This window comes from Martes martes (genome assembly GCF_963455335.1).
Source record: "Martes martes genome assembly, chromosome: 1".
Classification (NCBI taxonomy): Eukaryota; Metazoa; Chordata; class Mammalia; order Carnivora; family Mustelidae; genus Martes; species Martes martes.
Window position 1 is genome coordinate 205,414,052 of NC_137888.1, and position 288,358 is coordinate 205,702,409.

Genomic DNA, 288,358 nt, shown 5'->3' on the forward strand with positions numbered 1-288,358 from the left:
GGTCAAAATTTGTCCTGTTTTATGGAATGTCCACTGTGTACCAGGCACTATTCTGAGCCCTTTAAATATATCATCTTATTGAATTCTCATAGCCCTGTGAAGTGAGAACTGTTATTCTGACCAGTTTTGTATGTTAGGGGAATGGGCATGGGGAGGTTAAATATGTTGGCTAAGGTTTCTTAGAAAATACTTGGCTGCTCCAGGGTTTGAACTGGTATCTGACTCCAGCGTCTATATTCTTTACTACTTTTTGCAGCATAAAAGGAAGAAGGGTAAGGCTGGAGAATTATTCTTCGGCTTCTTAGAGCATGATGGGTCTGCTATTTCCAGGCTACCTGACACTCAGAGCTTACCCCAGAAAACAGGGATCATTAAGTCCCATGCTAGTTCTCACCATATAGAGATAGGATGATTGGCAGGGACATGTTAAGGGTGGAGTTGGTGAGCAAATCAGGTGATGAGCTGGGGGAGATGGGAGCAGGTAGCTGTTCAGTGGTGGATGGTTATGTCTCTGGAAGAAAGAGACACAGGGGGGCCTGCACTTCTCATTTTGTCACAAAGTAGGAACCAAAAGGAATCATATATCTTTTTTTCTTTTTAAAATTTCTTTTCAGCATAACAGAATTCATTGTTTATGCACCACACCCAGTGCTCCATGCAATCTGTGCCCTCCCTAATACCCACCACCTGGTTCCCCCAACCTCCCAACCCCCGCCCCTTCAAAACCCTCAGGTTGTTTTTCAGAGTCCACGGTCTCTCATGGTTCACCTCCCCTTCCAATTTCCCTCAACTCCCTTCTCCTTTCCATCTCCCCTTATCCTCCATGTTATTTGTTATGCTCCGCAAATAAGTGAAACCACGTGATAATTGACTCTCTCTGCTTGACTTATTTCACTCAGCATAATCTCTTTCAGCCCCGTCCATGTTGATACAAAAGTTGGGTATTCGTCCTTTCTGATGGAGACATAACACTCCATAGTGTGAATCATATATCTTAAAAAAATATATTATTTAGTAAAACATGTGGCTGTTACTACTTGCTTAAGAAATAAAAGGTCATTTTTTTCTTTCAGATAAAAACAGAAGTAGATGGTTCAGAGCAGAAACAAACTCAACAACCAGGGAACCAAACTCACTCTATTTTGTTGCTAGGCTTCCCACAATATGCAGCTTTCATCTTGTGGCCCCAAATGGCTGCTCCAGCTCCCATCATCACATCTTACATTCCAGTTTGCAGGAAAGAGGAAAGCGAAAGGAGAGAGCATCTTCCTCTCCTTTAAAGGAATGAGGGAGGGGCGCCCGAGTGGCTCAGTGGGTTAAAGCCTCTGCCTTTGGCTCAGATCATGGTCCCAGGGTCCTGGGATCGAGCCCCACATCAGCAGGGAGCCTGCTTCCCCCTCTCTCGCTCTGCCTGCCTCTCTGCTTACTTGTGATCTCTGTCTGTCAAATAAATAAATAAAATCTTTAAAAAAATAAAAAAATTAAAAATAAAGGAATGAAGGATATTGCAGATAACATTTCTACTTACATTTCATTAGCCAAAATATGATTCTATAGCCACACCCAGCCTCTCTGGATTCTCCAACCGAGCCTCAGCTCACATTCCCCTTCTCATGGATCTAAGGGTGTCCTGCTTTATACATGTCAAAGCCACAACCTCATGGTTTAATTCTTCAGATCACAGCTTTACAGAATGAATGGGGCTCTGAGAGAGCTCTCATCAGGGATTTGGGGGATCTCAAATTTAACCCTAACCTGCTACAAGCTCAGTTTGAGACCCAAATTGAATTGCTCCTCCTTTCTGGGTCTCAGCCTCTACACTTATAAAATGAAATGATTGGCCCCTTTTCCTTTCATCTCCTTCTGGGTTCAAGAAAGTTCTTCACCATCATCCACAGAATTCCAAGGACTAACAACATTGTGAGAACTGAGATGCTTGCCCCTATCGCACCCGTGGTTATTCTGATCACCCAACTCTTTATTCCATCTTTCAAGCAGTCCCTCAAGAGCTTCAGCCTCAAGCAAACCTTTGTTGATGGCTGGAGAATGTCACAAAAACTTCAAGATTCCCCCTCAATTCATGCCCCACATGATTGCAGAGTAATATAAACCTGAGCCAGCGATACAATCGCCAGGAAAAGACCACATCTCCAAGGCCCCTTTGCAGCTAAGTGTGGCCATATGAGTAAGTCGTGGCCACTTTGAATGAACAGAATTTGTATTGACAACTTTCAGGTCATGCCCTTAAAGGGGATAAGCATGCCCTTTCCTTCTTCTTCTTCTTCCTCTTCATTTCCCGCCAGCCACAGGTGTGGGGAGGGGCAAAGGGTGGAACACAAGGTGAAAGCTAGAGCAAGATAATCATGAAGCTTCCATCCTTACTCCGGACTTGGACTGTCTACCTGGAATTTTACTTTGCTACTCCATTTTACTGGGCTTATGTGGTTTAAAAACCACATCTATATCATAACAAACACAGGAGACTGCAAATTTGGTACCAGAACTGCAAATACATGACATTGGCTTAGTGTAGTGATTTTCAATCAGGGACAACTCTGCAATTCTACTCCTTCCCCCCAAGACATTTGGCAAAGTCTGGAAACATTTTAGGTTGTCTTGAGTTGGAGGGAGATGCTACTGGCATCTACTGAGGCAAAGATGGTGCTGTATACATATCCTATAATGCACAGGGCAGCCCCATAATGCATAGAATGATGTGGACCCAAATGTCAACAGTGCCACAAATGAGAAAATCTGGCTTAGCAAGAAGTGGTGAGGACACATGGGTACGTGCGGGAAAGCTGGTAACTCATGTTTTGCTATGATTAAACTTGATAAGGCTGTTAATTACAATGGGGCAGAGCCTGTAGCTCTAGAGGAAATGGTTAAAAAAATTCAGAGTGTTGGAATGTGTTGACTGCTTCTTGCTGTTGTCAGCACAGTCCTATTAAAAAAAATGCAGACATGAATAGACACTTCCCCAAAGAAGACATACAAATGGCTAACAGACACATGAAAAAATGTTCATCATCACTAGCCATCAGGGAGATTCAAATTAAAACCACATTGAGATACCACCTTATACCAGTTAGGAGGGCCAAAATTAACAAGACAGGAAATAATGTGTATTGGAGATGATGTGGAGAAAGGGGAACCCTCTTACACTGTTGGTGGGAATGCAAGTTGGTGCAGCCACTTTGGAGAACAGTGTGGAGATTCCTCAAGAAATTAAAAATAGAGCTTCCCTATGACCCTGCAATTGCACTACTGGGTATTTACCCCAAAGATACAGATGGAGTGAAAAGAAGGGCCATCTGTACCCCAGTGTTCATAGCAGCAATAGCCACAGTCTCCAAACTGTGGAAAGAACCAAGATGCCCTTCAAAGGACAAATGGATAAAGAAAATATGGTCCATATATACTATGGAGTATTATGCCTCCATCAGAAAGGATGAATACCCAACTTTTGTATCAACATGGATGGGACTGGAAGAGATTATGCTGAGTGAAATAAGTCAAGCAGAGAGAGTCAATTATCATATGGTTTTGCTTGTTTGTGGAGCATAAGGAATAACACGGAGGATATGGGGAGATGGAGAGAAGTGAAATGGGGGAAATCGGAGGGGGAGACGAACCGTGAGAGACTGTGGACTCTGAGAAACAAACTGAGGGTTTTGGAGGGGAAGGGGGTTTGGGTGAGCCTGGTGGTGGGTATTATGGAGCGTACGTATTGCATGGAGCACTGTGTATGGTGCATAAACAGCGAATTCTGGAACACTGAAAAGAACTAAAAAAAAATAAAAATTAAAAAAAAATAGGAACAAAGAGGGAAAAAAAGAGAGAGGCAAACCAATAACAGACCCTTAACTCTAAAGAACAACCTGTTGGTTACCAGAGGGCAGGGTGTGGGGATGGTTTAAATAGGGGATGGGGATTAAGGAGTACACTTGTAATGAACCCCAAACGTTGTATGCAAATATTGAATCACTATGTTGTATACCTGAAACTACTATTATGCTGTACATTAACTAACTGGAATTAAAATAAAATCTTATAAAAGAAAGCAGACTCAGAATGGTCAGTCAATATGCAAGCAGAAAGAGGAGAAAACATGCTGAGTGAAAGAAGCTAGACATAGTGTGTCTCATACTGTATGATTTCTTTTACATGAAATGTCCAGAATAGGCAAATCCATACAGACAGAAAGTAGGTTACTGGTTGCCAGGGGCTGGAGGAGGGGGATGGGGAGTGATTGCTTAATGGGCATGGGTTTCATTTTGGGGTGATAAAATGTTTTGGAGCTAGGTGGTGGTGGTTGTTGCCAACATCAGGGATGTAAGAGAGAAAGCTCTGCTGAAGGAGAGTTTGATGAGAGAGAGAAAGAGAGAAAGAGGGAGAGGCCATCTAGAACTGTTAGGCATATTAAATATATGTGGATGAACTTGTTGGCTATAGTTATTTATCACAGATGGAACTGAGCAGAAATTGATAGACTGAAAGTCTACTAACTTTTTGAAAAAAGCCCATTATTGAAAAAATTACAAGTATGGTTTCTGTCAAAAAGCCTATGATCGTTCAAACCCCCAAAACATCTCTGGCTCTAAATTGATACTGGCAGGAAGTAAACTTTGAGATCTGCACCCTCCTTCCTCAAGGTTCCATGTCTTATGACCACCTAAAATGTATTTTTGGAGAAAAAGGAACAAGAAAGACCCTGAGGCAAAACAAGAGGCCAAACAAGAAATCATGGCAGACAGTGGACAAAGAAATTTCTCCAAAAGAAAAGAGCGAAGTGGGAAAGCAGAATTTTCAATCTATCTTTAGCTTATCTAAATTTCCATCATGGCTACATTATGCACAACATTCCATAGTCAGAAAAATGCCTTGCATCCTGAGAAAACCACCCCAAAAGTACACCTTGTCTTTCCCTAAACTGTTCCATAGTTTTGCTTAAAAATCCTCAAATGATTTAAATATTGGGCCCTTTGGTAGGCAGCTTCTGACGTTGCTGGCAAGAGTCCCCACTTCCTGATATTCATTTCCTTGTGTCACCTGCTCACCTTCAGTGTGGGTTGGACCTAGTGACCTGCTTTTAATGAATAGAATATGGTGACAGTGATCGGATGTTACTTCGGAGATCAGGTTACAAAAAGACTGGCTTTTGCTGTCTCTGACTTGCTTCATTTGCCTTATTTTTCACACTCCGAAGATGTGAGTTGCCATGTTCGAAAGGCCCATATGTCCGACAACCTGTGAGGAACTGAGTCTTGCCATAACCTGGTGAGTAAGCCTGGAAGCAGAGCCTCCTCCAGAGGGTTTTCAGGAGACCAGAGCCCCAGCTACATCGTGCCTTCAGCTATGTGAGAGACCCTATGACAGAAGACTGAGGAATAATGTTATTTCAAGCCACTGAGTTTTGGGGTAATTTGTTACATAACAATAGATAACTAATATAACCCTATGTTGCTGACTCCTTTTTTTTTTTTTTTGGTTTTCATTTTTGGTAGTTTAATAGCAAAACATTATTTAAACAAATCTCATATGTAAAACTTTCTTTTTTTTATTTTTTTTATTTTCAGCATAACAGTATTCAATGTTTTTTCACCGCACCCAGTGCTCCATGCAATCTGTGCCCTCTCTAATACCCACCACCTGGTTCCCCCAACCTCCCACCCCCCGCCCCTTCAAACCCCCCAGGTTATTTTTCAGAGTCTGTAGTCTCTCATGGTTCACCTCCCCTTCCAATTTCCCTCAACTCCCTTCTCCTCTCCATCTACCCTTGTCCTCTATATTATTTGTTATGCTCCACAAATAAGTGAAACCATATGATACTTGACTCTCTCTGTTTGACTTATTTCACTCAGCATAATCTCTTCCAGTCCTGTCCATGTTGCTACAAAAGTTGGGTATTCGTCCTTTCTGATGGAGGCATAATACTCCATAGTGTATATGGACCACATCTTCCTTATCCATTCATCCGTTGAAGGGCATCTTGGTTCTTTCCACAGTTTGGCGACCGTGGCCATTGCTGCTATGAACACTGGGGTACAGATGGCCCTTCTTTTCACTCCATCTGTATCTTTGGGGTAAATACCCAGTAGTGCAATTGCAGGGTCATAGGGAAGATCTATTTTTAATTTCCTGAGGAATCTCCACACTGTTCTCCAAAGTGGCTGCACCAGTTTGCATTCCCACCAACAGTGTAAGAGGGTTCCCCTTTCTCCACATCCTCTCCAACACACGTTGTTTCCTGTCTTGCTAATTTTGGCCATTCTAACTGGTATAAGGTGGTATCTCAATGTGGTTTTGATTTGAATCTCCCTGATGGCTAGTGATGATGAACATTTTTTCATGTGTCTGTTAGCCATTTGTATGTCTTCATTGGAGAAGTGTCTGTTCATATCTTCTGCCCATTTTGTTGCTGACTCCTTAAAGGAAAACTGGGTATGGCTGAAATTTTTGCATCGCTGACCTCTACAGAAAACCACACTGAAGAACCGTTATTTCCCTCCACCAATTAGAATACTGAACAAAATTTCTGTGGGATTAGTTTTTAAATATATATCAAATATTAGTTCTGAGAGTTGGTTCTTTGCAAGTGAGACTCTCTTGTGAGTTAAAAAAATTCTCAGCTCTCAAAGTTATTCCCGAGTTTTTCATTTTCACCATTAAAAATTGAGATAAAATAGACATATAACTCATGTAAGCTTAAGGGGTACAACATATTGATTTGATATATTTATGTTGCAACATGATTGGCTAATCACCACCGCATCACAAAGTTATCATTTCTTCTAGGGGTGAGAACAGTGAAGATTTATCCTCTTAGCAAGTTTGATGTTTATAATATAGTTTTGTTTTGTGTCATTACTGTACTGTGTGTTAGATCTCCAAGCCTGATTCATCTAAAAGTTGTGAGTATGCACCCTTAAGCAACATCCCAAAATCTTCTTGAATGAAAGGAGCTTGCTCTATTCCCAGAGAAAGAGTTCTTTAATATTCTGTACAGAAGAACTTGTCATTTGCTAATGACCATGGGCTGCTGCTCCATGTCAACTTTCCTCCCCATTTCATAATGGGGGTTTTAATCCCCCACTCTCTTGTTTGAATCCCATCACTGTTTGATGTGTATGGAGACAGATAATTAGTTTGGTTTGCTGACCACAAGACCATGAACCACTATATATGGACCTAATGGAGAAAACTGTGGATCATCCAGAGGTCATGGAGTTTGAGGTAGAAGTATTTACGATGAGAATTTGGGGTGTCACCCTCCATGGAAAGAAGGATGGATTGAAATAACCACTCTCAACATCTTGTATTTCCTCCCATGATTTGCTCAAGAGTATTTGACTTCACAAACTCATAGAAGCAGAGAGTAGAATGGTAGTTGCCAGGGACGAGGAGGGGGACATGGAGGAGATGTTGATCAAAGGATGCAAGCTTTTAGTTATGCAAGATGAGTAAAGTCTGGATATCTAATGCACAGCATGGCAACTATAATTAGCAACATTGTATTGTATACCGGAAATTTTCAAAGAGGGTATATCTTAAGTGTTCTCACCACATAAAAAAAAAAAAAAGAAGAAAATTGGTAACTAAGTGCGGGGTGATGGATACGTTAGATTGATCGTGATGATCATTTCACCATGTATACGTGTATTAAACATTAAATAGTACTTGTTGAACATATGCAATTTTTATTTGTTGATTATACTTCAATAAAGCTGTTGAAAGTTTTTTTGACTTTGAAGATGATTCTGAGAATCACTTAGTTTGGTCCAGTCCTTGACACAATTGACTATTTTCAGCCGAGTAATTATTTGTTATAGCAGAGGCTGCCCTGGGCACTGCAGAACACTTAGCAGCATCCCCTAACCCCTATCCTTAGTTGTGACAACCCAAAATGCCTCCAGACTTCGCCAAATATCCCCTGGCCGGGGGCAGAATTGCTTTTGGTTGAGAAACTGTTTTCATCAAAACTCTTGGCTGAAAACTACTGTTTCAGTTCCTTTTCCTTCTTTTTTTTTTTTTTTTTAAGGGATGATGTATTTCATTCCCTTTTTTAAATAATTTTTTTTTGAGTTTAATTTAAATTTTAGTTAACATATAGTGTAATACTGGTTTCAGGAGGAGAATTTAGTGATTTGTCATTTACAAATGACAAATACAACACCCAAATACAAATACAAATACAACACCCAGTGCTCATCATAACAAGTGCACTCCTTAATACCATGGGAAGATGACACCCACCTTATGGTGTCACTGAGAGGCTTAGAAGATGCCCGTGTTGTTACCTGGGGCAGCAGTTGAAATCTTAGTTCAGAGAACCTCAGATCTGAAATCTCAGAGGCAACAGAGGGGATTGTGCAATCACTGTTGGGGAATACTGGGTGAGAAGAGGTGACAAGCTGGGGCTGTGTCATCAAGGATGAGGGTGGCAAATTGCAACTGAAGGTGTAAGGCATTGTGTGCAAAAGGAGTACTTGCATTCCTATGCAAAGTTTTGGGACTCGATGGATGGACAACGATGCAGGGAAAGGGACAATTTCCAGTCCCAGGAAGGATCTGCAAGAGGCTCAAAAGTCAACAGGGTGGTGGCAGCTCTGTGCCCCAAAGGATGTATGGACTGCACCCTGGGATGCCCTTTCTCTTCAGCTCCAACCAATAAGGAAAGGGCTCCTGGGTGGCTCAGTCATTAGGTCTGCCTCTGGCTCTGGTCGTGATCCCAGGGTCCTGGGATCTAGCCTCGCATTGGGCTCCCTGCTCGTTGGGAAGCCTGCTTCTCCCTCTGCCTGCCTCTCCCCCTGCTTGGTTTCCTGCTCTCACTGCCTCTCTCTGTCAAATAAATAAAATCTTAAAAAAAAAAATAGGAGGGGCGCCTGGGTGGCTCAGTGGTTTAGGCCTCTGCCTTCGGCTCAGGTCGTGATCTCAGGGTCCTGGGATCGAGCCCCGCATCGGGCTCTCTGCTCAGCAGGAGCCTGCTTCCCCCTCTCTTTGTCTGCCTCTCTGCCTAGCTCTGATTTCTCTCTGCCAAATAAATAAAATTAAAAAAAAAAAAAAAGAAACACTGGCCAATGGGGAGAGGTGGGCAGGGACATTTATTCCCCCAGCATCCACATGGCAGCACTGCAAGCCTGGCTGCTTTTGACTACTTTGTTTCTTCAGATTTAGGGGTGGCAAAGGTGGCTCTCCACAATTACCAACACCTTGGTACTGTGCTACCCATTGAGGTCTTTCTCTATCCTGCCTACACCTTTGCAAATACAGTTGATTCTCATTGTGGTAGTTGTGTTCTATAACTGGGTGTGTGCGCGCGCCTGCGTAATGTTAATAACGACAGCCAGTGGGTGGGGAACCTGCATTCATCTAAGAGGGGAGTTCAGATTTTGCTGGGAGTGCAGGCTTTAGATGCAGGGTTTAAAATTTTAGCTCTTCTGTTTAGTAGCTGTGTAACATTGGGCAGTCACCATTCTACAAGTCTTACACGGTATCCTTATGACAAGACTTTGAGGTGGATGCTGTAATTCTTTTCACTTTACCGATGAAGACACTGAGGCCAGAGAGGGACAGTGACTTGCCCAAGGCTACACAGTTGAAATTGGGGAGCTGGGATTTGGACCCCAGAAATCTGGCGCCCAGATCCAGCCTGTTAACTCTCAGGATACACTGCCCATAACGTGTTGTACGGTAAGTGATTGATGTACAGTAGGTGCCTAATAAATGGTAATTATTGTCATTTTTATTATAATTATGCTAGAGGATGCTTTGAGGGAGGGTAGGTCAGGCGAGGGGGAAGGCCATTGAGCTGTAAGTCTCTGCTCCGCAGGTCCAGCCAGAACTGGGCCGGAAGGCTGCGGCAGGGGGCGAGTCTGTCACTTGGAGGCAGCGTCCGGCTCGGCGCGGGGCGGCGTGCGCGGGTCCCAGTCGTTGACCAGGCGCTGCGCCTGCTCGTAGCACATGTGCGGGTGCCGCTGGCGGAGGCGCAAGCGCACTACATTATAGTCCACTTCATACCCGATCTTCTTGCATTTGAGGCTCCCGGTGAGGTTCTTGTGCGTGGCGAGCAGCTCCTTCAGGTTTTTTTCCACGTGCGAGATGTGGCGCTGCAGCTTGTCAGTGCCCTGGGGAGGGGGCGGGACTGTGCTGCGGGCTGGGCGAGCCGGACGGAGCAAGGGCCGCGCGGCACTGTCGGGGGTGGGCTAACACGCCTGGGCCAGGTGTGCGTGTGAAAGGAGCACACCTTTAAGAAGGGGCGGGCCTCAGAAGGGGAGGAGCACACCCGGGCCACGTGTGCTTGCGGAAGGTCCCGCCTGGGAAGGAGCCCCGGAGGAGAGGCGGGACTCGCAGAGATTGGGAGCAACACGCTTGTGCCAGAAGCCCTTGAAAGAACCTGCGACCCGGCGGGCCTGTGGGGGCGGCGCGGTACTCACCTGCAGAGTGAGGGGCGGGCCTGACCTGGGATGTGGGAGAGCATCTGGGCAAGGAGTGCATGAAGGAGCTAGGCTGAAAGAGGGCCGTATCATGAGGGGGGTGAGGCGGGTAGAGGTTGAGAGGAATTTTTTGAGACCCGTATGGATACCAGAGGGCCTCCTTCTTTTTTTTTTTTATTTTTTTTTAAAGATTTTATTTATTTGACAGAGAGAGAGTACGCAGAGAGGCAGGCAGAGAGAGAGGAGGAAGCAGGCTCCCCGCCGAGCAGAGAGCCCGATGTGGGGCTCGATCCCAGGACCCTGAGATCATGACCTGAGCCGAAGGCAGAGGCTTAACCCACTGAGCCACCCAGGTGCCCCAGAGGGCCTCCTTCTTATGGGAGTTGAAGGACTGGCAGACCTGGGTCAGATGTGCTTGAGGAAGGGGTGTTACCGGGATGGGGCTGAGCCTAGAGAGGCCGAGAAGGCGCGGAAGGGGCCACCGAGGGGGTACCTGGGCGAGGCGCGAGGCTTCGGGGAGTTGGGTGCCCACGTGTCTCTGGTACACTCGAACCAGAGGTCTATCCAGTTTCTCTCGAGTCTCCAGGTGACATTTTGACACAGGACCCTGGCGGAGTGTGGTGGGAGGAGCAGTGAGGCCCAGGCTAGGCGAGCACCCCCAGCCCCACCCCCGCACACTCTTGCGCCCCAGCACACCTTGATTAGGCCACGAGTGATGTACATTTCCTGGCTGAATTTCGTGCACCGATGGATAGTTCCCCTCATTAGTCCTAAGGTCATATTCATTCTTTCCTGGGTGGGTGGTAGCACAGAGGGGTCACATTGGCTTCCGGACTCCTCTGCTCCCGCGTCCCTCTCTCTGTAGTCAGCTCTAGTCCACCCTAGTCTCCCGCCACAAACTACGAGTAGCACACGCCGCTCCTACCTTCAGTTCCAAGGTCTCATGCATCTTCTGTGCCAGAGAGGCGCACACGCGGTTGCTTATCTCTTGTTGTTGTTCCTGGACGTCCTCCTCGTTCTTTGTCATTTCTAGCAAGGTGTCCTTGGACTCCAAAAACAGTCGCTTGGCTTCGTCCAGCGCCGTGGCGCACTCTGCGGGCAGGGTGGGGTCATGCGTGGAGAACCAAGGCCTCCTTTTCCTCATCTTGGTTGTCTGAGTCCCCCTTTCTATGCTCAGGTTGTGTTGGGCCCTGGGTGAGGGGGTTTACTGAAGGAATATAGCAAGTCCAGGGGAGCGGCTGTTTGTGGAGTTGGCATAAGTAGTGTCCGGGATTGACTGACGGAGTGCTCGCCCACAGGTGTGTGGGAAGCAGGAGTGTACAAAGGCAAGAGCTAACTAATCAAGAACATGGCTTCAGGGGCGCCTGGGTGGCTCAGCGGGTTAAGCCTCTGCCTTCGGCTCAGGTCATGATCTCAGGGTCCTGGGATCGAGCCCCACATTGGGCTCTTCTCAGCAGGGAGCCTGCTTCCTCCTCTCTCTCTGCCTGCCTCTCTGCCTACTTGTGATCTCGCTCTGTCAAATAAATAAATAAAATCTTAAAAAAAAAAAAAGTTCTCTTCCTTTCATAAAAAAAAAAAAAAAAAAAAAGAACATGGCTTCAGTGGATATGGGTTCTCAGTCTTCTCACTTGGTCAGGAGGAGGGGGATTCCCCAGAGAAGGCAGTGGCTGAGAAGCAGAGGCCTAGTGGGCACCCAAGGGTACCTACAACAGTGGACTTCTTTCTGTGGGAGCTTACCTGGGGTATAGGTGCCCACAGGGTCTGGGGGAGGTGTTTTCTGGCCCTGAGGGCGCACGGAAGGGATGTGGGAGAGGTTCACCCAGGAGTGACGGCCAGCCTGCTCCAGAACTTTATCCAGCGGCTGATTCATTAGGTCCACAGCTTGGAGCCTCTCCTTGCAGCAGAAGGCCAGAGTGTCACGGCAGGATGCCAGGGCCTGGGGGCAAGGAAGCAGAGAGAGGCAGAGAAAAAGGCAGGGTGTGAGTGGGGAGGTTGCCAGAGGTGGCAGGAAGAGATTTCTCTGCTGGGGCTGCAAAACGTTTCCAGCTCCAAACTGATCCTCTCCAGGTATTGTTGCTGGGAGAAAGAATTGACTTCCTGGTGGAAGCTCAGACACTCCCCAAGCCCCTCCTCCTGTCCAGAAGGCTTCAATGATCCCTGGTGGAGAGGGGAGGAGCTGAAGGGACCAGTGGCAGCTTCCCTGTCCTGGGTATCATTTTCTTCTGGGTTCTGTGCCTGGCTTTGCTCTGGCACTGCGAGAACTACCCTCCCCCACCTTCAGTTGTTCCACCTGTAAAGAGGAGAGGTGGCACTGGCTGAACCTACATGAATAGTTTTCCTGTACCAGTCCTTTGCTCCTCAGGGGCCTTCAAGGTGGATCCCCTCCCCTAGCCTCAGGGTCTCTTCTTCTCTGCTCTTATTAGCATTGGGAGCCCTCAGCTGTCTTCAGAGTATCTCCCTCACCAACATCTATCTCTTCTGAACTCCTACTCCCATCCAAACCCCACTTCTGCCATTATAAAATGAAGCATATTGCTTTGATACTTGCTTATTTGAAAGTTATATTAAAACAAATGTTTTGTATATGGATCCATATATATCCATATATTTATCCATATAAATCATATATATGTCTCCACATGTTAAAACAAGTCTTTTGTGTGTATATAGCCATATATAAATGTATATATATTTATTATGTATTTATATAGGGTGTATATATATTTATCATGTATTTATATGTGGATATATATTATATATTTATATATTGTGTATTTATATATTATATATTTATTATGTATTTATAATATGTATTTGTAATACATTATGTATTCATAATACATTATGTATTTATATAATATATTATGTATTTATTGTGTATTTGTAACACATAATATATAATACATAAAATATATATTTATATATTATCCACATATAAATATATATATCCATATATAAATACCACCTTCATCAAAATATAGAATATTTCCATCACCCCCAAAATATCCCTGGTGTCCCTTCCCTCCTCCCTTAGTAAAGCTGCCTTGCTGATTTGTTTTTCCTGTTCTTTAAGGTGTCCATAAACTACAGCCTATGGACTGGCTGCCTTTTTTTGTAACTAAAACTTTAATAGAATACTGCCACGCTCATTCTTGCGCATATTTTCTCTGGCTGTTTTTTGCTACACTGGCCTAATTGAGCAGTTGTAACAGAGACTGGATTTTGCACAAAGCCTAAAATATGTACTATTCAGCTCTTCAAGAAAATATTTTTGAAATCTAGAACTTCATATAAATGGAACCACACACTGTGTATCCTATGTCTAGCTTCTTCTGCTGAATATAATATCTTTGGGGTTCATCCATTTGAGTAAAAAATAGATTTAAAAGATCATTCATTCATTCAAATATTCATCAAGCTCCTCCCATGTGCTGGGCAATGTAGCAGGGAATGCGGAATGCAGTGGGGAAAACTGATCCAGTTCCTGCCCAAAAGAAGTGATGGGGTCAACATGTGTAGACAAGATGTGCTAGTGAGAGGATCAGAGAAATGGAGATTATCTGGAGGGGAGCATGGGATCCAGAAGTTTTGTGTGTGTGTGTGTGTGTGTGATTAAATAGACAACAAAATTTGCCATTTTAACTATTAATTGTAGAGTTCAGTGTAGAGTTCAGTGACATGAATGTGCAACCACTGCCACTATCCATTTCCAGAACTTTTTTTTCATCATCCTAAACAGATCTGTACCCATTAGAGAATAAGTCCCCTTTTGTTCACTGGTGAGGATAATCCAATAAAGATGGAAGTATTGGTGTTGCAGAAGAATGGGGAGAAAGTGGATGCAGAAGTAGATGGAATTCTATCATTGGCAGGGAATAATGAGAGAGATTCCCTTTAGTGGCTTCCATGCATTGGGGTCATTCACTGAGAATGAGGAAAGCAGAGAGCTGGAGAGAGGTTTGAAGCAAGAGAAAGTATGAAATAACTTGCCCAGTGGGACAAGAAACCTTCTAGACACACATGGTGAGACCTCTGGGAAAGTTCTGAATGCCAATTTGCATTCATGATCTGACGTTGAAACAGGTCTGTTTGGTTGTAAGAATTTTTCTCCAGAAATATGTACATCAGGCCTCTCCAGTGGCCCTTCTCAGTTTCCATCTATGTCTGTTTTTTTCCCAACTCTCCATTCCCATTTCTCTCTTGCAAACCCTTCCCTACAGAGGCCACCCTCAGGGTCTTCTCCCTTGTCAGTTTTGGACTTTCTTGAAGGATTTTTCAGGACTCACCAGATTTAAAGGAATATGACAGTGGCCTGGGGGGTTGGTGGGGGGAGCACCCAAAGGGTTCAGCACCACGGACAGTGGTGCACCAGCTCCTTAATTTCCTCCCCCAACCTCACCCACTACCCTGATCTGTCTCTTATTTGAATGTCCTTATAATGTGAACTCTGTGACTGCAAGGCCAGTTCTGTCTTTGTCCCCAATGCCAAGCATGGAGCCCAGACACCAGGATTTTGGATTAATATTTGTCAAATAGTTGAGTCAAAAGCCCGCACAGGTTACCAGCTAACTTAAACCAGTTCCAAAGACTCCATCAAACTTGGCTGCCCTCTCACCTCTATTAGTGCCCTCATAAAGAAGTCCTTATTGCAAGAATGAAGGATGTAGTGACAGACCATCTCTGGCTGGAGCCGACAAAGACTGAACACATATTACAGTGTAAAGAGCTAGGCTCAAGGCCTGACCTGAATCATAAGGAAGTTTTCCCACTTCCTGGTATATATCCAGAGAAGATCAGGGTCTCAAAGAGATAGCTGTACTCCACGTTCATTTCAGCATTATCCACAATATCTAAGATGCGGAAACAATCTAAGTGTCTCTTGACAGATGAGTGGATAAAGAAAATGTGAAATATATTATTACAATATTAGTGTATTAATCAAAACATTGATATCTTAATATATTATAAAATGATACAAAATGATATAGTATTATAACATGTAATATTTTATATATTGTATTATATATATCATATATAGAAATTATATTATATGTAATATGATATAATATACAATAATTGTATAATAATTATATAATGACATTACATAATATAATTATATTTTATATCATGTGGAAGCCATATAAAATTTATAATAATTTATAATTTATTTATTTATTATATTTATTTTTATGATTTATAATAATAAATCATATTACAATATATAATATATTATATAATATATAATATTATATATATATATTATATATATTATATATAATAATATTATATATTATTATTATATTATTATATATTATATATATATTATATTAATATTAATATTAATTAATATTAATATTAATATTATACTATTATATTATATTATTAATATTAATATATATAATAAATAATTAATATTAATATTAATATTATATTATTATATTATATTATTATATTATTATATTATATTATATTAATATATTATTATATTATTATATTATTATATTATATTATATTAATATGTTATTATATTATTATATTATTATATATTATATATTATATATTAATATTAATTAATATTAATATTAATATTATATATTATATATTAATATTATTATTATATATAATAATATTAATATATATAATATATATTATATAATATAATATTATATAATATATTATATATATATAATATAATATATATAATATATATTATATAATATATAATATATTATATATTGTAATATGATTTATTATTATAAATTTTATATGGCTTCCACATAATATATCAATATGATATAATAATATAATATAATAAAATAAATTATATTACAATATATTATATCTCATATATTATAATTATATAATTTATATATAATAATTTATAATATTAATATATAAATATATATAAATATATAATAATTTATAATAATTTATTATTATAAATTTTACATGGCTTCCACATGATATAAAATATATTATGTTATAATATATATATTATATATAATATATATAATATATTACATGAGATATATAACATATTACATGAGATATATATAACATATTACATGAGATATATTATATATATAACATATTACATGAGATATATCTCATATAATATATTATAATATATAAAAATATAAGATAATTATAATTAATATGTATTAAAGATAATATATATTATATATTATACATGTTATATATATATTTTTTTTTCTGGCATTTTTTTTTAAATTTTTTATTTATTTTCAGTGTAACAGTATTCATTGTTTTTTCACCACACCCAGTGCTCCATGCAATCTGTGCCCTCCCTAATACCCACCACCTGGTTCCCCCACCCTCCCACCCCGCCCCTTCAAAACCCTCAGGTTGTTTTCCAGGGTCCATAGTCTCTCATGGTTCACCTCCCCTTCCAATTTCCCTCAACTCCCTTCTCCTCTCCATCTACCCTTGTCCTCTATATTATTTGTTATGCTCCACCAATAAGTGAAACCATATGATACTTGACTCTCTCTGTTTGACTTATTTCACTCAGCATAATCTCTTCCAGTCCTGTCCATGTTGCTACAAAAGTTGGGTATTCGTCCTTTCTGATGGAGGCATAATACTCCATAGTGTATATGGACCACATCTTCCTTATCCATTCATCCGTTGAAGGGCATCTTGGTTCTTTCCACAGTTTGGCGACCGTGGCCTTTGCTGCTATAAACACTGGGGTACAGATGGCCCTTCTTTTCACTACATCTGTATCTTTGGGGTAAATACCCAGCAGTGCAATTGCAGGGTCATAGGGAAGATCTATTTTTAATTTCCTGAGGAATCTCCACACTGTTCTCCAAAGTGGCTGCACCAGTTTGCATTCCCACCAACAGTGTAAGAGGGTTCCCCTTTCTCCACATCCTCTCCAACACATGTTGTTTCCTGTCTTGCTAATTTTGGCCATTCTAACTGGTGTCAGGTGGTATCTCAATGTGGTTTTGATTTGAATCTCCCTGATGGCTAGTGATGATGAACATTTTTTCATGTGTCTGGTAGCCATTTGTATGTATATATAACATAACATAAATTATATAATAGATTATAACTAATATATATGCTACAATATTATTATATAATTATATATTATGTATTATATTAATATAGAATAACAGTATATGATATAGAATATGTAATGTAATATGTATATAATAAAATATATACAATGGAATATTATTCAGCCTTAAAAAAGGACAGCTTGCCATTTGTGACAACATAGATGAGGCTGGAGGTTCATTATTATGCTAAGTGAAATAAGTCAAATGCAGAAGGATCTCACTTATATTTGACTTATATATAAAAGTTAAATTCATAGTGCCAGAGCATAGAATGGTGGTTGCTAGGGCCTGGGGCAGGGGAGGGAGAAATGGGGAGATGCTGATCAAGGGCACAAAGTTTTAGCTCTGCAAGATGATTAAGTTCTGGAGATCTAATATAGAACAATGTGACTATAGATAACACTGTATTTTATAACTGAAATTTGCTAAGAGTTTGGATCTTAAGTGTTCTCACCACACAAACATAAAGGTAACTATGTGATGTGATGAATATGTTAATTGCCTTGATTATGGTGATTATTTCACAATGCATACATTTATCAAAGCATCGAGTTGTGTTAAATATATCCAATTTGAAATACCTTGGTAAAGATGGAAAGCAAAAAGATGCCTGAGCTGAAGCTACTGCCCTGCTGTTGGCCAGCCCTATGCCTTGGGTGAGTCTGTGTCTCTCTGAGCCTCACTTTCCCTATCTCTAATGAGGGGATCATAATTCATATTTCACAGGAGAGTTTTAAGAAGTTAACTCGGTGACTGCACAGGGCACTACACAGAAGGGTGTTCATTGTTATCTTGGGGCCCAACTCCATCTCTCAGAGCTTCAGTTTTCCCATTGCACAAAGTGGAAATACAATGAGTGTCAGGGCAGTGGGTTGAGGGTTTGCTGTGGCTACAGTCCCCAAGGTGAGAGCAGTTCACCCATTCAGATCCAACTCCAGCCCTCCCAACTTGGCCCTAGGTATTCTCAACCTTGAGCAGGGTCTCTGATTTTTCCATATCTTTTTCCATCTTCCTCTTCATGCTCTTTAGCTCTTCCTTCTCCCAGTTAAGCATACTGTCAGCTTTGTCAGGGACCTAGAAAACAAGGAGAGAATCTCTCACATCTTCCAGAGGGGGCTGGAGGGAGATTTCTCCTTTGTGGGTAGTAGAGGGTTTGCTAACTCCATAAACTTCAGGTTTGGAGAATGGAGTTGGGGTGCTCTCACTCTTTGGGGACATCACTCTGAGAAGGCTTTATTCTTTCAAGGGGGCTCTCACTTGGGGGGGGTCTTATACTTTAGAGAGTAGGGCTGGGAGCTTCTCTCTTTTATGGATAGGAGTCCAGTGAGATGGGATGAAGGTGATTTGCGGGGAGGTTGTTCTCATTCTCTGGGGTTGGGTGTCCCCTTTCCTTGGTGATGGTCTTATCCTCTCTCCCTGACCAGAAGTAGAGGGGACTCATCATAGGAATGATGAGGAGTTGCCTTTTTGGGTTCTTACTATCTGGATTTGGGGGCTGGGGGTAGGAATCTCACCTGGTGTGTGGGGGTTTCATGTCTCCTTAGGGAGGTTGGAATGTTCCCCACTTTTGGGATGATGGTCTGCAGTTTTACTTTAGGGGGAGGATTTCATCAAAGCTGAGACTAGGGGTCTCACTCTTTTCTCTGGCTAGGGACTTAGTAGTTCTCAGGTGCAGGGGCTTGGAGTCTGAGGGTTTCAACCGGTAGGCAGGACCACCTGGTCTCTTCTCCCCAGACAAGGCCTGAGGAGGGTTTCTCACATTCTGATGCTTTGGTGGAGGACTTGGGATTTAAAAAATCATTTTGAGGAGGGATGCCTGGGTGGCTCAGTCCGTTAAGTGCCAGACTCTTGATTTCAGCTCAGGTCATGATCTCAAGATATTGAGATTGAACCCCACATTGGGCTCCGTGCTCTGTGCAGAGTCTGCTTGTCCCTGCCTGTCCCCCTGCTTGCTCTCTCTTTCTCACATAAATAAAAATCTTAAACAAAACAAAACAAAACACCATTTTAAGCAGCGCTTCATGGGTTAGGACGAGGACATCACCCATTCTCCTCAGTGCGGGACTTTGGGTGTGTTTTCACTGGAATTGGGACATTGAGGGCCTTGAGCCCATGGGAGGGTCTCACTTTCTGGGTCCGGGGCTGGTTGGGTGATTTCATACCTGGCCTGGGGGCTGTGGTTGCTGTTTGGGAAGAATTTCATCTAGTCTGATTCAGAGTCCTACCTTCTCTCCTGGGCTGGGGGGCTGGAATAGACACTCTCTTTGGGGGAAGGGGGCTGAGGATCTCATCCCCTCGGGAGGTCACCTTCTGGGCTCGGAATCGAGGCATCTCCTCTTGGGAGCGTCCTCATCTTCTTGAGCCCTCACTCTCTGGGAGCTGGGGCCTGGGGTGCAGGTGGGCGTTCTCTCTACGGGGAGGCGTTTTCCCCAGGCCAAGCATCTGGGAGCTGAGGCCTCGGGCTCTGAGAGGGCAGGGGAGATGGTCCCACCTTCTCAGATTTGGGCCGGTAGCCCCGAAGCTTGCAGCTCTGCTGGTTAATGAGCAGGCCTTTGCGCACTTCGCTGAGCCTGCGGTCCGTAGCCTCCCGCTGCCGAAGCAGCAGCCGCAGCTGCCCATTGATCTGGTGCTGCGCACGGCACAGGCGGGCAGCTGTGAGGCGCGCACCGCGCGCGTGCGCGTGCACCACCTCCGCAGTCTGCAGGGCCCGCGCATCGCGGTGCATGGGCAGCGGCAGGCGGGCGTGCCAGGCGGGGGGCTTCATCTTGCCCTTCCACAGCGTGACGCCCTCGCCCGGCGGCGGCTTCTCTAAGGTGCCGCCACCCTTGAGCATCTCCACGCGGAAGCGCCAGGGCAGGATGTAGGCAGCGCGGCAGAGGTGGCGCGCCACGTGCGGGTCCCTCACGCTGTCCTTGGGTTGCCACATGGTCACTGCCTCCTGCCCGCAGCGGTCGGTCAGGTGGTGCGCCTTCCGCGTGATGGCTTTGGCTGCCTCGCGCCATGCTGGAGTCCCTACGCGCGTGTCCTGGCTGCGCTCAGCTGGGGGTACCAACACCGGCATTGTCCCTGCTTGATATCTCGGCCTGGCCCCCGGCGCCTCCACGGGGAGGGGCAGGGACTCCCAAAGACGCGCCAACTCCTTCCTGGCCTGAACAGCGAGTGAAACGGAGTGCCCATCACCATGACGACGGGGGCAACAGCGCAGAAGCAGTTCCACAGGTGGGGGAGGGGAAAGGCTACAGAGGCGTGGACGGAGTCTTTGCTTTGGAACGCGGCCATGGTGGCTTGGAATCTGGCTTGGAATCATGGCTCCTTGAGGAAGCCGACCTCATTTAGCACATCTCTCTCTGTTCCTTCCTATCCCCAGCAACATAGGCCTTCTTCCAGCCCTTGGGGCACACTAAGCGCTTCCCCACCTCAGAGCCTCACACTCATGGTTCCTTTGGGTGGCATACTCCTTTCCAAGGCTGACTCTTCTCCAATCTTCAAAACCCAGCTTAAGTATCACTATGTCAAAAGGCTTTTTCCTTAGTACTATCGTTAAGCCCAACTCTTCTTTCCCTTCACTCAGGATTTTTTTTTCTTTCTTTCTTTCTTTTTTTTTTTTCTGTGCAAGCCACAGAAACAGAAAAGATGGCCTCACAGTCAGAATCACAGCCAAAAAATAAAAAGACATGGTGTGGCTCTTGAGAACATCGTGCTCTCAGCTGTGTTGTCTGTCTTGGAGGCTGCCCGACCAGGGAGTCACCTGTCTGTGGTATCTGCTTCTTTGCTTTTCTGGTCTAAGCTGGCAGCCTCTAACTGGTTGAACCTGTGTCACATGGCCATGCCCTTGCTGCAAGGGAAGCTGGGAAAGTGAGTCATGTCTGTACTTCCTGTTTCCATGGCAGGAAGGAGAACTTAATGAGACTCATCTGATGTGGATTTTCTTCAACATAGGAAGTAGGTTAGAGTCTGGGGAAGAAAAAAGAGAGGACAGCTCTCTGTCCCTCTCCCGTTAGTCTCTACCACATCATTTTGTTTGTTTCTTTCTAGCAGTGGCATTTCTACTTGAGCATTTGGTAGGCACCTCCAACTCAACAGGTCCAAAACCAAACTTTTGTGTAATCTTCCTGATCTTTTCCTCCACTAGTATTGCTTGACCTGACAGTTGACCCACCGTCCACCCCAGTTACTTATGTTAAAAAGTTAGAAGCTTCCTTAATTTTTCACGTCTGTAGCCAACCCATTAACAAGTTCTGCCAGCCCTACTTTAAACATTTATCCCCAGGATGATCATCCTTTTCTCCATTGCTACCACCAACATTATTTTTTTTTCAAAGATTTTATTTATTTATTTAGAGAGACAGAGAAAGAGAGTGTGTGTGAGCATGGAGATGGGCAGATGGAGAGGGAGAGAGAGAATCTCAAGCAGACTCTGTGCTGAGTGCAGAGCCAGACTTGCAGCTTTATCTCATGACCCTGAGATCATGACCTGAGCTGAAATCAAGAGTCAGATACTCAACGGACTGAGTCACCAGGCGTCCCAACAATCAAATCTTATTCTTGCTCCCATCCTCATGTCTCATTTACATGATCTCTCTGCCTATACCTGCCCCCCTTGCCTCCTCCAATTTTTCTCCACACCACAGACAGCACCATATTTTATAGAGCACATCCTTTTCTTACTTAAAACACTTCAGTGAATGTCACTGTATTTAGAACAAAATCCAAATTCTTTACTCACAAGGCTCTGCATGATCTGACTTTTCTCACTTCCCTGAACTAACTAACTCACCTTCTACCTCCCACCCTCGGGCCCACTCACTGTGCTCCAGCTTCCCTGGGTATCTTTGAATTCCTCTAACACATCATGCTAGTTCCTAGCCCAGGGCCTTTGCATATGCTATTATCTTTTGCTCAGATCTCTTTCCCTTAAGATTTTTGCCTGGCTGGGTTCTTCATGTCCCTGAAGGAAGTCTCACCACTTAGACAGGTATTCCTTGTCTACTTACAAAAAAGTATCTGTCTTAGTCTTACAGTTCCTTCATATAGTGTCTTCACAGCACTCATTACTACCTGAAAGTCTCTTATCCATTTGTATCCTTTTAATTTTTGATCTTCCCCCACCTCCCCTAGAAGGAACCTTGCTCTCAAATGCCTGGCATAGCTCGTGGCATATAGTAGGTTCTCAGTACACATGTGATGAAGGAATGGATGGTAGTCACATGCCGTGATCATTTTATTTGTTTCCTTTTCTTTTTTAAAATTTATTTATTTATTTGAGAGAGGGAGAGAGAGCACAAGAGTGGAGGCTGGGACAGAGGGAGAGGGAGAGAGAATTCTCAAGCAGACTCCCTGCTGAGCACGGAGCCTGACACGGGACTGGATCCCAGGACCCTGAGATCATGACCTGAACCAAAACCAAGAGTCAGACACTTAACCAACTGTCTCTGTCTCTCTCTCTTTTTTTTTTTGTGAGATGAAATTCTCATAAACAAACTTAATGATGTTAAAGTACACAATTCAGAGGCATTTAGGATATTTATGGTGTTGTGTAACCACCAGCTCTATCTAGGTCCACAACATTTTCATCATCCCCACATAAAACCCTATACCCATCAGCAGTCACTTCCTATTTCCTCCCCCCAGCCTCCCCATCCTGCTCTAGGCATCCACTAGTCTACTTTCTGTCCCCATGGATTTCCCTGTTCTCATATTTCATTTAAATTAATCATACACTGTGACCCTTTGTGTCTGTCCTCTTTCTCTTAGCATAATGTTTTTGAGGTTTGACCATGTTGTATCATGTAGCAGTTCTTCATTCCTCCTTCCTTATGACCAGATTCCATTATATATATATATATATATATATATATATATATATGTACCACAACTTTGTTTATCCACCGATAGACATTTAATTTGTTTTTTTAACTTATCTCCTTGGTTCATTTTCCCCATCAGACTGTGAGTTTTAAGAGGGTATCATGTTGCCTCTCTTATATGCTACTGTCCATGTGATCCAGCACAGATCGTGGCTCCTAGTAAGTACTCAATAAACATTTATGAACATTATGAAATGAATATATGAGTAAGGGAATGAGTATGTTTTTTCTTGCTCAGTGATTGAGAGGTGCAAGAATGAAGAGGGAATGAATGGCTTTGCAAAACAAAGGATCATTCAGTAATGGGGAGGGATAAGATGGTCAACTGAAGCCTCCCAGGCCAGCCATGCTGGAGAACTACCAGGTCACCAGGAAGTGATGGACACAGGTGACATTTGGTGATGGACGCAGGTGACATTTGGTGATGGAGACTTGTTTCCAGGATTTATAAGAATGTGGATTTAGCATAGTCGCTGGGAGCAGTGGTATCTGGCTCAACAAACAGCTCTTCATTAGAGTCAGGATAGTGCTGTGGTTAAGATTATGGAGCTGGATGACTTGGATTCATATTATGATTCTGACATTATGTTTGTGTCATCTTGGAAAAGTCAGTGACATCTCTGTGACTCTATTTCCTCATCTGTCAAGTAGGATAATAGGATCATGGCATGGATTAGATGCGTCAGTATGAGAAAAGAGCTTAACATGGTGGCTCACATAGAATACGCATGATTCAAGAGATTACTTTTCACTTTTAGTAATTGAATGAATAAATGAATGAGCTACTCTAACACCAGGAGAGGCAGAGAGGGTTTCCCAAAGAACCAGGGAGATAGCCCACTTGGGACAGCATTCTGTACTCAACATTTGCTTTGTCCATTAGGTGCTTCTGTTTTTCCCAAGCAGAGGGTTTTACTGTGTTGGTTCACTGAGTGGTGTACAGAGCACTATTCCTACCAAGTTACCAAGGGACACCTGAAGAGGCTTTCTTATGCCAGACTGCATATGAAAGATTTGGGCTCTAACAAGCATCTCTGGTGAAATTCATTAGGGTTCTGAGTAGGGGATGCAGTCTGTTCTGTTCTGGCTTTCTGTTGGCTCAACCCATTCATGTCAACATACTCCTAATGTATACCACCATTTTTTGAACATTGAAATAAGTGCGCACTACTGCTCGGTGCTCAATATGCCAATATCTCATTTTCATTTTCCGATCCAAGTTTGACTATATCAACTTCTAAAATTCACCTCTGTTTCCTGGCTCTGATGGCCTATTTTAGATACTTTTCTCTAGTCTCATACATGTATGTGTGTGTTTGAGTGATGAATGAACCATCTTTTGCTCTTCTTTCAAAGCCTGCTAGTTACAGCCTGGATGGGCACCTGTTATAAACTCAATGTTTGTGTCCTCCCAAACATTTGTGTATGTTAAATTCTAATGCCTCATGTGATACTAGGAGTGGGGCCTTTGAGAGATCATTAGGTAATGAGGGTGGAACTCCTATAAATGAACGTAGGGCCTTACAAAAGAGACCTGAAGAGACCTCCCTTGCCCCTTCTTCCGTGTGAAGGCACAGGGCTAAGATGGCTGTCTATGAACCAGAAAGTTCTCATGAGATGGTGAATCCACTGACATCTTGATCTTGGATGTCCCAGCCTCCAGAACTGAGAGAAATACATTTCTGTTGTTTATAAGCCACACTGTTTACGGTATTCTGTTAGAGCAGCCCAAACACACCAAGACAGCAGGTGCTTGGAAAGAACCATGGCAGTGCTGGGATTAGGCTTCAGTCTCCAAGAGCTTCAACTATGTGTGGCTGAACAGAAATGATGAAATTCAGGGGCTCCTGGGTGGCTCAGTTGGTTAAGCAACTGCCTTTGGCTCAGGTCATGATCTTGGAGTCCTGGGATCCCCGCGTTGGGCTCCCTGCTCAGCGGGGAATCTGCTTCTCCCTCTGACTTCTCCCCTCTCATGCTCTCTCTCATATTCTCTCTCTCTCAAATAAATAAATGAAATCTTTAAAAAAAAGGAAATGATGAAATTCAGAATATGCCTCAGAAACATTTATATACATGAGCAGAGGACTAAGAAAGTTTTTCACTACTCTTCAAGTACAAGTCACTCTCTTAAGTTAATAAATAAGCTTGTTTTTGTGCTACAAAAGTAACAATACAAGTTGTGCAAAATGTGTAAAATACAGAAAAAAATAGAATGAAGAGAATAAGAATCATCTGTAATTTTATCACCCAGAGACATCTATTATGAACGTGTTTTGATTTTACTCTATTTCCCTATACTCCTTCCCCCATAACTACAGTTACGTTTATACACATCTCCCTCCTCCCAATATACCGAAGTTCAAATATTTCTAAGTCAGCCCAATGGGGAATAATACTTGTGAAATTAGCTCTGTGATTTTTATAATGAAGAATGTTTTACAGCAACTCCTTTTTGCAGCCGTCTTTGCTGCATTCTTACATCTTGCATTCTACCCAACAAGTACTGTGAAAAGTGGGGAACAGAGTTTTGCCCTTGGATTAAATAGTGTGGAATTGCAGGGTATATGAGGAAGGAGAACCTTCTAAAACTTCTACCTTTTCTTTCTTTCTTTTTTTCCTTTGGTATTACATGGAGATGCCCTTCACTCTGAAATTTTGGTAGGTAATTATCAGAGACCCCTTTTTAGGTTCCCCGATGTCTTCCCTTCTGGGGCACCAAGTTCTACTTTTAGTAGGTGCCCCCCTTTCTCTTGGAGATAATCACATCAATTGGTCTCTTGTTCCAGGGGGATATGACCTAGAATCAATTTTGTCTTTGAGAAATGAGGTCACTCTCCTGGGGGAGGTGTCAGGAGACAGTGGGAAGCCCCAGGCTGGCAGAAGAGGTTCTTCCTGGTTCTTCCTAGTCACCTCCTGCAAAGGTGCCGACCATATTGTTGGTAAGGGATAAGGACTGGTCCCTATGACTCTAGTCCCCATAAGTCCCTTGAAATGGTTCAGACAAAAGGTCGTCTTACAACAAATTCTGTAGTTTCTTTTCTGTCCCATTCAACTTGACCTCTAGGTACCATTTGAAATTATCAACCACCTGGAACTTGACTTTCTTCCCCTATACTTGTCACACCTTTCCCCTTTTGCCTCTAGTCTTGGTCCTTCATGGGCTGGTTGTCTGCCATCCACCTGTTAAGTGTAGAGTTCTTCAGGTGAGTTACGCAGCCTTGAAGATGGCTCCTAATGGTCTCTACCTTTTGGTCTTCATGCCTTATGTAATCTCCTCCCTTTGAGTGTGGGCTGGACCTAATGACACTTCTAACCACTAGAATATAGCAGAAGTGATAAGATGCCACTTCTGAATTAAGTTATGAAGAGATCATGGCTTTTGTCTTGCTCATTCTTTCAGAAATGGAGAAGCCCACATGGCAAGAAACTGAGGGAGCCTCTGGCTATCAGTCAGCAATGACCTGAAGCCCTCAGTGCAACATCCCACGGGGAACTGAATTCTGCCAACAACCACATGAGTGAGGCTAGAAACATATTATTTCCCAGTCTAGCCTTGGGAAGAGAGTGCAGTGCCAGCTGACATCATGTCTTCAAATTGGTTAGAGACTGAACTAGTGGACCTAGCTAAGCCATGCCCTGATCCACAAGAACTCATTTAATAAATATGTTTTTTTTTAAGCTGCTGAGTTTGAGATAATCTATTATATAGCAATAGCTAACTAATACATTAGGCTTCCATCCGCCATTCACTTCTCATTTCTCACCTTCTCCCTAGAAAAGCTCATCCACATTAGTGGATTCAGGTATTACTTGTTAGGTTAGGAAACTGTGGCTTTAGTCCAATGGGTAGATTCAGTGAGGCGAGCCTTAAGTTTAGAATAGAATCCATATTTCTAACCATGATCTACAAAGTCCCAGTTCCCTACCACCTGGTCCACATTTACTTTCCCATCTCCTGCCACTCTGTCTTCAAATCATGTGGGGTCAGTCATGCTAGTGCTCAGACTCTCCTCTCTGGAATGTTCTGCCCTCTCTGAGATATTCTCCTACATTTTTATATGTTTTACTCTCTCTCTCATACTTTGTGCCTCTGGTCAAATATTATATCCTAATGGGAACTTCCTTGACTATCTGATCTGAAGTATTACACAGCGACGCCACACTGGAACCCTCCGTCTCTTCATAGCACTTATCAGGTTGTGTTTGTCACCTCCCTTTCTAGGTGTTAGCTCCTTGATGAGGATCTCATCTGTCTTAGTCATCACCGAACCCAGGTGCCAGCTGCGTTCTTGGCACAGAGCATGCAGACCCTTAATACCTACTCGTTGAATGACTGAAAGATGGTGGCCCTGCCACTCTTGGATATAATCCATTGCATGGAGCAAACGAAAGGACTTTGTGCTGCTTCTGCCATAGAAATTCCTGTTCTGGCCACTCAACTTCCAAGCATCCTTTTAATTTATAGGGAAATCCAAATTAAGGGGGAGGCAGGACTGTTGAAGGGTCTTACCTACTGTTGTAGGTTGAATTGTGTCCCCCCAAAGATATGTCCTGACACTTGTGATGTGACCTTACTTGGAAATAGGGTCTTTGCAGTCGTAATTAGTTGAGTTACCATGAGGTTGTGTTGGAGTATGAGGGGCCCTTGATCCAATGACTGGCATTCTTATAAGAAGGCTATGTAAAGATGCAGAGGCAGATACTAGGCCCTGTAAAGAAGAAGGCAGAGACTTGCGTGATGCTTCTACAAGCTGAGGAATGCTAAGGATTGCTGGTAACCCCTAGAAACTGGAAGAAGCAAGGAAGGCTCCTCTCCTAGAACATTTGGAGAAAACATAGCCTTGCTAACACCAGCAATTTGTTTTCAGACTTCTGGGCTCCAGAAGTGTGGGAGAATATTGCTGTTATTTTAAGCCCCCCAGATTGTGGTAATTTGTTAAGGTATTCTAGAAAACTAATATAATGGCATCTGCTCCTTTATTCTGGGGTCCCCTGTCTACTCCTGATCTATCTCTATGTGGCATTCCTGGTCACTTGGGCACACTGGAAGCATCTCTTCAGTGCTCAAATAGCCATTTCCTCTCCTGACTATCTAAGCTCACCTTGTTGCTGGGTTTCCCACCTTAATCCTCCCTCCCCTGTGCTCCCATCTCCTGCTGGAAACGTCTTTAAATGGAACCTTCCAGATTTCCCAAAGCAGCGAGCCTATGGATAGGGTCCACAAAGATATATCTCCCGTGGTGCAGAGCAGGTTGGAAATAGTGGACTTGGGCGGGGGCGGGGGGTCCACCAGAAATCTCTCTTTCCTAATGGATTCATTGACTTGACAAATATTTACGGAGCATCTGCTTTGTCATGCACTAGGCTAAGATAAGAAAAGAGCGACAAGACAAAGTCCTGTCTCTCGTGGAGCTTCTCATTCAGTGGGGGAGACAGAACAAGAAGAACTAAGTGAAACCACCAAGATCATGTCAGATAGAGGTAATTGCTTAAGACATATGACAAATAATAATAATACCATAATCATCATTATAGACAGGACAACAAACTGCCAAAATGACATGATTCTAATTCTCTTTATTGTGGCGAAATATATGTGGCACAAACTTTACTATTGTAACCAATTTCAAGTGTGTATTTTAGTGGCATTAAGTACATTCACACTGTTGTGCAACACTCACCACCATCCAACTCCAGAATTTTTCATCTTACAAACTGGAACTCTGTCCCTTTTAAACATCAGCTCTCCATTCCTCCCCCTCCCCTACCCCCAGCCTCAGAAACCACCATCCTATTATCTGTCTCTATGAATCTGATTACTCTAAGTACTTCATCTTAGTGGAACCATACAGCACTTGTGTTTTTGTGACTGGTTTATTTCACTTAGCATAATGTCCTCAAGGTTCATTCATGTAGCATATCAGCCGGATTCTAATTTTGAATCAGGAAAAATATCCCCACCTAGAAAGTAATCCACCAACATTTTAATGGTGATAAGGATTAGGATTCTATACTTTCTGCATTTATTTTTTTATTTTTAAAAGATTTTATTTATTTATTTGACAGAGAGAGACACAGCAAGAGAGGGAGCACAAGCAGGAGGAGTGGGAGAGGTAGAAGCAGGCTTCCTGCTGAGCAGAGAGCCTGATGCGGGTCTCGATTCCAGGACCCTGGGATCATGACCTGAGCTGAAGGCAGAAGCTTAATGACTGAGCCACCCAGGTGCCCCTACACTTTCTTCATTTAAACAATTCTCTGCAATGAACATGCATGGCCTTGATCATAAAAAAAGTCTAAAATTTCTGCTCTCTGTTCCTTCTCTCTTTCCTGTCAATGGTACTGCTTTTCAATGTTTTCTCAGCTTTTCAGTTTCCCACTGAGGACACTTCTGCTGCTACAGTCTACTTCCAGGGCCTGCTTATTTGTATTTTATATTCTTGAGTTGAGATGGCTAATTTTATGAATTTATTTTTTATTGAGATAGAACTGACACACACAGTAGTTTCCCCTTAACCCACAGTTTTGTTTTCGATGGTTTCAGGTACCCTCAGTCAACTGAGTTCTGGAAGCAGATGACCCTCCTTCTGACATATTGTCAGAAATGTCTAATTCTATGTCACAATGCCTGCATCATTCCCCTCACTTCATATCATCATGTAGGCATTTTGTCATCTCACATCATCACAAGTAGAAGGATGAGCCCAGTACGCTTAAGATATTTTGAGAGGGGGGAGAGAGTACAGGAACGTTCACACAAATATCATTGCAGTATATGGTTATATTATTCTATTTTAGTATTAGTTAGTGTTAATCTCTTACTGTGCCTAAATTATAAGTTGAACTTTATCATAGGTGTGTGTGTATAGGAAAGAACATAGTATGTATAAGGTTGGGTACTATTTGGGATTCAGGCATGTGTAGCAAGTCTTGGAACTCCCCCTCCAGGATAAGGGGGGACTACTTCAACATTGTGTAAGTTTAAAATGGACAATGTGGGGGTTCAATACATTTATATATTGCAGTATGCTTTCTACCATCGCATTAGCTAACACTTCTGTCATGTCACATTTCTTTTTTTGTGGTGGGAAAAATTAAGATCTAGATTCTCAGCAACTTGGAAATTTCTAGTACAGTATTGTTGTCCATAATCTTTATGCTATGCATTACATCTCCAGGACTTATTTATCCATGTCTATATATTTTTCCACTGCTTTTCCTAAATGCCTTTCTAGTGGGAAGTCTCAGCAGGAAGCAGATCCACACTCAAACTGGGTACTGTGATGACAGTTTGGTAAAGGGGCGGTGGGGAGGGGATAAGGATGGTGCAGGAGCCTGGAGCTAGCAGCACGTGGGCAGAAACAGAGAAAGAGGAGGGAGCATTTAGTGCCAGGACTCAGAGGGGTCACCTCCCAGGACCCACGATCTAGGGTCTAGGGGTACAGCCATCCTCAGTGAGTTTGTGGGGAGGAACCTGGGGAGAAAATATCCTGAGCTCATGCTCCTCCATCCCTCTCACCTCCTGCAAGGACTCCCTTTGCCTGAACCCAACCAGAAGCCAGAGAGCAAGGCAGCCTGTTGGTGTGATCCATAAGTGTCCTAGGACACAGAATAAGGGGAGGACAGAGAGTGTCTCTAGAAGCCAAGAACTCCAGAGTTCTGCAGTGCTGCTCCTCAATCAGCGAGAGCTCTGAGGGCAGGACCACGCTTCCCTGCTCAATATGACGCTGGGCACAAAACAGATGTTCCTAAATGCTGAATAAATATTCAAGAACCAGAAGGAGACTAATTTTTAAAATTGTAAAATATATACAACATAAAATTTTACCACCGTAACCATTTTTTTGCAGCTTTATGGAGATATAATTTACATATAACATTGTGTAAGTTTAAGGTGCATGACGTATTGATTTGGTACATTTGCATATTGCAAAATGTTTATCACCGTAGCCCTTGTAACCACTTTGAAGTCACAAATCCGTGTTTTTTTTTTTAAAGAATTTATTTATTTATTTGACAGACAGAGATCACAAGTAGGCAGAGAGGCAGGCAGAGAGAGAGGAGGAAGCAGGCTCCTCGCAGAGCAGAGAGCCCGATGCGGGGCTCGATGCGGGGCTCGATCCCAGGACCCTGGGATCATGACCTGAGCTGAAGGCACAGGCTTTAACCCACTGAGCCACCCAGGCGCCCCGCAAATCCATGGTTTTAAGTTCATTCACCACGTTGTGCCACCATTACCACTATCTAGCTCCAGAACTATCTAGTTTCCATCACCCCAAAAAGAAAACTTTGCAAACATTAGTAGTCACTCCTCATTCCCCGCTCCTTCCAGCCCCCAGCAACCACTAATCTGTTTTCTATCTTTATGGATTTACCTATTCTGAATATCTCATATAAATATAAATGCAGACTGAATTGGGAGGGGGAAGGAAACTTATCCCCTCATCTCTTTCTTCTTTCCCCCCATAAAATTCTGCTTGTGGTTTTAGTCACTTGCATATCAGGCCACTCTGGTAGTAAGAAGGGTGGGTTTCAGAGAAGGAGGACCTGACCTTCCTCTCCCTTTTCCTCGGTTCCCTCTGGGGCCCTGGGAATGATGGGGAAGCTGCTAGCTGATAATGAGACCCCCTCTCCCTTAATGACTCTGGGGGCTGCGGGGATGCCGCAGGCCAGTTCTGCCCTAATTAATTAATAGGGAGCGCTTCCCACAGAGGAATTAGCCTGGATTCTTCCTTCTCAGGCTCCTCTTGGCTCATCCCCTGCACAGGCCCCACCCCACAGCACTGGCAGTCATCTGGGACGGCTTGGGGATGCTCCTAGCCAGGTCTGCCCACCTCATGCTAGAATCAGAGCTGAAGCCACTTGTCAGAGAGGACCTGGGAGGGGCTCAAGCTCTGGTCCCATCACTTATCGATATTGATAATATGGGCGGTGACTTAACCTCTTTGAGCCCCTTCTACATCTATAAAGGGGAGCCAGCAGCCTTAGGCTTACTGAGAGAATGGGAGACTCTGGGGTCAGGGACAGGGTGAGGAGAGTGAGGCACTTGTTGGAGGCATGAAAATGTAAGGGAGTGCCCTAACATTCTACAGTTAAGAGAAATAATGCTGGAATATTTTATTGGAATATTAACTTTGAGAGGTGTTAGATATGTTTATGGCCTTGATGATGGTGTTGGTTTCATGGGTGTATACTTATTCCCAAACTCATCAAGTTATATACATTAAAGATAATCAGCCCTTTACATGTCAATTACATTTCAATAAAATGGTTAAAGAAAGAAATGAAAAAGGCAATGAAATAGTAACGCTGTGTTTACCTAATTTCAAAACAGCGAAATACATCAGATTTCTTTTTTTCTTTATGAGTATTCTTTGGAGATATAGTTATGTTGTATTTTCTGAGTTCAGAGGTAAGAAAGATATTCTCTTATAAAAAAGAGAAATAATATTCCAATATCAATAATTCAGCCCTCGCCCCCAAAATTCAGTGGAAAAATTCATAGTGAGCAAAACATAAAAAAAGACAGCATTAGCAAGAGTGTTGAGCCAAGCCATATGGGAGCCTGAGCAGGAGAAAAAATCAAGAATTCTGATCCTGTCTTTATTTGGAAAGTTGATATTTTGCTCATCGTGAATTTGGCATTCGCTTTGGCTTTTCAAAATTTTGTGTTGAAATGCTATTTATCTGAAATACTGAGTTTTGGGTACCACTTTTCTTTTTATTCAGGTGGAGTTCATACCACATAAAATTAACCATTTCAAAGAGTACATAGTGCAGCAGCCCTTAGCACATTTTTTTTATTAGAGCTTTTATTTATTTATTTGACAGACGGATCACAAGTAGGCATAGAGGCAGGCAGAGAGAGAAGGGAGGAAGCAGGCTCCCTGCTGAGCAGAGAGCCCGACGTGGGGCTCGATCCCAGGACGCTGGGATCATGACCTGAGCCGAAGGCAGCGGCTTTAACCCACTGAGCCACCCAGGCGCCCCCCTTAGCACATTTACAATGTTGTGCAACCATCATCTCTATCCTATTTAGTTCTGGTACATTTTCATCCCCCAAAGGACATCAGTACCCGTCCGCAATCACTCCCCATCCCCGCCTTACCACTGTGTTAGCCTGTCCTTTAATGGTGCAACAGCAATGGTGACTAATAGCTGCTAGCACATCAGCACGACCCAAGTTAGCTGCACCAAACTGTGCCGAGTCCTTCTGTTCTTCACCGACTCGCTCATGGTTCAAAAAACAAAAGCCATGCAATACGTGCCCTCCCTAATACCCACCACCTGGCGTATTGCATGGAGCACTGGGTGTGGTGCAAAAACAATGAATACTGTTACGCTGAAAAAAAAAAAAAACTTAATCAAAAAAATTAAAAAAAATCCCCAAAACAAAAAGCCATTATTTTATTGATGAAGCAATAAAAATTATGTATTTTACTAAACCTCGACTCTTGAGTGCATGTCTTCATTTTTTTCTGATTTTAATGTTTTTTAAAAGACTTTTGTTTTATTTATTTTTATTTCTTAAATATTTTAAAATTTATTTTAGACAGAGAGAGAAAATGAAAGAGTCCAGGTTGTGAGGGCAGAGGAGAGAGAGTCTCAAGCAGACTCCACGTTAAGCATGGAGCCCAAGGTGGGGCTCGATCTCATGACCCTGAGATCAGCCCAAACCAAGAGTTGGGGTAAGGGTACTCAACTGATTGCACCACCCAGGCACCCCCAGACTTTGTTTCAACAGTTTTACATTCACAGTGAAATGGAGCAGAAGGTACAGAGATTTCTCATATGTCCTCTGCCCTCACACACACACAGCCTCCCCATCATCAACAACCCCCGCCAGAGCAGAGCATTTGCTGTAACTGATGAACCCCCATGGACACACCATTATCGCTCAGAGTCCACAGTATACATTAGGGGTTGTGCTTGGTGTTGTCCATCCTGTGGGTTTGGACAAATGTAGAATGACATGTATCCACCATTATACTCTCAGACAGGGGAGTTTCCTTCCTCTGTGCTTCATTAATTCTTCCCTCTTTTATCCCTCCCCACTGCCAAACACTGATCTCACTGACTCCGTAGTTTTTGCCTTTTCCCGAACGTCATAGTTGGAATTACACAGTATGCAGCCTTTTCAGATTGGCTTCTCTTACTTAGTAATATGCTTTTAAGTTTCCTCTGTGCCTTTTCATGACTTGAGAGCTTATTTCTTTACAACGTTGAATAATATTCCATTGTCTGGATGGACCGCAGTTTATCCATTTGCCTACCGAAGGACATCTTGGTTGCCCCTGAGTTTTGGCAGTTATGAATAAAGCTGCTACGTCCATCTGTGTGCAGGTTTTTGCATAGACATAAGCTTTCAGCCCCTTTGGGTAAATATCATAGAGTGCCATTACTGGACAGTATGGTAAGAGGACGTTTAGTTTTGTAAGAAGCTGCCAAACTGTTTACTACATGCTGTATCAGATCATGTCTTTTTAATATTCTGTAGGACAGAAAAGGAAAGTGTGCATAAAGCATTTTTCTGCATGCTGAATCACTATGGTAGCTGTCTCCAGGAAAATACACCTGCATCATTGTTTGATTTGCAAGCTGAAACAGCCACTTTTAAAATGGGATACCATTTTTAGATATACTAACCTCAGTTATCCTGAAATCGATATTATTTGATGGACATTCTTCACAAAAGTGAAAGAGAGGGGCCTGTCACTTCAAGAAAAGCAACTGACAGTATTTTTTTTTTTTTTTTTTTTTTACCAGTGATAATGTTTGAGCTTTTAAGTGAAAACTGGAATTTTGAGAAATCTGCATTTACCACAGTCATCTTGACAGCTTCCTGATGTTTAAAGGCTTTTCTTTTCTTTTCTTTCTTTCTCTCTTTTTTTTAAAAAAAGATTTTATTTATTTGAGAGAGAGAGGGTGAGTGAGAGAGAAAGAAAGCACAAGTCAGGGGAAAGAGAGAGGGAATAGCAGATTCCCTGCTGAGCAGGGAGCAGAACAGGGATCATGACCTGAGTCTAAGGAAGATGCTTAACCATCTGAGCTACCCAGGGGCCCCTAAAGGCTTTTTTCATGAGACTGGTGGTCATACTAAAAAACTATGACTTTTGGATATCGAATAATGAAATGTGTTCATATTCAGAAAATCTGTGTAACTCAATAAACTAGTACTTTTCAAATGACTAGTGCATGATGTTTCAAAATCATGCATGGGTAAAAGATGCCATTCAATGGATTTTAATGTTAATAGAGTAGAAAAGGTTCACTGGCAGTCTCAGATCTCACACTGCAACTATCCTTTAAGAAACTAAGACATAGGGTGCTCAGTCGTTAAGCGTCTGCCTTTGGCTTAGGTCATGATCCCAGGGTCCTGGGATCGAGCCGGCATCAGGCTCCCTGATCAGTGGGAATCCTGCTTCTCCCTCTCCCACTCCCCTGCTTGTGTTCCCTCTCTTGCTGTGTGTTTGTCAAATAAATAAATAAAATCTTAAAAAAAAAAAAGAAACCAAGACACATTGAGGGACACCTGGATAGCGCAGTTGGTTAAGCGTCTGACTCCTGGTTCCAGCTCAGGGTCCTGAGATTGAGCCCCACTTTGAGCTCCACACTCTGCACAGAGTCTGCTTAAGATTCTCTCTCCATCCATTTCCCTATCCCTCTCTCCCTCAAACAAATAAATAAATCTTAAAAAAAAAAAAGAAATTAAGGGGAGCCTGGGTGGCTCAGTCAGTTAAGCGTCTGCCTTCAGCTCAGGTCATGGTCCTGGGGTCCTGGGATCAAGCCCTGCATCAGACTCCCTGCTCAGTGGGGTGTCTGCTTCTCTTTCTGGCCCTCCCCCACCTCATGCTCTGTGTTTCTCTCACTAGCTCAAATAAATAAATACAATCTTAAAAAAAAAAAGAAGCCAAGGCATATTAAATTTTGGTATATTCTCAAAGAATAGCCACAAGTATCTGAAAAATTGATTAAAATATTCTCCTTTTTAAGGTGTGCCTGAGTGGCTCAGTGGGTTAAGCCTCTGCCTTCAGCTGTGTTTATGATCTCAGGGTCCTGGGATCGAGCCCTATGTCAGGGCTCTCTGCTCAGCGGGGAGCCTGCTTCCCCCTTTCTCTCTGTCTGCCTCTCTGCCTACTTGTGATCTCTGTCAAATAAATAAATGAAATCTTAAAAAAAATTTTTCTTTTTTCCAATTACCTGTCCATGTGAAGTTAAGTTTTCTTCATACACTTCAACTAAAACAGCATATCATGACATATTCAGGCAGAAGATACACTTGACTCTCATTATTCAAGACAGTTTTGTTCTATAAAGTTGCTGCAAATACTGAATTAGTGAATACTGAGCCACTGCCCTCAGGGAGAAATACGGGGTTAGGTTTCTGCAAGCCTGTGTCACATTTTTTACAACCAACCATTCACTGGTCAATGCTTAACTCTGTTTTATGTGTGTTTCTGTGTAAAGACGCCTTATTTAACATATGCTGTTGGTTTATTAACGTTGAATTCACAACCAACAGCACTGTAACTCATGCCCCAGTGCACTCATATAACATATGTTTCTCAGTGAGACACACCACAGCCTTCTTGTGCTAACCAACCCTAGACAGTACTCAGCACTACGCCTTAGGCCATTTTAAACAGCAAAATCAACAAAGAGCACACAAATGTGAAAAACATGGTACTAAATAGACTGTAAAGAGGACATCTTCTACTGCACAGCATCTGAAACACGAAGGCAGAACACAGCCCTGTTCAGCTTCAGCTGGGAACGTGCATGCCAGCCAGTTCAAATTTCGTATCTCTGTAAGCATGTCTGCTAATGGCCACAAAGTGCCACAGGTATTGATTTTGGGGTCATATAGAAGTTTAAGTCAGTGGGTGACTTGTAAATATGGAATCCTCACATAATGAGGATTGACTGTATTAGAATCCCTTTCTTCCTTCCTTCCTCTTCTTTTTTTTTTTTTTCTTAAGATTTTATTTATTTATTTGTCAGAGAGAGAGAGAGCACAAGCAGGGGGATCGGCAGGCAGAACAGGCAGAGGGAGAAGCAGGCTCCCTCATGAGCAGAAAGCCTGATGTGGGACTCGATCCTAGGACCCTGGAATCATGACCTGAGCTGAAGGCAGAGGCTTAAATGACTAACCACCCAGGTGTCCCTCCCGCTTTCTTTCTATTAAGTGAGATATGAAAGCAATTTGCAAAAGTGTAAAATGTTACTTGTCTTCTCATAATTTTTTCTTGTGTTGGAAAATATAATTATTTTTCATAGAATATGCTATTTTTTTAATCAAAATGGATTTATTTCTCTTATAGGTGTAGTTAGAATTATCACAGGTGGACAGATTAATAGTGCAAATCCATTATACTCAAAAACTATCTTTTTGGTAGTGGAGATCATCAAAAGACAGAGGAGCTCACTAAAACCAGTTAATCATCAGCTAATGTCAGAAACCCTGTTATTAATAATTTTTGCATTAAATGATAAGGTCCCAGGGAACAGATACATTCCTTGAAAGGGGATTAACCTTTTTAAAATTTATTTTTATTAACATATAATGTATCATTTGCCTCAGGGGTACAGGTCTGTGAATCATCAGTCTTACACAACAGAATATGCTATTTAGATTAACATATAATGAGTTTATTTTTAGGTTAAGATGAGTAAATAAATATTTTAAAAGCTTTCCCAGCCTTAACTTCTAATACTGTGAAGACGGATAATTATAATCCACAGATGAAAACTTTTCAGTGTCCCATGGTCTTTTTAATCAACAGACACACTTTCTTAGAAGAGTTTTGGATTTACAGAAAAATTGAAAACATGGTATGGAGGATTCCCATATTCCTCCTCAATGATTTCCCCTCTCTTCTATTAGTATGATACATTTATTTCAATTAGGGAGCCAATATTGATACATTATTATTAAAGTCCACACTCTGTGGAAATGTCCTTAGTTTCCCCCCTAGTATCCTTTTTCTGTTCTGGGAGCCCCTGTGGGACTCACATTTCATGAGGCTACTCTTTGCTGTGACAGTGTCTCAGACTTTCCTTGTGTTTGATGGCTTGACATTTTTGAGGAGTACTAGCTCAGTATATCATAGGATGCCCCTCTATTGGAATTTGATTTTTTTGAAGGTATGATTAGACTGCAGTTTTGAGTTTCGGAGATCCACTGTAATTGTTAAAAGTGTTTAAAAAAAGGGGAGGTGCCTGGGTGGCTCAGTTGGTTAAGGGACTAACTTGATTTTGGTTCAGGTTGTGATTTCAAGGTTGTGATTCCAGGATCAAGAGATCGAGCCCCACGTTGGGCTCTGCACTGAGCATGGAGCCTGCTTAAGATTCTCTCTCTCTCCCTCTGCTCCCCACTCATGCTCTCTCTCAAAAAAAATTTTTTTTAAAAAGAGTATAAAGAGGTTCTGAGAACCAACCATTTCAGAACTTCTCCGATTTACTTATTATTTTGTGTAAAAGAGCAAGGGGTGCTCTGTCTTCTTCCCTGCTCAATCCCCAGCTTCTAGCACAGCCTAGCCCCCCCCCCCCTCCATGGACACAAGATAAATATTTGTGGAGTGAATGACTACAAAAGGCTGGAGCTCTAGGCTCAGGCTCAGAGACCAGTGCAGAATCTTCCTGCACAGCCTCTGACAGAAAAAGAGGGAGTGGGGAGGGTTCAAGGAGGAGTTGCTGGTGTGGCCCAGGAGAACCTGTCACCTGGGGCAGGGGCTCAACCTTAGCCAAACACTGAAATCCCTCAGGGAGCATGAAAACACGCTGATGCCTGATCCCCACACAGGGACACTAATGGAATTGGTCTAGGGTGCCACTTGGGCATCAGAATTTTTAAAAGTTCCCCTGGTATTCGCCAGGTACAGCTAAGTTTGAGAACCACCTATCTGGGGGAGGGGTGCTACTGTCAAGGAGGAGAGTAGGGTAGTATAGAGAAAGAGCTGGAACTCAGGAGGTTGGTCCCTGCCTGTGTGACTTTGGGAAAGTTACTGAACCTCTCTGAAAGGCTTTCCCTTCATCAAATGGGGGTAGTGGTAGCTACTTCAGAGGGTTGTGTAGATTAACTATAAGCAAAAGAGCCTGCCCAGGCTACGAAGTTCCCCTCAACAGTTGTTCGATAACAACAACAGCAGTAACAAACATATACTGATTCTTATGACCTGTGGGGCTGAGACCTCAGCTCTTGAAAAGGGCAGTTAGCTTCCAGGAGAGGCAGAGGGGGGTTGGAATCGACCTAATCGGTGTTGTTTGAGAAGAAACGCAGGATCAACTTTGCCAGGTGTACTCTAAAGACAGCAAAGAATAATATTAATTACAACAATACAGGAATTATTCGTCTCCCATCTGTACGATGCTTCATGGGGCTCGCAGCATTTCCACACTCACGCGCTCGAATTTTTCTCAGCTTTAATTTTCTGTGGGGATCGGCCAAGTAATCTCCGTTGTTTAAATAAGGCCAAGCTCAGAAAGGGAGAGGGGATGGCCCAAGGGCACACAGCGGCCAAGAGGCCAAGGCCTGGCTGTGTGCCGGAAGGGAGAAGCGGAGCCACCGAGCCCACGGGGCGGCCGGGACACCTGGAGGTTGGCCCCCGCGTCTGGCCCAGACCTCCTCGGAGGATGTGGGTCCTGGCCCAGCGGTACCGGGGCGGGTCCCGCAGCTCTCCCGGGACATTCGGGCCTCCGCGGGGCGGGGGCGCGGGAGGCTGGGGCTCGGAGGCGCGGCTCCGAGGCGGGGGCGGGGGCGGGACGCGGGAGAGGCCACCCACCTCGCCCAGCCCAGGATCCCCCTCCCTCCCCACCCGCGCAGTGCCCTTCCTCCCGCGCTGCGGCTGAGCCTGGGCTTGGCGCGGGGGAGGCGGGGGGCATCCCGGAGGGGATCCCGCCCCCTCCCCCGGCCGCCCCGCGCCCCCGCACCCACGTGAGCGCAGGGCCAGCCGGAATCCCACCCGCTGCACAGCGCGTCCCGGCTTCGCGCCGGTGCCTCCGCCGTCCTGTCCCCGCGCCAGCTCGGCGCCATCCCTGGCGGCTCCCCGCTGCTCCGGCCCGGCGCTTCGCCGGGCTCCGGCACCTGCATCCGGGCGCAGCGCGCAGGCCGAGGCGCGGGCAAGCCGCCCCCGCCGCTCCGGGAGCGGGTGAGTGGGGACACCGCGGCTCCGCTCGGCGAGGAGCTTTGGGGTCGGGGCGGGCGGGATCCGAGGCGGGCTTGGCCCACCCTGGGGTCAGGCGGGTGGGGCGCCCCTGCGTCCGCGTTCCCAGCTCTCGGCCGCCTTTGTCTCTGCTGCCCCTCAGCATGATCGCCGCCGCTCATCAGGTCGCCTTGGTGAGTTTCCTACCTTAGCCATTCATTACCCGTGGTCTCATTACCCATCTCCCTCCTCCTCGTCCTATCTCTCTGACCGTGGCCTCAATTCGTGGGCAGGTTTCCATCTCTGTGCGTGATGCTTCCTCCATTTCCAGGGCTCGGATCCCATCCCTATCAGGGTGTTTGTTTCTCCAACTCCGGACAGACTGGTTGTGACTGAGACTTTGGCCGCCGTTACACCGGTGGTGGGTGGGAAGTTGTGTGTGTGGGGGTGGTGGTGGTGGTGTGTGTGGGAGGCTGAATTTATGAGTGGCTCGCCTTCCTAGACAGGTGTGTGGGCTGGGTGCTTAAATGTGGGAAGGAATTTGAATGTCTGAAGTTCTGCGTCTGGAGTCCCAAGTTTGTGTGTGTGTGTGTGTGTGTGTGTGTGTGTGTGTACTCTGTGGCTCTCGGTGTATGGAGTTTCATTTAGGAAGAGGAATTGTTCAGGGTCTTGAAGGTGTGTGTGGGGTTGTATGTCTGATGGTGTGCATGAAAGTGTGTGTGTTTGTGTGTGTAGGGATTGTATGGCCGACACTGCAGGAGTGGAGTTGCATTTCTGAAGGTGTGCGTGGGCTTGTGTGTCTGAAGAGTTCTGTATGTGTGACTATGCCTGTGCGGTGGTATTTGTGTCAATTGCACACAGAGGCGTGTGAGACTGTGCGTTTGAAGCTGTGTGTGATATGTTACGTATGTGATTTCTCTCCTCTCTTTTTTTCCCCCACTCACTCCTCTGGCCAGCAGAGTGTTGAGATAAAATGTAGAGGAAGCATACATTTGCCCACTGAACTTGCTTTGGTTTTAGGATGTAGAGGCCCTTCCTTTCTTTCCTTTGGCTCCAAGGGAGGGGTGGCCATCACATCTTATTGCATCTCAAAATCAAGGATGGGGAAACCAGGTGGGAGACCCATCCTGAGCTCCTGCAGACTGGAGACACTTGAAGGGCCACTTCCCAAGCAGCAAGTCTAAAAAAAGAAAGAAAGAAAGAAAGAAAGAAAGAAAGAAAGAAAGAAAGAAAACAACAAAAACCAGGGTCAAGAGAATGCCTAGGACCAGGAGAGACTGGAAAAGAGAGAACCCAGGATTCAGTGTTTGTCTCTACCCTCAGGTGTGTGTCTGTTGGGTTTCTGCTTTATATCAACCCCAGTTGATCTCTATTTTGTGCCCACCAGGCGCTGTTCTAAGCGTCATGTGAAATGGGCCATCCAAGCCACACAAAAGTGACCAGTTCCAACAAGGTGGAGGGAGATTTGAAATAAAGAGCTCAGGTATGCTCTTCTGTTAGGCCAGGGACTAGCAAATTTTGTCAGTAAAGGGCCAGAGAGATTGTACTGTGGCTCACATACTCTCTGTCCCAACACCTCTGCTCAGATGTTATAGTACGAAAGTAGCCATAGACAATACGTAAGAAATGAGTGTGGCTCTGTGCCAATAAAACTACTTATAAAAGCAAGCAGTGGGCTGGATTTGGCTCTTGGACTATGGTTTGTCCATTTGTGCAAAATGCTGTACTGCTTCTTGTAAGGAAGAGAAGGGAAGGAGACAAAACTAGCTCTGGACCCTTTGTGGCTAGTTGGGATCTCAGCTGGACACTCCCTGGGGACCCACAGGTAGTTCTGTGCTACTGCTTGGTGTCTGGGAACATGCATTCTAGAGAGAGGGAGAAATTATGAGTTTCCTGTGTAGTCTGTGGTTCCACGTCTGGGATTTTTCACTGCAAGGTGAGAAGCAGTGAAACTATGGTTTCAAAGTGATGGACCCATTTGGAGCGGGACCCCAGCCAGGGTTTGGCATTGAGAATGGGGGCTTGGACCTGGAGGGAGCAGAGCCTGAAGAGTAGAGGCAGGTGTCCCATGCTTTGGATATGGGGGGCCAGAAAAAGCCAAGGAAGACAGTGACCCCAGAAAGGTGACTGCACAGCCAGTGGCAGAAAAAAAAATCCAGGGGTCTACCTATTGGTGGAACTGAGACTTCTCTCAGACTCCCATATTCCCAGCCCTGACCTGGGTGAAGTTCAGCACAGGAACAATATTGACTGCCTTCCTTTGGCTTGGAGAGTTTTTTAAGAGCCAAATAAATCTGGTGTATTTGTCAGGAAACAACACACTAGAAAAGCAGAACTGGAAAGATATGAGCAAAGTTAAGGGAAACCAGTAAGAATGATATAGTAACACTCAGGGACCAGCAAGAGTGGGGGTGGGGAAAGGGGAGGGACCATCAGGGAGGAAGGCTGGAGGAGGACAGGGCCAGAGCTTTGGCTGAAACAAAGGATTGTGTTTCTTTTTTAGTTGAAACATATTTGACATGTAACATTGTATAAGTTTAAAGTGTGTACCATGTTGTTTTGATACATTTATATATTGTAATATGATTGTCATTGTAGCAATAGCTCCTCTATCTGGTCAGGGGAGGGAAGAACACCCAACAGGGAAAGGATGGTCTCTTCAACAGGTGTTGGGAAAACTGGATAAAAACATACAGATAATGAAATTGGACCCCTATTTTACACTTCTCAGAAAAATTAACTTGAAATGGATCCAAGCCTTAAACATAAGACCTGATACCATAAAACTCCTAGAAGACAAGGTAGGGAAGAAGCTCCTTGACATTGGGCTTGGCAAAGATTTTTTGCATATAACACCAAAAGCATAAACAAAAGCAAAAATAAACAAGTGAGACCACATCACACTAAACACTGCACAGTAAAAGGAAATGAAAAGGCAACCTACAGAATGGGAGACATTTTTTTGTAAACCATGTATCAGATAAGAGGTTAATATCCTAGATATATAAAGAACCCATACAACTCAATAACAAACAACAATCTGATTAACAAATGGACAGAGGAACTAAATAGACATTTTTTCAAAGAAGGCATCCAAATAGCCATTAGATACATAGGACTGACAGGAGACTGAGGCAGAGGAATGCAACCTTGGCTGAACAGGGGTGTGGCAGGCAGAATGCTGCTCCCACCAGCCATTCTGCTGCTTCCCACTGGTCAGACCAAAAGGGGAGCCAGTGGGCAAGGGATCCTGGGCAGTGCCACCCCTGGTGGTCAACTGTTTGCCTGGAGGGTCAACAGAATTCCCAGGATGCCTGGAATATGGACACTATCACACTTTTTTTTTTTTTCCAGGTGAGATCATTGCAGGCCAGGCTGTCTATTGTTCAAGAATAGGATATCCAGTGCCCTGGGCCCATGATACTTTTAGGGATCCACAGAAATGTTTTAACTTATTTTGTATTTTATTTATTTTGTTTTCATTTTTTTTAAATCAGAAGAAAGAATTACACTTTTTAAAAAAATTTAATTTTATTTTATTTTTTCAGTGTTCCAAGATTCATTGTTAAGAACTACACTTTTAGATCAAAGAAAATGGTTTAATGTATAATGTTAGGTGAAACTCACATATCAGAAACTCAACCACGTTAAAGTGGCATCAGTGGTCTTTAGTACATTCTCGATGTTGTGCAGCCATTCCCTCTATCTAGTTCCAAAATACTATATTCATTTTATAACAATTCACTTGTAAAAATATAATTTAATATTTTAATATAATGTATATATTTTAATGGAGGAAGGAGTCCACAAAAATAAAAGTTCCTCTGGCTCATGATATAAGCTGCCTGTATCATGTAACATGTAACATGTTTTGTTGGTAGGCAGGTTTTTATTTTTACATGCATTTCATTTAATGTGTATTAAAATATAATTTGCACTTCAAGTAATGATCTCATTTCCATTAAGAGATATTTATTTAAATAAGCATATAAGGTTACAGGGATGGGGTCAAATATAAGAGGAGACACAAAAGTCTGAAGTTTGGGAAACACCCAGAGTGATTCTGAACATCACATTTCCCTTCAAAAATGGATCTTGAAGAGCCGCAGGGGTCAAGGATTGTCACCATTTCCTTCCTGAGGGATCCCACCTCCAGCCCCTCTGCTCACTCATGCAGGGCACTTGTATTTATTGGGCACTCACTCTTTGCCAGGCACCTGCTGATTTTGTCATTGTGGAAAGGCCACTTGTTAGCACCACCAGGCCAGACACCAAACCATATTAATTTGGGGGGGGCTAACACCAGGATGCCTTATCTAGTGCTCTGCATGCAGTTGGTGCTCAGTAAAGGCTCACTAGTTTGGCTTGTGAGCTGGGACAACCCCCAGCTGCTTGTGAGGGTATGAAATAAGGAGGGCTCTGGAGTCAGGAATTGCATGCAGTTGGTGCTCAGTAAAGGCTCACTAGTTTGGTTTGTGAGCTGGGACAACCCCAGCTGCTTGTGAGGGTATGAAATAAGGAGGGCTCTGGAGTCAGGAATTGCAAAGGCGTCCATTACATTGTGGTCTCCTTCATCGTCTGGGAGTGGATTGTGGAGATCTGGATCCTTTTCTGCCAGGATTTAACTCTGAGCCCCAGGCAGTGTTCTTAGGTGTCCCAGCACGGGCACATCCTACGTGGACAGGTAGGCATGGCCCCTCCCCTGGTGTTTGGATTATGAGTGTCTCGTCAGCTTTGTCCACCCTTTCCCCTGTCCCCACAGCCACCTTCTGTCCTCTCCCTTACCAGAAGGCCCCTCTGTCCTCCGCAGATAGACCATGAGCAGCCACGGGAACAGCCTATTCCTGCGGGAGAGTGGCCAGCGGCTGGGCCGGGTGGGCTGGCTGCAGCGGCTGCAGGAGAGCCTGCAGCAGAGAGCACTGCGCACGCGCCTGCGCCTGCAGACCATGACACGTGAGCACGTGCTGCGCTTCCTGCGCCGGAACGCCTTCATCCTGCTGACCGTCAGTGCTGTGGTCATTGGTGAGCTGGCTGGGAGGGGTGGAGACCTCAGAGAAATTCCCTGCACGCACACATCGTCACTCCACCCACTCATTCTCACCGGCACATGCACTTGGCATCACCCACCGCTTTCCCCCGAATAAGGGCACCGTCACACAAATGGGACCCAGTGACCCAAACCATTCCACAGAGCCCTCCTTTCGGTCCTAGGGGTCAGCCTGGCCTTTGCCCTGCGCCCGTACCAGCTTACCTACCGCCAGATCAAGTACTTCTCTTTCCCTGGAGAGCTTCTCATGAGGATGCTGCAGATGCTGGTGCTGCCACTCATTGTCTCCAGCCTGGTCACAGGTGAGAGAGCCCAGGCCAGTGTTGGCCTCCGAGACCCATCCTGGAGTCACGACTCAAACCTGGAGCCAAAGCTATGGCAAGCATGGGATCACCTCCCTATCTTAGAACCTCAAACATGAACCCTGCACCTACCCCGAGTTCTTGGCCAAAGCCTAGATCTTCATCAGACTCAGGTTCCAATCCCTATATGACCTATGCCACTTATCTCAGTAACTTTACCGTGCTTTTCCGTGTAGATAAAATACCACCCTGCTAGGGGCTTACCATCATCCAAAGGTGAAAGAAAGGCTGTGATAGGGCAGCCGGGGAAGATAGAATGGCATCAAGGGTCAGGGGGTGGGCTTGGGTGAAAGTGTTTGAGATGGAGGTGACAGGATGGTGAATGGGGGCCAGGGTAGAAATAGTGATGAGTTATGCAGAAGTTGAAAACTTTTTTTGTAAAGGTCCAAATAGTAAACATTTTCAACATTGGGGGCCGTATGATCTCTGTCAACTATTTAGTTCTGCTATGATAGTGCAGGAGCAGCTGCAGATTCATCTTTAAGCAAATGTGTGTGGTTGTGTTCCAATAAACTTTATTTACAAAGACAGATAGGGGGGCAGATTTGCCAACCTCCAGATTTTGGGATGGGAATGGAGATAAAGGACTGAAAGAGTGGCTTCTTGGGTTGGGTTTCCCAGAAGCAGAACCTAAAATGGGGATATTTGCACAAGTGATATATCAAGAGATAGCATTCAAGAGAGACTCATGAGGAAGCAAGGGGAGCAAGATGGGGCAGGGAAAGAATCTAAGCAGAGATGGGTTCAGAAGAAGGCCGACCTCTCAGCCTTATCCCATGGATAACTCTGGAGCAGGAGAAAAGCTACAGAATTGTTCTTCCCAACTCTGCCCTCATTTGAGTCAAAGGAACTGGCCTTCTGAATCCCTGTACCAGGCGGCCTTTGGTTTTAGGTCTTCCGTGAGGTATTTCTGGGCAAAGCAACTTTTGTTCTGCTGAGGGCCGTCCTCCAGAGAAGGGGGCCCCACCAACTGTTGGGAGCCAGCAGCGCAGCAGCTCAAGGGCAGTTGTGTTAGCCTGGTAAAGGGCTTTTGGATGGAGCACCAAAAGAACTATTTCTCACAGATAGGGTACAGTAAGGTGGGCTGGAGGGAAGTATAATCTTGGGGTCAACAGTAGGATGAAGAGTGGATTGAAGGTGACATTATGGTAAATGGAGGGTGGGGTGGGAGTTGAAAAGTTTGGCTTGAAGTAGAGGAAGTTTAGTGAAGTGGGGCTTGGGATGAAGGATGGGGTGGAAGGCGTATTTGGAAAATAGAATAGGGGTTGAAGACTGATAAGAGGGGTCAAATGATGGCAGCGTGGGTGCTGGGGTGGGGTGCAGGAGGAGGAGACTCTTGGTAAATTCTTGTTAAGCTGGCGGTATGAGGGAAATAGAGCTGATGGTTGGGAGAGAGGGTGGTGGGGTGTGGATGATGCTGCTCAGGGTTGCACCATCTGTCCTCCAGGTATGGCATCCCTGGATAACAAGGCAACAGGGCGGATGGGGATGCGGGCAGCCGTGTACTACATGGTGACCACGGTCATTGCTGTCTTCATTGGCATCCTCATGGTCACCATCATCCATCCTGGGAAGGGCTCCAAGGAGGGGCTGCACCGCGAGGGCCGCATTGAGACCATCCCCACAGCTGATGCCTTCATGGACCTGGTCAGGTGACGTCCTTTCTAATTTTGATGGGAACTCTGGCCCTAGATGCAAGCAGTCATACTCAAGGAGGGACTCAAGGGGACGGGCTGATTCAGCCTGGAAATGCAACACCAAGTTGAACCTAGTTCATTGATACCCATTTTATGTCCTGGAGCCTTGTGCAAATCCTGAGAGTACCTGACTCCTAGGGTAGGATCTTTTGGACCTTAGGCTCTGGAGGCTTTAGTTGCATCTTGAAATGAGCTCAGAACAGGTGGTATTTGGTGTTACCAAGCTCCTTTTCTTTTAAAGAAGCTAAATTTTGCCAACCAGAATCAAGGCTTACCATGGTTCTTCCCTAGTCACTGACTTGGAGGAAACCCACATCTGAGGTCCACAAGTTATCTGTGTTTTTTGAGGCAACACTGGCACATGTGTGTGAATTGAAGTCTGAGGTAGCATAGGGTTCTATGGAAGGGCTTAGAGAGGCATGGATTTGAGGTCCATCTGCACCCCTTTTGAGCTATGTAACTTTGGGTAACATCTGTAAGTTCTCTCTGTGTTGGTTTCTTTGTGGATAAAATGGGGACCTCGGTAGTGCTCACTTTAAGAATTATTGTTGTGTTTAGATAAGCACTTAGCTTTAGATACTTTAGATAACTTTAACTTTAGATAAGCACTTAGCTCAGTACCTGGTCTAGACTAAGCATTCACTTGTTGGCTGTCATTATTATGGTTGGTATTATTGCTATTATTCTTACTATTATCACCCTGGACCTGGACTCCTTCCCAAGGTCTAACCACCATCCTTCTTCTGTTGTTTTTCTGCAGAAATATGTTTCCACCCAACCTGGTCGAGGCCTGCTTCAAACAGGTCAGGGGGAAGTGCACGGTGTGTTCAAGGAGGTTTTGGGGGGGATAGCTTGATGCTGAGTGAGTGGTCCTGGGGTGAGGGAAGGGAAGAAGAGCATGCCAGTGCAGTGGGCAGGGACATTTGGAAGAGTCTTGGAGAAAGAATGTACCTTCCATTGGTGGAATGATCAAGGGAAGATAACAGAAAAGGACTTAGGCCAAGAGCTGCCTGGGGATGGTGCTGAAGGAGGAACCAGGGCATCTCACCATAGATGGCTGAGGAGAGAGGTTCCCAAATCTCTCTGAACAGGGAGCTTTGAAAAAGGCACAATCTTTCCTCATTCTTCCATGCATTGGTTGTTCACTCCTTTATTCATGTATTCCTTCACTCGATCTTCTATGCATTGGTCAAATCCTCTAAATAAGACTCTCCAGGGGTAGCAACCAGGAATTGGTGTTCTAAATAAACTTCTTCAGGAGATTCTGATGAATTGATTTTGGCCCCAATCTCTCCATATTTCAGTTCAAGACACAGTATAGCACAAGGCTGGTAACCAGGACCATAGTGAGGACAGAGAATGGATCTGAGCCGGGCACCTCCATGCCTCCCCTGTCCTCAATGGACAATGGAACTAGCCTCCTGGAAAATGTCACCTGGGCCTTGGGCACCCTGCAGGAGGTGCTAAGCTTCGAGGAGACTGTACCTGTGCCTGGCTCAGCCAATGGCATCAATGCCCTGGGCCTTGTGGTCTTCTCTGTGGCCTTTGGGCTGGTCATTGGTGGCATGAAACACAAGGGCCGAGTCCTTCGGGATTTCTTCGACAGCCTCAATGAGGCTATTATGAGGATGGTGGGCATCATTATCTGGTAAGTACTGGGTTTTGACAGGGCTGACAGGTGATGGCACATGGGAAGTGTGGAACCAGGACTGGGAAGTCAGGCTGTGGGGCAGCTGCTCAAGGGGCCATTGGGCCATTTTGCCAAGGTCATTCATGTATGTATTGGTTGATTTACTCATTCATACATTCACTCATAAACTCATTCACAGACTCATCCACGCATTAATGAAGCCATTGATTGACTGACTGATTGATTTACTCACTCTGCCGTGTATTTAATGAAGCTCATTCTTTGGCCCACTCATTCATCTCTGCATTTGTTATTCTCCCATTCACTCCCTCATGTATTCCCTGCATTTATTCACTTAACACACTCATTCATTCACTCAACCGTTCATTTGTGTCTCATTTGCTCTTTTCCTTATTTGTTTATCCACTCACTAGTTATTCCTTAGTTGATGCATGCATGCATCCATTTTACCATTCTCTGTTCCTTTACCAATTCCTTTACTCATTCAGCAGACCTTTTCCTGGGTTAACATTGTCTAGAATGCAGGGATATGCTGAATTCAGCCCCTGTCCCCAAGAAGCTTATGAAATCTTGGAGGAGACAGACACATCCTAGATAACTGTATTACAAAGTGGAAGGTTCTAGAGCAAAGGGGCATTCAAAAAGAGTTGGGAACATGAAGAAGTGAGCAGCCAAGGAAGGGATATCCAGTGAACTCTGCCTGGTAAGGTGAAGAGGGAGTTATGGAATAGGTTGCCTCATAGTTGGGTCTTGAAAGGCAAGTGGGAACCCAATAGGACAGGAATGGAGAGAGGCCCTTCAAACAGGGAAAGAGAACATACAAAGCCTGTAGGAACCTCAGTTGGCTGGAGAATGGTGGAGAGTTCAGGGAAGTAGGAGCACAGGGTAAGTTGGGAGTGGTGGTGCAAGATATTAACAAGACTGTCTAGGGCCAAACTGGGGAAGACTTTGTACATAATCCCCAATAATTAGAAAGTTGTATAGGGGGCTAGAGGCCAAGTTTAAAACTTGGAAAAGGAGCTGAGGGGGGAGCTTATCGAGGATAGGCAAGAAGACTGACAAGATGGAAGCTCGACTGTATTGGAAACCATGAACTTATAGTGGTGTCGTTGGCAGAGTTTATCCAGATGTGCTGGCTGGGTGAATGTAGAAGGAAAGAAGCCCGGTGCAATTGACATAGGGTTGAGGAGTTTTGTGGAGAATGAAGAGGAAGGATGATGATGAGGGAGCTGGGGAGGGGATTCACAGAGCAGGCATAGAGGTAGGTGAAGACTGGGAGACAGCTCAGCAGCCTCCCATCTGGTCTCACCATGAGCCCAGCTGAGCCCAGGGGAATACAGATGTGGCCAGAAGAGTGCTCCACATCCGGCTTCCCACCACCTCAGGGTGGGTCTCATTGTTTCTGACCCAAACTATTGTACCAATTTCCCAAGAGGTCCCTGCCTCCTCCTGTCCTCCAATGCCTCTACCATGAGAACAACCAAGTGTAGTCTTCAGTTTCTAAAGAGAGGAGTAACAGCAGAAGCCTGGTGACGGGTGAATGAAGGCACCACTGGCAGGTGCCAGTGTCTCATCTTGCAAGACTAAGATGCGCTGGTTTGTGGGGAGCACAGGTGAGCACCTGATGAACTCACTCTGTCTTCTCTCACTTGCCACTCCACAAACACTGTCTGCTCTCTTCTTCAGCACTTCTAGCTCATGCTCATCTCAGGGTCTTTGCATGGTGCTTGCAATGCTTCCCCTTCAGATAGATGTGTCTCTTCACATCGTTCAGGCCACTGTGTGAACGTCACATCTCCAGGGAGGCCCTTCCAGACCACTCATGCTGGTGCAGCCCACTGAGGGACTCTGTTATGCAGTTCTCACCATCTGAAGTTTTTAACTAGGCATTTCCACGTGTATTGCGTTTTCCCCATTAGAATGTAGGTGCCACAGGGGCAGGGACTGTGTGACTGGAGCAGATTAGGTGCTCAAGGGAGTGGTCGAATAAATAAATGATTTGATAAGACATGGGGTTTGGGATGTCTGGGGGAAATTCAGGTGAAATAACTCAGGGCCAGTGAGTGAATGAGAATATGCACTTACAGGAAAGAGAACAGGGGCATTGAGGTTACACATTTAAACAAACAGAGTTGGAGGTGGTGAATAAGGGAAGTTTGAAGGCCAGTGATAGGGGATGTTTGGGCCACATCTAGAGAAAGAGTCCCAAGGAGTGACTATTTGGGGAGGGACTTGAATGGTGGAGTGGAGGAAAGAAACCTTATAAGATTGTGTGCGCTGGAGTTGTAGGAACTTTTCGCTGCTGTTCTAGGTGTGATCTGTGGGTGAGCAGGCAGAGGCAGTGGGATATGTTTATGGGGTCCATCCCTGTTTGTCAGTATGTGGGGAAGTTTGGGGCAGAGTAGGGTGCTGTATGATGGGCACTGCCTGGCTCTAAGGGCTTATATGGGCAAAGCCTTGGGGATGCCAGCTCTGAGGTTTAGGGGAAGTCATGAGGGCACTCTGACAGGTGTCTGGCTTGGCCTAGGTATGCACCTGTGGGGATCCTGTTCCTGATCGCTGGGAAGATCCTAGAGATGGAGGACATGGCTGTCCTGGGGGGTCAGCTGGGCATGTACACCCTGACCGTCATTGTGGGCTTGTTCCTCCATGCTGGTGGTGTCCTGCCCCTCATCTACTTCCTCATCACCCACCGGAACCCCTTCCCCTTCATCGGGGGCATGCTGCAGGCCCTCATCACTGCCATGGGCACGTCTTCCAGGTATGGCTTCATCCCCCATCCCCAGCACTTTTCTGAGGTTCACTGTTAGTTGTTCACAGGCTCTCCTAAGAGTCCTGGCCCCCAACCCCCCTACTAAACCTCGTCTGAGCTATGTGGTAATGCCAGTGGTTCCTGAAGGTCTGCAGGCCAGTCGACACCTGGGTGCTGATCTTTGTCCCAGACTGGTTCTCCTGACCTGTTTTCCACATTTTGTATTTCTCTATGTGGAGGAGAACCAGCTGCCAATTTGAGGTTAGGACCAAGGTGCCCCCTATTCTGTGTCATTTTCTAGCTCAGAGTCTCATTTTCCCTTGAAATGGTCTCTGGGAGCTCACTTGGCTCCTTTCTCCTCCTTCTCCCTTTTTTGTGGTTTTATGGGGTTAGTAAAGAGCTTCCCCTTTCCCTGTCATCCAAATTCAAAGAGGTTTGAGAAGTATCACAAGAGCCAACTGGATGAAAGAATAATATCATTTTTATTGCTCATAATGCTGCCTGGAGAATGCGCCTTTTGGTCTTTGGCCAATAAGATTGATGCCATTGTAGCCCAGAATGACACTCACCTGATCACCACAGGGTTGGATCCCCAGAGGCCTTCTTTGTGAGGCCAGGCTTCTCACCGCATGACATCAAGCTGACCAGACCACATGTTTTGTGGACAGGCCAACTCCAAGTGAGATGTCCGTTCCTTCAACTAAACTCCCCAATCAGTTCGACTGCCCTTCCCCTGCTGTGGAGTGGTGGGGAGAGAGACCAGGAGGGTTAGTGTAGCTGATGTTGCTCCCTGAGCTACATGAGTGGGGATTAGGGGTCTATGTAATACTTCTCTTTTAACCCTGAGGGTGTGGGAGGTCAGTAGACCCCTAGTCCTTTCCTTTCTGGGAGTGGAAAGTTCACCAGTGGCATGAATAAGTGTCTAGTAATTAGCTTTAATCTGTTGGCTTTAAGTGGGTCAAGAGACCTTCAACGTAGGGGACTACCATTGCCATGTGCTTCTTGCATCATGAGGAGCCCTGTGCACAGTTACCAACCTCTGAAATGTAATGCTCCTGTCATCCTCCCCTTGCCCTGGCTCCCACCTGGTCTCCCAGTATTCTGAGCAGAATCCCTCCTTTGGCCTACGGCCACCCCAGTCCCTCCCTGCCACTCCCCATTCTCAGCCTCCAGGGCTCTCTCCCCTAGCTCTGCAACACTGCCCATCACCTTCCGCTGCTTGGAGGAGGGCCTGGGTGTGGACCGACGCATCACCAGGTTCGTGCTGCCTGTGGGGGCCACTGTCAACATGGATGGGACTGCTCTGTATGAGGCCCTAGCCGCCATCTTCATCGCCCAAGTCAACAACTATGAGCTCAACCTGGGCCAGATCACGACCATCAGGTGAGGTGATCTTGGGTGGGATATGCCAGCAGGTGAGATCTAAGAAGTCATTAGGTTGGCTAGGGGTGGAGGGAGCCTCAGCTTCTTGATGTCAATGGAGGCTTTGAATGTTGGAGGGGGGATGTGGGAAGACCCCAGCTACCCATGCCAAATGAGGCTAAAGGTGAGACTGTGCAACCTGAGACTATCAGGAGCTGGCCCGATGTTTCAGTCCCATCTTCTCTCACATGCTATGGTGGGAGATCCCTTTGCCCAGTGTTTTCCAAAGTATGGCTGGCGCATCCTAATAACCTGAGGCTCTGATAAGAAGGATGGATCCCTGGGTCTCATTACCCAGAGGTTCCGTATGGTCATTTTAAATATAATGGCAAACATCACGTCCTTCATGTCTTTGGTCCAGTGTCAACTGCTTAGGGAAGTGTTTCCTGAATATTCTATTTAACGTGGCATGGTTTGGACTTTCATAGGACGAACTGTTTCTCTGTTGCACCCTCTGCCTTAATATATGTTTTAAGTACTCATCTTGTTTATTTCCTGCCTCCCCACTAGAATGTAAGCTCTGTTTGGGCAGGGATTTTCTTCTAAGGGAGTTTCTACTAGATGTCTAGCATGTAGTAGATGCTCAATAAATATAAGTTGAAAGAATACATTTATTGAAGGCTGCTTTTTATTTTCAGGCACTTAATTTAAGATGTTCCAGGGAACCACCTCTTCCCTTCTGTTGTGCCCTTTCTCACTCTCTTCCTCGTCTTCTCCTTCCCACCTCCTGCCTCCTCCCTGTGTTCTCTCTTCATGTACAGTATCACGGCGACAGCAGCCAGCGTTGGGGCTGCTGGCATCCCCCAGGCAGGTCTGGTCACCATGGTCATTGTGCTCACATCGGTCGGCCTGCCCACTGAAGACATCACGCTGATCATAGCTGTGGACTGGTTCCTGTGAGTGTTCTTCAGGCCCTGGTGCTATCTTTCCTCAACCCCATCCCTGCTTTCCTTGTAAGACCCCTAACCCATGGGCCCTCATTCCAGCAAGGACAGAGTTGTAGAATTTTAGAGTAGAAGGAAAGTCTTGGAGAATACTCCAAACCATGGCCTGTAGATCCCAAATTCCATAGAGTTAACCTGGGGAGTAGGATGGGGAGGAGATGAGCAATGGGGGCTTTACGGATGAGCCTGAAAAGCCCCTGCACCTGGAGAAGTCACAAAAAGGTGATCCATGGGACAGAGCTGGCTTGCAAATTTTTGTTGTTGTTAGTTTGTGTTTTTAATATTTAACTTCGAAAAACAGAAGGCTTACATTAAAAAAATCTGGACTTTCCTTCCCATTTAGGAGCAGTCAGGTGGATCTGAGTCCCACTTAGACAGAGTCCAGGCTGGCCTGATTTGCTCACAGTTATTACCTTCCTCATCCTGTATGCTGTTCAGCCCACAGCCCCTAATTTTCTCTATCAGATGTTTCCATCCTTAAAAAAAAAGAAAAAAAAGGAATTGCAAAGCTAAGATCACATGTGAGCCTACCAGAGTTGATCCAACCTACATCTGTTAGGAGGAGGGGAAACTGAGGACATCAAGGGGGAGGCACCTGCTTGAGGTTATGTGGTTGTGGATGGAACATGAGCCCCACATCCCAGACACAAGGAACCTCCCACCCTGATGCACCCTCTCCTCCATGAGCTCTTCAAATCTCAGCTAACAGTGGCTTCTCTCTCCCCACCCTTCCCCAGTGACCGACTTCGCACAATGACCAATGTCCTGGGGGACTCTATTGGAGCTGCCGTCATTGAGCATTTGTCCCAGCGGGAGCTGGAGCTGCAGGAAGCTGAGCTTACCCTCCCCAGCCTGGGGAAGCCCTACAAGTCACTCATGGCACAAGAGAAGGGGACGTCCAGGGGACGGGGAGGCAACGAGAGTGCCATGTGAGGGGCCCCCAGCTCTGCCGCTCAGAGAGGAGGGAATAGGGCTGGGGTGGGGTGGGGGTGTCCTAGGGAAGACCTGCTGTCCGAATGACTGTGCACTGAACACACATGTTCTGTATGGCTTGTTTGGTCGAAACCGAGATAAAGGAGCAGGGACAAAAGGATGTCCAAGGCCTCCATTTCTCTCTAAGTGCATGGGGAGAACTTGTGGAGGGCAGTGAGCAACGCAGGGAGGAAACACTTCTCTTGGAACTGGGGGTGAGGACAGCTTCTGGTCCCACAAACTGAGGGGTCAGCTTATGTTATTTATTTTCTCAAGGAGTGGTGGAATTGAAAGAGGTAAAGGAAAACCACCATTTATTATAATAAAACAATGTTCATGATCTCCGTGTTGGGGGTCCCCATGACCTTCAGTGATTTGCTAGGACACGTGGAACTTGGAAAAGCTGTGATCCTCACATTTATGACTTACTGCAGTGAGAGGATACAGATTAAAATCTGCAAGGACAAAAGTTGCCTGGGGCAGGGTCCAGAAGACACGAGATATGGGCTTCTAGCTGTCCCCTCTGTGGAATCCCATGGATGCCCTTAATTCTCTCAGCAATGATGTATGACAGTATGTATGCCAGCCGAGGAAGCTCACCTTAGCCTTCGTGTCCAGGATTTTTATTGGGGGTTCTGTCTTGTAAGCATGGAGTGCTTCAGCCCCCACAGAAGTCAAGTGAATATAGTCTTGTCCAGGGCCCCAGGTGAACAAAAACAGGCATTCACCATAAATTACATTGTCAGCATAGACAACCTGGCACAGCATAGGGCCCTAGGTTTCAAAGACACTTTTATCAGGGAGGATATTCCAAGGACTTATGTTATTTCCTGGGAGCTGGTCAAGGGCAAGTCCTTTCTCTGGGATATGTAGGCTTTGAGTACCCTTCCAGTTAACCCTTTACTTCATACACTCATGGCTGGTAATAGAGGAAGCAGTTTCCCATAGGGATGAGTAGCAGCATCTTGTAGTCCCAACTCTTGACTCCTGAAACCAGTTGTCTCAGACACCCATGCCGACCTCAGGAAGCTCTGTGTCTCCTTACTACACAGGCAAGCCTAATGAACCAGGTGGGACATTAAACGAGACCTTAATAAAACTGGGGGAAAACCCAAGTAAATAGTAACATAATTCCAGACGTCATGGGTATAACTTAACTCTATAATCCTTTTGCCTAAGGAACACAATATTAGCTTTTTCTAAATCAAATTAAACTTCACTTGAGCACCTACCTCTCTCAAGGGGGAAGGGACATTCCAACACAGGTATGTTTGGGGATGCCTCCCCCCCATTCTTTAGGATCTCAAGAGAACCCTTGGGCTATGTAAATGGGAGAATGTGGAAGAAGGGATCCAATAATTCTTTAACTTATTTGCAGTCACCATGGAAGCATTTATGCCAGTGACTGGAAAAGTCCATGCAAAGGCAAGATGCTTATAGAACATCCTACTCTACGTTTGACTCTTGGGAGATTTGCCTGGGATCCCAATCTCAAACCAGAATTTCTGCCTCTAGCCCATGGTCTGTGTCTGTAGAAATTTCCTTGTGGAAGCCGGGTGTATTAGTTTGCTAGGGCTGTGATGACAAAGTACCACAGACTGGTGGCTTAAGTAATAGGAATTTATTTTCTCATAGTTTTGGACGCAAATCTTTGACTTGATTCCATTCACATAACCTCAGAAAACATCTAAATGAGTTTGCAAGGCAACATTTCCCAATTAGGCACACATCCCATCACCTTGAAGATGTCTATTAAACACATGAGATTTGATTTATTTTTCAAGAAATCCAAACCATCACTGAAGGTTACTGAGAGAATAGCAGGTTCTATTCATATCAAGTTAAAATGACTAGTTACAAAATGAAAAAAGGAATCCACAAGGGAACTTGAAGAAAAATAGAGGGCAGGGAAGAACCAAGGAAAGTCTTGCTTGAAAACATGTAAAATTAGGAAAAATAAAAAATATTGCATGAAGGAAACTAAGATTTGTGGTCTTCAGTATTGTGTGCCCAGGTACTCAGGAGAGTCCTATAATGGTCCTGATGCTGAGAGGCACCACCTTCCTGAGGAGTGCAGCCAGGGCCCCCATCATGTCCCTGTTCCTCAAGCTGTAGATGAAGGGGTTCAGCATGGGGGTGACAATAGTGTACATCACTGAGGCCACCAGACTTGTCCTGGAAGATGAAGTCACTGCAGAACTGAGGTAGACCCCAAGGCCTGTGCCATAGAACAAAGAGACCACTGAGAGATGAGACCCACAGGTGGAAAAGGCTTTGTACTTGCCCCTGGTTGATGAAATTCTCAGGATGGAGGAGAAAATCTGAGAATATGAAAAGAGGATTCCAGAGAGAGGAAAAAGACCTAGGACAATAGTCACAAAATACACCACTATGTTATTGATGAGGGTGTCAGAACAGGAAAGCTTCAGGACTTCAGGAAGATCACAGAAAAAGTGTGGGATTTCCATGTTTTTGCAGAAGGACAGCCCCAAAAGGGTCAAGGTCTCAAGCAGGGAGCCCATGACACTGATGCACCAGGACCCCAGGGCCAACAGCCCACAGAGCCTGGGGTTCATGATGACTGAGTAGTGCAGGGGGTGACAGATGGTCACAAAGCGGTCATAGGCCATTACTGTCAGGAGTAAATTGTCCAGGCATCCAAATACAATGAAGAAAAAAATCTGGCTGAGGCATCCTTCATATGTTATGGTTTTGTTCAGAGTCTGGATATTCAGCAGCATCTTGGGGATGGTGGTGGAGGTGAAACAGATGTCAGCAAAGGACAAGTTGGAGAGGAAGAAGTACATGGGCGTGTGGAGGTGGGAGTCTGAGCAGATGGCCAGGAAGATGAGCAGGTTCCCAGTGAAGGTGACCAAGAATATGGACAGGAACAGCCCAAAGATGAAAGACTGCGGGTCCAGTTCCTCTGAGAATCCCCAGAGGAGAAAATTCCCAACTCCTGTTTGGTTTCCTCTTTCCATGGGGCTGCTGGGTTTGCCCAGAAGGAGGAAAAAAGCAGCACAAGATTCACTCCAAATAAGCATTCCCCAGAATGATAGTAATTTCCTTAATCCAAACTCAGGGGATTCATGAAATCATTCATTTTGACTAATGATTGGCCTTCATTGCTGACAAATTATGGTTACCATTGTTACCTGGAAAAATTTTCTCTAAGATCGGTGGTTCTCAAATTGTGATCCCTGACCAGCATCATCAGCATTACCTGGGAACTGTGTTGGAAATGCACATTTTTCAGGCCCACCTGACCTAATGAATCAGACACTTTGGGTGGGGAGCCAGCACTCTGAGCCTTGACAGGCCCTCCTGGGGACTCTGGTGCACACCGGGTTTGAGGAGCCCTGCTCTAGTGCTTGTCTTCATCCCTAAGCAGTCATCCTTGATGCCTGCTCTTGTGCTTTCTGCTCAGTGCTTGTGGGAATGGAGAATTCCTGAATGCCAGGCAAATCTTCTAATCTTTGCCAGGTTCTTTCATTGTACTGCCTTTCTGTAATTTCTTTATCTTAGATCCTCTGGACCTTGGGTGTTCCTTCTGCTAAAAAAAAAAACCACCAATAATATTTTTAATCATCATTTATATTTCATTTATAGTATCAATGTCCCTATATAATTTCAGCAAAAATAGAATTTATAAATAGAGTGTCCTAGAGTTTCTCATTTACTTATTTATTTATACATTTTAAAAAACTATTTCTAAATTCCAGTATAGTTAATGTACAAGGTTAGATTAGTTTCAGTTATACAATATAATGATTCAACAATTCTATACATGTCTCAGTTCTCATGATAAGTGTACTCCATAGTCTCCTTCACTTATTTCACCCAACCCTCACCCACAAACCACCAGTTTGTTCTCTGTAGTTAAGAGTTTTTTGGTCTCTTTTTTCTGTGTGTGTGTGTGTGTGTGTGTGTGTGTGTGTGTGTAGTTTTTATTTAAAATTAGTTTTATTTTAAAAAGTTAGTTCACTTCTCCAATGAAGACATACAAATGGCTATCAGACACATGAAAGAATGTTCATCATCACTAGCCATCAGGGAGATTCAAATTAAAACCACACTGAGCTTTTGATCTTGATGAAGTCCCAAAAGTTCATTTTTGCTTTTGTTTCCTTTGCCTTTGGAGACATATCTTGAAAGAAGTTGCTGTGGCTGATATCGAAAAGGTTACTGCCTATGTTCTCCTCTAGGATTCTGATAGATTCCTGTCTCATGTTGAGGTCTTTTATCCATTTCGAGTTTATCATTGTGTACAGTGTAAGAGAATGGTCAAGCTTCATTCTTCTACATATAGCCATCCAATTTTCCCAGCACCATTTATTGAAGAGTCTTTTTTCCACTGTATTTTTTTTCCTGCTTTGTCGAAGATTATTTGACCATAGAGTTGAGGGTCCATATCTGGGCTCTCTACTCTGTTCCACTGGTCTATGTGTCTGTTTTTATGCCAGTACCGTGGTGTCTTGGTGATCACAGCTTTGTAGTAAAGCTTGAAATCAGGTAACGTGATGTCCCCAGTTTTGTTTTCCTTGTTCAACATTTCCTTAGTAATTCGGGTCTCTTCTGATTCCATACAAATTTTAGGATTGTTTGCTCCAGCTTTTTGAAAAATACCCGTGGAATTTTGATCAGAATGGCATTAAAAGTATAGATTGCTCTAGGCAGTGTAGACATTTTAACAATGTTTATTCTTCTGATCCAAGAACATGGAATGGTCTTCCATCTTTTTGTGTCTTCTTCAATTTCATTCATGAGTGTTCTGTAGTTCCTCGAGTACAAATCCTTTACCTCTTTGGTTAGGTTTATTCCCAGGTATCTTATGGTTCTTGGTGCCATAGTAAATGGAATCAATTTTTTCAAGTTATGTCTCCAAAAGGCAAAGGAAACAAAAGGGAAAATGAACTTTTGGGACTTCATCAAGATCAAAAGCTTCTGCACAGCAAAGGAAACAGTCAACAAAACAAAGAGGCAACCCACAGAATGGGAGAAAATATTTGCAAATGACAGTACAGACAAAAGGCTGATATCCAGGATCTATAAAGAACTTCTCAAACTCAACACACACAAAACAGATAATCTTGTCAAAAAATGGGCAGAAGACATGAACAGACACTTTTCCAATGAAGACATACAAATGGCTATCAGACACATGAAAAAGTGTTCATCATCACTAGCCATTAGGGAGATTCAAATTAAAACCACATTGAGATACCACCTTACACCAGTTAGAATGGCCAAAATTAGGAAGACAGGAAACAGCATGTGTTGGAGAGGATGTGGAGAAAGGGGAACCCTCTTACACTGTTGATGGGAATGCAAATTGGTGCAGCCACTTTGGTAAACAGTGTGGAGATTCCTTCAGAAATTAAAAATAGGGCTTCTCTATGACCCTGCAATTGCACTCCTGGGTATTTACCCCAAAGATACAGATGGAGTGAAAAGAAGGGCCATCTGTACCCCAATGTTTATAACAGCAATTGCCGGTGGTCCATATACACTATGGAGTATTATGCCTCCATCAGAAAGGATGAATACCCAACTTTTGTATCAACATGGACGGGACTGGAAGAGATTATGCTGAGTGAAATAAGTCAAGCAGAGAGAGTCCATTATCATATGGTTTCACTTATTTGTGGAGCATAACAACATGGAGGACATAGGGAAATGGAGAGGAGAAGGGAGTTGAGGGAAATTGGAAGGGGAGATGAACCATGAGAGACTATGGACTCTGAAAAACAACCTGAGGGTTTTGAAGGTGTGGGGGGTGGGAGGTTGGGGGAGCCAGGTGGTGGGTATTGTGGAGGCCACATACGGCATGGAGCACCAGGTGTGGCGCATAAACAATGAATTCTGTTACGCTGAAAAGAAATTAATAATAAAAAAAAGAAGCTTAAAAAAAATCTAGTTAGTTTACATACAGTGTAACGTTAGTTCCAGGTTGTGGAATTTAGTGGTTCAACAGTTCCATACAACACCCGGTGCTCATCACAAGTGCTCTCCCTCCTCCCCATCACCTGTTTAAACCACACCCCACCCACCTCCCCTCTGCAATCTCTGTTTGTTCTCTAGAGTTAAGGGTCTATTTCTTGGTTTGTTTCTCTCTTATTCTTTCCTATGATCACTTATATTGTTTCTTAAATTCATATTTGAGTGAAATCATACATTTGTCTTTCTCTGACTGACTGATTTCACTTAGTATGATATCCTCTAGATACATCCATGTTGTTGCAAGTGACAAGATTATATTCTTTATTTATAGCTGAGCAATATTCCATTATGTATGTATACCACATTTTCTTTATCCATTCATCTGTTGATTTTAGTGTCCTAGACTTTCTAAAAACTGAGTTTTTCTTCACATAAGTTCATCTTTTATTCTAGCCTTATCAAACTATAGTTGATCATGAAAACTGCACATATCTGATATATACGTATTGATAAGTTTGCACATATGCATTCACCTGTGGTATCATGACTACAGTCAAGGTAACAAACACATCTGTCACCTCCCAAAGTTTCCTTGTATTATTCTGAGTAGTTGTGTGTGTGTGTGTGTGTGTGTGTATGGTGAGAATACTCACAATTTATCCTCCTAACATATTTTAAAGTGTCCTATCCTGTATTATTAACTATACCTAGTATGTTATACACCAGATCTCTATAAATTATTCAACCTGCACAACAGAAACTTTACACCCATTGAGCAACAATTCCTTATTTCCTCTCCTCCCAGCCACTGACAACCAACATTCTATTCTCTGCTTTTGTGAGTTTAATGATTTTAGATATTTTATGTAAATGGAATTATGCAAGTACTTGTACTTCTGTGTCTGCCTTATTTCACTTAGCATTATGTCCTCCAGGTTCATTCATGGTGCCACAGATGGCAGGATTTCTAAACAGTATTATAATGTATTTTAGGCTTAATGTCGTTAATAATGACATTCTCCCAAATTGTATCTCCGATACTGCTATTACATTAGGAAAGCTTTTGATTTTTTTTTGGTATTTATAAAGTATGTGCATTTTTGGGATTTCATTAATAATTTTAAATTTTTCTATAATATTTACATACTTTCTCCAAAAATATTAATTTACAACACCTACTTACCTTTAGGTCTTTTGCCTTGGTATGAAATCCCACAATACTGCTCAAATTTATAGTAAGAGTTGTGCTTCATTTCTTTCAAAAGTATAATCCTGGAGTTTTGTAATTTTATAAGATGTTCACCATAATTTAGGATATATAAAAATATTTTTATCAACTTAACTTGCCTTTTTAAAATTCTTAGATATCTTATAGTGTCTTTTAAAGTGATAAATGTTTCGTGATTAACAAGAAAAAATAATGTTAAATTTGTCTCCGTATTCCCTTTAGAAGAAATTCTAAAATTTCTTTTTAGAAAAGTTTTTTTTTTTTTAAGATTTTATTCATCTATTTGACAGACGGAGATCACAAGTAGGCAGAGAGGCAGGCAGAGAGAGAGGAGGAAGCAGGGTCCCCGCCGAGCAGGGAGCCCGATGCGGGGCTTGATCCCAGGACCCTGGGATCATGACCTGAGCCGAAGGCAGAGGCTTTAACCCACTGAGCCACCCAGGCGCCCCTTTAGAAAAGTTTTTATTTAAATTCCAGTTACTTAACATAAGTGTAATATTAGTTTTAGGTGTACGATTTAGTGATTCTAATATTTACTTTTTTTTTTTTTTTAAGTAAGTTCTACACCCAACATGGGGCTTGAAATCATGACCCCCAAGGTCAAGGGTCACATCCTTTACTGACTGAGCCAGTCTGGTACCTATGTTCCCTAATAAATTTCAATGTTTAATGTTAAGTGGGGAATGAGAGACCATATAATCTTTCAGAAGAAAATAGATAAAGGTAATATAAATTTATATTTATATAAATTATATATATAATACATAAATATAAATGTATTTATATTTATATAAATAGGTAATATAAATTTATATGAAGATACATAACCTTTGAGAGTAGTTCTCTCTGAATAAAAAGTCTAAAAGTTAGAGAAATAAGAGAAGAAATGATCAATAGCTGGACCATAAATTGAAAAAAATTCTTAATGATAAATTATGTCATTCAGAAAACTAGAATATAAAAATAAAAAATAATGAAATCTTGCCATTTGCAATGACATGGTTGGAACTGGAAGGTATTATGCTAAATGAAATAAGTCAGAGAAAGACAAATATGATTTCACTCATATGTGGAATTTAAGAAACAAAACAGATGAATAGGGGGGAAGGGGAGGAAAAATAAGTAAGATGAAAACTGAGAGGGAAACAAGCCATAAGGGACTCTTAACTATACAGAACAAACTGAAGGTTGCTGTAGGGGAGGAGTGTAGGGGGATGGGGTAACTGGGTGATGGGGAATAAGGAGGGCACTTGATGGAATGAGCACTGGATTTTTATATGTAAGTAATGAATCATTAAATTCTACTCCTGAAACTGATACTACATTATATATTAACTAACTTGAATTTAAATAAAATCTTGGAAGAAAAAAAATTATGACAATTTGAAAGAAAAAAAAGTCTATTTCAATTGTTGTTTATCAACACCTGGGAAATTATAGCTAATGCAATTCAAGGAGAAAAAGACGTAAGGGATGTTAAATATGGAAAACAGAACACTTTTCACTATGAAGATAATGGACTGACTGCGGGTAGTGAGTTGGCAGCTGAAAACCTCTGAACTGAGTATGATTTTAGTAATGCAGTTGATACAAAACACATATGTAAAACCCAGGAGCCATTTAAAAGTAACATTCTGTGGCATGAAAGTACATTTGATGTATTTAGCAATCATTGCTTCTATCTGATTCCAAAATGTGTTCATTACCATGGGAACTCTGAACTATTTTTGTAACTTTTCTGTAAATGTAACATTATTCAAAAACAAAAATAGTAAAAAGAAAAAAAGTGGGAGCAAGAGAGAAAAAAAAAAAACCCAGCAGTGTTCATATGTGCAGTTACATTTAGAAAATAGATCACAGGGCCACCTGGGTGGCTCAGTCAGCTAAACCTCTGACTCTTGATCTCAGCTCAGGTCTTGATCTCTGGTGGTGAGTTCAAGCCCCCCTGTTGGCCCCCACACTGGGTATGGAGCCTACATAGGAAAAAAATAGGAAAAAAATTGTTTCACATGTTAACACAAATATGAATCTCCTGGAATAGGAACTGGAAACTTGCAAATACACAGTAAATGAGAACAATGCATTTGTTAAATGAGCTAAAATTTCTTGAGGACCTCCATATATCAAATACATATATTGTGTTTTTTATGCCTTAGCTTTCTTCATTATCATTACTATATTTTTATTTCACAAATGAATATGAGTTTGCAGTAACAGTGATAACAATGAACAGGTTAGGTTTTCAATTAGCAATAGAGACAATAAAAAAACCTTCCCAAGCATCATGTCTCTTAATTTAATCATCATGTTAACCTTCTGAAGTGGGTACTACTATTCTCCTAACTTTACAAATGTTGAAGCTGAGGCACAGAACATTAAGGAACTTAACAGATCAGAAGATGTATGAATGGACTTGCAAGCCCTAACTGTGTGGAATCCCAGGGAATGTTTCTTGTTTGAATGAATAAATGAAGATTTTCCAGATGAAAGAATACAGGGGCATCTTGATAGAGGAGAACAGTGGTGTTTGTAATGGCTGCCAAAAAACTGAGAGGAGGAGAAATTGAGAGACAGAGGAATGGAGTTGTGTAGAATGTTTTAACTAAGTGGACTCTTACCAGCATCTTATCCCCATTTTTACCACCCAAAATTCATCTTCTGAGAGCTTTGCCTGCCCCCATACCTGTTTTCCACAGCAGGCACTCTGATGGCATTGGGGCACCTCTAGTTCTATGTGTCCTTTATTCCCTGGCAGATGGATATCCAGGGAAGGGCAGGGAAGTGGCATCGGATACCTGTTCTCTGAGAGGGCTCGGCTGAACTCCCTCTTCCCAGGACAGTTGAGCTGTAGATGAGGCGAGGACATTGCATATTTACTATTTATAGTTCCTTGGAGGTCGGATTCTGACAATTCTCATTAAGTTAATTGTGCTGTTATTACTCTCTCTCTGAGAAACTTGTTTCCCATGGGTGAGGGAACCAAAATGAAAAAGAACTTCTCCTCTGCTGGGTTTGTCCTCTTGGGAACATCTTGGATGTCAGATATGTCTATGCCACCTCATGGCCCCCCTAAGTCATAGTGTTCTTTTCTCCACGGGCCTGAGTGTCATTGTTTTCTTTTTCGAACATTTCCTCAACATTAGACATGGAATTTCTTTGTCTATCAAAGACAGAAGCAGGTATATTTTTCAAGAGTCCGTGAGTCCCAAGCATTTCGACTTGGGACTGTGAACAGGGATCTGAACCACACCCAACTCCCAAAAAGTGTTGGGTAGTTACACGGAAGAAGAGTAGAGATGGGTCATTGTGTTTGGTGGAGGGTAATAAAAAAGCTCATTATTTGACTGCACATGAAGACTTTTCTTTGTGAAAGTCCCCCAGGTCCACTTACTTAGGTTTTTTTTTTCCCCCCAATCTGGAGTAAACACGTTCATATCTTTAGGCTCACATGGCAGAATTGTTCTGGCTATACTCCCAAGGCAGGCTATTCAGAGCATTCTTTCCCAGAAGGATCATCTACTTTGGAAATATTAGTAACTGACAGCAACTTAGAGCACAGGTTGGCAAACATTTTTGTGAAGGATCAGATACTAAATATTTGGGGAGGAGTTGTAGGTTCTATGTTCTTTGTTGCAACCACTTCACTGCCACTATAGTGCATAAACATGTATAGACAGCATGTGCACAAGTGAGCGTGGCCGTCGGTATGAGTGTCCTGTGGCTGCTCTAACAATTCTTCAAGAACTAGGTGAATTAAGACAATGGGCATCTACTTTGTTACAGTTCTGGAAGGCCAGAATTCTAAAATCCAGGTCTCAGTAGGGCTGTGCTATGTCCTGAAGCTCTAAGGGAATTCTATTTCCTACTTTTCCTGCTTTTGGAGACTCCAAACATTTCTGGGCTTTCTGGGTGCATCGTTCCAATTGCCACCTCTATAGTCATGTGATCTTCTCATCTCTATGTACCTCTTGCCTTTGTGTCTCTTATAAGCACATCTGTCACTGGATATAAGATCCACCTGGATAATCCACGGCGATTGTATCTCGAAATCCTTAATTATATATGTAAAGACCTCCTTTTTAAAAACAACTTTTTAAAAAAGATTTTATTTATTTATTTGACAGACAGAGATCACAAGTAGGCAGAGAGGCAGGCAGAGAGAGAAGGAAGCAGGTTCCCTGCTGAGCAGAGAGCCTGATGCGGGGCTCAATCCCAGGAACCTGGGATCATGACCTGAGCCGAAGGCAGAGGCATCCAGGTGCCCCAAGACCTCTTTTCCAAATGAGGTCATTCACAGGTACTGGAGGTTGGGATGTGACATATCATTTTTGGGGCCACCATTCATACCACTACACTGTGTTCCAGTAAAACAATTTTATAAAAAAAGGCTGTGGGTTGGATTTGGTGTGTGGGTAGTCGTTTGCTTCATCTCTTAGTAGATTTAGATATATGGAGCTGATAATCTTAGAGAACATTTAAAATTAAAGAAAAGTTAAATATGGCTTATTTCATGCTAGCAGGGTTCACCTACTAGAAGGTCAGTGATGTCTACATCATTCAGGCTCTGAATGCTTTCTCCACACCATGGCTTATTTAACTGTCAGACCCATGCAGCATCCTGACTCTCTTCCCAGCAGAGCTACACCCCTATGCCAATGTACCCCATTAAAGTCAACATAAAGAACTTAACCTCTTAGCTCTTGGAGAGGGCAGAGGGGAGACCAAGCCAGGAGCTGTCCTTTGGTTCTTGCACTGATAACTCCAACAGCCTGACAGGCAATTCTCTTACTAAGATACTTGGGAGTAGCCCTTCTGGACCACCAAGCGTAGAGTAAAGAGCACAGATTTCCTGGGTTAAATTGTGGCAGACTTGACCAGGGTATGGGAAGAGAGAGGAGGGGCTAGGCTGTGTAAGCCTGGTCACTTCTACCTAACTGGTAGGATGAGTCATTCTCCATTCTTGGGTAAGTGGGAGGCCAGAGAGTTATGAGTAAGAGACTTGCATGTGGTAATTTTGGCCCTGGCCTTGACCAGAAGGTGCCCAAGTGTGCCAGTGACTGCTCTATGCGTGGGTCTGAATCAGGAGTGAATTTGGCCATGCCTACGTGCTCAGGAACGGGTTCCTCTTTGGTTTTCCCAGGCACCCCAGGTGAGCACTATTTTCTTGGGTGCCATCTGTAATTTGCCAGCGGTTCAGCTTGTCTCTGTCTTCTGATGCCTTAGTTTTCCAGAAGCTCAGAGGCAAACCAGTTTCTCCTCTACTTCTCCATGCGTTCATTTTAGCTCAGGGATGGCCCCATGCAGGGCAGGACGAGGATTAGGAAAGGAGTGTACTGGAGTTACAAAATGTAAACAGTGTCTCCTTGTGTCCTGGGAGCCCTACGCTAGCTCCCCTCCCACCCCCACACCAATTCTTGGCCAAAAGCCAGATTTTTCCTTTTTGGCTTTCCTTGCAGTTCAGAAGTATACCTGCAGGTGGAGTGTGCTCCCCTTCCTCTGGCGTCCTTGCGTTTCCTCCTGGTTCAGGGGCAGCATCTCCAGCAGCTGAGTCTTCCTCTGGGTGGAGGTGGGCCTCTTTCCCTGGTCGCTTTCCTTTTGTTTCCATCTTGTTTAGGGGCACTCGGTGTCCCCAGGCCTCTCACCGGCTCAGCCACACACTTTCACCTTTGTTTCTTTTCTTGGACTCCCCTCAGCATAGTGCTGCCTCATTCCCCTGCAGGGTCCTCTGGCTGGACACCTTGAGATTTCCTCCAGCTCCCAGGTGACCTGGCTGGGCCTGTCCCCTCAGTGGTGCTGGACTCCTCATGGCTCTTCAGGATAGGTAAAGTCCGACCATCCCACCAAGTGTTGCTTCCCCTTCACGCAGGACATGCGTATTTGCATTTGCACATTTGTGCTACATCCCCAAGGTGTTTACTCCCCAGAGACCTGGGCATGTTTCTCTACAAATTCCTCTGCAGATCTGCGTTTCCTACTTGGGTTCCCTTCGGCCCAACCCAGCGCTCTTTCCTCTGGGATTTCATTTCACAGGAGTATCTCAAACCAAAACTCTCCATTTCTGTGCTTCCCTGGCCACCTCAGTCCTCTGTTCTTGACTCCCAACTTGGCCTTAGCTTATGTAGAAAATATCAGGAACCTTAATATCTCCACATTACTATGAATGCAGTATATATGCTAAAAACACTAGCAATCGCAGATTATGTTACCCAATAATTTGTCCCAGACAAAAATTTTTAAAAGATTTTATTTTTAGGACTTCTGGGTGGCTCAGCTGGTTAAACGTCTGCCTTCTGCTGAGATCATGACTACAGGGTTCTGGGATGGAGTCCCACATCAGGCTCCCTGCTCAGGGTAGAGTCTGCTTTTCCCTCAACCCCTGCCCCCTGCTCGTGATCTCTCTCTCACGCTCCTGATCTTTCTCTCCAATAAATAAAAAAATAAAATCTTAAAAAAAGATTTGAATTTTAAGTAATCTCTATACCCAAGGTGGAGCTTGAAGTCACAACCCCGAGATCAAGAGTTGCATGCTCTTCCAACTGAGCCAGCCAGACACCCCCTGACAATTTACAGTATACTCTTACTATCCCACTTCTGAAATATGGATTTCAGTTTTAAGTATTCTAATTTAAGCAGCTTTTGCAGACTCAGGGCGACTTAGGCACAAATAATGATGCTATTGCAATTAATGAAATAGAGTACAGAGCCTCTGGAGTGAGAAGGGAATGTGATTCCTTACCAGTAAATATTTAGACAGTAGCGAGGAATGAATCACTACAATATTATAAAATACATGATGAATTTACAGATTTTTAATTTTTCATTTTTAGAGACATAATCCAGGCCCTGCTTTAATACTCCATGGCCAAAGGGAATATTCTTACCAGGAATTGCTATGCTTTGTTGCACATTGGGGGAATTATGGGAGAATTTTTCCACTTGAGAGCGAATTCTTTCCACCTTTAGGCTATGTTAAGTCAGCATATTTATTCACACTTGTTTTGGGGGTGTGTACTCCATTTTTGTGAAGACCAGCTCTATTCCTGCAGACCTACCAGATGCTGCAAGAGGACTTAGCTGATATGAAGGTGTGTACAATTGTGGGCACATCAGGGTGGTGGTGGGTGAGCCAGAGTGGGTGACGGTAGACTGATGGAGTGAGCCTCATCTCTCCTCTCAGCCAAATAATCTGAGCAAACTCCCAAGGAGAGATTTCGTCCTGGGAATTGAACATCTTTTATATGTTTTAGTGGAACTAATCTGGAAAATGATGACATAATAATCAAGGAAAAGAAAGATCTCTGAGAATCCTATGTTGTTATCTGAGATATTAGAGATTCCCTTGTATTAATTTTTTGTTGATGCATAAAGTGGCTCAGTTGGTTAAGCAATTACCTCTTGATTTTTGGCTCAGGTGCAAGGCTCATCTCAGTGTCATGAGATTGAGCCTTGCATTGGGTTTGGTGTTGAGCATGGAGTCTGCTTAAGATTCTCTCTCTAAAGACAATCATCATATGATCTCTCTGATATGAGGACTTTGAGTGGAAGGGTGGGGATTGTGGGGGTAGGGAAGGGAAAAATGAAGCAAGATGGGATCAGGAGGGAAACAAACCACAAGAGACTCTTAATCTCACAAAACAAACTGAGGGTTGCTGGGGAGTGGGGGGGGGTAGGGATAGGGTGGCTGGGTGATGGACATTGGGGAGGGTATGATGGACATTGGGGTGGTATGATGAGTGCTGTGAAATGTGTAAGCCTGATGATTCACAGACCTGTACCCCTGGGGCTAATAATACATTATATGCTAATAAAAATAATTAAGAAAAAAGATTCTCTCTCTCGAAAGTCAATTATCATATGGTTTCACTTACTTGTGGAACATAAGGAATAACATGGAGGACATTAAGAGAAGGAAAGGATAAGTGAATTAGGGGGAATCAGAGGGGGAGATGAAGCATGAGAGACTGTGGACTCTGAGAAACAAACTGAGGGTTTCAGAGGGGAGATGGATGGGGGAATGGTTGAGCCTGGTGGTGGGTATTAAGGAGGGCACATATTGCATGGAGCCCTGGGTGTGGTGCATGAACAATGAATCTTGGAACACTGCAAAAAAAAAAAAAAAAGATTCTCTCTCTCAGGGTGGTGGTTCAGTTGGTTAAGCGGCTGCCTTCAGTTCAGGTCATGATCCTGGGGTCCTGGGATTAAGCCCCATGTTGGGTTCCCTGCTCAGTGGGGAGTCTGCTTCTCCCTTTACTATCTCAACCTCTGTCCCCCCTTCTCATGCTCTCTTTCTCTCAAATAAATAAATAAAATCTTAAAAAAAGAAAAAGATTCTCTCTCTCTCTCCCTCTGCCCCCCCATCTCTCTCATGGGCTCTCTCTCATAAAATATATATATCTCATTATATATATAATATAAATAAATGTAAATATAAAATTATATATATCTCATAAATGAACACACACACATATATGTCATATATATGATCACAATTCCCAGATAAGTGGCTTAAAACACCAATCAACATTTACTATTCAACATTGTTTCTTTGTGTCAGGTTTTCAGGAGTGGTTTCACCCAAAATTCTGGTCTGAAGTCTGTCATGGCCTTGCAGTTCAAATGTTGGTGGGTGCTGCTGACACTGGAAACCCCAGAGTGGGCAGAAGGATCCGATTTTAGCTGCTGACAGGAAGCCTCAGCTCCTGACCATGTGGACTTCTCCATAGGCCTGATTGAGTGTTCTCACAACAGGGTTGCTAACTTCCCCCCTCAGAGACAGCAATGCAGAGGGAGGGTAAAGCACAAAGCTTCAATGTCATTTATAATCTATCTTTGAATAGATACGTAGTCATCAAAAAATGAAATCTTGCCATTTGTAATGATGTGGATGGAACTAGAGGGTATTATATTAAGCAAAATAAGTTAATCAATTATCATATGATCTCACTGATATGTGGAATTTAAGAAACAGGGCAGAAGACCATAGGGGAAGAGAGGAAAAAATGAAACAAGGTGAAACCAGAGAGAGGGAGACAAACCATAACATAGTCTTAATCATAGGAAACAAACTGATGGTTGCTATAATTAAGGGGGGTGGCGGGATTGGGTAACTGGGTGATGGAAATAAGAAGGGCACCTGATGTAATGAGCACTGGGTATTATATAAGACTGATGAATCACTGAACTCTACCTCTGAAACTAATCATACATTATATGTTAATTAATTGAATTTATCCTTTCTGATGGTTGAGTGATTATGCTAAGTGAAATAAGTCAAACAGAGAAAGATAATTATCCATGGTTTCATTCATATGTGGAACATAAGGACTAGCACTGAGGACCGTAGAGGAAGGCTGGGAAAACTGAATGGGAAGAAATCCGAGAGGGAGACAAACCATGAGAGACTCTGGACTCTGGGAAACAAACTGAGGGTTTCAGAAGGGATGGGTGGGGGGATGAGGTAGCCCGGTGGTAGATATTAAGGAGGGCATGTGTTGTGATGAGCACTGGGGGTTATACACAACCAATGAATCATTGGATAATGAGTAATGTCACAAACTAATGATGTACTATATGCTGGCTAGTTGAACATAATAAAAAAAAAGAAAAAGATTAATTGAATTTGAATAAAATGAAAAAAAAGAAATAAAAAGAAAAAATTAAAAATAAAACTATCTGCTGTGAATTGTGTAAGACTGCTGATTCACAGACCTGTACTCCTGAAACAAATAATACATTGCATAGTAATAAAAAAATAGAACTATCTTCTGGTCCAGCAATTGCATTACTAGTCCTTTACCCAAAGGATATAAAAATATAGATTCAGGGGACGCCTGGGTGGCTCAGTTGGTTAAGCAGCTGCCTTCGGCTCAGGTCATGATCCCAGCGTCCTGGGATCGAGTCCCACATCGGGCTCCTTGCTCCGCGGGGAGCCTGCTTCTCCCTCTGCCTCTGCCTACCACTCTGTCTGCCTGTGCTCACTCGCTCTCTCTCTAACAAATAAATAAATAAAAAAAATAAAAAAAAATAGATTCAGGGGCGCCTGGGTGGCTCAGTGGGTTAAAGCCTCTGCTTTCAGCTCGGGCCATGATCCCAGGGTCCTGGGATTGAGCCCCACATCCAGTTCTCTGCTCAGCGGGGAGCCTGTTTCCTCCTCTCTCTCTCTCTGCCTGCTTCTCTGCCTACTTGTGATCTCCCTCTGTCAAATATATAAAATAAAATCTTAAAAAAATATAGATTCAAAGGGGTACATGCACCCCAATGTTTATAGCAGCAATATCAACAATAGCCAAACTATAGGGAGAGCCCAAATGTCCATCGACTGATGAATGGATAAAGAAGATATGGCATAGCCAATGGAATATCAGTCAGCTATCAAAAAATGAAATATTACCATTTGCAATGACATGGATGGAGCTAGAGTGTATTATGCTAAGCAAAATAAATCAGTCAGAGAAAGACTAATACCATGGGATTTCACTCATATGTGGAAGTTAAGAAACAAAGCAGATGAACATATGGGAGGGGGAAAAGGGAAAAAAGAGAGAGGGAAACAAACTATAGAGACTCTTAAAGATAGAGAACAGGGAAACTAATGTATTTTATGGTGACTAACATAACACACAAGCATACACACACACAAGACAGAGAACAGGGGCACCTGGGTGGCTCAATCTGTTGAGTGTCCTACTTTTGGTTTCTGCTTGGGCCTTGTGTGGAGGCCAAGAAAAACAAGGTTGTACCCACCTCGAGTCTAGCCCTGACATAAGTACAGCCATCTTGGCAAAGCAAAAGCTGGCACCTTGCACCCCCTCTCCACTCGCTCCCCTCCCCTCAGCAGTATGTGTGACATTCCTCAGCCACCCCTGGCTGCCCTAAAAGAAAAACAAATAGTTAACTTGCAGAGATCACAATCCTGCAAGACAGGAGTCTCCCTCAGTTTACAAATGTCCTAGTGATCTACAACAAAGAAGCTATCTTCTCAATAGCCCAATTTCAAGAGACAAATAACTCAGTTCCTTAAGCCCTAATGTCGCCCTCCCCACCATAAAACTGAAGGAGGCTGAGGCAGAAGGAAATGTAAATAAAGTTAAATTTCTAAACCTAAATCTCACTAAGAAGGACACTTGATGGGAGAAATGTGAAACTTTATCTCTAAACCTCCAAGATAGTGTCAGTAATCATTCCCGAGCATATGACCCACTGATATACATCTAGAGGGTCTCAAGAGAAGATTTTTATTACTGGTAATGAATAACCTTTTCCCCAGACAATAGCTGGCCCCTCAAGGTCCTGGAGACCTTGCTTCCAAAATTCCTTAGAGACTTATATCATCCATAACCCCCTTTGTCCTCACCCACCATCGAGTCCATCCCTACTCTGCCTTTAAAAACTCTGACTGTAATCTGGTTCGGGGTCCAAGTCCCTACTCCGCTGTGCCGGGTATACTTGGGCCCAAGCTTAAGCTTGCTGAATAAACCCTTATGTGATTGCATTGGTGCTTGGCTCCTTGGTGGTCTCTTGGGTGCAAAAACTCGGGCATAACACCTTGATCTCAGGATCATGAGATCAAGCACCACATTGGGCCTGTGCTTGGTGTGGAGCCTGCTTGAGATTCTCTCCCTCTGTCCCTCCCCCCTGCTCACAAGCTCTCTCTTTCTAAAATAAATAAAATCTTTAAAAAAAGAGAGAACAAACAGGGTTGATGGAGGGATGTGAGTGGGGGATGGGCTAGATGGGTGATGGGTATTAGGAGGGTACTTGTGATGAGCCCTGGGTATTGTATGTAAATGATGAATCCTGAATTCCACTCCTGGAACCAATATTGCACTGTATGTAACTAACTAGAATTTAAATAAAAAACTGAAGAGAGAGAGAAAAAAAGGAAATACACTCCCCTGTGGTTCTCAAGTGGGGATGATTTGGCCCCCATGGAGCATTTGGTTATATCTGGAGGCATTTTTAATGTTGTAACTTGGCTGGCAATGCTACTGTCACCCAGTGTTTAGAGGCCTGAGATACTGCTAAACATCCTATAATGCACAGGACAACTCCCACAGCAAGGAATGATCCAGCCCTAAATATCAATAATGCCAAGGTTGAGAGATTTTGCCCTACATCAAAGTCTTTTCTTTCCTGGGGTCACTGAGCTTTATGACTTAGTCATAATGGAGGACAGTGCTTGGGAAGAGAAACTAGCTTAATTGTATGGAAACAAAAAACCAGAACATCATAAAAACTTAGCTCCTTTTTTTTTTTTTTTTGTAACAGTAGCTGATATTTACTTAGGACTTGCCACTTGCATGCCCTGTGCTGGAGCTTAACATATTATTCCATTCAATCCTTTCATCACCCTGATGAAGCATGCTTTATTATAGTTCCATGGAGAAATGGAGGTGCATGAAGGGTGAACATTTTTCTCAAGATCATTATCTATCAAAGGCGGCACTAGCATTTGAACACAGTCAGGGAAATTTCAGAGTCCACACTATTAAGAACTCTGTTCTGTTGTCCTTGATCACTTGCCCAGGCACAGGGTCATTGTCATTGGGAGGGTTGTCATTGGGACAACAGGGTGGTTGTCATTGGGACAACAGGGTTGTTGTCATTGGGAGGACAACACACTACAGAGAAGCTTTCTCAGGGCCCTCTTCATGTCCTTGTTCCTCAGGCTGTAGATGAAGGGGTTCATCATGGGAGTGACCAAGGTGTATAGGACTGAGACAAACACCCCCGTCTGAGAGGCATGTGTCCACATGGAACTGAGATAGACCCCCAGGCAGGTTCCATAGAACAAGGAGACCACAGAGAGGTGAGACCCACAGGTAGAAAATGCTTTATACTTTCCTCCCACTGTTGAGATCTTCAGTACAGAAGAGACAATTCGGGAATAAGAGAAAAGGATCCCAGTGAGAGGAAAAAAACCCATAACACCTGTCACAATATATAATATAACATTATTGATGAAGGTGTCAGAGCAGGCGAGGTGCAGGACCTTAGGGAGTTCACAGAAATAGTGTGGGATTTCAATGACTGCACAGAAGGAGAGCCGCAACATGGTTAAACTCTCAGGAAGGGCCCCCAGAACACTGATGAGCCAGGTCAGGATAAGTAACTGGGCACAGAGCTGGGGATTCATGACGACTGTATAGTGCAGGGGATGACAGACAGCCACAAAGCGGTCATAAGCCATTGCAGTCAGGAGTAAATTGTCCAAAAGTCCAAAAACGGTGAAAAAATACATCTGTGTGATGCAGCCTGCATAGGTAATGACTTTGCTCTGAGTCTGGATGTTCAGCAGCATCTTGGGGATGGTGGTGGAGGTGAAACAGATGTCAGAGAAGGACAGGTTGGAGAGGAAGAAGTACATGGGTGTATGGAGGTGAGAGTCTGAACTTATCGCCAGGATGATGAGCAGGTTCCCAAAGACAGTGACCAGGTACAAAGACAGGAACAGCCCAAAGAGAACAGACTGAATCCCTGGCTTCTCAGAAAGTCCCAGGAGGAGAAATACTGGAATACCTGAGTGGTTTCTTGGATCCATGTAAAGGGAGTGTCTGCCAAGAGCACAAGAAGCAAGATTAAGTCAATGACCAACAGACATCTCAGAAACATAATCACCTTTACCTTGAACCTGATATTGAGGAGACAGTTATTTGATTAATAGTCTCTTCTTTCTTGTTTGTCAATTTGGGGTTTCCAGACGCCACCAAATTCCCCTGTGTTGCCACTGCCAGCTGGAAAACCTACATGTAAAAAGTAATTTTGCACTTAAAGCTCACCTCAGTTGTTCAACTGTACTGACACCTGATCACCCAGCCTTAGCCTTCTCAGATATCTTTAATTCATACTTTACTTCTAAATATAATAAAAGGACATTTTCTTTATAATAAAAGTATAATTTTTATTATCATTTTAATAATACAAAATAAAAGGGTTTGGGTCTAATAATTTCCATAAGCTATGATAACATCATGATATTTGTTACTCGCTTGACCATTCAACATATATAATGGACTGGGTTGCCTGGGTGGCTCAGTTGGTTAAGCACCCGACTTGATTTCAGCTTGGGTCATGATCTCAGGATTGTGAGATCAAGCCCTGTGTTGGGGCTCAGCATGGAGCCTGCTTAAGATTCTTACTCTTCCTCATCCCCTCCACCCCACCCCACCAACTGCTCTCTCTCTCTCTCAACATAAATAAATAAATAAGTAAATAAAATAAAATAAAATAAAATAAAATGTATAATGAACCAATCATCAAAGAAGATATTGAGCCATCAACCAAATTTACTTCCCAGAAAAATATGATGCCAAATCACTGACTTTGAAATCTCACAGAAAGTATTTGCAATAAATAAAAATTATTTGGAAGCATGTAAAAATAAATGTCCCAGTGAGTTTTCTGAAGCCATTTCAATCAGGATACAAAAACCAACAGCCCTCTATGATAGGAGGAATATAACAAAAATCACTGATTAATCTCTTTAATTAGCATATTAGGAAAAAGATCAAAGACAATAGCAATATACCATATGGTGAATAATGTGACATAATAAAAAAAAAAAGATTCTTCCAAAAAAAAAAAAAAGACAATAGCAAAAAAATACATCCAGCAATTGATCAAGCAAACCAAATGCTATGACTAGGTAGCATTCAACCCTGGAAAGCAACCAGCATTTCACATTGATACTTTATTTAGTATAGTAGAGCAATTGAGCAGGAAAACATCATCCAAATATAAGATGTTAGAGATTCTGCATGAAAACAGTTCTGAGGACACTGTAAACAGGATATTTCTTAACGATGATAAAATGGCTCCCTGATTGGGGTGCCTGGGTGGCTCAGTTGGTTGGGTGACTGCCTTTGGCTCAGGTCATGATCCCATAGTCCCGGGATCGAGCCCCGCATGGGGCTCCCAGCTCCATGGGGAGTATGCTTCTCCCTCTGACCTTCTCCCCTCTCATGCTCTCTCACTCTCTCTCTCTCAAATAAATAAATAAAATCTTAAAGAAATGGCTCCCCACGGAATGGGAGAAGATATTTGCAAATGACAGTACAGACAAAAGGTTGATATCCAGGATCTATAAAGAACTCCTCAAACTCAACACACACAAAACAGATAATCATATTAAAAAATGGGCAGAAGATATGAACAGACATTCTCCAATGAAGACATACAAATGGCTATCAGACACATGAAAAAATGTTCATCATCACTAGCCATCAGGGAGATTCAAATCAAAACCACATTGAGATACCACCTTACACCAGTTAGAATGGCCAAAATTAGCAAGACAGGAAACAATGTGTGTTGGAGAGGATGTGGAGAAAAGGGAACCCTCTTCCACTGTTGGTGGGAATGCAAACTGGTGCAGCCACTTTGGAGAACAGTGTGGAGATTCCTCAAGAAGTGAAAAATAGAGCTTCCCTCTGACCCTGCAATTGCACTCCTGGGTATTTACCCCAAAGATACAGATGGAGTGAAAAGAAGGGCCATCTGTACCCCAGTGTTTATAGCAGCAATGGTCACAGTCGCCAAACTGTGGAAGAACCAAGATGCCCTTCAACAGACGAATGGATAAGGAAGATGTGGTCCCATACACTATGGAGTATTATGCCTCCATCAGAAAGGATGAATACCCAACTTTTGTCACAACATGGACGGGACTGGAAGAGATTATGCTGAGTGAAATAAGTCAAGCAGAGAGAGCCAATTATCATATGGTTTCACTTATTTGTGGAGCATAACAGATAAAATGGAGGACATAGGGGGATGGAGAGGAGAAGGGAGTTGAGGGAAATTGGAAGGGGAGGTGAACCATGAAAACAACCTGAAAAACAACCTGAGGGTTTTGAAGGGGCGGGGGTTGGGAGGTTGGGGGAACCAGGTGGTGGGTATTAAGGAGGGCACGTATTGCATGGAGCACTGTGTGTGGTGAAAAAACAATGAATACTGTTATGCTGAAAATAAATAAAAAATTTAAAAAAAACCCAAAAAACAAAAAAAACAAACAAACAATGAATTCTGTTACACTGAAAAGAAATTTAAAAAAAAGTCATTCTGATAAGGCTAGATTTAAAAAAATAAACATGTATCTTTTCCTTCTCTAGTTCCAGCAATAAGCAGATACACAATGGGAAAAACAGCCTATTTACAATTGTATGAAAATATGACATACACAGACCAGGGGCTGGCTTTTTGAAGGTGCTTGGAAAAATGACACAAATAGTAATTAATATTTTTTGGGGGGTTGCTTTTTAGGGCATATTAAAGCTTATATATTTTATATCAAGTACAACTGGAAACCATTGAATAGTTTTAGGTAATACAACAGTAATTAATATTTATTAACACAAGGTGCTGGAACCATGATAACCTTTTCTGAACGTTCTCATTTCATCTCTTTAGAAACAGGTGGAATGAGAAGGTTGCCATCACTCATGGACATGGCAGAGACAACCGAGTGAATGCTTGTTGGGTGTGTGAGTCTGTGAGGAGTGTAGTCCCTCTGTGGTGCAAGTGCCAGTAGGGTGACCAGGGGGAGACCACACACTGGGTGAGGTGTTAGGGGAAGCCCCAAGCCACTGGGGAGAGAATTAGGAGAAGGACAGTTCCTGTGAAGAGGGGGAGGGCTGTGGAAAAGTTGGAACAAGCAAAGGATGAAGTACATCCTGCTTGGTTAGCCAGTTGGACATTTCAAATTTACTGAATCATTTTGAATGTATAGACTTTTCCAGTCTCCTTACCCCTGGCTGTGCAGCTAGGGAAACTGCTTCTCCTCCCTCTTATTTCATTCCCCAAGAAAGTGCTGTCTTGTTCTTCCTACTTGACCTCAGATGGAGTCATCTACAGGATGTGTTTTGTTAATCCAGTCTTCCCAGGAAGGTGAAGTGTGGAGGCAGCAGTTGTATCCTCCAGATCAGGGAGATGGAATCGGGCATAGATCTCGACCAGGATGATGGTTCTGGGAGGCACAAGAGGGTTTCTTTCTTTCCTCAGACTTATGAACTGAAGGTGAGGGACAAAGTTTGTTGAACTCCACGCTGAATTCTCATAGCTTACTCTTAAATAAAATTTTCTGTTGTTGTAATCTTGGGGCATTATAACTGCTATGAATCTGGGGATTGTAATCAAAATGGAAAATTTTCAGTCAATTGTGTCTCTTGGGAACGTCTTTGATGTCAGAAGAATGTGTCCCTTCCCACTGGGACCATTAAAAACCTTTTTAATTATGGAAAACCCAAACATATGGAAGGCGAGAGAAGATTCTAGTCATCATGGATGAACTCCCATCCACGTACTCATCACTGAGATTCAACAACTATTAGCCCATGACATGTTTTATTTTATCGGTAACCATGCCACTCTATTTCTAGTCACCACAAGAGGATTGTTTTTAAACAACTCCCAGATAAAATATAATTTTACCCAACTCTACACAACTTCAGTGTGTATCTCTTAAAGAGGATGATTAAAAAACCAAACAAATAGGGGTGTCTGGCTTGCTTAGTCAGAAGAGCATGTGATTCTTGATCTTGGGGTTGTGAGTTTGAGCCCCATATTGGGTGTAGGCATTACTTAAAAACAAAATCTTGAAAACAAACAAATAACCCGTTACTATCCAGATCTACTTAGTTCTTGAATTTTGAATGGCAAGAACAATTTGATTTCAGATAGCAAGTTGTCCATATAATTATTTTGATAATTATTCTAATAATCTTATTCAGTTGTCACACAAAAAATGTGTGGAAACTAGCATAGACGAAATTTTGTTACATTTACATTTAGAATAACAAATTGGAATTTAAATAAATATAAAAAATACACTCATTAAATAGATTTTAAAAATGATTATTTTCAATGTCTCAGGTTTCTAATTTTATTTGTGAATGTTAAAATTCCTAAATACAAGTTATCTGGAGATACAGATTCTTAAACAACCACTCTAGATTTCTGTATTTTAACAATTAAAATTTTCAATGTATTCTTCACAGTTACACAGGAAAAGGGACTTGTGTTTAACTTATTCTTCCTTCAATTCTAAGTTTTCATAAAATAGTCAGGGTAAGATTTTCCATCTCATCCATTTTTAAGTGTACATTTCTGTGGTAGTAAGCACATTTACACTGTTGTGCAACCGTCAGCAGCAACCAAACACAGAACAGTTTTGTCTTGCAAAACTGAAACTCTGTCCCCATTAAAAAACAACTCCCCATTCCCTCTGCCCCCAGACCCTGGTAATCACTATTCTACTTTCTGTCTCTATGAATTTGACTGCTCTAGTTATCTCATATAATTGGGATAAGATTGGGTAAAAAAGCAAGAAAGCTGGGGTGGTAATCCTTATATCAGAAATATTAGATTTAAAACAAAGACTCTGATAAGGGATGGAGAAAGACGCTGTATAATTAAAGGGTCTATCCAAGAAGAAGATCTAACAATTGCAAATATTTATGCCCTTAACATGGGAGCAGCCTTTATATAAGCCAATTAGTTACAAAATCAAAGAAACATATAGATTATAATACAGTTAAACACTCTCCTCACTGCAATGGAGAGATCATCTAAGCAGAAGATCAACAAGGAAATTAGTGTGTGTTTGAAGGACACACTAGACCCAATGGACTTCACAGACATATTTAGAACATTCCATCCCAAAGCAATGGCAGAAACATTCTTCTCTAGTTCACCTGGAACATTCTCCAGAATAGATCACATCCTGGGTCACAAATCAGGTCTCAACCACTCACAAAAGATTGGGAGCATTCCATGCATATTTTCAGACCATGATGCTTTGAAACTGGAACTCAACTACAGGTAAGATTTGGAAGGAATGCAAACACTTAGATATTAAAAAGCATCCTGCTAAAGAATGAATGGGTCAACCAGGAAATTAGAGAGGAATTTAAACAATTCATGCAAACCCATGAAAATGAAAACACATTGGTTCAAAATCTTTGGGATGCAGCAAAGGCAGTCCTATGGGGGACATATATAACAATACAAGCCTTTTTCAAGAAAACAGAAAGGTCTCAAATACACAACCTAACCCTACACCTAAAGGAGTTGGAGAAAGAACAGCAAATAAAGCCTAAACACAGCGGAAGAAGAGACATAATAAAGATCAGAGCAGTAATCAACGATCTAGAAACCAAAAGAACAGTTGAACAGATCAAGGAAACTAGGAGCTTGTTCTTTGAAAGAATTAATAAGATTGACAAACACTTAGCCAGACTTATCAAAAAGAAAAGAGAAAGGGCCCAAATAAATAAAATAATGAGTGAAAGAGGAGAGATCACAACCAACACTTAAGAAATACAAACAAACAAACAAAAAGAAATACAAACAATTATAAGAACATATGAGCAACTATATGTCAACAAATGAGACAATCTGGAAGCAAAGGATGCATTTCTGGAGACATACAAACAACCAAAACTGAATCAGGAATAAACAGAAAACCTGAACAGACCCATAACCAGCAAGGATATTGAAGCAGTAATCAAAAATCTCCCAAGAAACAAGAGCCAGGACCAGATGTCTTCCCAGGGGAATTCTACCAAATATTTAAAGAGTTAATACCTATTCTGAAACTATTTCAAAACCAAAATGGAAGGAAAACTTCCAAACTCATTCTATGAGGCCAGCACAAATGCCAAACTAGTCAAAGACCCCACCAAAAAGGAGAATTACAGACCAATATTCCTGATGAACATGGATGCAAAAATTCTCACCAAAATATTAGCTAATAGGATCCGAAAGTGCATTCAAAGGATTATTCACCATGACCAAAAGGGATTTATTCCTGGGCTGCAAGATTGGTTCAACATCCATGAATCAATGTGACAGACTACATAAATAAAAAAAAGACAAGAACCATATGATCCTCTCAATTGATGCAGAAAAAGCATTTGACAAAATACAGCATTCCTGACTAAAACTCTTCGGAGTATAGGGATAGAGAGTACATACCTCAATATCATAAAAGCCATGTTTGAAAAACTCACAGCAAATATTATTCTCAATGGGGAAAACCTGAGAGCTTTCCCCTAAGGTCAGGAACGTAGCAGGAATTCCCACTCTCACAACTTTTGTTCAACATAATACTAGAAGTCTGAGCCTCAGCAATCAGACAACAAAAAGAAATAAAAGGTATCCACATTGGCAAAGGAGTCAAACTCACTCTTTGCAGATGACTTGATACTTTATGTGGAAAACACACAAGACTCCACCTCCAAGTTGCTAGAACTCATAGAGGAATTCAATAAAGTGGCAGGATATAAAATCAATGAACAGAAATCTGTTGCATTTCTATACACTAATAATGTAACTGGAGAAATAAATTAAGGAGTCAATCCCACTTACAATTGTACCCTAAACCATAAGACACTTAACCAAAAAGACTAAGTATACACATGAAAGTAATTGAGGGAGGTACAAAGAAATGGAAAAACATTCCAGGCTCAGGGATTGGAAGAATAAATATTGTTAAAATGCCTATGTTACCAGAGCAATCTACACACTCAAAGCTATCTCTATCAAAATATCATCAACTTTTTCACAGAGCTGTTAAAAACACACCTAAAATTTGTATGGAACCAGAAAAGAGCCTCAATAGCCAAAGGAATGTTGAAAAAGAAAACCAAAACTGATGGCATCAGAATTACAGTCTTCAAGCCCTATTAAAAAGTTACAGTCTTCAAGACAGTATGGTACTGGCACAAAAACAGAATATATGTGTATATATATATATATATATATATATATATATATATATATATATGATCAGTGGAACAGAATAGAGAAGCCAGAAATGGACTCAAAACTTTATGGATAAATAATCTTTGACAAAGGAAAGAATGTCCAATGGAAAAAAGACATTCTCTTCAACAAATGGTGTTGGGAAAATTGGATAGGCACATGCAGAAGAATGAAACTGGATCATTTCCTTGTATCATACAAGAAAAATAGACTCAAATGGATGAAAGACCTCAGTGTGAGTTAGGAATCCATCAAAATCCTAGAAGAGAACACAGGCAACAACCTCTTTGACACTGGGAACAGCAATTTCTTGCTAGACACATCTCCAAGGCAAAGGATACAAAGGCAAAAAAGAACTATTGGAACTTCATCAAAATCAAATCTTTGTATAGCAAAGGAAAGAGTCTACAAAACCAAAAGACAACCAACAGAATGGGAGAAGGTATTTTCAAATGACAGATCAGATTAAAGGCTTGTATCCAAAATGTATAAAGAATTTATTAAACTCAACACACAAAGAACAAATAATCCAATCAAGAAATGGGCAGAAGACATGAATAGACATTTTTCCTTAGAAGAGATCCAAATGGCCAACAGACACATGAAAAAGTGTTCAACATCATTTGGCATCAGGGAAATACAAATCAAAACCACAATGAGATACCACCTCACATCAGTCAAAATGGCTAAAATTAACAAGTCAGGAAATGAAAGATGATGGCGAGGATGTGGAGATAAGGGAACATTCTTACTCTATTGGTGGAAATGGAAGCTGGTGCAGGCACTCTGGAAAGCAGTATGGAAGTTCCTCAAAAAGTTGAAAGTAGAGCTACCCTATGACCCAGGAATTGCACTACTGGGTATTTACCCTAAAGCTACAAATGTAGTGATTCAAAGGGGCACCTGCACTCCAATGTTTATAGCAGCAATGTCCACAATAGGCAAACTATGGAAGAAGCCCAGATGTCCATTGACAGATGAATGGATAAAGAAGAGGTGGTAGATAGATATAGGTATCAATATAGATAGATATCGATATCTATATCTATCATCTATCTATCTACACACACACACACACACACACACACACACACACACACACACACGCACACACACTGGAATACTACCCAGCCATCAGAAAAATGAAATCTTGCCATTTGCAATGATGTGGATTAAACTAGAGGGTACTATGCTAAGTGAAATAAAGTCAATCAGAGAAAGACATTTATCATATGATCTCACCAATATGTGAAATTTAAGAAATAGGGCATAAGATTATAGGGGAAGAGAGGAAAAAAATGAAACAAGATGAAACCAGAGAGGGAGACAACCATAAGAGACTTAATCACAGGAAACAAACTGAGGGCTGCTAGCAGAGAGGTTGGGTAGAGGGATGAGGTGACTGGGTGATGGACATTGGGGAGGGTATGTGTTGAAATAAGCACTGGATATTGTGTAAGACTGATGAATCACAGATCTGTACCCATGAAACAAATAATAATTATGTGTTAATTAATTGAATTTAAATTAAAAAATACACTCACTATATATTTTATAAATTAAGACAGGTCTTAATTTATGTTAAAGAATTGAACTCTTATCCATTCATCCGTTGAAGGGCATCTTGGTTCTTTCCACAGTTTGGCGACCGTGGCCATTGCTGCTATAAACTGTTTGGGCAAAAGTGTCATGGAAGTCAAGGAATGTAGTACCTGTGGTTTTACATAAAAGGAATACCTTTCTTCACCTTGTTGAAGGAGGGGAATAGCAATCTTCTGGAGATATCAGTGTTGTGTCCCACCAGGAGTCAATATTTGGGAGACCAAAGGAACCTAGTAAGAAAAAACTCTTCACTCTTAGATTTGGAGATATCATTAACTCAGGGTTGGGATAAAGTGTTAGGAGGTTAGCTCTGTGGGAGGTGGGTGAGTTCAGGGAAGAGTAATAAGTGGATTCATCTGACTTCATAAACTTGTCTCTTGGGTGCAAGGAAATGACAGGGAAAAAATTCCTATCTGTATTCCGATCTGTATGGAGCAATGTCCTCTGGGAGATGATGTGCCCAGGGGTTGAAGTAACAGGAGGGAAATAAGCCTAAAGAGGAGATAGGGAGCTGTAAATATCTCTTTGACTGTTGCCTCTCAGCAGGTATGACCTTGGATGAAATGGGACTTGGGTATTTTTTCTGGAGTCCTAGGTCTGGTTAGGAGATTTCTGCTGTATTATTTGAGAACAGAGCTTCAGTGTCCATCATCAACCATGAGGGAGGAATTCAGACTTCCTCACGGAGACCCTCATGCAGGTGAGTCCAAAAACCCAGTAGGACAGAGCCAGAGAGAATAGAAGGGTGAGAACATTTACCTGAAGCCACGTGAGAGCCAACCCAGCCTAGTCCAGCATTGGGACATCACTATGGTTGTTGGCTTGCTTGATTAACTAATGAATAGATTTATTTATGATCCTAAAAATAGAAGTAAACATTGAAATTATCTATGCAGGGGAGATTGTTGAGGATTAAGTAGTGCTGATGGAAGAGTGGTGATGGGTGGCAGAAAGTGGTCCCAAGAAGAGTAGAACATGAGTCCAAACATCTTTGCAATTAAGGGATTAGAGATTTAGGATGTTAGCCAGGAGGGATATGCAGTCAAGAGAGGGCATTTATTCTTTTAAGCCAATTTAATGAGAACAACCCCTAGATCAAGAGCCACACACTCTCCTGACTGAACCAGCCAGGTTTCTGTGTTCCCTAGCCTTTAGCACTTTAATCTCAAATCAGTAATCCACATTGATGTCATTACATTAATAGTATTTTATACTGCCATATAAAGATAGTTTTAGATTGTCATTGTATTTCAAACAGTTGTATGAAACAGCTCTGTGCCTAACCTAATCTCACAATAACTGCTATCGTTTGTTCTGTAAGCTCTTTGTTTCTTTTTTTTATTATGTTCAGTTAGCCAGCATATAATACATCATTAGTTTTTGATGTAATGTTCAAAGATCCATTAGTTGCATATAATACCCAGTGCTTATCACAACACATGACTTCCTTAAAGTTATGTTTCTGTATCATGCACACACAAATATTCATACACATAAGTTTATATATATATAAATATATATATGCATATATATAATATAAATATATATGCATGTATATAATCTTACGCTCATTGTAAATGGTCTTTAACTCCGGTGCAGTCTTTTTTTATTTTTTAATAGCTTGTCTCCTTCAATAATACCTTATAGAGAGTCCACAACCAGTATAATCCTAATTCATTATTTCAGTGATTGCATAGTATTTCAGGTGTGTCATTAACACTTTTTTGAAAAATTTTCATATTTTTTTCTCTTTAACTTGATATTATATCAATCATACAAAAATCTTTTGAGATTTTGTTTAAATGCTGGTTCTCCACCAGGGGCGGTTTTGTCCTCCAGGGGACATTGAGCAGTGTCCAGAGACATTTTAGGCTATGAGATTGAAGAGGTGTCATTAGAAGCCAGGGATGCTCTAAACATCCTACAAAGCCCAGGACAAACGCCACCTCAGAGAATGATCTTGGCCAGAATGTCAATAGTGCTGAAATTGAGAAATCCTGAGATAAACAATACATATCTATATATTTTAATATTTATAGCTTTTTCCAGATTATTTCCACCAAATGTTATAGCACATCACATTTCTGCAATAAAAATTAAAGAGTACCACTTTGCTACCTGTTTAAAAGTTCCAATCCCAATTGATGTTATAGCTCTTTAAATTTTTTGGCAGGCTGATGGGTGTGAAGAGATTTCAGGTTGCTTTCATAAGCGATTAGTGTGTTAGAGCAAAACTCATATATTTGGTCACCATTTTGTTTTGCGCATTATTGTTATATACCCATATATTGTATACCCATTTTCTATAAGTGTCAGCATCTCAAATGATTTTTACACATATTGTTTCTCTCTCTCTCTCTCTCTCTAGGGAGTGAGAGTGCTAACACGGAGGGGCAGAGGGGCAGGGAGAGGGAGAGAAAATTTTTTTCTTTTTTATTTCTTTTCAGTATTCCAGAATTCATTGTTTATGCACCACACCCAGTGCTCCATGCAATGCGTGCCCTCCATAATACCCACCATCAAGCTCACCCCCCCACTCCCCTCTCATTCAAGACCTTCAGTTTGTCTCTCAGAGTCCACAGTCTCTCATGGTTCATCTCCCCCTCCAATTTCCCCCAACTTACTTCTCTTCCCCTTCTCCCAATGTCCTCCGTGTTATTCCTTATGCTCTACAAGTAAGCGGAACCATATGATAATTGAGTCTCTGACTTATTTCACTTAGCATAATGAGAGAGAAAATCTTAAGTAAGTTCCACACCCAGCACAGAGCCTGGCCTGAGGCTGGATCTCACAACCCCAAGATCACGACCTGATCTGAAATCAAGAGTCACTCACTTAACCAACTGAGCCACACAGGCACCTCTATAGATGATTGTTTCTTCATTGAATTCTATGGAGATATTTTGGCCATGGACATGTTTTAAATTCTATTAGTTAATGTGTAGCTTCTTCCTTCTCAGTTTCTTGCCTTAATTAGGATGGTTTTGTCTATAGATTTTATTTATTTTTTTAAATTAGGGGTATTTTCTGATAATTTTAAAGACTTTGAGGGATTTTTTTACTTTTTAAATTTCATTTTTAAATTTCCATATAATTGACATGCAGTGTTTCAAGTGTACAATGTAGTAATTCAACAGTTGTACACAGTACTTAGTGCTCATCATGATGAGTGTACTCTTAATTCCCTTCACCTATTTCACCCATCTCCTTACCCAACTTCCCTCTGGTAACCAGCAGTTATTTGGTCTCCATAGTTAAGAGTTTGTAGTTAGGTTTACCTCTATTCCTTTATTTGTTCTGTTTCTTAAATATCAAATATGAGTAAAATCATATACTCTCTGTCTTTTTATGACAGACTTATTTCACTTAGCATTATACCCTCTAGATCAATCCATGTTGTTGCAAATGGCAAATACTCATTCTATTTTATGGGTGGGTAAAATTCCAATGCACATATATATATATGTATATATATGCATACGTATTTGTATATGTGTATACATACATACCTACATACAAATCTTTAAATTTATTTATTTATTTATTATTTTTTTAAAAGATTTTAAAAATCATTATTATTATTATTATTTTTTTGTATAGAACTTGGGTTTTTTTTTTTAATTTATTTTCAGCATAACAGTATTCATTGTTTTTTCACCACACCCAAAGCTCCATGCAATCTGTGCCCTCCCTAATACCCACCATCTGGTTCCCCCAACCTCCCACCCCCCCCCTTCAAAACCCTCAGGTTGTTTTTCAGAGTCCATAGTCTCTCATGGTTCACCTCCCCTTCCAATTTCCCTCAACTCCCTTCTCCTCTCCATCTCCCCTTGTCCTCTATATTATTTGTTATGCTCCACCAATAAGTGAAACCATATGATACTTGACTCTCTCTGCTTGACTTATTTCACTCAGCATAATCTCTTCCATTCCTGTCCATGTAGCTACAAAAGTTGGGTATTCGTCCTTTCTGATGGAGGCATAATACTCCATAGTGTATATGGACCACATCTTCCTTATCCATTCGTCCGTTGAAGGGCATCTTGGTTCTTTCCACAGTTTGGCGACCGTGGCCATTGCTGCTATAAACATTGGGGTACAGATGGCCCTTCTTTTCACTCCATCTGTATCTTTGGGGTAAATACCCAGTAGTGCAATTGCAGGGTCATAGGGAAGATCTATTTTTAATTTCCTGAGGAATCTCCACACTGTTCTCCAAAGTGGCTGCACCAGCTTGCATTCCCACCAACAGTGGAAGAGGGTTCCCCTTTCTCCACATCCTCTCCAACACACGTTGTTTCCTGTCTTGCTAATTTTGGCCATTCTAACTGGTGTAAGGTGGTATCTCAATGTGGTTTTTTTTTTTTTTAATTTTTTATTTATTTATTTATTTATTTATTTATTTTTTATTTATTTTCAGCGTAACAGTATTCATTGTTTTTTCACCACACCCAGTGCTCCATGCAATCTGTGCCCTCCCTAATACCCACCACCTGGTTCCCCCACCCTCCCACCCCGCCCCTTCAAAACCCTCAGGTTGTTTTTCAGAGTCCATAGTCTCTCATGGTTCACCTCCCCTTCCAATTTCCCTCAACTCCCTTCTCCTCTCCATCTACCCTTGTCCTCTATATTATTTGTTATGCTCCACCAATAAGTGAAACCATATGATACTTGACTTTCTCTGCTTGACTTATTTCACTCAACATAATCTCTTCCAGTCCTGTCCATGTTGCTACAAAAGTTGGGTATTCGTCCTTTCTGATGGAGGCATAATACTCCATAGTGTATATGGACCACATCTTCCTTATCCATTCATCCGTTGAAGGGCATCTTGGTTCTTTCCACAGTTTGGCGACCGTGGCCATTGCTGCTATAAACATTGGGGTACAGATGGCCCTTCTTTTCACTACATCTGTATCTTTGGGGTAAATACCCAGCAGTGCAATTGCAGGGTCATAGGGAAGATCTATTTTTAATTTCCTGAGGAATCTCCACACTGTTCTCCAAAGTGGCTGCACCAGTTTGCATTCCCACCAACAGTGGAAGAGGGTTCCCCTTTCTCCACATCCTCTCCAACACACGTTGTTTCCTGTCTTGCTAATTTTGGCCATTCTAACTGGTGTAAGGTGGTATCTCAATGTGGTTTTGATTTGAATCTCCCTGATGGCTAGTGATGATGAACATTTTTTCATGTGTCTGGTAGCCATTTGTATGTCTTCATTGGAGAAGTGTCTGTTCATATCTTCTGCCCATTTTTTGATATGATTATCTGTTTTGTGTGTGTTGAGTTTGAGGAGTTCTTTATAGATCCTGGATATCAACCTTTTATCTGTACTGTCATTTGCAAATATCTTCTCCCATTCCGTGGGTTGCCTCTTTGTTTTGATGACTGTTTCTTTTGCTGTGCAGAAGCTTTTTATCTTGATGAAGTCCCAGAAGTTCATCTTTGCCTTTATTTCCTTCGCCTTTGGAGACATATCTTGAAAGAAGTTGCTATGGCTGATATCAAAGAGGTTACTCCCTATGTTCTCCTCGAGGATTCTGATGGATTCCTGTCTCACGTTGAGGTCTTTTATCCATTTCGAGTTTATCTTTGTGTACGGTGTAAGAGAATGGTCAAGTTTCATTCTTCTCCATATAGCTGTCCAGTTTTCCCAGCACCATTTATTGAAGAGACTGTCTTTTTTCCACTGGATATTTTTTCCTGTTTTGTCAAAGATTATTTGACCATAGAGTTGAGGGTCCATATCTGGGCTCTCTACTCTGTTCCACTGGTCCATGTGTCTGTTTTTATGCCAGTACCATGCTGTCTTGGTGATCACAGCTTTGTAGTAAAGCTTGAAATCAGGTAACGTGATGCCACCAGTTTTATTTTTGTTTTTCAACATTTCCTTAGCAATTCGGGGTCTCTTCTGATTCCATACAAATTTTAGTATTATTTGCTCCAGCTCTTTGAAAAATACTGGTGGAATTTTGATTGGAATGGCATTAAAAGTATAGATTGCTCTGGGCAGTATAGACATTTTAACGATGTTTATTCTTCCCATCCAAGAGCATGGAATGGTCTTCCATCTTTTTGTGTCTTCTTCAATTTCTTTTAGGAGTGTTCTGTAGTTCCTCGAGTACAGATCTTTAACCTCTTTGGTTAGGTTTATTCCGAGGTATCTTATGGTTTTTGGTGCTATAGTAAATGGAATCGATTCTCTAATTTGCCTTTCTGTATTTTCATTGTTAGTGTATAAGAAAGCCACTGATTTCTGGACATTGACTTTGTATCCTGCTACATTACTGAATTGCTGTATGAGTTCTAGTAGTTTGGAGGTGGAGTCTTTCGGGTTTTCCATATAAAGAATCATGTCATCTGCGAAGAGAGAGAGTTTGACTTCTTCCTTGCCAATTTGGATACCTTTTATTTCTCTTTGTTGTCTGATTGCTGTTGCTAGGACTTCTAATACTATGTTGAACAAGAGTGGTGAGAGTGGGCATCCTTGTCGTGTTCCTGATCTCAATGGGAAGGCTGCAAGCTTTTTCCCATTGAGGATGATATTTGCTGTGGGTTTTTCATAGATAGATTTGATGAAGTTCAGGAATGTTCCCTCTATCCCTATACTTTGAAGTGTTTTAATCAGGAACGGATGCTGGATTTTGTCAAAAGCTTTTTCTGCATCAATGGAGAGGATCATGTGGTTCTTCTCTCTTCTCTTATTGATTTGTTCTATCACATTGATTGATTTGCGAATGTTGAACCATCCTTGTAACCCAGGGATGATTCCTACCTGGTCATGGTGGATAATCTTTTTAATGTGCTGTTGGATCCTGTTTGCTAGGATCTTGTTGAGAATCTTAGCATCCATATTCATCAGTGATATCGGTCTGAAATTCTCCTTTTTGGTAGGGTCTTTGCCTGGTTTGGGGATCAGGGTAATGCTGGCTTCATAAAAAGAGTCTGGAAGTTTTCCTTCTGCTTCAATTTTTTGAAACAGCTTCAGGAGAATAGGTATTATTTCTTCTTTGAAAGTTTGATAGAATTCCCCAGGGAATCCGTCAGGTCCTGGGCTCTTGTTTTTTGGGAGGTTTTTGATCACTGCTTCAATCTCGTTACTAGATATCGGTCTATTCGGGTTGTCAATTTCTTCCTGGTTCAATTTTGGGAGTTTATAGTTTTCCAGGAATGCATCCATTTCATCTAGGTTGCTTAGCTTATTGGCATATAACTGTTGATAATAGCTTCTGATGATTGTTTCTACTTCCTTGGTGTTAGTTGTGATCTCTCCCTTTTCATTCATAATTTAATGAATTTGGGCTTTCTCTCTTTTCTTTTGGATTAGTGTGGCCAATGGTTTATCGATCTTATTGATTCTTTCAAAAAACCAGCTTCTAGTTTCGTTGATACGTTCTACTGTATCTCTGGTTTCTACCTCGTTGATCTCTGCTCTAATCTTGATTATTTCCCTTCTTACGTGTGGAGTTGGTTTGATTTGTTGTTGGTTCTCCAGTTCTTTAAGGTGTAGAGACAGCTGGTGTATTCTGGATTTTTCCATTTTTTTGAGGGAGGCTTGGATGGCTATGAATTTCCCCCTTAGGACCGCCTTTGCTGTATCCCATAGGTTTTGGAGTGAAGTGTCTTCGTTCTCATTGGTTTCCATAAATTGTTTAAGTTCTTCTTTGATCTCCTGGTTGATCCAAGCATTCTTAAGCAAGGTGATCTTTAATTGCTCTTGTTTCTTTATGGATTTTCTGCTTCGATGATCTGTCTATTTCTGAGAGAGGCGTGTTAAGATCTCCTACTATTAATGTATTCATATCAGTATGACTCTTTATCTTGATTAATAGTTTTCTTACGTAATTGGCTGCTCCCATATTGGGGGCGTAGATATTTACAACTGTTAGATCATCTTGGTGGATACTCCCTTTAAGAATTACGTAGTGCCCTTCTGTATCTCTGACTGCCTTCTTTAGTTTAAAATGTAATTTATCTGATATGAGAATTGCTACCCCGGCCTTCTTTTGAGGCCCATTGGCGTGAAAGATGCTTCTCCATCCCTTCACTTTCAGTCTGGGTGTATCTTTAGGTTCAAAATGGGTCTCTTGTAGACAACATATGGATGGGTCCTGTCGTTTTATCCAATCTGCAACCCTGTGTCATTTTATGGGCCCATTTAGGCCATTCACATTGAGAGTGATTATTGAGAGATACGTTTTTATTGATATTGTGTTATCTTTGAAGTCTTTCTTTCTGTCGATTGTCTGCATATTTCTGTACAGTGCTATTCTTAGGATTTTTCCTCTTTTATAGAACCCCCCTTAATATTTCCTGCAGTGTCGGCTTGGTGGTTGCATAGTCTTTTAAGCCTTGTCTGTCTTGGAAACTCTTTATCTCTCCATCCATTTTGAATGTCAGTCTTGCTGGATAAAGTATTCTTGGCTGCATGTTCTTCTCATTGAGTGCCCTGAATATATCTTGCCAGCCCTTTCTGGCTTGCCAGGTCTCTGTGGACAGGTCTGACGTTATTCTGATGGGCTTTCCTCTGTACGTAAGGAGCTTCTTTGTCCTAGCGGCTTTCAAGAGATTGTATCTACAATTATGATTCCTCAATTTTACTATGAGGTGCCTGGATTTTTTTTGGAATTTATAATCTTGGGGGGAGACCGTTCTGCCTCTAGTACATGAACGCTTGTTCCATTCGCAAGATTGGGAAATTTTCACGAAGAACTTATTCCACTATATCTTCTAGACTTCTTTCTTTCTCCTCCCCTTCAGGGATTCCAATAATTCTGACGTTGGAACGTTTCATGGCATCATTTATTTCCCTGATTCTGTTTTCGTGGCTTCTAAGCTGTTTGTTCCAGGCTTCCTCCTGATCCTTTCTCTCTATCTGTTTGTCCTCCAGATCACTAATTCTATCTTCTGTCTCAGTTACCCTAGCTTTTAGAGAATTTAGATCCGATTGGAACTCATTGAGAGCATTGTGAACCTCATCCCTAGTGGCCTTCAGCTCTGCCCTAACATTATGAACATCCTCCCTGGTCGCTTTCAGTTCTGCCATAATCAATTCCGTTTGGTCATCCATGGCTTTCTTCAACCTCGCTATTGCCTGGATAATTGTTAGCCCGAATTCTCTTTCTGACATATTGTCTATGTTGATAGCCGTTAGCTCTGTTGCAGAAGGCCCATCCTCTGTATTTTTCTTCTGTTGGGGATTCCTCCTCCTAGTCATTTTGGTGTGAGATGACTGGACAGGTGTAGCTGGATGTATCGACCGTGGTGCAGTGAAGGTGCACCCTGGAACGCTTCTGAGCACTCAGGATTCCCCACCCAAACGAGAGGAAAAAGAAAAGAAAAAGAAAAGAGAGAGAGAGAGAGAGAGACAGGAAAAAAAGGGAAGATAAAAGAGAAGGTTCAGCCCAAATGGGCCCCAAGGTACGATTTATGACGTACACAAACAAAAATAGTCAAACAAAAAGACTGATAAAAGTATATGACAAGAGAAAATATATATATGTGTGTATATATATATATATATATATATATATATATATATAGCAAAAAAACTAAGAACCTCGTCAAAAAGAATCCCAAGTATAAGATTTATATACTATCAGGACAAACATAAATACACAGAGACACTGGCAGAAGAAAAAGGTGGGAGCATGGTTATAGATTCTCAGTGTGGGTGAGGAAGGTTATTTTGATTCTTTCTGGATGTATGTTGATATATTTTGTCAAAGGACTCAACTTTCCTAAGATAAAGGTGGATTAAATTTGGTTTACCTATAGGGGTAGCATTGATTGGAGAAAGAGGGTTACCTTGAAGTTTAACTCTATATGAATATTAGAAAATAAAAATAAAAAAGGAATAAACTGGACTAAACTAAACTAAAATTTAAAAAAAATTGAAAAAAAAATAGAAAAGCAAAAGAAAAACAGGTGTATGTATCAAAAAGTTCAGGTTAGAAGGTTATCATGGAATTTGATGTACTAGACATCTCACTGTGATGGTAAATAGGTTAAAAAATTATCTATATAAAAAATGAAATAAAAATGAACCAGAATAGTGGGAATGAGTTAAAAATAAAGGTTGTATCTATGAGGTAGTGGTGGTTGTTCTCTTGTAGTCTTTTTTTTTTTTTTCCTTTCCTGGTTTGTTTTCTGGGGGAGGGGGCTGCCACGTGGGTTTTTAGTCAATGATGTTCCCTGAATTAAGTCCTCCCGCCCCCCTCAGGGAGGTGGGCTCTGAGGAAACCGGTTTTTTTAGTCTTTTGTTCTCTGGAGGTTTTTATTTTTTTATTTTTATTATTTTTTATTAAATTTTTTACTTATTTTCAGCGTAACAGTATTCATTGTTTTTGCACCACACCCAAAGCTCCATGCAATCTGTGCCCTCCCTAATTCCCACCACCTGGTTCCCCCAACCTCCCACCCCCCGCTCCTTCAAAACCCTCAGGTTGTTTTTCAGAGTCCATAGTCTCTCATGGTTCACCTCCCCTTCCAATTTCCCTCAACTCCCTTCTCCTCTCCATCTACCCTTGTCCTCTATATTATTTGTTATGTTCCACAAATAAGTGAAACCATATGATACTTGACTCTCTCTGCTTGACTTATTTCACTCAGCATAATCTCTCCCAGTCCTGTCCATGTTGCTACAAAAGTTGGGTATTCGTCCTTTCTGATGGAGGCATAATACTCCATAGTGTATATGGACCACATCTTCCTTATCCATTCGTCCGTTGAAAGGCATCTTGGTTCTTTCCACAGTTTGGCGACCGTGGCCATTGCTACTATAAACACTGGGGTACAGATGGCCCTTCTTTTCACTCCATCTGTATCTTTGGGGTAAATAACCAGGAGTGCAATTGCAGGGTCATAGGGAAGCTCTATTTTTAATTTCCTGAGGAATCTCCACACTGTTCTCCAAAGTGGCTGCACCAGTTTGCATTCCCACCAACAGTGGAAGAGGGTTCCACTTTCTCCACATCCTCTCCAACACACGTTGTTTCCTATCTTGCTGATTTTGGCCATTCTAACTGGTGTAAGGTGGTATCTCAATGTGGTTTTGATTTGAATCTCCCTGATAGCTAGTGATGATGGACATTTTTTCATGTGTCTGATAGCCATTTGTATGTCTTCATTGGAGAAGTGTTTTTATTTTTGTTCACTTCTTTTCTCTCGCTTTGATAGCTTTTTCTTAATTAAATTTTTTATTTATTTTCAGCGTAACAGTATTCATTGTTTTTTCACCACACCCAGTGCTCCATGCAATCTTTGACCTCCCTAATACCCACCACCTGGTTTCCCCAACCTCCCGCCCCCCCGCCCCTTCAAAACCCTCAGCTTTTGATGGTTTTTGGAGGTTTAGAGGAAAGCAAACTGCACCCCGACCTCCCTCTCAGAGAGAAGCCTCAGTCTCCTCCCCTGTGGGTGCTGCAGAGCCCATATAAATTCCCCCTTGGCCCGCTGGCAGAGCAGGTTCCTAGTTGCTGTCCCTGGGGATGCAGGATCTCCTGCTTGTATGCAAAACCACGGCAGTGGCGGCTGTCTGGGCACCTCCAGAACGCCAGAGAGGTTCCAAGCAGTGATCGCACACTGAGATTTTCCCACTGGCTGGGGCTGGGAGTGCCTGGTCTTTCCAGGTCTAAGAGTACTGGGCTTGCGTGCACCTCTCCCAGGGGAGGGTGTGGGGCGCGGGCGTCTCCGGCTCTAGTGCAGTGCGCGCATCTCAGGCTGGTACCAAGGTGCGTGTTCTGCCGTCTTGCGCTGCTCCCAGCCCCTCACGGGAGCCGGACTCCACGCGTTCTTGGGCGCGCTGGCAGCTCAGGGACCAAGACCTGATTTCTCTGCCGCACTCTCTCTGGCTCAGTGCCAGGGGAGGCTGTCCTGGGTCCCGGGACTTAAGCCCCTGTCCCTACCACCCCAATTCCCGCAATTTCCCCCCACGATCCTTTGCTTTTTTTGAGTGCTTTCAACCAGACTCCAAGTTAATGCTGGTCCCTGGACGCAGTGCACTCTCATACTGGGGTATTACTCTCCAATCGGTCGCCTCTGGTGGCTCCCTCCCCCTTCTGTTTCTCTTCCGATATCAGTCCGATGTTCCCACTCCGCTTTACCTGCCCACTGGCGTCTTCTGCCCCTGTAGAGATCCAGACATGTATAATTCTGATCTCAGGCTGATTTCATGGGTGATCAGAGTTCTTTGGTAGGTAATAAGCTCACTTTAGGGTACAGGTTGAAACGGCGCCTCCTCCTACTTCCCCGCCATCTTGTCTCCCCTCTCCGTATTCATTGTTTTTTCACCACACCCAGTGCTCCATGCAATCTGTGCCCTCCCTAATACCCACCACCTGGCTCCCCCAACCTCCAACCCCCCGCCCCTTCAAAACAAGATTTTTTTTACTTATTTATTTATTTGACAGAGTAAGAGAGATCACAAGTAGGCAGAGAGGCAGGTAGAGAGAGAGGGGGAGGCAGGCTCCCTGTTGAGCAGAGAGCCCTATGTGGGGCTTGATCCCAGGACCCTGAGATCATTACCTGAGCCAAAGGCAGAGGCTTAAGCCACTGAGCTACCCAGGTGCCCCACATACACAGAAATCTTTATCCATTCATCTTTCAATGGACACTTGGGCTGCTTCCTTATTTTGGCTATTGTAAACAATGCTGCAATACACATTGGGTGCATATATATTTTCAAATGAGTGCTTTTTGTCTTCTTTGGGAAGTGTAATTACATGATCATGTGATATTCCTATTTTTAACTTTTTGAAGAACCTCATAGTGTTTTCCACAGTGGCTACACCAGTTTGCATTCCCACCAATGTGCACGAGTGTGTCCTCTTCTTCACAGCCTCCTCAAAACTTGTCATTTCTTGGGGCACCTGGGTGGCTCAATGGGTTAAGTCTCTGCCTTCAGCTCAGGTCCTGATCTCAGGGTCCTGGGATCGAGCCCAGCATTGGGCTCTTTGCTCAGCGGGAAGCCTGCTTCCTCCTCTCTCTCTCTGCCTACCTCTCTGCCTAATTGTGATCTTTGTCTGTCAAGTGAATAAATAAAATCCTAAAAAATCTTGTCATTTCTTGTCATTTTATACTAACCATTATGACTGGTGTGAGGTGATAGCCTTATTCATTTGGATGTCACATAGTTGGAATTATTTTATTTCCTTTTCAGATTTTTACTTTTCCTATATAGATATGCAACTGATTTTTTGAGGGTTGGTTTTGTATCCAGTTACTTGGTTGAATTAATTTAATAGTTTTATTAGTGCTTGTGGCATCTTTAGTATTTACTACATATAAGAGCACATCATTTACACAAATAAATTTATTTCTTCCTTTCCAGTTTGGATGCCACTCATTACTTATCATTTCTTTAATTTCTCTGTCTAGAACTTCCAGTGTTATGTTGAGTAGAAGTCAGGAAATTGGGCATCCTTGTGTGTTCTTGATCATAGAGGAAAATGTTCCCTGTATCCCCAGTGAGTACCATGTTTGCTGTGGGTTTTCATGAATGGCTTTATGTTGAGATTGTTTCCTTCCATTCCTAGTTTTTAGCGTTTTTATTATGTGCCATATAAACATAAACCTTAATTGTTTGAGTGAAGAATATAAAAAATCATGCACTTGCCAGGTTAGTAGTGCATGATTGTGTCATGCTCTTTCTTTCTTGTTTTTGTAGTCACATCTGTGACATGGAACTGGAGAATGATACACAAATTTCAGAATTTCTTCTTCTGGGATTTTCAGAGGAACCAGAATTGCAACCCTTCCTCTTTGGTCTGTTCCTATCCATGTACCTGGTCATCATTCTTGGGAACCTGCTCATCATCCTGGCTGTCAGCTCAGACTCCCACCTCTACACCCCCATGTACTTCTTCCTCGCCAATCTGTCCCTTGTAGACATCTGTTTCACCTCCACGACTGTCCCCAAGATGCTGGTGAATATACAAGTGCAGAAAAAGGTCATAACTTATGAAAGTTGCATCATACAGATGTACTTTTTCATACTTTTTGTAGGTTTGGACAACTTCCTCCTGACTGTGATGGCTTATGACCGCTTTGTGGCCATCTGTCACCCCCTACATTACATGGTCACCATGAACCCCCGGCTCTGTGGACTATTGGTTTTAGTGTCCTGGATCATGAGTGTTCTGCATTCTTTGTTACAAACCCTAATGGTGTTGCAGCTGTCTTTCTGTACAGAGGTGGAAATCCCCCACTTTTTCTGTGAACTCAATCAGATGATCCAACTTGCTTGTTCTGATACCTTTCTTAATGACATGGTGATGTATTTTGCAACTGTGCTGCTGGTTGCTGCTCCCCTGGCTGGGGTCCTTTACTCATACTCTAAGATAGTTTCCTCCATATGTGGGATCTCAACAGCTCAGGGGAAGTACAAAGCATTTTCCACCTGTGCATCTCACCTCTCCATTGTCTCCTTATTTTACTGTACGGGCCTAGGAGTGTACCTTAGCTCTGCTGCTCCCCAGAGCTCCCACTCAAGTGCAATGGCCTCAGCGATGTACACAGTGGTCACACCCATGCTGAATCCCTTCATCTATGGTTTGAGGAATAGAGACATAAAGGGGGCTCTAAATGTATTTTTCAGAAGGAAGCCATAAAAGGGCCATTTTTTTTTCCCCCAAAAGTACCTGTTTTTGAAGGCTAATGCCTAACAGCCAGAAATTGTTAATCTTTGATAGGATCATGAAATAAGAACTCAATCCCTGTATTTGTACCCTGGAGAGTCATGTTTTCTTAAGTTCTACTGTTTCATTAAACTTTCTTCTCCTTTTTAAAAAAGATTTTATTTATTTGATACACATAGAGAGATCACAAGTAGGCAGAGAGGCAGGCGGGGGAGGGGGAAGCAGGCTCCCCGCCAAGCAGAGAGCCTGATGTGGGACTGGATCCCAGGAGCCTGAGATCATGAGTTGAGCCGAAGGCAGAGGCCCAACCCACTGAGCCACCCAGGCACCCCTCTGCTCCTTTTGATATCCAATATTTTTTTCTTTTTTGTTTTCTTAATTTCCAAATTATTTCCAACCTTCAATCAGAAATGATTTGGAGATTTCCACTTGTGTCATAGAATGATGGGCTCTACTAGTTTTATGGAATAAACTATGTTTTGCAAATGAGTTTTTTTAAAAAAGATGTAAAAAAATTATTTGACAGAGAGAGAGAGAGAGAGAGAGAGAGAGAGCAAGAGAGGGAATACAAGCAGGGGGAGTGGGAGAGGGAGAAGCAGACTCCCCACCGAGCAGGGAGCCCAATGTGGGGCTCGATCCCAGGATCCAGGCATTATGACCTGAGCCAAAGGCGATGCTTAGCCATCTGATCCACCCAGGGGCCCCGCAAATGAGGCTATTCTTATACATTTACTATAGAGGAAATTCTGAGATCACAGGTTTTCACTCTGTGTCTGCATTCCTTTCCATATTACTACCTTAAATACTTTTCCTGATAATATAGACTTTAACCACCAGTTTGTTTTGTAGTCATGGGGTTTTATGATCCTCATTAATGATCATGTTCTCATATCAGCTCAGCATCCACAGTATCCCTGGCACAGAATAGGAAAGCAAAATTTGCTTATGAAACACAAAATCCAAGTGAAAGACAAATTTGCACAAACCAAGAGACTTAATATGGGCTTAGTATCAGGGAAGACCTGAAATTGGTATAAGCAAAATTTTCAATCACACTATATTTCTTTGTGGAAATTGTGTTTATGATGATGTACATCCACTCATTGAAGTGTGGGATATTTGGTGTCCATGTTTAAAGGGTTTTATTGGTTGAAGTGAAGAACATAGTTGTAGATTTTATATTATTTAATTGGATGATTTTGCTGTTATATATGAAAATATCCAGTGCTACCTACAAATATTACTCCTTCCATTGCCATAAACTTAATATCTCCCTCTGTAAAAATGTTGTTACAAATGTTACAGTTGTGAATGAATGAACAATAAGTGTTTTCACTCTATCATTAAATTCTTTACTTATGATGCTTTGCTGCTGATTTTCTTTATTTGCATCTTATCTTACCCCCCTTTTTTTTGCTCTAACAAATGGTTTGTCAGTTTTGCCTAGCTTTTCAAAAATTATCTCCTAGCTTTGTCAATCTTTCTATTGGTTTTCTGGTTTATATATCACTTCTGTATGCTGTGATATTTGTTTCTTCTTTCCTCTGCAGCTTGGGACTTAGTTTTTTCTTCTTTTTCTAGGTCTTTGAATCATTTGAACAGTTAGGTTATTCACTTAAGCTCCTTTATTTTTCTTAATGTAGACATTTATAGTTACAAAATTCCCTCTTAGAGTTGCTTTTACAACATCCCATAAGTTTTGACAGGTCATGTTTCCATTTTCATTTGATTAAAGATTTTTAAATTTCCTTTTTTGTTTTCTTCTTTCACTCACCAGCTGTTCATGAGTATGTGGTTTAATTCCCACATATTTGTGGATATCTCAGATATCTATATCCTTAAATTCATTGAAGCATTATTTACAAGAATCAAGACATGGAAACAGCTGAGTATCCACCAACAGATTAGTTAATGATGATGACATATTTATACAGTGGAATTCAGCAATAAAAAAGGAAGACATCTTTTTCTTTGCTATAACATGGATGCCCCCCGAGGGCATTATGCTAAGTGAATTAATCAGACAGAGAAAGACCAATACTGTATGACCTCACTTATATGTGAAATACAAAAATCTGAACTCATAGAAACAGAGTTGATGTTTGCCTGTGGCTGGGGTTTGAGGTAATGAGAAGATGTTGGTGAAATCCTACAAACCTTTAGTTATAAGATGAATGAATTCTGGGAAGGCAATGTACAGCATGGTCATTATAGTTAGCTTTATTGTGTTGTTTACTTGAATGTTGCTGACAGAGTACATTGTAAATATTCTTACAACAAAAAGAAATGATAACTCTGTGAAGTGATAGATGTGTTCACTAATGTATCCTGGTGATCATTTCAATATATATATATATAGTCACCATGTTGTATGCTTTAACTTCCAGAATTTTATACATCAATTATATTTCAATTAAAGTGGAAAAAGGAGGGGTGGGGAGATGGGATAATTGGATGATGGGTATTAAGGAGAGCACATGATGTGATTAGCACTGGGTGTTATATGCAATTTATGTAGTATTGAACTCTACATCTGCAACTAATGTGTACTATATGTTGGCTAATTGAATTTAAATTAAAAAAATAAAACTGGAAAAATGAAGAAAAAATATTCCTATGTCTCTGTCTTCCTCCTTATATTTCAAATGTCACTTCCTTCCAGCAGAACCCTCCCCGTAAAAAATACCAGAATGAAAACCATTATGAATATGTTAATGGGAAGCTCAATCAATAGGAAAACTGTATCAACATAAGGATGCCATTAAGAGGGCATCAGTGATAACAACAGTTCTTAGCTCTATCAATCAGTGAGTTAGATATGAGGTCCCTGGTCTCCCTGAGGTATCTGGAAAGAAAAACCTTTATTTCTTTGATCTTAGACTAGGAATGGTGATCTATAGGAAAGGGGTGGGAGGAAATATTTACTTTTGGAAGAAAGCCCGACCTTCTGAAGTAAATTTCCATAACTTCCCAGTAAACACATAATTCAGTTTCACTGTCTTCTCAGAGATCATTCCACTGCTGAAGGTGGAGGTGGAAATGGAAACTTTCATTTTTTTTAATTGTGTTATGTTAGTCACCATAAAATTCATTATTAGTTTTTGATGCAGTGTTCCTTTCAAACTGAAATTTACACAAGTGGTATATTCTTTTCAAAGATGGTGCCAAATCCCTGTCTTCCTCTGTAGCCATGTCTTTGGCAATGTGGACAGCACCTTCCATGAGGTGGTGGAGACCATTCTTCTACCTTTGATCTGGACTGGATTAGGATATTTTATCTGCTGTGACCAGCAGAATATGATGGGAATCACAGTGGACCTTAGAGCCTTGGTACATTTCTGCTGCTCTGTCTTGGATCTCTGCCTCCAAAAAGTGAATAAAGTCAGGTGGGTTGCCAGAGGAAGTGAGGACATGTGGAGTAAAGCCCACTTGTCCAAGCCAAGGCCACTCTGGATCAGCCACAACTAGCTAGCCAAGCCCCAATTATATTAGAATGCCTGTAAGATATCAGCATAGCTCCTCCAGTTGAAACACAGCTCACTAAGACTCTTGAGATCAATAAAGACTAGCGCAGCTCATCACCATATGATTCCATTTGATACTAAATACATTATAACAATCCATTTGCTTTCAGGGTGACTTGCTATGCAGCAACATTCATGATCATTATATTATTCAAATTTATTTCAGATAATTGTTAAAAAGTGACTCTAAGGGCCTCTGGGTAGCCCACTCAGTTGAGCATCTGACTCTTGTTTTCACCTCAGGTCATGATCTCAGTCAAGATTGTCAGATCAAGCCCCACCTCAGGCTCCACACACAGTGGTGAGTCTGTGTAGATTCTCTATCCCTTTGCCCCTGCCCCGCCCACACTCCCCACTTTTGCTCTCTCTCTCTCTCTCTCTCTCAAATAAATAAATAAATAAATGTTTTTTGTTTTTTTATTTAGAAGTGAATCTAATGAGGATACTTTTCAGGTACCAAATAGAGTTTGGAAGGGTATGCATTTTTGTGGAGAATAAAGGGTGACACAGTCAGGTAACTAAGCAGGAATTTATGCTCTTTGTGCCCTGCAGAGACATCTTGATTTTAGCCCAATGAGACTCATTTTTGGCATTGACCTCCAGGACTGGAACAGTATAAATCTATTTCTTTTAAATGCTCAGTGTGGTAATTGGTGATAGCAGCAATACGAATGTAACAAAGACATTTCTCCCACAAAAATTTCTTCGAAGAAACTTATTTAAGCCTCTTAATTCATTCACTTATCTTCTTTGGATAAGTGTATTTTGTGTTGAAACTTTATCTTAAGTAGAAAAAAAATCTAAAGTCAGTTTTGAGATATTCAGCCCTATTAACTGGTGTAGAGGAGTTCTCCTTGCATAAATGTCAATGGGGTTATGTCTTAGAGACCTCTGGCATTTAGGTAAGAAAAGTGATTCATTGTTAAAATTAAGCCCATGTGTTCCACTGTAAATTTTTTTTGATAATCCCCCGCTTTTAAATATAGGATTTCTCAAATATACAAAAATGTAGTGACAATGGCATCACTCCCAGCCCTATCTCCCTGGGGCGGGACGTCTCTGCCCTTTGTGGTTCTAAAACTGTAAGCACTCCCTCCCCTGGTTCACATGCACAATCCCAAATTTCCAGGTTTCAGTCTGGGGAGCTTCCCTAAAGTACTTTGCTGGCTGTTACCTGTCTGCAAATCTGTGCCTGGTCCCCAGTGTGAGAGGTTTTTGCACTCTGGTGCAAGATCCTGGAGTCTCCCTCCCCCTTCTGTTTATATTCCAATATCTGCTTGCAGAATCATGGCTCCCTGCTTCATACCTTCAGACAAACCTGGGAGATATTCTGTTTGTAGAGATCCAGATATATCTTCTTACATCTCAGGCTGATTTCATGGGTGTCCAGAATGGTCTAGTAGATATCCAGCTCAGTTCAGGGGATTGGTTGAAATGGGGTTCCCTACTCCTCTGTTGCCTTTCTACTCCTCATTCTCATTAGTTTCCATGAATTGTTTAAGTTCTTAAATTTCCTGTTGACCCAATCATTCTTTAGCAGGATGCTCTTTAACTTCTAAGTGTTTCAATTCCTTCCAAATTCTTCTTGTGGTCGAGTTCCAGTTTCAAAGCATTGTGATCTAAAAATATGCAGGGAATAATCTGAATCTTTTGGCATTGGTTGAGACCTCATTTGTGACCCAGTATGCAGTCTATTCTGGAGAAAGTTCCATGCACATTTGAGAATAATGAGTATTCTGTTGTTTTAGGATGCAATGTTTTGTATATGTCTGTGAAGTCCTTGTGGTCCCATGTGTCTTTCAATGCTCTTGCCCTTTTTTTTGATCTTCTGCCTAGATGATTTGTCTATTGCTGAGAGTGGAGTGTTGAGGTCCACTCAGACCTCATTAAAATATTATTATTAAAATGTTAAAATATTATTATCAATATGTCTCTTTATTTTGGTTATTGATTGGTGTATATAATTGGTTGCTCCCATGTTGGGGGCATAGATATTTACAGTTGTTAGATCTTCTTGTTGATTAGACATTTTAAGCACGATATAGTTTCCCTCTGCATCTCTTACTACAGTCTTTGGTTTAAACTCTAATTTGTCTAATTGCTACTCTACTTTCTTCTTCGTCTTCTTCTTCTTTTTAGAGACACTTTTTTTTTAGTGTTCCAAGATTCATTTTTTATGCACCACACCCAGTGCTCCATGCAATACCTGTCCTCAGTACCCTCCAACCGGCTCACCCATCCCCCCATCCCCCACCAAAACCCTCAGTTTGTTTCTCAGAGTCCACAGTCTCTCACGCTTCATATCCCCCTCCAATTTCCCCCAATTTACTTTTCCTTTCCTTCTCCTAATGTCCTCCATGTTATTCCTCATGCTCCACAAGTAAGTAATTGACTTTCTCTGCTTGACTTATTTTACTCAGCATAATCTCCAGTCCCATTGGTAGAAAGTTGTGTATTCATCCTTTCTGATGGCTGTGTAAGATTCCATTATATATACGGAGCATATCTTCTTTATTCATCTGTTAAAGGGCATCTTGGCTCTTTCCACAGTTTGGAGATTGTGGCAATGATGTCCATTAGCATGATAAATGGTTCTCCATCTCCTCACTTTCAATCTGGAGGTGTCTTTAGGTTCAAAATGAGTCTCTTGTAGATAGCAGATGGATGGGTCCTGTCTTTGTATCAAATCTTCAACCCTGTGCTATTTCATGAGAGCATTTAGGCTGTTCACATTGAGAGCAAGTACTGAAAGACATGTATTTAGTGCCATCATATTATCTATATAGTCCCTGTTTCTATAGATTATCTCTGTAAATTTCTGTTCTATATCACTCTTGGGGTCTTTCTCTTTTTATAGAATCCTCCTTAATATTTCTTGCAGGGCTGGCTTGGTGATCACATATTCTTTTCAGTTTCTGCCAGTCCCGGAAGCTCTTCATCTCTCTGTCCATTCTGAATGACATCCTTGCTGGATAAAGTATTCTTGGCTGCATGTTCTTCTCATTTAGTGCTCTGAATATGTCTTGCCAGCCCTTTCTGGCTTTCCAGGTCTCTATGGATAGCTCTGGTGTTATTCTGATGTTCCTCCCTGCATATGCAAGGAACCTCCTCTTGTTACCTATTCTCTGGTTAGATTCTTTGGCTGTAAGATTTTCAAGCTTCACTATTATATGTTAAGGTGTTGATCTATTTTTATTGATTTTGGGAGGGTTCTCTCTGCTTCTTGGACATGAATGCTTGTTTCCTTCTCCAGATTAGGGAGTTATCAGCTATGAATTACTCAAATATACCTTCCAGTCCTTTCTCTCTCTCCACCTCCTCAGGGATCCCAATAATTCTGACTTTGGAATGTTCATGACATTTTTGATCTCTCCAGTCTGTTTTCATGGGCTACTACCTGCATATCCCTTTCTCCTCAGATTTCTTCCTTTCTATCAGCTTATCTTCTAGTTTATTTATTTGCTCTTCTGCCTCATTTACCCTGGCTGTTAGAGGATCTAGTTTAGACTACATCTCGTTCATAGCATTTTTAAGTTCAGCCTAATTAGCCTATATTGTTGGTAATGCTTTTTTCAAGCCTATATTGTTGGTAATGTTTTTTTCAAGCTGACCTGTTGACTTTATGATTGCTATCCTGAATTCTATCTGACCTTTTGCTTGTATTGATATCTAATTCTGTGGCAGGAGACATTGCAGGTGTTTCTTTTCTTTGTTGAGAGTTCTTCCTCCTTGTCATTATGTTGAGGAATGGTTGCATGAATGATCAGAGTCCAAAATATCAACCACGGCCCAGGCAAGATGCACCCTAGGAAAATCCAGAGTGGTCTGAAACCACTATTGAAAAAACAAAGCCAAAATAAAACACAAGAATAATATTTAAATAATTATAAAATTAAAAAAGGGGGGAAACAAAGAGCTATAATCTCTCAATGTGGACAAAATAAGGTGTTTCAGTTGTTCCTGATTGTTTTTCGGTCTCCATGTTAGAGAACACTGTTTCCCCAAAGTATAAGAAGAGTAAAACTTGTGTATGTATGTATACACACACACACACACACACACACACACACACACACACACACACATATATATATATGTAACATGAAAAGGGAAAAAGGACTACAGTAAACCATATACCTATAAAAAATATAGGTGTGAAAAATACGTTAAAAAGCTACCATGATGTTTATAGCAGCAATGGCCATGGTCGCCAAACTGTGGAAAGAACCAAGATGCCCTTCAACGGATGAATGGATAAGGAAGATGTGGTCCATATACACTATGGAGTATTATGCCTCCATCAGAAAGGACGAATACCCAACTTTTGTAGCAACATGGACAGGACTGGAAGAGATTATGCTGAGTGAAATAAGTCAAACAGAGAAAGTCAAGTATCATATGGTTTCACTTATTGGTGGAGCATAACAAATAATATAGAGGACAAGGGTAGATGGAGAGGAGAAGGGAGTTGAGGGAAATTGGAAGGGGAGGTGAACCATGAGAGACTATGGACTCTGAAAAACAACCTGAGGGTTTTGAAGGGGCGGGGTGGGAGGTTGGGGGAACCAGGTGGTGGGTATTAGGGAGGGCACAGATTGCATGGAGCACTGGGTGTGGTGAAAAAACAATGAATACTGTTACGCTGAAAATAAATAAAAAATTTAATTAAAAAAAAAAAAGCTACCATGAAATATAAGTTGGTATTCTAAACATCTAGTTGAAATGTGAAAGTAAAAAGAAAAAAAAAAGAGAAAAAACATAAGAAAAAGAAAAAAAGAAAAAAGGAAAAAGGAAAGGAAAATTTTATCTGAAAAATAAACAAGTTGCAAGGCCTCACATGGAGCTCAATATATAATTTTCCCCTGGCATTGGGATTTTACAGTCTTATGGGATCCATAGGGTTGTTGTCCCCTGTTCTTCCAGCTTGGCGTCTGGAGGAGGGGCCTACCACACAGTTTCTCAGGTAACCTTGCCTGTAGGGAGTTGCCTCAGTCCCTGTCAGGGGGTTGTGTTCAGTGGAAATTGGTCTTCGTGTGGCCTTTCTTCCCTAGGGGCTTTCTGCTCCTCTTCAGAGGATCAGAGCAAAAATGGCTACAGTCAAACCTCCGCTCCCCAGCAGAAAATTCGCAGTTTATTAATCTCCCTTTAATAAACCCTCCAGGACAAAGAGTCTCCACTTCTGTATGTGCCAGTGAAAACCACAGCTTCCCCATGGTGCATGCCCACAGCACCTCAGAGTTATTCCCTGGGGTTGGGAGTGCCACTGCCCTTTGTGATTTTAAAACTGAGTGAACTCATGAGGGCACCTGAAGCTCATGGATGATGTATGAGTGCCACTCTAAAACAATTTCTGGGTTGTTACCAGTCTGAGAGTTTTCGCCTGGATACAGGCTCCAGATTTTTCAGGCTGCCAAGGAGAAGAGTGATTATCAAATGGCCTGGCTTGTTGTTTATGGAGATCTGAGCTGAGAGTCTCTTCCTGGGCTCACTGACCATAACTTGCTTCCTGGCTCCAATACTTTGGTTCTCTAATGGTTCAGGGATCCCCTTTCACTCTGCAGATGCTTGTATCCTGAGACCACAATGCCTTACTTAGAATTCTGCCTTTTCACTTCCAGAACCCCTTTCAGAGAGGGATATCTCTCACTAGAACAGAATTCTAAGGGTTCTGATTTTGTGCTCCACTGTGCTCCAGTGTTATATCACTTTCCAGGAGCCAGATTATGGAGGCTCCCTCCCCCTTCTGTTTATCTTCCAATATTTCCCTACAGATTCAGGACTCCGTATATCCTAACTGGCCAAAATCAGATATTTTTCTGTTTGTAGAGATCCAGATACATTTTCTTACTTCTTAGGCTGATTTCATGGGTGTTCAGAATGATTTGGCAAATATTCAGCTAAATTCAGGGGACCATTTGAAACAGGGTCCCCTACTTTTCTGCCCTCTTCTCTTCTATTTCCTACTATAAATTTTTTTGCCTAAATTTCTACAGTCCTAGGATTTTATGTGAATGTAAATGTTCATTCTTTTCCTTTCTTTACCCTCCAAGTTTCTCTCCAGGTTTCTTTCAACATATTAGATAGTTTATGATGAGTTATGAGCATTATGAGTCTTATACATGTACATATATGCACACAAGTGTGTCTTCTTGAAATAGATATGTACCTGAATATACATAAATTTACATACACACAACCCTTAGTCTTGAACATTCGTTAGACCCAGCGAAGTATTTCCACACATTTCATCTTGCCTTACAACATTGCTTGAAGTCATGTTTATGATCCCACATTGCCTTCAGAAGAAAATGTAGTCTGAAGGGATTAAACCCTAACAATTGCATAAAAATGGCTAGAATTTATTCTTTATCTTCTTGAGTTCTATGGAAATGGAACCAGGCAGTATGTAGCCATGATTTTTAAAGACTCTTTCAACTCCTAAATTATGCACTTTACATATGTACAGTTTATTGCATGTAATAATGTTCCAATAAAATAAATAAAATTTAAAAATTCTAGTGGTGCATGACTCAGAGTCAGATCTGGAGCACCGTGAGCTGAGTCACACCAAACAGGGTGGGATACTTTCTTTACACCTGTGAAAAAACAAAAGTTCACATGTGGATATTAAAATATTGGAAGTAAATTAAGACAATTCACATTTGATAAACTCATTTTTTTGGTAAGTAGATTAGCCTACATATATAAAAAGAGTAAAATGGAATAAATTGGCTCAAGATAGAAGAACACTACAGCCACACACTTCATGGATAAGCATTAGAAACACAATGTAGAGATTACAGCTGAATAAGGACTCATGCAAAGCCCTGCAGTATCAAGACGACTCCCAACCCTACAATCTCCTTCAATAGGAAAGACATTATATCGAGCCATGCTATTTTAGGATGCTTTGTATGCAGTAATCACTAACTGATATAATAATCAAATCAGGAAGAACAGAGGACATTTGTAATAATCTGGTTCTTTTTTTTCTAGGCATTTGTTCTGATACTTGAAGTTAGCTTTCATGATTACTCTGTTCTTGAAGTTTATTTCATGTAACTGTATTAAAAATAACTGAGTCCCCTTGGAGGTAACATGGAAAGGCTGGAAGGACATGCATGTGTGCACAAAACCTGTGACTGTGTGGTTTTAATTTGAATCTCCCTGATGGCTAGTGATGATGAACATTTTTTCATGTATCTGATAGCCATTTGTATGTCTTCATTGGAGAAGTGTCTGTTCATATCTTCTGCCCATTTTTTAATATGATTGTCTGTTTTGTGTGTGTTGAGTTTGAGGAGTTCTTTATAGACCCTGGATATCAAGCTTTTGTCTGTACTGTCATTTGCAAATATCTTCTCCCATTCCGTGGGTTGCCTCTTTGTTTTGTTGACTGTTTCTTTTGCTGTGCAGAAGCTTTTGATCTTGAGGAAGTCCCAAAAGTTCATTTTCGCTTTTGTTTCCATCGCCTTTCGAGACATATCTTGAAAGAATTTGCTGTGGGTGATATAAAAGAGGTTACTGCCTATGTTCTCCTCTAGGATTCTGATAGATTCCTGTCTCACGTTGATGTGGAGAAAGGGGGAACCCTCTTACACTGTTGGTGGGAATGCAAGTTGGTGCAGCCACTTTGGAGAACAGTGTGGAGATTCCTCAAGAAATTAAAAATAGAGCTTCCCTATGACCCTGCAATTGCACTCCTGGGTATTTACCCCAAAGATACAGATGGAGTGAAAAGAAGGGCCATCTGTACCCCAATGTTTATAGCAGCAATGGCCACAGTCGCCAAACTGTGGAAAGAACCAAGATGCCCTTCAATGGATGAATGGATAAGGAAGATGTGGTCCATATACACTATGGAGTATTATGCCTCCATCAGAAAGGACGAATACCCAACTTTTGTAGCAACATGGACAGGACTGGAGGAGATTATGCTGAGTGAAATAAGTCAAGCAGAGATAGTCAATTATCATATGGTTTCACTTATTTGTGGAACATAACAAATAACATGGAGGACAAGGGTAAATGGAGAGGAGAAGGGAGTTGAGGGAAATTGGAAGGGGAGGTGAACCATGAGAGACTATGGACTCTGAAAAACAACCTGAGGGTTTTGAAGGGGTGGGGGGTGGGAGGTCGGGGGAACCAGGTGGTGGGTATTAGGGAGGGCACGGATTGCATGGAGCACTGGGTGTAGTGAAAAAACAATGAATACTGTTACTCTGAAAAGAAATAAAAAATTAAAAAAAAAAAACAACAACACTTGTGACTGTGAATCACATCCTGGACAGGAATTCAAGATTGCTGGTGAGTCATCCTGTGGTTATCAGGATCATATATAATGGATGATACTGATGTTTATTTGCTGCCCCTCTCCCATAGAGTTTATGCCAAATTTCTAACAGTGGGAGATGTTTCATTTAGTGAAATAGAATGAATCATCTTTGTATGTAGCACTGGAAACTTTCAACCAGAAACAAGAAAATGATTTAATAAAATTTAATAAAATCCAAACCAGTGTTTCATCTTAATGAATACAGCTTACAGATGGACCCTTATAATCCATTATTCAATGAATAGATGAAGTTTCTGAGAAAGAAATAATTTGCATTGGAATAAATGTACGCTTTAATATTTTCTTCATCGTCCTTAAAGTCAAGTATGATATTATGTCATTTATGTCGATCTATTTTTGTCAATCATTGTTTATGTAAATCAATAGATTGACATGTTATGTCAATCTATTTTTTCCTTATTTGTCTTTCTGTGTAGATTCCACTTGGAGACATATAATTTATTATAATTTCTCTTGTGAGTGACTATGGGAGGCATGGTAGACACAAGCTGTGTAATAGAATAGGATCCTAATGTGTAGAAAAATCCCCATGATCAGCTATAACCATCAGTACATCAAAGTCTGCATTCTACGGAAGAGCATTTAAGGTAGTGATATACGATGAAATGATGTTCACAAAAGTGAAGCACAGTGATCTCAGATTTTTCTGTTATAAACTTAAATAAATAGCTGTGGTGGCCAAGAGTAAATTTTCCATAAAAGTAGTATAACTCATGACTGTTTTTTTTCAGTAACACAAAAGAAAAAGTATTCATTATAATATATCTCATTTGAGAAAAAATTATTCTTAGCAGAACCATTTAGTCCTTTGAAATAATGAGAATTTCCAAATATATCACAGATGATGTTAGGAATAACTTTGAGAGAATAGGAAACGACAAAGGGAAAATCTTCTGGGTATCAAAGATAGCACAAAGTTTAATAAGGTAAGTAAATACATTGTATGAGAGGCCACACAAAAAAGAAGTTACAGGAAATAAAGAAGGAAGTTCTTCCACAATCTTCATAAAAAAATCCAACCTCTGATTCTAAGGCCTCAGACTCTGCAATCACCGCAAATTCTTCAGCCCAGGACAATTGTCCCTTTCATCATTGCCATCCCAGAGAATCTAATCAGAGCCCTCTTTATGTCTTTGTTCCTCAGGCTGTAGATGAAAGGGTTCAGCATGGGTGTGACCACAGTGTACATCACCGAGGCTACTGCACTTGCATGGGAGCTCTGGGGAGCAGCAGAGCTAAGGTACACTCCTAGGCTTGTACAATAAAATAAGGAGACAACTGAGAGGTGAGATGCACAGGTGGAAAATGCTTTATACTTGCCCTGAGCTGATGAAATCCCACATATGGAAGAAATTATCTTAGAGTAAGAGTAAAGGACGCCAGCCAGGGAAGCACCACCCAGCAGCACAGCTGCAAAAAACACCATCATGTTATTAAGAAAGGTATTAGAACAGGCAAGTTGGATCATCTGATCGAGTTCACAGAAAAAGTGGGGGATTTCCATGACTGTACAGAAGGACAGCTGCAACACCATTAGGGTTTCTGACAAGGAATTCAGGATGCTTATGATCCAGCACACCAGAACCAATAATCCGCAGACATGGGAGTTCATGGTGACTGTGTAGTGCAGGGGGTGGCAGATGGCCACAAAGCGGTCATAGCACATCACAGTCAGGAGTAAGAAATCTAATCCTTCAAAGAGTATGAAAAAAAACATCTGGCTTAGGCAACCTTCATAAGTTATCACTTTGTTCTGAGTCTGGATGTTCACCAGCATCTTGGGGACAGTGGTGGAAGTAAAACAGATGTCTACAAAGGACAGGTTGGCAAGGAAGAAATACATGGGGGTGTGGAGGTGGGAGTCTGAGCTGACAGCCAGGATGATGAGCAGGTTCCCAAGAATGGTGACCACGTACATGGAGAAGAAAAGCCCAAATATGAGAGGCTGCAGTTCTGGTTTGTTTGATAATCCCAAAAGAATTAATCCTGAAATTTGGGAATCATTGTCTGGTCCCATGTGATGGTCGTGATGACTAGAAAATAGCACAAGAATGTTTAATTTTAACACAAATAGGTATTAGTAACATGGCAGAAATGTTATAATTACAATGACAGTGGGGAAAAAAGCAGGCATAAATGAAAAGAGTTGGGGTGTTATCTTTATGGGAGCTCAGGAAGACCTAAAAGAAGGTGACCTTTGAAGGAAGACCTTAGGGAAATCTTCACAAAATACATGAGTTTATCTGGGGACTTCTGTGTCCTGCTGGAGAAAGAGCCAGTGTGAAGACCCTGAGGAAGGCACTTATTTCAGATGGATATCCAGTACTGAAAATGGAGCCAGTATGGTCAGGAGAAGAGCAAGAGGGAGAGTGATGAGAGGTGGTGTTAGGTTGTTGAAGAATGAGATGGTCTCCTCGCTGCAGCTGAGACTTCCAGACACAGGGAGTCCTTCATTCACATGGTATTCCTTGTACTTATTAATTTGTTTCCAAGGAATTCTGTCAGTAGAAATGGACCCCTTCCTGGGACACCTGAGTGTCTCAGTTGATTAAGCATCTACCTTTGACATGATCCCAGGGTCCTGGGTTGGAGCCCAGTGTATGGCTCTCTGCTCAGTGGGGAATCTGCTTCTCCATTTTCTCTGCCCCTCCCCCTCACGTTTTTTTTTCTCTCTCTCAAATAAATTATAAATAAATAAAATATTTTTTCAAAAAATGGATCCCTTCCTTATTTATAAGTGTTGGTTAACATTCTGGGATCCCTATTTCAAGAGTTTGGTTGGCACACTATAGACTCCTAGGGCCATGTGACTACCAGGCTCTTCTCACCTCCAGCTACAATATTTAGGAAAGAAATGGTACTAGTTAGGCTCTCAAATTCAAATGATCATTACCCTAAAGAATACAGAAAAGTACCCAAATTATAGGTGGTTAGACTCGCATAAACAACAAATGTAATTTGGTGCTCCACTTTATATGACCATTTTGTCCTGTATTTAGAGAACTATAAAAATCTAAAGAGAGACAGAGAAAAGGAAGGGGGAGAGAAAGGTCTAATAAGCTCAGGTGGTGCCTGAGAGATTGTGATGGTGAGAAAATGTCCCTGAGTGTGGCTGCATTCCAACCCTAGATATATGCCCTTGATGCCCAGAATAACTAATAAAGCAGCAAACCTCCCAATTTCTCCAAAAGAGAAAAGAGTTATGTATTTATGATGTCAATTCACCTTCATGTATGAACATCCTCTAGAAATATGAGTAAAATGAACAAATTTACAATTGACAAAAGGAATTATACAATGTATAAAATAGTAGTTATTTATCAAGAAGAAATAGTAAAAGACTTTTATAAATGATATTAAATGCAAAATTTTGGAATCGGTGAATGAATTTTGAATCTTGGTTCTACCATATGTTAGCTTTTCGAATTTGGAAGACAAGCAATTCATTCTAAAATGTTAATATTCTCGCTTCCTATTCATCCTCCTAAGGTGGCTGAAAGATTGAGTCAATATACGTAAAAAGTTGAGCATAGTTCCTTCCTGTTAGTGTATGAATGGTTATTCTCTTTGTTTTTTGTTTTTTATATGTGTGTGTACATACATGTGGATTTGTGTGTTTGCATGTGCACATATGCTTGATCATAATGTAAAACGTATGTTTACTATGGACAGTTAAAAAAAAGTTGGAATCTACTGCAGTAAGGGGAGAAAATGGTTTAATAGAGAGCTAGTGCCTGCTAATGTGGGAAAAACTGTATGAATGAAGAGTCTATCAGAAGACCAGACTGCAGTGGGAAAAGGCAGTCAGCATGGGTGCTGATGTTACATCAGAGCCTAGGGAGCCCGTTCTGACTGATCCACTGGCTTCATCATGAGGTCCACCTCAGGCCCCTGATCTAATTTTCATTCCTGTCACCATGCCCTATTTATTTGACTATGTGGCCTGAGAGTGGATAAGGCTGACTTTTCTCTTACTTTCCTTGTTGTCATTAGTTCCTTTGTTATCTTGAGCTTTGGGGTTTGGTCTTTGTTTGACACAGAATCCAATGGGTATGCACTGTCATGTTTCTCTGTTCTTCATCCAACATGCAGAAACCTTCCCAGAGAATACTCTGTAAAATCTGACAAGTTCCATGACAATCCATCCCATCTCTGTATATGATTTATCCTCAAAGACCCTGGGGGCGCCTAGGTGACTCAGTGTGTTAGGCCTCTACCTTCAGCTCAGGTCATGATCCCAGGGTCCTGGGATTGAGCTCCGCATCGGGCTCTCTGCTCAACAGGGAGCCTACTTCCCCCTCTCTCTCTGCCTGCCTCTCTGCCTACTTGTGATCTCTCTCTGTCAAATAAATAAATAAAATCTTTATCCTCGAAGACCCTGTAGCATATGAACACTTAGTTCCCTGTTATCCGTTATAACCTATGCTGCAAAGGAGTAGGGGTCTCACCTGCTTTGTTCACATCTTTATGTATACAAAGGTGTGCATTTGTATAGAAACAAGTTTTAAGAAATGGGAATTCATTAAATTGAAAAAATGGTAGGGAAAATAATATTAAATATGGTGGATTCAAATAACACTTCAACAAAACTGTACAATATCTAACACTAACATCTTACAGAAAAGATATAAAAAAGCAACAATCACATCAACATGGTCTTTAATTCAGGATGAAATGGCTAAAAGTTTGGAAATAAAATAATGGGAAACTTTCTTTTAAATACACAGTGCAGGAAGCAGTAGCTCAAGTTATAATTTGACTGTATGTAGCCAAAAATGGATTCAATCAAGCTTACAAAAAAGATGGAAGGGATCTTTAGTTGAATACAAAAGAGCATGTTTCATACAATGACAGGATGTGATTGGTAGTTACAAAACATTCTTTTTTTTTTAAATTTTTTATTTCTTTTCAGCGTAACAGTATTCATTTTTTTTTTCAGCATAACAGTATTCATTGTTTTTTCACCACACCCAGTGCTCCATGCAATCCGTGCCCTCCCTAATACCCACCACCTGGTTCCCCCGACCTCCCCTCCCCTCCCCTTCAAAACCCTCAGGTTGTTTTTCAGAGTCCATAGTCTCTCAAGATTCACCTCCCCTGTCAATTTCCCTCAACTCCCTTCTCCTCTCCATTTACCCTTGTCCTCCATATTATTTGTTATGCTCCACAAATAAGTGAAGCCATATGATACTTGACTCTCTCTGTTTGACTTATTTCAGTCAGCATAATCTCCTCCAGTCCTGTCCATGTTGCTACAAAAGTTGGGTATTCATCCTTTCTGATGGAGGCATAATACTCCATAGTGTATATGGACCACATCTTCCTTATCCATTCATCCATTGAAGGGCATCTTGGTTCTTTCCACAGTTTGGCGACCGTGGCCTTTGCTGCTATAAACATTGGGGTACAGATGGCCCTTCTTTTCACTCCATCTGTATCTTTGGGGTAAATACCCAGGAGTGCAATTGCAGGGTCATAGGGAAGCTCTATTTTTAATTTCTTGAGGAATCTCCACACTGTTCTCCAAAGTGGCTGCACCAGTTTGCATTTCCACCAACAGTGTAAGAGGGTTCCCCTTTCTCCACATCCTCTCCAATACACGTTGTTTCCTGTCTTGCTAATTTTGGCCATTCTAACTGGTGTAAGGTGGTATCTCAATGTGGTTTTAATTTGAGTCTCCCTGATGGCTAGTGATGATGACATAATACCTATTCTCCTGAAGCTGTTTCAAAAAATTGAAGCAGAAGGAAAACTTCCAGACTCTTTTTATGAAGCCAGCATTACCCTGATCCCCAAACCAGGCAAAGACCCTACCAAAAAGGAGAATTTCAGACCAATATCACTGATGAATTTGGATGCTAAGATTCTCAACGAGATCCTAGCAAACAGGATCCAACAGCACATTAAAAAGATTATCCACCATGACCAGGTGGGATTCATCCCTGGGTTACAAGGATGGTTCAGCATTCGCAAATCAATCAATGTGATAGAACAAATCAATAAGAGAAGAGAGAAGAACCACATGATCCTCTCAATTGATGCAGAAAAGCTTTTGACAATATCCGGCATCCGTTCCTGATTAAAACGCTTCAAAGTATAGGGATAGAGGGAACATTCCTGAACTTCATCAAATCTATCTATGAAAGACCCACAGCAAGTATCATCCTCAATGGGAAAAAGCTTGCAGCCTTCCCGTTGAGATCAGGAACACGACAAGGATGCCCACTCTCACCACTCTTGTTCAACATAGTATTAGAAGTGCTAGCAACAGCAATCAGACAGCAAAGAGAAATAAAAGGTATCCAAATTGGCAAGGAAGAAGTCAAAGTCTCTCTCTTCACAGATGACATGATTCTTTATATGGAAAACCCGAAAGACTCCACCCCCAAACTACTAGAATTCATACAGCAATTCAGTAATGTGGCAGGATACAAAATCAATATACAGAAATCAGTGGCTTTCCTATACACTAACAATGAAAATACAGAAAGGGACATTAGAGAATCAATTCCATTTACTATAGCACCAAGAACCATAAGATACCTGGGAATAAACCTAACCAAAGAGGTAAAGGATCTGTACTCGAGGAACTCCAGAACACTCATAAAAGAAATTGAAGGAGAAGGGAGTTGAGGGAAATTGGAAGGGGAGGTGAACCATGAAAGACTATGGACTCTGAAAAACAACCTGAGGGTTTTGAAGGGGCGGGGGGTGGGAGGTTGGGGGAACCAGGTGGTGGGTATTAGGGAGGGCACGGATTGCATGGAGCACTGGGTGTGGTGAAAAAACAATGAATACTGTTACACTGAAAAGAAATAAAATATTTTAAAAAAGTAAAAAAAAAAAAAAAAGAAATTGAAGAAGACACAAAAAGATGGAAGACCATTCCATGCTCTTGGATTGGAAGAATAAATATCGTTAAAATGTCTATACTGCCCAGAGCAATCTATACTTTTAATGCCATTCCGATCAAAATTCCACCAGTATTTTTCAAAGAGCTGGAGCAAACAATCCTAAAATTTGTATGGAATCAGAAGAGACCCCGAATTGCTAAGGAAATGTTGAAAAACAATAATAAAACTGGCGGCATCATGTTACCTGATTTCAAGCTTTACTACAAAGCTGTGATCACCAAGACAGCATGGTACTGGCATAAAACAGACACATGGACCAGTGGAACAGAGTAGAGAGCCCAGATATGGACCCTCAACTCTATGGTCAAGTAATCTTCGACAAATCAGGAAAAAAAATACAATGGAAAAAAGACAGTCTCTTCAATAAATGGTGCTGGGAAAACTGGACAGCTGTATGTAGAAGAATGAAACTCGACCATTCTCTTACACCATACTCAAAGATAAACTCTAAATGGATAAACAACCTCAACATGAGACAGGAATCTATCAGAATCCTAGAGGAGAACATAGGCAGTAACCTCTTTGATATCAGCCACAGCAACTTCTTTCAAGATATGTCTCCAAAGGCGATGGAAACAAAAGCGAAAATGAACTTTTGGGACTTCATCAAGAGCAAAAGCTTCTGCACAGTGAAGGTAACAGTCAACAAAACAAAGAGGCAAACCACGGAATGGGAGAAGGTATTTGCAAATGACAGTACAGACAAAAGGTTGATATCCAGGGTCTATAAAGAACTCCTCAAACTCAACACACACAAAACAGACAATCATATTAAAAAATGGGCAGAAGATACGAACAGACACTTCTCCAATGAAGACATACAAATGGCTATCAGACACATGAAAAAATGTTTACAGAACATTCTACCCTAAAACAACAGAATATTCATTCCTCTCCAGTGCACATGGGACTTTCTCCAGAATAGACCACATACTGGGTCACAAATCAGGACTCAACCAATACCAAAAGATTGAGGTTATTCCCTGCATATTCTCAGACCATATTCTTTGAAAGTGGAACTCAACCACAAGAAAAAGTTTGGAAGGAATTCAAACACTTGGGAACCAAAGACCATCCTGCTCAAGAATGTTTGGATCAATCAGGAAATCAAGAAGAACTTAAATAATTCAGGTGATTGGTATTTAAAAAAAACAGGTCTAATTTCAAAATATAAAATGGTAGAAATGATGATAATTAGGTATGCAATAAGATGGCAATATGTGTAAAAAGTAATTCTTACTATAGGATGCAGAAGAATTTCTTTTTTTTAAAATTTAATTTTATTTTTTCAATGTTCCAAGATTTATTGTTTATGTACCACACCTAGTGCTCCATGAAACATGTGCCCTCCTTAATACCTACCACCAGGCTCACCCATTCCCCCACGCCCTTCCCTCTAAAACCCTCAGTAGGATGCAGAAGAATTTCAATGTTTAAAAGCAATGAGGGGAACATGATGTAACCAATTGATAGATTGGACCTCAAAAAATACATTTAAACACAATACAAGGATTAAGTGGAAAACAGCAAACTTGGTAAAAAAAATTACCATTCTTAGGGGAAGGGAGGGAAAGCTGAAAGGGGGAATCAGAGAGGGAGACAAACCATGAGAGACTATGGACTCTGAGAAACAAACTGAGGATTCTAGAGGTGAGGGGGCTGGGAGCCTGGGGTAGCCGGGTGTTGGGTATTAAGGAGGGCATGTGTTGTGATGAACACTGGGTGTTATGTGCAATGAATGAATCATGGAACACTACATCAAAAACAATGCCACAGGCCCCTCCCCCAGAAGACAAGCGCAAAGAACAAAAGGACAAGCACCACAGGGTCCCCACAAAACTATAAAACCTCAACAACAGGGGAAAGCAATATATTAAGCTCCCGGTATTGCCCCCAAACCTGTATATTTCATATATACAACTTCCTTCCTTCCTTCCTTCCTCTTTCTCTCTTTCTTTCTTTCTTCATTCTCATGATTCTTGTTCTTTTAAGTTTTTAACCTACTTACCATTACAACTAGAGGTTTAATACAACATATTCCATAATAATTTTTTAACTTGAACTTTTCTCATACATATACCTGTGTTTCTTTTTATTCTTTTAAAAAATATACATATAGATATAAGCTTCAAGGTAATCCTTTTCCCCAATTCAATACTACCCCTATATATAAACCAGTTTAATTTCCCTTTATTTCTGGAAAGTTGAATTCTTTAACAAAATAACAAGTTACACCCGAGAAGAACTGAAATAACCTTCCTTGCCCACATCTAGGGTTGATAACCACCTTCCCATTCTTCTGCCAGTGTTCTGTGTATTTGTTTTTGTTTTTTTTTACTGTAAAAATCCTATTCTAGGGTTCATTTTGACTGTGTTTTTCTTTTTTTTTCTTGTCTTTTACTTTTGTTGGCCTTTTTGTTTGTTCGTTTTTGTTTATGTACCTTATAAGTCTTACTTTTGGGGCTCAGTTTGGCTGGGGTTTCTCTTTTTTTCCCCTCTTTCTCTCTCTCTCTTTTTCTTTCTTTTTGGCGATGACTTCTGATTGCTCCAAAACTTTCCAGGGTGCACCTTGCCTAGATTGTGATTGATATATTCAGCTATACATCCCCTCAACTACCTCTCACCAAAATGACTAGGAGGAGGAACACCCAACAGAGGAAAAATTCAGAGACTGTGCCCTCTGCCACAGAACTATTGGACATGGACATAAACAGTATGTTGCAAAGGGAATTCAGGGTAACAGTTATCCAAGCAATGGCGAGGTTGGAGAAGAGCATTATTGGCAACTTAGAATTTCTAAGGGTGGACGTGAGGGCTGATCTGGCAGTACTACAAAATGCTATCAACGAGATCCAATCTAATCTAAATACTCTAACAGCTGGAGTAAATGAGGCAGATCAAATTAGTGATCTAGAAGACAAACTGATACAAAAGAAGGATCAGGAGGAGGCCTGGAACAAACAGCTTAGAAGCCATGAAAACAGAATTAGGGAAATAAATGACGCCATGAAGTATTCCAACATAAGAATTATTGGGACCTCTGAGGGGGTGGAGAGAGAAGATGAGAAGATAGTTGAAGAAATTCTGGATGAAAATTACCCTAATCTGGGGAGGAACAAGTGTTTGTGTCCTAGAGGCAGACAGGACAGCCCCCAAGATCAATGATTCTAGAAAGACCTCCAGACACTGAATTGTGAAATTCATGAATCATAATTTCAGACAGGAGATGTTAAGGGCAGCTAGGGGGAAGATATTCCTTACATACAGAGTAAGGACCATCAGAATAACATCAGAACTGTCCACAGAAACCTGGCAAGCCAGAAAAGGGCTGGCAATGTGTATTCAGGGCACTAAATGAGAAAAACTAATGATGTACCAAATGGTGGCTAACAGACCATAATAAAAAAAAGAGAGAATGCAATCAAAACACAATAAAAACCACATAGATCCCAGTACATGAAAGCAATGTACTTGCAAAACCAATCTGCATATAGGAAGTAAATGGCAAACAAAGTAAAAAATATATTCAGCCTCCTTAGCAATATAATAGTTGCCAAGTAATGCTCCTTGGTAAATCCCTTCATGCACGTTAAGTAATCCCCCTCACCCCACCACCTCCAGTGAATATCAATGGGAGAGATGATACTGTGAAATGTATATCTCAAAAACAGCTGTCACAAGGTAGTATTTACTTCCATGGGTCTGGATCCTTCCTCCCCACTCCCCGTATGATTACTGTTTTATTGTTGCCCTTTTCTGTTACATGGGGTGTATACATCAAGTAGTAAAAGGTACAATACATTCTATAACTGAGCACCTCTTTCTGTAACTGAACAGGCAAAGAAATTACACTGAACATCAGCATCTGACAGTATTTTTTGGAAAAAAAAAGTGACTAAAATGGGTTTAAATCAATTAACATTACTAAATCACATCTAATATTTGATACTGCATGATTCAATACAACTATGTAATACTACTATACAAAATCTGTTAACATCAAAGAATGCAACCAAAATTAAGACAGCAAACAAAACCTATATAACTTTTTTTAACAGAAAAATACTTTTGAAATATGCATGTTACTGCCCATTCTTTTAAAGAAAATCTATTGCAAGAAAAGTTATCAACCTCCAGAAAAATCACACATAGCATACCTAAGCATTTCCCCAAAAAGTGTACAATATGCAAACTTGGAAAATACAAAATTGAAAAAATTTTAAGGAACAGGTGAGCTTCATATTTATAAGAATGTGAAAAGAAGTTTTTTAGCACTATTGAATAAAAAATTGTCTTTTGATGCAAAGTTCATGAATTGTCCTCCTGTTCAGATCACACCTGACAAAAACACTGTCTGGATCCTTCTAATAAATACAGAACAAACTAAATAAACCCCATCTGAAAAATTTTTAAAAAATGCTCTCCCTTGATTGCTCACACCTCCAAGCCTAAAACTCTGTTTTCTTACTCACCTTAACTGCAAAACTCCTTGAATATGTTCTGATTTCACTGGAAGCCCTTTATACTTCCCATTCCTACTGCTGTCTCATCCAGCTGGACTTCCCACCATGTATGATCAACAATGGTCCCCGTATTGTTGAGTCCAAGGAACACATCTTTTAAAAAATAATGCAAAAACAATGAATACTGTTATGCTGAAAATAAAAAAATAAAAAATTAAAAGAATTATTTTTAAGCCTTGTAGTCAACTCAGCAAACAAACATGCAATCCTCTCTTGGCTCTGGGATAAGCCAGTTAAGCTCTCAGGTGACCTCAGATAAAGGTTCCCAGGTTCCATTCTCTCTGACACTTTCCTGAAATACCTGCTGAGCTCTGAGACTCACCTAGATGGGGTATGTCAGATGAAAATCTACGTGTGGAGGTCCAAATTTGTCTGTGGATGGTTGATGATGGAGAACAAAGCTCTGTTCACAGACAGGACAGCAGGAAGGAGTGAAGTATGGGTTCTCCACCCGAGTTAGGAACCCCAAATTAGTAACCATGTCTTGTCCCACACAAGGATTTAATCATGTTAAGGGACTTCAGCAAAGGAGATATTTGCAGCTCCCTGTGTCTGCTCATTATGCACTGCTACCATTGTTTCTACCACCTGGGAGCATATTATTTCCCCATGGGCCACTGGTCTGGACAGAAAGGAAATTTTTTCTTGCCAATTCTCTGTTCCTAAGAGAACAGATTAGAAGTCGGGTGAATCCAGTTTTTCTTACTTCTTCTCCAAGATCTTGCCTGCCTTACAGAACACTAACTTTCTTGCATCTTATCCCAATTTTGAGTTTGTATTTTCTCCAAATCTAAGACTGAACCTGCTTCACCAGGTCTCATGGACCTTTGAAGAATTGTCTTATGGCAGAGAAGATGTCCTGATATCTCTAGAAAATTGCTATTCCCCTCTTCAACAAGAGACAGGGGTACATTACTTTGCAATAAATAGATGGTAGTATACCCTTTTCTTTGAGATGCTTCACTAATCACGTATCATGCTGATAAGAGAAATTTAGAGCTGCCATTTAGTGCTCCATTTAAAAAAATTGTTAATTATAAGATATTTAGATCTTTTCACACACCTTACAATGAGTTTGGAATCCTGTGTGGATTGTTTTATTTCATTTGTACAGAATTCCTCTCTGTAATGTCTGTACTATAATGAACCTTAATCTACACTTGTAAAAGTAGGGCTCAGAAGAGTTAAATGAGCTTCCTGGAGTTATGAGCTGAAGGAGGGATGAACTTTGAATGGAACTCCACCAAATATTTCCAGTTCTCATGCTCTAGGTCAGTGGTCCTCAACCAGGGGCAATTTTTTTCTTCCAGAGAACCCTTGACAAGATATGGAGAAATCTTGGTTGTCATAACTAAGGAGGTGCTAGTGGCACCTAGTGGGTTGAGTCCAGTGATGTCTCCCCATATCCTACAATGCACAGGATGGCCCCCATCACAAAAATTTATCTAGCACAAATGTCAGCAGTGGAGAGGTTGAGAAACACTATTCTAGACCAGAATTTCTCCAAAATTAATGTGTATTTGAATCACTTGAGGATGCTGCTCAATTTCAAATCTGATTTGGTAGGGTGTGGATGAGGCTCAGAGATCCTGTAATTAAAACTGTTGCCCAGTTGATACTAATGCCACCAGTCCTGATCTATGGACCAGTCTTTGAGTACTAAGGCTGTGGTTCAGTGTTGAGTCAGGGATAGTTGTTTTTAGACCTTCTCTACCAAGAGTCCTAGTTCACCTCGGTTCTGACCTTAGGTGGTCACGTGATGGACTCAGTAGGTGAGCTTGTACATGCTCAAGTTTTTTTTTTAAATTAATTTCTTTTCAGAGTAACAGAATTCATTGTTTATGCACCACACCCAGTGCTCCATGCCATATGTGCCCTCCATAATACCCACCACCTGGCTCAAGTTTATGCATGCCTCTTGAATATTTCCTTCCTGAGCTGTGTGGCCTCATGGGTAGGATGATGCCAGATGGAAGACATGCATAAGACGAAGTACGGGGAAAGAGTGTGGAGCTTCCATGCCTTCTCCAGGTATACCACTCTACCAGTCTCCATGTGTTCAGCAGTCTGAAGGCTCACTGAATCATTCTTTTGAGCTTTATGGAAACTTCATGATATAGACACAATTGGTTAAATCATTGGCGATTTGTGGTTACACTCCATTTCCAGCCCCTTTCCCATCCCAGGAGGTCAAGGCATGGGAACTAAAGTTCCAGTTCTCTAATCACATGGTTGGTCCTGGCAAGGAGGCCCTCTTAATAGGTACTTTCCCAAAGTCACCTCATTAACCTGATGAAAGACATCTTTATGGCTCTCATCATTTAGGAAATTCAAAGTTTTAGAAGCTCTATGCCAGAAATGGGGATGAAGACCAAATATATATTTTTATTATTTTTTATACTATATTTATATTTTATATTTATAAATATTTATTTTATATTTGTAAATATTTACATTTATATTTTATATTATATTTATATTATTTTATGTATTTTTTATTATAAATTGCAATATCACAGTTATAAATGTAGTACTTGAAGAAGCCTTGATTGGATTCTGTCAGAATGCTTCCAGTTCTCACTCTGCAACAGTGGTTCTCAACCAGACATGATTTTGCTCCTGGAGATATTTGACCATGTCTCAAGCGATGTTGCTGAATACTTATAATCCATGAGACAGCAAAATTACTTATCCAGCCCCAAGGGTCAACAGTGAGAAGGTGAGAACTATGATTCTAGACCAACACTTCTCTACCTTCACCGTACATACAAATCACAAAAGTTCATAGTTAAAATGCAAATTCTGATTCATCACGTGTCCAGTGGGCCCAGGGACTCTGCATTTCAACAACCTCCCAGGTGGTGTTGATACTGCAGGTCTTGGTCTGCAGGACACAGTTTGAGAGTAAGGCTCTGTTTCTGAGTTACAGTGATGTGTAGGCAGTTTTAGGTCTTCTCCACCAGGAAACTTCTGTGTTCGTAATTTTGAAAGAAAATGTTTTCAGGTAACTCTATGGGTTTTGATAAATTCTCTGGTCAAGTCTTTTTAAAAAATTAAGTTCAGTCAGTCAACATATCGTAGTACATACATTAGTTTTTGATGTAGTGTTCAATGACTCATTAGTTGCATATGACACCTAGTGCTCACCTTTTTTGTTTATTTATTTATTTTTATTTTCAGTGTAACAGTATTCATTGTTTTTGCACCACACCCAGTGCTCCATGCAATCCGTGCCCTCCCTAATACCCACCACCTGGTTCCCCCAACCTCCCACCCCCCGCCCCTTCAAAACCCTCAGGTTGTTTTTCAGAGTCCATAGTCTCTCATGGTTCAACTCCCCAGTGCTCATCTTTTTAAAAATTTTTAAAAATTCTGAAAAGATTTTATTTACTTTACAGAGAGAGGGAGAGAGAGGGAGGGAAAGAGAGAGAGAGAGACAGCAGGGAAGGAGCAGAGGGAGAGGGAGAAGTAGATAATCTTCAGCAGATTCTGTTCAGAGCACAGAGCTTGATGGAGGACTTGATCCCAGGACCCAAAGATCATGAGCTAAGATGAAATAAAGAGTCAGAAGGTCAAGTGTCTTAGCCACCCAGGTGACCCTCAAGTCTTTATATGAGGGCTCTTGGCTGGCATAAAAAAATTTATATTTGAAACGGACTTTGTGACAGGCACAATAAGGGCTTCTGAAGAATCTCTACATCCTAACCCAAAGAAATGTTGAAAACATTTGTTTACCAAGCCTGGAGAATTCAGCTAGTATATGGAGTAAAGCTGCTAATCACTGATCTTGATATAAAGAGATTAGCCTGGAATATCCAGATGGGACTAGTGTCATCACAATGGTCTTCTAAATGTGGAAGAGGGAGGACTGAGAATTGGAATCTGAGAGACATTTTCAGACTCTTTCCTGTGGGCTTGAAGATGGAAGAAAGGCACCAGACAAGAAAGGCAGGTAGCCACTGAAAAAGTGAAACAGGAAAGGGAGTCAGTTCTCCTCTAGAGTGTCCAGAAGGATTGCAGCCCTGCAGACTTCTTACTTGTAGCCCAATGAGATCTATTTCAGGCTTATGACCTTCTAGAAACAGGATAAATCATTGTTTTAGGCCACTCATGTGGTCATTCATTACAACAGGAATTGAATACATTTGTTCAGAAAAATATTTTTTCTAGGAAGGGAGTTTGAGACTTTCAACTCATTTAGTGAACTTCTTCTGGGTAAAGGCATTTGGTAGTGAAATCTCACTTTACCTGGAAGGGGAAAATCAGTTTAAGTTTGGGGGCAATTCTGCCCCATTAGCTGGACAGTGATTTCCCACTGCATAAATGTAAATGTGGTTTTGAATCTGAGGTCCTTGAAATTTTGAGATAAACAATTCCTTATTAAAATTAAGGTTACTCATTCTACTTTAAATGTTTGTGTCAAAATTCTACATTCTTCCTATTTTATGTTGATTCAAAAGTTTATTCTTTGTATTTGTATCCTCTCCTTTTTTTAGATTTTCTTTCAATACAGTAGATGAGATTTAAATAATTCTATATATGTCTACATAAATTGTGTGAATGTGTTTATTTTAGAGAAAGATGTATACAAGTACACACACATGTACATACTCACACTCCTAACCTTGAACGTTTCCTTTGGACTCAACAAAGTGCTTCTGAATATTTATTTTAGGTGGCTGAAATGAAGACAGACTTTGTTAGAGTACCTTCCAGATCACCAAGAGAAGCTGGAAGGAGATGCCTCTTTGCACAAGGGTTGTAACCTGAATCACATGAATGGACAGGAATTCAGTCTCTCTAATGAATCATCGTTTGATCCTGAAGATATTTATGGATGATATATAATGGATGATATTGATTTTATTCAATCATTGCCCATTTTATGGTTATGACAAAATTTAGAAAAGAGGAGATATTTCATTTAGAAGGGAAAAAATAGTCCTATTTCTATGCAGTGGAAAGAGGAAGATGAGTCAGTAAAACACCGTAAACATGCCAACCAATTATTTACCCTGAGAGAGGAGCCCAATTCTTGTACATGGACACCAAACTGCATACTTCGGTGAGTACGAGTATTTTATGACAGCATAAAATGAAATACTTTGCTCAGTAATACAAAGTATAATTTCAACTTTTCTTCATCATATTTAAGATCTTCCCTGACTCAAAGGCCATGTGAAGTTAATGTATTTATTCTAATATGTGTTTCTGTGTCTCCACTTGGAGACATGTACTTGGTATTCATTTTGCCCATCACTGTGGTGGGCACAGTGGACACAGCTTTGGGGGAGAACATGAGCCCAATAAGGAAACTGGAACAGTGACTACCTATAGGAAAAACTATAAGTTTTTCTACATTGTCAGGATGAGCAGTGAGGCAGTGATATACAAAGTTTTGGTATACACAAAAGAGAAAAACTGGGATCTCATACTTTCCTTTATTATAAAATTATATAAATGATCAAAGTTATCAAACTAGTATTTTTTTCTGTATGAATAATATGACATAACTATTCTTTTGTAAAATAAGAGAAAATTACTTGGGATGATATATGGTCTTTAAATAGAAAGTATTCTTTTTTTTTAAAGATTTTTTTTTTCATTTACTTGACAGAGGGAAAGAGAGGGAGAGAGAGAGTGAGCACAAGTAGGGGGAGCAGCAGACAGAGGGAGAGAGACAAGAAGACTCCCCACCAAGCAGGGAGTCCAACATAGGGCTCAATCTCAGGGCCCTGGGATCATGACTTGAGCCAAAGGCAGATACTTAATTGACTGAGGCATGTAGGTGACCCAAGTAGAAAATATTCTTGAGAAATCCATGGTACTCCATGATATAAATGAGAATTTCCAAATATTTTTGATCAAGAGTGGAAAAAAACGTTGAAAAATATATTATGGGGAAAACTGTCTGTATATCAGATAGAGAAGAAGGTTAATAAAGTGAGTTACTTAAATATACAGAGAAGTTGAATTCAAACAAATGGAAATTCCAGGAAATAAATAGAAGAAGCCAATTCTACATCCAAAGTCTGATCAAAGAATATCAGTTCCTGGCTCTGAGGCTGTGAACCCTGCAATCATGGGCACTTCCTCAGCCCCAGGATGATTGGCTGTTACATCACTGGAACCCCAATGATTGCTTTCAGAGCCCTCTTTATATCTTTGTTCCTCAGGCTATAGATGAAGGGGTTCAACATAGGTGTGACCACAGTGTACATCACGGAGACCACTGCACTTGAGTGGGAGCTCTGGGGAGCAGCAGAGCTAAGGTACACACCAAGCAATGTACAATAAAATAAGGAGACAACTGAGAGGTGAGATGCACAGGTGGAAAATGCTTTATACTTGCCTTGAGCTGATGATATTCTACATATGGCAGAAACAATTTTAGAATAAGAGTAAAGGATCCCAGCAAAAGGACCACCACACAGCAGGACAGCTGCAAAATACATCACCAAATTATTAAGAAAGGTGTCAGAACAGGCAAGTTGGATCATCTGATTGAGTTCACAAAAGAAGTGGGGGATTTGGAAATGTGCACAGAAGGAAAGCTGCAGCATCATTAAACTATGTAACAAGGAATTCAGAACACTGATGATCCAGGACACCAGAACCAGCAGTCCACAAAGCCAGGGGTTCATGATGACCGTGTAGTGCAGGGGGTGACAGATGGCCACAAACCGGTCATAGGCCATCACACTCAGGAGGAAGATGTCTGACACAGCAAAGAGTATGAGAAAATAAATCTGTGTGACGCAGCCTACATAGGTTATGACCTTGCTCTGAGTCTGGATGTTCCACAGCATCTTGGGGATGATGGTGGAGGTGAAACAGATGTCAACAAAGGACAGGTTGTCAAGGAAAAAGTACATGGGGGTGTGGAGGTGGGAGTCTGAACTGATGGCCAAGATGATGAGCACGTTTCCAAACATGGTGATTAGGTACATGGAGAGGAAAACCCAAAATATGAGAGGCTGCAGTTCTGGATCTTCAGATAAGCCCAGAAGGTGAAACTCTGAAATTTGTGTATCATTTCCTGGTTCCATGTGGTGAAGGTGACTTCAAGGACAGAAGCAAACAGCATGACTAATTTTCACACAATCTTGTATTACTCTCAGTTTTTAAATGCTACTTTTAAAATTTTATATTCTAGAAATTTACTTTAATATGTTGTGCATAGATATGGTACACTTCAGGGGAACCTCTACACCCCCATAGTTCTGGAATTTTTGCTCTACTTACTTTTTTCCCAAACATAAAATGAGTGTTGTCTGCATTTTAGGCATTGTCTAGGCAAGGACTAGGGGTGGTAAAGAATAAAAATCCTTAGTATTCACTGATGGAGAAAAAAATACATTAACAAATAAGAAAATTAAAAAGCATTTCAGATGGTGGCAGATGGTATGAAGAAAATGAAAGCAGGGGTAAAGCATAGAGTGAATAGGGCATGCCATTTTCCTGGGTATGTAAGACATTCCGCAAACAAGGTGATATTGGAATATAGATTTCAAGTAAGACAGAGGGATAGATGAAGGAATATGGGGGAAGTGTGTGTCCATCAGAGGGAATGGCCAGTGCAAAATCCTCAAAGAAGGTACTTGTTTCTAAGGTTCAAGTCGAAGAAGCAAAGTCAGTGCTGCAAGGGGAATGAACAGGAGGGAGACTGAGGAGAGATGTCATCAGACATCCTGAGGAGGAAAGTGGCCTCTCTACCTCTGGACCCTCAAGGCACAGGGATATCCATGTCCACACTGCCTCTCCCACTGCGCCTACTGTATTCATCGTATTGCAAAGGCATCTGATGAATTGAACAAGATCTCCTTCTTAGGGTCCTCTCTTGATTCAGTTCTGGCCCCTGTATTGTGTCACCTTGGGAGTTATGAGTCCTGGCACCCTTTTGTGGGGACTGCTCACACTCTACAAGTCATACACACAGTGGACACCATGGTCTTCTGGGTTGTGTTATTCCCCTTTCTCAGCCCCGACCATCCTGGTTATGCTAGGGATGGATCCAATGCAAGTAGGCCAGATCAGTGACTTTCCCCTACAAAATGCAGAAATGCCAATTCTTAAGCCTCCTATGGACAAATTATATATAAAAATATATATTTATGTATATGTGTATATATATAATTCATTAATTTATTCAGTGTTAATGTCAATTTCACAGAGTGACTGCTGCTCATGCTTTTGAAGGTCTTTTGTATTCCTTATCATTAAATTGCTATTATTACAATGTTAGAAAAAGTATGTTGAGATTGTTAAACTCAATGTGTGTTTCTAATTGGGTGTGATATATATGTACACCCCCCTCAAATTAGCAATGGGATAAACCAACACTTCCCAAAAGGAAAGGTACACAAAACAACAAAAGTTGGAGGTTTTTATATCAAGCATAGAAGACTTATTTTTCCTGTACCTCCTGCATCATTATTTGCCTGACTCTTTTATATGTGGCCTGATAGGAGAAGAGGTTAGCCCCTTTCTCCCTTCTCTTATGTGGCATCTTTTTTTTTTTTAACTTTCTACTAGATTATTTATTTTTTAAAAAATTTTTATTTATTTTTTAAAACTTTCTTTTCAGTGCTCCTGATCTACTAGATTATTTATAATCAATGTATAATTTCAGTAGATCTTTTTTTAAAAGATTTTATTTATTATTTATTTGACAGCCAGAGATCACAAGTAGGCAGAGAGGCAGGCAGAGAGAGAGGAGGAAGCAGGATCCCTGCTGAGCAGAGAGCCCAATGCGGGGCTCGATCCCAGGACCCTGAGATCAGGACCTGAGCTGAAGGCAGAGGCTTTAACCCGCTGAGCCACCCAGGCGCCCAATTTCAATAGATCTTTAAACAATTACAGTTCATCTCCATGTAGTATTAACTTTTCTTCTCTTTTGATTCTTATGCCAATTTCAACTTTTCTTTTAATTCCATCTGATCTTGGTAATGTTGTTCCAATATTAGTTGATAAATATATATCCTTCCAGCAATTCCAAGGATGCTAGTAAAAAGCAGTTTTGGAAGAGTCAATCTCCCAAACATTTTTCAACAAATCCCATACAGTGCTTTTGTCACACTGTGGCTTTTGAAAAATTGCAGCCCACATCCAGGAAATATCTTCAGATCTGCTGCACTCAGTGGCAGACACAAATTTCAGAGGTCTTATGTGGCATCTTTTTATTGACATTCTTGGGCTTTGGGTATTTTTCTATCCTTTGACAAACCCAAGGTGCCCACTCTAATCCTCAAACTGGATTTCATCCAACATGCAAAAGGGTCCACAGACCATGCTTTATAATCCTGCCCACACCATGACAATTCTATCATTTTGTATTCAATAATTTGCTGTGGGCATCATATCGTACACACATTTATTTCATTGTGCTGTCCTCACTGTTATGAAACATGATTCAAAAGTGCATGGAATTTACCTTCCTGACTCACTTTTGTTTTTTTCACCAAGTTTTGTGAATATATGTGCTTAATATAAAAAGACCTAAGAATATAAAAAGTTAGAGAATGAAAAAACTAGGTTAATCTAGGTTTAACTAGGTTAACCCAAACTAGGTTAAAATGTAAAATGAGTAGTTTCAAAACACCTGTCCTAGGCAAATCTGTATGAAAAACCAAAATGAATTGAAATGGGATATAAAATAGCAATCATCAATGATATCAGTGTGGATTAATAACTAAATTGGAAAAAGCTTATATATGAAGAATATAGCATGTAATATTCCTAGAATGTTCTGGCTTATGGAAGATCCTCAGTTTTTATTTGTTATATGTGTCAGGAATTAGGTCTCATTGTATAAGGACATTTATCATACAGCAATGTTGTATTTCTATTTTGTTGGACAAGGTTGAATTGCTAAATAAATATTGGTGTAAAAGAATATCTGTTTGGAAGAATATGAAATCAGTCCCCTCTCAGATCTTACTAATACTCAGAGGATTATGGCCTTGGTATTACTGTAACCTTAGCATATATTAGAACATTAATAAAACTACACAAAAAATTGTAGTTGGGAAAAACCACTTAAATAGAACAAGAAACTCAGAAGTAAGTAGGTAGACACATTTAAATAAAATGTCAAATTTTTATGGTCAAAATATGTTCCAAAAGTCAATTGAGAAATAAAGATCTGAATAAATCATTTAAAATGATGATAGTGTTTTAAAAATAAAAGAGGGAGAAAGAGAATAACATATAGGCATATAATAATAAAAACCAATGAGAATGGTCATCAAATACATGAAGTTGGCTGAAACTGAGGGATAGTTTAAGAACAGCAAGAAACATCTTGATCACCAGCAGCCTGGGGAACAAACTTATGGAGCTGTTACATTCTTTGTGGTTGGAAATTTTAAACTGGTGGCCAAGGGGTTACTGTGAATTTTCTGGTAGAAAAGTAAGTTGTTACAAGATTGAAGTCAGAACCTGAAGACAGCTGTGTTCCAAATACTGATATTTTTTACCTCATGGTTTCTCTGTCTCTGCGCCATGGACATGCTGGACAGATCTTGTCCTGGGGCGGGGTGACTTGTAGGGTGTTTAGACATTACTCCCATGCACCCATTTCCCCTGTGACAGGTAAAGCTGGCTTCAGATCAATGATCAATGACCCTCAGGGGACAAAATCACACTGGATTAGAATCACATATTGAGCTTAACAATCTCAACATATTTTTTCTAGCATTGTAATAATTGAAGTTTAATGATAAAGAATATGAAAGACCTTCAAAAGGGTGAGTAGCAGTCACTCTAAGAAACTGACATTAGCACTGAATAATCAATGAAACAAACAAACACAGGGATCTTTTGCTCTGGGCTAGGTTGAATTGGCTCTCAGGTGATGACTGGTCAATGTTCTTGGCTTCCATTCTCCTTGACCCTGTCATCCACAGTCGGTTGGGTGTTGGGCTCACCTGGCTGGGGTGTCTGACAGGAAGGTGTCCTGTGGAAGTCTGAATTCCTCCCTGGAGAGCAGATGATAGGGCCGAAAGCTCTGTCCTCGTCCGAGGCAGCAGGGAGTGAAGCATCAGACTCCAGCCAGAATTGGGATTTGGAACAAACAGACAAGGAGCATGCTTTCACATCCAAGGTTTCACAGGCTGAAGGACAGGAGACAAGGAAGTATTTAGTATTTAGAGCTCTTTGTATCTACTCATTAGGCACATTGCCCTTTTGTGACTCCAGTCTCTAAGCACATGATTCCCAAGTGGAAAAGTCCTCTGGACAGAAAGGATGTTTTCCTAATGGATCTCAATTCCCAAAAGACAGGGTTAGAGGTCAAGTGAAGCCAGTTTTTGGTAATTTTTAAGTTCCTTTTACTCCCTTTCTCTGAACTTGCCCCCTTTTTGATGTGTGAGTCTCCTAGCATCTTATCTTAGCTCCAAGTTATAATTTTCTTCAAATCTAAGACCTAGTAACCCAACTGGATTAGATCTTTTTATCGTCAAAGAATTAACATGTGGTGCGGACCCAGCTCTGCTGTCTCCAGACAGGGTCTATTATTCTTTTTTAAGGCAGAGAAGAGGGTTCTTCTTCTTCTTTTTTTAAATTTCATTTCAGCATAACAGAATTAATTGTTTATGCACCACACCCAGTGCTCCATGCAACACGTGTCCTCCATAATACCCACCACCTGGCTCCCCCAACTTCCCAACCTCCACCCCTTCAAAACCGAAGAGGGTTCTTCTGAAAATAAACCTTGGCCGTTACACACATTGGCTCAAAAAACACATTTGCCATTACAATTAGGCATTACTTTATACAAGGTAAGAGCTATCACATGCTCCTTTGTCATAAAATGGCTGATAGTTATAACAGATGTGTTTAGATATTTTTGTGTACTATAACATGAGCCTGCATCTCATAGGGATTGTTTGATTTACTTTTATAAACAATTTATTCCCAAGGAAGTACATTTAAGTATTCCAAACTTTATTTTTTTATTAAAAATTTTATTTATTTTCAGCATAACAGTATTCATTGTTTTTTCACCACACCCAGTGCTCCATGCAATCTGTGCCCTCCCCAATACCCACCACCTGGTTCCCCCAACATCCCAACCCCTGCCCCTTCAAAACCCTCAGGTGGTTTTTCAGAGTCCATAGTCTCTCATGGTTCACCTCCCCTTCCAATTTCCCTCAACTCCCTTCTCCTCTCCATCTCCCCTTGTCCTCTATATTATTTGTTATGCTCCACAAATAAGTGAAACCATATGATACTTGACTCTCTCTGTTTGACTTATTTCACTCAGCATAATCTCTTCCAGTCCTGTCCATGTTGCTACAAAAGTTGGGTATTCATCCTTTCTGATGGAGGCATAATACTCCATAGTGTATATGGACCACATCTTCCTTATCCATTCATCCATTGAAGGACATCTTGGTTCTTTCCACAGTTTGGCGACCGTGGCCATTGCTGCTATAAACATTGGGGTACAGATGGCCCTTCTTTTCACTCCATCTGTATCTTTGGGGTAAATACCCAGCAGTGCAATTGCAGGGTCATAGGGAAGCTCTATTTTTAATTTCCTGAGGAATCTCCACACTGTTCTCCAAAGTGGCTGCACCAGTTTGCATTCCCACCAACAGTGTAAGAGGGTTCCCCTTTCTCCACATCCTCTCCAACACACGTTGTTTCCTGTCTTGCTAATTTTGGCCATTCTAACTGGTGTCAGGTGGTATCTCAATGTGGTTTTGATTTGAATCTCCCTGATGGCTAGTGACGATGAACATTTTTTCATGTGTCTGGTAGCCATTTGTATGTCTTCATTGGAGAAGTGTCTGTTCATATCTTCTGCCCATTTTTTGATATGATTAGCTGTTTTGTAGGTGTTTAGTTTGAGGAATTCTTTATAGATCCTGGATATCAACCTTTTGTCTGTACTGTCATTTGCAAATATCTTCTCCCATTCCGTGGGTTGCCTCTTTGTTTTGTTGACTGTTTCTTTTGCTGTGCAGAAGCTTTTGATCTTGATGAAGTCCCAAAAGTTCATCTTTGCCTTTGTTTCCTTTGCCTTTGGAGACATATCTTGAAAGAAGTTGCTGTGGCTGATATAAAAGAGGTTACTCCCTATGTTCTCCTCGAGGATTCTGATGGATTCCTGTCTCACGTTGAGGTCTTTTATCCATTTCGAGTTTATCTTTGTGTATGGTGTAAGAGAATGGTCAAGTTTCATTCTTCTCCATATAGCTGTCCAGTTTTCCCAGCACCATTTATTGAAGAGACTGTCTTTTTTCCACTGGATATTTTTTCCTATTTTGTCGAAGATTATTTGACCATAGAGTTGAGGATCCATATCTGGGCTCTCTACTTTGTTCCTCTGGTCTATGTGTCTGTTTTTATGCCAGTACCATGCTGTCTTGGTGATCACAGCTTTGTAGTAAAGCTTGAAATCAGGTAACGTGATGCCACCATTTTTATTTTTGTTTTTCAACACTTCCTTAGCAATTCGGGGTCTCTTCTTTTTTTTTTTTTTTTAATTTTTTATTTATTTTCAGCGTAACAGTATTCATTGTTTTTTCACCACACCCAGTGCTCCATGCAATCTGTGCCCTCCCTAATACCCACCACCTGGTTCCCCCACCCTCCCACCCCGCCCCTTCAAAACCCTCAGGTTGTTTTTCAGAGTCCATTGTCTCTCATGGTTCACCTCCCCTTCCAATTTCCCTCAACTCCCTTCTCCTCTCCATCTACCCTTGTCCTCTATATTATTTGTTATGCTCCACCAATAAGTGAAACCATATGATACTTGACTTTCTCTGTTTGACTTATTTCACTCAACATAATCTCTTCCAGTCCTGTCCATGTTGCTACAAAAGTTGGGTATTCGTCCTTTCTGATGGAGGCATAATACTCCATAGTGTATATGGACCACATCTTCCTTATCCATTCATCCGTTGAAGGGCATCTTGGTTCTTTCCACAGTTTGGCGACCGTGGCCATTGCTGCTATAAACATTGGGGTACAGATGGCCCTTCTTTTCACTACATCTGTATCTTTGGGGTAAATACCCAGCAGTGCAATTGCAGGGTCATAGGGAAGATCTATTTTTAATTTCCTGAGGAATCTCCACACTGTTCTCCAAAGTGGCTGCACCAGTTTGCATTCCCACCAACAGTGGAAGAGGGTTCCCCTTTCTCCACATCCTCTCCAACACACGTTGTTTCCTGTCCTGTTAATTTTGGCCATTCTAACTGGTGTAAGGTGGTATCTCAATGTGGTTTTGATTTGAATCTCCCTGATGGCTAGTGATGATGAACATTTTTTCATGTGTCTGGTAGCCATTTGTATGTCTTCATTGGAGAAGTGTCTGTTCATATCTTCTGCCCATTTTTTGATATGATTATCTGTTTTGTGTGTGTTGAGTTTGAGGAGTTCTTTATAGATCCTGGATATCAACCTTTTATCTGTACTTTCATTTGCAAATATCTTCTCCCATTCCGTGGGTTGCCTCTTTGTTTTGATGACTGTTTCTTTTGCTGTGCAGAAGCTTTTTATCTTGATGAAGTCCCAGAAGTTCATCTTTGCCTTTATTTCCTTCGCCTTTGGAGACATATCTTGAAAGAAGTTGCTGTGGCTGATATCAAAGAGGTTACTCCCTATGTTCTCCTCGAGGATTCTGATGGATTCCTGTCTCACGTTGAGGTCTTTTATCCATTTCGAGTTTATCTTTGTGTACGGTGTAAGAGAATGGTCAAGTTTCATTCTTCTCCATATAGCTGTCCAGTTTTCCCAGCACCATTTATTGAAGAGACTGTCTTTTTTCCACTGGATATTTTTTCCTGTTTTGTCAAAGATTATTTGACCATAGAGTTGAGGGTCCATATCTGGGCTCTCTACTCTGTTCCACTGGTCCATGTGTCTGTTTTTATGCCAGTACCATGCTGTCTTGGTGATCACAGCTTTGTAGTAAAGCTTGAAATCAGGTAACGTGATGCCACCAGTTTTATTTTTGTTTTTCAACATTTCCTTAGCAATTCGGGGTCTCTTCTGATTCCATACAAATTTTAGTATTATTTGCTCCAGCTCTTTGAAAAATACTGGTGGAATTTTGATTGGAATGGCATTAAAAGTATAGATTGCTCTGGGCAGTATAGACATTTTAACGATGTTTATTCTTCCCATCCAAGAGCATGGAATGGTCTTCCATCTTTTTGTGTCTTCTTCAATTTCTTTTAGGAGTGTTCTGTAGTTCCTCGAGTACAGATCTTTAACCTCTTTGGTTAGGTTTATTCCGAGGTATCTTATGGTTTTTGGTGCTATAGTAAATGGAATCGATTCTCTAATTTGCCTTTCTGTATTTTCATTGTTAGTGTATAAGAAAGCCACTGATTTCTGGACATTGACTTTGTATCCTGCTACATTACTGAATTGCTGTATGAGTTCTAGTAGTTTGGAGGTGGAGTCTTTCGGGTTTTCCATATAAAGAATCATGTCATCTGCGAAGAGAGAGAGTTTGACTTCTTCCTTGCCAATCTGGATACCTTTTATTTCTCTTTGTTGTCTGATTGCTGTTGCTAGGACTTCTAATACTATGTTGAACAAGAGTGGTGAGAGTGGGCATCCTTGTCGTGTTCCTGATCTCAACGGGAAGGCTGCAAGCTTTTTCCCATTGAGGATGATATTTGCTGTGGGTTTTTCATAGATAGATTTGATGAAGTTCAGGAATGTTCCCTCTATCCCTATACTTTGAAGCGTTTTAATCAGGAACGGATGCTGGATTTTGTCAAAAGCTTTTTCTGCATCAATGGAGAGGATCATGTGGTTCTTCTCTCTTCTCTTATTGATTTGTTCTATCACATTGATTGATTTGCGAATGTTGAACCATCCTTGTAACCCAGGGATGAATCCTACCTGGTCATGGTGGATAATCTTTTTAATGTGCTGTTGGATCCTGTTTGCTAGGATCTTGTTGAGAATCTTAGCATCCATATTCATCAGTGATATCGGTCTGAAATTCTCCTTTTTGGTAGGGTCTTTGCCTGGTTTGGGGATCAGGGTGATGCTGGCTTCATAAAAAGAGTCTGGAAGTTTTCCTTCTGCTTCAATTTTTTGAAACAGCTTCAGGAGAATAGGTATTATTTCTTCTTTGAAAGTTTGATAGAATTCCCCAGGGAATCCGTCAGGTCCTGGGCTCTTGTTTTTTGGGAGGTTTTTGATCACTGCTTCAATCTCGTTACTAGATATCGGTCTATTCAGGTTGTCAATTTCTTCCTGGTTCAATTTTGGGAGTTTATAGTTTTCCAGGAATGCATCCATTTCATCTAGGTTGCTTAGCTTATTGGCATATAACTGTTGATAATAGCTTCTGATGATTGTTTCTACTTCCTTGGTGTTAGTTGTGATCTCTCCCTTTTCATTCATAATTTTATGAATTTGGGCTTTCTCTCTTTTCTTTTGGATTAGTGTGGCCAATGGTTTATCGATCTTATTGATTCTTTCAAAAAACCAGCTTCTAGTTTCGTTGATACGTTCTACTGTATCTCTGGTTTCTACCTCGTTGATCTCTGCTCTAATCTTGATTATTTCCCTTCTTACGTGTGGAGTTGGTTTGATTTGTTGTTGGTTCTCCAGTTCTTTAAGGTGTAGAGACAGCTGGTGTATTCTGGATTTTTCAATTTTTTTGAGGGAGGCTTGGATGGCTATGAATTTCCCCCTTAGGACCGCCTTTGCTGTATCCCATAGGTTTTGGAGTGAAGTGTCTTCGTTCTCATTGGTTTCCATAAATTGTTTAAGTTCTTCTTTGATCTCCTGGTTGATCCAAGCATTCTTAAGCAAGGTGGTCTTTAGCTTCCAGGTATTTGAGTTCCTTCTGAACTTTTCCTTGTGATTGAGCTCCAGTTTCAAAGCATTGTGATCTGAGAATATGCAGGGAATCATCTCAGTCTTTTGGTATCGGTTGAGCCCTGATTTGTGACCCAGTATGTGGTCTATTCTGGAGAAGGTTCCATGTGCACTTGAGAAGAATGAGTATTCTGTTGTTTTAGGGTGGAATGTTCTGTATATATCTATGAGGTCCATCTGGTCCAATGTGTCATTCAATGCTCTTATTTCTTTATTGATTTTCTGCTTCGATGATCTGTCTATTTCTGAGAGAGGCGTGTTAAGATCTCCTACTATTAATGTATTCATATCAATATGACTCTTTATCTTGATTAATAGTTTTCTTATGTAATTGGCTGCTCCCATATTGGGGGCATAGATATTTACAATTGTTAGATCATCTTGGTGGATAGTCCCTTTAAGAATGATGTAGTGTCCTTCTGTATCCCTGACTACTGTCTTTAGTTTAAAATCTAGTTTATCTGATATGAGAATCGCTACCCCGGCCTTCTTTTGAGGCCCATTGGCGTGAAAGATGCTTCTCCATCCCTTCACTTTCAGTCTGGGTGTATCTTTAGGTTCAAAATGGGTCTCTTGTAGACAACATATGGATGGGTCCTGTCGTTTTATCCAATCTGCAACCCTGTGTCGTTTTATGGGTGCATTTAGGCCATTCACATTGAGAGTGATTATTGAGAGATACGTTTTTATTGACATTGTGTTATCTTTGAAGTCTTTCTTTCTGTCGATTGTCTCTATATTTCTGTTCAATGCTATTCTTAGGATTTTTCCTCTTTTATAGAACCCCCCTTAATATTTCCTGCAGTGTCGGCTTGGTGGTTGCATAGTCTTTCAAGCCTTGCCGGTCTTGGAAACTCTTTATCTCTCCATCCATTTTGAATGTCAGTCTTGCTGGATAAAGTATTCTTGGCTGCATGTTCTTCTCATTGAGTGCCCTGAATATATCTTGCCAGCCCTTTCTGGCTTGCCAGGTCTCTGTGGACAGGTCTGACGTTATTCTGATGGGCTTTCCTCTGTATGTAAGGAGGTTCTTTGTCCTAGCAGCTTTCAATTGATTGTATCTACAATTATGATTCCTCAATTTTACTATGAGGTGCCTGGATGTTTTTTTTGAATTTATAATCTTGGGGGGGAGACCTTTCTACTTCTAGTACATGAACACTTGTTCCATTTGCAAGATTGGGAAAATTTTCATGAAAAATTTGTTCCACTATATCTTCTAGACTTCTTTCTTTCTCCTCCTCGGGGTCTCTTCTGATTGCACACAAATTTTAGTTTTATTTGCTCCAACTCTTTGAAAAATACTGGTGGAATTTTGATCGGAATGGCATTAAAAGTATAGATTGCTCTGGGCAGTATAGACATTTTAACGATGTTTATTCTTCCGATCCAAGAGCATGGAATGGTCTTCCATCTTTTTGTGTCTTCTTCAATTTCTTTTAGGAGTGTTCTGTAGTTCCTCGAGGACAGATCTTTAACCTCTTTGGTTAGGTTTATTCCGAGGTATCTTATGGTTTTTGGTGCTGTAGTAAATGGAATCGATTCTCTAATTTGCCTTTCTGTATTTTCATTGTTATTGTATAAGAAAGCCACTGATTTCTGGACATTGACTTTGTATCCTGCTACATTACTGAATTGCTGTATGAGTTCTAGTAGTTTGGGGGTGGAGTCTTTTGGGTTTTCCATATAAAGAATCATGTCATCTGTGAAGAGAGAGAGTTTGACTTCTTCCTTGCCAATCTGGATACCTTTTATTTCTCTTTGTTGTCTTATTGCTGTTGCTAGGACTTCTAATACTATGTTGAACAAGAGTGGTGAGAGTGGGCATCCTTGTCGTGTTCCTGATCTCAACGGGAAGGCTGCAAGCTTTTTCCCATTGAGGATGATATTTGCTGTGGGTTTTTCATAGATAGATTTGATGAAGTTCAGGAATGTTCCCTCTATCCCTATACTTTGAAGCGTTTTAATCAGGAACAGATGCTGGATTTTGTCAAAAGCTTTTTCTTTTCTTTTCTTTTTTTTTTTTTTTTTTTTTTTTTTTTTTAAATTTTTTATTTATGTTCAGCGTAACAGTATTCATTGTTTTTTCACCACACCCAGTGCTCCATGCAATCTGTGCCCTCCCTAATACCCACCACCTGGTTCCCCCACCCTCCCACCCCGCCCCTTCAAAACCCTCAGGTTGTTTTTCAGAGTCCATAGTCTCTCATGGTTCACCTCCCCTTCCAATTTCCCTCAACTCCCTTCTCCTCTCCATCTACCCTTGTCCTCTATATTATTTGTCATGCTCCACCAATAAGTGAAACCATATGATACTTGACATTCTCTGCTTGACTTATTTCACTCAACATAATCTCTTCCAGTCCTGTCCATGTTGCTACAAAAGTTGGGTATTCGTCCTTTCTGATGGAGGCATAATACTCCATAGTGTATATGGACCACATCTTCCTTATCCATTCATCCGTTGAAGGGCATCTTGGTTCTTTCCACAGTTTGGCGACCGTGGCCATTGCTGCTATAAACATTGGGGTACAGATGGCCCTTCTTTTCACTACATCTGTATCTTTGGGGTAAATACCCAGCAGTGCAATTGCAGGGTCATAGGGAAGATCTATTTTTAATTTCCTGAGGAATCTCCACACTGTTCTCCAAAGTGGCTGCACCAGTTTGCATTCCCACCAACAGTGTAAGAGGGTTCCCCTTTCTCCACATCCTCTCCAACACACGTTGTTTCCTGTCTTGCTAATTTTGGCCATTCTAACTGGTGTAAGGTGGTATCTCAATGTGGTTTTGATTTGAATCTCCCTGATGGCTAGTGATGATGAACATTTTTTCATGTGTCTGGTAGCCATTTGTATGTCTTCATTGGAGAAGTGTCTGTTCATATCTTCTGCCCATTTTTTGATATGATTATCTGTTTTGTGTGTGTTGAGTTTGAGGAGTTCTTTATAGATCCTGGATATCAACCTTTTATCTGTACTGTCATTTGCAAATATCTTCTCCCATTCCGTGGGTTGCCTCTTTGTTTTGATGACTGTTTCTTTTGCTGTGCAGAAGCTTTTTATCTTGATGAAGTCCCAGAAGTTCATCTTTGCCTTTATTTCCTTCGCCTTTGGAGACATATCTTGAAAGAAGTTGCTATGGCTGATATCAAAGAGGTTACTCCCTATGTTCTCCTTGAGGATTCTGATGGATTCCTGTCTCACGTTGAGGTCTTTTATCCATTTCGAGTTTATCTTTGTGTACGGTGTAAGAGAATGGTCAAGTTTCATTCTTCTCCATATAGCTGTCCAGTTTTCCCAGCACCATTTATTGAAGAGACTGTCTTTTTTCCACTGGATATTTTTTCCTGTTTTGTCAAAGATTATTTGACCATAGAGTTGAGGGTCCATATCTGGGCTCTCTACTCTGTTCCACTGGTCCATGTGTCTGTTTTTATGCCAGTACCATGCTGTCTTGGTGATCACAGCTTTGTAGTAAAGCTTGAAATCAGGTAACGTGATGCCACCAGTTTTATTTTTGTTTTTCAACATTTCCTTAGCAATTCGGGGTCTCTTCTGATTTCATACAAATTTTAGTATTATTTGCTCCAGCTCTTTGAAAAATACTGGTGGAATTTTGATTGGAATGGCATTAAAAGTATAGATTGCTCTGGGCAGTATAGACATTTTAACGATGTTTATTCTTCCCATCCAAGAGCATGGAATGGTCTTCCATCTTTTTGTGTCTTCTTCAATTTCTTTTAGGAGTGTTCTGTAGTTCCTCGAGTACAGATCTTTAACCTCTTTGGTTAGGTTTATTCCGAGGTATCTTATGGTTTTTGGTGCTATAGTAAATGGAATCGATTCTCTAATTTGCCTTTCTGTATTTTCATTGTTAGTGTATAAGAAAGCCACTGATTTCTGGACATTGACTTTGTATCCTGCTACATTACTGAATTGCTGTATGAGTTCTAGTAGTTTGGAGGTGGAGTCTTTCGGGTTTTCCATATAAAGAATCATGTCATCTGCGAAGAGAGAGAGTTTGACTTCTTCCTTGCCAATTTGGATACCTTTTATTTCTCTTTGTTGTCTGATTGCTGTTGCTAGGACTTCTAATACTATGTTGAACAAGAGTGGTGAGAGTGGGCATCCTTGTCGTGTTCCTGATCTCAATGGGAAGGCTGCAAGCTTTTTCCCATTGAGGATGATATTTGCTGTGGGTTTTTCATAGATAGATTTGATGAAGTTCAGGAATGTTCCCTCTATCCCTATACTTTGAAGCGTTTTAATCAGGAACGGATGCTGGATTTTGTCAAAAGCTTTTTCTGCATCAATGGAGAGGATCATGTGGTTCTTCTCTCTTCTCTTATTGATTTGTTCTATCACATTGATTGATTTGTGAATGTTGAACCATCCTTGTAACCCAGGGATGAATCCCACCTGGTCATGGTGGATAATCTTTTTAATGTGCTGTTGGATCCTGTTTGCTAGGATCTTGTTGAGAATCTTGGCATTCATATTCATCAGGGATATTGGTCTGAAATTCTCCTTTTTGGTAGGGTCTTTGCCTGGTTTGGGGATCAGGGTAATGCTGGCTTCATAAAAAGAGTCTGGAAGTTTTCCTTCTGCTTCAATTTTTTGAAACAGCTTCAGGAGAATAGGTATTATTTCTTCTTTGAAAGTTTGATAGAATTCCCCAGGGAATCCGTCAGGTCCTGGGCTCTTGTTTTTTGGGAGGTTTTTGATCACTGCTTCAATCTCGTTACTAGATATCGGTCTATTCAGGTTGTCAATTTCTTCCTGGTTCAATTTTGGGAGTTTATAGTTTTCCAGGAATGCATCCATTTCATCTAGGTTGCTTAGTTTATTGGCATATAACTGTTGATAATAGCTTCTGATGATTGTTTCTACTTCCTTGGTGTTAGTTGTGATCTCTCCCTTTTCATTCATAATTTTATGAATTTGGGCTTTCTCTCTTTTCTTTTGGATTAGTGTGGCCAATGGTTTATCGATCTTATTGATTCTTCCCAAAAACCAGCTTCTAGTTTCATTGATACATTCTACTGTATCTCTGGTTTCTACCTCATTGATCTCTGCTCTCATCTTGATTATTTCCCTTCTTACGTGTGGAGTTGGTTTGATTTGTTGTTGATTCTCCAGTTCTTTAAGGTGGAGAGACAGCTGGTGTATTCTGTATTTTTCAATTTTTTTGAGGGAGGCTTGAATGGCTATGTATTTCCCCCTTAGGACCGCCTTGGCTGTGTCCAATAGGTTTTGGAGTGAAGTGTCTTCATTCTCATTGGTTTCCATGAATTGTTGAAGTTCTTCTTTGATCTCCTGGTTGATCCAAGCATTCTTACGCAAGGTGGTCTTTAGCTTCCAGGTATTTGAGTTCCTTCTGAACTTTTCCTTGTGATTGAGCTCCAGTTTCAAAGCATTGTGATCTGAGAATAGGCAGGGAATAATCTCAGTCTTTTGGTATTGGTTGAGCCCTGATTTGTGGCCCAGTATGTGGTCTATTCTGGAGAAGGTTCCATGTGCACTTGAGAAGAATGAGTATTCTGTTGTTTTAGGGTGGAATGTTCTGTATATATTTATGAGGTCCATCTGGTCCAATGTGTCATTCAATGCTCTTGTTTCTTTATGGATTTTCTGCTACGATGATCTGTCTATTTCTGAGAGAGGCGTGTTAAGATCTCCTACTATTAATGTATTCATATCAATATGACTCTTTATCTTGATTAATAGTTTTCTTACGTATTGGCTGCTCCCATATTGGGGGCGTAGATATTTACAACTGTTAGATCATCTTGGTGGATAGTCCCTTTAAGAATTACGTAGTGCCCTTCTGTATCTCTGACTGCCATCTTTAGTTTAAAATGTAATTTATCTGATATTAGAATTGCTACCCCGGCCTTCTTTTGAGGCCCATTGGCATGAAAGATGCTTCTCCATCCCTTCACTTGCAGTCAGGGTGTATCTTTAGGTTCAAAATGGGTCTCTTGTAGACAACATATGGATGGGTCCTGTCATTTTATCCAATCTGCAACCCTGTGTCATTTTATGGGTGCATTTAGGCCATTCACATTGAGAGTGATTATTGAGAGATACGTTTTTATTGACATCGTGTTAACTTTGAAGTCCTTCTTTCTGTCAATTGTCTCTATATTTCTGTTCAATGCTTTCTTAGGATTTTCCCTCTTTTATAGAACCCCCCTTAATATTTCCTGCAGTGTCGGCTTGGTGGTCGCATAGTCTTTTAAGCCTTGCCGGTCTTGGAAACTCTTTATCTCTCCATCCATTTTGAATGTCAGTCTTGCTGGATAAAGTATTCTTGGCTGCATGTTCTTCTCATTGAGTGCCCTGAATATATCTTGCCAGCCCTTTCTGGCTTGCCAGGTCTCTGTGGACAGGTGTGACGGTATTCTGATGGGCTTTCCTCTGTACATAAGGAGCTTCTTTGTCCTTGTGGCTTTCAAGAGATTGTATCTACAATTATGATTCCTCAATTTTACTATGAGGTGCCTGGATTTTTTTTGGAATTTATAATCTTGGGGGGAGACCGTTCTGCCTCTATTACATGAACACTTGTTCCATTCGCAAGATTGGGAAAATTTTCATGAAGAACTTGTTCCACTATGTCTTCTAGACTTCTTTCTTTCTCCTCCCCTTCAGGGATTCCAATAATTCTGACGTTGGAACGTTTCATGGCATCATTTATTTCCCTGATTCTGTTTTCGTGGCTTCTAAGCTGTTTGTTCCAGGCTTCCTCCTGATCCTTTCTCTCTATCTGTTTGTCCTCCAGATCACTAATTCTATCTTCTGTCTCAGTTACCCTAGCTTTTAGAGAATTTAGATGAGATTGGAACTCATTGAGAGCATTGTGAACCTCATCCCTGGTGGCCTTCAGCTCTGCCCTAACATTATGAACATCCTCCCTCGTGGCTTTCAATTCTGCCATAATCAATTCCGTTTGGTCATCCATGGCTTTCTCCAATCTAGCTATTGCCTGGATAATTGTTAGCCTGAATTCTCTTTCTGACATATTGTCTATGTTGATAGCCATTAGCTCTGTTGCAGAAGGCCCATCCTCTGTATTTTTCTTCTGTTGGGGACTCCTCCTCCTAGTCATTTTGGTGTGAGATGACTCGACAGGTGTAGCTGGATGTATCAACCGTGGTGCAGTCAAGGTGCACCCTGGAACGCTTCTGAGCACTCAGGATTCCCCACCCAAATGAGAGAAAAAAGAAAAGAAAAAGTTAAAAGAGAGAGAGAGAGAGAGAGAGATAGGGAGACAGGAAAAAAAGGGAAGATAAAAGAGAAGGTTCAGCCCAAATGGGCTCCAGGGTAAGTTTTATGACGTATACAAACAAAAACAGACCAACAAAAAGACTGATAAAAGTATATGACGGGAGAAAAAATATATATATAAGCAAAAAAAATAAGAACCTCGTCAAAAAGAACCCCAAGTATAAGATTTATATACTATCAGGACAAACATAAATACACAGAGACACTGGCAGAAGAAAAAGGTGGGAGCATGGTTATAGATTCTCAGTGTGGGCGAGGAAGGTTATTTTGATTCTTCCTGGATGTATCTTGATATCTTTGTTAAAGGATTCAACTTTCCTATGATAAAGGAGGATTAAAAATTGGTTTACCTATAGGGGGAGCATTGATTGGAGAAAGGGGGTTACCTTGAAGTTTAACTCTATATGAATATTAGAAAATAAAAATAAAAAAGAAATAAACTGGACTAAACTAAACTAAAATTTTTTAAAAAATTAAAAAAATAAAAAATCAAAAGAAAAACACATGTGTATGTATCAAAAAATTCAGGTTAGAAGTTTATTATGGAATTTGATGTACTGGACATCTCACTGTGATGGTAAATAGGTTAAAAAATTATCTGTATAAAAAAAGAAAAAAAATAAACCAGAATAGTGGGAATGAGTTAAAAATAAAAGTTGTATCTATGAAGTAGTGGTGGTTGTTCTCTTGTAGTCTTTTTTTTTTTTCTTTCCTGATTTGTTTTCTGGGGGAGGGGGCTGCCACGTGGGTTTTCAGTCAATGATGTTCCCTGAGTTAAGTCCTCCTGCCCCCCTCAAGGGGGTGGGCTCTGAGGAAAACAGTTTTTTCAGGCTTTTGTTCTCTGGAGGTTTTTATGTTTGTTCACTTCTTTTCTCTCGCCTTGACAGCTTTTGATGGTTTTTGGAGGTTTAGAGGAAAGCAAACTGCACCCTCACCTCCCTCTCAGAGAGAAGCCTCAGTCTGCTCCCCTGCAGGTGCTGCAGCCCCTGGGCCGCTGGCAGAGCAGGTTCCGAGTCGCGGTCCCTGGGGACGCAGGATCTCCTGCTTGTATGCAAAACCACAGCAGCGGCGGCTGTCTGGTCTGGGCAGCTCCAGACCGCCAGAGAGGTTCCAAGCAGCGATCGCACACTGAGATTTTCCTGCTGGCCGGGGCTGGGACTGCCTGGTCTTTCTAGGTCTACAAGTGCCAGGCTTGCGTGCACCTCTCCCAGGGGAGGGTGTGGGGCGTGGGCGTCTCCGGCTCTAGCAAGACGCGGGTCCCAGAACACCAGGCTGGACGTTCGTACACCTCTCTCAGGGGAGGGTGACGCGTGCGCGCATCTCAGGTAAGGTGCGCGTTCTGCCCTCTGGTGTGGCTCCCAGCCCCTCACAGGAGCTGGACTCCACTCGTTCTTGGGCTGGCGGCTCAGGGACCAAGACCTGGTTTCTCCACCGAACTCTCTGGCTCAGCGCCAGGGGAGGCTGTCCTGGCTCTGGGGACTTAAGCCCCTGTCCCTAGCTGCCCTGATTCCCACAATTTCCCCCCGCGATCCTTTGCTCTTTTGCTCTTTTGCTTTCAGCCAGACTTCAAGTTAATGCTGGTCCCCAGATGCAGGGCACTCTCGTATTGGGGTATTATTTTCCAATCGATCGCCTCTGGTGGCTCCCTCCCCCTTTTGGTTATCTTCCAATATCAGTCCGACGTTCCCACTTCACTTTACCTGCCCACTGGCGTCTTCTGCCCCCCGTAGAGATCCAGACGTGTATAATTCTGATCTCAGGCTGATTTCATGGGTGATCGGAGTTCTTTGGTAGGTAATCAGCTCACTTTAGGGTACAGGTTGAAACAGTGCCTCCTCCTACTTCCCCGCCATCTTGTCTCCCCTATGTAGTCCAATCTTAATTGTAGACATGGTGCTTGTTGCTAGCTAATGATCTGTCCACACTGAGTATGTGACTATGTGGTGGGCCTTGAGTGTCATTCTGTCAGGTTGTTTCTAGTTCTCAGGCTCTGTCAGGTTGTTTCTAGTTCTCAAGCTCTGTGGCATTGGTTTCAGCCATAAAATAATTTGGCCCTGGGGATATCTGGTGATCTCTGAATGGATGCTGCTGAACACCTACAGTCCAAAGGAAAGCACCCCCCCAAATCTTATCCTACCACAAACGTCAACCATAATACATGAGAAATTCATCTAGATCAGCATCTCTCCAACTTCAATGTGCCTGTGAATCCACACAGGTCCCACTATAAATGCAGAATCTGATCACAGGTCCTGGGTGGCCCAGAGATTCTGCCTTTGTTGCAAACTCTTGGATGATGTTGATATGCAGGTCCTGGTGTGTGGACAAGTCTTTGATTAGCAAAGCTGGGATACTGTGTTAGAGTTAGGTGTAGGGAGATTTAAGAGTTCTGCACCAAATATTGTCATAGCATGAAATTTTGAGGAAACCAGGTATTCACTCCTTCTTCAGGAGTGAATCTGTAAACTCTGTTTATTGCTTTCATTAATGACCAAAATAATGCACTTTTGAAAAAGACTTTGTAGTAGGCAGAATAAGATCTCCCAAATGTGTTCACATCTTAACCCCTGGTACTTTTATTTATTTTATTTATTTAAATTCAAGCTAGTTAACGTACAATGAATTATTAGTTTGAGGGGCAGTATTTAGTGATTCATTAGTTGTGTATAACACCCAGTGCTCATTACATGATATGTCCTCCCTAATGGCCATCACCCTGTTACCCCATCTCCTCACCCTCATCCCCTCTAGCAACCCTCAGTCCTCTATAGTTGAGTCTCTTATGTTTTGCCTTCCTTCTGTTTTTATCTTAGTTTATTTTTCCCTTCCTTCCCCTATGTTCATCAGTTTTGTTTCTTAGATTTTGCATACAAATGAAATCATATGGTATTTGTTTCTTTCTGACTGACTTATTTCACTTAGCATAATACACTGTAGTTCCAAGCACATTGTCTCAAATGGCAAGATTTCATCCTTTTGATGGCTGAGTAATGCTCCACTGTATATATGTACCACATCTTCTTCATTCATTAATCAGTTAATGGACATTTGGGCTCTTCTATGTCTTGACTACTGTGGAAATTGCTGCAATAAATATTGAGTTTCATGTGCCCCTTCAAATCACTGTATTTGTATCCTTTGGATAAATCCTTAGTAGTGTGATTGCTGAGTTGTAGGGTAGACCCATAAGCAACAATGAAATTGAATCAGTAATCAAAAGTATCCCAACAAACAAGAGTCTAGGGCTGAATAGTTTCCAGGGAATTCTACCAAACATTTAAAGAATTAATACCTACCTTCTGAAACTGTTCCAAAAACAAAAATGGAAGAAAAACTTCTAAACTCATTTTATAAGGTCAGCATTACCATGATACTAAAATCAGACAAAGTCCACAGTAAAGATGAGAATTACATACCAGTATCCCTGAGATGGATGTAAAAATTCTCAAGATACTAGCTATTCAGATGCATCAGTACATTAAAACATTTATTCACCGTGAAAAATTGGAACTTATTCCTATGTTGCAAAGATAGCTGAAAATCTGCAAATCTATCAAAATGATTGATTAATAAAAGAAATGAACCATACGATCCCCTTAATTGATGCAGAAAGAGCATTTGACAAAATATAACATCGATTCTTGATAAAAACCCACAAGACAGTAGGAATAGAAGGAATATACCTCAACATAAAAAAGGCAATGTAGGCATGTGTTGTGATGAACACTGGGTGTTATACATTAACTAATGAATCATTGAACATTACATCAAAAGCTAATGATGTACTATACAGTGGCTTACTGAACATAATAGCCCCTCCAAACCCAAAAAGGTCATGTAGGGTACACCCACAGCTAATATCAATAGGGGAAAACTGAGTTTTTCCCCTACGGTCAGGAACATGACAGGGATGTCCACTATCATTACTGTTGTTCAAGATAGTAATGTTGTTCAAGATAGTCCTAGCCTCAGCAATGAGATAACAAAAGGAAATAAAAGGCATTAAGACCAGCAAGGAATGAGTCAAAATATCACTCTCACAAATGGCCAACAGATACACGATGTTCAATATCCTTCATCATCAGGGAAATACAAATCAAAACCACAATCAGCTACCACCTCACACTTGTCAAAGTGGCTCAAAGTAACAGCCCATGAAAAAAGAGGTGCTGGTAAGGTGTTGGTGAGGATGTGAGGAAAGGGAAATCCTCTAGGTTCAATGGTAGGAGTGCAAGTTGCTGCAGCTACTCTGGAAAACAATATGGAGATTTCTCAAAAAATTCAAGATAGAACTATCCCCAGTACATTTAAGGTGTTATTTTTTATAGCAAAGAAGGATTAAGGTAGCAGATTGAACAAGGTTGCTAATCAGTTTCCATTAAGATGAAAAGATTAGCTATGGTTGTCCAGGTGGGACTAAGGTAATCACAATGGTCCTCCAAATGTTGATGAAGGAGACAAAAGAGTTGGTGTCAGAGAGATTTTGAAAATGCTGCCTCTCTGGCTCTGAAAGTGGAGGAAGAGCCATGAGCTAAGAATGCAGGCAGCCAAAAATTGAGACTAGAATTGGAAAGAAAACAGATTCTCCCATGAGCATCTAGAAAGAGCTCAACCCTACAGACATGTACTATTAGCCTGATAAGACTTCTTAGCCTGAAAAGAATTTCTTTTGCTTCCAGAGCTATAAGAGCACATATGTGTTTGTTTTAAGCAACTAGTGTGGGGATATTTTACAGCAGCAGGAGGAAACTCATGGACATAGTCAATAAAATTATTTGAGTATATATTTAGTTTTTCCAATTCATTTGTAGTTTCCCTTGGATGAGGGCAATTTACATTTAAAGAATTCACATTAATTAGGGGGGGAAACAAGATGGCGGGGAAGTAGGAGGAGGCGCCTTTTCAACCTGTACCCTAAAGTGAGATGATTACCTACCAAAGAACTCCGATCACCCATGAAATCAGCCTGAGATCAGAATTATACACATTTGGATCTCTACGGGGGCCAGAAGACGCCAGTGGGCAGGTAAAGTGGAGTGGGAACGTCGGACTGATATTGGAAGATAAACAAAAGGGGGAGGGAGCCACCAGAGGTGACCGAGTGGAAAATAATACCCCAATACGAGAGTGCCCTGCATCTGGGGACCAGCATTAACTTGGAGTCTTGTTGAAAGCACTCAAAAGTGCAAAGGATCGCGGGGGGAAATTGTGGGAATCGGGGCGGCTAGGGACAGGGGCTTAAGTCCCCAGACCCAGGACAGCCTCCCCTGGCGCTGAGCCAGAGAGTGCGGCGGAGAAACCTGGTCTTTGTCCCTGAGCTGCCAGTGCGCCCGAGAACGGGTGGAGTCCCGCTCCCGTGAGGGGCTGGGAGCCACACCAGATGGCAGAACGCGCACCTTACTGGAGATGTGCGCGTGCCTCAACCTCCCCTGAGAGAGGTGCACGAATGCCCAGCCTGGTGTTCTCGGACCCACGCGGCGATAGAGCCGATAGAGCCGATAGAGCTGGAGGTGCTGCGCCCCAAACCCTCCCCTGGGAGAGGTGCGCGCAAGCCCGGCGCTCTTAGCCCCAGCCAGCGGGAAAATCTCAGTGTGCGATCGCTGCTTGGAACCTCTCTGGCGGTCTGGAGCTGCCCAGACAGCCACAGCTGCCTTGGTTTTGCGTACAAGCAGGAGATCCTGCGTCCCCAGGGACCGCGACTCAGAACCTGCTCTGCCAGCGGCCCAGGGGCTGCAGCACCTGCAGGGGAGCAGACTGAGGCTTCTCTCTGAGAGGGAGGTCGGGGTGCAGTTTTCTTTCCTCTAAACCTCCAAAAACCATCAAAAGCTGTCAAGGCAAGGGAAAAGAAGTGAACAAACATAAAAACCTCCAGAGAAAAAAAACCTGAAAAAACTGTTTTTCTCAGAGCCCACCCCTTTGAGGGGGGCAGGAGGACTTAACTCAGGGAACATCATTGACTGAAAACCCACGTGGCAGCCCCCTCCCCCAGAAAACAAATCAGGAAAGAAAAAAAAAAGACTACAAGAGAACAACCACCACTACTTCATAGATACAACTTTTATTTTTAATTCTTTCCCACTATTCTGGTTCATTTTTTTAATATATAGATAATTTTTTAACCTATTTACCATCACAGTGAGATGTCCAGTACATCAAATTCCATGATAAACTTCTAACCTGAATTTTTTGATACATACACATGTGTTTTTCTTTTGCTTTTCTATTTTCTTAATTTTTAAAAAAAATTTTTAATTTAGTTTAGTCCAGTTTATTCCTTTTTTATTTTTATTTTCTAATATTAATATAGAGTTAAACTTCAAGGTAACCCCCTTTCTCCAAGCAATGCTACCCCTATAGGTGAACCAATTTTTAATCCCCCTTTTTCTTAGGAAAGTTGAGTCCTTTAACAAAGATATCAAGATACATCCAGGAAGAATCAAAATAACCTTCCTCGCCCACACCGAGAATCTATAACCATGCTCCCATCTTTTTCTTCTGCCAGTGTCTCTGTGTATTTATGTTTGTCTTGATAGTATATAAATCTTATACTTGGGGTTCTTCTTGACAAGGCTCCTCCTTTTTTTGCTTATATATATATATTTTCTCTCGTCATATACTTTTATCAGTCTTTTTGTTTGTCTGTTTTTGTTTGTATATGTCATAAATCTTACCCTGGGGCCCATTTGGGCTGAACCTTCTCTTTTATCTTCCCTTTTTTTCCTGTCTCTCTCTCTCCCTCTTTTTTCTTTTTCTTTTCTTTTTTCTCTCGTTTGGGTGGGGATTCCTGAGTGCTCAGAAGCGTTCCAGGGTGCACCTTGACTGCACCACGGTCGATACATCCAGCTACATCTGTCCAGTCGTCTCTCACCAAAATGACTAGGAGGAGGAATCCCCAGCAGAAGAAAAATACAGAGGATGGGCCTTCTGCAACAGAGCTAATGGCTATCAACATAGACAATATGTCAGAAAGAGAATTCAGGCTAACAATTATCCAGGCAATAGCTAGATTGGAGAAAGCCATGGATGACCAAATGGAATTGATTATGGCAGAATTGAAAGCCACCAGGGAGGATGTTCATAATGTTAGGGCAGAGCTGAAGGCCACCAGGGATGAGGTTCACAATGCTCTCAATGAGTTCCAATCTCATCTAAATTCTCTAAAAGCTAGGGTAACTGAGACAGAAGATAGAATTAGTGATCTGGAGGACAAACAGATAGAGAGAAAGGATCAGGAGGAAGCCTGGAACAAACAGCTTAGAAGCCACGAAAATAGAGTCAGGGAAATAAATGATGCCATGAAACGTTCCAACGTCAGAATTATTGGAATCCCTGAAGGGGAGGAGAAAGAAAGAAGTCTAGAAGATATAGTGGAACAAGTTCTTCATGAAAATTTTCCCAATCTTGCAAATGGAACAAGTGTTTATGTACTAGAAGTAGAAAGGTCCCCCCCCCCCAAGATTATAAATTCAAAAAAACCATCCAGGCACCTCATAGTAAAATTGAGGAATCATAATTGTAGATACAATCTCTTGAAAGATGCTAGGACAAAGAGGCTCCTTACATACAGAGGAAAGCCCATCAGAATAACGTCAGACCTGTGCACAGAGACCTGGCAAGCCAGAAAGGGCTGGCAAGATATATTCAGGGCAGTAAATGAGAAGAACATGCAGCCAAGAATACTTTATCCAGCAAGACTGACATTCAAAATGGATGGAGAGATAAAGAGTTTCCAAGACCGGCAAGGCTTAAAAGACTATGCAACCACCAAGCCGACACTGCAGGAAATATTAAGGGGGGTTCTATAAAAGAGGAAAAATCCTAAGAATAGCATTGAACAGAAATATAGAGACAATCGACAGAAAGAAAGACTTCCAAGATAACACAGTCAATAAAAACGTATCTCTCAATAATCACTCTCAATGTGAATGGCCTAAATGCACCCATAAAACGACACAGGGTTGCAGACTGGATAAAATGACAGGACCCATCCATATGGTGTCTACAAGAGACCCATTTTGAACCTAAAGATACACCCAGACTGAAAGTGAAGGGATGGAGAAGCATCTTTCATGCCAATGGGCCTCAAAAGAAGGCCGGGGTAGCGATTCTCATATCAGATAAATTACATTTTAAACTAAAGACGGTAGTCAGAGATACAGAAGGACACTACATCATTCTTAAAGGGACTATCCACCAAGATGATCTAACAATTGTAAATATCTATGCCCCCAATATGGGAGCAACCAATTACATAAGAAAACTATTAATCAAGATAAAGAGTCATATTGATATGAATACATTAATAGTAGGAGATCTTAACACGCCTCTCTCAGAAATAGACAGATCATCGAAGCAGAAAATCAATAAAGAAATAAGAGCATTGAATGACACATTGGACCAGATGGAACTCATAGATATATACAGAACATTCCACCCTAAAACAACAGAATACTCATTCTTCTCAAGTGCACATGGAACCTTCTCCAGAATAGACCACATACTGGGTCACAAATCAGGGCTCAACCGATACCAAAAGACTGAGATTATTCCCTGCATATTCTCAGATCACAATGCTTTGAAACTGGAGCTCAGTCACAAGGAAAAGTTCAGAAGGAACTCAAATACCTGGAAGCTAAAGACCACCTTGCTTAAGAATGCTTGGATCGGGGGGAGGAGTCAAGATGGCGGAGAAGTAGCAGGCTGAGACGACATCGGGTAGCAGGAGATCAGCTAGATAGCTTATCTAACCATTGTGAACACCTATAAATCCAACGGGAAATCGAAGAGAAGAAGAGCAACAATCCCAGAAACAGAAAATCGATCACTTTCTGAAAGGTAGGACCTGCGGAGAAGTGAATCCAAAGCGACGGGAAGATAGACCCCGGGGGGAGGGGCCGGCACCCGGCAAGCGGCGGAGCGACGGAGCACAAAATTGGGACTTTTAAAAGTCGGCTCCACTGGGAGACATCGCTCCAGAGGCTAAACTGGGGGGAAACCCAGGCGGGGTCAGCATAACCCCAGGACCCGCGGGGTCACAGAAGGACTGGGGGTGTCTGAGTGCCGCAGAGCTCGCAGGTATTAGAGCGGGGAAGCCGGCTATAGCGACAAAGCCGAGGAGTGAGCTCTAAGCCCGGGGTTACCTTGTGCCGGTCGCAGGCTGGGTGGGCTCGGAGCGCGGCCGGAGGCCACGGAGACAAAAGCGACCCGGCGCTTTTCTCCAGCTCCAACAATTGACTGCTTTCCTCGAGGCGCGACCGCAAGCCAGGGAGGCGGGGCTATTGGGCGCTTTGCTCTGAGAGCGCACTGAGGAGCGGAACCCCAAGCTCTCGGCTCCTCTGGGCCGAGAGATTGGGAGGCCGCCATCTTCATTCCCGTCCTCCGGAACTCTACGGAAAGCGCTCAGGGAACAAAAGCTCCCGAAAGCGAACCCGAGCGGATTACTTAGCCCGGCCCCTGGCAAGGGCGGTGCAATTCCGCCTGCGGCAAAGACACTTGAGAATCACTACAACAGGCCCCTCCCCCAGAAGATCAACAAGAAACCATCCAAAACCAACTTCAGTCACCAAGAACAGCGGAATTCCACAGCAGGAGAAAGCAAATCCTACCTGGACAAAATGACAAGGCGGAAAAACTCACCTCAAAAAAAAGAACAAGAGGCCGTACCGAAGGCTGGAGACCTAATCAATACAGACATAGGTAGCATGACAGATCTAGAGTTCAGAATGACAATTCTCAAGGTTCTAGCCGGGCTCGAAAAAGGCATAGAAGATATTAGAGAAACCCTCTCCGGAGAGATAAAAGCCCTTTCTGGAGAAATAAAAGAACTAAAATCTAACCAAGTTGAAATCAAAAAAGCTATTCATGAGGTGCAATCAAAAATGGAAGCTCTCACTGCCAGGATAAATGAGGCAGAAGAAAGAATTAGTGACATAGAAGACCAAATGACAGAGAATAAAGAAGCTGAGCAAAAGAGAGACAAACAACTACTGGAACACGAGGAGAGGATTCGAGAGATAAGTGACACCATAAGACGACACAACATTAGAATAATTGGGATTCCAGAAGAAGAAGAAAGAGAGAGGGGAGCAGAAGGTATATTGGAGACAATTATTGGAGAGAATTTCCCTAATATGGCAAAGGGAACAAACATCAAAATCCAGGAGATGCTAAGAACGCCCCTCAAAATCAATAAAAATAGGTCCACACCTCGTCACCTGATAGTAAAATTTACAAGTCTTAGCGACAAAGAGAAAATCCTGAAAGCAGCCCGGGAAAAGAAGTCTGTAACATACAAGGGTAAAAACATTAGATTGGCAGCGGACCTATCCACAGAGACCTGGCAGGCCAGAAAGAACTGGCATGACATATTCAGAGCACTAAACGAGAAAAACATGCAGCCAAGAATACTATATCCGGCTAGGCTATCATTGAAAATAGAAGGAGAGATAAAGAGCTTCCAGGACAAACAAAAGCTGAAAGAATTTGCAAACACCAAACCAGCTCTACAGGAAATATTGAAAGGGGTCCTCTAAGCAAAGAGAGACCCTAAAAGTAGTAGATCAGAAAGAAACAGAAACAATATACAGTAACAATCATCTTACAGGCAATACAATGGCACTAAATTCATATCTCTCAATAGTTACCCTGAATGTTAATGGGCTCAATGCCCCAATCAAAAGACACAGGGTATCAGAATGGATAAAAAAACAAAACCCATCCATATGCTGCCTCCAAGAAACTCATTTTAGACCCGAAGACACCTCCAGATTTAAAGTGAGGGGGTGGAAAACAATGTACCATGCTAATGGACATCAGAAGAAAGCTGGGGTGGCAATCCTTATATCAGATCAATTAGATTTTAAGCCAAAGACTATAATAAGAGATGAGGAAGGACACTATATCATACTCAAAGGGTCTGTGCAACAAGAAGATCTAACAATCTTAAACATCTATGCCCCTAACATGGGAGCAGCCAACTATATAAACCAATTAATAACAAAATCAAAGAAATACATCGACAGTAATACAATAATAGCAGGGGACTTTAACACTCCCCTCACTGAAATGGACAGATCATCTAAGCAAAAGATCAACAAGGAAATAAAGGCCTTAAATGACACACTGGACCAGATGGACATCACAGATATATTCAGAACATTCCATCCCAAAGCAACAGAATATACATTCTTCTCTAGTGCACATGGAACATTCTCCAGAATAGACCACATCCTGGGTCATAAATCAGGTCTCAATCGGTACCAAAAGATCGAGATCATTCCCTGCATATTTTCAGACCACAATGCTCTGAAGCTCGAACTCAATCACAAGAGGAAATTTGGAAAGAACGCAAATACATGGAGACTAAACAGCATCCTTCTAAAAAATGAATGGGTCAACCAGGAAATTAAAGAAGAATTGAAAAAATTCATGGAAACAAATGATAATGAAAACACAACAGTTCAAAATCTGTGGGACACAACAAAGGCAGTCCTGAGAGGAAAATATATAGCAGTGCAAGCCTTTCTCAAGAAACAAGAAAGGTCTCAAATACACAACCTAACCCTACACCTAAAGGAGCTGGAGAGAGAACAACAAAGAAAGCCTAAACCCAGCAGGAGAAGAGAAATTATAAAGATCAGAGCAGAAATCAATGAAATAGAAACTAAAAAAATAATAGAACAAATCAACAAAACTAGGAGCTGGTTCTTTGAAAGAATTAATAAGATTGATAAGCCCCTGGCCAGACTTATCAAAAAGAAAAGAGAAAGGACGCAAATAAATAAAATCATGAATGAAAGAGGAGAGATCACAACCAACACCAAAGAAATACAAACAATTATAAGAACATACTACGAGCAACTCTATGGCAACAAATTTGACAACCTGGAAGAAATGGATACATTTCTAGAGATGTATAAACTACCACAACTGAACCAGGAAGAAATAGATAACCTGAACAGACCCATAACCAGTAAGGAGATTGAAACAGTCATCAAAAATCTCCAAACAAACAAAAGTCCAGGACCAGACGGCTTCCCAGGGGAATTCTACCAAACATTTAAAGAAGAATTAATTCCTATTCTCCTGAAACTGTTCCAAAAAATAGAAATGGAAGGAAAACTTCCAAACTCATTCTATGAGGCCAGCATCACCTTGATCCCAAAACCAGACAAGGATCCCACCAAAAAAGAGAATTACAGACCAATATCCTTGATGAACACAGATGCGAAAATTCTCACCAAAATACTGGCCAATAGGATCCAACAGTACATTAAAAGGATTATTCACCACGACCAAGTGGGATTTATTCCAGGGCTGCAAGGTTGGTTCAACATCCGCAAATCCATCAATGTGATACAATACATTAATAAAAGAAAGAGTAAGAACCATATGATACTCTCAATAGATGCTGAAAAAGCGTTTGACAAAGTGCAGCATCCCTTCCTGATTAAAACTCTTCAAAGTGTAGGGATAGAAGGCACATACCTCAACATTATCAAAGCCATCTATGAAAAACCCACCGCAAATATCATTCTCAATGGAGAAAAACTGAAAGCTTTTCCGCTAAGGTCAGGAACACGGCAGGGATGTCCGTTATCACCACTGCTGTTCAACATAGTACTAGAAGTCCTAGCCTCAGCAATCAGACAACAAAAAGAAATTAAAGGCATCCAAATCGGCAAAGAAGAAGTCAAACTATCACTCTTTGCAGATGATATGATACTATATGTGGAAAACCCAAAAGGCTCCACTCCAAAACTGCTAGAACTTATACAGGAATTCAGTAAAGTGTCAGGATATAAAGTCAATGCACAGAAATCAGTCGCATTTCTTTACACTAACAACAAGACAGAAGAAAGAGAAATTGAGGAGTCAGTCCCATTTACAATCGTACCCAAAACCATAAGATACCTAGGAATTAATCTAACCAAAGAGGCAAAGAATCTATACTCAGAAAACTATAAAGTACTCATGAAAGAAATTGAGGAAGACACAAAGAAATGGAAAAATATTCCATGCTCATGGATTGGAAGAACAAATATTGTGAAAATGTCTATTTTACCTAAAGCAATCTACACATTTAATGCAATCCCTATCAAAATCCCATCCATTTTTTTTAAAGAAATAGAACAAATAATCCTAAAATTTATATGGAACCAGAAAAGACCTCGAATAGCCAAAGGAATATTGAAAAAGAAAGCCAAAGTCGGTGGTATCACAATTCCAGACTTCAAGCTCTATTACAAAGCTGTCATCATCAAGACAGTATGGTACTGGCACAAAAACAGACATATAGACCAATGGAACAGAATAGAGAGCCCAGAAATAGACCCTCAACTCTATGGTCAACTAATCTTCGACAAAGCAGGAAAGAATATCCAATGGAAAAAAGACAGCCTCTTCAACAAATGGTGCTGGGAAAATTGGACAGCCACATGCAGAAAAATGAAATTGGACTATTTCCTTACACCACACACGAAAATAGACTCAAAGTGGATGAAGGACCTCAATGTGCGAAAGGAATCTATCAAAATCCTTGAGGACAATGCAGGCAGCAACCTCTTTGACCTCCACCGCAGCAACTTCTTCCTAGGAACATCGCCAAAGGCAACAGAAGCAAGGGCAAAAATGAACTATTGGGATTTCATCAAGATCAAAAGCTTTTGCACAGCAAAGGAAACAGTTAACAAAACCAAAAGACAACTGACAGAATGGGAGAAGATATTTGCAAACGACATATCAGATAAAGGGCTCGTATCCAAAATCTATAAAGAGCTTATCAAACTCAATACCCAAAGAACAAATAATCCAGTCAAGAAATGGGCAGAGGACATGAACAGACATTTCTGCAAGGAAGACATCCAGATGGCCAACAGACACATGAAAAAATGCTCCACATCACTCGGCATCAGGGAAATACAAATCAAAACCACAATGAGATACCACCTCACACCAGTCAGAATGGCTAAAATTAACAAGTCAAGAAATGACAGATGCTGGCGAGGATGCGGAGAGAGGGGAACCCTCCTACACTGTTGGTGGGAATGCAAGCTGGTGCAACCACTCTGGAAAACAGTGTGGAGGTTCCTCAAAAAACTGAAAATAGAGCTACCCTACGACCCAGCAATTGCACTCCTGGGTATATATCCTAAAGATACAAACGTGGTGCTCCGAAGGGGCACGTGCACCCGAATGTTTATAGCAGCAATGTCCACAATAGCCAAACTGTGGAAAGCGCCTAGATGTCCATCAACAGATGAATGGATAAAGAAGATGTGGTATATATACACAATGGAATACTATGCAGCCATCAAAAGACATGAAATCTTGCCATTTGCGACGACGTGGATGGAACTAGAGGGTATCATGCTTAGCGAAATAAGTCAATCGGAGAAAGACAACTATCATATGATCTCTTTGATATGAGGAAGTGGAGATGCAAGGTGGGGGGGTTTGGGGGGAGGTAGGAAAAGAAAAAATGAAAAGATGGGATTGGGAGGGAGACAAACCATAAAAGACTCAATCTCAAGAAACAGACTGAGGGTTGCGGGGGGAAGGGGGATGGGAGAGGGTGGTGGGGAAATGGACATTGGGGAGGGTATGTGCTATGATGAGTGCTGTGAAATGTGTAAACCAGACGATTCACAGACCTGTACCCCTGGGGATAAAAATACATTATATGTTTATTAAAATAAAAAAATTAAAAAAAAATAAATAAATAAAAAGTAAGATTTACATGAAGATGACAAAAAAAAAAAAAAAAAAAAAAAAAAAAAAAGAATGCTTGGATCAACCAGGAGATCAAAGAAGAACTTAAACAATTTATGGAAACCAATGAGAACGAAGACACTTCACTCCAAAACCTATGGGATACAGCAAAGGCGGTCCTAAGGGGGAAATTCATCCAAGCCTCCCTCAAAAAATTGAAAAATCCAGAATACACCAGCTGTCTCTACACCTTAAAGAACTGGAGAATCAACAACAAATCAAACCAACTCCACACATAAGAAGGGAAATAATCAAGATTAGAGCAGAGATCAACGAGGTAGAAACCAGAGATACAGTAGAATGTATCAACGAAACTAGAAGCTGGTTTTTTGAAAGAATCAATAAGATCGATAAACCATTGGCCACACTAATCCAAAAGAAAAGAGAGAATGCCCAAATTAATAAAATTTTGAATGAAAAGGGAGAGATCACAACTAACACCAAGGAAGTAGAAACAATCATCAGAAGCTATTATCAACAGTTATATGCCAATAAGCTAAGCAACCTACATGAAATGGATGCATTCCTGGAAAACTATGAACACCCAAATTTGAACCAGGAAGAAATTGACAACCTGAATAGACCGATATCTAGTAACGAGATTGAAGCAGTGATCAAAAACTTCCCAAAAAACAAGAGCCCAGGACCTGACGGATTCCCTGGGGAATTCTATCAAACTTTCAAAGAAGAAATAATACCTATTCTCCTGAAGCTGTTTCAAAAAATTGAAGCAGAAGGAAAACTTCCAGACTCTTTTTATGAAGCCAGCATTACCCTGATCCCCAAACCAGGCAAAGACCCTACCAAAAAGGAGAATTTCAGACCGATATCACTGATGAATATGGATGCTAAGATTCTCAACAAGATCCTAGCAAACAGGATCCAACAGCACATTAAAAAGATTATCCACCATGACCAGGTGGGATTCATCCCTGGGTTACAAGGATGGTTCATCATTCGCAAATCAATCAATGTGATAGAACAAATCAATAAGAGAAGAGAGAAGAACCACATGATCCTCTCCATTGATGCAGAAAAAGCTTTTGACAAAATCCAGCATCCGTTCCTGATTAAAACACTTCAAAGTATAGGGATAGAGGGAACATTCCTGAACTTCATCAAATCTATCTATGAAAGACCCACAGCAAATATCATCCTCAATGGGAAAAAGCTTGCAGCCTTCCCGTTGAGATCAGGAACACGACAAGGATGCCCACTCTCACCACTCTTGTTCAACATAGTATTAGAAGTCCTAGCAACAGCAATCAGACAACAAAGAGAAATAAAAGGTATCCAGATTGGCAAGGAAGAAGTCAAACTCTCTCTCTTCGCAGATGACATGTTTCTTTATATGGAAAACCCAAAAGACTGCACCTCCAAACTACTAGAACTCATACAGCAATTCAGTAATGTAGCAGGATACAAAGTCAATGTCCAGAAATCAGTGGCTTTCTTATACACTAACAATGAAAATACAGAAAGGCAAATTAGAGAATCGATTCCATTTACTATAGCACCAAAAACCATAAGATACCTCGGAATAAACCTAACCAAAGAGGTTAAAGATCTGTACTCGAGGAACTACAGAGCACTCCTAAAAGAAATTGAAGAAGACACAAAAAGATGGAAGACCATTCCATGCTCTTGGATCGGAAGAATAAACATCGTTAAAATGTCTATACTGCCCAGAGCAATCTATACTTTTAATGCCCTTCCGATCAAAATTCCACCAGTATTTTTCAAAGAGCTGGAGCAAATAATACTACAATTTGTATGGAATCAGAAGAGACCCCGAATTGCTAAGGAAGTGTTGAAAAACAAAAATAAAACTGGTGGCATCACGTTACCTGATTTCAAGCTTTACTACAAAGCTGTGATCACCAAGACAGCATGGTACTGGCATAAAAACAGACACATGGACCAGTGGAACAGAGTAGAGAGCCCAGATATGGACCCTCAACTCTATGGTCAAATAATCTTTGACAAAACAGGAAAAAATATCCAGTGGAAAAAAGACAGTCTCTTCAATAAATGGTGCTGGGAAAACTGGACAGCTATATGTTGAAGAATGAAACTTGACCATTCTCTTACACCGTACACAAAGATAAACTCGAAATGGATAAAAGACCTCAACGTGAGACAGGAATCCATCAGAATCCTCGAGGAGAACATAGGGAGTAACCTCTTTGATATCAGCCACAGCAACTTCTTTCAAGATATGTCTCCAAAGGCGAAGGAAACAAAGGCAAAGATGAACTTCTGGGACTTCATCAAGATCAAAAGCTTCTGCATAGCAAAAGAAACAGTCATCAAAACAAAGAGGCAACCCACGGAATGGGAGAAGATATTTGCAAATGACAGTACAGATAAAATGTTGATATCCAGGATCTATAAAGAACTCCTCAAACTCAACACACACAAAACAGATAATCATATTAAAAAATGGGCAGAAGATATGAACAGACACTTCTCCAAGGAAGACATACAAATGGCTACCAGACACATGAAAAAATGTTCATCATCACTAGCCATCAGGGAGATTCAAATCAAAACCACATTGTGATACCACCTTACACCAGTTAGAATGGCCAAAATTAGCAAGACAGGAAACAACGTGTGTTGGAGAGGATGTGGAGAAAGGGGAACCCTCTTCCACTGTTGGTGGGAATGCAAACTGGTGCAGCCACTTTGGAGAACAGTGTGGAGATTCCTCAGGAAATTAAAAATAGATCTTCCCTATGACCCTGCAATTGCACTGCTGGGTATTTACCCCAAAGATACAGATGTAGTGAAAAGAAGGGCCATCTGTACCCCAATGTTTATAGCAGCAATGGCCACGGTCGCCAAACTGTGGAAAGAACCAAGATGCCCTTCAACGGATGAATGGATATGGAAGATGTGGTCCATATACACTATGGAGTATTATGCCTCCATCAGAAAGGACGAATACCCAACTTTTGTAGCAACATGGACAGGACTGGAAGAGATTATGCTGAGTGAAATAAGTCAAACAGAGAAAGTCAAGTATCATATGGTTTCCCTTATTGGTGGAGCATAACAAATAATATAGAGGACAAGGGTAGATGGAGAGGAGAAGGGAGTTGAGGGAAATTGGAAGGGGAGGTGGACCATGAGAGACTGTGGACTCTGAAAAACAACCTGAGGGTTTTGAAGGGGCGGGGTGGGAGGGTGGGGGAACCAGGTGGTGGGTATTAGGGAGGGCACAGATTGCATGGAGCACTGGGTGTGGTGAAAAAACAATGAATACTGTTACGCTGAAAATAAATAAAAAATTAAAAAAAAAAGCCAAAAAAAAAAAACCACATTGAGATACCACCTGACACCAGTTAGAATGGCCAAAATTAGCAAGACAGGAAACAACGTGTGTTGGAGAGGATGTGGATAGAGGGGAACCCTCTTCCACTGTTGGTGGGAATGCAAACTGGTGCAGCCACTTTGGAGAACAGTGTGGAGATTCCTCAGGAAATTAAAAATAGAGCTTCCCTATGACCCTGCAATTGCACTGCTGGGTATTTACCCCAAAGATACAGATGGAGTGAAAAGAAGGGCCATCTGTACCCCAATGTTTATAGCAGCAATGGCCACGGTCGCCAAACTGTGGAAAGAACCAAGATGCCCTTCGACGGATGAATGGATAAGGAAGATGTGGTCCATATACACTATGGAGTATTATGCCTCCATCAGAAAGGACGAATACCCAACTTTTGTAGCAACATGGACAGGACTGGAAGAGATTATGCTGAGTGAAATAAGTCAAACAGAGAGAGTCAAGTATCATATGGTTTCACTTATTTGTGGAGCATAACAAATAATATAGAGGACAAGGGTAGATGGAGAGGAGAAGGGAGTTGAGGGAAATTGGAAGGGGAGGTGAACCATGAGAGACTATGGACTCTGAAAAACAACCTGAGGGTTTTGAAGGGGCGGGGTGGGAGGGTGGGGGAACCAGGTGGTGGGTATTAGGGAGGGCACAGATTGCATGGAGCACTGGGTGTGGTGAAAAAACAATGAATACTGTTACGCTGAAAATAAATAAAATATTTAATTAAAAAATGAAGTAGTAAGGCCATAAATTGGCTGAGACAGAAGAGCATTACTGCCAAATACAACACCATTGATGAAACTTAGATACAAAATTTAGGGATTCACTCCTGACCATAGACATATGAGGAACACAGCAGAGATCAGAAATGCTTCCCAGAATATAATGCCATTTGATTGTAAAGGTATTATTGATGAGGAGAAGAAAGGCAAAGAGAAATATAAGTAAAAGTCAGTCTCCTAACAATCTGCAGCCCCTGATGAATTCCTCAGACATTTACAGAGTGACGCCACGCCAGGAACTCATGGCTGACTTAATGTTGTTTCATTAAAGACTAACAGCAATCTTATATTGACAATAACCAGACCTCTAAGGTCTTATAAACCTCACATTCAGCATACAGAAATTCCTTAGAAACTTACATTATCTCTACCCCCTGCCTCCTTCCACAAACTCAAAGTATAGAATCAGTCACTTTTCACAATCCCAGTGCAGCTTTTCCTGTCCCCGGGTCTTTCCCCATACTATAATTAAAACATCTCTTTGCAGCAAAACTGTCTCAATAATTCTTTCTTGACCATTGCCTTTGGCCAACCCACACCCATATATGATATCCCATTTGACAAGGATAGCCTGTTATACAGCAAGAGATGACTGACACAGTGATCTAAGCAAAGAGACATGAGTCAGTTAGAACACATGTTGCTTTTATTTGTGGCACCTAATTTGACAGATGAGGGGACCCAGTCATGATATTTCTGTTATTCAAGTTTATTTCTGATGACTTTATGAGCAGGTGACTATATGTGGGCTTCCTTCTAGGTCACTGGGAGAGTTTGAAGGACATGCACATTTCTGCAGAAGAACTGGTGACTAAGAACTGGTGACTGGCAGGCCATCCAGTTCTCCCATTGAGTGTCCTCTGATCATGCAGGTGGAAGAGATTTTTGACCAGGAAGAGGTACAAAATGGGTGATGTTGATACTGTTCATTTGCCATCCGTTAGCATTTGTGACAAAATTAGGAAAAGGGGGTTATTTTGTGTAACAATAGAGAGAGTCATATTAGCAGGTAACATTGGATGTTTTCAAGTAGAAATAGGAAGATACTGGATTATAAAACATAGAAGACTTTAACCAACCCTTCACCTCAATGAATAAACCTCTTCAGTTGTGGACATCGGTCTTCCATGCTTCAATAAATAGAAGCACAGCATGAACTGTGATGTAAAAAAAAATGAAAGAAATATTTTGTGTTGTAACAAAATGAGTGTTTTGAAATTTTGCTTCATCATACTTATGGTCATCCTGACACTAAGAACTTATAAAGTCAATCTATTTATCCAAATTTGTCTTTCCATGTAGACTGCACTAGGAGAGATATTCTTGCTAAACAGTGTTTGCCAATGTCTGTGGTAGGAATTCTGGATACTGATTTGAATCACAGTAAATATAAAATCAGATGAAAATTGAGAGGGAGGCAAACCATAGCGATGCTGAACTCTAGGAAACAAACTGAGGGTTGCTGGAGGGCTGGTGGGTGGGGGGATGGAGTAACTGGGTGATGGGCATTAAGGAGGGCACGTGATGGGATGAGCAAGGTGTTATATGCAACTGAAGAATCAGTAAATTCTACCACTAAAACTGAGGGAGAGCGAGAGAGTGAGAGCGAGAGCGAGAGAGAGAGAGAACGAACCCAGGAGCATGTTTGTAAAGTGCCTGAAATTAAGTTTTTTATTTCTGAGACATGCGATTCAATGACAACCATGTTGAGTAAACATTTTGTCAATTGTGGGACACTATTACCAGATAAGCCCTCAGAGTGCCCCCAGCTGTGAAGTACCTCTTCATAAAGCCCTGGGTAACCTTGACACTGACACATGAGGGACTCTGCTTTTCCCCTCCAGCACCCAAATTCTAATCATATGAGATTCCCCAATAAAGCATGAACTCACAAACCCCTAAATACTCTAGCGATGGACCCTAACAAAGACAAATCCTTCAGTGATGCTCCCTCTTTCTCCCTCTCAATGTCTCTCTCCACCTCTAAGACTTTCCGGAGTGGCTTTTGGGCATCCTATGTGTCCTCCAGGACCTGTGAGGAATGAAACTTGGGTTTTTAGAGTTCTTTGATGGGTGTTGTTGAGGTGTGTCTTGCAATCACAATGAGAACACAAGGGCAGGTGCAGCCACAGCAGAAGCCTAGGTCAGAGACGCATCTGCAGGAGTATTCACAAGGGCATGGGTGCAGGGGAATGTCTGGGCTTTCCTAGCCTGAGCCACACTGTCAGTAACATGAGACATAAAAGGAACAGTGTTAGAGAGTCCACATTATCAGGAAGGTGATAAAGGTAGTAATGTGAAGAGTGACAGACTCTAGGTGAAATCTGGGGTTTGGTATTCTCCTCTATAATAAAGTTATGTGAAAGTCTTACTGGCTAAAGTAGTGTTTTCCATATGGAGAATACAACTTATAACTTCTTCTTCCTTTTTTTTTTTGGTGGCTTATTTTATTTATTTATTTAAAAAAATTTTTTTCAGCATAACAGAATTCATTGTTTTTGCACACACCCAATGCTCCATGCAATATGTGCCCTCCTTAATACCCACCACCCAGCTCCCCCAACCTCCCACCCCCCGCCCCTTCAAAACCCTCAGATTGTTTTTCAGAGTCCATAGTCTCTCATGGTTCCCCTCCCCTTCCAATTTCCCTTAACTTATGACTGTTCTTTTGGGAAATTAAGGGACAACTTACTTGGCATTGTATAAGTCATTTGAAATGAAATTAGTTTGAAGAAATCCAACTTGCCCCTTGTAAGAAACTTCCAGACATTTGTGACCCAAGGTTTGGGAAACCATTAGGAATATATGAAGATGGATAAAGGGGAATCTGTCTATATATCAGATAGAGCAGAAGTTTAATAAAATGAGTTACTTAAATGTGTGGAAAAGTTGAATTCAAATGAATGGAAATTGCAGGAATTAAATGGAAGGAGCAGATTCTACTTCCACAGTCTGATCAAAGAATGTCAGTTCCTGACTCTGAGACTGTGAACCTTGCAATCATGGGCACTTCTTCAACCCCAGGGGCATTGACCCTTAAATCACTGGAACCCCAACAATTCTTTTCAGAGCGCTCTTTATGTCTCTGTTCCTCAGGCTGTAGATGAAGGGGTTGAGCATGGGTGTGACCACCGTGTACATCACCGAGGCCACTGCACTTGAATGGGAGCTCTGGGGAGAAGCAGAGCTAAGGTATACTCCTAAGCCTGTACAATAAAATAAGGAGACAACTGAAAGGTGAGATGCACAGGTGGAAAATGCTTTATACTTGCCTTGAATTGATGATATTTGACATATGGAGGAAACGATCTTAGAATAAGAGTAAAGGATCCCAGGCAGGGGAGCAACACCCAGCAGCACAGTTGCAAAATACATCACCATGTCATTAAGAAACTTGTCAGGACAGGCTTGCCCAACTACCTTACTGAGTTCACAGAAAAAATGGGGGATTTCCATGCCTGTACAGAAGGACAGACGCAATGTCATTAAGCTCTGTAACAAGGAATTCTGAGCACTGATGATCCAGGACACCAGAACCAGCAGTCCACAGAGCCGGGGGTTCATGATGACTGTGTAGTGCAGAGGGTGACAGATGGCCACGAAGCGGTCATAAGCCATCACAGTCAGGAGAAAATCATCCCAGCCTGCAAAGAGTAGGACAAAGTATATCTGTGTGATGCAGCCTGCATATGTTATGACTTTGCTGTTATTCTGAATGTTCTGCAGCATCTTGGGGACAGTGGTGGAGGTGAAACAGATGTCTACAAAAGACAGATTCGCAAGGAAGAAGTACATGGGGGTGTGGAGATGGGAGTCTGCGGTGACAGCCAGAATGATGAGCAGGTTTCCACACACAGTGATCAGGTACATAGAGAGGAAAAGCCCAAATATGAGGGGCTGCAGTTCTGGTTCCTCTGATAATCCCAGAAGAAGAAAGTCTGAAATTCCGGTACCATTGCTTGGTTCCATGAGGTGGTGGTGACTACAAGGAAAGAAAAGAAAATGAAATAATAATTTTTAAGCAAATGAGCTTCATTTATGTATTTATTATCTTTCATTTTTTATTTTTAAAGTTTTTATTTAAGTTCTAGTTAGTTAACTGACAGTGTAATATTCATTTTATGTGTACAATATGGGGACTCAACACTCCACACAACAAATGGTGATTATCACGTGTCCCCCTCTTAATCCCCATCATTTATTTCTTCTATCCCCCCACCACATCCCTTCTGGTAAACATCAGTGTGTTCTATGAAGTTAAGAGTCCATTTCTTGGTTTCTCTCTCTCTCTCTTTTTTCCATTTTGCTCATTTGTTTTGTTTCTTAAATTCCACATATGAGTGAAATCATATGGTATCTGTCTTTCTCTGACTGACTTATTTCACTTGCCATAATACTCTCTAATTCCATCATGTCATTGCAAATAGCAAGATTTCATTGTGAGGGGGCAAGGTGGTGGAGAAGTAAGGGACTCCATTTCAACTGTCCCCTGAATTTAGCTGGATACCTACAAAACTATTCTGGACACCCACCAAATCAGCCTGAGATGTAAGAAGATATATATCTGGATCTCTACAAGAAGAAAAACTCCACTGGTCATGAGCTATGAAGGATGGTGTAGTGATTCTGTGGGTAGATATTGGAAGATAAAGAGAAGGAGGAGGGAGCCGCCATAAGCTGGCTTCTGGAAAGTGGTATTACACCAGAGAGCAAAAGCATCCTGTGCCAGGGATGGTGATAGCACTCTGAGCAGTAGCAGCCCACCAGGAAGGACCTGAAAACAGTGCTCAAACAAGATCCAGAAGCTGAGGGGGCATGCGGGCTGACTGAGGACCAGCCACTGGCATGGACGGACCCGGACCTGGGACTGCTCATGGTTTTAGAAACACAAAGGTCAGAGACAAGCAGAAGCCCGAGTTGACTGCTGAGAGGGTTGCTAAGGGTGTGAACTGCCCATGGGAGGCTGTGGTTTTCATCAGCTCCACAGAAATGGAGGGTGTGTATTCTGGAGGGTTCAGTAAAGAACAGACTGTAATTCTGTAATTTCTCTGCCCTGGGGCAGAGGTCTGCTTGCAGACATTTTCCTTTGCTCTGACCCTCAGAAAAGCCTGGAAAGCTGCCAGAAAACAAAAGCCCAAAAATCCAGTTTCCATGGAGCCCATCACACTGATAGGGGGCAGGACAAATCCACCCAAGTAGGGTGGCCTAAAAAAAAAGTGTGGCCAGTTCCTCCCCCAGAAAACAAGCTGGAAGAACAAGAGGATGACAACCCTATGCTCCCTACAAAATTGTAAAATCTGCAAACCAGGGGAAAATAGTATATTGAGCTCTAGGTGCTGCCTCAGGGCTTGTGTATTTTTCAGGTACAACTTTCTTTTTCTTTTTTCTATGTTTCTTCTCTGTTTTTCTTTTTACCTTTTTATCAACTAGATGTTGAGAAATCTAATGTAATAGATTTCATAGTAGCTTTTTAACTTGTACTTTTTCACACTTTTTAAAAAATATATAGATATAAGATGCAATGTAGTCCCCTTTTCCCTATTCAATATTGCCTTTTCTATATACCAGTTTTATTTTTCCTGTAACTCTGGGAAATAGTGTCCTCTAAAAAAGAGAACAAAATACACCCAGGAAGAACCGAAACACCCTACCTTGCCCACATTGAGAGATTATAGCCTCCACTCCCCATATTCCCCCCTTAAATTTTTTTTTAAATCTTTAAGTTTTAAAAAAATTTTAAATTTTATAAATTTTACTCTTGGGTTTTATTTTGGCTTTGTTTTCCTGGTGGTGACTTCAGACCACTCTGGATTTTCCCAGGGTGCATCTTGCCTGGATTATGGTTGATATTTTGGACTCTGTACATCTCTTCAACCACCCTTCAACAGAATGACTAGGAGGAGGAACTTCCATCAAAGAAAAGAACCAGAGACAATGGCCTCTCCCACAGACCTAATGGATATGTATATAAGCAAGATAGTTATACTCAAACAGTGAATCATGGTGCACTACATCAAAAACTAATGATGTATTGTATGGTACTAACATAACATAATTAAAAATTATGTTAAAAAAGATATCAGAGAAACACGTCAGGGTAGAAATTATGAAGTCAATAGCGAGGCTTCAGAAAACCATTAACGGCAATATGGAGTCTCTAAGGACAGAAATGAGACTGAATCTTATCAAACTTTAAAATACTGTGAATGAGATACAGACTAAACTGGATACTCTAATAGCTAGGGTAAATGAGGCAGAAGCATGAATTAATGATTTAGAAGATAAGCTGATATAAAGAAAGGAACAAGAGGAGGCCAGGAGGCCTGGGACAAAACACAAATCCATGAGAACAGACGTAGAGAGATTAATGATGCCATGAAACGCTCCTATCTCAGAATTATTGGGATCTCTGAGGGGGTGGAGAAAGAGAGAGAGAGAGAGAGGTCTGGAAGATATGCTGTAATCACACCTGAGAACTTCCTTAATCTGGGGAAAGGAACAAACATTCTGTCCAAGAAACAGAGAGGACCCCTCCCAAAATCAATAATAAAAATAGATTGACACCCCACCATATAATAGTGAAGCTTGTAAATCTTAGAGCCAAGGAAGCTATTCTGAGAGAAGCTAGAGGGAAGAGATTTATTATGTATGGATGGAGGAGCATCAGAGTAACTTCAGATCTGTCCACAAAAACCTGGCGAGCCAGAAAGGGCTGGCAAGACATATTCAGTGTACTGAATGAGAGGAACATGCAGCCAACAATACTTTATCCAGCAAAGGTGTCATTAAGAATAGAGAGACAAAGAGCTTCTAGGGCTGCCAGAAACTGAAAAGAATATGTGACCACCAAGCCCGGCAAGAAAAATTAAGGAGGATTCTACAAAAGGAGAAAGCCCCCAAGAGTGATATAGAACAAAGATTTACAGAGACAGTCTATAGAAACAGGAACTCTATAGACAATATAATGGCACTAGATACATATCTTTCAGTAGCCACTCTCAGTGTGAATGGCTTAAATGCTCCCATGAAATGGCACACGGTTGCAGACTGGATACAAATATAGGACCCATGCATATGCTGTCTACAATAGACTCACTTTGAACCTAAAGACACCTCCTGATTGAAAGTGAGGGGATGATGAACAATTTTTCATGCTAACAGACATCAAAAGAAGTTGGGGTAGCAATTATTATATCAGACAAAATAGATTTTAATCTAAAGACTGTACTAAGAGATGTAGAGGGACATTATATCATACTTAAAATGTCTATCCAACAAGAAGATCTAACAAATGTAAATATCTATGCCCCCAACACGGGATCAGCCAACTACATTAGCCAATTGTAACTGTAACCAAAATAATAAACCATATGGATAGTAATACATTAAGAGTAGGACATCTTAATACTCCATTCTCAGCAATGGACAGATCATCTAAGTAGAAGATCAACAAGGAAACAAGAGCTTTGAATAACACATTGGACCAGATGGCCTTCGTAGATATATACACAGAATTATCTACCCTAAAACAACAGCATTTCCACTCTTTATGAGTGTACACAGAACTTTCTCCAGAATAGACCACATACTGGGTCACAAATCTGGTCTTAGCCAATACCAAAAGATCGAGATTATTCCCTGCATATTATCTGACCACAATTCTTTGAAACTGGAACTCAATCAGAAGAAAATACTGGAAGGAATTCAAACACTTGGAAGTTAAAGAGCCTCCCACTAAAGATTTATTGAGTCAACCAGGAAATTAAAGAAGAACTTAAACAATTCATGGAAAGTAATGAAAAGGAAAACACATCAGTCCAAAACCTGTGGGATACTGCAAAGGCAGTCCTGAGAGGGAAATACATAGCCTTCTAAGCCTCTCCCAAAAAAGTAGAAAAATCCCAAATGCACAAGCTAACCTTACCCCTAAAGGACCTGGAGAAAGAATAGCAATAAACCTTAAACCAAGCAGGAGAAGAGAAATAATAAAATTAGAACAGAGACCAATGAAATAGAAACCAGAAAAGCAGTAAAACAGATCAGTGAAACTAGAAGCTGGTTCTTTGGAAGAATTATTAAGATTGATGAACCGTTGGCCAGAGTTATCCAAAAGAAAAGAGAAAGGACCCAAAATAATAAAATCATGAATGAAAGGAGATAGATCATGACTAACCCCAAGGGAATAGAAGCAATTATTAGAAGTTATTACCAGCCTCTTTGTTTTGTTGACTTTCCTTTGCTGTGCAGAAACTTTTGATCTTGATGAAGTCCCAAAAGTTCATTTTTGCTTTTGTTTCCTTTTCCTTTGGAGACATATCTTGAAGAAGTTGCTGAGGCAACCCACGGAATGGGAGATGATATTCACAAATGACAGTACAGACAAAGGGCTGATATCCAAAATCTATAAAGAACTCCTCAAAGTCAACACACACAAAACAGATAATCACATCAAAAAATGGGCAGAAGACACGAACAACTTCTCCAAAGAAGACATACAAATGGCTACCAGACACATGAAAAAATGTTCATCATCACTAGCCATCAGGGAAATTCAAATCAAAACCACATTAAGATACCACCTTACACCAGTTAGAATAGCCAAAATTGACAAGACAGTAAACAACGTGTGTTGGAGAGGATGTGGAGAGAGGGGAACCCTCTTCCACTGTTGGTGGGAATGCAAGTTGGTGCAGCTACTTTGGAAAACAGTGTGGAGATTCCTCAAGAAATTAAAAATAGAACTTTCCTATGACCCTGCAATTGCACTACTGGGTATTTACCCTAAAGATACAGATGTAGTGAAAAGAAGGGCCATCTGTACCCCAATGTTTATAGCAGCAATGGCCACGGTCGCCAAACTGTGGAAAGAACCAAGATGCCCTTCAATTGATGAATGGATAAAGAAAATATGGTCCATAAATACTATGGAGTATTATGTCTCCATCAGAAAGGATGAATACCCAACTTTTGTAGCAACACGGACAGGACTGGAAGAGATTATGCTGAGTGAAATAAGTCAAGCAGAGAAAGTCAATTATCATATGGTTTTCCTTACTTGTGGAGCATAAGAATAACACAGAGGACATGGGGAGATGGAGAGGAGAAGGGAGTTGGGAGTAATTGGAGGGGGAGATGAACCATGAGAGACTGTGGACTCTGAGGAACTAACTGAGGGTTTTGGAGGGGCATGAGGTGGGAGATTGGGTGAGCCTGGTGGTGGGTATTGTAGAGGGCACATATTGCATGGTGCACTGGGTGTGGTGCATAAACAATGAATTCTGGAACACTGAAAAAAAATAAAAATAATAAAAAAGAAATTATTACCAGCAACTATATACCAACATATTAAGCAACCTGGAAGAAATGGATGACTTCCTGGAAACCTATAAATTTCCAAGACTGAAACAGGAAGAAATAGACAATCTGAATAGGCCAATAACTAGTAATAAAATTGAAAGAGTGATCAAAAACCTCCTCCAAAACAGGAATCCAGGGCCAGATGGCTTCCCAGGAGAATTCCACCAAACATTTAAAGAAGAAATCATACCTATTCTACTGAAGGTGTTTCAAAAAAATAGAAATAGAAGGAAAACTTCCAAACCTCCTGTGGACATGAAAACATGGGCTCCATTTTCATATGCTCACCCTGTGTTCTCTTTAAGTAAACACAACGACGAGGTTCCAAAAACAGAGAGAGGAAAGAAATGGACACAAGAGGGAAAAGAAATCTAATAAGCTCAGGGGTTCCCTGAGAGACTGATGAGCAGAAAGCTTCCCTGGTTCTGGCAGCATTCCAGCCCCAGTCCACATCCTCTTGCTGCCCAGACTAATTAACAAAGCAAGCAAAAATAATGTATCTAAACAAGAAAAGAGTGGTATTTTTATGATGTCAAGACATTTTACCGATTGAATATCCCTCTAGAAAAAAGTGCAAAGGGAATAAACCTGCAAATTGCAAGAGAAAATACACAGTGCATGACAATAGAAGGGGATTTTAAAAGATGAAATAATAGAAGACTTTTTTTGAATGCTTTAAATGCAAAACTTTTGGAATCAGACAACCAGGTTTTGAATATCTGATCAACCCCATATACGTTTGAACTTAAGAGAGACAACGAATCCATTCCAAATGTGAATATCCACTCTCAAATAGTGGGTATAGCAGTATCCATCCTCCTAAGGTGGCAGAGAGTGATTGTCATTAAATGTAAGAAGGTTACAATATAATTCCTTCCTGTGAGTAAATGAATGATTATACCGGTGAAGAGATTTGGCTGAGTTTTTTCTTCTACCTCACAAATGTCTCCATTGTTTCTACACCTCTTGGTAATGAAGTCTTACAAAGTAAAGCTAGTTAGCACACCACTTTTTGCATATGAAACACAATTTTTTATGTGAATACTCACCTTGAGAGAAAATGCAGAGAAATGTGTGTCAGGAACTGCTTTTGCGAGGGAATAGCTACCTGAATGGGTCTGGAGCATTCTATAAATACAGAACACGTTCAAAACCACCATATCTTGGGGCACCTGGGTCGCTCAGTGGGTTAAAGCCTCTGCCTTTGGCTCAGGTCATGATCAGGTTATGATCCCAGGGTCCTGGGATGGAGCCCCACATCAGGCTCTCTGCCAGCGGGCAGCCTGCTACCTCCTCTCTCTCTCTCTCTCTCTGCCTGCCTCTCTGCCTAATTGTGATCTCTGTCTGCCAAATAAACAAATAAAATCTTAAAAAAACCCAGCCACCACATCTTAAAAAGTCCATTTCACATATCTCCAAGCTAATACTGGTTTCCTACTCTCCTTAGCTGCAAAACTCCATATGTTCTTATTTTGCTGGAACCACTTTATGTCCTCCATTTCCTTCCTCTGTCTCATCCAACTGGACTTCCATTCCCACCATGTATCATCAACAATGAAACCTGTATTGGTGAGTCTAATGGACACTTTTCTTTTGAACACATTATATAAAATAATTATAAGTGAGTCTATGAAAAAAAATAAATGATTCTACGTATTCCAGGTGACCTCAGGCAAAAGTTACCAGCTTCCATTCTATCTGATCCTTTCCTGAAATACCTGCTGAGCTCTGAGACTCACCTGGGGGTGGGTCTATAAGATCAAAGTTTTCATGTGAAGGTCTGAATTCATCCCTAGGTCGTTGGTGATGGGGAATGAAGCTCTGTTTCCAGACAGGACAGCAGGAAGGAGTGAAGCATGGGTCCCCCAGCAGACTTAGGGACAAAACTAACAACCACATCCTGGGCAATCCAAGGTTCCACAAGCTGAAGTTTAAAGTTCAGTATATCTGCTCATTAAGCACTTTTTCCATTATTACTCCCACCTTGGAGCACTCCATTCCCTGTGGGCCACTGGTCTGGACAGAAAGGATAAATTTCCCACTGAGACTGTTCCTGGGAGACCAGATTAGAAGTCAGGTGAATCCAGTTTTGTATTCCTCATTCTCATGGATTTGCCTGCTTTCCAGAGGTCTAACCTCCTTGTGCTTTCTCTTAACTTTGAGATGATATTGAATTTGTTTAGTTGAGGGTTCACTTTATCATTTATAGCTTTGAGATGATGTTAATAAAAAAGCCATGTTAAAAAAAAAAGCCATGCGATCCTCTTCATGCGTGGGTTGGAGAGAAATGTCTAAGTACTCAACCTGGAGTCTGAAATAAATTCTGTGTTTGATTCTTCAAAGTGAGTTGATTCTTCAAAGTGAGGGCCCCTGGGTTGACATCAAATATACATCTGAAAAAGACTTTTAGTAAACACAATAATGTCCTCAAAGTATTTCCACATCTTAATCTACAGAATCTCTGGATACCTTTTGTGTCATGGCAAAGGAGAATTAAGTTTGCAAATGGTATTCACATTGCTAGTCAGCTGACCCTAGAAAAAAGTTGTTATGATTATTCAGGTGGTCTCAATAGATCACAAGGGTCCTCTTATTGTGGAAGAGGGAGACAGAAGACTTGAAGTCAGAGAGATATTTTGAGATGCTACATTGCTGGCTTTGAAGATAAAGGGAGGAAATATGAGCCAGGGAGGATAGGTGGCTCTACAACTGAAATAGGCAAGACAACCTCTTCTCCTTAGACCTCTAGAATGAACTCTTCTATGCAGACAGAGTGAATTTAGCCCAGAGAGCTATTTCAGGCTTCTGACTTCCAGAACTATCAGAAAATAAATGGATTTGTTTTAAGGCTGCAGCATGGTAATTTGTTGCAACTACAATAAAAATCTAATCCAGACATTTATCCAATAACACTTTGTTCAAGGGAAATGAATTCAGCCTTGGATATTATTCATTTATATTCTCTTGGATAAGGATATTCGGTATTGTAATCCTACTTGAAGTAGAAAAAGAAATCTGAAGTCACTTTGGAGTTGTTCAGCCTCAATAGTTGGTCCAGAAAACCTCCCATGATGTGAGCCATACTGACTTTCAGGCGCTAAGGTAGAAAGACTAGATCATTAAAGCTACTTGTTCTATCTTATATTTTTGTGTCCAAATTTTTACATACTTTCACTTTCAAATTAATCCAAATGTTCGTTTTTTTCATTCCTTTTTTTTTTTTTTAGATTTTATTTATTTATTTGACAGAGACACAGTGAGAGAGGGAACACAAGCAGGGGAAGTGGAAGAGGGAGAAGCAGGCTTCCCGCCAAACAAGGAGTCTGATTTGGGCCTTGATCCCAGGACCCTGGAATCATGATTGGAGCTGAAGGCAGATGCTTAATGACTGAACCACCCAAGCACCCCCATTTTTTCATTCTTATCCTCTCCCACTTTCTCTGAAATGTACTTGTGATATGAAAGATTGTCTAATAATGAGTCCCTGTGTGTGCATATGAGTGCCCATGTTACTTTAAAGAAAGATGTGTATAGACACATACACACACAAAACAACACCCCCCACCCCACGCACACATCATATCCTTCACCATTGAACATTTTCTTAGGTATCTACAAAATGTGACCACAGATTTATTTACTCCCACAATATCCTTCTGAAATTAGTCTTACTATTCTATGTCATCTTCAGGAATAAGAAAACTTAAGCTCAGGGGAATTAAAGTTTAATAAGTTACAAAAAAAAGGTAGCTAAAGCTTATTGTGCACTTTCTGGAATTACATACAAATGAAATCATTTAGAATGTTCTCTGAAATTCTACAACTCTTTTAATGCATCTTGCTCCACTGACTGAGCCAGCCAGGTGCCCTGTGACTTTAGATTTAAATATACATTGTTTTAAAAAAAATATAAATTCTGACTTTGAGCTCTTTGTGCATTAGGATTAAAAAAGGGAATTTATAGGAAACTTGAGATATGAATTACTTTTTAAAAATCTTAATGCTCAAAGGGCTTAAAGTCAGAATTTATATTTTTGAGAAACCTATTACCAAATAAAGCACTTATAAGTCTAAAAAAGGTAATTTTAAAATTGTTTGCCCATTCTGTTTTAAATCTTTGTGTCTAAATATGTATATTCTTTAAATTATATGCTTTTTCAAATATTGACTCTTTTGATTTCTATCCTCTCCAAATTTTTTTCAAGTTTCCTTTCAACATAAAAGATGGGATTGTTGAGCCTGTGTTGTATATATGTGTGTAAATGTGTATTTGTATGAATTAATGTACAAATGCATGGATACATATATGTGCATATGCTCCTTACCCATGAAAGACTTCTTGGACTCACCAAATATTTCCAAACATTATATTTATTCCTAACAACATCCACCTGAATTAGATATAAGGGAACAGAGGTTTTAGGTTGATTATAGTTTTTACAATTACGTAACAAATCTTTAAAATGTTGTGCACTTTCTTGAATCATATGTAAATGGACTCATGCAGTATGTATTCTTAATTTTTGTATTATTACTTCAGAAAATTTTGCATTTTAAACCTGTTTATTTATTGTATATCATTGTATTTCAATGAATTAGTTAAAAGAAAAAATCTGTTATAGCTTATTGATGAATTCAGCAGGGATATGAAGTCAACATACAAACATTGGTCACCACTCTATACACTAATAAGAAACTCTCAGAAAGAGAAATTAAGAAAAGAATCCAATTTGTAACTGCGTCAACAAGAATATGATGAGCACTGGGTGATGTACTTCACTAATGTATCATCGAATATTATATAAAAAACTAATGATGATATATTGGCTAATTGAATTAATTAATTAATTAATTAATTAAATTTTACTTTATTTTTACAGTGTTCCAAGATTCATTGTTTATGCATCACACCCAGTGCTCCATGCAGTACCTGCCCTCCTTAATACCCACCACCAGGCCCTTCCAACCCCTCAACCCCCTTCTGTCCAAAACCCTCAGTTTGTTTCTCAGAGTCCACAGTCTCTCATGGTTCATCTCCCCGTCCAATTTCCCCCAACTCACTTCTCTCAATCTCCCCATATTCTCCGTGTTATTCCTTATGCTCCACAAATAAGCAAAACCATATAATAATTGACTCTCTCTGCTTGACATATTTCACTCAACATAATCTCCAGTCCCATCGTGCTGATACAAAAGTTGGGTATTCATCCTTTCTGATGGAGGCATAATACTCCATAGTGTATATGGACCATATTTTCTTTATCCATTCATCAATTGAAGGGCATCTTAGTTCTTTCCACAGTTTGGCGACCGTGGCCATTGCTGCTATGAACATTGGGGTACACATGGCCCTTCTTTTCACTACATCTGTATCTTTGGGGTAAATACCCAGTAGTGCAATTGCAGGGTCATAGGAAAGCTCTATTTTTAATTTCCTGAGGAATCTCCACACTGTTTTCCAAAGTGGCTGCACCAACTTGCATTCCCAACAGTGTAAGAGGACTCCCCTTTCTTCACATCCTCTCCAAAACTTGTTGTCTCCTGTCTTGTCAATTTTGGCCATTCTAACTGGTGTAAGATGGTATCTCAATGATGAATCTCCCTAATGGCTAGTTATGATGAACATTTTTCTTTCTTTTTTCCTTTTTTTAAAAAATTTTTTATTTCTTTTCAGCGTTACAGTATTCATTGTTTTTGCACCACACCCAGTGCTCCATGCAATCCGTGCTCTCCCTAATACCCACCATCTGGTTCCCCCAACCTCCCACCCCCACCCATTCAAAACCCTCAGGTTGTTTTCCAGAGTCCATAGTCTCTCATGGTTAACCTCCCCTTCCAATTTCCCTCAACTGCCTTCTCCTCTTCATCTCCCCATGTCCTCCATGTTATTTGTTATGCTCCACAAATCACTGAAACCATATGATACTTGATTCTCTCTGCCTGACTTATTTCACTCAGCGTAATCTCTTACAGTCCTGTCCATGTTGCTACAAAAGTTGGGTATTCATCCCTTCTGGTGGAGGCATAATACTCCATAGTGTATATGGACCACATCTTCCTTATCCATTCATCCGTTGAAGGGCATCTTGGTTCTTTCCACAGTTTGGCGACCGTGGCCATTGCTGCTATAAACATTGGGGTACAGATGGCCCTTCTTTTCACTACATCTGTATCTTTGGGGTAAATACCCAGCAGTGCAATTGCAGGGTCATAGGGAAGCTCTATTTTTCACTTCTTGAGGAATCTCCACACTGTTCTCCAAAGTGGCTGCACCAGTTTGCATTCCCACCAACAGTGGAAGAGGGTTCCCCTTTCTCCACATCCTCTCCAACACACGTTGTTTCCTGTCTTGCTAATTTTGGCCATTCTAACTGGTGTCAGGTGGTATCTCAATGTGGTTTTGATTTGAATCTCCCTGATGGCTAGTGATGATGAACATTTTTTCATGTGTCTGGTAGCCATTTGTATGTCTTCATTGGAGAAGTGTCTGTTCATATCTTCTGCCCATTTTTTAATATGATTATCTGTTTTATGTGTGTTGAGTTTGAGGAGTTCTTTATAGATCCTGGATATCAACCTTTTTTTTTTTTTTTTTTTTTTTTTTTTAATTTTTTTATTTATTTTCAGCGTAACAGTATTCATTGTTTTTTCACCACACCCAGTGCTCCATGCAATCTGTGCCCTCCCTAATACCCACCACCTGGTTCCCCCACCCTCCCACCCCGCCCCTTCAAAACCCTCAGGTTGTTTTTCAGAGTCCATAGTCTCTCATGGTTCACCTCCCCTTCCAATTTCCCTCAACTCCCTTCTCCTCTCCATCTACCCTTGTCCTCTATATTATTTGATATGCTCCACCAATAAGTGAAACCATATGATACTTGACTTTCTCTGTTTGACTTATTTCACTCAGCATAATCTCTTCCAGTCCTGTCCATGTTGCTACAAAAGTTGGGTATTCGTCCTTTCTGATGGAGGCATAATACTCCATAGTGTATATGGACCACATCTTCCTTATCCATTCATCCGTTGAAGGGCATCTTGGTTCTTTCCACAGTTTGGCGACCGTGGCCATTGCTGCTATAAACATTGGGGTACAGATGGCCCTTCTTTTCACTACATCTGTATCTTTGGGGTAAATACCCAGCAGTGCAATTGCAGGGTCATAGGGAAGCTCTATTTTTAATTTCCTGAGGAATCTCCACACTGTTCTCCAAAGTGGCTGCACCAGTTTGCATTCCCACCAACAGTGTAAGAGGGTTCCCCTTTCTCCACATCCTCTCCAACACACGTTGTTTCCTGTCTTGCTAATTTTGGCCATTCTAACTGGTGTAAGGTGGTATCTCAATGTGGTTTTGATTTGAATCTCCCTGATGGCTAGTGATGATGAACATTTTTTCATGTGTCTGGTAGCCATTTGTATGTCTTCATTGGAGAAGTGTCTGTTCATATCTTCTGCCCATTTTTTAATATGATTATCTGTTTTGTGTGTGTTGAGTTTGAGGAGTTCTTTATAGATCCTGGATATCAACCTTTTATCTGTACTTTCATTTGCAAATATCTTCTCCCATTCCGTGGGTTGCCTCTTTGTTTTGATGACTGTTTCTTTTGCTGTGCAGAAGCTTTTTATCTTGATGAAGTCCCAGAAGTTCATCTTTGCCTTTATTTCCTTCGCCTTTGGAGACATATCTTGAAAGAAGTTGCTGTGGCTGATATCAAAGAGGTTACTCCCTATGTTCTCCTCGAGGATTCTGATGGATTCCTGTCTCACGTTGAGGTCTTTTATCCATTTCGAGTTTATCTTTGTGTACGGTGTAAGAGAATGGTCAAGTTTCATTCTTCTCCATATAGCTGTCCAGTTTTCCCAGCACCATTTATTGAAGAGACTGTCTTTTTTCCACTGGATACTTTTTCCTGTTTTGTCAAAGATTATTTGACCATAGAGTTGAGGGTCCATATCTGGGCTCTCTACTTTGTTCCACTGGTCTATGTGTCTGTTTTTATGCCAGTACCATGCTGTCTTGGTGATCACAGCTTTGTAGTAAAGCTTGAAATGAGGTAACGTGATGCTGCCAGTTTTATTTTTGTTTTTCAACATTTCCTTAGCAATTTGGGGTCTCTTCTGGTTCCATACAAATTTTAGTATTATTTGCTCCAGCTCTTTGAAAAATACCGGTGGAATTTTGATCGGAATGGCATTAAAAGTATAGATTGCTCTGGGCAGTATAGACATTTTAATGATGTTTATTCTTCCGATCCAAGAGCATGGAATCGTCTTCCATCTTTTTGTGTCTCCTTCAATTTCTTTCATGAGTGTTCTGTAGTTCCTCGAGGACAGATCCTTAACCTCTATGGTTAGGTTTATTCCGAGGTATCTTATAGTTCTTGGTGCTGTAGTAAATGGAATCGATTCTCTAATTTGCCTTTCTGTATTTTCATTGTTAGTGTATAAGAAAGCCACTGATTTCTGGACATTGACTTTGTATCCTGCTACATTACTGAATTGCTGTATGAGTTCTAGTAGTTTGGGGGTGGAGTCCTTTGGGTTTTCCATATAAAGAATCATGTAATCTGCGAAGAGAGAGAGTTTGACTTCTTCCTTGCCAATTTGGATACATTTTATTTCTCTTTGTTGTCTGATTGCTGTTGCTAGGACTTCTAATACTATGTTGAACAAGAGTGGTGAGAGTGGGCATCCTTGTCGTGTGCCTGATCTAAATGGGAAGGCTGCAAGCTTTTTCCCATTGAGGATGATATTTGCTGTGGGTCTTTCATAGATAGATTTGATGAAGTTCAGGAATGTTCCCTCCCCTATACTTTGAAGCGTTTTAATCAGGAACAGATGCTGGATTTTGTCAAAAGCTTTTTCTGCATCAATTGAGAGGATCATGTGGTTCTTCTCTCTTCTCTTATTGATTTGTTCTATCACATTGATTGATTTGCGAATGCTGAACCATCCTTGTAACCCAGGGATGAATCCCACCTGGTCATGGTGGATAATCTTTTTAATGTGCTGTTGGATCCTGTTTGCTAGGATCTTGTTGAGAATCTTGGCATCCATATTCATCAGTGATATTGGTCTGAAATTCTCCTTTTTGGTAGGGTCTTTGCCTGGTTTGGGGATCAGTGTAATGCTGGCTTCACAAAAAGAGTCTGGAAGTTTTCCTTCTGCTTCAATTTTTTGAAACAGTTTCAGGAGAATAGGTGTTATTTCTTCGTTGAAAGTTTGATAGAATTCCCCAGGGAATCCGGGGAGGTTTTTCATCACTGCTTCAATTTTTTCATCACTGCTTTCAATCACTGCTTTTCAATTTCAAGGTTTTTCATCACTGCTTTCAATTTTTTGAAACAGTTTCAGGAGAATAGGTGTTATTTCTTCTTTGAAAGTTTGATAGAATTCCCCAGGGAATCCGGGGAGGTTTTTCATCACTGCTTCAATCTCGTTACGAGATATTGGTCTATTCAGGTTGTCAATTTCTTCCAGGTTCAATTTTTGGAGTTTATGGTTTTCCAGGAATGCATCCATTTCATCTATGTTGCTTAGCTTATTGGCATATAACTGTTGATAATAACTTCTGATGATTGTTTCTACTTCCTTGGTGTTAGTTGTGATCTCTCCCTTTTCATTCATAATTTTATGAATTTGGGCGCTCTCTCTTTTCTTTTGGATTAGTGTGGCCAGTGGTTTATCGATCTTATTGATTCTTTCAAAAAACCAGCTTCTTGTTTCATTGATACGTTCTACTGTATCTCTGGTTTCTACCTCATTGATTTCTGCTCTCATCTTGATTATTTCTCTTCTTACGTCTGGAGTTGGTTTGATTTGTTGTTGATTCTCCAGTTCTTTAAGGTGTAGAGACAGCTGGTGTATTCTGGATTTTTCCATTTTTTTGAGGGAGGCTTGGATGGCTATGTATTTCCCCCTTAGGACCGCCTTGGCTGTATCCCATAGGTTTTGGAGTGAAGTGTCTTCATTCTCATTGGTTTCCATGAATTATTGAAGTTCTTCTTTGATCTCCTGGTTGATCCAAGCATTCTTACGCAAGGTGGTCTTTAGCTTCCAGGTGTTTGAGTTCCTTCCGAACTTTTTCTTGTGATTGAGCTCCAGTTTCAAAGCATTGTGATCTGAGAATAGGCAGGGAATAATCTCAGTCTTTTGGTATGGGTTGAGCCCTGATTTGTGACCCAGTATGTGGTCTATTCTGGAGAAGGTTCCATGTGCACTTGAGAAGAATGAGTATTCTGTTGTTTTAGGGTGGAATGTTCTGTGTATACCTATGAGGTCCATCTGGTCCAATGTGTCATTCAATGCTCTTGTTTCTTTATGGATTTTCTGCTTTGACGATCTGTCTATTTCTGAGAGAGTCGTGTTAAGATCTCCTACTCTTAATGTATTCATATCAATATGACTCTTTATCTTGATTAATAGTGTTCTTATATAATTGGGTGCTCCTATATTAGGGGCGTAGGTATTTACAATTGTTAGATCATCTTGGTGGATAGTCCCTTTAAGAATTCTGTAGTCTCCTTCTGTATCTCTGAGTACCGTCTTTAGTTTAAAATCTAATTTATCTGATATTAGAATTGCTACCCCGGCCTTCTTTTGAGGCCCATTGGCATGAAAGATGCTTCTCCATCCCTTCACTTTCAGTCTGGGTGTATCTTTAGGTTCAAAATGGGTCTCTTGTAGACAACATATGGATGGGTCCTGTCGTTTTATCCAATCTGCAACCCTGTGTCATTTTATGGGCGCATTTAGGCCATTCACATTGAGAGTGATTATTGAGAGATACGCTTTTATTGACATCGTGTTACCTTTGAAGTCTTTCTTTCTGTCGATTGTCTCTATATTTCTGTTCAATGCTATTCTTAGGATTTTCCCTCTTTTATAGAACCCCCCCTTAATATTTCCTGCAGTGTCGGCTTGGTGGTTGCATAGTCTTTTAAGCCTTGCCGGTCTTGGAAACTCTTTATCTCTCCATCCATTTTGAATGTCAGTCTTGCTGGATAAAGTATTCTTGGCTGCATGTTCTTCTCATTGAGTGCCCTGAATATATCTTGCCAGCCCTTTCTGGCTTGCCAGGTCTCTGTGCACAGGTCTGACGTTATTCTGATGGGCTTTCCTCTGTATGTAAGGAGCCTCTTTGTCCTAGCATCTTTCAAGAGATTCTATCTACAATTATGATTCCTCAATTTTACTATGAGGTGCCTGGATGGTTTTTTTGAATTTATAATCTTGGGGGGGGGGGACCTTTCTACTTCTAGTACATAAACACTTGTTCCATTTGCAAGATTGGGAAAATGTTCATGAAGAACTTGTTCCACTATATCTTCTAGACTTCTTTCTTTCTCCTCCCCTTCAGGGATTCCAATAATTCTGACGTTGGAACGTTTCATGGCATCATTTATTTCCCTGATTCTGTTTTCGTGGCTTCTAAGCTGTTTGTTCCAGGCTTCCTCCTGATCCTTTCTCTCTACCTGTTTGTCCTCCAGATCACTAATTCTATCTTCTGTCTCAGTTACCCTAGCTTTTAGAGAATTTAGATTAGATTGGAACTCATTGAGAGCATTGTGAACCTCATCCCTGGTGGCCTTCAGCTCTGCCCTAACATTATGAACATCCTCCCTGGTGGCTTTCAATTCTGCCATAATCAATTCCATTTGGTCATCCATGGCTTTCTTCAACCTAGCTATTGCCTGGATAATTGTTAGCCTGAATTCTCTTTCTGATATATTGTCTATGTTGATAGCCATTAGCTCTGTTGCAGAAGGCCCATCCTCTGTATTTTTCTTCTGTTGGGGATTCCTCCTCCTAGTCATTTTGGTGAGAGATGACTGGACAGGTGTAGCTGGATGTATCAACCATAGTGCAGTCAAGGTGCACCCTGGAACACTTCTGAGAACTCAGAATGAAAGAAATGAGAGAAATGAGAGAAAAATGAGAGAAAAAAGAAATGAGAGAATAAAGAAAAGAAAAAGAAAAAAGAGAGAGAGAGAGAATCAGGAAAAAAAGGGAAGATAAAAGAGAAGGTTCAGCCCAAATGGTCTCCAGGGTAAGATTTATGACATATACAAACAAAAACAGACAAACAAAAAGACTGATAAAAGTATATGATGAGAGAAAAAAAATATATATAAGCAAAAAAAGGAAGAACCTTGTCAAAAAGAACCCCAAGTATAAGATTTGTATACTATCAGGACAAACATAAATACACAGAGACACTGACAGAAGAAAAAGATGGGATCATGGTTATAGATTCTCAGTGTGGGCGAGGAAGGTTATTGTGATTCTTCCTGGATGTATCTTGATATCTTTGTTAAAGGACTCAACTTTGCTAAGATAAAGGGGCATTAAAAATTGGTTTACCTATAGGGGTAGCATTGATTGGAGAAAGGGGGTTACCTTGAAGTTTAACTCTATATGAATATTAGAAAATAAAAATAAAAAAGGAATAAACTGGACTAAAGTAAAATTAAAAAAAATTAAAAAATTGAAAAGCAAAAGAAAAACACGGGTGTATGTATCAAAAACTTCAGGTTAGAAGTTTATCATGGAATTTGATGTACTGGACATCTCACTGAGATGGTAAATAGGTTAAAAAATTATCTATATAAAAAAAGAAAAGAAAATGAACCAGAAGATTGGGGATGAGTTAAAAATAAAAGTTGTATCTATGAAGTAGTGGTGATTGTTCTCTTGTAGTCTTTTTTTTTCCCTTTCCTGGTTTGTTTTATGGGGGAGGGGCTGCCACGTGGATTTTCAGTCAATGATGTTCCCTGAGTTAAGTCCTCCTGCCCCCCTCAAAGGGGTGGGCTCTGTGGAAACCGGTTTTTTCAGGCTTTTGTTCTCTGGAGGTTTTTATGTTTGTTCACTTCTTTTCTCTCGCCTTGACAGCTTTTGATGGTTTTTGGAGGTTTAGAGGAGAGAAAACTGCACCCCGACCTCCCTCTCAGAGAGAAGCCTCAGTCTGCTCCCCTGTGGGTGCTGCAGAGCCCATATAAATTCCCCCTTGGCCGCTGGCAGAGCAGGTTCCTAGTTGTGGTCCCTGGGGATGCAGGATCTCCTGCTTGTACACAAAACCATGGCAGTGGCAGCCATCTGGGCAGCTCCAGACCACCAGAAAGGTTCCAAGCAGCCATCGCACACTGAGATTTTCCCAGTGGCTGGGGCTGGGGGTGCCTGGTCTTTCCGGGTCTAAAAGCGCCGGGCTTGCGCACACCTCTCCTGGGGGAGTGTGTGGGGCGTGCGTGTCTCAGGCTCTCGCGTGTCTCAGGCTCTAACGCGGCGCAGGTCCCAGAGCACCAGGCTGGGCCTTCGTGCACCTCTCTCAGAGGAGGGTGTGGGGCGCACGCATCTCAGGCTGGTAGTTCGGGGGCTTTCTGCCGTCTGGCGTCTGGCTCGGCTCCCAGTCCCTCACAGGAGCTGGATTCCACGCGTTCTGGGGTGTGCTGGCGGCTCAGGGACCAAGACCTGGTTTCTCTGCCGCACTGTCTCTGGCTCAGTGCCAGGGGAGGCTGTCCTGGGTCCCGGGACTTAAGCCCCTGTCCCTACCACCCCGATTCCCTCAATTTCCCCCCACGATCCTTTGCTCTTTTTGAGTGCTTTCAACCAGACTCCAAGTTAATGCTGGTCTCCAGATGCAGGGCACTCTCGTACTGGGGTATTACTCTCCAATCGGTCGTCTCTGGTGGCTCCCTCCCCCTTTTGTTTCTCTTCTGATATCAGTCCGAAGTTCCCACTCCGCTTTACCTGCCCACTGGCGTCTTCTGTCCCTGTAGAGATCCAGACGTGTATAATTCTGATCTCAGGCTGATTTCATGGGTGATCGGAGTTCTTTGGTAGGTAATCAGCTCACTTTAGGGTACAGGTTGAAACGGCGCCTCCTCCTACTTCCCTGCCATCTTGTCTCTGCAATCTATACTTTTAATGCCATTCCAATAAAAATTCCACTGGTATTTTTCAAAGAGCTGGAGCAAATAATCCTAAAATTTGTATGGAACCAGAGGAGACCCTGAATTGCTAAGGAAATGTTGAACAAGACAAACAAAACTGGGGGCATCACGTTACCTGATTTCAAGCTTTACTACAAAGCTGTGATCACCAAGACAGCATGGTACAGGCATAAAGACAGACACATAGACCAGTGGAACAGAGTAGAGAGCCCAGATATGGACCCTCAACTCTATGGTCAAATAATCTTCAACAAAACAGGAAAAAATATCTAGTGGAAAAAAGACAGTCTCTTCAATAAATGGTGCTGGGAAAACTGGACAGCTATATGTAGAAGAATGAAACCTGACCATTCTCTTACACTGTATCGAGTTTACACAAAGATAAACTCGAAATGGATAAAAGACCTCAACGTGAGACAGGATTCCACCAGAATCCTAGAGGAGAACATTGGCAGTAACCTCTTCGATATCAGCCACAGCAACTTCTTTCAAGATATGTCTCCAAAGGCAAAGGAAACAAAAGCGAAAATGAACTTTTGGGACTTCCTCAAGATCAAAAGCTTCTGCACAGCAAAGGAAACCATCAATAAAACAAAGACACAACCCACGGAATAGGAGAAGATATTTGCAAATGACAGTATAGACAAAAGGTTGATATCCAGGATCTATAAAGAACTCCTCAAACTAAACACCTACAAAACAGCTAATCATATCAAAAAATGGGCAGAAGATATGAACAGACACTTCTCCAATGAAGACATACAAATGACTACCAGACACATGAAAAAATGTTCATCATCACTAGCCATCAGGGAGATTCAAATCAAAACCACATTGAGATACCACCTGACACCAGTTAGAATGGCCAAAATTAGCAAGACAGGAAACAACGTGTGTTGGAGAGGATGTGGAGAAAGGGGAACCCTCTTCCACTGTTGGTGGGAATGCAAACTGGTGCAGCCACTTTGGAGAACAGTGTGGAGATTCCTCAGGAAATTAAAAATAGAACTTCCCTATGACCCTGCAATTGCACTCCTGGGTATTTACCCCAACGATACAGATGGAGTGAAAAGAAGGGCCATCTGTACCCCAATGTTTATAGCAGCAATGGCCACGGTCGCCAAACTGTGGAAAGAACCAAGATGCCCTTCGACGGATGAATGGATAAGGAAGATGTGGTCCATATACACTATGGAGTATTATGCCTCCATCAGAAAGGATGAATACCCAACTTTTGTAGCCACATGGACGGGACTGGAAGAGATTATGCTGAGTGAAATAAGTCAAGCAGAGAGAGTCAAGTATCATATGGTTTCACTTATTTGTGGAGCATAAGAAATAACATGGCAGACATGGGGAGATGGAGAGGAGAAGGGAGTTGAGGGAAATTGGAAGGGGAGGTGAACCATGAGAGACTATGGACTCTGAAAAACAACCTGAGGGTTTTGAAGGGGCGGGGGTTGGCGGGTTGGGGGAACCAGGTGGTGGGTATTAGGGAGGGCATGTATTGCATGGAGCTCTGGGTGTGGTGAAAAAACAATGAATACTGTTATGCTGAAAAAAAATAAAAAAAAGTATTCTTGCTAATTTCAAAAAATAAAAAGACGTTAGAGGGGAAAAAAGTCCTTACAGTCTGATGATGGAGATGGAATATATCAACTTTTAACCTGTATTAAGACAAAACTAAACAAATCCCCCCAAGAGCCCATAATACTGAACTCCTAATTGATTGGTGAAATGAATTATGAATCAAAGGATTGTTTTACCTATGGTTTTATAGTAAAGGAACACAATTTTGCTTGTTGGAGAAGGAAGAGCTATTTTGTGAAGCTATCAGGAGTTGTGCTCCCACCACAAGTCAATGTTTTAGAGATCCAAGGGACATAGTCAAGACAAGTTCCTCAGTCTTAGATCTGGAAAAAAACGCTTTCATTCAGAGTTGTAGAAAGCTTCAATGTTAAAGCTGTGGAAGCTAGGAAAGTTCATGAAGAAGTAATAAAGTCTGGATGCACCTGAATTCTAACCTGGTCTTTTGGGAACAGAGAATCTACAGGAAAAAATTCCATTCTACCTGGATAAATTCTCATGGGGTGACGTGCTCATGGGTTGGAGTAATAGTAGAAAAAGTGTCTAATGAAGAAGGATAGGGAACAGAAACAGCAAGCCTAAGGATCTTTAAATATCTCCTCTGCTGCAGCCCCTGGGCATGTTCAACCTTTAGCTGAAGGAGATATGATTTTTGTGTTTGGATTCCTAAGTCTGCTGGGGGGCCTATGCTTCACTCTTTCTTGCTGTCCTGTCTGGGAACAGAACTTCAGTCTCCATCATTAACAATCCAGGGAGAAATTCACACCTCCACGTGGAGATCTTCTTCTCAGAGACCCCAACCTGGTGAGTCTCAGAGCTCAGCAGGTATTTCAGGGAAGATTCAGAGAGAATGGAAGCAGAAAGCTTTTACTCGAGGCCACCTGACAGCCTATCCATCCTATACTGGAGTCAAGTGATCATTGTGTTTGTTGGTGTCGTGAATTCATTCATTTCTGGTCAATTTATTTAAAATGTTAAAAAAGAAATGTCTCTGAACTTGACAATACAAAGATTACTGTAGATAACTAAGTGGTGAGAATAAAAGTACAGTTGTATGTGACTAAAAGAATAGAGGGTACTCTCTTTGGGAAACTGTGAATGCCTCCAGAGAGATTTGCAGTAAGGGGGAATATGAAAATAGACTTTTAGGGATGGAATTGGGTGCAGAGCAGTGAGGGCATTTACAAAATATTTTCACGGGATGTCTGGGTGGCTCAGTCAGTAAACATCTTTTTCTTTTTTTAAAAGATTTTATTTATTTGTTTGACAGAGAGAGATACAGAGAGAGTGAGAACAAGAGCAGAGGGAGTCGGAGAGGGAGAAGCAGGCTGCCTATAGAGCAGGGAGCCTGATGTGGGGCTCTATCCCAGGACCCTGGGATCATGACCGGAGCCAAAGGAAGATGCTTAAACAACTGAGACACCTAGGTGTCCTTCAGTCAGTAAACATCTTACTCTTGGTTTCAGATCAGGTCATGATCTCAGGTTCCAGGGATCAAGTCTGGCACTGGGTCCATGCTCAATGGGGAGTCTGCTTGAGATTCTCTGTCTACCTATCCCTCCACCCCCACCCCCACGGCTTGCACTCTTTTTCTCTCTCTAATAAAAAAATCCTTTACAAAGTAAAAATAAAAAAATATTTAGGATGGGGTATATTGTACCAAATTTATATTCATTAGAAAGATCTACATCGATGGAGGAAGATGCTATTTTGCAACTGCTCTCCTTGAGATATACATTTCACAGAATCCTCTGTCACACTAGGTATTCACTTAAAAAGATTATTTAAAACACAAACAGGTTGGGGCGCCTGGGTGACTCAGTTGGTTAGGCATCTGCCTTCAGCTCAGGTCATGGTCCCGGAATCCTGCGATCGAGCCCTGCATTGGAGGGGGGGCGGTCCCTGCTCAGCAGGGAGCCTCCTTCTCCCTCTCCTTCTGCCTGCAGCTCCCCCTGCTTGTGTTCTTTCTCTGTCAAATAAATAAATAAATAAATAAATAATAAATATCTTAAAAAAGTAAAAAATATAAAACACAAACAGGCATATGCTAAAGGGCTTTATTTTGTACTTATTTCATCACCTGGAGGTGGAATATATTTTGGGTTTTATTGGCTATTTATTTCTCTATGGCAAATTGTCTGTGCAAGTTCTTTGTTCTATATACTGGGGTATGAGCATTCTTATTCTTGTTTTTGTTTGTATGTTGTTCTTGCTGAATTGTTTTTTCCCTTCTTTTTGATTTCACTCTTCCAACCAAATAATTAGAAAGAAATGTTTAAGCCAAGTTTGTTATTTGCAGTTTAATTCTTGTATGCATGTAGAGATGTATTTGTTGGGTAGTGTGAGAGTTTATAAATTTTAAGCAGTCAAATCTGTTATATATTTTGTACCCCCACACAATACTTTTATGTGCATTGTCATAATAAATGGCCTCTTATATGCATTGCTGTCTAATTTCACATCTGTGCTTCCTTACTGCTACTTTTAAACTTTTGTTATTAGATCTTTTTTCCTAAATTAGCAATCATCTGCTATCCTGCAGAACATAATCTTTTGCACTCAATTTATATTTCTTCACAAGCATGTTTGATTCCACTTATGTTTATATAGGATGACATTATAATTTTAGATACTGCTGTCTGCATATTTTTAGGATTATTAATAATTGTAAAGTATAAATTGCATTTTTCTATTTTTTTTCCAGCTTTTGCCTATTCCGTTTTGAGATAGAGACCTATGTTAATGGTATTGCATTGAATGTGCATTCAAAATGCATTGCTCTGGGTAGCATAGACATTTTCACAATAGTTATTCTTCCAACCCATGAGCTTGGAATATTTTTACACTTCTTTATGTCTTCCTAAATTTCTTTCATAAGTGTTCTGTGGTTTTTAGAGTACTGATATTTTACCTCTTTGGTTAGGTTTATTCCAAGGTATCTTATGGTTTTTGGTGCTATCTTAAATGGAATCAATTCATTAATTTCTCTTTCTTCAGTCACATTGTTAGTGGTTAGAAATGCAACTGATCTCTGTGAACTGATTTTATATCCTGCCATGTTGCTGAATTGCTGTATGAGTTCTAGCAGTTTTGGAGTGGGGTCTTTTGTGTTTTCTGCATAAAGTATCATGTCATCTGCAAAGAGTTAGAGTTTCACTTCTTTCCCAATTTGAATACATTTTATTTCTTTTTGTTGTCTGATTGCTGAGGCTAGGATTTCTCATACTATTTTGGACAATAATGTGGAGAGTGGGGATCCTTATCTTGTTTCTGACCTTAAAGGAAAAGCTTTCAGTCTTCCCCATTGAGAATAATATTTTCTGTGAGCTCTTCATAGATGGCTTTTATGATATAAAGGTATGTTCCCTCTATCCCTACACTGTGAAGAGGTTTAATCAAGAAGGGATGTTATATTTTGTCAAATATTTTTTCTTAAAAAAATTGCGAGGATCACGTTTCCATTCTTTCTTTTATTAATGTGATGTATCATGTTGATTGATTTGGAAATGTTGAACCACCCTTGAAGCTCAGAAATAAATCACACTTTTTCCTGATGAATAATCCTTTTAACATACCATTGGACCCTACTGGCTAGTGTCTTGTTAAGAATTTTGGCATCCATGTTCATCAAGGATATTGGTCCATAATTCTCCTTTACTATGAGGTCTTTGGTTTTGGGATCAAGGTAATGCTGGCCTTGTAGAACAAGTTTGGAAATTTTCCTTTCATTTCCATTTTTTGAAACAGCTTTAGAAGAATAGGTATCATTTCTTCTTTAAATGTTTGGTAGAATTCCCTTGGGAAGCCAGACGGCCTTGAATTCATGTTTCTCATGAGATTTTTGATTATTGCTTCAATTTCCCTTCTGATTATTGGGTCTGTTGAGGTTATCTATTTCTTCGTATTTTAGTTTAGGTAGTTTATAAGTCCCAGGAATACATCCACTTCTTCCAGATTACCTGATTTATTGACATATAGTTGCCTATAATATTTTCTTAAAGTTGTTTGTATTTCCTTGGTGTTGGTTGTGATCCTTTTTCATTCATGATTTTGTTTGTTTGGGTCCTTTCTCTTCTTCTTGATAAGTACGGCTAGGGGCTTATCTATTTTATAAATTCTTTCATAGAACCATCTCTTAGTTTTATTGATCTGTTCTACTTTTTTTGTTTCTATTTCATTGATTTCTGCTCTAATCCTTATTATTTCTCTTCTCCTTGGTTTAGACTCAATCAGCTATTTGTTTTCCATCTCCTTTAGGTATAAGGTGTGCTTGTGTATTTGGGACTTTTCTAATTTATTTTAGAAAGGCTTGTATTGCATTATACTTCTTTTTAAAAATTTTTTTAAATTTATTTTTAAAATTTCTTTTCAGTGTACCAGAATTCATTGTTTATGTACTACACCCAGTGTTCCATGCAATAGGTGCCCTCCATAATACCCACCACCAGGCTCACCCAACTCCCACCCCCCCCAAAACCCTCAGATTGTTTTTCAGAGCCCATAGTCTCTCATGGTTCATCTTCCCCTCCAATTTCCCCCAACTCCCTTCTCCTCTCCATCTCCCCTTGTCCTCCATGTTATTTGTTATGCTCCACAAATAAGTGAAACCATATGATAATTGACTTTCTCTGCTTGACTTATTTCACTCAGCATAATCTCTTCCAGTCCCGTCCATGTTGCTACAAAAGTTGGGTATTCATCCTTTCCGATGGAGGCATAATACTCCAAAGTGTATGTGGAACACATCTTCCTTATCCATTCATCCATTGAAGAGCATCTTGGTTCTTTCCACAGTTTGGCGACTGTGGCCATTGTTGCTATGAACATTGGGGTACAGATGGTTCTTCTTTTCACTACATCTGTGCATTGTACTTCTTAGGACTGTCTCTGCTGTATTCCATAGGTTTTGAACATTTGTTTTTATTTTCATTTGCTTCTGAATTTTTAAAATTCTTCTTTAATTTTCTGGTTGACCCATTCATTCTTCATACTGCTCTTTAACCTCCGAATGTTTGAGTTCCTTCCACATTTCCTCTTGTGATTGATTTCTAGTTTCAAAGCATTGTCCTATGTGAATATGGAGGGAATAATATCAGTCTTTTGGTGTAAATTGAGACCTGATTCATGACCTGGTATGTGATCCATTCTGGAGAATATATCATGCGCACTTGAGAAGAATGTGTATTCTCTTGCTTTTGGATGGAATGTTCTGTATGTATCTGTGAAGTCCATCTGGTCCAGTGTGTCATTCAAAGCCCTAGTTTGCTTGTAAATCTTCTGCTTAGATTATTTCTCCATTACTGTGAGTGGGGTGTTGAAGTCCCCTACTATTCTTTTATTATTATCATTGTGTTTCTTTTATTTGGTTATTAACTGGTTTATATAATTTGCTGCTCCCAGTTTAGAAGCATAAATATTTATATCTTATTGTTGTATATACCTTTTAAGTATGATATAGTGTCCCTCTTCATTGCTTCATAGAGTCTCTGGTTTAAAATCTAATTTGTCTGATATGAGGATTGCTATCCCAGCTTTGTTTTGAGGTCAATTAACATGATAAATTGTTCTACATCCCCTTGCTTTCAATATGGATGTGTCTTTAGGTCTCAAATCCTTCTCTTGTAGACAGCATATGGATGAGTCTTGCTTTTTTATCCAATCTGATACCATTTGATTGGAGCACTTAGCCCATTCACATTCAGAGCAATTATTGAAAGACAGGAAATAAGTGCCGTTGTGTTACCTGGAAAGTCTTTGTTTCTGTAGACTGTCTCTGTTTCTTTCTTGTTTATGTTACTTTTGTGCTCTCCCTTCACTAACAGGATCTCCCTTAATATTTCTTGCAGGGTTCACTTAGTGGTCACATATTCTTCAAGATTCTGTCTGTCCTTCTCTGAGAAACAAACTGAGGGTTTTAGAGGGGAGGGGAGTGGAGGGATGGATAAGCCTGGTCGTGGGTATTAAGGATGGCATGTATTGCGTGGAGTACTGGGTGTGGTATATAAACAATGAATTTTGGAATACTGGGAAAAAAAAAAAAAGATTCCGTCTGTCCTGGAAGCTCTTTATCTCTCCTTGCATTCTGAATGACAGCCTTCCTGGATAAAGAATTCTTGGTTACATGTTTTTCTCATTTAATACCCTGAATATATCAGGCCAGACCTTTTTGGCATTCCAGGTCTCTCTGGATAGGTCTGTTCCCAGCCTAATATTTCTACCCCTGTTGGTTAAGAAGCTGTCTTGAGCTGCTTTCAGGATTTTCTCTTCATCTCTGAAAATTGCAAGCTTCACTATTATATGTCCGGGTGTTGATCTTTTTATTTTTTATTTTGGGAGGGGTCCTTTCTACCTCTTGGACTTGAATGCTTGTTTCCTTCCTTAGATTAGCTAAGTTCTCGGCTATGATTTGCTCAAATATACCTTTTGCCCCCCTCTCTCTTTTTTCTTCTTCAGAGACCCATTAATTCTAATATTGTTCCACTTCATGGTATTGCTGATTTCTCAAAGTCTCCCCTCATGGTCCATTAGTTGTTTTTTTCTCTTCTCCTCAGCCTCCTTCATTTCTATCTCATCTTCTATTTCACCCTTTCTTCTGCCTCATTTAACCTAGCCTTTAGAGTATCCAGTTTTGACTGCATCTCAGGGCATTTTTAATTTCAGCCTGATTAGATTTCATTTCTGCACTAAGGGATTCTCTAGTGTCTTTTATGCTTTTCTTCAAACCCAGCTAATAACTTTATTATTATTATCCTGAATCCAGCTCTGACATTTTACTTATATCCATATTGATTAAATCTGTGGCAGAGATTATTACCTCTGGTTCTTCTTTTCTTGTGAATTCCTCCTTCTAGTCATTTTCCCCAGAGAAGAATGGATGGGCAAGAGAAGAAAATAAAAAATACCAACCACAACCAAAGAGAAATACACACTAGACAAATATAAAGAGGTCAGAAACAAAAAAAAAAAGGAAAAGAAAAAGAAAGAAACAAGAACAACAAAACAAAACAAAACAAACATACAAAAAACAACCCCCCCAACAAAAACAAAACAAAACAAAACAAAAAAAAGAAAGAGAAAACAAGGGGGTGGGAAGAGAGAATATAATTTCACAGGTGCACAAAACAGGGTGATCCACTGGGTCCTGAATGTATTTTGGTCTGTTTGTTAGAAGACACTAAACCCTAAAATGTAAACAAAGCAAAACTTATATACATACAGAAATAAAATTGAATTCCATGAAAGGAAGCAAAAGTTGAAGAATATATAAAATATAAATGTAGAAAATTAAAGTTAACAAATCTTAAAAAGAAAGAATTGATAAACAAAGGAACTAGTTGTAAAGGAAAAAAGGATAAAAAGAAAAGGAAATTTTGAAGTGAAAGATAAACAATCGAGGGAAAAAAAAATCCTTGAATTCTATGTATTAATTTCCTCTACCCCTGGAGTTCTGCAATCTTCTGTGTTATGTAAATTTGGCGTTTGGCTGTTGTTTCAGTGGTCTTCTAGGGGAGGGGCATGTGGCGGTGATTCTCAGGTGTCTTTGAGTGAAGTTGCAGCACCCCTTGCCTGGGAGCCTGGCTCATTGTAAGCTGCTTCTGGTTGCTCTATGCGGCTTTTGTTCCCTGAAGCCTCTCTGTTCCTCTTTAGAAGGTGAATATAGGGTGGGAGGTCGGGGGAGCCAGGTGGTGGGTATTATAGAGGGCACGTATTGCATGGAGCACTGGGTGTGGTGCATAAACAATGAATTCTGTTACACTGAAAAGAAATAAAAAAAAATGGCCTCTAGCCTTGGTGCTGAAAAACTTTTGCACCCTCTCTTCAGTAAACCCTCAGGGATAAGCAGTCTTCCCTTTTGTGTGTGTGAAACTGTTGTGTGCACCCGCACAGATCTTCCCTTGGGACAGTGGTGGATTGCCCTGTTTCTACCCTTTGCAGGACTCCTGCATGGAGAGCAGCTGCCCGGTTGTGAGTACACCCTTGCTGACCCTCCTGGGGGAAGGTGGAGGGGAAGGTAGCTGCAAATCTGCTCTTTTCAGGGTTCCCACATGGAGAGTGGTCACTTGTTGAGCCCTTCTTCATGGTTTATGATGAACAAAAATGAGAGGCCCCTCCCAGGTTCGCTGACCCTCACCAGTTTCCTGCTCCAAAGCTTGAGAACTCTGTCTGCTCAGGCACTCCCATTCTTTCTGTGACCCAGAGGATCCTGGGGCCACACTGTCTCACCTAGGATTCTGCCCCATTTTGCCACCTGAGCACCTCTCAGGCAGGGATGTCTCTCACTGGAGGAGATTTCTGAAAGTTCCGATTTTGTGTGTCAGGGCCATATCACTTTCAGGTAGCCAGCTTACAGAGGCTCCCTCCCCTGCTGTTTATCTTCTGAGTATCCCCAAGATTCACTTCTCTGTGCCTCCTGCCTTGCAAAAAAGTGTTCACTTTTCTGTTTGTAGAATTCCAGCAATTTTTTCTTACAACTAAGGTTGAATTCACAGGCGTTCAGAATGATTTTATAGTTATCTAGCTAAATTCAAGGGACCAGATGAAAGGAGGTGCCCTACTCTTCTACTGTCTTTCCTCCCCTAGGTCCTGCTGTCTCTTCCTTGAGGCCTCTATTTAAACGTGTGCTATTACCTGAGCAACCACTAAAAAAATAACACCTCCATGCACTCCTTTCTTTTTGCCAACTTTTTCTTCATTGCACCTGTCACCTTCTGATATTTTATCTGATATTTATCTGCTTATGTTCTCCATCACTGAATGGTGCATATTTTTGTTTCTTGACACCTATGCTCTTTGCCTGGAGATTAGTGACTACTCAAGTTTATACCTCAAATGTGTGACAGAATTTCTCATTAAAAGTATAGAATACATGAGTTCTTGGGGAAATGGCCATGTATGGGATTCACATTCTTATTCAGAGCTGGCATGCAGGTTCCTGAGAGGGGATAGGTTCTATACAAAAAAATGTATATGGATATTCACATTTGAATGTAAAATAAAAATTGTAGAATTTAAATGATATTTGTAATGCTCATTATTGAGAAAATCAGTCATGTTATTTTTTATTCCATGATAGTCACCTCCACCACATGGAACTGGGAAATGATACACAAATTTCAGGATTTCTTCTTCTGGGCTTATCAGAAGATCCAGAACTGCAGCACCTCATATTTGGACTTTTCCTTTCCATGTACATGATCACCGTATTTGGAAACCTGCTCATCATCCTGGCTGTCAGTTCAGACTCCCACCTCCATACCCCCATGTACTTCTTCCTCGCCAACTTGTCCTTTGTAGACATCTGTTTCACCTCCACTACAGTCCCCAAGATGCTGCAGAACATCCAGACTCAGAGCCAAGTCATAACCTATGGAGGCTGTGTCACTCAGATATACTTTTTCCTACTCTTCACTGGATTGGATGATTTTCTCCTGACTGTGATGGCCTATGACCGGTTTGTGGCCATCTGTCACCCCCTGCACTACACAGTCATCATGAAACCCACCTACTGTGTACTGCTGGTTCTGGTGTCTTGGATGATGAGTGCCCTGAATTCCTTATTACAAAGTTTAATGGTGTTGTGGTTGTCTTTCTGCAGAGAGGTGGAAGTCTCCCACTTTTTCTGTGAGATCAATCAGGTAGTCCGAATTGCCTGTTCCAGCACCTTACTTAATGACATGATGATGTATTTTGCTGCTGTGCTGCTGGCTGGTGGTCCCCTCGTTGGTATTATTTACTCTTATTCTAAGATCATTTCCTCCATACTTCGTATCTCATCAGCTCAAGGCAAGTATAAAGCATTTTCCACCTGTGCATCTCACCTTGCAGTTGTTTCCTTATTTTATTGTACAATCTTAGGAGTGTACCTTAGCTCTGCTGCTCCCCAGAGCTTCCACTCAAGTGCAGTAGCCTCGGTGATGTACACTGTGGTCACACCCATGCTGAACCCCTTCATCTACAGCCTGAGAAACAAAGACATAAAGAGGGCTCTGAAAAGCATTTTTGGGGTTCCAGTGATGTAAGAACCAATCATCCTGGCACTGAAGAAGTGCCCATGATTGCAAGGTTCACAGTCCCAGAGTGAGGACCTGCTATTCTTTGACCAGAGTGGGGAAATAGAATTGCTCCTTCTATTCATTTCTTGGAATTTCCATTAGTTTGAATTCAACTTTTCCACACATTTAAGTAACTCACTTTATTAATCCTCTGCTTTATATGATTTTTTCATACATTCCAGGGGTTTTCCAAACTTGGATCACAAATGCCAAGAAATTTCTGCATCTCTCAAGGAGCAAATTGGATTTCTTCAAACAAATTTCATTTCAAATGACTTATATCATGCCACATAAATTTTCTCTAGGTTTCCCAAAAGAATAATCATGAGTTGTCTTCCTCATATGGAAAACACTACATTGGCCACTAAGTTCTTCACATGACTTTATTGTAGAGAAGAATATAAAACCACAGTTCTCCTTTGACTCTGTCAATCTTTTTATATATATGCCTTCATGCCTCTTCTTGAGAATGTGGTCCCTAACATTGTTCTGTTTAAGTCTCAGGCTCCCTACAGGGATGCTTAGGCTAGGAAAGCCCAGGCACTGCCCTGCATCCGTGTGCTTGTGGACATTCCCACAAATGCATCCCTGACCAGAGTCTCTGCTGTAGCTGCACCAGTCTTTGGGTTCTTAATGTGATTGTAATATGCACCTCAGCAAAACCCGTTGGAGAACTCTAACAAAACCAGGTCTATTACAGCTCTTGGAGGGCAGAGGCAGAAAGGTCTGGGAGGCAGAGATTCATTGCAAGAGAGAGAAAGGCCAGAATTAGGGGGTCCATGAATGGTTAGGGATCCCTAGGTTTTCTCTTTATTGACCAGTTTAAAATATAAAAGTGAAATTCTGGTACAGAAATGCAATGGCAGATCATTCATGTTTCAGTATCCAGGTTACCCAGGACTTTCTGAAGAGGTACTTCATGGCTGAGGCAGCCTGAGTGCTTATCTGATGATAGTCACACACCTGACAATATGTTTATTCAACATGGTTGTTCCCGAAATGGATGGCTCAGAAATCAAAAGCTTAATATCAGGCACTTCCTCTACAAACATGCTACTGTGTTTTAAAACTAGTCTCCTTGTTGTATTTTATTATTCATCTAGGTGTTCAGAGTGCCTACTGTCACTACTTGCAAATACTAATCAACAAAATTATGTCCTAGTGGAGTCTACATGGAAAGACAAATTTGAATAAATAGATTGAATTCATATGTTTTTAGTGTCAGAAAGACTACAAATATGAGGATCTGTTTTCCTTGAATAAATACCCAATAGTGGGATCCCTGGATAATAGGGCAGTTCTGGTTTTAATTTCTACCTCCTGTGGGTTTGTAATATAAATTGCCCTTAACCAAAGGAAACTGATGAGTGAATTAATTATGAGGCTTAAAGTCAGTTCCCTCAAATAATTTTATGACTATGTCAATATGAGATTCTTTCTGCTGCTGTAAAATAGTTCCACACTAGTTGCTTAAAACAAACACATGCATGCTCTTATAGTTCTGGAGTCAGAAGCTTGGAAGGAGTCTCACTGGGCTAATAGCAAGATGTCTGCAGGGTTGAGCTCCTTCTAGAGGCCCAAGGGAGAATCTGTTTCCTATCCAATTCCAGTCTTTCTTGCTGGTCATCCGCATTCCTGGGCTCCTGGCTCTTCCTCCACCTTCAGAGCCAACAGGGCAACATTTTCAAAGTCTCTCTGACACCAACTCTTTTGTCTCCCTCATCAACATTTGGAGGACTATTGTGATTACCTTAGTTCCACTTGGACAAACATGGCTAATCTTTTTACAATGCATTTTTAAAAATGCATTTTTATTTAAAATTTTTTTATTGAACTATAATTAGTATACAGTGTTTTATTATTTTCAGGGGACAATATAATGATTCAATAATTCTATACATTTCTCAGCACTCATTAAGAAATGTAAATTCTTTTTTGTCAAGTTTTTATTTAAATTGCATTTAGTTAACATACAACAAATTATTACTTTCAGGTGTACAATTTAGTGATTCAACACTTCCATATATCAGCCTGTACTCAACAAGGCAAACATGCTCCTCAATCCCAATGACCTCTTTCATCCACCTCAACCATTCTTTATATTTTTAATTATTTAATTTAATTTAAATTCAATTAGCCAACTTAGAGTATTTTATTTTATTTTTAAGTAGGCTCCATGCCCAGCTCAAAGCCCACTGTGGGGCTTGAACTCATGACCCTGACAATATCAAGACCTGAGCTGAGATCAGGAGTCAGAGGCTGGACTAATTGATCCACCAAAGTGCCCCTTAACTATTTTTAGGTGCACAGCTCAGTGGGATGAAATACTTTCACATTGTTGTGAGCTGGCACCACCATTCATCCCCAGAATTCTTTTCGTCTGGTGAACCTCAAGCTCTATACTTAAATATATATCTTTTTCTTAAATTTTTATTTATTTTTTAAAATTTATTTTCAGTGTTCCAGAATTCATTGTTTATGCACCACACCCAGTAATCCATGAAATATGTGCCCTCCATAATACCCACCACCAGGCTCACACAACCTCATAACCCCCGCCCCTCCAAAACCCTCAGATGGTTTTTTAGAGTCCATAGTCTCTCATGGTTCATTTCCCCCTCCAATTTCCCCCAACTCCCTTCTCCTCTCTATCTCCCCATGTCCTCTGTGTTATTTCTTATGCTCCACAAATAAGCGAAACCATATGATAATTGACTTTCTCTGTTTGACTTATTTCACTCAGCATAATCTCTTCTAGTCCTGTCCATGTTGCTACAAAAGTTGGGTATTCATCCTGTCTGATGGAGGCATAATATTCCATAGTATATATGGACCATATCTTCCTTATCCATTCGTCCGTTGAAGGGCGTCTTGGTTCTTTCCACAATTACCAAAAACTTTATATATTAAGATGAAACAATAGCTCTTTTTAAAAATTTTATCTTATTTTATTTTTCAGTGTTCCAAGATTCATTGTTTATGTACCACACCCAGTGAAACAACAGCTCTTAATTTATGTTAAAGCACTGAACCATTAAATGCTTTAGCAAAAGTGTCATGGAAGTTGAAGACTATAGTATTAATGCTTTTATTGCAATGGAATACAGTTCTTCACCTTGCTGAGAGGGGGAATAGCAATCTTCTGGAGATATCAGTGCTGTGTCCCACCTCGAGTCAGTATTTGGGAGACCCAAGGAGCCCAGTAAAGAAAAACTCTTCATTCTTAGATCTGGAGAAATCTTTAACTCAGGGCTGGGATAAGGAATTAGGTTAGCTCTGTGGGGGGCAGGTGAGTTCAGGGAAGAGTAATAACTGGATTCATCTAACTCATATATTGATCTCTTGGGAAAGGAAACTATAGGAAAGAAATTCCCATTTGTGCAGAGCAATGCCCCATGGGGGATGATGTGCTAGGGGGTTGGAGTAACTTGATGGAAATGTGCCTGAAGAACATATAAAAAACCATAAATATCTCTTCTCCTGTTGTTCTTGAGCGGGTACAACCTTGGGCTGAGAGGGACACAGGTATTTCTTCTGGGGTTCTAAGTCTGGTTAGGAGACTCCTGCTGTATTGTTTGAGAACAAAGCTTCAGTGTCCATCATCAACCATTGAGGGAGGAATTTGGGCTTCCACAGACAGACCCTATGCAGACAAGTCTGAAAACCCAGCAGGTAGTGCAGGAAAGTGTGATAAAGAGTAGAAGGTTGAGAACAATTACCTGACAGCACCTGAGCCAGTCCAGCCTCGCCCAGCACTGGGACATCATTGTGGTTCTTGCTTGTTTGATTAACTACTGAATATATTTACTTAAGATCCTAGAAAGAAAAGTAAACGTTGAAATCAACCATGCAGGATAGATTGCTGAAGATTAACTAGTGCTAAAGGAAGAGCAGTGATGGGTGGCAGAAAGTGGTTCCTATAAAAGTAGAAAACCTGAGATTTTTTGCGATTATGGGGAATAGAGATATAGGATATTAGCCAGGAGGCATATGCAGTCAAGGGAGGGCATTCTTTTTATTCTCTCAATCCAGGAAAAATTTGAGGATATTCCCATATTGATGAAAAAGATCCAGACCAATTGATCATGAGACACACATTTCACATGTCCTTTTTCATGCTGGGTATTCCAATCAATGGTTTTTAATTTAATATATGAAAGGAATATACTAAAAAAGATTTACATTGTGATTATTTCCTTAATGGTGAGGATGAGTACATTTGTGAATTTCTAAGACATTTGCTTTCTGTATTGCAAATTGTCTGTGCCAGTTCTGCTCTTCTGTTTGGTGGGTTTGGAGTGTTTATATTCCTGTTGTTGATTGCATTTTTTCCTCAAACATAGGAATTGGAGTTTTCCCATCAACTTTGCTATTTGACCTTCAGTTCCTTACGTATGTGTAGATGTATTTGAGGGTAGTAGGAAAGTTAATACATTTTGTGTGCTCAAATCTCTTATTTGGTCATATTTTCTCTCCCTCTTGCTTGTTTACATGTAGAAAGTTCTTCTGCAACATTTGAAGCAATAAATCACCTTTTATACATATTTTCAACCTGTGTTCACATTTTTATTATTCCTTATTCGACCTTTTGGCCTTTTGTGATTAGATCTATTTCTCAAAGTCATTTCATCTGCAGCCATCATTTGGAAGGTATTCTTTTTTTAACGTTTGACCAACATTCACCTTCCTAAACAAGTATGAAGTAATATATCTATATATGAGATGAAAGCATCTCTTTAGATAATGCTTCCTACCCACTGTTTTGTTATATTCTTTTATTTCTAATCTTATGTTTTTCAAAAGTAATCTGTATGCCCAATGTGGGAGTCAAACTCACAAGCCCAAAATCAGGAACCATACTCTCCACTGACTGAATCAGCCAGGCACCCCTGTTTCCAAGTCTTTAGCACCTTAATTCTTCAATTAGTGATCTGCATTGATGTCATTACATTTATACTATTTAAACCTCCAGTTAGCTTTAGATTGTCACAGTGTTTCAGACTGTTGCTTGAAACAGCTCCATACCTAATTTATTCCTCCACTCATAAGTTTGTTCCATAAGTTCTAAGCTTCTTTTTTTTTCTTAAAGATTTTATTTATTTATGTGACAGAGAGATCACAAGTAGGCAGAGAGGCAGGCAGAGAGAGGAAGGGAAGCAGGCTCCCACTGAGCAGAGAGCCCGATGCGGGGCTCTATCCCATGACCCTGGGATCATGACCTGAGCTGAAGGCAGAGGCTTTAGTCCACTGAGCCACCCAGGCGCCCCGTCTAAGCTTCTTTTAAAACTTACACATCTATGTTCTCCTTTATGATTCTGATGTATTCCTGTCTCACGTTGAGGTCTTTTATCCATTTTGAGTTTATCTTTGTGTATGGTGTAAGAGAATGGTCGAGTTTCATTCTTCTACATATAGCTGTCCCATTTTCCAGCACCATTTATTGAAGAGACTGTCCTTTTTCCACTGTATTTTTTTTTCCTGCTTTGTCGAAGATTAGTTGACCATAGAGTTGAGGTCCATATCTGGGCTCTCTACTCTGTTCCACTGGTCTGTGTCTGTTTTTATGCCAGTACCATGCTGTCTTGGTGATCACAGCTTTGTTCTAAAGCTTGAAATCAGGTAACGTGATGCCTCCAGTTTTGTTTTCCTTGTTCAACATTTCCTTAGCAATTCGAGGTCTCTTCTGATTCCATACAAATTTTAGGATTGTTTGTTCCAGCTCTTTGGAAAATGCTGGTGGAATTTTTTTTTTTTAATTTATTTTCAGCACAACAGTATTCATTGTTTTTTCACCACACCCAGTGCTCCATGCAATCTGTGCCTTCCCTAATACCCACCACCTGGTTCCCCCAACCTCCCACCCCCCGCCCCTTCAAAACCCTCAGATTGTTTTTCAGAGTCTGTAGTCTCTCATGGTTCACCTCCCCTTCCAATTTCCCTCAACTCCCTTCTCCTCTCCATCTACCCTTGTCCTCTATATTATTTGTTATGCTCCACAAATAAGTGAAACCATATGATACTTGACTCTCTCTGTTTGACTTATTTCACTCAGCATAATCTCTTCCAGTCCTGTCCATGTTGCTACAAAAGTTGGGTATTCGTCCTTTCTGATGGAGGCATAATACTCCATAGTGTATATGGACCACATCTTCCTTATCCATTCATCCGTTGAAGGGCATCTTGGTTCTTTCCACAGTTTGGCGACCGTGGCCATTGCTGCTATAAACATTGGGGTACAGATGGCCCTTCTTTTCACTCCATTTGTATCTTTGGGGTAAATACCCAGGAGTGCAATTGCAGGGTCATAGGGAAGCTCTATTTTTAATTTCCTGAGGAATCTCCACACTGTTCTCCAAAGTGGCTGCACCATTTTGCATTCCCACCAACAGTGTAAGAGGGTTCCCCTCTCTCCACATCCTCTCCAACACACGTTGTTTCCTGTCTTGCTAATTTTGGCCATTCTAACTGGTGTAAGGTGGTATCTCAACATCGTTAAAATGTCTATACTGCCCAGAGCAATCTATACTTTTAATGCCATTCCAATCAAAATTCCACCAGTATTTTTCAAAGAGCTGGAGCAAATAATACTAAAATTTGTATGGAATCAGAAGAGACCCCGAATTGCTAAGGAAATGTTGAAAAACAAAAATAAATCTGGCGGCATCACGTTACCTGATTTCAAGCTTTACTACAAAGCTGTGATCACCAAGACAGCATGGTACTGGCATAAAAACAGACACATGGACCAGTGGAACAGAGTAGAGAGCCCAGATATGGACCCTCAACTCTATGGTCAAATAATCTTTGACAAAACAGGAAAAAATATCCAGTGGAAAAAAGACAGTCTCTTCAATAAATGGTGCTGGGAAAACTGGACAGCTATATGGAGAAGAATGAAACTTGACCATTCTCTTACACCATACACAAAGATAAACTCGAAATGGATAAAAGACCTCAACGTGAGACAGGAATCCATCAGAATCCTCGAGGAGAACATAGGCAGTAACCTCTTTGATATCAGCCACAGCAACTTCTTTCAAGATATGTCTCCAAAGGCGAAGGAAACAAAGGCAAAGATGAACTTCTGGGACTTCATCAAGATAAAAAGCTTCTGCACAGCAAAAGAAACAGTCATCAAAACAAAGAGGCAACCCACGGAATGGGAGAAGATATTTGCAAATGACAGTACAGATAAAAGGTTGATATCCAGGATCTATAAAGAACTCCTCAAACTCAACACACACAAAACAGATAATCATATTAAAAAATGGGCAGAAGATATGAACAGACACTTCTCCAATGAAGACATACAGATGGCTACCAGACACATGAAAAAATGTTCATCATCACTAGCCATCAGGGAGATTCAAATGCTGGTGGAATTTTGATCGGAATGGCTTGAAAGGGTAGATTGCTCTATGCAGTATAGACGTTTTAAAATGTTTATTCTTCCAATCCATGAGCATGGAATGGCTTTCCATCTTTTTGTGTCTTCTTCAATTTCTTTCATGTGTGTTCTGGAGTTCCTCGAGTACAGATCCTTTACCTCTTTGGTTAGGTTTATTCCCAGGTATCTTATGGTTCTTGGTGCTATAGTAAATGGAATCGATTCTCTAATGTCCCTTTCTGTATTTTCCTTGTTAGTGTATAAGAAAACAACTGACTTCTGTACATTTCTTCTGTATCCTGCCACATTACTGAATTGCTGTATGAGTTCTAGTAGTTTGGAGGTGGAGTCTTTTGGGTTTTCCATATAAAGTATCATGTCATCTGCAAAGAGAGAGAGTTTGAGAGAGAGAGTTCTTCCTTGCCAATTTGGATACATTTTATTTCTCTTTGTTGTCTGATTGCTGTTGCTAGGACTTCTAATACTATGTTGAACAAGAGTGGTGAGAGAGTTCTTCCTTGCCAATTTGGATACATTTTATTTCTCTTTGTTGTCTGATTGCTGTTGCTAGGACTTCTAATACTATGTTGAACAAGAGTGGTGAGAGTGGGCATCCTTGTTGTGTTCCTGTTCCCAACGGGAAGGCTGTGAGCTTTTTCTCATTGAGGATGATATTTGCTGTGGGTCTTTCATAGATAGATTTGATGAAGTTCAGGAATGTTCCCTCTATCCCTATACTTTGAAGCATTTTAATCAGGAACGGATGCTGGATGTTGTCAAATGCTTTTTCTGCATCAATTGAGAGGACCATATGGTTCTTCTCTCTTCTCTTATTGATTTGTTCTATCACATTGATTGATTTGCGAATGTGGAACCATCCTTGTAACCTTGGGATGAATCCCACCTGGCCATGGTGGATAATCTTTTTAATGTGCTGTTGGATCCTGTTTGCTAGGATCTTGTTGAGAATCTTAGCCTCCATATTCATCAGGGATATTGGTCTGAAATTCTCTTTTTTGGTAGGGTCTTTGCCTGGTTTGGGGATCAGGGTAATGCTGGCTTCATAAAAAGAGTCTGGAAGTTTTCCTTCTGCTTCAATTTTTTGAAACAGCTTCAGGAGAATAGGTGTTATTTCTTCATTGAAAGTTTGATAGAATTCCCCAGGGAATCCGTCAGGTCCTGGACTCTTGTTTTTTGGGAGGTTTTTGCTCACTGCTTCTATCTCCTTACTAGATATCAGTCTATTCAGGTTGTCAATTTTTTCCTGATTCAATTTTGGGAGTTTATAGTTTTCCAGGAATGCATCCATTTCATGTAGGTTGCTTAGCTTATTGGCATATAACTGTTGATAATAACTTCTGATTATTGTTTCTATTTCCTTGGTGTTAGTTGTGATCTCTCCCTTTTCATTCATAATTGTATTAATTTGGGCTTTCTCTCTTTTCTTTTGGATTAGTGTGGCCAATGGTTTATCGATCTTATTGATTCTTTCAAAAAACCAACTTCTACTTTCATTGATGCATTGTATTGTATCTCTAGTTTCTATCTCATTAATCTCTGCTCTAATCTTATGTCCCTTCTTGTGTGTGGATTTGGCTTAATTTGTTGTTGATTCTCCAGTTCTTTAAGGTGTAGAGGCAGTTGGTGTATTCTGGATTTTTCAATTTTTTTGAGGGAGGCTTGGATGGCTATGTATTTCCCCCTTAGGACCGCCTTGGCTGTATCCCATAGGTTTTGGACCGAAGTGTCTTCATTCTCATTGGTTCATGCTGTGCTTCTATTTATTGAAGCATGGAAGACTGATGTCCACAACTGAGGAGATTTATTCATTGAGGTGAAGAGTTGTTTAAAGTCTTCTATGTTTTATCATCCACCATCTTCCTATTTCTACTTGAAAACATCCAGTGTTACCTGCTAATATGACTTTCTCTATTGTTACACAAAATAACTCCCTTTTCCTAGTATTTGTCACAAACGCTAAGGGATGATGAATCAATAGTATCAACATTATCCATTTTGTAACTCCTTCTTGGTCAGAACTCTCTTCCACCTGCTTGATCAGAAGATGCTTCACAGATGAACTGGATGTCCTGCTGGTTGTGTGGTTCAGGATCACTAGTTCTTCTGAACCAACACGTTTGTCCTTAAAACTGTGCCAATGACCCAAAAGGAAGCCACATATAATCACTGGGTCATAAAGTCACCGGAAATAAACTTGAACAACAGAAAGATCATGACTTCTCTCCCCCTTTTCAGATTAGGTGCCACAAATAAAAACAAGTACATGTTCTTTTTTTTTTTTAATTTTTTATTTATTTTCAGCGTAACAGTATTCATTGTTTTTTCACCACACCCAGTGCTCCATGCAATCTGTGCCCTCCCTAATACCCACCACCTGGTTCCCCCACCCTCCCACCCCGCCCCTTCAAAACCCTCAGGTTGTTTTTCAGAGTCCATAGTCTCTCATGGTTCACCTCCCCTTCCAATTTCCCTCAACTCCCTTCTCCTCTCCATCTACCCTTGTCCTCTATATTATTTGTCATGCTCCACCAATAAGTGAAACCATATGATACTTGACTTTCTCTGCTTGACTTATTTCACTCAACATAATCTCTTCCAGTCCTGTCCATGTTGCTACAAAAGTTGGGTATTCGTCCTTTCTGATGGAGGCATAATACTCCATAGTGTATATGGACCACATCTTCCTTATCCATTCATCCGTTGAAGGGCATCTTGGTTCTTTCCACAGTTTGGCGACCGTGGCCATTGCTGCTATAAACATTGGGGTACAGATGGCCCTTCTTTTCACTACATCTGTATCTTTGGGGTAAATACCCAGCAGTGCAATTTCAGGGTCATAGGGAAGCTCTATTTTTAATTTCCTGAGGAATCTCCACACTGTTCTCCAAAGTGGCTGCACCAGTTTGCATTCCCACCAACAGTGGAAGAGGGTTCCCCTTTCTCCACATCCTCTCCAACACACGTTGTTTCCTGTCTTGCTAATTTTGGCCATTCTAACTGGTGTAAGGTGGTATCTCAATGTGGTTTTGATTTGAATCTCCCTGATGGCTAGTGATGATGAACATTTTTTCATGTGTCTGGTAGCCATTTGTATGTCTTCATTGGAGAAGTGTCTGTTCATATCTTCTGCCCATTTTTTGATATGATTATCTGTTTTGTGTGTGTTGAGTTTGAGGAGTACTTTATAGATCCTGGATATCAACCTTTTATCTGTACTGTCATTTGCAAATATCTTCTCCCATTCTGTGGGTTGCCTCTTTGTTTTGATGACTGTTTCTTTTGCTATGCAGAAGCTTTTTATCTTGATGAAGTCCCAGAAGTTCATCTTTGCCTTTATTTCCTTCGCCTTTGGAGACATATCTTGAAAGAAGTTGCTATGGCTGATATCAAAGAGGTTACTCCCTATGTTCTCCTCGAGGATTCTGATGGATTCCTGTCTCACGTTGAGGTCTTTTATCCATTTCGAGTTTATCTTTGTGTACGGTGTAAGAGAATGGTCAAGTTTCATTCTTCTCCATATAGCTGTCCAGTTTTCCCAGCACCATTTATTGAAGAGACTGTCTTTTTTCCACTGGATATTTTTTCCTGTTTTGTCAAAGATTATTTGACCATAGAGTTGAGGGTCCATATCTGGGCTCTCTACTCTGTTCCACTTGTCCCTGTGTCTGTTTTTATGCCAGTACCATGCTGTCTTGGTGATCACAGCTTTGTAGTAAAGCTTGAAATCAGGTAACGTGATGCCACCAGTTTTATTTTTGTTTTTCAACATTTCCTTAGCAATTCGGGGTCTCTTCTGATTCCATACAAATTTTAGTATTATTTGCTCCAGCTCTTTGAAAAATACTGGTGGAATTTTGATTGGAATGGCATTAAAAGTATAGATTGCTCTGGGCAGTATAGACATTTTAACGATGTTTATTCTTCCCATCCAAGAGCATGGAATGGTCTTCCATCTTTTTGTGTCTTCTTCAATTTCTTTTAGGAGTGTTCTGTAGTTCCTCGAGTACAGATCTTTAACCTCAACAAGTACATGTTCTAATTGCCTCATGTCTCTTTGCTTAGACTACTGTGTCAGTCAGCTTTTGCTGTATAACAGGCTGTCCTTGTCAAATGGGATATCATACTGATGTGGGGTGACCAAAGGCAATGGTCAAGAAAGAATTCTTGAGACAGTTTTGTTGCAAAGGGATGCTTTTATTATAGCATGGGGACAGTACCTGAAGACAGGGAAAGTTCCACTGGGATTGTGAAAAGTGATTGATTCTATACTTTGAGTTTGTGGAAGGAGGCAGGGGGTAGAGATAATGTAAGTTTCTAAGGAATCTCTGTATGCTGAATATGAGGTTTACAGGACCTTAGAGGTCTGGCTATTGTCAATATAAGGTTGCTGTTAGTCTGTAATGAAACATCACCATTAAGGCAGCCATATGTTCCTGAGGTGGTGTCACTCTCTGAATGTCTGAGGAATTCATCAGGGGCTTCAGTTTGTAAGGAGATTGACTTTTACCTACATTTCTCTTGCCTTTCTTCTCCTCATCAATAATACCTTTACAATCAAATGACATTATATACTGGGAAGCATTTTTGATCTCTGCTGGGTTCCTCATGCGTCTATGGACAGGAATGAATCTTTAAATTGTGTGTCTAAGGTTCATCAATGGTGTTGTATGTGGCAGTAGGGCCAATTTATGACCTTATTACTATATTTCTATATGTAAGTTATTCTTTTACTTAGAAGTTGAATGAAATTATGTGAACTGTTTGAATTTCATCTCACTGTTCCTACAACTAAAGAAAACACTTGTTTTCCTTCTCTATTAGAAGAGCTCTCTCCCAAACTTTCAATGGAGAGTCAGCTACCTGTGCTCTAGATCCTACCCTTATCTGTGTGCCATAAATATTTTCCACTTAATTAAATTATTGGATTATAATGACACATAATAAACTACATAATTAAAGCATAGAATTTGATGAATTAAAGAAGCCACATGAAAATGAGGAGTACCTAGTGCAAGTTTCCATTTGTATATAATAAGACTGTTAGTTAAGCTTTGACTGCTATGTTAGGTAATTATTAAAAATTTAAGTTCCCTGAGCCTCTTTCCTTATTTCTCAAGGTGGTGTGGAATACTAAATATAATGATAAATGAATCTTGTAAGAAAAGAATGAAGTGTATGTAAATTCATTTTTTTTACTCCAAAAAAAAAAAATCCAGTATAGTCGTTGTGACTTGTGTGTGTGTGTGTTTGTACACATTTTTCTTTTAAACGAGTATGCCCTCCACATGCTCATTTAAATGCATACACACACAGACATGTATACACACACAATTTATGATTTCATCTTTTGTATTGAAAGGAAACTTGAGGGAGAATTGGAGATGATAGCACTGAAAGGAGTGAATGACTGAATCAACATGAAATAAAAGGATGAAAATATATAGACACCAAAACATAAATTATAATGAATGACTTTCATTTTGATCCTGAGTTCCTTCCCTATGTGACTGCCTCAAAGGCCTCAGAATCAGACCACAGACACATTCATACTACAAGGAATTCAGTGTGCCAGGTGATGGGACAGAATGTCTCCAAATCGATTTAATTTTTTTTCTAATTAATGTAGGCTTTTTAAATGTAAATTGCCCTCACCCAAGGAAACCTATGAATGAATTCAAAAGATTAAACTTAATATCTTCAAATAGTTTTATTGACTGTGTCCATATGAGATTCCTCCTGCTGCTGTAAAATATCCCCACACTAGTTGCTTAACACAAACACATACGTGCTCTGCAGTTCTGGAAGCAGAAATTTGAAAGGAGTCTCATCAGGCTAATAGCGCATGTCTATAGGGTTGAGTTCCTTCTAGAGGCTCATGGGAGAATCTGCTTTCTTTCTAATTCTAGTCTCAATTTTTGGCTGCTTGCATTCTTTGCTCATGGCTCTTCCTCCACCTTCAGAGCCAGCAGGGCAACATTTTCAAAATCTCTCTGACACCAAGTCTTTTGTCTTCCTCATCTACGTTTGGAGGACGCTTGTGATTACTTTTGTCCTATCCGGACAGCCATAACTGATCTTTTTTGTCTTAATGGCAGCTGAATAGCAATCCTGTTTAATCTATTACTTTAATCCTTCCTTGCTATAAAAAATAACACCTTAAAGGTACTAGGGATAGCTCTATTTTGAACTTTCTGATGAAGTTCCACATTTTTTTTTTCCCTGAGGGCTGCACTAATGTGCATTCACACCATTGATGATAGAGGGTTCCCCTTTCCCACATCCTCAAAAACACCTGTTGTTTCATGAGCTATTACTTTTAGCCATTCTGGCCGGTGTGAGGTAGTATCTCTTTGTGTTTTTGATTTGTATTTCCCTGAGGGCTAGTTATGTTGAACATTTTTTCACGTTTTTGTTGGCCATTTGTATGTGTTCTTTGGAGAAATGTCTGTTCATGTCTTCTGCCCATTCCTAACTGGGATTTTCTGTTTTTTTTTTTTTTTTTTTTTTTTTTTTTTGTATGTTCAGTTTAATAAGTTCTTTATCTTGGAAACTAGTCCTTTATTTGATATGTCATCTGAAAATATCTTCTCCCATTCCATAGGTTGCCTTTGAGTTTTGGTGACTGCTTCCTTTGCCCTGAAGAAGCTTTTTATCTTGATGAAGTCCCAATAGGTCATTTTTGTTTTTGTTTCCCTTGCTTCCCACTACAAGTCTAAAACTTGCCACAGCTGAGGTCAAAGAGGTTGCTGTCTGTATTCTCCTCTAGGATTTTGATGGATTCCTGTCTCACATCTAGGTCTTTCATCCATTTTGAGTTTATTTTCATGTATGGTGTCAGAAAGTGGTCCAGTTTCTTTCTTCTGCATGTGGCTGTCCAGTTTTCCTAACACCATTTGTTGAAGAGATTGTCTTTTTTCCATTGGATATTCTTTCCTGCTTTGTCAAAGATAAGTTGACCATATATTCCAGGGTCTGTTCCTGGATCCTCTGTTCTATTTCATTGATCTATGTGTCTGTCGTTGTGCCAGTACCATACTGTCTGGATAATTACAACTTTGTAATACAGGTTAAAGTCCAGAAATGTGATGCTTCCAGCTTTGGTTTCTTTTTTTGTTTGTCTGTTTAAATATTTATGTATTTGTTTGAGAGAGAGTATGTGTGCAGGCAAGGGAAGGGGCATAGGGAAAAAAGAGAGATAATCCCAAGTAGATGCCCCACTGAGCAAGAAGCCTGACACTGGAATTGATCGCAGGACCTGAACCATGACCTGAGCTGAAATCAAGAGTTGACCAATTAACCAAATGGGCCACCCAGATGCCCCTTCATTTCCTTTTTCAACATTACTTTGCCTTTTGGGGTTTTTTTTTTTTGATTCCATACAAATTTCAGAATTCTTTGTTCCAGCTCTGTGAACATGTTGATGGTATTTTGATAGGGATTTCATTGAATCTGTAGAATGCTCTAGGTAGCACAGACATTTTAAAAATATTTGTTCTTCGAATCCATGAGCATGGAATGTTTTTCCATCTCTTTGTGTCTTCCTCAATGTCTTTCATAAGTGTTCTACAGTTTTCAGGGTACAGATCCTTTACCTCTCTGGTTATTTATTCTTATGTATCTTATGATTTTTGGTGGAATTGTAAATGGGATCCATCCTTGATTTCTGTTTCTGCTGCCTCATTATTGGTATATAGAAATGCAACAGACATCTGTGTGTTGATTTTATGTCCTGAGACTTTTGCTAAATTCCTATGTGCATTCTACAATTTTTTTGGTGGAGTCTTTTGGGTTTTCTACATAGAATATCATGTTGTCTGCAAAGAGTGAATTTTGACTTCTTCCTTGATGATTGGATGACTTGTATTTCTTTTTGTTTTCTGATTGCTAAGTTTAGGACTTCCAGTACTATGTTGGACAACAGTGGTGACAGTAGATATCCCTGTCACATTCTTGCCCTTAAGGAAAAAGCTTTCAATTTTTCCCCATTGAGAATGATATGAGCTGTGGGTCTACCCTATATGGCCTTTTCGATGTTGAGGTATGTTTCTTCTGTTCCTACTGCCTTGAAGGTTTTTTTAGCAAGGAAGAGTGCTGCATTTTGTAAAAAAAATTTTTTTCTGAACCTATTGAGGGGATAATATAGTTCTTACCTTTTCTTTTATTAATGTGGTGTATCACTTTGATTGATTTGGAGATTTTCAACCCCCTTGCAACATAGGAATAAATTCAACTTTGTCATGGTAAATAATTCTTTTAATGTACTGATGGGGAGAGGTTGCTGGGAAGATGACAATGTAGGAGGACTCTGGGCTCACATCTTGCCACATGGCTACCTAGAGAGCACCCATATCGGCATAAATAATCCAGAAAGCAAGTGGAAACTCTCCACAGCCTGCATAGACAAGAAGCCACAGGAAAGAAGATCCACCCCTTCAATAACTCTTGGCAAGATCCCATCAAAGCAGTGCCACAAGACTGGCAACGTGCGTGCTGCCCAGACAAGGGTCAGCATCACTCCAAAGCGAGTCCTACTCCATGGAGAGTGGAAGATAACCACACACCAGTCTGACTGTGACCCCAGCAGTGAACTGGGGCAGGCAGCTGGTTTCACTGCAGCCTCCCTGCCACCATCAACAAAAGCTTCTCAGGGGACAACATAGGGAAAATGCCTGCAGCTAGGTGCTATTTCTTCTCTGGCAAACACCTGCTCTGAGTCAACTCAAACCCAGCACAGGTCTGGACCATCTCACTAACCCCATGGGCACCAGATTCTGCCCACGTGTATTGCAGAGAACCATTGCAGGCTGGACTGAAGGCAGAGAACCATTGCAGGCTGGACTGTAGGCAAACATAGCTCCTCCACAACGGTGGGACACCCCTGTAGCAACACACATAGGTGACATCCTTGAAGCACCATTTTCTGGTGAAAAGGAGACATCGTACTGCAGGACCTCTTCTTCATAAAGCCACTACTTTCAAGTGCAGGAGATGTAGCTGACTTTCCTAACACAGAGAAACAGACCCAGAGTTAGACAAAATGAGAAGACACAAATGAAATTTGGGACACAAATGTCCCAAATGAAAGAGTGGAACAAAATCAGAGCAAGAGATCTAAACAAAAATGTAGATAAGTAATATTTCTGATAGAGAATTTAAAGAAATGTTCATAAAGATACTCACTAGACTTGACAAAAAAGTGCAGTACCTCTTTGACACCCTCCACCAAGAGATAGAAGATGTAAAAAAGAACTAATTAGTGCTATTGGACTCACTAAATAGAAATAAAAAATAGAGCACAATAACAAATGAGGAAGTAGAAGAATGGATCAGCCACCTGGAGGACAGAGTAATGGAAAGTAATCAAGCTGAGCAGATGAGAGGAGGAAATAATACACAAAATAAGAATAGACCCAAGGAACTCAGCAGCACTGTCAAACATAACAGCTGCATGACAGGGATCCTAGAAGGAGAAGAGCAAGAAAAGGGGGCAGATTTGTCTGAAGAAATAATAGCTGAAAACTTCCTGAATCTGGGGAAGGAAAGAGAAATCCAGATCCAGGAGACACAGAGAACACCCAACAAAACAAAACCAAAGGGGTCTGCACCAAGACAGGGAGTAAATAAGATAGCCAAAATTAGTGATAAAGAGAGAATTTTCAAAGGAGCAAGAAAAAGGAAAGCAGTGACATACAATGGAAACCCCATATGGCTATCAGTGTTTTTCAGCAGAAACTTTGCAAGTACTGTATGGTGACTAACATAACATAATTAAATAATAATAATAATAAAGATGTAAATTTAAGAAAAAAAGAAAGAAAAAAAAGAAACTCTGCAGGCTAGAAGGGGGCAGCATGATAAACTCCAACTGCTAAAAGGAAAAAAAATCTACAGCCAAGAATATTTTATAACACACTAATTTTTTTTTAAAAGAATACTCTATCCAGCAAGGCTTTCATTTAGAATAGAAGGAGAGATAGAGTTTCCCGGAAGAACAAAAGTGAAAAGCAAAACCAGCCATGTCCCTGTCACACACAATGCTATCAGCCTGTGGGTCCCATATTCACAGTCCAGCCGTTCTCCTGCCTGAGTCACCATGCATGGCCTGCCACCTGCTCAATGTCAAGTCAACATGCTTTCACCTCAGATTGCCACGGGCTCAAATTGTCACTCTTCCCCTCAAATTCCAGCCCTTGTGCTCAAGTCTGTGCACAAAATTAGGCATAATTATAACAGCAGAATGAGGCAGTCCAAACAGTGACACTATTTCTACAGAATATATAGTGGATAAAAGGAGTGTGCTAGGCTAAGAACATCTCCAATGAGCACATAAAAGAACAATACATACAGCATGATTCTCATTAGTAAAAGAAACAAACCCAGGAAAAATTAAACAAGATGAAATCAGAGAGGGAGACAAACCATAAGACTCTTAAGCATAGGAAACAAACTGAGGGTTGCTAGAGGGGAGGAGGTGGAGAGACAGTGTAACTGGGTGATGGGCATTAAGGAGGGCATGTGATGTAATGACCACTGGATGTTCTGTGCTATTGATAAATCACTGAACTCTACCTCTGAAACTAATAATACAATAATGTTAATTAATTAAATATAAATTTAAAGAAAGAACCCCCGCCCCCGAAAATAAAGTACTGAAGGGTCTGAATAGCTAGTACCTTGTTGAGAATTTTTGTATCCATATTCATCAGGGATATTGGTATATAATTTTCCTTTTAACTGTGGTTTTTGTCTGATTTGGGTATCAAAGGAAGGCTGGCCTCGTAAAGTGAGTTTGGAAGATTTCCTTCTACTTCTATTTTTTGGAACAGTTTCAAAAGAATAGTTATTAATTCTTCTTTTTTTATTTATTTTATTTTATTTTAATAAACATATAATGTATTTTTATCCCCAGGGGTACAGGTCTGTGAATCGTCAGGTTTACACATTTCACAGCACTCAACATAGCCCATACCCTCCCCAATGTCCATTTCCCCACCACCCTCTCCCGTCCCCCCTCCCCCCCTGCAACCCTCAGTCTGTTTCTTGAGATTGAGTCTTTTATGGTTTGTCTCCCTCCCAATCCCATCTCTTCATTTTTTCTTTTCCTACCTCCCCCCAACCCCACCCCGCCTTGCATCTCCACTTCCTCATATCAAAGAGATCATATGATAGTTGTCTTTCTCTGATTGACTTATTTCGCTAAGCATGATACCCTCTAGTTCCATCCACGTCGTCGCAAATGGCAAGATTTCATGTCTTTTGATGGCTGCATAGTATTCCATTGTGTATATATACCACATCTTCTTTATCCATTCATCTGTTGATGGACATCTAGGCTCTTTCCACAGTTTGGCTATTGTGGACATTGCTGCTATAAACATTCGGGTGCGCGTGCCCCTTCGGAGCACCACGTTTGTATCTTTAGGATATATACACAGTAGTGCAATTGCTGGGTTGTAGGGTAGCTCTATTTTCAGTTTTTTGAGGAACCTCCACACTGTTTTCCAGAGTGGTTGCACCAGCTTGCATTCCCACCAGAAGTGTAGGAGGGTTCCCCTCTCTCCGCATCCTCGCCAGCATCTGTCATTTCCTGAGTTGTTAATTTTAGCCATTCTGACTGGTGTGAGGTGGTATCTCATTGTGGTTTTTTTTTTTTAATTAAATTTTTTATTTATTTTCAGCGTAACAGTATTCATTGTTTTTTCACCACACCCAGTGCTCCATGCAATCTGTGCCCTCCCCAATACCCACCACCTGGTTTCCCCACCCTCCCACCCCCCACCCCTTCAAAGCCCTCAGGTTGTTTTTCAGAGTCCATAGTCTCTCATGGTTCACCTCCCCTTCCAATTTCCCTCAACTCCCTTCTCCTCTCCATCTGTACTTCCCTGATGCCGAGTGATGTGGAGCATTTTTTCATGTGTCTGTTGGCCATCTGGATGTCTTCTTTGCAGAAATGTCTGTTCATGTCCTCTGCCCATTTCTTGATTGGATTATTTGTTCTTTGGGTGTGGAGTTTGCTAAGTTCTTTATAGACTTTGGACACTAGTCCTTTATCTGATACGTCGTTTGCAAATATCTTCTCCCATTCTGTCAGTTGTCTTTTGGTTATGTTAACTGTTTCCTTTGCTGTGCAAAAGGTTTTGATCTTGATGAAATCCCAATAGTTCATTTTTGCCCTTGCTTCCCTTGTCTTTCACCATGTTCCCAGGAAGAATTTGCTGTGGCTGAGGTCAAAGAGGTTGCTGCCTGTGTTCTCCTCAAGGATTTTGATGGATTCCTTTCTCACATTGAGGTCCTTCATCCATTTTGAGTCTATTTTCATGTGTGGTGTAAGGAAATGTTCCAGTTTCATTCTTCTACATGTGGCTGTCCAATTTTCCCAACACCATTTATTGAAGAGGCTGTCTTTTTCCATTGGACCTTCTTTCCTGCTTTGTCGAAGATTAGTTGACCATAGAGTTGAGGGTCTATTTCTGGGCTCTCTATTCTGTTCCATTGATCTGTGTGTCTGTTTTAGTGCCACTACTATACTGTCTTGATGATGACAGCTTTGCAATAGAGCTTGAAGTCCAGAATTCTGATGCCACCAACTTTGGCTTTCTTTTTCAATATTCCTTTGGCTATTCGAGGTCTTTTCTGGCTCCATATAAATTTTGGGATTATTTGTTCCATTTCTTTGAAAAAATGGGTGGGATTTTGATACGGATTGCATTAAACGTGTAGATTGCTTTAGGTAGCATAGACATTTTCACAATATTTGTTCTTCTAATCCAGGAGCATGGAACATTTTTCCATTTCTTTATGTCTTTCTCAATTTCTTTCATGAGTACTTTATAGTTTCTTGAGTATAGATTCTTTGCCTCTTTGGTTGGGTTTATTGCTAGGTATCTTATGGTTTTGGGTGCAATTATAAAAGGGATTGACTCTTTAATTCCTCTTTATTCTGTCTTGTTGTTGGTGTAAAGAAATACAACTGATTTCTGTGCATTGAGTTTATATCCTGACACTTTACTGAATTCCTGTACAAGTTTTAGCCATTTTGGAGTGGAGTCTTTTGGGTTTTCCACATATAGTATCATATCATCTGCGAAGAGTGATAGTTTGACTTCTTCTTTGCCAATTTGGATGCCTTTAATTTCTTTTGTTGTCTGATTGCTGAGCCTAGGACTTCTAGTACTATGTTGAATAACAGTGGTGATAACGGACATCCCTGCCGTGTTCCTGACCTTAGCGGAAAAGCTTTCAGTTTTTCTCCATTGAGAATGATATTTGCGGTGGGTTTTTCATAGATGGCTTTGATAATATTGAGGTATGTGCCTTCTATCCCTACACTTTGAAGAGTTTTAATCAGGAAGGGATGCTGCACTTTGTCAAACGCTTTTTCAGCATCTATTGAGAGTATCATATGGTTCTTGTTCTTTCTTTTATTAATGTATTGTATCACATTGATGGATTTGCGGATGTTGAACCAACCTTGCAGCCCTGGAATAAATCCCACTTGGTCGTGGTGAATAATCCTTTTAATGTACTGTTGGATCCTATTGGCCAGTATTTTGGTGAGAATTTTAGCATCTGTGTTCATCAGGGATATTGGTCTGTAATTCTCTTTTTTGGTGGGATCCTTGTCTGGTTTTGGGATCAAGGTGATGCTGGACTCGTAAAATGAGTTTGGAAGTTTTCCTTCCATTTCTATTTTTTGGAACAGTTTCAGGAGAATAGGAATTAATTCTTCTTTAAATGTTTGGTAGAATTCCCCTGGGAAGCCGTCTGGTCCTGGACTTTTGTTTGTTTGGAGATTTTTGATGACTGTTTCAATCTCCTTACTGGTTATGGGTCTGTTCAGGTTATCTATTTCTTCTTGGTTCAGTTGTGGTAGTTTATACATCTCTAGAAATGTATCCATTTCTTCCAGATTCTCAAATTTGTCGCTGTAGAGTTGCTCGTAGTATGTTCTTTTAATTGTTTGTATTTCTTTGGTGTTGGTTGTGATCTCTCCTCTTTCATTCATGATTTTATTTATTTGCATCCTTTCTCTTTTCTTTTTGGTAAGTCTGGCCAGGGGCTTATCAATCTTATTAATTCTTTCAAAGAACCAGCTCCTAGTTTTGTTGATTTGTTCTATTGTTTTTTTTTAGTTTCTATTTCATTGATTTCTGCTCTGATCTTTATGATTTCTCTTCTCCTGCTGGGTTTAGGCTTTCTTTGTTGTTCTCTCTCCAGCTCCTTTAGGTGTAGGGTTAGGTTGTGTATTTGAGACCTTTCTTGTTTCTTGAGAAAGGCTTGCACCACTATATATTTTCCTCTCAGAACTGCCTTTGTTGTGTCCCACAGATTTTGAACCGTTGTGTTTTCATTATCATTTGTTTCCATGAATTTTTTCAATTCTTCTTTAATTTCCTGGTTGACCTATTCATTTTTTAGAAGGATGCTGTTTAGTCTCCATGTATTTGCGTTCTTTCCAAATTTCCTCTTGTGATTGAGTTCGAGCTTCAGAGCATTGTGGTCTGAAAATATGCAGGGAATGATCTCAGTCTTTTGGTACTGATTGAGATCTGATTTATGACCCAGGATGTGGTCTATTCTGGAGAATGTTCCATGTGCACAAGAGAAGAATGTATATTCTGTTGCTTTGGGGTGGAATGTTCTGAATATATCTGTGATGTCCATCTGGTCCAGTGTGTCATTTAAGGCCTTTATTTCCTTGTTGATCTTTTGCTTAGATGATCTGTCCATTTCAGTGAGGGGAGTGTTAAAGTCCCCTGCTATTATTGTATTACTGTCGATGTATTTCTTTGAAATTTTTATTAATTGGTTTATGTAGTTGGCTGCTCCCACATTAGGGGCATAGATATTTAAGATTGTTAGGTCTTCTTGTTGGACAGACCCTTTGAGTATGATATAGTGTCCTTCCTCATCTCTTATTATAGTCTTTGGCTTAAAATCTAATTGATCTGATATAAGGATTGCCACCCCAGCTTTCTTCTGATGTCCATTAGCATGGTGCATTGTTTTCCACCCCCTCACTTTAAATCTGGAGGTGTCTTCGGGTCTAAAATGAGTTTCTTGTAGGCAGCATATGGATGGGTTTTGTTTTTTTATCCATTCTGATACCCTGTGTCTTTTTATTGGGGCATTTAGCCCATTAACATTCAGGGTAACTATTGAGAGATATGAATTTAGTGCCATTGTATTGCCTGTAAGGTGACTGTTACTGTATATTGTCTCTGTTTCTTTCTGATCTACTACTTTTAGGGTCTCTCTTTGCTTAGAGGACCCCTTTCAATATTTCCTGTAGAGCTGGTTTGGTGTTTGCAAATTCTTTCAGCTTTTGTTTGTCCTGGAAGCTCTTTATCTCTCCTTCTATTTTCAATGATAGCCTAGCCTGATATAGTATTCTTGGCTGCATGTTTTTCTCGTTTAGTGCTCTGAATATATCATGCCAGTTCTTTCTGGCCTGCCAGGGCTCTGTGGATAGGTCCACTGCTAATCTAATATTTTTACCCTTGTATGTTACAGACTTCTTTTCCCGGGCTGCTTTCAGGATTTTCTCTTTGTTGCTAAGACTTGTAAATTTTACTATCAGGTGACGAGGTGTGGACCTATGATTGATTTTGAGGGGTGTTCTTAGCATCTCCTGGATTTTGATGTTTGTTCCCTTTGCCATATTAGGGAAATTCTCTCCAATAATTGTCTCCAATATACCTTCTGCTCCCCTCTCTCTTCTTCTTCTGGAATCCCAATTATTCTAATGTTGTGTCATCTTATGGTGTCGCTTATCTCTCAAATTCTCTCCTCGTGGTCCAGTATTTGTTTGTCTCTCTTTTGCTCAGCTTCTTTATTCTCTGTCATTTGGTCTTCTATGTCACTAATTCTTTCTTCTGCCTCATTTATCCTGGCAGTGAGAGCTTCCATTTTTGATTACACCTCATTAATAGCTTTTTTGATTTCAACTTGGTTAGATTTTAGTTCTTTTATTTCTCCAGAAAGGGCTTTTATCTCTCCGGAGAGGGTTTCTCTAATATCTTCTATGCCTTTTTCGAGCCCGGCTAGAACCTTGAGAATTGTCATTCTGAACTCTAGATCTGTCATGTTACCTATGTCCGTATTGATTAGGTCTCCCGCCTTTGGTACTGCCTCTTGTTCCTTTTTTTGAGGTGAGTCCTCCGGAGGAGCCGAGAGCTTGGGGTTCCACTCCTCAGTGCGCTCTCAGAGCAAAGCACCCAACGGCCCCGCCTCCCTGGCTTGCGGTCGCGCCTCAAGGAAAGCAGTCAATTGCTGGAGCTTTCAGAAAGTGATCGATTTTCTGTTTCTGGAATTGTTGCTCTTCTTCTCTTCCATTTCCTGTTGTATTTGTAGGCGTTCACAATGGTTAGATAAGCTATCTAGCTGATCTCCTGCTACCCGATGTCATCTCAGCCTGCTACTTCTCCGCCATCTTGACTCCTCCCCCCCTCAGTTATTAATTCTTCTTTACATATTTGGTAGAGGTACCCCTGATGGCTCAGCTGGTTGAATGTCAGCTTTCAGCTCAGGTCATGATCCCAACATTCTGGGATCGAGTACCACATCAGGCTCCCTGCTCAGTGGAAAGTCTGCTTTTCTTCCTCTGTCTCTCCCCCTGCTTGTACTTGCTCCCTCTCTCTCTCTGGCAAATAAATAAAATCTCTTAAAAAAATGTTTGGTAGAATTTCCCTGGAAACTATCTGGCCCTGGACTCCTGTTCGTTTGAAGATTATTGATTACCAATTCAATTTCTTTGCTGGTTATGGGTCTTCATAGGACCTAGCAAATGTACTACTAAGAATTTATCCAAGGGATACAAAGATAGTGATTTGAAAGGTCACATGAGCCCTAGTGTTTATAACAGCAATGTCCACAATATCCAAAACATGGAAAGAAACCAAATGTCCCTCAACCAATAAATGGATAAGGAAGATGTGGTACATATATACAAAGGAGAATTACTCAGCCATCAAAAGGATGAAATCTTGCCATTTGAAATGACATGGGTGGAACTAGAGTATTATGCTAAGTGAAAGAAGTAGTCAGAAAAAGACAAATACCATGTGACTTTTCTTATATGTGAAATTAAAGAAACAAAACTGATGAACATAGGGAAGGGAGGGAAAAATAGAATAAAATAAAAACAGAGAGGGAACCAAAACATAAAAGACTCAACTACAGAGAACAAATTAAGTTTGTTGGAGGGGAGTTGGGTGAGGGGATGGTATAATAGGGTGACGGGCATTAAGGAGGCATGTGATGTAATGAGCACTGGGTGTTATATGCAACTGATGAATCACTAAATACTACCCCTGAAACTAATAATGCACTGTATGTTAACTAGCTTGAATTCAAATAAAATTCTAAAATAATAATAAATAAATAAACGTACTAGGAGTTAAGCTGTGGACACATAGGGGGAGACAAGATGGCGGAGAAGTAGGAGGAAGCGCGGTTTCAACCTGTCCCCTAAGGTGAGCTGATTACCTACCAAAAACTCTGATCACCCATGAAATCAGCCTGAGATCAGAATTATACACTTCTGGATCTCTAGGGGGGCAGAAGACGCCAGTGGACAGGTAAAGTGGAGTGGGAACATCGGACTGATGTCAGAAGATAAAAGGGGGAGGGAGCCACCAGAAGTGACCCATTGGAAAGTAATACCCCAATACGAGATTGTCCTGTGATTGGGGACCAGCATTAACTTGGAGTCAGGTTGAAATCACTCAAAAAGAGCAAAAGATCTTAAGGGGAAATTGGTGGAATTGGGTGGTTAGGGACAGGGACTTAAGCCCACAGACCCAGGATGGCCACCACCAGCAGGGAACCAGAGAGAGCAGTGAAGAAGCCAGGTCTTGGTCCCTGAGCCAAAGGTGTGCCTGAGAGCGTCTGGGTGGTGGCGCCTATGAGGGTGAGGGAGACTGCTGTGGACGCCAGCCTGCAGAACCACAGCCTTTTGCACTCTGCATGGATGCTGTGTAACCAGGTTCTGAGTTGTGCCTCACACCCTCCCCTGAGAGAGGACTGTGCAGGACCCCGCTGGCGCTCTCTAGGACCCAGAGAGTATGAGCACTCTCAGCCCAGGCCAGCATGAAAATCTCAGTGTGTTATGTCTGCTTGGGACCTCTCTGGCAGTCTGGAGCTGCCCAGACAGCCACAGCTAGTATTTCTCATGGTTTTGGGTACAAGCGAGACTTCCTGTGACCCCAGAGACTGTGATTGGGGACGTGCTCTGCCAGTGGCAGAAGGGAATTTATGTGCTCTGGAGCACCCAGAGGGGAACAAACTGAGGCTTCTCTCTGAGGTGGAAGTCTGGGTGCAGTTTGCTTTCCTCTAAACCTCCAAAGAACGGCCAAAAGCTGCTAAGGGGAGAAACAAACAAACAAACAAACAAACTCTCCAGAGATCAAAAGCTTCTAAACAGCAACGGAAACAGTCAACAAAATAAAGAGGCAACCCACGGAATGGGAGAAGATATTTCCAAATGACACTACAGACAAAAGGCTGATATCCAGGATCTTTCGAGAATTCCTCAAACTCAGCACACACAAAACAGATAATCATGTCAAAAAATGGGCAGAAGACATGAACAGACACTTCTCCAATGAAGACATAAAAATGGCTATCAGACACATGAAAAAATGTTCATCATCAGTAGCCTTCAGGGAGATTAAAATCAAAACCAAATTGAGATACCACCTTACACCGGTTAGAATGGCCAAAATTGACAAGACAGTAAACAACGTGTGTTGGAGAGGATGTGGAGAAAGGGGAACCCTCTTCCACTGTTGGTGGGAATGCACGTTGGTGCAGCCACTTTGGAGAACAGTGTAGAGATTCCTCAAGAAATTAAAAATAGAGCTTCCTTATGACCCTGCAATTGCACTACTGGGTATTTACCCCAAAGATACAGATGGAGTGAAAAGAAGGGCCATCTGTACCCCAATATTCATAGCAGCAATGGCCACGGTCGCCAAACTGTGGAAAGAACCAAGATGCCCTTCAACGGATGAATGGATAAGGAAGATGTGGTCCATATACACTATGGAGTATTATGCCTCCATCAGAAAGGATGAATACCCAACATTTGTATCAACATGGGCGGGCATGGAAGAGATTATGCTTAGTGAAATAAGTGAAGCAGAGAGAGTCAAGTATCATATGGTTTCACTTATTTGTGGAGCATAAGAAATAACATGGAGGACATGGGGAGCTGAAGAGAAGAAGGGAGTTGGGGGAAATTGAAAGGGGAGATGAACCATGAGAGATTATAGACTCTGAAAAACAATCTGAGGGTTTTGGAGGGGCAGGGGATGGTAGGTTGGGTGAGCTTGGTGGTGGGTATTTTGGAGGGCATGTATTGCATGGAGCACTGGGTGTGGTGCCTAAACGATGAATTCTGGTACACTGAAAAGAAATTTAAAAAATTAAAAGAAAGTTGTGGACACACATTGGAGGGTCTTATTTTGTCTACTACAAGGTCTTTTTCATAAGTGTATTTCAGTCACTTATGAAAGCAATAAACAGAGTTTATGAAGCTTGAAGAATGAGTTGAATACCTGGTTTCCTCAAAGTTCATGCTATGACAATATTTGGTGGAAAATTCTTAAATTTCCCTATACCTAACTCTAACTCAGGACCACAGCTTTGCTAATCAAGACTTGTCCACACACCAGGACCTATATATCAACATCACCTAAGAGTTTTCTACAAAGGCAGAATCTCTGGGCCAAAAAATCTGATCTGTGATCAGATTCTACATTTGTAGTGGGACCTGTTTGGATTCATAGGTACACTGAAGTTGGAGAAATGCTGGTCTAAATGGATTTCTTATGTGTTATGGTTGACTTTTGTGGCAGGATGATATATTGGGGATGCTTTCCTTTGGATTGTAGGTGTTCTGAACCATCCCTTCAGACATCACCAGATATCCCCAGGGGCAAATTATTTTCTAACTGAAGCCAATGCCACAGAGCTTGATAACTAGAAGCATCGTGACAAAATGACACTCAAGACTCACCACATAGTCACATATTCACACTAGCTACCACCAAGCACCGTGTCTACAATGAAGATTGGAGTACATAAATATACTTCCTCAGGGATAAGATGTTTATAAGATTAAATCAAATAATCCCTATGAGATGCAAGCTCAGATTATAGTACATAAAATGATCTAAACACATTTGTTTTAGTTATCAACAATTTTATGACAAAGGCCCAAGTCACAGTTCTTAATTTGTATTAAGTAAGAAATTCCTAATTGTAACAGCAAATGTGTTTGAAGCCAATATGTGTAGTGGCCAAGATTTATCAGCAGAAGAACCCACTTCTTTGCCTTATTGAAAAGAAGAATAGACCCTGTCTGGAGATAACCAGCTCTGGGTCTCCACCACAGGTCAATGCTTTGAAGATAAAAAGACCTAATCCAGACAGGTTATTAGGTCTTAGACTTGTTGAAAATGACAACTTGGAGCTGGAGATAAGATGCCAGGAGATTCACACATCAGGAAGGGGGTTAAGTTAAAGGAAAGGGAGTAAAAGGAGTTTTTAAAAATTAGCAAAAATCGGATTCACTTGACCTGTAACCCTGTCTTTTAGGAACTGAGATTCAGTAGGAAAATATCCTTTCAGTCCAGAGAACTTTTCCACTTGGGAATCATGTGCGTAGAGGCCCTTGTCACAAGAGGGAAGTGTGCCTAATGAGCAAATACAGGGATCTGTAAGTACCTCCTCATCTCCAGTCCATCAGCCCAGGCAACCTTGGAAGGGAAGGACAATGCTTCATGTTTCTTTGTTCCAAGTCCAAATTCTGGCTAGGAGCTGACACTTTAGTGCCTCCCGCTGTCTCCAATGAGGACAGAGCTTGACTCCCTATCATCTGCTGTCCAGGGAGGAATTCAGATTTCCACAGGGTGACCTTCCTGCCAGACCCCCCAGCCAGGTGAGTCCAACACCCCAGTCATAATCCTCTGAATTTTAGTAAGATCTGAGAAAGGGGACCGATTTCATATTCTTCCAAAAAGATATCCCTTTATGCCATCATTTATTTAGCAATTCAAACTTTTCCAATGAAATAGAAATACAATTTTGCCATGTGGAAAATGTTTTTATACATTGAGACCTAATTACTAAATCATTTAACAAATAAAAACTGAGGATCTGCCACAGACCAGAACATTCTAGGAACACTATGTGATATATTCTTTCATATCTAGTCTTTTTCCAATTTAGTTATTAATCCACACTGCTATCATTGATGATTACTATTTCATATCCCATTTCAGTTCATTTTGGTTTTTCATACAAATTCGTCTGGGACAGTTGCTCTGAAACTACTCATTTTACATTTTAACCTGGTTTTGTGATCACTTCATTCTTTTCATTCTCTAATTTTTCATATTCCTAGGCCTTTTTATATTAAGAACATACATTCGTATAACTTGGTGGAAAAAAAAACAACTAAAACAAAAGCGAACCAGAAAGGTGAAGTCCATGAACTTTTGAATCATGTCTCATAACAATGAGGGCAGCACAATGAAATAAATGTGTGTATGATATGATGTCCACAGACAGAATGATCTGAAGCAAGTTATTGAGTACAAAATAGAATTGTCATGGTGTGGTCTGGATTATAGGGCATGGTCTGTGGACCCCTTTGCATTTTGAATGAAATCCAGGTTGAGGATTAGAGTGGGGCCCTTGGGTTTGTCAAAAGAGATACCAATACCCAAAGCCCACGAATATCAATGAAAAAATGCCACATAAGAGAAGGGAGAAATGATCTAACATTTTCCTTTGGACCACATAGAAAAGAATTGGCCGAAACCCTCAGTCTGGTGGTGGGTATTAAGGAGGGCATGTATTGCATGGAGCACTAGATGTAGTGCATAAAGAATAAATCTTGGAACACTAAAAAATAAAAAAAATAAAAAATATATGTTATATTTATAAATTAAAAAAGAATTGGCCAAATAATAATCCAGAAGGTACAGGAAAAACAAGTCTTCTGTGCTTGACATAAAAATGCCCAACTTTTTGTAATATGTATACTTCTTTTTATGAAGTGTGGTTTATCCCTTTGCTCATTTTGGGGGTGTACAATATAAATATATTTTATATATTTGTGTGTGTGTATATATATATATATACACATGTATATGTATATATACATACATATCTATCTTATTATTTATATTTTTTCCATAGGAGACTTAAGAATTGGCATTTCTGCATTTTGTAGGGGAAAGTCACTGATCTGGCCTACTTGCATTGGATCTATTCCTAGCGTAATCAGGAGGTGAGGGCTGAGAAAGATAAAGGAATAACACAACCCAGGAGACCATGGTGTCCTGCCTGTGTGTGACTTGTAGAGTGTGAGCAGTTCCCACAACAGGGTGCCAGTACTCAGAAATCCCAAAGTGACAAAATCCAGGGGCCAGAACTGAATCAAGAGAAGACCCTAAGAAAGGGATCTGGTTAAATTCATGGGTTGCGTTTGCAATATGATGGATACAGTGGGAGCAGTGGAGAGGCAGTGTGGACCTGGATATCCCTGTGCCTTGAGGGTTCAGAAGTAACAGAGAGGTCAATTCCCTCCTCGGTATGTCTGATGGTATCTCTCCTCAGTCTCACTCCTGCTCATTCCCCTTGTAGCATTGACCTTGCTTCTTTGACTTGAACATTGGAAACAAGTACCTTCCTCAGGACCTTTGCACTGGCCATTCCCTCTGTGGGCACACACTTCCCCCAAAATCCTTTATCTACTCCTCTGTCATACTTGAGGTCTGTGTTCCAATATCACCTTGTTTGCAGAATGCCCTAAATACCCAAGAAAATAGGTATTCATTCTGTTTTTTTCCCTGTTTTCTTTTTCTTCATACCACCTCCAACCACCTGAAATGCTATTTAATTTTCTTATTTTTCAATGTATTCTTTCTCCATCATTGTATGATATGTACTTTTGTTCTTACCACCCTATACTCCTTGCCTACACAATGCCTAAAACGGGGCCAGACTTATTTATATTTCGGAAATTTAGAATAATTTTTGAATTAAAACTGTAGAATACAAGGTCTTTGGTGGAAAAAAGTGATTAGAACAAAAACTCCATAACTATGGTTGTATAGGTGGTCCCCTGAAGAGGAGCATATCCATGTACAATATATAAAAGTAAATTCATAGAATACAAAATTTTAAAAGTGGCATTTCAAAACTGAGAGTAATACAAGTTTGTGTGAAAATTAGTCATGCTATTTGCTTCTGTCCTTGAAGTCACCTTCACCACATGGAACCAGGAAATGTTACACAAATTTCAGAGTTTTGCCTTCTGGGACTGTCAGAAGACCCAGAACTGCAACCCCTCATATTTGGGCTTTTCCTCTCCATGTACATGATCACTGTGTTTGGAAACCTGCTCATCATCCTGGCCGTCAGTTCAGACTCCCATCTCCACACCCCCATGTACTTCTTCCTCAACAACCTGTCCTTTGTAGACATCTGTTTTACCTCCACCACCATCCCCAAGATGCTGTGGAACATCCATACTCAAGGCAAAGTCATAACCTATGCAGGCTGCCTCACGCAGATTTATTTTCTCATACTCTTTGCTGTGTCGGATGTCTTTCTCCTGGGCGTGATGGCCTATGACCGGTTTGTGGCTGTCTGTCATCCCCTGCACTACATGGTCATCATGAACCCCCGGCTCTGTGGACTGCTGGTTCTGGTGTCCTGGATCATTTCTATCCTGAATTCCTTGTTACACAGTTTAATGATGTTGCAGCTGTCCTTCTGTACAAACTTCAAAATCCCACACTTTTTTTGTGAACTCAATCAGATGATCCAACTTGCCTGTTCTGATGTTTTACTTAATAACTTGGTGATGTATTTTGCAGCTGTCCTGCTGGGTGGGGGTCCTTTCTCTGGGATCCTTTACTCTTATTTTAAGATTGTTTCCTCCATACGTAGAATATCATCAGCTCTGGGCAGGTATAGAGCATTTTCCACCTGTGCATCTCACCTCTCAGTTGTCTCCTTATTTTATTGCACTATGCTTGGTGTGTATCTTAGCTCTGCTGCTACCCAGAGCTCCCACTCAGGTGCAATAGCCTCAGTGATGTACACGGTGGTCGCTCCCATGCTGAACCCCTTCATCTACAGCTTGAGGAACAAAGACATAAAGAGGGCTCTGAAAAGAATCATTGGGGTTCCAGTGATGTAAGGGCCACTCATCCTGGGGCTAAAGAAGTGCCCATGATTGCACAGTTCACACACTCAGAGCCAGGAACAGCCATCGTTTGATCCAACTGGGAAATAGAATCAGCTCCTTCTATTTATTTCCTGGAATTTCCATTTGTTTGAATTCAACTTCTCCATACATTTAAGATTCTGCCCTGATAAATGGTTTTCCCCTTTGTCCATATCTTACTTTTTCAAAGTTTTTTCCAGCCCTGACTAAGAATATTTGGAAATTCCCATTTATGTCATGGGGTACCATGGATTTCTTAAGAATACTTAACTGAAATATTTATAAAGCTTTAAATATTTAGAAGGCTTTAAGAGCACAAAGAAATAAAATAATTTATGTTTACATCTTTATTGTGTATTTCTACTCTCATACTCCCATAGAATTAAAGGTTTCCTTCAAATATAATGCTTGTAAAATTTTGCTTCATTTTTGTAAATTCCACTATTATTTTTTAAGTGTCAAAAATGTATAACTCAAATACCACTAAAATTCTACCCACTGTGAATATTTTTTTACAACAAATGGTAGGAGTAGGGAAAAAAAGAATACTTCCTACTTGGAGTGCCTGGGTGGCTCAATTACTTAACCGTCTGCCTTCAGCTTGCATCATGATCTCGGGGTCTGGGATCGAGCCCCACATAGAACCCCACATGAGTCTTCCTGTTTGGTTTGAACCTGCTTCTCTCTCTCCTTTGCCACTCCCCCTATTGGTGCTCTATCTATCATCTCTCTATCCATAAATAAATAAATAAATAAATAAATAAAATATTTTTAAAAGAATACTTTCTCCTCAAAGAATATATATGATCCCAAGTAATTTTCTCTTATTTCACAAAAGAATAGTCATGAATCATATTATTCATATAGAAAAAAATTACTTTGATAACTAAGGCCATTTATATAACTTTATAATAAAGGAAAGTATGAGATCCAAGTTTTTCTCTCTTGGATAAATCAATACTTTTATATCACTGCCTTCTCTGCTCATTCTGACAATGTAGACAAACATATAGTTTGTCTTATATATAGTTACTGAGCTCCAGTCTCCTTATTAGGATCATGTTCTCCCAACCAGCTGTGTCCACCATGCCTACCACAGTGATGGGCAAAATGATTACCAAGTACATGTCTCCAAGGGGAGTCTACACAGAAACACATATTAGAATAAACAGATTAACTTCATATGGCCTTTAAGCCAAGGAAGATCCCTTTTTAAAAAAATATATAATGTATTATTTGTCCCAGGGGTATAAGTCTGTGAATCATTAGGCTTACACAGTTCACAGAACTCACCATAGCACATACCCTCCCCAATGTCCATAACCCAGCCACCCTATCCCTACCCCCCATCCCTCAGCAACCCTCAGTTTGTTTTGTGAGATTAAGAGTCTCTTATGCTTTGTCTCCCTTCCAGTCTCATCGTGTTTCATTTTTTCCTTCCCTGTCCCTCACAACCCCCCACCCTGCCTCTCAAATTCCTCATATCAGAGCAATCCTATGATAATTGTCTTTCTCTGATTGACTTATTTCGCTTAGCATAGTACCCTCTAGTTTCATCCATGTCATTGCAAATGACAAGATTTCATTTCTCTTGATGGCTGCATAGTATCCATCATTTATATATATATATATATATATATATATATATATATATATATAACACTTCTTCTTTATCCATTCCTCTGTTGATGGACATCTAGGTTCTTTCCATAGTTTGGCTATTGTGGACATTGCTGCTATAAACATTCGGGTGCACATGCCTCTTTGGATCACTACATTTGTATCTTTAGGGTAAATACCCAGTAGAGCAGTTACTGCATCATAGGGTAGCTCTATCTTCAACTTTTTGAGGAACCTCAATACTGTTTTCCAGAGTGGATGCACCAGCCTGCATTCCCACCAAAAGTGTAGGAGGATTCCCTTCTCTCTGCATCCTCACCAGCATCTGTCTTTTCCTGACTTGTTAATTTTAGCCATTCTGGCTTGTGTGAGGTGACATCTCACAGTGGTTTTGATTTGTATTTCCCTGATGCTCAGTGATTTTGAACACTTTTTCATGTGTCTGTTGGCTTGGCTCATTTTTAATAGATTTGTTTGTTTTCTTACTGTTGAGTTTGTATGCTTTGGATTACAGTCCAAAGTCAGACATTTCCTTTGCAAATACGTTCTCCCAGGTTGTGATTAGTCCTCTTAATTTCCTGTCAGTGTCTTTGTAGAACGACATTTTTAATTTTAATGGATTATTAAATTTTAAATGGATTATTAAGCTGTGGTTCATGTCGGAGAAGACAAAATGGTGGAGAAGTAGGAGGCGCTGTTTCAGCCAGTCCCCTAAAGTGAGCTGATTACCAAAGAACTCTGATCACCCATGAAATCAGCCTGAGATTAGAATTATATGTTTCTGGATTTCTATGGGGGCAGAAGATGCCAGTGGAGGATACACTGAGACAAGACGGCGGGGAAGTAGGAGGAGGAGCCGTTTCAACCTGTACCCTAAAGTGAGCTGATTACCTACCAAAGAACTCTGATCACCCATGAAATCAGCCTGAGATCAGAATTATACACGTCTGGATCTCTACAGGGGCAGAAGACGCCAGTGGGCAGGTAAAGCGGAGTGGGAACGTGGGACTGATATCGGAAGATAAACAAAAGGGGGAGAGAGCCACCAGAGGTGACCCATTGGAAAGTAATACTCCATTACGAGAATGCCCCACATCTGGGGACCAGAATTAACTTGGAGTCTGGTTGAAAGCACTCAACAAGAGTAAAGGATTGCGGGGGGAAATTGTGAGAATTGGGGCAGCTAGGGACAGGGGCTTAAGTCCCTGGATCAAGGACAGCCTCCCCTGGAACTGAGCCAGAGAGAGTGCGGCGGAAAAACAAGGTCTTGGTCCCTGAGCCACCAGCGCGCCCGAGAATGCGTGAGGTCCAGCTCCTGTGAGGGGCTGGGAGCCTCGCCAGATGGCAGAATGCCACGCCGTGCTATCAGAGCCTGAGATGCGCACACCCCACACCCTCCCCTGAGAGAGGTGAGCACAAGTCCTGCGCTATTAGACCTGGAAAGACCAGGCACTCCCAGCCCGGGCCAGCGGGAAAATCTCAGTGTGCCTTCACTGCTTGGAACCTCTCTGGTGGTCTGGAGCTGCCCAGACAACCGCCACTGCTGTGGTTTTGGGTACAAGCAGGAGATCCTGCGTCCCCAATGACTGCCACTTGGAACGTGCTCTGCCAGTGGCCACGGAGGAATTTATATGGACTCTGCAGCACCTACAGGGGAGCAGGCTGAGGCTTCTCTCTGAGAGGGAGGTCAGGGTGCAGTTTGCTTTTCTCTAAACCTCCCAAAACCATCAAAAGCTGTCAAGGCGAGAGAAAAGAAGTGAACAAACATAAAAACCTCCAGAGAACAAAAGCCTGAAAAAACCGGTTTCCTCAGAGCCCACCCCCTTGAGGGAGGCGGGAGGACTTAACTCAGGAAACATCATTGACTGAAAACCCACGTGGCAGGCCCCTCCCCCAGAAAACCAACCAGGAAAGAAAAGAAAAAAAGACAACAAGAGAACAACCACCACTACTTCGTAGATACAACTTTTATTTTTAACTCGTTCCCACTCTTCTGGTTCATTTTTTTTCTTTTTTTATATAGATATTTTTTAACCTATTTACCATCACAGTGAGATGTCCAGTACATCAAATTCCATAATAACCTTCTAATGTGAACTTTTTGATACATACACCTGTGTTTTTCTTTTCTATTTTTTAATTTAAAAAAATTTAGTTTAGCTTAGTCTAGTTTATTCCTTTATAATTTTTATTTTCTAATATTCATATAGAGTTAAACTTCAAGGTAACCCCCTTTCCCCAATCAATGCTACCCCTTAGGTAAACTAATTTTTTATCTTAGGAAAGTAGAGTCCTTTAACAAAGATATCAAGATACATCCAGGAAGAATCAAAATAACCTTCCTAGCCCACACTGAGAATTTATAACCACTCTCCCATCTTTTTCTTCCACCAGTGTTTCTGTGTATTTGTGTTTGTCCTGATTGTATATAAATGTTATACTTGGGGTTCTTTTTGACGAGGTTCTTACTTTTTTTGCTTTTATATACATATATATATATATTTTCTTCTCTTGTCATATACTTTTATCAGTCTTTTTGTTTGTCTGTTTTTGTTTGTATACGTCATAAATCTTACCTTGGGGCCCATTTAGGCTGAACCTTCTCTTTTATCTTCCCTTTTTTTCCTGTCTCTTTCTCTCTCTCTCCTTTTTTCTTTTTCTTTTCTTTTTTCTCTCATTTGGGTAGGGAATCCTGATTGCTCAGAAGTGTTCCAGGGTGCACCTTGACTGCACTATGGTTGATACATCCAGCTACATCCATTCAGTCATCTCTCACCAAAATGAAAAGGAGGAGGAATCCCCAACAAAAGAAAAATACAGAGGATGGGCCTTCTGCAACAGAGCTAACAGCTATCAACATAGACAATATGTCAGAAAGAGAATTCAGGCTAACAATTATCCAGGCAATAGCTAGGTTGGAGAAAGCCATGGATGACCAAACGGAATTGATTAGGGCAGAATTGAAAGCCACCAGGGATGATGTTCATAATGTTAGGGCAGAGCTGAAGGCCACCAGGGATGAGGTTCACAATGCTCTCAATGAGTTCCAATCTCATCTAAATTCTCTAAAAGCTAGGGTAACTGAGACAGAAGATAGAATTAGTGATCTGGAGGACAAACAGATAGAGAGAAAGGATCAGGAGGAAGCCTGGAACAAACAGCTTAGAAGCCACGAAAACAGAATCAGGGAAATAAATGATGCCATGAAATGTTCCAATGTCAGAATTATTGGAATCCCTGAAGGGGAGGAGAAAGAAAGAAGTCTAGAAGATATAGTGGAACAAGTTCTTCATGAAAATTTTCCCAATCTCGCCAATGGAACCAGCGTTCATGTACTAGAGGCAGAACGGTCTCCCCCCAAGATTATAAATTCCAAAAAAAATCCAGGCACCTCATAGTAAAATTGAGGAATCATAATTGTAGATACAATCTCTTGAAAGCCGCTAGGACAAAGAGGATCCTTATATACAGAGGAAAGCCCATCAGAATAACGTCAGACCAGTCCACAGAGACCTGGCAAGCCAGAAAGGGCTGGGAAGATATATTCAGGGCACTCAATGAGAAGAACATGCAGCCAAGAATACTTTATCCAGTAAGACTGACATTCAAAATGGATGGAGAGATAAAGAGTTTCCAAGACCGGCAAGGCTTAAAAGACTATGCAACCACCAAGCCGACACTGCAGGAAATATTAAGGGGGGTTCTATAAAAGAGGAAATACTCTAAGAATAGCATTGAACAGAAATATAGAGACAATCAACAGAAAGAAAGACGTCAAAGATAAGACAATGTCAATAAAAACGTATCTCTCAATAATCACTCTCAATGTGAATGGCCTAAATGCACCCATAAAACGACACAGGGTTGCAGATTGGATAAAACAACAGGACCCATTCATATATTGTCTACAAGAGACCCATTTTGAACCTAAGGACACACCCAGACTGCAAGTGAAGGGATGGAGAAGCATCTTTCATGCCAATGGGCCCCAAAAGAAGGCCGGGGTAGCGATTCTCCTATCAGATAAATTAGATTTTAAACTAAAGACTGGAGTCAGAGATGCAGAAGGGCACTACATCTTTCTTAAAGGGACTATCCACCAAGAGGATCTAACAATTTTAAATATCTATGCCCCCAGTATGGGAGCAGCCAATTACATAAGAAAACTATTAATCAAGATAAAGAGTCATATTGATATGAATATATTAATAGTAGGAGATTTTAACATGCCTCCCTCAGTAATAGACAGATCAACGAAGCACAAAATCAATCAAGCACAAGAAACAAGAACATTGAATGACACATTGGACCAGATGGACCTCATAGATATATACAGAACATTCCACCCTAAAACAACAGAATACTCATTCTTCTCAAGTGCACATGGAGCCTTCTCCAGAATAGACCACATACTGGGACACAAATCAGGACTCAACCGATATCAAAAGACTGAGATTATTCCCTGCATATTCTCAGATCACAATGCTTTGAAACTGGAGCTCAATCACAAGGAAAACTTCAGAAGGAACTCAAACACCTGGAAGCTAAGACCACCTTGCTTGAGAATGCTTGGATGAACCAGGAGATCAAAGAAGAACTTCAACAATTCACGGAAACCAATGAGAATGAAGACACTTCACTCCAAAACCTATGGGATACAGCAAAGTCGGTCCTAAGGGGGAAGTACATAGCCATCCAAGCCTCCCTCAAAACAATTGAAAAATCCAGAATACACCAGCTGTCTCTACACCTTAAAGAACTGGAGAATCAACAACAAATCAAACCAACTCCCCATGTAAGAAAGGAAATAATCAAGTTTAGAGCAGAGATCAATGAGATAGAAACTAGAGATACAAAGGAATGCATCAATGAAACTAGAAGCTTGTATTTTGAAAAAATCAATAAGATCGATAAACCATTGGCCACACTAATCCAAAAGAAAAGAGAGAAAGCCCAAATTCATAAAATTATGAATGAAAAGGGAGAGATCACAACTAACACTAAGGAAGTAGAAATAATCGTCAGACGTTCTTATCAACAGTTATATGACAATAAGCTAATCAACCCAGATGAAATGGATGCATTCCTGGAAAACCATAAACTCCCAAAATTGAACCAGGAAGAAATTGACAACCTGAATAGACCCATATCTAGTAACAAGATAGAAGCAGTGATCAAAAACCTCCCAAAAAACAAGACCCAAGACCTGACAGATTCCCTGGGGAATTCTATCAAACTTTCAAAGAAGAAATAATACCTATTCTCCTGAAGCTGTTTCAAAAAATTGAAGCAGAAGGAAAACTTCCAGACTCTTTTTATGAAGCCAGCATTACCCTGATCCCCAAACCAGGCAAAGACCCCACCAAAAAGGAGAATTTCAGACCAATATCCCTGATGAATATGGATGCTAAGATTCTCAACAAGATCCTTTCAAATAGGACCCAACAGCACATTAAAATGATTATCCAACATGACCAGGTGAGATTCATCCCTGGGTTACAAGGATGGTTCCACACTCGTAAATCAATCAATGTGATAGAACAAATCAATAAGAGAAGAAAGAAGAACCACATGGTCCTCTCAATTGATGCAGAAAAAGCATTTGAGAACATCCAGCATCTGTTCCTGATTAAAATGCTTCAAAGTACAGGGATAGAGGGAACATTCCTGAACTTCATCAAATCTATCTATGAAAGACCCACAGCAAATATCATCCTCAATGGGAAAAAGCTCACAGCCTTCCCGTTGAGATCAGGAACACTACAAGGATGCCCACTCTCGTTCAGCATAGTATTAGAAGTCCTAACAACAGCAATCAGACAACAAAGAGAAATAAAAGGTATCCAAATTGTCAAGGAAGAAGCCAAACTCTCTCTCTTCGCAGATGACATGATACTTTACAAAGAAAACTCAAAAGACTCCACCCCCAAACTAGTAGAACTCATACAGCAATTCAGTAACGTGGCAGGATACATAGTCAATGTACAGAAATCAGTGGCTTTCTTATCCACTAACAATGAAAATACAGAAAGGAAAATTAGAGAATCAATTCTGTTTACTATAACACCAAGAATCGTAAGATACCTGGGAATAAACTTAACCAAAGAGGTAAAGGATCTGTACTCGAGGAACTACAGAACACTCATGAAAGAAATTGAAGAAGACACAAATATGTGGAAGACCATTCCATGATCTTGGATTGGAAGAATAAACATTGTTAAAATGTCTATACTGCCTAGAGCAATCTATACATTTAATGCCATTCTGATCAAAATTCCACCGGTATTATTCAAAGAGCTGGAGCAAACAATCCTAAAATTTGTATGGGTATTAGGGAGGGCACGGATTGCATGGAGCACTGGGTGTGGTGAAAAAATAATGAATACTGTTATGCTGAAAAGAAATAATAAATTAAAAAAAAATTTGTATGGAATCAGAAGGGACCCCGAATCGCTAAGGAAATGTTGAACAAGAAAAACAAAAATGAGGGCATCGTGATACCCGATTTCAAGCTTTACTACAAAGCTGTGATCACCAAGACAGCATGGTACTGGCATAAAAACAGACACATAGACCAGTGAAACAGAGTAGAGAGCCCAGATATGGACCCTCAACTCTATGGTCAAATAGTCTTCGACAAAACAGGAAAAAATATACAGTGTAAAAAGGATAGTCTCTTCAATACTTGGTGCTAGGAAAATGGGAAAGCTATATGTAGAAGGAAAGTCGACCATTCTCTTACACCGTACACAAAGAAAAACTCGAAATGGATAAAAGACCTCAACGTGAGACAGGAATCCATCAGAATCCTAGAGGAGAACATAGGCAGTAACCACTTCGATATCAGCCACGCAACTTCTTTCAAGATATGTCTCCAAAGGCAAAGGAAACAAAAGTGAAAATGAGCTTTTTGGACTTCATCAAGATCAAAAGCTTCTGCGCAGCAAAGGAAACAGCCAACAAAACAAAGAGACAACCCACGAAATGGGAGAAGATATTTGCAAATGACAGTAGAGACAAAAGGCTGATATCCAGGATCTATAAAGAACTCCTCAAACTCAACACACACAAAAGAGTTAATCATGTCAAAAAATGGGCTGAAAATATGAACAGACACTTCTCCAATGAAGACATACAATTGGCTATCAGACACAGGAAAAAATGTCCATCATCACTGGCCATCAGGGAGATTCAAGATGGAGAGGAGAAGGGAGTTGAGGGAAATTGGAAGGGGAGGTGAACCATGAGAGACTATGGACTCTGATAAACAACCTGAGGGTTTTGAAGGGGCGGGGGGTGGGAGGTTGGGGGAACCAGGTGGTGGGTATTTGGGAGGGCACGGATTGCATGGAGCACTAGGTGTGGTGCAAAAACAATGAATATGGTTACGTTGAAAAGAAATAAAAAATAAAAAAAAAACACATTTAGAAACCACCTTACACCAGTTAGAGTGGCCAAAATTAGCAAGACAGGAAACAACATGTGTTGGAGAGGATGTGGGGAAAGGGGAACCCTCTTCCACTGTTGGTGGGAATGCAAGTTGGTGCAGCCACTTTGGAAAACATTGTGGAGATTCCTTCAGAAATTAAAAATAGAGCTTCCCCCTGACTCTGCAATTGCACTCCTGGGTATTTACCCCAAAGATACAGATGGAGTGAAAAGAAGGGCCATCTGTACCCCAATGTTCATTAGCAGCAATGGCCACAGTCGCCAAACTGTGGAAAGAACCAAGATGCCCTTCAACGGACAAATGGATAAGGAAGATGTGGTCCATATACTCTTTGGAGTATTATGCCTCCATCAGAAGGGATGAATACCCAACTTTTGTAGCAACATGGACGGACATGGAAGAGATTATGCTGAGTGAAATAAGTCAAACAGAGAGAGTCAATTATCATATGGTTTCACTTATTTGTGGAGCATAAGAAATAACACGGAGGACATGGAGAGATGGAGAGGAGAAGGGAATTGAGGGAAATTTGAAGGTGAAACGAAGCACGAGAGATATGGTCTCTGAAAAACAATCTGAGAGTTTTGAAGAGGCGGGGGTGGGAAGTTGGGGGAACCAGGTGATGGGTATTATATAGGGCACGTATTGTATGAATCACTGGGTTGGTGCATAAACAATGAATTCTGTTATGCTGAAAAGAAATTAAGAAAAAGGCAAAAAACAAAGATAGCATAGTTGGTCACCTGCCTGGTTCAGTGGGTTAAGCCTCTACCTTTGGCCCAGGTCTTGATCTGAGGGTCCTGGAATTGAGTCCCGCATCAGGCTCTCTGCTCAGGAAGGAGGTTGCTTCTCCTCCCCCCAACCGCCTGCCCCTCTGCCTACTTGTGATCTCTCTGTCAAATAAATAAATAAAATCTTAATAAAAAAAAGTCCTAGGAACAGGAATAAGACAACAAAGAGAAACAAAATGTATTTAAATTGGCAATGAAGAAGTCAAAATCTCTCTCTTCGCAGATGACATAATACTTTATATGGGAAACCTGAAAGTCTCCACCCCCAAACTACTAGAACTTATACAGCCATTCAGTAATGTGTCAGAATAAAAAAGAAATGTACAGAAGTCAGTTGCTTTCTTAAACATTAACAAGGAAAATATAGAAAGGGAAATTAGAGAATCGATTCCATTTACTATAGTACCAAGAACCATAAGATACCTGGGAATAAACCTAACCAAATAGGTAAATGGTCTGTACTCGAGGAACTACAGAACACTCATGAAAGAAATTGAAGAAGACACAGAAAGCTGGAAGACCATTCCACGCTCATGGATTGGAAGAATAAATATTGTTAAAATGTCTGTACTTCCTAGAGCAATCTATACTTTTAATGCCATTCCGATCAAAATTCCACCGGTATTTTTCAAAGAGCTGGAGCAAATAATCCTCAAATTTGTTTGGAATCAGAAGAGACCCCGAATCGCTAAGGAAATGTTGAAAAACAAAAACAAAACTGGTGGCATCACGTTACCTGATTTCAAGCTTTACTACAAAGTAGTAAAGTCTACATGTCTACATGTAGACAGCATGGTACTGGCATAAAAACAGACACATGGACCAGTGGAACAGAGTAGAGAGGCCAGATAAGGACCCACAACTCTATGGTCAAATAGTCTTCGACAAAACAGGAAAAAATATCCAGTGGAAAAAAGACAGTCTCTTCAATAAATGGTGCTGGGAAAACTGGACAGCCATATGTAGAAGAATGAAACTCGACCATTCTCTTACACCGTACACAAAGATAAACTTGAAATGGATAAAAGACCTCAACGTGAGACAGGAATCCATCAGAATCCTCGAGGAGAACATAGGCAGTAACCTCTTTGATATCAGCCACAGCAACTTCTTTCAAGATATGTCTCCAAAGGCGAAGGAAACAAAGCGAAAATGAACTTTTGGGACTCCCTCAAGATCAAAAGCTTAAATTGAAGAAGACACAAAAAGATGGAAGACCATTCCATGCTCTTGGATGGGAAGAATAAACATCGTTAAAATGTCTATACTGCCCAGAGCAATCTATACTTTTAATGCCATTCCAATCAAAATTCCACCAGTATTTTTCAAAGAGCTGGAGCAAATAATACTAAAATTTGTATGGAATCAGAAGAGACCCCGAATTGCTAAGGAAATGTTGAAAAACAAAAATAAAACTGGTGGCATCACGTTACCTGATTTCAAGCTTTACTACAAAGCTGTGATCACCAAGACAGCATGGTACTGGCATAAAAACAGACACATGGACCAGTGGAACAGAGTAGAGAGCCCAGATATGGACCCTCAACTCTATGGTCAAATAATCTTTGACAAAACAGGAAAAAATATCCAGTGGAAAAAAGACAGTCTCTTCAATAAATGGTGCTGGGAAAACTGGACAGCTATATGTAGAAGAATGAAACTTGACCATTCTCTTACACCGTACACAAAGATAAACTCGAAATGGATAAAAGACCTCAACGTGAGACAGGAATCCATCAGAATCCTCGAGGAGAACATAGGGAGTAACCTCTTTGATATCAGCCATAGCAACTTCTTTCAAGATATGTCTCCAAAGGTGAAGGAAATAAAGGCAAAGATGAACTTCTGGGACTTCATCAAGATAAAAAGCTTCTGCACAGCAAAAGAAACAGTCATCAAAACAAAGAGGCAACCCACGGAATGGGAGAAGATATTTGCAAATGACAGTACAGATAAAAGGTTGATATCCAGGATCTATAAAGAACTCCTCAAACTCAACACACACAAAACAGATAATCATATTAAAAAATGGGCAGAAGATATGAACAGACACTTCTCCAATGAAGACATACAAATGGCTACCAGACACATGAAAAAATGTTCATCATCACTAGCCATCAGGGAGATTCAAATCAAAACCACATTGAGATACCACCTTACACCAGTTAGAATGGCCAAAATTAGCAAGACAGGAAACAACGTGTGTTGGAGAGGATGTGGAGAAAGGGGAACCCTCTTACACTGTTGGTGGGAATGCAAACTGGTGCAGCCACTTTGGAGAACAGTGTGGAGATTCCTCAGGAAATTAAAAATAGAGCTTCCCTATGACCCTGCAATTGCACTGCTGGGTATTTACCCCAAAGATACAGATGTAGTGAAAAGAAGGGCCATCTGTACCCCAATGTTTATAGCAGCAATGGCCACGGTCGCCAAACTGTGGAAAGAACCAAGATGCCCTTCAACGGATGAATGGATAAGGAAGATGTGGTCCATATACACTATGGAGTATTATGCCTCCATCAGAAAGGACGAATACCCAACTTTTGTAGCAACATGGACAGGACTGGAAGAGATTATGCTGAGTGAAATAAGTCAAACAGAGAAAGTCAAGTATCATATGGTTTCACTTATTGGTGGAGCATATCAAATAATATAGAGGACAAGGGTAGATGGAGAGGAGAAGGGAGTTGAGGGAAATTGGAAGGGGAGGTGAACCATGAGAGACTATGGACTCTGAAAAACAACCTGAGGGTTTTGAAGGGGCGGGGTGGGAGGGTGGGGGAACCAGGTGGTGGGTATTAGGGAGGGCACAGATTGCATGGAGCACTGGGTGTGGTGAAAAAACAATGAATACTGTTACGCTGAAAATAAATAAAAAATTAAAAAAAAAAAAAAAAAAAAAAAAAAAAAAAAAAGCTTCTGCACAGCAAAGGAAACAGTCAACAAAACAAAGAGGCAACCCACGGAATGGGAGAAGATATTTGCAAATGACAGTACAGACAAAAGGTTGATATCCAGGATCTATAAAGAACTTCTCAAACTCAACACACACAAAACAGACAATCATATTTAAAAATGGGCAGAAGATATGAATAGACACTTTTCCAATGAAGACATACAAATGGCTACCAGACACATGAAAAAATGTTCATCATCACTAGCCATCAGGGAGATTCAAATCAAAACCACATTGAGATACCACCTGACACCAGTTAGAATGGCCAAAATTAGCAAGACAGGAAACAACGTGTGTTGGAGAGGATGTGGAGAGAGGGGAACCCTCTTCCACTGTTGGTGGGAATGCAAACTGGTGCAGCCACTTTGGAGAACAGTGTGGAGATTCCTCAGGAAATTAAAAATAGATCTTCCCTATGACCCTGCAATTGCACTGCTGGGTATTTACCCCAAAGATACAGATGTAGTGAAAAGAAGGGCCATCTGTACCCCAATGTTTATAGCAGCAATGGCCACGGTCGCCAAACTGTGGAAAGAACCAAGATGCCCTTCAACGGATGAATGGATAAGGAAGATGTGGTCCATATACACTATGGAGTATTATGCCTCCATCAGAAAGGACGAATACCCAACTTTTGTAGCAACATGGACAGGACTGGAAGAGATTATGCTGAGTGAAATAAGTCAAACAGAGAAAGTCAAGTATCATATGGTTTCACTTATTGGTGGAGCACAACAAATAATATAGAGGACAAGGGTAGATGGAGAGGAGAAGGGAGTTGAGGGAAATTGGAAGGGGAGGTGAACCATGAGAGACTATGGACTCTGAAAAACAACCTGAGGGTTTTGAAGGGGCGGGGTGGGAGGGTGGGGGAACCGGGTGGTGGGTATTAGGGAGGGCACAGATTGCATGGAGCACTGGGTGTGGTGAAAAAACAATGAATACTGTTACGCTGAAAATAAATAAAAAATTAAAAAAAATGGCTAAAAGACCTCAACGTGAGAAAGGAATCCATCAGAATCCTAGAATAGAACATAGGCAGTAACCTCTTCGATATCAGCCACAGGAACTTCTTTCAAGATATGTCTCCAAAGGCAAAGGAAACAAAAGTGAAAATGAGCTTTTTGGACTTCATCAAGAACAAAAGCTTCTGCAAAGCAAAGAAAACAATCAACAAAACAAAGAGGCAACCCACAGAATGGGAGAAGATATTTGCAAATGATACTACATACAAAAAGCTGATTCCAGGATCTATGAAGAATTCCTCAAACTCAACATACACAAAACAGATAATCATTCAAAAAATTGGCCGAAGACACGAACAGACACTTCTCCAATGAAGACATACAAATGGCTATCAGACACAGGAAAAAATGTTCATCATCACTATCCTTCAGGGAGATTCAAATCAAAACCACATTGAGATACCACTTTACACCAGTTAGAATGGCCAAAATTAACACGTCAATAAACAACGTGTGTTGCAGAGGATGTGGAGAAAGGGGAACCCTCTTCCACTGTTGGTGGGAATGCAAGTTGTTGCATCCACTTTGGAGAACAGTGGAGATTCCTTCAGAAATTAAAAATAGAACTTCCCTATGACCCTGCAATTGCACTCCTGGGTATTTACCCCAAAGATACAGATGGAGTGAAAAGAAGGGCCATCCGTACTCCAATGTTCATAGCAGCAATGGCCACAGTTGCCAAGGTGTGGAAAGAACCAAGATGCCCTTCGACGGACGAATGGATAAGGAAGATGTGGCCCATATACTCTATGGAGAAGTATGCCTCCATCAGAAAGAATGAATACCCAAGTTTTGTATCAATATGGACGGGCATGGAAGAGATTATGTTGAGTGAAATAAGTCAAGCAGAGAGAGTCAATTATCAAATGGTTTCACTTATTTGTGGAGCATAAGAAATAACACAGAGGACATGGGGAGATGGAGAGGAGAAGGGAGTTGAGGAATATTGGAGGGGGAGATGAACCATGAGAGATTATAGACTCTGAAAAACAATCTGAGGGTTTTGAAGGGGCGGGTTTGGGAAGTTGGGTGAGCCTGATGGTGGGTATTATGGAGGCCATGTATTGCATGGAGTACTTGGTGTGGTGCATTAACAATGAATTCTGGTACACTGAAAAGTAGTCAAAAAATAAAAAATTAAAAAAAAAGAAATATTTTGTGTTGTAACAAAATGAGTGTTTTGAAATTTTGCTTCATCATACTTATGGTCATCCTGACACTAAGAACTTATAAACTCAATCTATTTATCCAAATTTGTCTTTCCATGTAGACTGCACTAGGAGAGATATTCTTGCTAAACAGTGTTTGCCAATGTCTGTGGTAGGAATTCTGGATACTGATTTGAATCACAGTAAATGTGAAATAAGATGAAAATTGAGAGGGAGACAAGCCATAAGAGATGCTGAACTCTAGGAAATAAACTGAGGGTTGCTGGAGGGGTGGTGGGTGGGGGGGTTGGAGTAACTGGGTGATGGGCATTAATAAGGGCACTTGATGGGATGAGCAAGATGGTATATGCAACTGACGAATCAGTAAATTCTATCACTGAAATTTAAAAAAAAAGGAGAGGAAACCCAGGACCATGTTTGTAGAGCAAGTGCCTGAAATTACGTTTTTTATTTCTGAGACATGCAATCAAGGGCAACCGTGTTGAGTAAACATTTTGTCAGTTGTGGGACACTATTACCAGATAAGCCCTCAGAGTGCCCCCAGCTGTGAAGTACCTTTTTATAAAGCCCTGGATAACCTTGACACTGACACATGAGGGACTCTGCTTTTCCCCTCCAGCACCCAAATTCTAATCATATGAGATTCTATGATAAAGTATGAGCCCATAAATCCATAAATATTCTGGTGATGGACCCTAATAAAGACAAATTCCTCAGTGATGCTCTCTCTTACTCCCTCTCAATGCCCCTCTCCACCTCTGAGACTTCCCAGAGTGGCCTTTGGGCATCCTATGTGCCCTCCAGGACTGGTGAGGAATGAATCTTCATTTTTTAGAGTTCTTTGATGGGTGTTGTTGAGGTATGTCTTACAATCGCTATAAGAACTGAGGAGCTGATGTAGCCACAGCAGAAGCTCAGGTCAGAGAAGCATCTGTGGGAATGTCCACAAGCACAGGGGTGCAGGGGAATGTCCTAGGTTTCCTAAACTGAGCATCTCTCTCAGTAGCTTGAGACATAAAGGGGACAATGTTAGAGTCCACATTATCAGAAAGAGGAGTGAGGGTAGACATGTAAAAGGACTTACAGACTCAATGTGAAAATTGTGGCTTTCTATGCTTCTCCACAATAAGGTTATGTGAAGTGTCTTCCATATGAAGAATACAACCCATGATTATTCTTTTGGGAAATCTAGGGAAAATTTACTTGGCATGAAATAAGTTACATTTTTAAAAATTTTATTTTATTTTTTCAGTGTTCCAAGATTCATTGTTTATGCACCACACCCAGTGCTCCATGCAATATGTGCCCTCCTTAGTACCCACTACCAGGCTTACATAGCCCCCCACTCCCCACCCCTCCAAAAACCTCAGTTTGTTTCTCAGAGTCCACAGTCTCTCATGTTTCATCTCATCCTCGGATTTCTCCCAATTCACCTTTCCTTTCCCTCTCCTAATGTCCTCCGTGTTATTCCTTAAGCTCTACAAGTAAGTGAAACCATGTGATAACTGACTGTCTCTGCTTGACTTATTTCACTCAGCATAATACCCTCCAGTCCCATCTATGTTGATAGAAAACTTGGGAATTTATCATTTCTGATGGAAGCATAATATTCCATTGTATATATGGACCACATCTTCCTTATCCATTCGTCCATTGAAGGGCATCTTGGTTCTTTCCACAGTTTGGCGACCGTGGCCATTGCTGCTATGAATATTGGGGTACAGATGGCCCTTCTTTTCACTCCATCTGTATCTTTGGGGTAAATACCCAGTAGTGCAATTGCAGGGTCATAGGGAAGCTCTATTTTTAATTTCTTGAGGAATCTCCACACTGTTTTCCAAAGTGGCTGCACCAATTTGCATTCCCACCAACAGTGTAAGAGGGTTCCCCTTTCTCCACATCCTCTCCAACACACGTTGTTTACTGTCTTGTCAATTTTGGCCATTCTAAATTGTGTCAGGTGGTATCTCAATGTGGTTTTGATTTTAATCTCCCTGAAGGCTATTGATGATGAACATTTTTTCACGTGTCTGTTACCCATTTTTATGTCTTGTTTAGAGAAGTGTCTCTTTATGTCTTCTGCCCATTTTTTTTTTGATGTGATTATCTGTTTTGTGTGTGTTGAGTTTGTGGAGTTCTTTATAGATGTTGGCTATCAGCCCTTTGTCTGTAGTGTCATTTGCGAATATCTTCTCCCATTCTGTGGGTTGCTTCTTCATTTTGCTGGCTGTTTCCTTTGCTGTCCAGAAACCTTGATCTTGATGAAATCCCAAAAGTTCATTTTCACTTGTTTCTTTTGTCTTTGGAGACATGTCTTCAAGGAACTTGTGGCTGATGTCGAAGAGATTACTGCCTACATTCTGCTCTAGGATTTTGATAGATCCCTGTCTCATGTTGAGGTCTTTTATCCATTTCGAGTTTATCTTTGTATATGGTGTAAGAGAATGGTCATGTTTCATTCTTCTATACATAACTGTCCAATTTTCCCAGCACTATTATTGAAGAGACTGTCTTTTTTTCCACTGTATATTTTTTCCTGCTTTGTTGAAGATTACTTAACCTTAGAGTTGTGGGTCCTTATCTGGGCTCTCTACTCTGTTCCACTGGTCTCTGTACCTGTTTTTGTGCCAGTACCATGCAGTCTTGGTGATCACAGCTTTGTAGCAAAGCTTGAAATCAGGCAATGTGATATCCCCAGTTTTTAAAAAAAATTTTTTTTTAATTTTCCTTAGCAATTCGGGGTCTCTTCTAATTCAGTACAAATTTTAGGATTGTTTGTTCCAGCACTTCAAAAAATGCTGTTGGAATTTTGATTGGGATGGCATTGAAAGCTTAGATTTTTCTGGACAGTATAGACATGTTAGCAATATTTATTCTTCCAATCCATGAGCATGGAATGCTTTTCCATCTTTTTGTGTCTTTGACTCCTTACATGAGTGTTCTTTAGTTCCTTGAGTACAGATCCTTTACCTCTTTGGTCAGGTTTATTCCCAAGTATCTTACAATTCTTGGTGCTGTAATAAATGGAATCTATTCTCTAATTCCCCTTTCTGTATTTTCATTCTTAGTATATAAGAAAACAACTGATTTCTGTGTATTGATTATGTATCCTGCCACATTACTGAATTGCTGTATGAGTTCTAGTAGTTTGGGGGTGGAGTCTTTGGGTTTTCCTTATAAAGTATCAGGTCATCTGCGAAGAGAGAGAGTTTGACTTCTTCATTGCCAATTTGAATACATTTTATTTCTCTTTGTTGTCTGACTGGTGTTGTAGGACTTCTAGTGATATGTTGAACAACAGTGGCAAGATTGGGCATCCTTGCCATGTTCCCGATCTAAATGGGAAAGTTGTTAGCGTCCCCCATTGAAAATGATATTCCCTGTGGGTTTTTTCATTGATAGATTTGATGAAGTTCAGGAATGTTCCCTCTATCCCTATACTTTGAAGCATTTTAATCAGGAACAGATGCTGGATGTTGTCAAATGCTTTTTCTGCATCAATTGAGAGGACCATGTGGTTCTTCTCTCTTCTCTTATTGATTTGTTCTATCACATTGATTGATTTGCGAATGTTGAACCATCCTTGTAACCCAGGGATGAATCCCACCTGGTCATGGTGGATAATCTTTTTAATGTGCTGTTGGATCCTGTTTGCTAGGATCTTGTTGAGAATCTTAGCATCCATATTCATCAGGGATATTGGTCTGAAATTCTCCTTTTTGGTAGGGTCTTTGCCTGGTTTGGGGATCAGGATAATGCTGGCTTCATAAAAAGAGTCTGGAAGTTTTCCTTCTGCTTCAATTTTTTGAAACAGCTTCAGGAGAATAGGTGTTATTTCTTCATTGAAAGTTTGATAGAATTCCCCAGGGAATCCGTCAGGTCCTGGGCTCTTGTTTTTTGGGAGGTTTTTGATCACTGCTTCAATCTCGTTACTAGATATCGGTCTATTCAGGTTGTCCATTTCTTCCTGGTTCAATTTTGGGAGTTTATGGTTTTCCAGGAATGCATCCATTTCAACTATGTTGCTTAGCTTATTGGCATATAACTGTTGATAATAACTTCTGATGATTGTTTCTACTTCCTTGGTGTTAGTTGTGATCTCTCCCTTTTCATTCATAATTTTATGAATTTGGGCGCTCTCTCTTTTCTTTTGGATTCATTGGCTCTTTTCTTTTGGATTCATTGGCCAATGGTTTATCGATCTTATTGATTCTTTCAAAAAACCAGCTTCTAGTTTCATTGATACGTTCTACTGTATCTCTGGTTTCTACCTCATTGATCTCTGCTCTAATCTTGATTATTTCCTTTACGTGTGGAGTTGGTTTGATTTGTTGTTGATTCTCTAGTTCTTTAAGGTGTAAAGACAGCTGGTGTATTCTGGATTTTTCGATTTTTTGAGGGAGGCTTGGATGGCTATGAATTTCCCCCTTAGGACCGCCTTTGCTGTATCCCATAGGTTTTAGAGTGAAGTGTCTTCATTCTCATTGGTTTCCATAAATTGTTTGAGTTCTTCTTTGATCTCCTGGTTGATCCAAGCATTCTTAAGCAAGGTGGTCTTTAGCTTCCAGGTGTTTGAGTTCCTTCTGAAGTTTTCCTTGTGATTGAGCTCCAGTTTCAAAGCATTGTGATCTGAGAATAGGCAGGGAATCATCTCAGTCTTTTGGTATCGGTTGAGCCCTGATTTGTGACCCAGTATGTGGTCTATTCTGGAGAAGGTTCCATGTGCACTTGAGAAGAATGAGTATTCTGTTGTTTTAGGGTGGAATGTTCTGTATATATCTATGAGGTCCATCTGGTCCAATGTGTCATTCAATGCTCTTATTTCTTTATTGATTTTCTGCTTCGATGATCTGTCTATTTCTGAGAGAGGCGTGTTAAGATCTCCTACTATTAATGTATTCATATCAATATGACTCTTTATCTTGATTAATAGTTTTCTTATGTAATTGGCTGCTCCCATATTGGGGGCATAGATATTTACAATTGTTAGATCATCTTGGTGGATAGTCCCTTTAAGAATGATGTAGTGTCCTTCTGTATCTCTGACTACCGTCTTTCGTTTAAAATCTAATTTATCTGATATGAGAATCGCTACCCTGGCCTTCTTTTGAGGCCCATTGGCATCAAAGATGCTTCTCCATCCCTTCACTTTCAGTCTGGGTGTATCTTTAGGTTCAAGATGGGTCTCTTGTAGACAACATATGGATGGGTCCTGTCGTTTTATCCAATCTGCAACCCTGTGTCGTTTTATGGGCGCATTTAGGCCATTCACATTGAGAGTGATTATTGAGAGATACGTTTTTATTGGCATTGTCTTATCTTTGACGTCTTTCTTTCTGTTGATTGTCTCTATATTTCTGTTCAATGCTATTCTTAGGATTTTTCCTCTTTTATAGAACCCCCCCTTAATATTTCCTGCAGTGTCGGCTTGGTGGTTGCATAGTCTTTTAAGCCTTGCCGGTCTTGGAAACTCTTTATCTCTCCATCCATTTTGAATGTCAGTCTTGCTGGATAAAGTATTCTTGGCTGCATGTTCTTCTCATTTACTGCCCTGAATATATCTTGCCAGCCCTTTCTGGCTTGCCAGGTCTCTGTGGACAGGTCTGACGTTATTCTGATGTGCTTTCCTCTGTAGGTAAGGAGCTTATTTGTCCTAGCGGCTTTCAAGAGATTGTATCTACAATCATGATTCCTCAATTTTACTATGAGATGCCTGGATTTTTTTTTGGAATTTATAATCTTGGGGGGAGACCTTTCTGCCTCTAGTACATGAACACTTGTTACATTCGCAAGATTGGGAAAATTTTCATGAAGAACTTGTTCCACTACATCTTCTAGACTTCTTTCTTTCTCCTCCCCTTCAGGGATTCCAATAATTCTGACATTGGAACGTTTCATGGCATCATTTATTTTCCTGATTGTGTTTTCGTGGCTTCTAAGCTGCTTGTTCCAGGCTTCCTCCTGATCCTTTCTCTCTATCTGTTTGTCCTCCAGATCACTAATTCTATCTTCTGTCTCAGTTACCCTAGCTTTTAGAGAATTTAGATGAGATTGGAACTCATTGAGAGCATTGTGAACCTCATCCCTGGTGGCCTTCAGCTCTGCCCTAACATTATGAACATCATCCCTGGTCGCTTTCAATTCTGCCTTAATCAATTCCGTTTGGTCATCCATGGCTTTCTCCAGCCTAGCTATTGCCTGGATAATTGTTAGCCTGAATTCTCTTTCTGACATATTGTCTATGTTGATAGCCATTAGCTCTGTTGCAGAAGGCCCATCCTCTGTATTTTTCTTCTGTTGGGGACTCCTCCTCCTTTTCATTTTGGTGAGAGATGACTGGACAGATGTAGCTGGATGTATCGACTGTGGTGCCGTCAAGGTGCACCCTGGAATGCTTCTGTGCACTCAGGAGTCCCCACCCAAACGAGAGAAAAAAGAAAAGAAAAAGAAAAAGGAGAGAGAGAGAGAGACAGGAAAAAAAGGGAAGATAAAAGAGAAGGTTCAGCCCAAGTGGGCCCCAGGGTAAGATTTATGACGTATACAAACAAAAACAGACAAACAAAAAGACTGATAAAAGTATATGATGAGAGAAAAAAAAATATATATAAGCCAAAAAAGGAGGAGCCTCGTCACGAAGAACCCCAAGTGTAAGATTTATATACTATCAGGACAAACATAAATACACAGAGACACTGGCAGAAGACAAAGATGGGAGTATGGTTATAGATTCTCAGTGTGGGCGAGGAAGGTTATTTTGATTCTTCCTGGATGTATCTTTATATCTTTGTTAAAGGACTCAACTTTCCTAAGAAAAAGGGGGATTAAAAATTGGTTCACCTATAGGGGTAGCATTGATTGGAGAAAGGGGGTTACCTTGAAATTTAACTCTATATGAATATTAGAAAATAAAAATAAAAAAGGAATAAACTGGACTAAACTAAACTAAAATTTTTTAAAAAATTAAAAAAATAAAAATAGAAAAGCAAAAGAAAAACACATGTGTATGTATCAAAAAATTCAGGTTAGAAGTTTATTATGGAATTTGATGTACTGGACATCTCACTGTGATGGTGAATAGGTTAAAAAATTATCTATATAAAAAAAGAAAAAAAAATGAACCAGAATAGTGGGAATGAATTAAAAATAAAAGTTGTATCTATGAAGTAGTTGTGGTTGTTCCCTTGTAGTCTTTTTTTTTTCTTTCCTGACTTGTTTTCTGGGGGAGGGGCTGCCACGTGGGTTTTCAGTCAATGATGTTCCCTGAGTTAAGTCCTCCCACCCCCCTCAAAGGGGTGGGCTCTGAGAAAAACAGTTTTTTCAGGCTTTTGTTCTCTGGAGGTTTTTATGTTTGTTCACTTCTTTTCTCTCGCCTTGACAGCTTTTGATAGGTTTTGGATGTTTAGAGGAAAGCAAACTGCACCCTGACCTCCCTCTCAGAGAGAAGCCTCAGTCTGCTCCCCTGCAGGTGCTGCAGCCGCTGGGCCGCTGGCAGAGCAGGTTCTGAGTCTCGGTCCCTGGGGACACAGGATCTCCTGCTTGTATGCAAAACCAAGGCAGCGGTGGCTCTCTGGGCAGCTCCAGACCGCCAAAGAGGTTCCAAGCAGCCATTGCACACTGACATTTTCCCGCTGGCTGGGGCTAAGAGTGCCGGGCTTGCGCGCACCTCTCCCAGGGGAGGGTTTGGAGCACGGCGTCTCCGGCTCTATCGGCTCTATCGGCTCTATAACCGCGTGGGTCTGAGAACACCAGGTTGGGCGTTCGTGCACCTCTCTCAGGGGAGGGTGAGGCACGCGCCCATCTCCAGCAAGGTACGCGTTCTGCCGTCTGGTGTGGCTCCCAGCCCCTCACGGGAGCCGGACTCCACTCGTTCTCGGGCGCACTGGCGGCTCAGGGACAAAGACCAGGTTTCTCCGCCACACTCTCTCTGGCTCAGCGCCGGGGGAGACTGTCCTGGGTCTGGGGACTTAAGCCCCTGTCCCTAGCTTCCCCGATTCCCACAATTTCCCCCCACGATCCTTTGCTCTTTTGAGTGCTTTCAACCAGACTCCAAGTTAATGCTGGTCCCCAGATGCAGGGCACTCTCGTATTGGGGTATTATTTTCCAATCGGTCGCCTCTGGTGGCTCCCTCCCCCTTTTGTTTATCTTCCAATATCAGTCCGATGTTCCCACTCCACTTTACCTGCCCACTGGCGTCTTCTGCCCCCCGTAGAGATCCAGACGTGTATAATTCTGATCTCAGGCTGATTTCATGGGTGATCGGAGTTCTTTGGTAGGTAATCAGCTCACTTTAGGGTACAGGTTGAAAAGACGCCTCCTCCTACTTCCCCGCCATCTTGTCTCCCCCCCACGATTTTTTCACACAGGGGTATTATATTACTTTCCAGTGAGTAGCTTCTGGTAGCCCCCTCCCCCTTCTGTTTATCCTCCAGTAATTGGCCCCACAATCACAACTTCATCCTTTGTACCTCTCTATTGAAGATCCTCTGCACCCATAGAGATCCAGACATAGAGTCTTACATCTCAAGCTGATTTCATATGTGTTCAGAGTGTCTTGGTAGATAGCCAGCTAAATTCAGGGGACTGGTTGAAATGGAGTCCACTCCTCCACCATCTTATCTCTTCTCCAGAAGGTGACATTTTAGACAGAGGCTTTCTAGAAAGATAAAAAAGAGGCAGTAGAATATCTGGGGGAGGTGTGTGCCTAGCAGGGAAAAAGAGCAAGTGCCCTGCAGAAGACACTTACTTCAGATATGCAGATCTCAAAATGAAGTCAGTGTGGTGTAGGAATAAGCAATAGGGAGAGTGACAACAATGCCAAACAATGGAATACTATGCAACCATCAAAAAAGAAATCTTGCCATTTGCAATGATGTGGATGGAACTAGGGGGTATTATGCTAATCAAAATAAGTCAATCAGAGAAAAACAATTATCATATTATCTCACTGATAGGAGGAATTTGAGAAACAAGACAGAGGATCATAGGGGAAGGGAGGAGAAAATGAAACAAGACAAAACCAGAGAGGGAGAGAAATCATAAGAGATTCTTAATCTCAGGAAACAAACTGAGGGTTGCTGGAGAGGAGAGGGGTGGGAGGGATAAAGTGGCTGGGTGATGGATGTTGGGGAGGGTATGTGCTATGGGGAGTGCTTTGAATTGTATAAGACTGATGAATCATGGACCTGTAACCCTGAAACAAATAATACAATATATGTTAATTAAAAAAGAGGGAGAGTTATGAGAGGTGGTGGCAGAAAATGTTGAGGACTGAGGCAGCTTTCCTGCCCCTGATGGGACTTCAAGACACAGGGGACCCTTTCTTCACATGGTGCTCTTTGCGTGCTTATTAATTGTGTTCCAAGGCATTCTGTGAATAGAGATAAATCCCTTCCTTATTTTCATCTGTTGGTTAACATTCTGCATGTAAGAGTCACATATTGGACTACATGAACTCTGGTACCATTGCCCTGCTCATGCCCCACAACACACACTCACACACAGACGCACAAAGTGCACTCTGACCTCCTGGCACTGTGTAACTACCATGCTTTTCTTTCCTTCAGCTACAATAAATTGAAGGAAATGATACAAGGCAAGCTGTCAACCTCAGATTCCTTTACCCCAAAGACTATGTAAATAGTACTTAAATTCTAGTTAGTAAGCCCCCCATGGACATGAAAACATGGGGCTCCATTTTAATATGATGAACTTGTGTCCTATATTTAAATAAACATAAAAAATAGGTTTCAAAAATAGAGAAAGAAAAGAAGTGGACACAAGGGGGAAAAAGAAATCTAATAAGCTCAGGGGGTCCCTGAGAGACTGTGATGAGCAGAATGCTTCCCTGGTTCTGGCAGCTTTCCAGCCCCAGTTCACATCCCCTTGATGCCCAGAATAACTAACAAAGGAGGAAACAAACAAGAATGGAGTAGTATTTTTATGATGTCAAGACATTTTACTGACTGAATACCCCTCAAGAAAAATGTGCAAAGGGAATAAACGTGCAATTTATAACAGAAAATATACAATGTATGACAATAGAAGGGGAATTTTGAAGATGAAACAATAAAAGACTTTTCCAAATATTTTTAAAATTTAAATTCCATTAGCCAATATAATCTACATTATCAGTTTTGGATGTATTGTTCAATAATTCATTAGCTGGATATGACACCCAGTGCTTATGACATCATATGCCCTTCTTAATACCCATCACCCAATTATCCCGTCCATACACCCACCACCCCTCCAGAAACCCTGTTTGTTTCCTGTAGTTAAGAGTCTTTCTGATGACTTTTTGTCCCCTGATGACTCTCTGATGATTTCTTGACCCCTCCCCTTCCCTTATGATCCTCTGCACTGTTTCTTATATTCCACATATGATTGAAACCATATGACAATAGTCGTTCTTTGATTGATTTATTTTGCCAAATGATTTGAACACAAATCTTTTCTGATGGATGAATAATATTCCATTGTATATATGAACCATATCTAACTGGAGGGTATTATGCTAAGTGAAATAATTCAAGACATGGAAGCAACCTCAGTGTTTATCAATAGATGAATGGATAAGGAAAATATGGTACACACATAGACACACACCAGAATATTTTTCACCCATAAACAAGGATGAGATCATGCATTTTGAGACAATATGAATAGACCTATAGAATATTATGCTAAGCAAAATAAGTCAGACTGAGAAAGACAAATATCATGATTCCACTTATAAGTGGAGTCTAAAAAATGAATGAGCAAAAAGCAAAATCAGACCTATAAATACAGACAGCAAACTGATGGTTTCTAGAGTGAAGGAGTGTGTGGACATGGGCTGATTGAGTGAAGGGGAGAGGATACAGGCTTCCAGTTATGGAATGAATAAGTCATGGGAATAAAAGGCACAACATAAGGGATACAGTCAATGATATTGTAACAGTGATGTACCAATGTATCACGACTGAAGGTAGCTACACTTGTGAACATAGCATAGTGTATAAAATAGTAAAATCATTGTGTTGCACACCTGAAATTAATGTATCATTATATGTCAACTATACTCAAATAAACAACAACAAGAAGAAAACATTATGTACTCTTCTTTCTCATTGGAAAAGAATGCTCTGAATATATTAGCTGGGTTGATAGAAAAAAATGTGAATACATTCACTCTAGATGAGAACCTGCCTAACTAGATCTGGGAACATGTATGAAGAAAAATCTACCTCTGTAGCCAAAGAATTTACCATCAACCAAATGCAATGATTTACACATTTTCTTCAGAATTTCTCTGAATTTTTCTAGTAGAATTCAGTTGAAGTTCAAGGGAAAATCCTAGTTGGGATGGAGGTGGTCAAGTGACATAGCAATATCTCTGAGTCAGTCACTGGAGACTGTCACTCACAGAAGCTCAGATGCTCACAGGGTGGTCTTTTTGATGTGCCTGCATGAGCGGTTATATACATTGGAGAGATGGCCATTCCAGGGGTGATGTACCAATTAGTAGAAAGAAAATATGCACTTGGATTTCAAGGTGGACACATGGGGACTGACATGGCAGAAAATTTGTCTTTGCTTATGATCCTTTAGCTACAGGAGAGCTGAATTGCCTAGAGAATTGAGCAACATGAAAGGAATTTATTTAATAAGGAGCTCTGAGAATACAGTCTCTGAATCTCCCTCTGCAGAGTTCACCTGCTGCTTATTAGTCACAGACTAAGAGCATCCTCACCGTGCCTCTCTGAGATGTCCACCCACTCCAAAGAACCAGTGCTTGACCCCCATTTCTTGTCCTTTTCATCACAACTGTCTTTGAAAGGAAGGCCCACTAGAGACAAATCCATTGAATAAGGCATTAGAGGTATCCAGAGTATTCTGGTAAGTACTCCAGGAAAATGGCATGGACAGAAGGAAAACTTTTATTAACCATGTCTTCTGGGGAAACAGGTTGCTGAGACAGTGAAATGGGATTGACTCTAAATCCTGTACATTTCATGTCTGAAGAGGATTCTTGATCCTCCTTCCTTCTCAGTCAGCTCTTCTTGCTTCTCTTCTAAGAACATCATTGTAGGGCCTCTCTCCTCCTGCAGAAGGAACTGACTCTCCCATATGTCTGCTTATCTCTAGGGTTCTGCTTTATCACAACATTAGACTTTCCTCTTATTTGTGAAGTACTGACTGCCTGAGGCAGCCCTGCAGAGTAAGAGGAGCCTTGACTTGGAATCAAGCAGATGTGAGTTTGAATTGCCACTTTCCGTCAGGTGTATGATGGACCTCAGCAATGTTTTTTCTGTTCTGTGGATCTTTTTCCCATCAGCACAGAGTGAACATAAGGCGGTCTCAGAGAATGTTTGTGGGAGGGAAGATGTGATGGAGTGAGTGTCCAGGACATGATACCAGCTGAAATACACCATTTATTTACTCATTTGTTCATTCATGACACATTCCAAAAGACTTTGAGGAACCTACACAATGCTTAGGACAATCCAAAATACCTTAAATATTTATGACAAGATAAATATTATGGTTGAAGGAAATGAGACATAAAACCAGGTGAATAATTACCGAAGTAAACCAAATATCTACCCCGAAATGTTACATTTTTTGTGAAAACTGGGCACCTGATAGAACTCTGATAATTCCAGTGAAGAAAAAGGACTCAATTTATGTTGTTAGGAGGAAATTTGTCCATGTAGATAGAAAAACTAAGAAGAAAAAGTGTCCGTATTCGATTAGGGATAATTTGTCTCCATTGCCAAAGAAGGTGAATGATGTCTCTATGCTAACATGAGGGGATAAGGTTCATTCTATCTCTGCTTCCAGTTCCATAGTGTGTGGTTTTCCAGGATACATCAGCTGTGGGAGTCCCAGTGTCATGCATGAATTCTATGCAAGGAGGAGATAGAAAAGGAAATTAATTATAAAGAGCATTCAAGTATTCCTACTCAATAAATTCTCATACTCTCCACCAACTGTCCAGGATTTAAAGGGGAAATTGAGAAATATAGTATCTTATCTGGGTGTGTGACCATGTCCAAATATAATCAGGGTCTGATAACAGGGAAGAGGAGAATGGATATGTTATGTAGGCAATCTCTGGCTCAATGATCAATTACAAGAGTCACAGTATTCATAACATGAAAACATACAATTGCTTGTTAGAAGCATGGCCCTTCCTTACGCTAAGGCAAAACGTCAGTGATCTCCCCAATTCTCATGTAAGTCACATTGTGTGAGGGAAGGAGAAATGTCAATTCCCTTTACGGAATTCAAAACACATTTTAAAGTACTTGAAATGTTTCTTAATGTAGCCTAGTGGAATCACACATGGGGTAGTAGTCACACTGTGGGAGAGTTGAGGCAGGACAACTAATATCATGGTTCAAGTATTAAAATATACTGAAAAAATCAGTAGTAAACCTTAGTCAAAGTTAAAATTACCTACCCCATATGATCTACAAAAGTATTCAGATTTCTGGGTAGTAGAGGCTAATGGCACCACCTTATTTAGCTGTATTAACACTAATTTGGTGGCTCCAAATAACAAGTCACCATTTGATCCTACTGATATTCAAATTAATATTTCCTGGGGCTATTATAATTTTTATATACTGATCTTATATGAATTGACAGGACAGAACTCTGTGCTCTGCAATTTGTAACCTGAAAACATTATTATCAGATCCTGGGTGCGTGTCACTTTTGTTTGTCTCTCATCCTTGAAATCGTTTCTATTTTGGGGGTCCTCCATCAGTGGATCAACACCAGAGACATGGACATGCTCTTGGGATTGTCATAGGTGAGGTTGGGTGCATTCAGCGTCAGCATATCTCTGAATGAAGGTATCAGAATTTCAATGGGCTTTGAACCAATGTGTATCTCATTCCCTTTGAGTATGGAGAACTCCTGGCTCAGGAACTCTGGGATCATTTCTTTGGTCTTTCTTCAGAGGGGAGGCCAAAGCTGAAGAAGAAAATGCTTCCTCTACAGAAGAACCCCTATGCTTTTGGATTCACACATGTTTTAAGGGAATTTAATGAGGAACCAAAAGTTCACATCCTTGTTGAAAACCATCAACTATTTTTTAGATTCCTGATAATGTTGATACTGACAATTTTCCCCAGGATTTTCAATGCTTTTTTTTGAATAGGAGTTCCCTACTCCATCCTCTCCTCTGTCATTGACAATCTATTTTATTGGTGCATTTACTTTTTTTCCCTTAAGATTTATTGATTTATTTGAATGAGAGGAATAGAGAATCTTAAGCAGACTCTGCACTGAGGGCCCAGCCTGACGTGGGGCTCAAGCTCACCACCTGAAATCAAGTGACAAGAGCTGAAACCAAGATTTGGACACTTGACTGATTGTGCCACCCAGGCACCCAGAGAACAGTTTTTGAAGTACGTGTGTGATATGTACCAAGCTCTGAATCTTTACCTTGAAAACAAAAAATGGGGGCGCCTGGGTGGCTCAGTGGGTTAAGCCTCTGCCTTTGGCTCAGGTAATGATCTCAGGGTCCTGGGATGGAGCCCCGCATCAGGCTCTCTTCTCAGCAGGGATCCTGTTTCCCCCTCCCTCTATGTCTGCCTCTCTGCCTACATGTGATCTTTATCTGTAAAATAAACAAAATCTTAAAACAAAAAACAAAAAACAAAAAAATGCCCAAGTATAATGTCAGCCTAAACTGTGGTGCTTGTATTACTTTTTTTTTTTTCCAATTTTTTATTTATTTTCAGCGTAACAGTATTCATTGTTTTTTCACCACACCCAGTGCTCCATGCAATCTGTGCCCTCCCTAATACCCACCACCTGGTTCCCCCACCCTCCCACCCCGCCCCTTCAAAACCCTCAGGTTGTTTTTCAGAGTCCATAGTCTCTCATGGTTCACCTCCCCTTCCAATTTCCCTCAACTCTCTTCTCCTCTCCATCTACCCTTGTCCTCTATATTATTTGTTATGCTCCACCAATAAGTGAAACCATATGATACTTGACTTTCTCTGTTTGACTTATTTCACTCAGCATAATCTCTTCCAGTCCTGTCCATGTTGCTACAAAAGTTGGGTATTTGTCCTTTCTGATGGAGGCATAATACTCCATAGTGTATATGGACCACATCTTCCTTATCCATTCATCCGTTGAAGGGCATCTTGGTTCTTTCCACAGTTTGGCGACCGTGGCCATTGCTGCTATAAACATTGGGGTACAGATGGCCCTTCTTTTCACTACATCTGTATCTTTGGGGTAAATACCCAGCAGTGCAATTTAAAAAGGATTCTTAAAAATTCCACTCAAGGATAAAAGAAAGAAGGCATGAAGGCAGGTTTTCCAGTGACATAGAACAGAGTGTCACAAAATGACCATGAAAAATAGTATAATATGCTCACATAACAAATGCAAATCATTGTGAAAGTTACAGATATTTATATTAAAAACTAAATATAGGATTTTTAAACAGTCTTTGAAACAGTCAAGACCAATGGATGAAAATTATTGACTCCACACGGAAGGTTGACAGAAGAGGTCCTATTGAGCTAATTATTGAGCTTCTCTTATTCATTGAGCTCCTATATTTTTAGTATAATTTTTTATTTTTTTAATTTCTTTTCAGTGTACCAGAATTCATTGTTTATGCACCATACCCAGTGTTCCATGCAATATGTGCTCTCCATAATACCCACCATTAGGCTCACCCAATTTCCTCCCCCCTCCCCTTCAAAACCATCAGATTGTTTTTCAGAGTCCACAGTCTCTCATGGTTCATCTCCCCCCCCAATTTCCCCCAACTCCTTTCTCCTCTCCATCTCCCCATGTCCTCCATGTTATTTCTCATTTGAGCTCCTATTTTTGTCTACACATGGAGTAAGGAGGTTTGAGGGAAGGTGTAGGGGAAAATAAAAGTGAGGAGATAAAAGTTGAAGGATTGGAAGCCACACATGATCTATACCAGCTCTCCTCAGTCGAGAAGGAGGAACGTCTTTGGGAAGCCACTGTGATCTTGTCACAATGTGGGTTCAGATTCAGCAAGTCTGAATGTGATCTGGGACTCTGCATTCAAAGCAGCTCTGGGCAATGCTGCTCCTGCTGGCCCACGGACCACACTCTAAGTAGCCAGGCTATAAAGGACATAACTGCTTTGGAGCTAGGACTACATTTCCAGATGGTGGTGGCAGCAGAGGGAAGGATGGAAGCATTTCAAATTCCCCAGTTATAACAGGGTAGTACTTTATTAATCCAGTCACCTGAAATTAAAGACAATCACATTTCTGTGTTTTCATTGTGATGGTCATTGGATGTTGATTTTATTCCCTTTCCTGCTAGTTATTTCATCCACATGGAATCAGGAAATCAAACACATGCTTCAGAATTTCTCCTCCTGGGATTTTCAGTGACATCAGAGATTCAGTTCATGCTCTTTGGGCTGTTCCTGTCAATATACTTGGTCACATTCACGGGGAACCTGCTCATCTTCCTAGCCATCTGCTCAGACTCCCACCTCCACATGCCCATGTACTTCTTCCTCTCCAACCTGTCATTTGCTGACATCTGTTTCACCTCCACCACAGTCCCTAAGATGCTGCTGAACATCCAGACTCAAAGAAAAGCCATAACATATGAAGGATGCCTCAGCCAGATATTCTTCTTCATTGTATTTGGATGCCTGGACAATTTACTCCTGACTGTGATGGCCTACGACCGCTTTGTGGCCATCTGTCACCCCCTGCACTACTCAGTCATCATGAACCCCCAGTTCTGTGGGCTGTTGGCCCTGGGGTCCTGGTGCATCAGTGTCATGGGCTCCCTGCTCGAGACCTTGACCCTTTTGAGGCTGTCCTTCTGCACAAACATGGAAATTCCACACTTTTTTTGTGATCTTCCTGAAATCCTGAAGCTTGCCTGTTCTGACACCCTCATCAATAACATAGTGGTATATTCTGCAACTGGCCTTCTGGCTGTGATTCCTTTCCATGCAATACTGTTGTCTTACTATCAAATTATTTCCTCCATACTCAGCATTTCCTCAGCTTCAGGGAAGTACAAAGCCTTTTCCACGTGTGGGTCTCACCTCTCCATGGTCTCCTTGTTTTATGGCACGGGCCTTGGTGTCTACCTCAGTTCTGCAGCAACTTCATCCTCCAGGATGAGTCTGGTGGCCTCGGTGATGTATACCACTGTCACCCCCATGATGAACCCCTTCATCTACAGCTTGAGGAACAGGGACATGAAGAGAGCCCTGAGCAGGCTACTCATCAGGATGGTGCCACTCAGTGTCAGGACCATTACAGGACTCTCCTGAGTAGCTGGACACCTAATATACAGGCTGGACACCTAATATACAGGAAGTCCCAGCTTCCTTCATCCATTATTTTTATTTTGTCCCCAGGTGTGCCAATTTTAAAGCAGTTCTTTCCTTGAGTCCTTGAGTCCTTGAGTATTCCTTGCCTTCTCTATGTTGTTAGAGGTTATAAACTGGGTTCCTCCATTCACTTTATAACCAGTAATTTTCATTTCTATTTTTTTCCATTTATTAAAATTTCTTTTCAGCGTAACAGTATTTATTGTTTTTGCACCACACCCAGTGTTCCATGCAATCCATGCCCTCCCCAATACCAACCACCTGGTTCCCCCAACCTCCTACCCCCCGCCCTTTCAAAACCCTCTTTGGGGTAAATACCCAGTAGTGCAATTGCAGGGTCATAGGGAAGATCTATTTTTCATTTCTTGAGGAATCTCCACACTGTTCTCCAAAGTTGCTGCACCAACTTGCATTCCTACCAACAGTGCAAGAGGGTTCCCCTTTCTTCACATCCTCTCCAACACACGTTGTTTCCTGTCTTGCTAATTTTGGCCATTCTAACTGGTGTAAGGTGGTATCTCAATATGGTTTTAATTTGAATCTTCCTGATGGCTGGTGATGATGAAGATTTTTTCATTTGTCTGATAGCCATTTGTATGTCTTCATTGGAGAAGTGTCTGTTCATGTCTTCTGCCCAGTTTTTGACATGATTATCTCTTTTGTGTGTGTTGAGTTTGAGAAGTTCTTTATAGATCCTGGATATCAGCCTTTTGTCTGTACTGTCATTTGCAAATATCTTCTCCCATTCTGTGGGTTGCCTCTTTGCTTCGTTGACTGTTTCCTTTGCTGTGTAGAAGCTTTTGATCTTGATGAAGTCCCAAAAGTTCATTTTCTCTTTTGTTTCCTTTGCCTTTGGAGACATAGCTTGAAAGAAGTTGCTGTGGGTGATATCGAAGAGGTTATTGCCTATGTTCTCCTCCAGGATTCTGAAGGATTCCTGTCTCACGTTGAGGTCTTTTATCCATTTTGAGTTTATCTTTGTGTATGGTGTAAGAGAAAGGTCGAGTTTCATTCTTCTACATATAGATGTCCCATTTTCCTGGAACGATTAATTAATTAATTAATTAATTAATTTTTCCTGCTCCATATAGGATCTTTTTTTAACAATTTCTTTTCAGCGTAACAGTATTCATTGTTTTTGCACCACACCCAGTGCTCCATGCAATCTGTGCCCTCCCTAATACCCACCACCTGGCTCCCCCATCCTCCCACCCCCGCCCCTTCAAAACCCTCAGGTTGTTTTTCAGAGTCCATAGTCTCTCATGGTTCACCTCCCCTTCCAATTTCCCTCAACTCCCTTCTCCTCTCCATCTGCCCATGTCCTCCATGTTATTTGATATGCTCCACAAATAAGTGAAACCATATGATAATTGACTCTCTCTGCTTGACTTATTTCACTCAGCATAATCTCCTCCAGTCCCATCCATGTTGCTACAAAAATTGGGTATTCATCCTTTCTGATGGAGGCATCATACTCCGTAGTGTATATGGACCACATCTTCCTTATCCATTCATCCGTTGAAGGGCATCTTGGTTCTTTCCACAGTTTGGCAACCGTGGCCATTGCTGCTATAAACATTGGGGTACAGATGGCCCTATTTTCACTACATCTGTATCTTTGGGGTAAATACCCAGGAGTGAAATTGCAGGTTAATAGGAAAGTTCTATTTTTAATTTCTTGAGGAATCTCCACACTGTTCTCCAAAGTGGCTGCACCAACTTGCATTCCCACAAACAGTGTAAGAGGGTTCCCCTTTCACCACATCCTCTCCAACACACATTGTTTCCTGTCTTGTGAATTGGCCATTCTAACTGGTGTAAGGTGGTATCTCAATGTGGTTTTGATTTGAGTGTCCCTGATGGCTAGTGATGATGAACATTTTTTCCTGTGTCTGATAGCCATTTGTATGTCTTCATTGGAGAAGTGTCTGTTCATATCTTCTGCCCATTTTTTGATGTGATTATCTGTTTTGTATGTGTTGAGTTTGAGGTGTTTATAGATCCTGGATATCAACCTTTTGTCTGTACTGTCATTTGTAAATATCTTCTCCCATTCCGTGGGTTGCCTCTTTGTTTTGTTGACTGTTTCCTTTGCTGCACAGAAGCTTTTGATCTTGATGAAGTCTCAAAAGTTCATTTTCTCTTTTGTTTCCTTTGCCTTTGGAGACATATCTTGAAAGAAGTTGCTGTGGCTGATATCAAAGAGGTTACTGCCTATGTTCTCCTCGAGGATTCTGATGGATTCCCGTCTCACGTTGAGGTCTTTTATCCATTTCGAGTTTATCTTTGTGTACGGTGTAAGAGAATGGTCGAGTTTCATTCTTCTACATATAGCTGTCCAGTTTTCCCAGCACCATTTATTGAAGAGACTGTCTTTTTTCCACTGGATATTTTTTCCTGTTTTGTCGAAGATATTTGACCATAGAGTTGTGGGTCCATATCTGGGCTCTCTACTCTGTTCCACTGGTCTATGTGTCTGCCTTTATTCCAGTACCATGCTGCTTTGGTGATCACAGCTTTGTAGTAAAGCTTGAAATCAGGTAACGTGATGCCGCCAGTTTTGTTTTTGTTTTTCAACATTTCCTTAGCGATTCGGGGTCTCTTCTGATTCCAAACAAATTTTGGGATTATTTGCTCCAGCTCTTTGAAAAATACCGGTGCAATTTTGATTGGAATGGCATTAAAAGTATAGATTGCTCTAGGCAGTATAGATATTTTAAAATGTTTATTCTTCCAATCCAAAAGCATGGAATGGTCTTCCATCTTTTTGTGTCTTCTTCAATTTCTTTTAGGAGTGTTCTGTAGTTCCTTGAGTACAGATCCTTTACCTTTTTGTTTAGGTTTTTTCTGAGGAATCTTATGGTTCTTGGTGCTATAGTAAGTGGAATCAATTCTCTAATTTGCCTTTCTGTATTTTCATTGATAGTACATAAGAAAGCCACTGATTTCTGTACATTGACTTTGTATCCTGCCACGTTACTGAATTGCTGTATGAATTCTAGAAGTTTGGGGGTGGAGTCTTTTTGGTTTTCCATATAAAGAATCATGTCATCTGTGAAGAGAGAGAGTTTGACTTCTTCATTGCCAATTTGGATACCTTTTATTTCTCTTTGTTGTCTGATTGCTGTTGCTAGCACTTCTAATATTATGTTGAAGAAGAGTGGTGAGAGTGGGCATCCTTGTCGTGTTCCTGATCTCAATGGGAAGGCTGCAAGCTTTTTCCCATTGAGGATGATATTTGCTGCAGGTCTTTCATATGTAGATTTGATGAAGTTCAGGAATGTTTCCTCTATTCCTGTACTTTGAAGCCTTTTAATAAGGAACGGATGCTGGATTTTGTCAAATGCTTTTTCTGCATCAATTGAGAGGACCATATGGTTCTTCTCTCTTCTCTTATTGATTTGTTCTATCACCTTGATTGATTTGCGAATGTTGAATCATCCTTGTTACCCAGGGATGAACCCCACCTGGTCATGGTGGATAATATTTCTAATGTGCTCTTGGATCCTGTTTGCTAGGATCTTGTTGAGAATCTTAGCATCCATATTCAGCAGGGTTATTGGTCTGAAATTCTCCTTTTTGGTAGGGTCTTTGCCTGGTTTGGGGATCAGGGTGATGCTGGCTTCATAAAAAGAGTCTGGAAGTTTTCCTTCTGCTTCAATTTTTTGAAACAGCTTCAGGAGAATAGGTGTTATTTCTTCTTTGAAAGTTTGGTAGAATTCCCCAGGGAATCCGTCAGGTCCTGGGCTCTTCTTTTTGGGAGGTTTTTGATCACTGCTTCAATCTCGTTACTAGATATCGGTCTATTCAGGTTGTCAATTTCTTCCTGGTTCAATTTTGGGAGATTATACTTTTCCAGGAATGCATCCATTTCATCTAGGTTGCTTAGCTTATTGGCATATAACTGTTGATAATAACTTCTGATGATTGTTTCTACGTCCTTGGTGTTAGTTGTGATCTCTCCCTTTTCATTCATAATTGTATTAATTTGGGCTTTCTCTCTTTTCTTTTGGATTAGTGTGGCCAATGGTTTATTGATCTTATTGATTCTTTCAAAAAACCAGCTTCTAGTTTCATTGATACTTTCTACTGTATCTCTGGTTTCTACCTCATTGATCCCTGCTCTCATCTTGATTATTTCCCTTTTACGTGTGGAGTTGGTTTGACTTGTTGTTGATTCTCCAGTTCTTTAAGGTGTAGAGACAGCTGGTGTATTCTGGATTTTTCCAATTTTTTGAGGGAGGTTTGGATGGCTATGTATCTCCCCCTTAGGACCGCCTTGGCTGTATCCCATAGGTTTTGGAGTGAAGTGTCCTCATTCTTATTGGTTTCCATAAATTGTTGAAGTTCTTCTTTGATCTCCTGGTTGATCCAAGCATTCTTAAGCAAGGTGGTCTTTAGCTTCCAGGTTTTTGAGTTCCTTCCGAACTTTTCCTTGTGATTGAGCTCCAGTTTCAAAGCATTGTGATCTGAGAATAGGCAGGGAATAATCTCAGTCTTTTGGTATGGGTCGTGCCCTGATTTGTGACCTAGTATGTGGTGTATTCTGGAGAAGGTTCTATGTGCACTTGAGAAGAATGAGTATTCTGTTGTTTTAGGGTGGAATGTTCTGTATATATCTATGAGGTCCATCTGGTCCAATGTGTCATTCAATGCTCTTGTTTCTTTATTGATTTTCTGTTTTGATGATCTATTTCTGAGAGAGGTGTGTTAAGATCTCCTACTATTGGAGGAGACAAGATGGCGGGGAAGTAGGAGGAGGCGCCTTTTCAACCTGTACCCTAAAGTGAGCTGATTACCTACCAAAGAACTCCGATCACCCATGAAATCAGCCTGAGATCAGAATTATACACGTCTGGATCTCTACGGGGGGCAGAAGACGCCAGTGGGCAGGTAAAGTGGAGTGGGAACATCGGACTGATATTGGAAGATAAACAAAAGGGGGAGGGAGCCACCAGAGGCGACCGATTGGAAAATAATACCCCAATACGAGAGTGCCCTGTGTCTGGGGACCAGCATTAACTTGAAGTCTGGTTGAAAGCACTCAAAAGAGCAAAGGATCACGGGGGGAAATTGTGGGAATCGGGGCGGCTAGGGACAGAGGCTTAAGTCCCCAGACCCAGGACAGCCTCCCCTGACGCTGAGCCAGAGAGTGCATCGGAGAAACCAGGTCTTCATCCCTGAGCCGCCAGTGCGCTGGAGAAGGAGTGGAGTCCGGCTCCCGTGAGGGGCTGGGAGCCACACCAGACTGCAGAAAGTGCATCTTGCCTGAGCTACGCGTGCGCACCTCACCCTCCCCTGAGAGAGGTGCACGAACGCCCAGCCTGGAGTTCTGGGACCCGTGCTGTGCTAGAGCTGGAGATGCCCACAGCTCATAATGTTCCCTGGGAGAGGTGCGCGCAAGTCCTGCACTCTTAGACCTGGAAAGACCAGGCAGTCCCAGCCCTGGCCAGTGGGAAAATCTCAGTGTGCGATCGCTGCTTGGAACCTCTCTGGTGGTCTGGAGCTGCCCAGACAGCCGGCGCTGCTGTGGTTTTGCATACAAGCAGGAGATCCTGCGTCCCCAGGGACCGCGACTCAGAACCTGCTCTGCCAGCGGCCCAGCAGCTGCAGCACCTGCAGGGGAGCAGACTGAGGCTTCTCTCTGAGAGGGAGGTCGGGGTGCAGTTTGTTTTCCTCTAAACCTCCCAAAACCATCAAAAGCTGTCAAGGCGAGAGAAAAGAAGTGAACTAACATAAAAACCTCCAGAGAACAAAAGTCTGAAAAAACTATTTTCCTCAGAGCCCACCCCCTTGAGGGGGGCTGGAGGACTTAACTCAGGGAACATCATTGACTGAAAACCCACGTGGCAGCCCCCTCCCCCAGAAAAGAAATCAGGAAAGAAAAAAAAAAGACTACAAGAACAACCACCACTACTTCATAGATACAACTTTTATTTTTAACTCATTCCCACTATTCTGGTTCATTTTTTTTCTTATTTTATATAGATATTTTTTAACCTATTTACCATCACAGTGAGGTGTCCAGCACATGAAATTCCATAATAAACTTCTAACCTGAATTTTTTGATACATACACATGTGTTTTTCTTTTGCTTTTCTATTTTTTTTATTTTTTAAAAAAATTTAATTTAGTTTAGTCCAGTTTATTCCTTTTTTAATTTTATCTTCTAATATTCATATAGAGTTAAATATCAAGGTAACCCCCTTTCTCCAATCAATGCTACCCCTATAGGTAAACCAATTTTTAATCCCTCTTTTATCGTAGGAAAGTTGAGTTCTTTAACAAAGATATCAAGATAACATCCAGGAAGAATCAAAATAACCTTCCTAGCCCACACTGAGAATCTATAACCATGATCCCATCTTTTTCTTCTGCCAGTGTCTCTGTGTATTTATGTTTGTCGTGATAGTATATAAATCTTATACATGGGGTTCTTTTAGACGAGGTTCTTCCTTTTTTTGGTTATATATATATATATATATATATATATATATATTCTCTCGTCATACACTTTTATCAGTCTTTTTGTTTGTTTGTTTTTGATGTATACTTCATAAATCATACCCCGGGGCCCATTTGGGCTGAACCTTCTCTTTTATCTTTCCTTTTTTCCCTGTCTCTCTCTCTCTCTCTCTCTTTTTTCTTTTTCTTTTCTTTTTTCTCTCGTTTGGGTGGGGAATCCTGAGTGCTCAGAAGCGTTCCAGGGTGCACCTTGACTGCACCACGGTCGATACATCCAGCTACATCTGTCCAGTCATCTCTCACCAAAATGAAAAGGAGGAGGAATCCCCAAGAGAATAAAAATACAGAGGATGGGCCTTCTGCAACAAGCTAACGGCTATCAACATAGACAATATGTCAGAAAGAGAATTCAGGTTAACAATTATCCAGGCAATAGCTAGGTTGGAAAAGCATGAATAACCAAACGGAATTGATTAAGGCAGAATTGAAAGCCAGCAGGGATGATGTTCATAATGTTAGGGCAGAGCTGAAGGCCACCAGGGATGAGGTTCACAATGCTCTGAATGAGTTCCAATCTCATCTAAATTCTCTAAAAGCTAGGGTAACTGAGACAGAAGATAGAATTAGTGATCTGGAGGACAAACAAATAGAGAGAAAGGATCAGGAGGAAGCCTGGAACAAACAGCTTAGAAGCCACGAAAACAGAATCAGGGAAATAAATGATGCCAAGAAACGTTCCAATGTCAGAATTATTGGAATCCCTGAAGGGGAGGAGAAAGAAAGAAGTCTAGAAGATATAGTGGAACAAGTTCTTCATGAAAATTTTCCCAATCTCGCCAATGGAACCAGCGTTCATGTACTAGAGGCAGAACGGTCTCCCCCCAAGATTATAAATTCCAAAAAAAATCCAGGCACCTCATAGTAAAATTGAGGAATCATGATTGTAGATACAATCTCTTGAAAGCTGCTAGGACAAAGAAGCTCCTTACGTACAGAGGAAAGCCCATCAGAATAACATCAGACCTGTCCACAGAGACCTGGCAAGCCAGAAAGGGCTGGCAAGATATATTCAGGGCACTAAATGAGAAGAACATGCAGCCAAGAATACTTTATCCAGCAAGACTGACATTCAAAATGGATGGAGAGATAAAGAGTTTCCAAGACCGGCAAGGCTTAAAAGACTATGCAACCACCAAGCCGACACTGCAGGAAATATTAAGGGGGGTTCTATAAAAGAGGAAAAATCCTAAGAATAGAATTGAACAGAAATATAGAGACAATCGACAGAAAGAAAGACGTCAAAGATAACACAGTCAATAAAAACGTATCTCTCAATAATCACTCTCAATGTGAATGGCCTAAATGCACCCATAAAACGACACAGGGTTGCAGATTGGATAAAATGACAGGACCCATCCATATGTTGTCTACAAGAGACCCATTTTGAACCTAAAGATACACCCAGACTGAAAGTGAAGGGATGGAAAAGCATCTTTCATGCCAATGGGCCTCAAAAGAAGGCCGGGGTAGCGATTCTTCTATCAGATAAATTAGATTTTAAACGAAAGACGGTAGTCAGAGATACAGAAGGACACTACATCATTCTTTTTTTTTTTTTTTCCTTCTCATCTTTTTTTTTTTTTTCCTTCCAATTTTTTATTTATTTTCAGCGTAACAGTATTCATAGTTTTTTCACCACACCCAGTGCTCCATGCAATCTGTGCCCTCCCTAATACCCACCACCTGGTTCCCCCACCCTCCCACCCCGCCCCTTCAAAACCCTCAGGTTGTTTTTCAGAGTCCATAGTCTCTCATGGTTCACCTCCCCTTCCAATTTCCCTCAACTCCCTTCTCCTCTCCATCTACCCTTGTCCTCTGTATTATTTGTTATGCTCCACCAATAAGTGAAACCATATGATACTTGACTTTCTCTGTTTGACTTATTTCACTCAGCATAATCTCTTCCAGTCCTGTCCATGTTGCTACAAAGGTTGGGTATTCGTCCTTTCTGATGTAGGCATAATACTCCATAGTGTATATGGACCACATCTTCCTTATCCATTCATCCGTTGAAGGGCATCTTGGTTCTTTCCACAGTTTGGCGACCGTGGCCATTGCTGCTATAAACATTGGGGTACAGATGGCCCTTCTTTTCACTACATCTGTATCTTTGGGGTAAATACCCAGCAGTGCAATTGCAGGGTCATAGGGAAGCTCTATTTTTAATTTCCTGAGGAATCTCCACACTGTTCTCCAAAGTGGCTGCACCAGTTTGCATTCCCACCAACAGTGTAAGAGGGTTCCCCTTTCTCCACATCCTCTCCAACACACGTTGTTTCCTGTCTTGCTAATTTTGGCCATTCTAACTGGTGTAAGGTGGTATCTCAATGTGGTTTTGATTTGAATCTCCCTGATGGCTAGTGATGATGAACATTTTTTCATGTGTCTGGTAGCCATTTGTATGTCTTCATTGGAGAAGTGTCTGTTCATATCTTCTGCCCATTTTTTGATATGATTATCTGTTTTGTGTGTGTTGAGTTTGAGGAGTTCTTTATAGATCCTGGATATCAACCTTTTATCTGTACTGTCATTTGCAAATATCTTCTCCCATTCCGTGGGTTGCCTCTTTGTTTTGATGACTGTTTCTTTTGCTGTGCAGAAGCTTTTTATCTTGATGAAGTCCCAGAAGTTCATCTTTGCCTTTATTTCCTTCGCCTTTGGAGACATATGTTGAAAGAAGTTGCTATGGCTGATATCAAAGAGGTTACTCCCTATGTTCTCCTCGAGGATTCTGATGGATTCCTGTCTCACGTTGAGGTCTTTTATCCATTTCGAGTTTATCTTTGTGTACGGTGTAAGAGAATGGTCAAGTTTCATTCTTCTCCATATAGCTGTCCAGTTTTCCCAGCACCATTTATTGAAGAGACTGTCTTTTTTCCACTGGATATTTTTTCCTGTTTTGTCAAATATTATTTGACCATAGAGTTGAGGGTCCATATCTGGGCTCTCTACTCTGTTCCACTGGTCCATGTGTCTGTTTTTATGCCAGTACCATGCTGTCTTGGTGATCACAGCTTTGTAGTAAAGCTTGAAATCAGGTAACGTGATGCCACCAGTTTTATTTTTGTTTTTCAACATTTCCTTAGCAATTCGGGGTCTCTTCTGATTCCATACAAATTTTAGTATTATTTGCTCCAGCTCTTTGAAAAATACTGGTGGAATTTTGATTGGAATGGCATTAAAAGTATAGATTGCTCTGGGCAGTATAGACATTTTAACGATGTTTATTCTTCCCATCCAAGAGCATGGAATGGTCTTCCATCTTTTTGTGTCTTCTTCAATTTCTTTTAGGAGTGTTCTGTAGTTCCTCGAGTACAGATCTTTAACCTCTTTGGTTAGGTTTATTCCGAGGTATCTTATGGTTTTTGGTGCTATAGTAAATGGAATCGATTCTCTAATTTGCCTTTCTGTATTTTCATTGTTAGTGTATAAGAAAGCCACTGATTTCTGGACATTGACTTTGTATCCTGCTACATTACTGAATTGCTGTATGAGTTCTAGTAGTTTGGAGGTGGAGTCTTTCGGGTTTTCCATATAAAGAATCATGTCATCTGCGAAGAGAGAGAGTTTGACTTCTTCCTTGCCAATTTGGATACCTTTTATTTCTCTTTGTTGTCTGATTGCTGTTGCTAGGACTTCTAATACTATGTTGAACAAGAGTGGTGAGAGTGGGCATCCTTGTCGTGTTCGTGATCTCAATGGGAAGGCTGCAAGCTTTTTCCCATTGAGGATGATATTTGCTGTGGGTTTTTCATAGATAGATTTGATGAAGTTCAGGAATGTTCCCTCTATCCCTATACTTTGAAGCGTTTTAATCAGGAACGGATGCTGGATTTTGTCAAAAGCTTTTTCTGCATCAATGGAGAGGATCATGTGGTTCTTCTCTCTTCTCTTATTGATTTGTTCTATCACATTGATTGATTTGCGAATGTTGAACCATCCTTGTAACCCAGGGATGAATCCTACCTGGTCATGGTGGATAATCTTTTTAATGTGCTGTTGGATCCTGTTTGCTAGGATCTTGTTGAGAATCTTAGCATCCATATTCATCAGTGATATCGGTCTGAAATTCTCCTTTTTGGTAGGGTCTTTGCCTGGTTTGGGGATCAGGGTAATGCTGGCTTCATAAAAAGAGTCTGGAAGTTTTCCTTCTGCTTCAATTTTTTGAAACAGCTTCAGGAGAATAGGTATTATTTCTTCTTTGAAAGTTTGATAGAATTCCCCAGGGAATCCGTCAGGTCCTGGGCTCTTGTTTTTTGGGAGGTTTTTGATCACTGCTTCAATCTCGTTACTAGATATCGGTCTATTCAGGTTGTCAATTTCTTCCTGGTTCAATTTTGGGAGTTTATAGTTTTCCAGGAATGCATCCATTTCATGTAGGTTGCTTAGCTTATTGGCATATAACTGTTGATAATAGCTTCTGATGATTGTTTCTACTTCCTTGGTGTTAGTTGTGATCTCTCCCTTTTCATTCATAATTTTATTAATTTGGGCTTTCTCTCTTTTCTTTTGGATTAGTGTGGCCAATGGTTTATCGATCTTATTGATTCTTTCAAAAAACCAGCTTCTAGTTTCATTGATACGTTCTACTGTATCTCTGGTTTCTACCTCGTTGATCTCTGCTCTAATCTTGATTATTTCCCTTCTTACGTGTGGAGTTGGTTTGATTTGTTGTTGATTCTCCAGTTCTTTAAGGTGTAGAGACAGCTGGTGTATTCTGGATTTTTCAATTTTTTTGAGGGAGGCTTGGATGGCTATGAATTTCCCCCTTAGGACCGCCTTTGCTGTATCCCATAGGTTTTGGAGTGAAGTGTCTTCGTTCTCATTGGTTTCCATAAATTGTTTAAGTTCTTCTTTGATCTCCTGGTTGATCCAAGCATTCTTAAGCAAGGTGGTCTTTAGCTTCCAGGTATTTGAGTTCCTTCTGAACTTTTCCTTGTGATTGAGCTCCAGTTTCAAAGCATTGTGATCTGAGAATATGCAGGGAATAATTTCAGTCTTTTGGTATCGGTTGAGCCCTGATTTGTGACCCAGTATGTGGTCTATTATGGAGAAGGTTCCATGTGCATTTGAGAAGAATGAGTATTCTGTTGTTTTAGGGTGGAATGTTCTGTATATATCTATGAGGTCCATCTGGTCCAATGTGTCATTCAATGCTCTTATTTCTTTATTGATTTTCTGCTTCGATGATCTGTCTAGTTCTGAGAGAGGCGTGTTAAGATCTCCTACTATTAATGTATTCATATCAATATGACTCTTTATCTTGATTAATAGTTTTCTTATGTAATTGGCTGCTCCCATATTGGGGGCATAGATATTTACAATTGTTAGATCCTCTTGGTGGATAGTCCCTTTAAGAATGATGTAGTGTCCTTCTGTATCCCTGACTACCGTCTTTAGTTTAAAATCTAATTTATCTGATATGAGAATCGCTACCCCGGCCTTCTTTTGAGGCCCATTGGCGTGAAAGATGCTTCTCCATCCCTTCACTTTCAGTCTGGGTGTATCTTTAGGTTCAAAATGGGTCTCTTGTAGACAACATATGGATGGGTCCTGTCGTTTTATCCAGTCTGCAACCCTGTGTCGTTTTATGGGTGCATTTAGGCCATTCACATTGAGAGTGATTATTGAGAGATACGTTTTTATTGACATTGTGTTATCTTTGAAGTCTTTCTTTCTGTCGATTGTCTCTATATTTCTGTTCAATGCTATTCTTAGGATTTTTCCTCTTTTATAGAACCCCCCTTAATATTTCCTGCAGTGTCGGCTTGGTGGTTGCATAGTCTTTCAAGCCTTGCCGGTCTTGGAAACTCTTTATCTCTCCATCCATTTTGAATGTCAGTCTTGCTGGATAAAGTATTCTTGGCTGCATGTTCTTCTCATTTAGTGCCCTGAATATATCTTGCCAGCCCTTTCTGGCTTGCCAGGTCTCTGTGGACAGGTCTGACGTTATTCTGATGGGCTTTCCTCTGTATGTAAGGAGCTTCTTTGTCCTAGCGGCTTTCAAGAGATTGTATCTACAATTATGATTCCTCAATTTTACTATGAGGTGCCTGGATGTTTTTTTTGAATTTATAATCTTGGGGGGGGACCTTTCTACTTCTAGTACATGAACACTTGTTCCATTCGCAAGATTGGGAAAATTTTCATGAAAAATTTGTTCCACTATATCTTCTAGACTTCTTTCTTTCTCCTCCCCTTCAGGGATTCCAATAATTCTGACGTTGGAACGTTTCATGGCATCATTTATTTCCCTGATTCTGTTTTCGTGGCTTCTAAGCTGTTTGTTCCAGGCTTCCTCCTGATCCTTTCTCTCTATTTGTTTGTCCTCCAGATCACTAATTCTATCTTCTGTCTCAGTTACCCTAGCTTTTAGAGAATTTAGATTAGATTGGAACTCATTGAGAGCGTTGTGAACCTCATCCCTGGTGGCCTTCAGCTCTGCCCTAACATTATGAACCTCCTCTCTGGTCGCTTTCAATTCTGCCCTAATCAATTCTGTTTGGTCATCCATGGCTTTCTCCAACCTAGCTATTGCCTGGATAATTGTTAGCCTGAATTCTCTTTCTGACATATTGTCTATGTTGATAGCCGTTAGCTCTGTTGCAGAAGGCCCATCCTCTGTATTTTTCTTCTGTTGGGGATTCCTCCTCCTAGTCATTTTGGTGAGAGATGACTGGACAGATGTAGCTGGATGTATTGACCGTGGTGCAGTCAAGGTGCACCCTGGAACGCTTCTGAGCACTCAGGATTCCCCACCCAAATGAGAGAAAAAAGAAAAGAAAAAGAAAAAAGAGGGAGAGAGAGAGAGACAGGAAAAAAAGGGAAGATAAAAGTGAAGGTTCAGCCCAATTGGGCCCCAGGGTAAGGTTTATGACATATACGAACAAAAACAGACAAAGAAAAAGACTGATAAAAGTATATGACGAGAGAAAAAATATATATATATAAGCAAAAAAAAGGAGGAGCCTCGTCAAGAAGAACCCCAAGTATAAGATTTATATACTATCCAGACAAACATAAATACACAGAGACACTGGCAGAAGAAAAAGATGGGAGCATGGTTATAGATTCTCGGTGTGGGCGAGGAAGGTTATTTTGATTCTTCCTGGATGTATCTTGATATCTTTGTTAAAGGACTCAACTTTCCTAAGAAAAAGGGGGATTAAAAATTGGTTCACCTATAGGGGTAGCATTGCTTGGAGAAAGGGGGTTACCTTGAAGTTTAACTCTATATGAATATTAGAAAATAAAAATAAAAAAGGAATAAACTGGACTAAACTAAATTAAAAATTTTTTTAAAAATTAAGAAAATAGAAAAGCAAAAGAAAAACACATGTGTATGTATCAAAAAAAATTCAGGTTAGAAGTTTATCATGGAATTTGATGTACTGGACATCTCACTGTGATGGTAAATAGGTTAAAAAATTATCTATATAAAAAAAGAAAAAAAAAAGAACCAGAATAGTGGGAAAGAATTAAAAATAAAAGTTGTATCTATGAAGTAGTGGTGGTTGTTCTCTTGTAGTCTTTTTTTTTTTTTTCCCTGATTTCTTTTCTGGGGGAGGGGGCTGCCACGTGGGTTTTCAGTCAATGATGTTCCCTGAGTTAAGTCCTCCCGACCCCCTCAAGGGGGTGGGCTCTGAGAAAAACGTTTTTTTTTCAGGTTTTTGTTCTCTGGAGGTTTTTATGTTTGTTCACTTCTTTTCTCTCGCCTTGACAGCTTTTGATGGTTTTTGGAGGTTTAGAGGAAAGAAAACTGCACCCCAACCTCCCTCTCAGAGAGAAGCCTCAGTCTGCTCCCCTGCAGGTGCTGCAGCCGCTGGGCCGCTGGCAGAGCAGGTTCTGAGTCACGGTCCCTGGGGACGCAGGATCTCCTGCTTGTACGCAAAACCAAGGCAGCTGTGGCTGTCTGGGCAGCTCCAGACCGCCAGAGAGGTTCCAAGCAGCAATCGCACACTGAGATTTTCCCGCTGGCTGGGGCTGAGAGCTCAGTGCTTGCGCGCACCTCTCCCAGGGGATGGTTTGGGGCGCGGCGCCTCCAGCTCTATCGGCTCTATCGCCGCGTGGGTCTATCGCCGCGTGGGTCCCAGAACACCAGGCTGGGCGTGCACCTCTCTCAGGGGAGGTTGAGGCACGCGCGCACCTCCAGTAAGGTGCGCGTTCTGCCGTCTGGTGTGGCTCCCAGCCCCTCACGGGAGCCGGACTCCACCCGTTCTTGGGCGCGCTGGCGGCTCAGGGACAAAGACCAGGTTTCTCCGCCGCACTCTCCGGCTCAGCGCCAGGGGATGCTGCCCTGGGTCTGGGGACTTAAGCCCCTATCCCTATCCGCCCCGATTCCCACAATTTCCCCGCGCGAGTCTTTGCTCTTTTGAGTGCTTTCAACAAGACTCCAAGTTAATGCTGGTCCCCAGATGCCGGGCACTCTCGTATCGGGGTATTATTTTCCAGTCGGTCGCCTCTGGTGGCTCCCTCCCCCTTTTGTTTATCTTCCGATATCAGTCCGACGTTCCCACTCCACTTTACCTGCCCACTGGCGTCTTCTGGCCCCCGCAGAGATCCAGACGTGTATAATTCTGATCTCAGGCTGATTTCATGGGTGATCGGAGTTCTTTGGTAGGTAATCAGCTCACTTTAGGGTGCAGGTTGAAAAGGCGCCTCCTCCTACTTCCCCGCCATCTTCGGGATCCGACACTACATCATTCTTAAAGGGACTATCCACCAAGATGATCTAACAATTGTAAATATCTATGCCCCCAATATGGGAGCATCCAATTACATAAGAAAACTATTAATCAAGATAAAGAGTCATATTGATATGAATACATTAGTAGTAGGAGATCTTAATACACCTCTCTCAGAAATAGACAGATCATCGAAGCAGAAAATCCATAAAGAAATAAGAGCATTGGTTGATATCCAGGATCTATAAAGAACTCCTCAAACTCAACACACACAAAACAGACAATCATATTAAAAAATGGGCAGAAGATATGAACAGACACTTCTCCAATGAAGACATACAAATGGCTACCAGAAACATGAAAAAATGTTCATCATCACTAGCCATCCGGGAGATTCAAATCAAAACCACATTGGATATCAACCTTTTGTCTGTACTGTCATTTGCAAATATCTTCTCCCATTCCGTGGGTTGCCTCTCTGTTTTGTTGACTGTTTCCTTCATTGTGCAGAAGCTTTTGATCTTGATGAAGTCCCAAAAGTTCATTTTCGCTTTTGTTTCCATCGCCTTTGGAGACATATCTTGAAAGAAGTTGCTGTGCGTGATATCAAAGAGGTTACTGCCTATGTTCTCCTCTAGGATTCTGATGGACGCTTGTCTCACATAAAGGTCTTTTATCCATTTCGAGTTTATCTTTGTTTATGGTGTAAGAGAATGGTCGAGTTTCATTCTTCTACATATAGCCGTCCAGTTTTCCCAGCACCATTTATTGAAGAGACTATCTTTTTTCCAATGGATATTTTTCTCCTGTTTTGTCAAAGATTATTTGACCATAGAGTTGAGGGTCCATATCTGTGCCCTCTAATCTGTTGCACTGGTCTATGTGTTTGTTTTTATGCCAGTACCATGCTGTCTTGGTGATCACAGCTTTGTAGTAAAGCTTGAAATCAGGTAACCTGATGATGCCAGTTTTATTTTTGTTTTTCAACATTTCCTCAGAAATTAGGTGTCTCTTCTGATTCCATACAAATTTTAGGGTTATTTGCTCCAGCTCTTTGAAAAATACCGGTGGAATTTTGATCCGAATGGCATTAAAAGTACAGAATGCTCTAGGCAGTATAGACATTTTAACAACGTTTATTCTTCCGATCCAAAAGCATGGAATGGTCTTCCATCCTTTTGTGTCTTCTTCAATTTCTTTTATGAGTGTTCTGTAGTTCCTGTACAGATCCTTAACCTCTCTGGTTAGGTTTATTCCGATGTATCTTATGGTTCTTGGTGCTATAGTAAATGGAATCGATTCTCTAATTTGCCTTTCTGTATTTTCATTGTTAGTGTATAAGAAAGCCACTGATTTCTGGACATTGACTTTGTATCCTGCCACGTTACTGAATTGCTGTATGAGTTCTACTAGTTTGGGGGTGGAGTCTTTGGGGTTTTCCATATAAAGAATCATGCCATCTGCGAAGAGAGAGAGTTTGACTTCTTCCTTGCCAATCTGGATACCTTTTATTTCTCTTTGTTGTCTGATTGTTGTTGCTAGGACTTCTAATACTATGTTGAACAAGAGTGGTGAGAGTGGGCATCCTTGTCGTGTTCCTGATCTCAGTGGGAAGGCTGCAAGCTTTTTCCTCATTGAGGATGATATTTGCTGTGGGTCTTTCATAGATAGATTTGATGAAGTTCAGGAATGTTCCCTCTATCCCTATACTTTGAAGCGTTTTAATCAGGAACGGATGCTGGATGTTGTCAAATGCTTTTTCTGCATCAATTGAGAGGACTATGTGGTTCTTCTCTCTTCTCTTATTGATTTGTTCTATCACATTGATTGATTTGTGAATGCTGAACCATCCTTGTAACCCAGGGATGAATCCCATCTGGTCATGGTGGATAATCTTTTTAATGTGCTGTTGGATCCTGTTTGCTAGGATGTTGTGAGAATCTTAGCATCCATATTCATCAGGGATATTGGTCTGAAATTCTCCTTTTTGGTAGGGTCTTTGCCTGGTTGGGGATCAGGGTAATGCTGGTTTCATGAAAAGAGTCTGGAAGTTTTCCTTCTTTTTTTTTTTTAATTAAATTTTTTATTTATTTTCAGCATAACAGTATTCATTGTTTTTTCACCACACCCAGTGCTCCATGCAATCTGTGCCCTCCCTAATACCCACCACCTGGTTCCCCCACCCTCCCACCCCGCCCCTTCAAAACCCTCAGGTTGTTTTTCAGAGTCCATAGTCTCTCATGGTTCACCTCCCCTTCCAATTTCCCTCAACTCCCTTCTCCTCTCCATCTACCCTTGTCCTCTATATTATTTGTTATGCTCCACAAATAAGTGAAACCATATGATACTTGACTCTCTCTGTTTGACTTATTTCACTCAGCATAATCTCTTCCAGTCCTGTCCATGTTGCTACAAAAGTTGGGTATTCGTCCTTTCTGATGGAGGCATAATACTCCATAGTGTATATGGACCACATCTTCCTTATCCATTCATCCGTTGAAGGGCATCTTGGTTCTTTCCACAGTTTGGCGACCGTGGCCATTGCTGCTATAAACATTGGGGTACAGATGGCCCTTCTTTTCACTCCATCTGTATCTTTGGGGTAAATACCCAGGAGTGCAATTGCAGAGTCAGGGGGAAGCTCTATTTTTAATTTCCTGAGGCATCTCCACACTGTTCTCCAAAGTGGCTGCACCAGCTTGCATTCCCACCAACAGTGGAAGAGGGTTCCCCTTTCTCCACATCCTCTCCAACACACGTTGTTTCCTGTCTTGCTAATTTTGGCCATTCTAACTGGTGTAAGGTGGTATCTCAATGTGGTTTTGAAATGAGTGTCCCTGATGGCTAGTGATGATGAACATTTTTTCATGTGTCTGATAGCCATTTGTATGTCTTCATTGGAGAAGTGTCTGTTCATATCTTCTGCCCATTTTTTAATATGATTATCTGTTTTGTGTGTGTTGAGTTTGAGAAGTTTTCCCTGCTTCAATTTTTTGAAACAGCTTCAGGAGAATAGGTGTTATTTCTTCGTTGAAAGTTTGATAGAATTCCCCAGGGAATCTGTCAGGTCCTGGGCTCTTGTTTTTGGAGGCTTTCAATCACTGCTTCAATCTTGTTACGAGGTATTGGTCTATTCAGGTTGATAATTTCTTCCTAGTTCAACTTTGGGAGTTTATAGTTTTCCAGGAATGCATCCATTTCATCTAGGTTGCTTAGCTTATTGGCATATAACTGTTGATAATAACTTCTGATGATTGCTTCTATTTCATTGGTGTTAGTTGTGATCTCTCTGTTTTCATTCATAATTTCCTGAATTTGGGCTTTCTCTCTTTTCTTTTGGATTAGTGTGGCCAATGGTTTATCAATCTTATTGATTCTTTCAAAAAAACTGCTTCTAGTTTCACTGATAAGTTCTACTGTATCTCTGGTTTCTACCTCATTGACCTCTGCTCTAATCTTGATTATTTCCCTTCTTACGTGTGGAGTTGGTTTGATTTGTTGTTGATTCTCCAGTTCTTTAAGGTGTAGAGACAGCTGGTGTTTTCTGGATTTTTCCGTTTTTTTGAGGGAGGCTTGGATGGCTATGTATTTCCCCCTTATGACCGCCGTGGCTGTATCCCATAGGTTTTGGAGTGAAATGTCTTCATTCTCATTGGTTTCCATGGATTGTTGAAGTTCTTCTTTGATCTCCTGTTTGATCCAAGCATTCTCAAGCAAGGTGATCTTAGCTTCCAGGTGTTTGAATTCCTTCCAAGCTTTCCCTTGTGATTGAGCTCCAGTTTCCAAGCATTGTGATCTGAGAATTTGCAGGGAACAATGTCAGTCTTTTGGTATTGGTTGAGCCCTGATTTGTGACCCAGTATGTGGTGTATTCTGGAAAAGGTCCCATGTGCATTTGAGAGGAATGAGTATTCTGTTGTTTTAGGGTATAATGTTCTGTATATATCTATGAGGCCCATCTGGTCCAATGTGTCATTCAATGCTCTTGTTTCTTTATTGATTTTCTGCTTCGATGATCTGTCTATTTCTGAGAGAGGCATGTTAAGATCTCCTACTATTAATGTATTCATATCAGTATGACTCTTTATCTTGATTAATAGTTTTCTTATGTAATTGGATGCTCCCATATTGGGGGCGTAGATATTTACAATTGTTAGATCCTCTTGGTGGATAGTCCCTTCAAGAATTATGCAGTGTCCTTCTGTATCTCTGACTACCGTCTTTCATTTAAAATCTAATTTATCTGATAGAAGAATCGCTACCCCGGCCTTCTTTTGAGGCCCATTGGCATGAAAGATGCTTTTCCATCCCTTCACTTTCAGTCTGGGTGTATCTTTAGGTTCAAAATGGTCTCTTGTAGACAACATATGGACGGGTCCTGTCGTTTTATCCAATCTGCAACCCTGTGTCGTTTTATGGGTGCATTTAGGCCATTCACATTGAGAGTGATTATTGAGAGATACGTTTTTATTGACATTGTGTTATCTTTGAAGTCTTTCTTTCTGTCAATTGTCTCTATATTTCTGTTCAATGCTATTCTTAGGAGTTTTCCTCTTTTATAGAACCCCCCCTTAATATTTCCTGCAGTGTCTGCTTGGTGTCGCATAGTCTTTTAAGCCTTGCCGGTCTTGGAATCTCTTTATCTCTCCATCCATTTTGAATGCCAGTCTTTCTGGATAAAGTATTCTTGGCTGCATGTTCTTCTCATTTAGTGCCCTGAATATATCTTGCCAGCCTTTTCTGGCTTGCCAGGTTTCTGTGGACTGGTCTGACATTATTCTGATGGGCTTTCCTCTGTACTCAAGGACCCTCTTTGTCCTAGCGGCTTTGAAGAGATTGTATCTACAATCATGATTCCTCAATTTTACTATGAGGTGCCTGGATGTTTTTTTGGAATTTATAATCTTGGGGGGAGACCGTTCTGCCTCTAGTACATGAACGCTGGTTCCATTGGCGAGATTGGGAAAATTTTCATGAAGAACTTGTTCCACTATATCTTCTAGACTTCTTTCTTTCTCCTCCCCTTCAGGGATTCCAATAATTCTGACATTGGAACGTTTCTTGGCATCATTTATTTCCCTGATTATGTTTTCATGGCTTCTAAGCTGTTTGTTCCAGGCTTCCTCTGATCCTTTCTCTGTATCTGTTTGTCCTCCAGATCACTAATTCTATCTTCTGTCTCAGTTACCCTAGCTTTTAGAGAATTTAGATGAGATTGGAACTCATTCAGATCATTGTGAACCTCATCCCTGGTGGCCTTCAGCTCTGCCCTAACATTGTGAACATCATCCGTGGTCGCTTTCAATTCTGCCTTAATCAATTCCGTTTGGTCATCCATGGCTTTCTCCAACCTTGCTATTGCCTGGATAACTGTTATCCTGAATTCTCTTTCTGACATATTGTCTATGTTGATAGCCATTAGCTCTGTTGCAGAAGGCCCATCCTAGTATTTTTCTTCTGTTGGGGATTCCTCCTCCTAGCCATTTTGGTGAGAGATGACTGAACAGATATAGCTGGATATATCGACCGTGGTGCAGTCAAGGTGCACCCTGGAACACTTCTGAGCACTCAGGATTCCCCATCCAAATGAGAGAAGAAAGCAAAGAAAATGAAAAAAGCGAGAGAGATAGAGAGACAGGAAAAAAAGGGAAGATAAAAGAGAAGGTTCAGCCCAAATGGGCCCCAAGGTAAGATTTATGAAATATACAAACAAAAACAGACAAACAAAAAGACTGACAAATGTATATGACAAGGGATAAAAAAAAATATCTATAGATACATATCTATAGATATATATATAAGCAAAAAAGTAAGAACCTCGTCAAAATAAACCCAAGTATAAGGTTTATATAATATCAGGACAAACACAAATACACAGAAACACTGGCAGAAGAAAAAGATGGGAACCTGTTTATAGATTCTCAGTGTGGGCGAGGAAGGTTATTTTGATTCTTCCTGGATGTATCTTGATATCCTTGTTAAAGGACTCAACTTTCCTAAGATAAAGGGGGATTAAAAATTGGTTTACCTATAGGGGTAGCATTTATTGGAGAAATGGGGTTACCTTGAAGTTTAACTCTATATGAATATTAGAAAATAAAAATAAAAAAGGAATAAACTGGACTAAACTAAACTAAAGTTTAAAAAAATTAAAAAAAAATAGAAAAGCAAAAGAATAACACAGGTTTATGTATCAAAAACTTCAGGTTAGAAGTTTATTATGGCATTTGATGTACTGGACATCTCACTGTGATGGTAAATAGGTTAAAAAATTATCTATATAGAAAAAGAAAAAAAAATGAACCAGAATAGTGGGAATGAGTTAAAAATAAATGTTGTGTCTATGAAGTAGTGGTGGTTGTTCTCTTGTAATCTTTTTTTTTTCTTTCCTGGTTTGTTTTCTGCGGGAGGAGGCTGCCTTGTGGGTTTTCAGTCAGTGATTTTCCCTGAGTTACGTCCTCCCCCTCCCCCCCAAGGGGGTGGGCTCTGAGGAAACCGGTTTTTTCAGGCTTTTGTTCTTGGAGGTTTTTATGTTTGTTCACCTCTTTTCTCTTGCTTTGACAGCTTTTGATGGTTTTTGGAGGTTTAGAGGAAAGCAAACTGCACCCCGACCTCCCTCTCAGAGAGAAGCCTCAGTCTGCTCCCCTGTGGGTGCTGCAGAGCCCATATAAATTCCCCCTTGGCCGCTGGCAGAGCAGGTTCCTAGTTGTGGTCCCTGGGGATGCAGGATCTCCTGCTTGTACCCAAAACCACAGCAGTGGCGGCTGTCTATGCCACTCCAGACCGCCAGAGAGGTTCCAAGCAGCGATCGCACACAGATTTTCTGCCTGGCCGGGGCTGGGAATGCCTGTTTTTTCTGGGTCTAAGAGCGCCAGATTTGTGCACCTCTCCCCGTGGAGGGTGTGGGCCGTGGCCGTCTCTGGCTCTAGCTCGGCGCGGGTCCCAGAGCACCAGGCTGGGCCTTCGTGCACCTCTCTCAGGGGAGGCTGTGGGGCATGCGCATCTCAGGCTGATAGCAACGTGTGTGTTCTGCCGTCTGGTGCGGCTCCCAGCCCCTCACGGGAGCTGGACACCACGCGATCTCGAGCGCGCTAGTGGCTCAGGGACCAATACCTGGTTTCTCCACCTCACTCTCTCTGGCTCAGTGCCAGGGGAGGTTGTCCTGTGTCCAGGGACTTAAGCCCCTCTCCCTAGCCACCCTGATTCCCACAATTTCCCCCCGCGATCCTTTGCTCTTTTTGTGCTTTCAACCAGAATCCAAGTTAATGCTGTTCTCCAGACACAGGGCACTCTCATAATGGGGTATTCCTTTCCAATCGGTCACCCCTGGTGGCTCCCTCCCCCTTTTGTTTATCTTCTGATATCAGTCCGATGCTCCCACTCCACTTTACCTGCCCACTGGTGTCTTCTGCCTCCAGAGAGATCCAGACGTGTATAATTCTGATCTCAGGCTGATTTCATGGGTGATCGGAGTTCTTTGGTAGGTAATCAGCTCACTTTAGGGTACAGGTTGAAATGGCATCTCCTCCCATTTCCCCGCCATCTTGTCTCCCCCCCTCAATCTGATTTTTGAGATTGAGTCTTTTATGGTTTGTCTCCCTCCCAATCCCATCTTTCCATTTTTTCTTTTCCTACGTTCCCCCAACCCCCCTGCCTTGCATCTCCACTTCCTCATATCAAAGAGATCATATGATAGTTGTCTTTCTCCAATTGACTTATTTCGCTAACCATAATACCCTCTAGATCCATCCACGTCGTCACAAATGGCAAGATTTCATTTCTTTTGATTATTGCATAGTATTCCATTGTGTATATATACGATATCTTCTTTATTCATTCATCTGTTGATGGACATCATTGTTCTTTCCATAGTTTGGCTATTGTGAACATTGCTGCTATGAACATTTGGTGCACGTGCCCCTTTGGAGGACCACGTTTGTATCTTTAGCCTAAATACCCAGTAGTGCAATTGCTGGGTCATAGGGTAGCTCTATTTTCAGTTTTTTGAGGAACCTCCACACTGTTTTCCAGAGTGGTTGCACCAGCTTGCATTCCCACCAGCAGTGTAGGATGGTTCCCCTCTCTCCGCATCCTTGCCACCATCTGTCATTTCTTGACTTGTAAATTTTAGCCATTCTGACTGGTGTGAGGTGGTATCTCATTGTGGTTTTGATTTGTATTTCCCTGATGCCGAGTGATGTGGAGCACTTTTTCATGTGTCTGTTGGCCATCTGGATGTCTTCTTTGCAGAAATGTCTGTTCATGTCCTCTGCCCA

General features: G+C 41.1%; 10 protein-coding genes across 11 annotated transcripts; 4 read left to right on the forward strand and 6 right to left on the reverse strand.

The window, feature by feature from the left end:
* Positions 1 to 9,878: 9,878 nt before the first annotated feature.
* On the reverse strand, positions 9,879 to 20,588 carry TEKTL1 (tektin like 1; the record flags this gene model as incomplete). Its single annotated transcript, XM_080799060.1, has 7 exons — positions 9,879 to 10,127; positions 10,930 to 11,043; positions 11,133 to 11,228; positions 11,362 to 11,528; positions 12,174 to 12,372; positions 18,497 to 18,601; positions 20,019 to 20,588. The coding sequence occupies 7 exons, from the start codon at positions 20,586 to 20,588 to the stop codon at positions 9,879 to 9,881; spliced, it is 1,500 nt and encodes a 499-aa protein (XP_080655186.1).
* A 24,760-nt stretch (positions 20,589 to 45,348) lies between these two features.
* On the forward strand, positions 45,349 to 57,237 carry SLC1A6 (solute carrier family 1 member 6). The gene is made up of 9 exons (XM_080799012.1): positions 45,349 to 45,554; positions 45,744 to 45,881; positions 47,389 to 47,593; positions 48,399 to 48,441; positions 48,943 to 49,286; positions 51,817 to 52,050; positions 53,230 to 53,424; positions 54,225 to 54,359; positions 55,145 to 57,237. The coding sequence occupies exons 1-9, from the start codon at positions 45,350 to 45,352 to the stop codon at positions 55,338 to 55,340; spliced, it is 1,695 nt and encodes a 564-aa protein (XP_080655138.1). The 5' UTR covers position 45,349; the 3' UTR covers positions 55,341 to 57,237.
* A 160-nt stretch (positions 57,238 to 57,397) lies between these two features.
* Positions 57,398 to 58,360, reverse strand: OR7C2 (olfactory receptor family 7 subfamily C member 2; the record flags this gene model as incomplete). Its single annotated transcript, XM_080816696.1, has 1 exon — positions 57,398 to 58,360. One exon carries the CDS (start codon positions 58,358 to 58,360, stop codon positions 57,398 to 57,400), a length of 963 nt encoding a protein of 320 aa, XP_080672822.1.
* Positions 58,361 to 75,148: 16,788 nt separating this feature from the next.
* Positions 75,149 to 76,087, reverse strand: LOC308340013 (olfactory receptor 7C1-like; the record flags this gene model as incomplete). The annotated part of the gene is made up of 1 exon (XM_080799166.1): positions 75,149 to 76,087. One exon carries the CDS (start codon positions 76,085 to 76,087, stop codon positions 75,149 to 75,151), a length of 939 nt encoding a protein of 312 aa, XP_080655292.1.
* A 22,466-nt stretch (positions 76,088 to 98,553) lies between these two features.
* Positions 98,554 to 232,480, forward strand: LOC308340084 (olfactory receptor-like protein OLF4; the record flags this gene model as incomplete). 2 transcript variants are annotated; one of them, XM_080799252.1, is made up of 2 exons in its annotated part: positions 98,590 to 99,483; positions 232,442 to 232,480. In XM_080799252.1, the coding sequence occupies 2 exons, from the start codon at positions 98,590 to 98,592 to the stop codon at positions 232,478 to 232,480; spliced, it is 933 nt and encodes a 310-aa protein (XP_080655378.1). The 2 variants fall into 2 exon arrangements, with proteins under 2 accessions (XP_080655379.1, XP_080655378.1); XM_080799253.1 differs by lacking the exon at positions 232,442 to 232,480 and having other exon boundaries at positions 98,554 to 99,519.
* Positions 112,490 to 113,443, reverse strand: LOC308351399 (olfactory receptor-like protein OLF4; the record flags this gene model as incomplete). The annotated part of the gene is made up of 1 exon (XM_080816997.1): positions 112,490 to 113,443. The coding sequence occupies one exon, from the start codon at positions 113,441 to 113,443 to the stop codon at positions 112,490 to 112,492; it is 954 nt and encodes a 317-aa protein (XP_080673123.1).
* Positions 128,980 to 129,960, reverse strand: LOC308340141 (olfactory receptor-like protein OLF4; the record flags this gene model as incomplete). Its single annotated transcript, XM_080799320.1, has 1 exon — positions 128,980 to 129,960. The coding sequence occupies exon 1, from the start codon at positions 129,910 to 129,912 to the stop codon at positions 128,980 to 128,982; it is 933 nt and encodes a 310-aa protein (XP_080655446.1). The 5' UTR covers positions 129,913 to 129,960.
* On the reverse strand, positions 168,943 to 169,896 carry LOC308340169 (olfactory receptor 7A17-like; the record flags this gene model as incomplete). The annotated part of the gene is made up of 1 exon (XM_080799350.1): positions 168,943 to 169,896. Exon 1 carries the CDS (start codon positions 169,873 to 169,875, stop codon positions 168,943 to 168,945), a length of 933 nt encoding a protein of 310 aa, XP_080655476.1. The 5' UTR covers positions 169,876 to 169,896.
* LOC308340181 (olfactory receptor 7A17-like) lies at positions 199,878 to 200,819 on the forward strand (the record flags this gene model as incomplete). Its single annotated transcript, XM_080799360.1, has 1 exon — positions 199,878 to 200,819. Exon 1 carries the CDS (start codon positions 199,887 to 199,889, stop codon positions 200,817 to 200,819), a length of 933 nt encoding a protein of 310 aa, XP_080655486.1. The 5' UTR covers positions 199,878 to 199,886.
* Positions 232,481 to 263,849: 31,369 nt separating the features above from the next.
* On the forward strand, positions 263,850 to 264,812 carry LOC308351282 (olfactory receptor 7C1-like; the record flags this gene model as incomplete). Its single annotated transcript, XM_080816816.1, has 1 exon — positions 263,850 to 264,812. The coding sequence occupies one exon, from the start codon at positions 263,850 to 263,852 to the stop codon at positions 264,810 to 264,812; it is 963 nt and encodes a 320-aa protein (XP_080672942.1).
* Positions 264,813 to 288,358: the final 23,546 nt, after the last annotated feature.

What these genes read in the sequence shown, in the direction of transcription:
- SLC1A6 (XM_080799012.1), top strand. Translation starts at nt 45,350, where the DNA reads ATGAGCAGCCACGGGAACAGCCTATTCCTGCGGGAGAGTGGCCAGCGG. An exon ending in TGTCTCCAGCCTGGTCACAG is followed by an intron (nt 45,882 to 47,388) that starts GTGAGAGAGCCC and finishes TCTGTCCTCCAG; the next exon opens with GTATGGCATCCCTGGATAAC. An exon ending in GCCTTCATGGACCTGGTCAG is followed by an intron (nt 47,594 to 48,398) that starts GTGACGTCCTTT and finishes GTTTTTCTGCAG; the next exon opens with AAATATGTTTCCACCCAACC.